Here is a 288358-nt window from a genome sequence, read left to right as displayed (position 1 = left end):
TCTGCACAGACACTCTGTGGGAATCCAATAGTTGAGTATAATTCAATGACTAGATCCAAACAGAGCATTGTGCTTAATTCCTATCTTCCCAGTAGCAGTAGTGACCAAAGTCTGTGACTGAGCTCTCCCCAGGAAGAGAACACTAGAGTTAGCCTTGTTACAGGAGCCCCTTAGTCCCCTTGATGAGAAAAGTATGGGATCATAGTACACAGACCTGGATTTGAAAGGTTGGACCACTGCCAGCTTTGAGATGCTGTGTAAGATGTCACTCTCCAATCTTCTGTTCCATCATCAATACAAAGGGAATAATAGTAATAGTATCGCAAGATGCCATGGGGATTATGGATAATGCAGGGACAGCACATAGGAGGCGCTGAATAAATAGTAGGGTTTTTTGTTTGTCGGTTTTTTGTTTTTCCTAAGTATCCAGTTTATTTTCTAGTCACGGGTTACTTACTAAAAGTTTGTGTAACATGAGATCACATCAGATCAGAAAACATCAAGTAGGTAGTATTATTAACCAATTAACATACAAAAGAAAGTGCCTTTATATCATGTATCTGGGCTCCAAGGGTAGTCCATAGTTCAGCCTCTTCTTTCTATTCTGCTTTTGTCACCTGTTATATAAAATGATCTATACAATCCTTATAAATAAGACATGAGTTTTGCCTGTAATGCGGTAGGATGAAAAAATACCAGTGCTGCATGCTATGAAACAATAGAAACTTTATAGGGGAATCCAAGATTTGTGTGCACAAAAATTATAAATGCCATTTTCTGCTGTGCTGGAAAAACTGAAGTATAAAACACAAATGAACTAGGTCTTTCAAGGATGAGGTATCACAACACTGGTAGCTATTTAATATATTCATCTTAAGAAGACTGGATGCTAAAAATGCAATCACTGCAATTAATAAAGTTGAGAGAAAACACAAAGATTGGCTAATATGAGTAAAAGATTATTTAGGGTAAAATAAATGTGTAACATTCTCTATGTTCTTAATCACCTGGGAAGGCAGACTATGGAATATCAGGAAATAAGAGTTTTCTTGTTTTCAGTAACATTGAGGTAACACTTCAGAATTCAGAAGGTAACTGGGGCTATAAATAGTAATTAAAAGGACAAAAGAGAAGAAAGCAGGGGTTCCATTTTCCAGCTGTTGCAATTTTCCTGAAATCTTAATGTTTTTGAGCCTCTCCTATTTAAGGACAAAACAATTTAGCACACAACAAAAACTTCAAAAAGGGTGCCAGCTGGACCACAAAGCACTGATGAAAACGCAGAGAGGATATACTTCCCAAACTTTCATTAGGACGTAAAAGCAATTTTGAAAAACAATCTCCACTCTCTGTCAAGTTATTTGACTCCTCAATGCAACATGCATCTCAATGAAATGGAATTTGAGTAGTGTTATGTTGGTATACATAATGATTATGACTTCAAGAAAAATATATCTAGTACATTCTGGGGGTTTTATGGAGGACTCTGTAAAACAAAGAGTTTGAAGTAAACAATAATAAAATACAAAAATTTAAAAAACAGGGGTTTTTTCCCTCCAAATTCCTGGTTTAATAAGGACCTGTTTATTCTGAGGAAAAAAAGTTCCCCAACATCAAGCTGTTCACAAAAATAACACACAGTATCAACTTTAGAAAACAAATCTTAAGACTATAACACTCATTATTTTTCTAGAGGATGCATTTGACATGCCAACTCTCATTCACAAAAATAGATTGTTACGTTTGTGTTGAACTTCCCCACACAGCACACTAATGTGGGGGTGTAACTTCTAATCAAAGCTGCTTTCAGGAGCTACTCAACTAAATAAGATTGTCTTTGCAGTCAGGGAAGCAACTACTGAACTTATGTATGAATGAAAATAACTGTCCTCCCTGCATAACAAGAGACTATTTTCAAGACAGTTGATAAAACCATACATCCTTTTTATTAAGTCATAAAGAGGTATCAAAATTAAAAGTAAAAATTACAAGGTAAGACTTAACAAAACTACTAGTAGTGCCAAAGGAAGTGAAAATGGGACTAGGCGCAGGGCAATATGAATTAATAAACATGGGAAGGACAAGGATGGGAAGGACAGTGAGCATGTGCCAAAGATACTAGGTGAGAGGATCTGGTGAAAAATTTGATCTTAGACAAGTGCCTAGGTAAAGAAATAATGGAATAAGATTTCTAAACCCCACTATGTGCTTAAGAGTCATCCATGCCATTGGTGCTGTCTCTGTCATCCTCTCCTTCCTCAGCCTCTTTTTCATCATCCTTGATCAACTCCAGCTGGTCATCCCCCATCCTCATTATCATCATCATCCAGTAGGTCCCCCTTCTCAGCATAGTCATCTGCACCCCCTCAGACTCCATCTTCACATTAGTCTCATCTTTCTTCACAGAGCTGCTGCTCTGCTCCTCTTCTGACTTACCATTCCTCATCTCTACTGCTTGTTTGCTCTGTTCCTTTTCAATTTTTTCCAGGTTTTCCAGGAGAGAATCCACTTTTTGTTTTATCTGGGACAACTCCTTCATAATGGCCTGAAGGTCATCTCCTTTCAACTTTCCAGACTTGGAAGATCCCTGCTGTCCACTCTTAGAATTGAGGCCACTTTTGCCCCTTCGTGAGTTGTTTCCTGATACACGCTGACATTTTGAGAGCACTACAGCCCAAGCAATAGGAAGAGGAGGAGGCACGCGTGCTGAGTAACTGTACATCGTATCATCATAATCACCTTGATAGTCATAGTCCAAGTGAAAAGAGGAGCTATACATCCCTGCTGCAGATCGTTTCACGCCTGCTTTTCCTCAGTTCACTTTTGGCTCTGCAGCCAGGTTAATATCTAAAACCTGGCCAGCAATCATTCTGCCATCCTCTCCTGCTCCAGCAGCCCGGGCATTTCTCTCATTAAAATAGTGAATAAAGGCAAAGCCCTTATGAACAGCACAGCCCACAGTTTTGCCATACTTTGAAAAGATTGCCTCCACATCAGATTTCTTGACCACAAGAGTGTTGAGATTCCCAATGAACACACGGGAGTTCATGGAGCGAGGATCTGTCTTGTTGGTAACGTTGCTGGCCATTGCGTTTGTTGATAAGATTTCTCACAAAGCTGAAAACAGGAGGGGGGAGGGAGAAGAGATTCGATTCTGAGTCTCCTACTCCCGGGTTCTACATGGAGAAGCCAACTGCTGCTCGAGGTCACTAATATGGCCACAACCACTCAGTCTTCTCTCTTCACAAAAAAATCAATAGTAGGTTTTTTTCCTCACCTGTGTAACATCTTGTCACTCCAGATAAACACAACCACCCCTGAGCTGGACTTGACCCAAGTTCTCTGGCCACATCTCCATGGCTTCCAAGTAGATGACAGCATCCTGGCTGGGCTATCAGGTCCCAGGATGCAATGATATTATGGAAATAGTTCCTGTGGCCTCATAAGTCTACAGGATTGAGGCTGCTTCTCTCTGTCTCCTTCCAAACTGGCTCTGGAATAGGGATAGGCTGTAATATATAGATGGGACCCTCAGAACCTCTACCTGAGGGGTTCAGGGGAGCCAGAGGCAGGTAACAGCAGGCAGGATCCTCCTTGAATTCATCCTTTATGCCTTTAACAAAGTAACCAAGCGCATGCTGTAGTGATAATCAATTTAGGCACATCCCAGAGATTCCAGCTTCTCTGCCACCAACCACCAGGCATGATCTAAGCAAGTTCTTTCACCTCTTGGAGCCTTAATTTTGTCATCTACAAAATGGAATAACGCGATCATTCTTGAAGGTGAGTTCCATGTGATCATGGGTGTGAGCAGCTCTTTGTAAGCAATGAAGGCCCAAGCAATTGGAAGGGGTGGTGATTATGGAAACTGTCAGAGGTACGTTTGTTGCTGTGGAAAACTGCAGGTACTGGACCATTTTCTCATATTTCTACAGGTTGCTGGAATCACAACCTATAATTAATGCACAGTGATATGGCTTGACCCAGTTTCCTAAATTGGAATGTTTCAGCTAAAACTGATGAAAAATTCTGTCTTCCAAGCAGAACTAGCTAGATAAACCCCCTCCAGAGCTAGTGAGTAAACATATACAGTGAAATATATATATATATATAATGCATTCACTTATTCAACAAATATTGATTGAATGTCTACTCTGCACCATTTATTAAGCTTGGTGTTTTTCCTGACTTGTCTCATGTAATCTCCACATGAATTCTGTGAGGTAGGCATTGTTATCCTGATGTACAACTGAGGAAACTAACAGGGATTCGATTGTTGGATCAAAGCCATACACTTAGAAAGTGGCAGACAAACAATTAAACCCATTTCCTTGACCCAGTGACCTGCTCTTTTGTGACACCACATGACTTCTGCAGGCCCCTCATAAAAGGGCTGCCAGGGTTATGTCTGGGCAGATGGGATTGTGTATTAGTCCATTCTCCCGCTGCTATAAGGACATACCTGAGACTGGGTAATTTATAAAGGAAAGAGATTTAATTGACTCACAGTTCCACAGGGCTGGGGAGGCCTCAGGAAACTTACAATCACGGGGGAAGGTGAAGCAAACTCATTCGTCTTCACATGGTGGCAGCAAGAAGAAGTGCTGGGCAAAAAGGGGGAAAAAACCCTTATAAAACCATCAGATCTATGAGAACTAACTCACTATCACGAGAACAGGATGGGGGGAAACCGCCCCCATGATTCAATTATTTCCACCTGGTCCCTCCCACAACACATGGGGATTATGGGAATTACAATTCAAGATGAGATTTGGGTAGGGACACAGTTAAACTATATGATATTGGATGTTTAAGGAGCAAGTCAGGTGGATGACAAATTTTGTGCCCCCCAGTTCTCCATCAAATATCCAACCTTCCCTGGGACCCAGCAGCTCATCCTCCCTCTGCTTCAGCCAGCTCCCTGGGTGCCCCCACGCTCCCTGGAATGTATTTACTGCCTTTCGCCCTTGCTAGGCTCACCAAGTTCATACCACTGGGTTGCTGCCTTGCTCTCAACTTTGGTTCTATCTTGTTCCTCTTCCCACCATCCCAGGCCCCTCTAGGACTGGACTGGCACTGGGGCTTCATCTTCTGAACTGAGCAGCCACACCTCCCCTGCACCCTGACTGGTTGGCAGTCATTGGGCAGCCCAGGATGAGAGTCTGACAGATTGAGGCTCTTCTGATTGCTCCCTATTTGAATTTGAGAAAATAAGTTGATTTCTTAAGCCACGGTTTCCATACCTGAGAGTAGAGAGTAATAGCTGTCTCACAGGGCTGCTGTAGGGATGAAATGAGAAAAGATACTAACGTTTTTTACGTCCGGGAGTCACTCCCCAAGCTCCCCAAGTGCTCTCTTTCACTTCTCCTACACTTCCAAAGAAGTATGGCAAATGGTAAATTGTGTACTATGTAACCTTTTTTCTCTATGATTTATCATCTTTATTTATCTTTAATTTTGGTGAGCAGAATTAGATTCGGTGAATCTAATTCCTTTTTCAAATTCAATCCTCAGTATTTCAACATGATTTATTAAATTTCTTTCCATATTGCTTACTGATGTTCAGCTCTTCACACATTATAGCCACCTTTCATATAATTTGATCTAATTCTGGGTCCTTTTTGTATGATTTATATACAGTTTTCTCTTTATGACTGCACTTCAGCTGTTTTTATCACTATTGCTTTAAAACAGGCTTTTATGAAAGGCAGATAAATCCTCTACCTCTCCTCCCCCAACCCCTGTCAGAATTGTTTCTTATTCTTGGCCATTTATTCTTCCAGGCATAATATTCTGTCAAGTTTCAAGAGAGGTATTGGAGATTTAGATTAGGATTTACTGGGCTACATAGAGGATATAAAGGCTAGCACTTACTTTCAGGAATTTGTGTCTAAATCCCATGAGCCTTGAAATCTCAAGTGTTTGGCCACACACACACACGCACGCACGCACAGCCAACTCTGCTGCTTTCTTGCTCTTCCGATACTTCCCCACTGACAAAGTATAGAAAGAAGGCAGTAAAAAATGACAGTCACCTGCCAGGCCTGGCTCCCATTGAAAGTTACTGCGATTAAGCTGGAAATTTGTCTAAATTTAAAGGGGATCCCAAGAGCCTCGGAGTTCAGATGGCTCTACCCATTCCCCATTACCTGACATTTGATTAATCCGGTGGTTCTCTAAGTCGAGTTTGCCAACCAGCAGCATTAACAGCACCTGGGAACTTGTTAGAAATACAATTTATTGGGTACCACTCAGGCCTACTGAATCAGAAATTCTGGGTATACAGCTCAGTAATCTGGAGGTTTTAACAAGCCTCCAGGTGATTCTGGTGCATGCTTAAATTTGAGAACCACTGGATTAAACAAGCAGAGATCTACTCAAAGGCTACCTCCACCTGGAATTTCAGGCATGCTGGTAGTCTGGTCAGCTGCATAGCAACAACTTGGAACGGTGCTGCAAATGTACAACAGTGCTGCAAAACCAGACACACGGCAATAGGACCCCACGTGACCTATAAATGGATGTGAGGAGAATCAGTATCTTAACACTATTGTTCCCATTTGCCAGGAGAATGCAATTCTCTATTTATTTAGTCTCCTTTAGGAATCAAAAGTAGTATGGCTTTCTCTACCTGGGTCACAAACATCCTGCACTGGGTTTATTCCAAAGTAGTTAATACATTTTGTTACAGTGAAAGCAATCACTTTAGCTGTAAATATCCTAATTGATTATGCCTGGTATTCATCCTGTATCCTGGACATTTGTGGGCAACTAGTCATTTTTCTAACCTCTTTATTTCTTGTCATTTTTTTTTTTTTTTTTTTTTTTTTTTTTTTGAGACATAGTCTCGCTCTGTTGCCCAGGCTGGAGTGCAGTGACGTGATCTCGGCTCACTGTCAGCTCCGCCTCCCGGGTTCACGCCATTCTCCTGCCTCAGCCTTCCGAATAGCTGGGACTACAGGCACTCGCCACCACGCCTGGCTAATTTTTTGTATTTTTAGTAGAGACAGGGTTTCACTGTGTTAGCCAGGATGGTCTCGATCTCCTGACCTTGTGATCTGCCCGCCTGGGCCTCCCAAAGTACTGGGATTACAGGCATGAGCCACTGGCCTCTTGTCATTTTTAACAGCTGATTTGTCTGTCTTTTCAGGTTGTCTTTTAGCAGTATTAGTACTTGCTAACTATTTGTGCTTACTATTTACTACTTGCATGTCTGCTTCAGGGAATAGCTGGGAAAGTGGATCTTGCCTGACAAAGGATGATGGGGAAGGGCATTTTAGGGACCAGCTTGTGCTGGAACACATTCCCACCTGTCTACCTACCAGGCCTCAACTCAGCCTTCATGATTCACCTGGCAGGCCTTCTTTCAGCCCACAGTCCCCTGGGAGGATATGTCTCCTAGTGTTTTTTATCATACTGTTAAGGCTGTAAAAATTCACCTTTGTTCTTATCCAAGTTTTAAAATTTGTTTGCAGAGTTATGCGAACTACTCTGTAATCATTCTTTTAATTTAGCTTTAATGGTTTCATTTTTATATTTAACTCTTGGATCCATATGGAATTTATTTGCACATGAAGAATGAGGTAAGGAATCCAATTTTTCCCCCTTCAAATAACTAACCAGTTTTCTCAACACCGTTTATGGAATAACCCATCCTTGCTGATAAATTTAACGATGCCATTTTAATCAAATACTCAATTCCCATATGTGCTTGAATTCATTTTTGGACACTCTATTTTCTTACGCTGGTCTCTTAGTTTATTTCTGCCCTAAAATTATATTGTATTAAATATCTGTAGCTTTAAACAATGTTTTTGTTTGGGTTTTGTTTTTGTATTTTATTGTGTGGGTTATGACAATGTTTTGATACCTGATAGTATCATAGTAATGTTCATTATTCTTATTTTTTAATTTTTTTCTGATTCCAATTATGTGTTCATTCTACCAGATAAAATTTAGTTTAACTTACCAAATTTCAAACAAAATTCTCTCGGTAATTGGATTGGAAACACACTGAATTTAGAGATTACATTCAGAAATTGAAACTGCTCTATTGAGTACTCTTCTAAAGAAAAACAAGAGAGGTTTTCACTGACTGAAATTTTTTTTCTGGCTTTTAATAGGAATTTAAAGTTTTTAGCATAGGGCCCTAACAATGACTATTAGATTTGTCCCAAATATTTTGTTTGTTTCTATTGTAAAAGGCATCTTTTCTTCTGATATGGTTTGTGTGTTTGTCCCTTCCAAATCTCATGTTGAAATATAATACCTAAGGGTTGGAGGAGGGTCCTGCTGAGAGGTAATTGTATCATGGGGGAAGATCCTCATGAATGGCTTAGCGCCCACCATCCCCTTGGCGATGAGTGAGTTCTTCCTCTGAGTTCATGCGAGATCCAGTTGTTTAGAAGTGTATGGCACCTCTCTCTCTCTTGCTTCTGCTGTCACCATGTGACACCACTGGCTCCCCTTCACCATCAGCCATGATGTAAGCTCCCTGAGGCCTGCCCAAAAGACAAGCAGATGCTGGTGCCAGGCTTCTTGTACAGCCTGCAGAACTGTGAGACAATTAAACCTCTTTTCTTTATAACTTCCCAGCTTCCGGTATTTCTTTATGGTAATGCAAGAATGGACTAACACATCTTCTGTTAAATTTTCTAACTGGTTACTAATAGTGAAGGTTTGATTTTTGATATAAATTTATAGCCAGGTGCTTTTTCCTTTCCAAATTTTTTACCTCTTATGTCTTTCTCATGTATGATAATAGGAGTTCTTATTTCTGACTTTAATGGGAATGCTTTTGGCTTTTTACATTAAGTTGTGATTGTTTGGGGTGGAGGATTATAATTTTTGTAATGCTAAGGAAGTATCCACTAGTATCTATTTTATTAATTTTTTTAAAAACCTGAAATGAAGATTGAGCAATGGCAAATGCATTCTTTGGCATCAGATTTTCTAGTATTGAGCCATGCTTACATTCTTGGGCTTTATGTATCTTTGTGTATCTTTCTTTTAGTGTCTTATGCTTTCTGCTGATATTTTATTTAGGATTTTTGCATTGGTTGTCATAATTGAGATTAATCTGTAAATTCTTTTTTCCCTTCTTTTTTCTATCTTTCATTTGTATCAGATTTTGGTATAGTGTGGTGTAAGATTCTCCCATCTCTGGAAACAGTTTAAGAAGCACCATAGAGCTTGATACTGTGGCTCATGCCTGTGATCCCAGTACTTTGGGAGGCTTGATGAGGGTGGATCACTTGAGGTTAGGAGTTCAAGACCAGCCTCCAGTTCTCCAGCATGGAGAAACCGTGTCCCTACTAAAAATACAAAAATTAGCAGGCTGTGAATATGGAGTCTGTGAAGTTTAAGATCAAGATGCTGGCATTGGTTTCTGGTGAGGGCTGATGTCTGTTTCCAAGATGGCGCCTATTGCTGTGTCCTCATATGGCAGAAGGCAGAAAGGCAAGGGGATGTTCCCTTCAACCTCAAGCCCTTTTATAAGGGTCCTAATCTCATTTATGAGGACAAAGCCCTCATGACTCAATCACTTCCCAAAGGCCACAGCTCTTAATATTATTGGTATTGGGAATTCAGTTTCTATATGAATTTTAGAGGGCTCAAACCATAACAGGACACAAGAATTATGAAGAATTGGGGAATCATGACACATCCAGAAAAACCTACTAAAGCTGCAACAATGGACCCCAAAGAAATGGAGATCTATAAAATGACTGAAAAATAATTCAGAATAACCCTCTTAAAGAAGGTCAGGGAACTGAAAGAATATATACAGAGAAAAATAAATGAAATTTGGAAAAGAATACACAGACAAAATGAGAAATTTAACAGAGAAATGGAAACAATAAAAAATAGAAATTATAGAGACAAAAAATATAATAACTGAACTGAAAATGTTAATAGAAAGCTTCAACAGAAATCTTGATTAAATAGAAGAAAGAACCAGTGAGCTTGAAGATAGGACATTTGAAATTATCCAGTCAAAGAATAAAAAAAGAATGAAGAAAGCCTCCAGGAATTATGGGATACCATCAAGAGACCCAACATTCACATAATAAAAGTTGCTGAAGGAGAAAAGAGAGAAAAAGAGCCAGAAAGCATATTTTAAAAAATAACAGCTGAAAACTTTCCAAATATAGGAAAAGATGCCAACATCCAGGTACAGGAAGCACAGAGATCTCCAATTAAATCCAACCCAGAAAGGAGTTCACCGAGATATATAATAACCAAACTATCAAAAATCAAAGACAAAGAAAAATTTCCGATAGCTGGGTTTTGACTCAGTTGATATATAGTGTTCAAATAGCCAGTTAAACATAGAGTAAATAGTCATAGAAAAACAAAATGTTTCCTCCTCTCCTAGTAAATACAGTTTATCTGCAGAATGAAGATAAGGGCTTCTACATCTAAGGCAGGATCTTTACCTTGACACTATTGACATTTGGGACTGAATAATTCTTTGTTGTGGAGCACTGTCTGTCCTGTGCATTGCAGGATGTCTAGCAGCATCCCTGTCCTCTATCCACCAGATGCCAGTAGCACCCTCCATACCTCCAGTTGTGACAACCAAGAATGTCTCCAGACATTGCCAAATGTCTTCCCTTGTTGAGAAGCATTGACCTAGAAGAAACACTCCACACCTTTCTCCTAGGCTTCCCACTCACCTATTCCCAGCAGTTGCCTTCAAATAGAAGTTTCAGAGTGAGATGTGTGGCAGAAGTGCTGCTTTGTAACAGTGGAGAAAGCCTCTGCTTTGACTTCTAGAAGCTTCTATCTCTGATGATACCTTTCAAATTTATGGTAAAAGCTTGTAATCCTTTATTTAGTTGAATGCTACCAATTTATTCCTTGCTGGTGTGCCTTCTATTTCAGTTTTTTTTATTAATTTTATGGAGAGGGAATTTATGTGTTCCTCTATACTCCACCATCTTTCCACACCTGTCTCCTCTCTCGGTCCCAGCTCTGAGTTCTTTTCACTGCATGTCTGACAGAGAAATGTCAGGTTACAGTAAAATTATAATTAAATCTATAGTCAGCTCTTATCAGATGGCATTAAACAGAGGAAACTGGAATAAAGTACAATGTTCTCTAAAGGGAGAAATATTTTTACATGAATATTTTGGTATTTGTTAATGTACTGGAGTTAATAGAGAGGTGTAGGAGGTGCTGAATAGACATCCAATTTGTAGTGATGATTGCCAAATTAAGATTAGCACAGAAACCTGTCTGGAGTGGGAGGTAAAGTCTGCTGTTCCAAAGAAGAGGTTTTAAAGGTGTAGGTGGGGAGAGTGAGAAAAACGGAACGTAAATGCTCTTGTGACAGGAATGAGAAAAGAGCCTGCAGGTCTCCTGAGAGGCAGAAGTATTAATTTAGAAGTAGGTGTGACAGCCAGCCCAGAGATGACCAGCAATGGCCATTCCTTAATCCTGACCTTGTTGACATCCTTTAAAAGCATCGGATAACTTACAGCTTGCAAAGAAATTTCATATATTCAGCATTTTAAGTAAAATGGGTAAATGCATGTGATGGCCAAATGAAAGGATTTGTAATGGGATCCCTAAATAGACAAGGGCATAATTATGATTAGCCAAGGACAATCACTGAGAAGAGGGACTTAGCTGAAAGCTGCTAACATTCAACATTCCCTGTAGCCAGAAGACTTAAGTGCTTCAGTCTCGAAGGTGGGAGAAATGTGGGTGGCAAATGACAGCATCCACTACAGTCTACCCCTTGTGCCACTCAGATCCACTTGTTTTGTAGAAGTCTTGAGAGCAGCTCCTTCAGGATTCTGGTGGGCCTCTTTTCCTGGGGGAAAGGTACAAAAATAAAGTAATTGGGTGGACTATAGCTTTGCCATTGCCACTGGTCTCAAGATCATGACATGACTGGTCCTTATTATCTTCTTTCTCTATTATACATTTGACAGTCCCCTTACTCTTGGTGAGTACTTCTGATCTAGGTATTTTGCCTTTTGTGGGTTACTTGTGGTCTAAACCCCAAGTCATTATGTCTTTCTCAAGCTGTGGCAGCAATACTTGACCATTTCCCATGAAGATTGGGCAGGGGAGTACTAACAGAAGCCCAAGTGGATCACTTTGGTCTCAAACACATTTTTCTCTGCTCCCCTTTGGATGACAGCAGCATTACTTTTGCCTAATCAAAGTCAATTACCACAGCTAGAATGGTGACTCCTTTCTTTTTCTGTCAGCACAAATTGCCCACAGTGACCATGCAGCAGCCATAATATGAAATTTAATGAGACTTGTATAGCCCTTGATAGAATAATTTCCCCAACCTGAGGTCAAGACCTCTAGACTCACAAACTCCAAACTTGTGGGAACAGGATGCAGACATTCCCTAACTGGGGGTAATGTAAGTAGGACCACTCTTCCCTCCACCCCTTAGTTCCCAGACCCACATAACAAGGAACCACTGAAGTCCTCTGAGTAGAGAAATGGCAATTGCACTGCAGTAATGTTGAGGATAGGCCATAAGGAATGTATTTGAAGCAGGAAGACCAGTGAGGAAGCTGTTAGAATTGTCCAGGCAGGAAATTATGTGGGCCTAATAATGGAATATTATTAGAGCCTGACATTTTCTTCAGCAGGAAAGCAAGCTCTTGGCATCCAATTAGTGTTTCTGGGTACATCAGGAGGCATACTGTAGGTTAGGAAAGACATTTTTTAAGCTTTCCCTGCACTCATATAAGCAAAACTATTACAGGACCATTCCAAAAATAACTGAGCCAAACTGGTGAGCCGCAGCTTGGCTGTACGTCAGCTTGATCAGCAAAGACGCAGAAATATTGTCACTCCAAAAAAAAAAGACAGACAGGTACACTCTCTGTATCAGCCCCACCCAGAGTGGGGCCAGGGATTCTGCCCCCAGCCCTTGTTCTCTGTTTATTCCTCTGTCCCAGAACATTTATTACCATCCACCTGGAATTCAAGATATTCCCCTGTGTAGTTATCACCTGCTCTAGACCCTGTGATCCCATAGAGCAAGAAGCTTGTCCTATACTATTCTCCACCCTGACCATGCCTATTACAGCCCCTGGCCCAGAGATCAAGCTCAGTAACTGTTGAATGGAATTTAAAAATCTTGCAAGTGAGATCACGAAACTACTATCAGTCACCAGTAATAACAACAATAGTCATCGTAATAGGTAACATTTACTAGGCCCTTCCTATGGGCCAGGCACACTGCTAAGGGATTTCGATGCATTCTCTTAGTTAGTTCTTCCAAAAACACTATGAGGTAGGTGTTACGATCATCTCCATTTTACACAGAAAGAAACTTTAGCACACAGAGTTTAGTAACTTGCCCAAAGCCACCCTGCTACTAAGTGGTCGTCCCATTTGTCAAAAAAAAAAAAAAAAAAAAAAAAACAAACTTAGGAGGGTGCTACCACTATGGCCCTGCAAATGTGATACCCATTTCAGCAAGATTCCAGACCTATCTGTGAGATTAATAGCTACTAGGCACTTTCGGTGATTACTAGGAACCAGTGCACGTTCGTCAAGAACAAGCCATGCTAGGTTAACCTCATTTCTCTTCCCGTTATTCATTCCACCCCAGCATCCCTGAAAACATCCTTCATCAATGGCCATGTATTCCAAATCCTGCCCCACGCCCCCAACCCTGCTGCACAACCTCCAGCCATATGCTCCTTTGAGAGTTTCACACATCCCTTTTACGTAGGCATTTATTTTCAAGGAATCAAAGGTGTCATTGCAGTTTCTCTGTCATTCCTCCTCCACAGCTGCTGCCCTGTCCCTGCACAGATTCCAATAGTTCAGCCTTGGGTAGACTGCACTTGGAAAGAGGAAACCCAGCTGCCTGGGATCATGTGCACGGCAATATCAACTGGAGCCCTAGGACCAGAACAGCCTCACCCCACCCTCCTCACCCTGTGCCCAGCCTCTAGGTTTCTCGGCTTGCCCATTAGAAGGACAAGTTTGCTCACAATGGCCTGGGCTTTAACAAGAAGGAGCTGGAACTCCACCCCTACTGCTGGCCATGTGATTTGGCCATTACCTCAATCTCTCACTTCCCTCAGGAGTGAAAAGGTTGCTTCAGGGAGGTAGCAATAAAGTACAAACATGGATATAAGGAACTCCTACAGCTCAACAGCCAAAAACCAAATAACCTGATTTAAAAAATGGGCAAAGGACTTGAATAGACATTTCTCCAAAGAAGACATACAAATGACAAACAGGTGTATGAAATCACCTAATTATCACTAATCATCAGGAAAATGCAAATCAACACCACAGTAAGACATCATCTCACACCCATTAGGACAGTCATTATCAAATAATTAGTGATCAAATAATGAATAATTAGAAAATAATGAGTGTTGTTGAGAATGTAGAGAAATTTGAATCCCTGTGCACTGTTGGTGGGAATGTAAATTGGTACAGCCGTGGTGGTAAACAGTATGGAGGTCCCTCAAAGAGTTGAAAATAGAACTACCATATGATCCAGCAATACTACTTCCGAGTATTTATTTAAAGAATTGAAAACAGGATCTTGAAAGAGCTATCTGCACTCCCATGTTCACTGCAGCATTATTCACTATAACCAAGAGGTTATAGTGAATGTTATTCAGTCTTAAAAGAAGGAAATCCTGCCACATGCGACAACATGGATGAACCTGGAGGAATTATGCTAAATGAATCAAGTCAGTTACAGAAAGATAATACCGCAGGATTCCACTTATATGAGGTCTCTAAAGTAGGCAAACACATAGAAGTAGAAAGTAGAATCGTGACTGCCAAAGGGGAAGCAGAATGGGAGCTGTTGCTCAGTGACTGCAGAGTTTAGTTATGCAAGAAAAAAAAGTTCTAGAGGCCAGACATGGTGGCTCATGCCTGTAATCCCAACACTTTGGGAGTCTGAGGCTGGAGGACTGCTTGAGCCCAGGAGTTTGAGACCAGCCTGGGCAATATAGTGAGAGCTTGTCTCTAAAAAACAAAACAGGCCAGGCATGATGGTTCACGCCTGTAATCCCAGCACTTTGTGAGGCTGAGGTGGGTTCTCTAGGCTCCATTTGAGGTCAGGAGGTCGAGACCAGCCTGGCCAACATGGTGAAACCCCACCTCTACTAAAAATTCAAAAATTAGCCGGGCGTGGTGGCGCATGCCTGTAATCCCAGCTACTTGGGAAGCTGAGGCATGAGAATCACTTGAACCCGGGAGGTGGAGTTTGCAGTGAGCCAAGATCAGGCCATTGCACTCCAGCCTGGGCGACAGAGCAAGACTCTGTCTCAAAAAAAATAATTATTATTTTAAAAAAGAAAAAGTTCTAGAGATCTGCTATATAACATTGGGCTTATAGTTAACTACACTGTGCTTATAGTTAACTACACTGTACACTTAAAAATTTGAGGGTAGATTTCATGTTATGTTTTTACCACATTTTTTACAGGAAAAAATGTGAAACGAATCCAGAATAAGCATCATCTGTTCCTAACCACATCACTTTTAGACTTAATTGAAAGGCGGGGGAAGGACAGCGTATAATCTAGAGCCATTTCACTCTGTCCCTCAAAATTTATCTTGACCTGGGTGGCAGCTCTATGGGCACGTGTGTGTAAGAATTGGGGTTTATACAGAGAACAAATTTATAAGCTGTGTACAGCTTATAACATTTATATGTTAGTGCAATTTCTGTGTAATGGTATACTAAAATAAAAATGGAAACTAAAGGGTAAAAAAACAACTCAATGCTTGAAGAACCTTGATTGACAAGATGAGGAGTTTAGACTATCTCGTGATCAGTGAACGTCATGGAATATTCTAAGCAGGGGAGGGTCCCACTAGGAGCTATGCTTTTTGTGGAAGCTTCTTGAAGTTTTTGGCCTTCTGTGCAGGCCATGGAGTCATGCCCTCACTCTCCCACTGCCCTAAGCCCCTTGAGGGGGGGATTCCTGCCTGCTTTATTGCAGCCCCCGCTTCAGTGCCTGTCGTAGTCACTGGCACCTAGCTGGCTGACTAATTAAGGGTGGGGACACCCTAATCGCTTCTGGGAAATCAATGGAGAAGGCAGGCTGGTGCTCAAGGCCAGCCCACTCAAGTCAACCAGCATCAATAGGGCACCTGCTGTATGCAGAGTCATGAAATGGAGCCTAGAGAAGCTGCTTCGACAACAGAAATGTTCCCAAATTTCCCTCCCCCAAAATAAGGGCCCTCTGTCTAGGTGGATTTTCTTAGAAGCTCTGGCTGATGGTTTTCAATTTCGAGTCCCACCCAAAGAGACTCTTTGATATTATAGGACTTGCCTAAAGATGCAGCTTGCAGACTCCAGCTCAAGCAGGTTCCAAATGAAGCTTAATGAAGACACTTTTGGGGTTAAAACAATCTCTTGTTGCCATGGCAACACTGCAGGTCATTAAAGAGAAGGCATTTAGGGCTGGCTGGGCTCCTGCAGGTCCTAGGGCTGGTGGGAATCACAGTCCATGGGGCAGGGGGAAGGGGGACCAGAGAGAAGACTAGTCAGAGAGGCAGGGGTTGCCAAAGTGCCCCATCCTCCTGCTAGGATACAGAATGAAAAGGACTAAATATACGTGGCACACTCACACAGAACAATCCACCTCTCAGGACTGGTAATGTTTGCAGAGGGGTTGAGAAAAACACTCCTTACTCAGGGCTGATTCAGGAGGCTCCCTTAGCAGGCCCCCACATCTGGACACTGCAGAATATCTGGAACTGCAACCAAAGAACAGGGAACAGGAAGCTGGAATATACACTCTCCTGGGTAAGTACCCCATCCTAGAGAGAGCTGAGGAAAGAAGGAAAAAAAAGGGATAGAAAGAGGAAAGGATGATGGGAGGTCTTAAGACAATGAACACAGCCCTCTCTGCCTGGAGCCCTCAGGTAAATGCGGGGGAATCACAGGCCAGTCTGGCTCCTTAAGACTTTGCTGACCTCAAAACAGTCACCAGCATTATGAGCAGAGTCAAAGAGAAATTTTGAACCCAGATCAGAGGCAAAGGCTTTCCCAAGACATTTCAGCATCATTCACCACCCCTGCCCAATTCAGGGCCTTTCCTGTCACCCTAACAACCTACATCTCATAATAATCAGCAGGACTATTTATCAGGAGGGATGAACAAAGTCAGCCTGCAAAGGTAATTTACCCCCAGTTCAGAAGGATTTGTCATCTGGGTTCTTCTAGAAAATCAGGCATGCTGCTGAGAGTCCCAGCTCCAGGCAATCAGAACCAAAGGCTCCTGAACTTGGCACAAGGGACTCTGCTAGAGGACAGGTGCCCATTGAGCAGACACATCAATAGATAAGGAAAACTCCAATGCGCTATAGCCCCTAATAACACAAATGGGGAGGCTGAATAATTTCAGCTCTAACTGCAGTTAATCACAAAGGGAACTACAGGATATTCTGCAATGAGAGGTTCTACAGGATGTCATCAAGAATGTGAGCTATCACAGAATGGTAAATGTACAGTCCCATGACACAAAAGGGCACAGGAATGCAGGCCAAGCTGCTGGACAGGTTTGAAAGAGCCACTGCACGTGTTAGCCTCAAGCTGAGCACCCAATACAGCTCCCTGCAATGCTGTGAGTGGCCCTGCCCCATCATGGGCTTCTGCAGCAAAATAGACCTGCTTCAGGGCTAGATGTTAGGGCCACAGATAGTGGCCTGGAGGGTGGATGGCCACAAAACTCCAGAGGTCACCAGCTAAAGGTGTCCCAGAGTCAGGCTTGGACATGGAGCACACGAAGAGGAAGAAGGGGCTGATCTGCTAAGCCTGGTCATAGAGGGCATCTAAGTAACTCTAGGCAGAATGTCTGAGGGGTGAGGGTACCGCAGACACGGGGGACACCAGGCCACAGGCACATTCAATGCAGCTGGTTATGGAGGTAAATGGGGGCCAAAGCAGCCCCCAGGGGAGAGAGGACCGAGGTCTGGGGCAGGGTCCGGGGCCCAGACGTGGAGGCTGTAGTTGAGGGCAGGGAAACCAAGAGAGAGGCCCAGAGTTTGAGGGCCTCAGGGCTTTGGCTGTAGGTTTTCGGGAATCACCCAGCTGTTTTTTAGATGGGGAAGCAGAGACCCTGAGATCATACAAAGAGCCCCTTCTAGCCCCAGATCAAGTCCAAAGTCCAAGGTTCCAATGGACAGGAGCCTTCAGAACGTCCATGAGGCCCCTGCAAAGTGTGGGGCTGGGGTGCCTTGCCATCTTGTAACAAACAGCAGAACTCAAGCATACCCCACTTTTACCCCAGGCTCTCAGGACCCTGGGAGTGTTCCAACAGCAGGAGATTGCCCTCCAAGGACAGGGTGCATTTTGCTAGTGAGGCTTATGCAGATTTAAAGCATGAAATACAAGAGAGATGAGGCTGTGCCACAGACCATCCTTCTTCTCTGCCCTTCCTTATCAGAACACAGCCTCTTCTCTAAGTAACTTTGAGAAAAGTAGCTCAAGACTACTGTTTTAAAGGGGCCCAAATTGTTAGCGTGATGGTAATGACCATATGCCCAGTCCAGCCCTGCTCACACACCTTGTTCCTGCAGCACCGCGGTGGTTGAGTTACAAACATCCCAGAGACATGGTTGGCCTGGAGCAAGAGCACCGTGCCTTGACTCGGGAGGCCTGGGATGATGTCCTGGCTTCTTCATAAATGGCCCCTGAGGACTCCTTCACAAAAGGGTGTTCCAGTGTAATAGGGTGCCTGGTTGGAGTTTTCTTGTCGCTCTGAAATGTCAACTAAAAGAGACATTTGAGAACAAAAGGTGGCACCTACCCAACATTGGAAGTCCAGAGCACCACCAGCAATGGGGTCAGCCACTGGGTAAGAGGATCAATTTAGAAATGCTATTTTGGAGACTAAGCCCTATAATTCCCCCTACCCTGTCCCCTGGACAGGGAGGAGGACAGGACATGGGGACAGGCACTATTCAGGAAACACTATATTTGTGAGGAGAGAGACTTTCATCCTCCTCTTCCTTGTGGGGGTGGGAAACAGGGTGTCTCTCCCAAGAAAACATTTAAATCTGGGGGAGTGCTTTCAAAATGAAAAGATTAGATTTGGTTCCCTGGTTAGGTATCTGCTTGGTCTCCAGACTTTCATCTACCCCTGTATGACCAGAGCTGGGAGGAACTCTCTGGAAAAAGGGATGCCATGAGGACAACAGCCAGGAATACAGAAGGTCAAGGTCACCACCTCCGACCACCAGTCTCTAAGAGGGTAGAAAATGGATCCTACCTGGCTGTAGCTGGTGGCTTGGCAGTGCTGGCCAAGAAAGAATCAACTGTAATCAGGGTGTGAGGAAAACCTGTCCTCTTCTCTCTCCTCCTGCATCTACTCCAGAGAAAGAGTGCCAGGATGGGGAGAGGAAGGGGCAGTAAGAGCACACCTTGCCCCTGCCCCTCACCCCAATCCAGCTGCCAGACTCCAACCCAAACAATGAGTGCTCCCAATCTCGCCTGCTCTGAGGAGAAAGAAGAGAAAAGCTTTAAATAGATGTGAGATCAACATTTAAAAATGACCAGGGCTGAGTACTTCAGAATTGCAAGTGACTGGACTTTCTGGAAGTAGGCTGTACCATTATTAGGGCAGCTGCCACCCAGAGAAACAGCATAACGACAGTCAGGGCAGTTGTGGGGAATGGGGCAGGGGACAGAACAACTCATTTCATGTTCATATCCTAATAAGTTGCAACTGCTTAATAAACCACTTGTGCTAACACCAACTTGTTGGCTCAGTTTTCTAAAACCTGGAGGCAGGAAGGTGAGGCTCACGCTCAGGGATCCCAGATGTGACCAGAGATGAGGCTGCAGAGCACAGCAGGGAGAGGTCCTGCTGCTAAGGCCAGCTGGAGTCACATTGGGGAGGGACAGGAATGCCAGGCGGAGGGCCTAGATTTGAGTCCAGGCAATGGAGAGGGAGGAAGAGGAACTGGGTGCCTACAGATTGAAGGGGCATTCTCACTGTGGAAGTTCATTCCCAAGGGTTGCCTGACCACCTGCATGTGCCCCAGGGATTGGGCCCCACTGTGTAGGATTCAGGCAGAACAATCTGGAGACAGTGGGCCATCCACACATCATAACACCTTTGGTGCAGCCACCAGCCCTTGGCCAGCGCCCTCCTCGGAGTTCACACAATCCCAGAGTTTCTGTCTTCCCACAGTGGGCATCACACTCTATGGTGCTTGCTATTATACTTATGAGACATCTCTTATCCCAAACTGTGAAAGTCTCAATGGCAGGGAGGGTTCTTATCATTTTCTCTCCCAACCAGCAAGGACCCTGATTACAGTAGCTGTTCAGTGAATGTTTCTTGAATGAATGGCTGGATAGGTAATAGAATGCTGAACAAACAGATGAATGAATGAATGAGTGGATGGATGAATTAACCCTTTAGAATATAAACATTATTTTACTCTATCATATTCCTACCATACAAATGTGTCCAGGCTCTCAACTGAGGCCTGGAAGAATAGGAGACATCTTTGTATGAAATATCTGTGATCTTTAGTATATGACTGAGCTAATGACAGGCCTGACTAAAGTAAACTGTGCCCTCCAGAATATCACAAAATCAAAGTTTCAAGTGTCCACCCTCTAGTGTCCAACTGCTAGACTGCACCACTGCTTTTTAACTTTTATAAGCACAGCTGTTTTCCAGAAAGATGACGCAGGGCTTTCTGAATTAGGGACACAAGGGATTTGCTTGGAGTCGCTCCGCTCTTATGTCCCTGGAGGAAAAGACATTGATTTGCACGTCCTATGCCCCCAGCAAGGAGCTTGTGTGGCATCCCAGCTATCTTCAGGGTGACTGTTCTACCAAGGCATACACATTTGCAAAGTAGAGCCTTATGATTATTTTCTAAAACTTGATAAAGAAAAGTTGACTGGATTCAAAATTCATTCACAATATCCAAAGAAATGTCAACATTGCAAGTGCCAAAGAAAGAAAAGAAAGGGCCATCTGATTCCCCAAGCATAATTTCAAATGATGAACATTATTCTTAATTTTTTATCATTTACTGGGGTGGGAAAATTTCTAGTCAGTATGTATTCAATTTAAAAATCATAATCAGGGATTGCATAGAGCCATTTTAGGTATAAAATCTAATTTTTTAAAAAAAGGTAGATGCAAACTCAAGTTTCTCATTAAGAAATTTGATAATTTTCATTTATGTTTCATATAAATTTAATATTTAGTATTTTTGTGATATTTTCTATGATTTCACTCATCCTAATTATATATTATAGAGAAAATATAACAAATTTATTCACCTAGCCCCTTAAATGTTCCAAAATTCCCTCCAGTTTACCTTTATGTGCAAGGCAAATGTTTTCTGTGTGTGCCATGATAGGAAAGAATGTTGGAAAGCACTTGCATAGAGGTTGCCTATTTTAACTTAGAACAGCTAAAATTCTTTAAAATCCTTGTGAAAAGCATAAAATTCTGGCATAGGCTTAGATTTTAATAACTCAAAGCTAATTTAACTGAAAAAAATAAGAGGTCAGGCTCTTTAGAAGCTATAAAACTTGGCTGCCACAATTAATGTATGGTAGATTATGTTTTCCAAGGACGACTGCAACAACATCTCCACTCCCACATGATCTTCTTACTCTGAGATTTTGGCATCCCTCCCATAATAAAATGGGGTCTGTGTTTTCTTTCTCTTAAATCTGGATTTGTGACAAAAATGGAAGATGTACTGTTTGACTTCCAAAGCTACGTGATAGAAAGTAATACATATTCTTGCTGGTACTCCCGCTACACTGGTTTTTTTGGAACTCAGCCACCATGCTGTGAGGAAGCCCAAGCAGCCCCATGAGGAAGTCATGTTAAATGTTCCAGCCAACAGTCCCAGCTGAATTTGCAGCTGATGGCCAGCACCAACTTGTCAACCATGTGAATGAGACATCTTGAAAATTCATCCTTTAGTCCCAGGTTGAGCCACCCCAGCTGACGCTGCACAGAGTAGAGACAAGCTATTCCCAAGTCCTGCCGAAATTTCAGCTTTGTGAACAAAATAAATGAGTATTAGCATTTAAGCCACTAAATTTTACAATAGAAACAGATAGCAAGAACAATGAAGAAACAAACTCAGCTAAAATAGGTCAGAGAAGGATAAATTAGCAATACTTATGAAAAGCTCTCAAAAATATACATGCCCTTATACCCAACTATTCCACTTTTGGGAATTGAATCCTAAAGAATAAATTAAAGATATGTGTCCAAGATTTCCCTACAAAAGTATTCTTCAAAACAGCAAAAAGCTGAAAAACAACCTAAATGTTCAATAGAGAATTGAGTAATTCAATTATGGTACACCTAATTCTGTTGGTCTAAAACCTCACCATCAGAATCACTTGAGGATCCTTCTAAAGAAAAGGAAAATGAATAGTCCCTCCTTGAGTTACTTTATTGATGAATATTAAGACTGTTTCCAGTTTGGGGCTATTACAGTCTTGTAATGCATTATACTTCTATTCTTAAGTACTGTTGTTTTATTCTCATTCCTAGAAGCGGGCTAGCTGCATCAAAGGTAGGCACAACTTCAATTGTAATAATTTTCCACTAAATCTATAGCAACTTATATTCAATTCATACGACTTCCCATTTCTCCACACCCTCGCCAATCCTGGGTGTGACTGACTTCTTAGATTTTATCAATGAGATGTACAAACAATGGCTTTGTCTTAACCTGAACTTCCCTGATTACTGGTAGAGTTGAGCAGAAGTTTATTTTTCACTTACATTTCCTCTTCTAGGAATTGCCTCTTCATATCCTTTATCCATTTTTTTTTTTCCTTCTGGGCTGTTTGTCTTTTTCTTACCAATTTGGAGGAGTTTGATCATTAGGGATACTGTCCTTTGTCAGTCATATGGATTTTAGGTATTTCCTCTCAGGCCTGTGTTGGCCAATATGGCAGCCACCAACCACCTGTGGCTATACACATCTAAACTAACTTAAATTAAATGAAATCTAAAATTCTTTTCTTCAGTCACACTGGCTTCACTGCAAGTATCCAGTAGCTACATATGGCTAATGACTACTGTATTGGACAGTGCAGAATAGAAAAGTTATACTCCAACTACCGTTCATCTTTCTTCTATGTTTATGTTACCTTTGGACATACCTACTTTGAAATTTTTATATAATTAAATCTGACAATCTTTTCTGTATGGCTACTAGATATGTCTTTCTGCATTAAGAAGTCCAACCCTGGTTGGGTGCAGAGACTTGGACCTGTAATCACAATATTTTGGGAAGACAAAGTAGGAGGATTGCTTGAGTCCAGGAGTTTGAGATCAGCCTGGGCAATGTAGGGAGATCCCTATCTCTACAAAAAAAAGAAAAAAAAATTAATTAGCTGAATGTAGGGGCACACACCTGTAGTCCCAGCTACTCTGAAGGCTGAAGCAGGAAAATCAGTTGAGCCCAGGAATTTGAGGCTGCAGTGAGCTATGATCGCACCACTGAACTCCAGCCTGGGCAACAGAGCAAGAGTCTGTTTCTAAAAAAAAAAAGCCAAACTATCCCAAGATTATTTCTTAAGTCTTCTAGTTTTTACTTCTAATATTTTTACATTACATTTTTATTTATATCTTTAATCCAGAAAGAATTAATATTTGCATATGGTAAGGCTGTACATCTAGTTTTATTTTCTTCCAGAAATATAGCATGTGTATTTGTTAAATAACTCATTCTCTTAGTTATGTAGTTTGTATTTAATGTTCAGATGGGTAATGTCTGTGTAATCAAACTGGTTTTTTTAATGAATTGTGCTTTGCTCTTATGCTTAGACAGTTCTGCCCCACTGTTGGTCAGGTGAGCACTCAGTTGCATTTTCACCCAGGTACTGAGTGCCAATGTTCCTTCTGCAGTTAAAGATGGGGAAACTGAAGCCAGAAGTTGAAGAGCAGCCTGGGTAACATAGCAAGATCTCGTCTCTAAAACAAACAAAAACAATGGGGAAACTGAGTCCTGGGAATGGTAAGATGGCAAGAACAAAGGGACAAGGCTATGGTAATGAGATGCATTTTGAGGGCAGCCAACTTCCAGGCTGGAGGATCTACCAGTATCCACAACACTATATCCATTTCCTGTACGTCTGCTGTGTAGCTCTTGTACCTGGCTCAGTACCTGGATCAGCTACAGAAACACACAGATGGTTTCATCTTAGACTTGAAGCCCCAGTTTCCTCACCAGCATCCCTTCTCACAGGCTGCAAAGCCTCCACCCTGACTAGTGCCCAGGCATTCTCCATGGCCAACCTGTGGGCTCAGCCTCTGCAAATACGGCCAGCCTGGATACAAAACAAACATGTGGTTAGCATAAGGAAACGACGGAGCTGATTCAGACGAAAGATCCAGTGAAGGGACCTCCCTGAGAGGGAGGACAGACTACATAATTGGTGCAAAATGAAAATGCAGGTCCCCTTGTTAAAAATTATTACGTGTTTCAAGATGGTAACAGCAGAGAGTTTAGCCAAGCCCAGGGCCTTCGTATGCATGAGTCCATGAAGCCACCCCTGCTTCTGGTGGTGCCAGACCCAGGGAACTGGGGCCCCGCCAAAGCTCCTTCAGTACTCAAATTGAGGCAACTTCATCCTCCTGGCAAAAGAGCCTCAGAGCCTGGACTGCAGGGTTCAGTAATGACCCAGCCTCCCACCACTCCCACTGTGCCCCTGAATTAGGGCTCTGCCTTAACTCTCCTAATTCAGAAACTTCAGCTCCACAAAGACCTCAGGCCCCACCCCATCTTCACCCTAGCACATCTGAGCCTCAGCCAAGGGGTGTGATCTGGAGTGGTGGACACAGCCCTGGACCACTGCGAAACAAGCAAGAAGTATGCTCAAGGCCGTAGGAAGGAAAGATTCTGTACTCTGGAATCATACAGACTTGGGTTTAAATTCCACTCTACTACTCACCACCTATGTGACTGTCACTTAGAGATGCTAATATGAGACCACCATGAGGATTAAGTGAAGTGAGTCCCACTGCCTGGCACGGAACAGTCACTTTTAAGGAGAGCAGTGTAGGCAGGTGGTAAGAGCATACACTTCCTGAAAAATCCCAGCTCTGGCACTTAGCCTAAGTATTCAGCCTAAGTCATACTCCTGAACGTCTGCCTGCCTCAGTTTCCAAGGAAGTGACACGGGGATGATGCTAGTTGTACATTCTTCATTGTGTCATTTTAAAGATTGGACAGGTTAATGTTTACAACTCAGTTTGGAACACTATCTGGCACATAATGAGCTATATGAGTATGTGTTTTATTGATTAGGAATGCTTTGTGAATGTTATGTGAGCATTTGGGATTTGGAATTAGAAGAGTTGGGTTTGAGGTTTTTCTCCACCTTGTAGACCTTGAAAAAGAGGCTTGAGCAAGCCCTGTAGCTTATGTGAGCTTCAGTCTTCTGGTCCACTTAGTGGAAATAAAAGTTGGCACCTTTGGTTGTTGCAAAATATGCCCCTGGTGCCAAAGTGCTGATAAGCAAGATGCAAATGTTGGCTGCCGTTGTTGTGATTGTCATTGTGATTATCTGTCTGGTCATCAGAATTCCTGGTCTTGCGGGGCCATGGAAAGAGCACAGGATCCATTCATTTTTTCTGTGATGTTTACTGTTAACCTGCTCTGGGCCCTACATTATGCTGAGAGCTAAGTCTATGGAGGTGAGTAAATTGGAGCCCCTGCCCTCCAGAAGCTCACATCCTCCTACTCATGGCAGACAAATAAACGTGAATTACACTGCAGGGAGGTAAGTGTGGCAGCAGATGTAGTATGCAGTGCAGAGGTGGCCATGGTCGCGGGGGCAAGGAGGGCTTCCTAGCATGGGCGTTATTTGACCAGAGGTCTGGCGGTGCCTCTTGCTAGCAGTGTGATCTGAGCCAGGGACAAATACCTCTGTGAGCCTTGGTTTCCTCATCTGTAAAGTGGTTAAAGACTGAATAAAGCAAAATATGTGCAAACAGTCTGTGAAAGGGGAAGGAACAGATGTTGCTTTCTATTATGTTCTCTCCTAGCCATGAATATCAATTATTACAGAAATGAAAAGGGATCCTGCACCCAAATTCAAATCAAGCAAGTTCACCTAGAGGTTGCCATGGGGTGGAGGGCCCAGATCTGGGCTGTTTGGATCTCTCTGCAGGATGAAAGGGATTTCCTGGACCTGGCTTTGCTGTCCCTTGTTCCTTTTGTAAGCATCTGACTCTTCCTCTATCCATAAAGATGAAGACATTCTTTCGCAGGGATTTAATATTGGGGCTGCGTGCCTGGCCCCTGAGAAAGCCCAAGCTTCCTCCTTTTGAATCGAACCCAGTGCAACTTTATGCGCTCCAGACAAGCCTGCATTCCCCTTAATGCCCCTGGAATTGCTTACTCACACCAAAATCCGCTGCCTCAGGCGTTTCCAGCCAGAGGTAAGCCTTCTTTTCATGGGCAATCAGGCAGTAGCCTGGAGCACAGAGGGGAAGGGGGGCACCTGCATGCCTGGCTGGGTCTCTGTAGACAGTGGATCATGTGAGGCCTCCCCTCTCTTTGACCCTGTGTGATGAGCCCTGGGAGGAGACACCCAGGCCAGGGGAGGAGCTGTGTAGTGACAGAAAGAGCATCTACATCTCTACCATGTAAGTGGGGAAACTGAGGCTGGGCCTAGCACCAGATCAGTCATGTTGAAACCTAGGTTTGAACTGGGTCTCTGAATCCCCATCCAGAGCTCACTGCCTTAAGGCTGAGGTGCCTGTGAGTGTCTGAGGACCCTTACTATGAGACAGTGTTATCGCTGACTTAGAGTCTGGGTAAAGAAGGTGAATGCAGGCAGAGGAGTAGATTCAGGTGTCAGACATTTGCATAAAATGCCAACTGCTCCTCATGTTGGGGAGGTATTTCACAAGCTTGAATCTCTAAAAGGCTGCATCTGGTGGAGAGTGGGCCTATGTGTCTGTGCACATCTGGTCTTTGGAGTTCTTATTCAGCAAATATTGATTGCAAGCCCACCATGTGCCAGGCATCATGCCAGGGGCTTGGGATCCAGAGATGAAGAGACAGTCAACCAAGCCCATCAGGCTCTGCCAACCCCTGTAGTGCGAGTGGTGGTTGGAGCACGTGTTACACCCCCAAAATGTGGGCTTGGCCCAGCCCTTCTACTTACCAGCCATGTGTCCTTCTGGATGGCAGTTTCCTTATCTGCAAAATGTGTGTAGCCCTAAGACCTGTCACCCAGGACCATTTGGGAGATCAGCTGTTGTTTTGCAGGTGAAAAGATCCATTTGGTCTCTGGGCCTGCCACTCTATCTATAAAGTGAGGCTCTACTCCAACATATATCCAAGGTGTGCTCTGGGTAGTAAACTGTGGTGGTTTAGCACTTTGCCTTTGGGTCTGACAGTCCTGGATTCAAATCCAGACTCTGCCCTCTACTGTGTAACCTGGTGCATGTCACTTAACCTCTTTGGAACTCAGTATTCTCAACTATTAAATGAGAATGATAATAGTAGTAATCGTAGTAGTACCTAGCTCAGACTGTTGGTGTAAAAATTAAATAAGCTAATTAAAATTAAAATGTAAAGTGTTTTGCACAGAGACACTCCTAGTAAGCCCTGAAGAAATGAGAGCTATGCTTTTGATTATTGATATTCTTATAATCCAAAGGATGATGCAGGATTTTTTAAATCTTTCCACATGTATGTTTTTGGACCGGTCCAAAAAAGAATTGGAAACACACTTATGCTGCATAAAGACAGAGTTATGAGGAACTACAAAAACAAAATAAAACCTTTGGAGAATCAACTGCAAAGACACGTATTCTGTTTTTATTATAGTTCTGAGCCCAACAGTGTCTTACCAGGTGACTACCTGAGATATCCAACATCATATGTCCACCAGAAGATGGGGAACACTCAGCCCCTTTTTATCAACACCTTCACTGTCCAGCCAGCCCCTAACTGGCCCCTTTCTGTCTGAAGGATGTGGCTGAGTCTCTGGGCCAGACTCTCTGCTCCTCCCAGCCGCCTCTGCCTATTCATCCCACGGCCACCCGAGCCGCTCTCCACACTCTTGAACCCAGAGCCAAGACACACAGGTGCTGAGTAACTGCAATCTCGTGAAAGCACTCTTGGGCCTCAGTCACCTTGAAGAGCAGGAAAGGCTCTGAGGGGACATTCATTCCACCCATCATCCCCAGGTTCCAGTTTGCTTTAAAGGAAACTGAGGTATCGTAAAGGTTAAAGACATATGGAGGATCATACCAGAAGTTGACAGCCCAGCCAATCCAAGTGCTGGGACTTTCACAGTTGTCAGGGGGCATTACAGCTGTATATTCAAAGCCTCAACTGTATCTTGCAATCACCTGGCACAGCTACAGTGCCCAGGCCACACCCTGGACCAATTAAATCAGAATCTCTGGGAATGAGATCCAGGCATCAGTATCAGATAGCCAAGCTTATATACTCCTGCATTAAAGTGAGAAGGCCCCCATGTGAACACTAAATGCCCTAATTCACATTATTTTTGCACCGTTCTCAAACCTACTCTTGCCCAGCCACATTCTGAAGATTCTGATGTAATTTGCCATGCATCAGGACCATTCAAAACTCCCAGGTGACTCCAACAAGCAGCTAAGGCTGAGAACCACTGTGTTAATCTACCACCTTCATTTAAGTGTATTTACTCTTTAATACACCTTATTTGGTAAAATAACCAAAAGGTTAATTTACCACCTTCATAAAACTGTATTTACTCTTTAAGTAAAATCATAATATTTAATTTCAGAAAAGAAAAGAAAAAAGTACCTGTTCAGCTGAGATGCAATCCATTGCATGTTAATCTGTATTCACATTCCAGGAAATAGAAGCATTTGTAGTTACAGGAATTTTTATCTGTGGTTGTACATCTTTACACACAGGTGTATAGACTTGCTTATGTGTCAGTCCGTTACTGCAATGTGCCAATTAAGAAATTTATTGAGTTTGATTTGGTATAAGTAATTATGAGTTATAAAAGATCATTCTGAATCAACAACGTAATAAATAACCATCTTTAACATAATAGAATATAAGTTTAGTTAGAGTCATGAAACCTTCTGTCTCAGCACATGGTTCCTATAAACTGAAAAAGACAAAGGCATTTGGTGAGTATCTGTCAGCTGAAGAAAATGTCTGGAAAGGGACTTTCCCTCAAATCAGACGGAAATTCCTGCTCTCCCTTTTTTTTTTTTTTTTTTAAGCAAGAGTACCTAAAATTCCAAAAAGTCCTATACCCCTTTATTCACCTTATAAAGAAGTCTGTGGAATAAGCCCCCTTCCCTCACCAACCACCCAACCGCTTTTCTCAAGGGGAGACCCTAAACCCAGTCGCAGAGAGCACATTTTGAATAAGCAAAGTGGAGATCTCACTGACAAAACACAAAGGCTACCCCAGCATCCTCAGGCAGGGGGCGCATACCTGGGCCCCCTATGCCCAAGGTCTCCTCCTGGAATCCCCTGCTTTCCTCGGGCAGCCAGAGCGGGAGCGCCAGGTTTTCCCCATCACGCAGGTGCAGGCGGCGCGGGGGTTCCGGAGGCTGTGAGTGTCAATCACCTACCCTTATCAGTTCTCCGTCCAACACTTACAGTCACAAAGCTGGGCTGGAAAAGTGATAAGGGGACGTGACTGGCCGGCAAAGAAGTTTTGATGAAGCTCTGCAGGACAAGATGTAAATGGACGTTTGATTTCCCGTCGAGCCCTCCCCGCCCCCTCTCTGCAGTTCCTCCTCTGCCTCAAATTCAGAGCCCCTCTGTGCCCTTCTACTTCGCTCTGGCCTCTGGCCCTGGTCTCTCCCTCTGACACCTGGAGAGTCACTTATGTTTCTGCACACAGAAATTCAGACATGCAGCTCTGGACAGCTATGGAAAGTAGCAGATTCTTTGCATTTAAAAAAATCAATTAAAAATAGAAATTAATTTAAATTTTAAAATTAATAAATAAGCCGAAGTTAGTGAAGTCTTTACCCAGTGGCTCTTGCAGGTCTGAGGCCCGGGCTCAGCAGGTCCTGCTCCTCCCCAGGGTTCTGTGCTAAGCCCACACCCACATGCCATTCATAAAGTCCCTACAGCAAGTCTCCTCCTCCAACCAGGATTGGTCATCCAGAGAGGCTGGCCCCAGGCCAGGACCCATCAGCTACAAATCTGCGAGCTGGATGTGTCCACTGTGCTGCGTGGCCTTGATGGGATTAGGCCAGGGTGGAGTTTGGTTCCAAATGTAAGCGCGTTCTCATGTATCCAAGCTCACTGCCCCATCATGTCAGATTCTTCCGTCTTGACTGTTTGACCTTCCACGCTGATTCATACAGTCTTTGAAAACCAAAAACTATTGACATGGCTTCAAATGTGGAGGTCTTAACATGATTCCGTGTATCGGAATGAAACAAAAGAAAAGCCGTCCAGATTTCAGAAATGGATTTCTGTATAGTATTACACTGTGGGACGACCACCAACTTTGGATCCCATCTGCTTGCCACTTCTGGTTGTGTAACCCTGAGAAAATTACTGAATCTCTCTGAGCCTTGGTTTCCTGATATATTAAACAGAGATAGTACCTCCTTAACTCCCAGGATTGCTGTGGGATTTAAGCGAGAAAACGGATGGAAAGAGCTTATGCTCACCCCAGGTTCAAATCCCAGGTCAGCCACCTCCTAGTTACATAGCTTCAGCAGGTCTTTTAAACTCTCCAAATCGCAGCGATTTATTCGGCAAAATGTGGGTTATAAAAGCTACCTCAAAGGGTTGTTTTGAGGATTAAAATATTCAGTATAAGGTTAAGAGCCTGGTCTTTATAGTAAAATTGGTGTGGATTTAAATCCTGACTTTGTCATTTGCTGGTTCATTGATAGAGAATCACTCAGCCTCTCAGAGCAGTTTCCAGATCTGCAAAATGCCTGTGATCACCCAAATTTACAGGGTTGTGGTAAAGGTTCTATTAGATGAGCTATACAAAGCCCTTAGCATGGAGAATTTAAAAGATGTGTAACTGATATCATTAACAGAAAATACCACCATGGACAGTGACATTGGCCCAGAAGATGCCACCAGGTGGCAGTTATTTCAGCAAATATTCCAAAAAGTGCATTACTTGGGTGGGCCACGTGGATGGATCCCCGAGGTTCAGGTCAATCAAATCTTGTGAGTGAGCTCCAACTCCATCTGCATCCTGTACAGAAGGCACTGATTACTCACAAAGTAGGCACCAATTACTTTGGAAATCAGCTCCTCAATCAGGAACAAGAGCTTATGCAGCTCCTGCCCTCTGTTTCTTGAAAGTGGAGTGCCAAGGGACCGAGTGTCCAGGGCCCAGGGGGACAAATGGAATCAGGAACTCTGGCCCATGGAGCAGTCAAGCCAATCTCAGATCATGAGGAAGTGAGTGCTTTGATGTTCAAAGAGTCCAGCTGTGTGGGAGAAGGGAAGACCCTGGTCTGTAGTCTGTGGTCTGAACTCCTCAGAATCCTAAGGATGACCTCTTGGGGAAGCTGAAGCTGTACAGTGTCAGTACATTTAGCCCAGCCCCCTGGTTTTACTGAAGGGAAATCAGAAGTAGAAACTCAGCCAAGGTCCCAAGGAGGCAGCTCTCTGTCTCTGACCCTAGACCAGAGCAGGTTTATAATGCAGATCAAAAAGTCAGGTGTTTTCAGGAGGACATGGGAGGCCTCCGAACAGTGGGACAAGGGGAAACTGGTACCTGGCTAACTGCTGGACTGAAGGCCCAGTCAACACCTCTAAAGGGCCCAAATTGCACCAGACAGAAAATGCAGTGGTTCATGTCTTTTTCCATGAAAGCAACTGTACTGTCTATCTCAGGGCTCCTATAGTCCTCATCTTTACAACATGGGCCTCACTCTCTGTAAATACATACAGGAGCTTGGAAGTGGGAAAGGTACTCTGGGATGTTCAAACCTACAGTGTCTCTCCTCCACATCCAATCTAAAAGCGAATGCTTTGGCAGGCAGAAGGAGCTCAATTTCAAAGTCTGCTTTCCTATCATCTTGCTTCCCTAGCCCAAATGATGTTCATATTTAGGTTTTTAAATATGGTCAGTTGCTTAATCTGTGTATTTCTTATAACGGTTCCATTGAATTCGTTTGCATGGGGCTTTTAAAAACTCGATTCAATTCAGTCAACAGGCATTGAAGAGACCATTTATTGTCAGGGACTGCTATAGACATTGAGGGCAGAGGGCTGAATTCAGTCTCCACCCTCAAGGAAATGAGCAGCTCCTGGCTGATACTGACCCACATGCCCTGGAGTGGAGAGGAGGGAAGGAACCCTAAGGCAGAGGGAGGAGCTTATGCAAAGGTGTGGAGCTGGGAAAGAGGCCTGACCAGGGAGCAGCAAACAGCCCAGGGTGGGGTGACGCTGTGAAATGAGGCTGGAGGCATAAGGTCAGGGCCAAGCACCACACCATGGACATCAGGTTAATTTGGGTCTTACCTGGCAGGCAAGAGGAAGCTCTGGGGTTCTGAGAAAAATCACATCTATTTTGAGCTGCTAAAATAGGGGAAGGTTTGGAAAAAGATGGGCAGTGGAGGAACTGCTGCTCAAGGCAGGTGGGAGGTGGTGAGAGTTGGAATTAATGCTGTGGCAATGGGGACAGTGATCTTTAATTTAATTTTAAATTCAATATATTCTGGAAATAGTGAAAGAATGCAAGTAATGATACTTCTATTTGAGTAGCATCTTCATGCCCCATGCTGGGCTCAGCTCGTCTCTCTATAGTATTTCATTTAATGCTCTCAGGAACCCTGAGCAGTGTGTATTTGGGGTGGTCTTGACCCTTCTTAGGAGCAGCAGGTGTCATGGAAACAATCAAAGCAAAAGGAAGGATTTCAACTCATAACGCTTCTCCAAGAGAATGAGCTCCATCATTCCGCATTCCAACATCTCATCCAGATGGCAGTCAATCACATGGCGACCTTTGGGGCATTTGCACAGCATGTGCCACACCCAGGACACCCACAGGCTGCAAGCTCAGGCTAGCCCTCTGATTGACCACCTAAGCCTTTACCCCATTTACTTTGTCCCCAACATTCCCTCCAAAACTCACTCCAACCCCTCTTTTATGGCTGGGTCATAAGACAATGTGCTGATCCACCTTAATTCAGGCTATTCATGGGCACCTGGCTTTTGTTTCTAAAATGTCATCAACACAAGGAGGGGGCCCCACGGCCAGGGCAGTCTGGAGGGGCTGCCCACACAGTTTCATCCTAGCTGGACCCTCTGCCCTCCGTGGTCAAGCACCAGTTTTTCCCATAGCTCGCTCACTCTGTGGTCCCAGAGCTGTGACACTCTCCAGCGTCCCTCTCTTCCTTTTGTTATGTCTTCATGGATTTTTACTAAAAGATGTTCTAACACGACTCACGTATATATCATTGAAGCTTAAAAACCCTCTAAAATAAACCTTTATATGTTATATTATTTGACCTGAATTTTCCCACATCCAGCACAATAATTTTTTTAGGGACCAGTTCTACTCAGCGTGTCACCATCCTCCTCTTTTTACAGAATAGAAAACAGATTCAGAGATGTTCAGCAACTTTGTCCAAGGCTTTACAGCTCATCTGAATCAGAACTCGTCTGATTTCTCTTGCATTATCCTCTCTCTCTCTCTAAATGCACAAGCAAATGAATGAGCATAACATTCAACATCTCTCACTAAGATTCCAAGTCATGCATACCTTTTAAAATAATTTACTATTCATTATCTCCAAAACCAAAGGACAGTCATGGTCAAGGAGGCAGGCTTGAAGGTGAAGCAAAATAATTGCTAAGCCACACCCTGCCCATCTTTCATGGGCACCTCATCCAAAGAGTTACCATGAGGATCATCCCCTGTGCTTCTCTAACTCCTTTGGCCTTGATTGACTCTGCGTGGGTTATGAAATCCCACCCTTCCAGTTCTCCGGCTGGGTGGTCTGTCACATTAGCTTTGCATCTCACATAATCCTTTCCTGCCGACTGACTGGTTCCACCACAGCCTGTCTGCCTGCCCGCTGGTAAGTTCCTTCTGGGCAGCGCTGAGGGTGACCTCAACCCTCCAAATCCCCGTCCCCTAAAGCTGGTGCAGTCCTACTTCCCCATGGTTGGGGGATGTAACGGGCTGTGGAAAGGACTGACTCAGGACAGGGAGAGGGAGGGAAGAGGACCGAGTGCCGAGCCCCTTTCCAGAGCAGACGCTGCTGCCTGGCCCCAGCTGTGTTCAGGGGCTATGACCATCTATCTCCTCCCTGGTCTCCATCCGGCTGGGCTCACTTCACCCAGTTTAATGAGCTCAGGAATGTGCTCAGTTGAGACACTCAGTGTTTGATTTGGCCCTTTTGAGCTGAAACGTGCCCCAGGCTCTGCTCATCCACCTGCAGGATTGCACAGTTCAGTCATCAGACAGCCAGTGGCAAGAGGCGAGCTATGCCTGGAACGGAGCTCAGAGCCTGCATTTAATATATTCTTAAGTATAACAAACATCTACCAGGCCTGGCCTGCAGAGATGCCACAGACCCACATTGGAAGCCAGGGAAGGCACATTTCTTTGAAGTTGGTTCCGGCTCAGCTATTAGCCTTCCCTGCTGTCTTCACTGCAGAGCTGGAGGCAACAGCTCAAGAACCGCCACTCCCCTCTCTGGATATTGTTTGGTTCCGAGGGTCGTGGGCAGATCTGCCTCCATATGAAGCCCACATGCCAGTCTGACACTTGTCTAGAAAGCACTTTCTGAGTACCAGCATGTGCTGAGCTCTGAGCTATGTCCCTGCAGACACAGAGCTGGACCAGAGCTCTCGAGCTCAAGGGAGGTGGGCACATTCACTAGACAGTCCCCACTAAAAGTGATAGGACAAACAGTAGAGGCATGGAAATGTGAACATAATTTCTAAGACAAACTCGAGATCTGGTTATGATTTTTGCCTAACTCGAGGCTTAAGTATATAAGAGAAGAAAAAAAAATTTATATTGGGATGGTTCCAGAAAATCTGAGTTTTAAAGCATAAAGTGGAAGAAGAGATCAGAGCTGGGGAAGATAACTATGCCCCCACCTGGACCTAGTTATCATCTCTGGCTCTGATCTCTTGTTCTAGTTTATACTTACATTTGAAGTGGAGGCTGGGCAGAAGTGGCTGGAGAGGTGGATGGGCACCGATTTGGAAGGGTCTCGAAGGCCAGGCAAAGGAAAAGGTTTCCTCTCCTAGAAGCCATAAGCCTGGAAGGATGAAGGATGTGAGATAGCATCTCTTGCACCTCCTTGTCCTTTGTTTATTTTCTGGGTCTTCCACTAGAACACAAACTCTGGGAGGGCGGGAAACTTGTCCGCCTGTTCATTCCTGCTTTCAAAGTGCCTAGAGCAAAGACTGCAGATAGCAGATGCTCAACAAATATTTGGTGAGTGAGTGAATAAGCAGGGAAATTATTTCCTTGCTGGGTCAAGGAGTGAAGGAGGCTGCTTGGGAATTTAAGTTTTTGTTAATACTGGCCCTGGTGCCAATAAATACACTTAAATTAAAAAAATAAAAATAAATAAAAAACCTCAAAATCCAGTTTCCTATCCTTTTCTTCCAATGCGTGTCAGAAAGTAGGTCTCTCCACATGAGCCAGTCATCCTGGAGAAACCTGATTCTGTCCTCTGTCTCAGACAGCCCACAGTTCTTGGGAATTCAATTCTCAGATTAATCCTTAGCCGGCCCACTCTGCAAATCCAGAGTGGGCTGGCTTGTGAGATGGAAGTGGGTATGGAAATTAGACAGAAGGAATCCAGAAAGGTAGCCTCTCCCACCAGGAAAAATAGCCCCCATAAGATGGAGGGAGGTGGTTATTGAGGGGTTAGAAGACCAATGTTCAAGTCCCAGGTCTGTGCCTTTTTCTCCAGAAGAAAGAAAACCAAAGGTAGAGATTTCTTTTCAGAAACCTCCATGCACAAGACACCACCTCACTTCCACCATACCAGACACTCTGCTTCTACACTGGGTGCTTCTGAGTCATGGGTAACTCTCGTAGCCTTGTTCTTTAAAGGCCCACCCCTCCATGCCTTGCTCTGGACACTTCAGTGGCTCCCATTGCCCCCACAGCCCCCTCCTGTCTCCTCTTTCCAACCCAGGGCACTATACAGCCTGGCCCCTCCCCCTTTTTCCATATGTTGTCCATGATATCCTTGCATGAAGCTGAGGCCTCAGTCACATCAGACCATCCACTGAAACCCAGATACACCCTCAACTTTCCCTTCTCCATACCTTTGACCATTCCAGTTCTATTCATATAAAGGTGCCTGCTCCATTCAAATTCAAAGCACTGCTCAGTTGCCATGTCCTCTAAGACACCTGCCTGGATCTTGACAGTCAGAAAGAAGGCCCTCTGCTCTGTTCTGCCCAGCAGTGCATTCATACCTCTCTCCTGATCCTTATTCCTCCGCCTCTCACTGTAATTATATTTCACTCTATCTTCCCTTAAAGGACAGGGCTGCCCCACTTTAAAAAAAAAAAAAAAAAAAAAAAAAACAGGGTCTCGCTGTGTTGCCCAGGCTGGAGTGCAGTAATGTGATCACAGTTCACTGCAGCCTTGAACTCCTGGGCTCAAGCGATCCTCCCGCCTCAGCCTCCTGAGAAGCTGGGACTAGTGCCTCACTCTGAGTACCCCGAATGTTGAGTGTCCTGTCTGCCATAGTAGATGCTCACAAACACTGATCAAAGTGGGTGGTGTTGGTTCCTCTTCCTTGCACCCTTCCAAGATTTCCTTCCCCACAACAATGGTGCAGGCAGAATGGAGGAGAAAAGGTGAACCAATGGATCCTTGGCTAATTTACTCCGGCTAGCAGCATGTCAGTGGGAAAAGCATCAGGCCGTCCTCATTTACACAATGTCTACATGATGCTCCTGGCATCTAAGTTCCATGCATGACCTGATTTCCACACCTGAACCCCTTCCTTATAGGATTTCCATCATTGTTCTCACCACAAACTCTGTAAGTTTATTCAATGTCAAATGATTTCAACATAGACCTTTATATATCCTTCCCATGTCTCCAGCCTCTTGCTGAATGAGACGTTTCCTGCTAATTGAATACAGTCTCTGTCTACCTGACAAAATGGAACATCAAAAGACTCCTAAACTTGTTAAGCCCATGCAGAATCTCGTGCAAGGTATATTTCTTATGCACTTTAATACAGTGAGCAACCAGGAAAATCGGAACAACGTGCCACATGGCATTAGCAGTAGCAGACGTTGTCAAAGCCCCACCCATATCCTCTGCACATCCTGTGCATGCCCACTGCAAACATCTGCAATGCTCCACCCAAGGGCTTTTCCTTGGCTTGTGCAAGGTGGGGCCGGGGGGTGGTTAGCACCCCTTGGGGGATAGATACCCCAGCTATCTCATCCTCACATGGACAACTCTGAGGTGTCTTTCCAGAAGCTTTCAGCAGGAGTACAGCCCAGCTGCCCACAGTGATGGCCTGCTCACCAGCACTCTCTGTGTTAGCCTTCTTCTCTGCCCCATCTCACTCCCCCCTCAACCTCCTGAATAAACCATTTCAAGTCCTTGACTACAGATCTGCTTCTGGGAGATCCCAGCTTAAGACAATCTCTCTGTCATTTTCAATTCCTCCTATGGTCTGAATGTTTGTGCTCCTGCCTGCCTCCATTTCATATGTTGAGATTCTAACTTCCAAGATGATGGTATTAGGAGATGGGTAGGACCTTTAGGAGGTGATTAGGTTGTGAAGGCAAAGCCCACATGATTGGGATTCGTGTCCTTATAAAAAAGATCCCAGAAAGCTATTTTGTCCCTTCTACCATGGGAGGATGCAGCAAGAAGGCACTGTCTGTGAGGAAGTGGGCTCTCACCAGACAGCAAATCTGCTTGCATCTTGATCTTGGGCTTCCCAACCTCCAAAACTCTGAAAAATAAACTTCTGTTGTTTATAAACCACCCAGCTTATAGTATTTTGTTATAACATTATAACAGACAAGACAACCCCTTTTGCCAAGAATATAGTACGTGCTTCTCTTCCAGGCCCCAACCCTTGTGTTTATCTGGAGCTGGCCAGAGGAAGATGGAAGGAATTCTAAAAGGACTCTTGGAGTAAAGACACTCAGGGCTGGCTTTCACAAATTATCAAATTTTAGACTTGTGATGACTGTAAGAGTTGGCCAAGTTCAAGTCCATACTTCTCAAGTGGGGCATCTGAAGATATTAGGGAAGTGATTTGTCCAAAGTCACCCACCAGGTTAATGACAGAGCTGGAGCTAAGACGCTAGTCTTGTGACTCTCAAGTTCAGGGCTGGGCTCTCTCTGCCATGTTGCTGTGAAAGGATTTAACCAAGTGACAAGTCCCTCCTAAGGTCAGTGGCTAAATTTACTTAAAAAAAAAAAAACAAAACAAATTTCTAACATTCCAACTCTCTCCCATAAACCCAGCAAAAACTTAAAATAGAAAGTACCTAGCATGTGTCATTTGACTTCAAAGCCATAGACAGTAAAGAGAAGCCAATTCTAGAAGCAATTATCTAGATCCTTCCCCAGGGGAGGTTTGCCCTAATAATAATCATTGAAATGGTAGTCATAGCTCCAGATCTCTTCTTAGTCTCCGTCAAGGAGACACAGGGCTTATGAGCAGAGAGTAGCCCAACCTCCAGTTGAGGAGCCCTGGAGGGAAGAAAAAGATATGGCTTGAGAAGATCTTATTCAAATGCCTGCATAGAACACACTACACAAAATAATGCAACTTCTGGGCTCATCCAGAAGATCAAGGAAGAAAGCTTTAGAGAAAATATGGGCTTACATTTCTAAAAGGCTGAGGAACATTACTCAGAGTGAGTGTGGGCCTGTAACTCCACTAACTGCCTACAGATCTGGGTCCCTCCATGTCCCCTCTGCTTTGTCCTGTCCTCAGTTGGACACATCAGAATTTCACAAAAGGATAACCTTCTCCTGCAGCACACAGGAGCTGTTTTTAGGCTGTGAACCTATCTGTGTTCAAGCAAAAGCATTTTGATTATGCATTGTGAAGGTGAAAAGTAAGAAAGCAAAAATCACATTCGGTCCAGGCCCCAAAATATTCACACAGCCCATGTACACACACAGCCAAGGTGTGGAAAGTGTGATTCAGCCTGGGAGGCTTCTCACCATGTCTTCAAAGATGCTTGAAAACTGAAGACTGGATTAAAACGTTCCTACCCTTTGATCCTGCAGTCTCCCTCCTTGGCAGCCCCATGCAAATAGCAGAAGATAGAAAAGAAAAAACTATGCACAGAGATGTTCCCTTCACCATTACGTATAATAGCCAAAAAACTGGAATAACCAAAATGGCTGCTTTTAAAAATCAGGTGAAATAGGCCAGGCATGGTGGCTCATGCTGTAATCCCAACACTTTGGAAGGCCAAGGCAGGCGGATCACCTGAGGTCGGGAGTTTGAGACCAGCCTGACCAACATGGAGAAATCCCGTCTCTACTAAAAAATAAAAATAAATAAATAAATAAATAATACAAAAGAAATTAGCTGGGTGCGGTGGTGCAAATAAATAAATAAATACAAAAGAAATTAGCTGGGTGTGGTGGTGCATGCCTGTAATCCCAGCTACTCGGGAGGCTGAGGCAGGAGAATTGCTTGAACCCAGGGGGGTGGAGGTTGCTGTGAACCAAGATATTGTTATTGCACTCCAGCCTGGGCAACAAGAGTGAAACTCTATCAAAAAAGAAAGAGAGAAAGAAAGAAAGAGAGACAGAAAGAAAGAGAGAGAGAGAAAGAAAGAAAGAAAGAAAGAAAGAAAGAAAGAAAGAAAGAAAGAAAGAAAGAAAGAAAGAAAGAAAGAAAGAAAGAAAGAGAAAGAAAGAAAAGAAAAGAAAAGAAAAGAGAAATCAGGTGAAATAAACTGTGGTGCTTCCATTCTATGGGAAGTGGTAATATTGGCCCCATTTACTGGATAATGTAGTGGTTTTAAAACATGTGTACATTTGGAAACAACCTAAGTGTCCATCAGCAGATGAACGGATAAAGAAAACATGGTAGGTACACACAATGGAGTACTACTCTGCCATCAAAAAGGATGAGATCCTGTCATTTGCAATACCGTGGATGAAAGGAGAGGTCATTATGTTAAGTGAAATAATCCAGGCACAAGAAGACAAGCACATCACATGTTCTCTCTTATTTGTGGGAGCTAAAAATCAAAACAATTGAACTCATGGAGATAGACAGTAGAAGAATGGTTACCAGAGGCTGGGAAGGATAGTGAAGGGGCTAGGGGGAGGTGGAGATGGTGAATTGGTACAAAAAATAAAAAGAATGAATAAGATCTACTATTTCATAGCAAAACAGGGTGACCATAGCCAACAATAATTTAATGGTACATTTTAAAATCACTAAAAAAGTATATCTGGACTGTTTGTAACACAAAGGATCAATGCTTGAGGCGAAGGATACCCCATTCTCCATGATGTCATTATTACGCATTGCATGCCTGTATCAAAACATCTCATGTAACCCATATATACATACACTTACTATGTACCCTCAAAAACTAAAAATTAAAAAAAAAAAAAGAGTCCACAGATTCTTTGACACTCACTCCATTAAGAGGTGGAATCCATGTCCCCTCTCCTTGAGTCTGGATGAGCCTCTGTGGATGCCTCAATGAATAAAATGAGGTGGAAGTCATACTGTGTGACTCCCAGGGCTGGGATAAAAAAAGGCCACAGAGCTTCTGCCAGGCTCTCTTGGGACACTTGCTCTGGCAGCCGTGGGCCGCCACGTCAGGAGTCAGCTGCCTGGAGGCCACCAGGTGGAGAGACCATGTGTAAAAAGGGATGCTTGAGGAGCCCCAGCTATTCCAGCTCCAGCTGTGTGAATCTCCCCAGCTCAGGAGCCAGACATGTGGGTGAAGATGACATTGAGAAGACCCCAGTCCAGCCCCAGCCACCGACTGACTGCAACCACCTAAGAGATCCTGAGAACTGCTGAGCTGAGCTCGCTTAACTCCTGATGAAGAAAAATAGATTATTGTTATTCATTTAAGACACTGTTTGGGGATGGGTTGTTACACAGCAATGAATAGCTGAAACAGAGAAATGGAGATTTACAAAGGTTTAGAATCATGCTCAAGGTCACATAACTAATAAGTGGGGAAGCCTGAGCCAGCATCTAAACTCAGGTCTTCAGCAGGGGAACTGGGACAAGAGTATAGTCTACTCAGCTGCAACGTAAGATAGCTCATACTAACTGGTGAGCAGAACCAGTAAGTGGAAGAAAGTTGTTGCTCTATTGCAGAGCTCGGGTTCTTACTCAACTTTTCCTGACTTATTGATGTTTTGCACCTACAAGTTTGCAAAATGCACTAAAGCAGCTGAATGCTGCAGGCTGCAGAGGGAAGCAGGGCTGTGTGCAATGCCCATCATGGTGATCACTTTCTCTTGGCTCAGTTTGCCACATGGGCTCTTTTTGAAATTTTATTGCCTAATCCTCCCTGGCATTTGTGTATTTTGCCTTTGACTCCTTACCTCAGCAGCCTCAACCCCTCCTAACATCAGATCAGAAATGCCTGTACAATGACCCTGCCCTCAAAGACAGGGCTGACACTCCCCAGTGTCCCACAGTCCCTGTCTGGTCACTATGGTCCCTGTCATCCCCACTACTTGCCTGGCCCCTGTGGACATTCCCGTTTGCAACCCTTGGCTTAAGATACCAGGAAGTTCTTCGCGATGGAAATGCATTCATCTTTGCTTAACTCTAGGGTTCTCTGCTGGTTTGATCACATAATTAACTCTTCCCCCATCCCCTCTCCTATTTAATACCTGCTGCAACATTCTTAGTCCTTGGCAGGCACAATTTAGGAAAAGCTGGACTGTGTGACCATGGCAGCCTCTTCTAATTCTACTATCAGCACCCGGTCATTAATGGATTCAAGCCTTGGTGAGCTAGAGCCATCCTAAGGCATTCGCGGAATCTCTGGCTTCCCCCTTCCAGCTCCCAGTCTGCTGCCTTTACAATGCGGGGGTTAACAACCACTGTTACTCCTGCTGCTCCTCTTCCATGAGGATTTAGTGTCTCATACCCTTCTGTTTATGACATGAACTATCCTTCTGATGGTTAGAGAGCCCCTGTCCACTCAGTTCACCCTGCAAGCAACTCCGAATGTCCTTTAAAAGGATGTGTATAACAAGGATGGATATTGGACTCGTGTTCAATGTAATTTAGTTGTCTCTGGGGATCAAAGAGCAAGACCACGTACTTGTAGCTGATGTAGGAATAATAGCCCTTCATCCTAGAAAGTGCCCATCCTGAAATAGGAAAAAAGGACTCTGTGGTGAGTTGTATTGTGGCCTCAGAAAATATAAATATGTCCAAGTCTTGACCCTTGGTACCTGTGAATGTGACCTTATTTGGAAATAGAGTCTTTGCAGATGTAAGTAAGTTAAGGCTCTTGCGATGAGATCATCCTTTATTTAGGGTAGGCCCTAAATCCAATAACTGTTGTCCTTACAAGAATAAGGAGAGGGAGATTTAAGACACACAGAGAAAAGGACCGTGTGAAGATGGAGGCAGAGGTTGGAGTGGCGCCTCCACAAGCCAAGGGAGCCCCAAGCATGGCCCCATCTGCCACGAGCCAGGAGAGAAGCAAGGGACAGCTTCTCCCTCAGAGCCTCCGGAGGGAACCAATCCTGCCAACCCTTCAATCTTGAATGTCCGGCCTCCAGAACTGGGCGAATAAATTCTATTCTATTTAGAATTTATTCTAAATATTCTAAATTAAATAGAAAAAAATATTTCTATTGTTTTAAGCCACCAGATTTATGGTCATTTGTTACGGCAGTCATGGGAGATGAATGCAGACTCCAGCGGCGGGTCTCAGAGGAGGAAAAATGGCCTCATCTCAGGGGCCACACGGCTGTGAGGAATAGGGGAGGAGTAGAGGGGGGCCCTGCTGAGTGCCTGCAGAGTGGGGGCCAGGCTGGGAGGTCCCCAGGGAAGGACCTTAAAGATTAGCATCTTTGTAAGTGACGTCCTAGGCCGTGCTTCTTATTCATTCTCACTCAACTCTCAGGAAAGCCTCATCAGTAATTAGGGGCCTGGAGCCAGCTGTGCAGTTTAGGAAGTTGAGAGGAGAGCCTGAGGAGTGAAGAGGGAACACAGTCCCTCTCCCCTGAGTTCAGCGTGGTGGCGGGTGCAGGGGAATGGCGGAGGCTTCCAAGAAGAGGACCTCCCAGGGTCACAACCCCAGAGGCAGCCCCGGGCAGAGGAAGAGGGACCAGGGTGCAAAGCCTTGACCAGCACCACCCTCTGAGCAAACAGGGAACTGCACCCCAAGGAATCCCCAGAAATAGGGCCATTGGACCTCTTCAGGGGAGTCTAACATCACAAGCAATAGAGCTTTTATCCTATTTTAATTTGACTAGTTAAAAGGAATGTGACCTTATTTTGCAATCATAGGCTGGTGAAGCCCAAAACATTCAAGATAAGTGAATATGCCTGCGAAGTTTCCCCAAATAGCCAGGAAATTAGCACCCCCCAAAATAGCTGCGTGAGAGCGATGAGCAGGGCACAGCCTTGCTCTGAGGCAGCCACTGCCTCCTTTCCTCCTCCTCCATTTCTCTCTTCTTCTCTCCCTCTTTCCCTCATCTGCCCCTTTCTTCTCTTTTCTCTTCCTCCATTCCTCTTTTTTGTCCTTTCTGTTCTCCTACATCCCTTTCTTCCACCTTCCAGACCCTCTCCTTTCCTCTCTCCCCATTTCGCAGGCTCCAAGCCCACAGCATACACTTCCCAACGGCCCCAGCAATTTCCCTGCAGGAGTCCCTTCCTGTCTTCACTTCTCTGAGGGTGCTGGCTGAGCAGCTAGCAGCGTGGCCTGGGTCTACCCATCAGAGAAGCCTCTGTGGGCACATGCTGTGAGGAGGGAGGTGCCCTGCAAGGAGAGCTCCTCTTATTTTAAAAATGAGGTTGTAACATTCTTTCATTCCACCAACACCCCTGGCTAGGGCTTAGAGTGCCTACTGTGTGCCAGCTCACTGCTGCTGGGGAGCAGAAAGCTATGGTGAAAATATGTCCAGGAAGGTATGCTGTGCAGAAGGGAGACATTCAACCCTTTAGGGGGTTGAGAGCAGGGACAATTTATCCTAGGAGAGGGTGACCATATATTGTCATTCATTTTCTAGCTCAGGACACATTTGAGAGTGGTGATTTCACAGGGGCATCACCCTAGAAGATTGTTCAGGGGGTCCCCATTTGGAAGATAAGGGTACTGCAATTCAGACAAAGTGAACAGCATGAGGGGCTGCAAAACACTTTACAGGTTTCGGGACATGCCCGTCATCAGGTGCAGCTGATGTGAGTTTGGAGAGATGATGGGATGGGAAACTGGATAAGTCAGTTTGGAGTCTGTCTTTAAAAAGTCTTCAGTGTGAAGCCAAGAGTTTTGTTTTTATTCCTTAAGGATTAAATACAATGATTTTTTTAAATTTTTACTATTACATCAACCGGACCATAAAAAGGATATAAAAGAAAAAGGCAAAAAAAAAAAAAAGCACATATCATATCAATAGATGGCAAAAAGTATTTCATAAAATCTAATATTTACTACTAATGTGATGAAAAAAATACTGTGGGGACTAAGATTAGAAGAATACTTTCTTGAGATAATAAAATATTTATCTGAAAATAGCAATCAACAGGAAACACTGCAGTTGTTACCATTAGAATAAGGACTAAGACAAGAACACAGCTGGTCCTATTGTTGTGAAACATTGTTCTGAAGGGCTTGGTCAATGCCATAGGGCATGGTAACAAATCAGATGCAAAATTATAAGAGAGCAGATGACAAAACTATACTCATTTTCAGGCAATATGATTTTCTACCTGGAAAAAAAATCCATTCAAGTTTAATAAAGTTGATTGTTCTATAAAGAATATACAAATATCAATAACATTCCTAAATATCATCTATAATTAGAAAATATGATAGGAAAATATGCTATACACATTTCATGTGAATATATATAGGTGTGTGTATGTGTCTATATGAAAATAAACTTAGTAAGAAATATGTAAGTCCTATAAGAAAAAAATGCTAACATTCATTGAGAAAGTCAGGAGAAGACTTTATTTATTTATTTAGAGACAGGGTCTCGCTCTGTAACCCAGGCTAGAGTGCAGTGGCACCATCATGGCTCACTGCAGCCTCAAACTCCTGGCCTCAAATGATCCACCTGCCTCAACCTCCCAAAGTGCTGGGATTACAGGCATGAGCCACTGTGCCCAGCCAGAAGATTTTAATAATTAGAAATATAGGGCATTTCCTTGAGGCAGAAGATGATATTATAAAGACGTCTAATCCCAATAGAAATCATAACCAAAGTTTATAATGCTTATTTTTAAAGTTTGTACAATGAAAAATGCATAAAGAAAAAAAAAACAAGATAATACCTGAAATACAAAAGCACTGAGAGGTAATTGAGCTTATAATTTATCAATATGCTCTGCAAAGCTTCAATACTTAAAACAGTGCACTGTCAATGTGAGAAACGACAAATCAATGGAAAGTCCTGAAACGGCTGACTGTGCACATAAGTAACAGAGCAAAATATCTACATTTTCTGTCAAACTCTGGTGGGATTTGTGGAAGCTACAAAAATGCCAAAATGGCAGGCAGCTCCAAGTGACGGAGACTTAAACCTGACCACTATGTTAAGGCTGGCTGGTTTTTCCTTCGGGCATAATTTCCTGAATTGACCCTTCAGTCAAGTAAGCACCAAGTCAATACTGGGGGACAAGATGTGTAAAACACCAGTGTGGCAGAAACAATGGCATCCATCAAACATCCGTCAGCCTCCTGCTCATCCCCACCACCACCTCCTTGCCAGCTGCCTTGTTGCCGGCCAGGGCCATGTGACCAGCTCTGGCCAGGGCTATGGGAGAGAGTGACAGGTGCTACTTTCAGCCTAAAACCTAGAAGAGCCTGGTGTGACCTTCCAGACGTCTCTTCCCCTGCCATGGCAACCAAGGAAACAAGTATTTAAGAGAATGCTGTCACACAGTAACAAAGCCTCTGTGACTCGCTCCCTGTGTGGAGTGGAGTCTCCTGCTGACTCTTAATGGACAGGCAGTGTGAAGGAAAAATGAACCCTTGTTGTGATAAGCCACTAAAATACTGGGATTTATGAGTAACTGTAGGAGAACCCAGCTTATTCTAACTAACACCACCAGTCAACCAGATGTTGGCATTTCAGAGCAGAGGTTCCAGCACATGCTGCACATCGCCAACCCTTCAAGAGCTTCTGACTCTGTCGCTCTGAGTGTGGCTCGGACATCAGTCATTTCAAGCGTTCCCCAGGTGATTGATTGTACTGTGCAGCCGCAGTTGAAAAACCACAGCTGCCTTTCTTAAGAAGCTCTGTGTCGTGTCGGGTAATGTTACACGTGGTTCGTGTTTGAGTGAGCATCTGCTCTGCAGACTCAGTTCTTCCCAGGCACCGAGAAGCATTCCTGTGTTTTCCACTGGATTGGCACTGTCCTGGGCTTGCATACAGTTGCTGGTGCTTGAGAAGCTGTGTGTGTGCCTTTACGAAGCTTAGATAACAGGCATTCTGAGGCTGGGGAAGCGCCGTCTTTGCCCTGTGTTAGAGGCACTTCTATAAATAGGCAAGCAGAGCCTGCAGGTGGGAAATTCAACCTGGAATGTGCAGTCTATGTCCTGCACACTGAGCATTCAAAACTAAGACCCTCTTGGCTTTTGGAGGCAGGCTGATCTCACATTCCTGTATTCTGATGCTACGTCCCTACTGGGGTCAGGAGAGAAGCCGGCACTGTGGGCGGGGTTTCTGTTGAAGACAGTGACTGTTTCTGCTGTCACCATCAGCCTGGGACCAGGGTGTCAGGCATGGAGCTTGGATTCTAGGGACTGCAGACAGGCTCATGATGCTCTCACAGTGCGAAGTGAGGCCCACGGCCTGAGAGAGGCCCAGTGCTAGTCAAGGAGACCGTCACATCAAATCACAACTCTCTGTCGTGAAACTTGATCCTGAAAGTTTTGTATAGTCTCATCAAAATTTACAAGCTGGTTTCTGCGCCACTTTGGAAATTAAGGGGCCCTGTGCTTGTGATGGAATCATAAAGGATGTCTCCTCTCTTGTCCCCACCCCAGGCCTGCACAGTGGCAGCAGCTGTGGCCAGAGGGACACCAGTGGACACAGAGGCCCAGGGAGAGGAGCAGAGGCCAGCAGGGGCCCAAAGTGACCAGGACACCGTCCTTGTGCACATCCTGGGAGGAGCCGACGTCTAAAGAAGGGCTGAAGCCTGAAAATCTGGCAGGACTAGAGCTCAAAGTCATGGCCGCTTGGGGCACTGTTAGAAATGTGCCTCCTTGTGTTCTCCCAGTGATGTGATAAAGGCGGCATCTCACTGAAAAGGACCAGGGTTAGGAGGGCTCAGGAGCTATGGGGTGGCCCAGGGACAGAGAGCTGCTCGTCAAAATCAGTGTCAAAGCTGCATGTGCAGCCCTGGTGCTCGGGGGGCTCTGGTGCAGGGTGTGCTGTGGCGTTCCTCGACGACGATGTTGCTTTACTGGGGGAAGTATCCTGGTACTGGCAGGGTCAGAAGAGGGTAGTGAGGAGTGTGGTGCTTCTGGGAGCCGTGTGAAATGAAGTGGAATAACTAGCCAGGCATGGTGGAGGGTGCCTGTAATCCTAGCTACACAGGAGGCTGAGGCAGGAGAATCACTTAAACCTGTGCAGAAGCTGCAGTGAGCTGAGATCACACCGTTGCACTCCAGCCTGAGCGACAAGAGTGAAACTCGGTCTCGAAAAAGATATAGATAGATATAGATAGATACAGATGATAGATAGATAGATAGATAGATAGATAGATAGACAGACAGATAGATAGATAGATATCTGGAAGATTCACAGAGAGTAAATGACAGTGTCCAAACAAAAAGTGTCCTTTCCGCCCTTGCGCAGTGCCACCCCCATTCCAAAAACTCCCTTTCCACTGCCCTGCTGCCTGTGTGCATTGTAATCCAGCTCGCTCTCTCCCACTCAGGGCTGCCAGGCAGGGCTACAAACACAGGGCATGAAGCTGCTGTTCTCCCTACCTGGCCAGTGGCAAACATCATTAAACCCAGCCACCCTTCCCACCAAACCTGCCCGAGGCCTTGTGCTTCTTCTCATCACAGTGGTCCACACAGCCACTGCCTGCCAGTCAGTGTTAGTTACAGCCACCTGATGCTTGCCTTCAAATCCAAGAGAGAGGTGCAGGTCAACTGTGACCCTGGGGCCAAGGCCAAGTCAACCACACCCATTTGTTTGTGTATCACCTATGCTGTGCTCATACCACAAAGGCCAAGTTGAGCAGTTGAGACAGAGACTGTGTGGCCCACAAAGCCTAAGATGTTGACCACCTGGCCCTTTACAGGAAAAGCCTGCCAACCCCAGTTAGAAGCAAAGCATGCTCAAATTTGTATTTTTTTCCCAGAATAAGATTGTCATTAAACTTATAAATAGGGTTTCTTCACCTATTCACAAAAAGAAACGCAGAGAGCCAGAGAGTTGTTATCTAAACTAAAAAAGAAGAGAATGGGAAAACCTAGTTATCACAGATGTCACATGCTGACTCCAGGGGTGACTATACTTTAGCTGACTCAACCTTGGTTTGGAAACTTGCTTTCACTCCCTCCCTGGAGTCAGAAGCCTTCCCAGACAGCATGTTCTCTGGTCTCGGTCTTCGAAGCTACAGGGAGTTGTGCCAAGGAAGCTCTCCCTCCACAGGCCTAGAGCACGAGGATGCCACGGTCGGGTGTTGCTAAGAGCCCTTCCCTCTCTTCCGCCTCCTCAAGCCCCCTCCCCAGGAACAGTGGAGGGAGAATGAAGGAAGGCACAGTTTCACCTTCTCCATCTGCCTTGGAAGCCGCAACATCTGCCTTCCAATTAGGATGCAGTTACCGGGGTGACGGGATTGGCTAGCAGGCCCCTGGGCTCCTGGCTCCTCTGGGGCGGCCCCCTGTTCTAATGAAGAGCTAATTAACATGAAAAGCATTGATTTAGCCAACTGCTGCTTTGTATAATCACCAGGCACTTTCAGCAGCAGCTTCAAAGCTGTCTCTCCCTTCAGAACACAGGATTCACATAAAGCGTGGGACTAAACCCTCCCTGTGTTTTTAAACAGTGATTTCCCCACACTCCTGAAATGAAAACACCAGCTCTGTAAGTCGACCACGTAGGCGCCCCTCTCGCTGCCTTCAAGGGGGAACTCTGGTGGGTTTGGTTAAATGTTAGTACCTGCCCGTGTGACCCAGAGATTGGGTTAGGAATCAGGTTTCATCTTCTCTCCTGGTTCACAAACGTGTGTGTTGCCGAGAACTAGTAGGAGGCCATGGCTGGGCTCTTGCTGTCTCAACAGAGAAGTAGCTTAAACCCTTACAGTGAGGGGTGGGGTGCCTTAGCTATAAGGAACAAAGGCATGGGAAGCCTCTAAGACAACATCTGCACGGATTTGTTTGACTTCCTCATCCCAAATGATGATCATTCATCTCCCTGATCATCCATGTGGGAAAGTTTGAGGTCAGATACCAGCTCGAAGCAAGACCAAGAAATTCAGGCTCTGGCTTGGTAGACTTCTGAGGTAGAGTGCCATATGAACCATACTTTTACTGTCTGAAGATTGATCTTTAACATCTACAGGATGGCTACTAGCTGCTCCCATGTAAACTCTGCAGTACCCGAAAACATCTGGAGACTTTAGATAGCCCCAAACCAGCCACAATGGATGGGATTTTGCAGGAACATGACTTCCAAACATAGCCGGCCAGTCTGCCTCATGGCCAACGCCTGTGTTCCAGTGGCCCAGCTTGGTGTGCCATGTTCTCACCAAAGGACTATAATATATAATATATAATAGTATAATAAAACTGTGAAACTCTTTCTAGTTTCTCTCTTGACCTGTATCTGACCACAGCATACTTCACCCAAGGTAGCATTGGTTAGAAGAAAGCAAGTGGAGCCCATGATTCTAAAACTGTGACCGCGAAAGGGTCATTCATCAAAGGTTTTGACTGAAGGAAGTGAATTGGAAGCCAAGGGAAAATTCCAAGAAAGAAAAGGACCTAACTGAAAAAAAGTCATTACAGGCTCAATCCCTTTCCTCTATTTGTGAGTTATAATAGATTAGTTTGGATTGAAGATACTTTTCATCTAGATTTCAGGGAGGTACATAGCATGGTAACCCTGTGAAGACACTGGAGCAATGGATAGTTATACATCCAGGTAGATTGGAAACCAGTTCAACAACTCTAGCCAAAGACTATTGATAAAAGACAACTGACATCTAGAAGGAGGTCAGAGCCACTAACTAGATGGTAGCTGTGCCTTGGATGAAGCTTATCTAATTTGCAGCTGTCATGAAGTTGAGTACAATACTGAGCAAGTCGGATGACAGAGTCAGCATCCATGAGACTCCTCTGTACGGCAGCATCACGTTGTGATTAAGCGCACAGACTCTGAGCTGAATCTGCCCAGGATCGGATCCCAGCTCCAGCACTTACTAGCTAGTTATGTTTGGCAAATTACTTAGGCTCTGAGTATTAGTTCCATCACTCAACTGAGCCTCTCCCTCATTAAACCAATGAGAGAATTAAAAGGGATTGTATAGGCCAGGTAAGGTGGCTCACACCTGTAATCCCAATACTTTAGGAGGCCAAGGTGGCAGAGTCACTGGAGTCCAAGAGTTTGATGCCAGCCTACGAAACATAGTGAGACCATGTCTCTAGTAAAAATAAAAATAAAATAAAAATGTAATTACCTAGGCATGACGACACACCCTTATAGTCCCAGCTACTCAGGAGGCTGAGGGAGGAGGATCAAGGATGCAGTGAGCCATGTTCACGCCACTGCACTCCAGCATAAGTGACAGAGCAAGACCCCATCTCTTAAAAAATAAAAAAGAGGGCTGGGCAAGGTGGCTCACACCTATAATTGCAACACTTTGGGAGGCTGAGGCGGGCAGATCATTTGAGGTCAGGAGTTCAAGACCAGCCTGGCCAACATGATGAAACCCTGTCTCTACTAAAAATACAAAAAAAAAATAGCTGGTGTGGTGGCACATGCCTGTAATCCCAGCTACTTGGAAGGCTGAGGCAGGAGAATCACTTGAACCCAGAAGACAGAGGTTGCAGTGAGCTGAGATCCAACCACTGCACTCCAGCCTGAGCAATAGAATGAGACTCTGTCTCAAAAAAATATAACAATATAAAGAAAAGAATAAAAGGATAGTATCTGTAAAGTGCCTGGAACAGAGTTAGTGTTCAACAACTGTCAGCAGTGTTGTTAGATGAGGCTGGTCACTGGGTGACTGTAATATTATCAGTCAGGGTCTCAGTGATAACAGAAAATACACTCAAATTGGGATAATGTGAGAATGGATTGCTTTCTAAAGGGACTATTTACAAAGATGTGGTTGATATTTAAAGAATCTGAAGATAGTGCTATAACCCAGGGTAGCAATTGCAAAGCCGTTACCACTCCTAAGCCTAAGGGCCGAGGGGAGGAAGCAGTTGTTAAAACCCAGAGGGAGAGAGAAGCATAGACAGGAGGCCACCAAGGGAAACAGGGTCCTTTGGTTGAAGGACACAGGTGACCACCCTGGGAGGAAGTGAGAGGAGTAAACACCCCCACCCTCTCTCTGATTCCAGCTGGAGCACCCATTGGCCAAACCCAACAAGAAGAGCAAGAACGGGTGAGCCTGGCAATACAGGTCAGTTTCTGGGGCAGAAAGTGGGATGGAAAAAGGTGACATGGGTCTGGAGGGACAGAAAGACACCTGGTACAAACATGTTACATTTGTTGGGGACAAAGGTAAAATCCTGCCTGTCATTTCAATGAAGCGACTACAACAATATTCGGGATGGCAGATACTTGACTTAAGAGCAGCATCTGGAAACAATGATTAAAAGGATTCAGTTGGCTACAAGTCCAGTACAGTATTCAGCCATTCATTCATTTACTCAGCAAATGTAGGGAATGCACACTGTGTGTCCAGACCCGCACTAAACATGACAATGCAAAAATAAATAGAACAAGAATGTATCCTGAGCAGAGGACATACTGGCATACAGTCGGTGCTCAGTGAATATATGTTGAACATGTGAATCAATCAACTTCATCATAATGGACTGTCTTCATAGTCCAATGTGGACATAAGATGATTTGGTGGCAGCAGTGACTAGGGGAGGGGAGGCAGAGGGCAGGGACAGTTAGTATCAGACCCAGTCACAATGCTTGTTGAAGTGGTGGAAAGGGGATTGGGAGACTCTCTTCTAGACAGAAATGCAGGGCATCCCCAGGGCCCTGGCTCCCTCAGGTCCCATCTGCAAAAAGAAGCATGACATCCAAAAGCTCGATGGTTTCTCAAGTGCCCAGGGAAGCCCCAAGTGCGAAGGCTGGCAGGGAGGGCAAGCCAGGTGAGCGGCGGCAGCCAACCTCCCCTCAGCTGCCATGGCCAGTGGGCCCAGAGCACAGGGAGGGCAGGCACCAGGCTTATGCAAACTCCAGCTCTCAGGCAGGTGTGATCCTGTTGTACCGTGTAGGGAGGGGTCCCTGAAAACTGTCAGTCTGAAGGCCCTGGAGGGGAGGTGTGGACTTCTGCATGGGTGATTCCCAAGCCCAGCAACAGAGCAGAGCAGGGTGTAGTCCAGGGAGTGTCAGGGTCAGATTCGCGGTCACCATCACCACCCCAGGAAATGAGAAATCCAAATAGCAAAAATAAAAAAAAATGGGCAATTTTAGCTGATAGGGGAGCAAATGGAGGTTTCTTGGGGGAAGACACAGAGGCTGTCTTTTCAGACCTCCAAACCGAGTCTGAAGACCAGCCCAGGAGCTGGGGCAATCGCTAAATCCGCCTGCTTGGAAGCAGCATCGGCATCCGAGAGCTACCGTGCCTCCAGCCCAGGTCTGAGGTGCGAGGGCCTCCTGAAACCCTGAGAGCCACCTTTGGGAAACCTCTCCAAATCCTGCACATGCTGCAAGACATGATTAAAACCCAGCCCAGCCATCTACAGGTTTTATGATTTGGGGCAAGTCAGTAAATGTCTCTGAGCCTCAAAGTCTGCAAATATCTAATGGGAATAATCCTACTTCCCAGGGTTATTGTGAGGATCAGATGAACTCGTTATGGTAAAATACTTAGCACAGTACCTGGCACAGATTAGAGACCCAAGGGCTAATGCCTTCCTCCTCCTCCTTCACCTACTGCTTGATGCTTTGCAGAAAGCAGTGGTTCCAAAAGCAAATGGGGCTTTCGGAGTGAGGGTGGGACAACGGGACTATCTCTGTGGCCTAGAAGAGGCCGCATCATGGAGACTAGAGTCCTCCCAGTTCTGCCAATTGTTCATCCTGTCTTTGAAGTTCCCCAGGGACCATGGTGAGCCCATCCAGGCAAGAAAGCCCAGGCAGACTGGGCTCAGTGGCTCACACTTGTAATTCCAGCATTTTGGAAGGCCAAGGCAGGGGGATCACTGAAGCCCAGGAGTTCGAGGCCAGCCTGGGCAACATAGGGAGACCCCTGTCTCTACAAAAAAAAAAAAATTAAAAAATTAGCTGGGCATGATGGTACACGCCTGTGGTCCCAGCTACTTGGGAGGCTGAAGTGGGAGGATCATTTGAGCCTGGGAGGTGGAGGCTACAGTGAGCCATGATCATGCCCCTGTACTCCAGCCTAGTTGACAGAGCAAGACCCTGTCGAAAGAAAGAAAGAAGAAAGAGAGAAAGAGGGAGGGAGGGAAGGAGGGAAAGAAGGAGAGAAAGAGGGAGAGAAAAAGAAAGAGAGAGAGAAGGAGAGAGAGAGGAAGGAAGGAAGGAAGCAAGCAAGCAAGGAAGGCCGGCCCAGACAGCACCCTCAGCTGGTGGAGGTTTGCAGAGTTTCAGGGCTCAGCTACCAACTTCTGGTCCCTACCTGACTCAGGGCTGCTGGGGACTGAGGAGCATCTCCTTGGCCATCGAATGCATGTATCTGGGGAGCTTTTGCTTTTCATTTTTCTTTGGCTCTCTTAGCATGTCTCCACACCACTGTCAAGCTGGATGCATCTGCCAAATGTAAATCCTCTGGGTTGTCTGAGTGAACAAGCATTCCAAAGGGGAAGCTCCTAGAATTCCTGAGCCTTGGTTGCCCTCAGAGCTCATTTAGACCAGGGAACACTTTCAGAGGAACAGCCCTCTCTAAGAAGGCAATTAAAGCTCTACTCTTCCCCTCCAAAACTGTTTATACCTTGTACAAACACACACACACAAAATACTTAAAATTTCAAGTGTTTCACAAAATCCCCAGCCATGGATCCATAGATCTCAAGTTAAGAACCCTGGATTCACCTAACCCCCTCAGGCTGCAGATGTGGGAGCTGAGGCCCAGAGAGGGGAAAGGACTTGGAAGGCCAAGATCACACTCTGCCAAGTTAGTGGCAGAGCCGGGGGAATATTTTCAAGCTGCCTCCTGATACCTCTCTTGGACTTCTTGATGCTCCTTTCAGTGTGAGAGCATGAGAATAGGAGGAGCCTGAAAGCCCTATAATCCTGAGAGGTATCACTCTGGCCAAAGGTAGGCTCATTTGTGTAAAACTTCACATTTGCCTAAACCTGGAGAAATAATAGCAGGGTTTCTCTCCAGCTGCCAGAGCCCTTTCTCACCACCAGGTGGCGCTTGCATCATGCATTAGACTGGAGTTACAGCCAGAAAGCACTTGAAAATAGGGGAAATCTCAGTTCCTCTCCTGATTACAGATGGGGAAACTGAGTCCAAGAGAAAGCAAAGGACTTCTTGAGTTATCCTGGACAATTATCTTCCTTCTCCATGATCATGTTTCCCTTGTCCAACCACAAGTAAGGCATTTAGACTAGAATCACTTTCCAACAATGGAACTTTGGGTGTAATGGAAGTTTCTTGGGGAAGTTTCTTGGGGAAGACACAGAGGCTGACTTCAGACCTCTGAGTGAGCATGGCCTCTGAGCCCCTCACTCTGTGCTGCCACGAGCCCAGCCCCATTTTACCTGTTTGACATACTAAGCTTCAATGTACAATTTCATTCAAACTAAGGGTTATGTGCCTTAAATACTTTGAAAATCCCTGACCAGGAATTCCATACAACTCTACTCTAGGAATCTTTGTGGCTTCAAACACTCAGTTGTTTCCAAACTGGCAAAGGCACATGGTCCTGATAACCTGGAGAGAGGCCGGAGAGGCCCCCAGCCAGCAGGGCAGAGCTGGGATTCAAGCCCAGCTGGGATTCAAGCACATTTGACTTCAGATGCGGGCTCCTTCACAGCGTCAGCCATGCACACTAATCAAGCACCTACTTTGCACCAGGGATTAGCCCTGTGTATGTTCAGTGCAGTCACATCTGTTATTTAATCTGCCTTTCCCAACTTTGTCACTGTGTGTAAGGATTATCTCCCCATTTTACAGATGAGAAAACTGAGGCTCAAATGATCTGTTTAAGAGAGAAAAATGAACCAGATTTTCTCAGAGATAAGATTATCTTGGTCTTCCAGTCTCTCCAGGGGAATCTAGAAATAAAAAGCAGGAAAACTATGGGTACCCCCAGAGCAGCCCCGACCCAGGCTTCTCCTTGTGGTTCATTCACTGCCTCTGTCTCTTGGGTACATCTCTCCATCCCTTCATTCATGCTCAGCTCCTCCCTCCTTCCCACTATGGACTCCCTGGCCATCCCCAGCCTGCTCTCCTTGACACCAGTCAACCTTCCACAGACCCAGGAAGCCTGATGCCTGGATTAGGCAGGAGGCTGCCTGGGCCCCAAACCCCTCCCCAATTCACCATGTCTGCAAGCCCACCACTAAGAGTGTCAATATTTGGGGCTGAAGACTTTTCCCATGGTAAAACTAAAACCTCTGAGAAGCCACATATTTTAATCTAAAATAAGACATTTGAATCCCAGAGTGAATGAGTATCTGATATTTTCCAGAGAGCAAGGAGAGAAGAAAAAAATTACACGAGGTCCGGGAATGGTTGCTCACCCCTGCAATCCCAGTACTTTGGGAGGCGAGGTGGGAGGATCGCTTGAGCTCAGGAGTTTGAGACCAGCCTGGGCAACATAGTGAGACCCCATCTCTACATAAAAATTTTTGAAAAATAGCCTGGCATGATGACTTACACCTGTAGTCTCAGTTACTCAGGAAGCTGAGGTGGGTGGATCACCTGAGCCCAGGAATTTGAGGTAGCAGTGAGCTATAATCATGCTACTGCACTCCAGCCTGGGCAACAGAGCAAGACCTTGTCTCTGAAAAAAAAGAAGGAAAGAAAGAAAGAAAGAAGGAAGGAAATAAAGAAAAAGAAAGAAAGAAAGAGAGAAAGAAAGAAAAAGAAAGAAAAAAAGAAAGAAGAAAAAGGGGAAGGGGAAGGGAGGGAGGGAGAGAAAGAAAGAGAGAGGAAAGAAGGGAGGGAGGGAAAGAAAGAAAAAGAAAGAAAGAAAAGAAAGAAAGAAAGAGAGAGAGAAAGCAAGGAAGGGAAATAAAGAAAAGAAAGGAAGGAAGAAGGGAAGGAAGAAAGAAAAAGAAAGAAAGAAGGAAAGAAAGAGAAAGAAAGAAAGGAAGAAGGAGAGAGGGAGGGAGGGAGGAAGGAAGGAAGGAAGAAAGGAAGGAAAGAAAGAAAGAAAAGCAAAGAAAAATTACATGAAGATTCCTGGAAAGACAGAGGGGTGGAGGCTGAAGGGAGGCAGTGTGCACAGTGCAGATGCCATGGGCACCAAGGATTCTTAAATGTGTGTGTTCAAGGCCAGCCCCCAAGCTGGGTACAGCTAAAGAGATTCACCAGGTAAAGTTCTTGCCCTTGGGGAAGGCAGAAACGAATACACGCAATACCACGTGAGCGAGCAATGAGAGAGTTGCCTCGTTGTCGTGTGGGAGCCCAGAGCTGAGGGCACTGTCCTCTACCAGGGTGTCAGGGAAGACCCATGGAAGTGACAGTGGCCTAGAATCAGAAAGGGTGAGCTCGGGCAGTTCCAGTTGCTGTGGAACCTGAAGCTTACACAGTGGTGTGCATGTGTGCGTGCGTGCACATGCGCTGACAAGAGGAGGTAGAAGCATCTCTAAGCAAAAGGATACAAAAACAAAATTGAGTACAAAATCTAATATTAATTTAGAATGAGAAAAGAAATCACAACAAATTACTTTTTTTTTTTCTGAGACAGAGTCTCACTCTGTCGCCCAGGCTGGAGTGCAATGGTGCGATCTGGGATCACTGCAGCCTCCGCCTCCCAGATTCAAGCAATTCTCCTGCCGCAGCCTCCTGAGTAGGTGGGATTACAGGCGCTCACCACCACGCCCAGGTAATTTTTCTTCATTTTTAGTAGAGACATGGTTTCACCATGTTGGCCAAGCTGGTTTTGAACTCCTGACCTCAAGTGATCTGCCTGCCTCGACCTCCCAAAGTGCTGGGATTACAGGCATGAGCCACCGCGCCCAGCCCAAATTACAATTTTTAAAACTGAAAATATTACCAAGTTCAAGAAAGTCAGAAAAATAACGTTTTTATTAATATTCCTGAATTGCCTCTAAAATGCTTTCCTACCATATGTATTTTTGTTTGTTTAATCTTTGATAGCCTCTGATATGATAATAATTTGTAATGCCATCTTTTCTTGTAAATAGAACATTAAAATAAGTCTTTCCTTTCACAGGTAGATCAGTAAAAAATATTTATTGATAATTTCACAATTTATTATTTGTAGAAACAATTTTTAGGATTGTTATCAATTTGGGAAAACCTCAAATCAAGGATCAAGGATCTTTTATATAAAAACTGCAAGATTTCAAGGCATTTCAGATTTTCTTTTGCAATAATTTCTCTTTAAATTGATGGCACTCACTAAACACCTGGTCACCAATATACTTGTGGTAGCAGCATATTGCAGGTTTCATGTTATCTTTGTCAATGTTGATTCATTCCAAATCAGCAAGAAATATAGATCTTTTATAAATGTATTCATATGATTTTCTCCTCTTCATTAATTGGATAAGCAAACCATCCAAGAACCAACCCATTACTTATATTTAAAGTTCATCTCCTCTTAATAAATTATATACAGTATATGTGTAATTCACTCCTTGATGACAGAATAATTTTATTGCTTATCTTTATAGCTTTTGTTTCAAATTTCATTAATTTGTATTTGAATATTCTCTCAGTTCTTTAATAAATAAAGATATCCAAAAAAAGGTTTCCATCAAGTATGTCCAAACCAGGAGTCTGTGATTTCTCTCTTGTTTTACAGAAACATTCCAACATGTCTTCCCAAACTGTAGTTATAATGACATGTTTGAGCTTATTCACCTTTTTTAAATAAAGTTTTTGTATCTGGTACTTGAATTTCTCTTCTAAATCTTTAAAAAAAGAAAATGTGTTTAGGCTCCTTAAAATGCCATGAGCCCACGTGGCAAGGCTTGACCTGTGCATTTTGGGTTCTAGCCAAGGAGAACTTGAGTTGGGGGAACACTTAGCTGGTGTTAGTGAGGTTCACCATCAATTCGATTTAGAGTTAAGTTATTGTGAGCCTTTTCGAGCGTAGGAGGGGCTTCCAGGAATACTCTCTCCACACCCCGCTCCATGCCAGACTGCTGATGTCAGGGCCCTGAAGTGCTAGGCCAGCCATCGTACCACAGTATGAATGTTACTGACTCCTCCAGTGCCACAGACATGAGAGCAGGTGTGACGAAGGGGACGATGGAGTAGAAAGAGCCAGTGGGCATAGCCAACTGTAGTCAAAATACAGTATCTTACTTTAGTACTTTTTTTTAAATTTTAAAAATTAATGTCTTTGGGAGGCTGAGGTGGAAGGATCACCTGAGGCCAGGAGTTCAACACCAGCCTGACCAACATGGCACAACCTTGTCTCTATTAAAAATACAAAAATTAGCCAGGCATGGTGGCACGTGCCTATAATCCCAGCTACTTGGGAGGCTAAGGCAGGAGAACCGCTTGACCCAGAAGTGTGTAAGGTTGCAGTGAACCGAGATCACGCCATTGCACTCCAGCCTGGGTGGCGGAGCAAAACTCCATCTCAAAAAAATAAATAAATAAAATAAGGTCAAATGAACACATTGTTAGAGCCCCACCTGGGCCTTGGGCTGTGCACTGACATTTCCTTAACTTCCTATGTATCTACCTCTGAAGGTAAGAAGGGTAAGTCACAGAATAAAAAGGGAATTTCAAGCAAAGGCAACAAGCACGAGCAAAAACATAGTGGCCACTCATTCAAAAATATATAACCAGTAATAAGCCCCAAGCAACTAGGGGGACATGAGGCTGGTGAGATAGACCCGGGCCAGATGACAAAAGGCCCATGTTCCCAGCCAAGGAGGTTAGACCACAGCTGGATCAAGAGGTCAGCACAGTGTTCCCAGATTGCAGACATTGCCTCCCCTCCTCTTCACTTCCTGAGGTTCCTGCAAACACACACACTTTCTTTCCCTCGTAACAGTTTTTGTTTTACGTTCTAATCAAACGTCCAAGGAGGGAGGTTGAGGAGGACTTGAGGGTAGCTGCTATTTGATAGCAGAATTTTAGAAATGTGCAGAGTCCGATGTCATCTCAAGTGACTTCACCTCTCCCTGTCTTTAGCCACTGTGCCCATCCCCCGCCTTGGACAGTTTTGTTCTCAACCGCGATGGCTCCAAGAACGGGAAGCAGAGAATGAGCTGGCTGCACAGAGCGATGCCTCATAACTCGGGGTAGGTGCTTTACGGGTGGCCATTTGGCTCATTCTGCTGTGGATTTCACATCCCTGTGAGGAAGCTGGGGCAGTTACTATTATTCCTATTTTACAGCTATGGGAACCAAGGCCCAGAGGGGCTCCGATGACTCACTGTAAACAGGTTAACAAGGCCCCGCTGCTGTGAGTCATCCTCCCAGGCCGAGGCCAGCTGGGCCCCAACACCGTCTAGATTGTCCTATCAGCTGTCATAGGACAACCTGCCTTCAGAGTCATCTCAGAGGTGATCCACACTGTCTCTGAGAGCCACCGTTGATGGCAGGAGTGCGGAGCCGCCGTCCTTCCCACGCACCCACCACCCACTCCCCGCCGGTGTTCTCAGACCTTCAGGCTGCAGGGCTGAACATTATTAGAGACTGATCAAAAAATATCCTGACCTCTAATTCTCTGCTAAACCCAAGCAGACCTCGCCTTCTAGAAACTGCTGTCGTTGCACAACGAGTAAGGACTCAGTGTTAAAGAAAGTGGAAAGTGATAAGACACTTCAAATTGTTTACATGGAGCCCATTCAGCCCATGCACTCACAATCATCTGAGGGCCGTGAACAGAGCAGCATAATTCATCTGTAGTGGCCATCCCATTTGACATCTCCGAGCTTGAGAGCAACTACCTTTCAGAGTGCAGGGCTGGAAAAAGAGCAGGGGATGGGGCTAGCATTTCCTTGTGAAAGTACACATCAAAAGCTGTATCAGCCATGAAATCTGATGTGCTCGGCCTCACATGAGCTCAGCTGCCAGGGACCTCATCCCAGAAGCTTCCATCCCTCCCCCCTGAGAAGGTACAGAGAGAGAAGTAACACCAATTAATTTCCTGGTAACCACTGGAGGGTCACTCTTTGATGCTCAGCCAAGAAGGGCATCTCCAGCTTGGGGATCTGGAGTAAAGAACTGAGTGTGTCAGATCACAGGGCAGATGGGGCCAAAGATAGCCTTGAATGAGGCTGTCTGATCCAGGGCCCAAGATCCTTGAAGTCGAAGTCCCTGTGTGAAGTTCCGGTTGCCCTGATCTCTGCCCATTTGCACCAAGAGAGCACAGAATTCACTGCAAGTGATGGACTTCTTTGGGTCATTTTTCCCCCTGCTTCTCACATTGTAATGTGCATACAAATCCCCCTAGGGATCTTCTTAAAACAGATTCTAACTCAGTACATCCGGGGCAGCCCGAGAGTCTGCATTTCTAACAAGCTCCCAGGTGATGCTGAAGAGACCACAGCATCACTCTGGGTCTCGAGGCCCCCATTTAGTTTCCACCCAAGGCCAAGTAGGCAGGTGAGAGGGTCAGAGGTCAGGACAGACAGGTATCATGTGCAGCCACAGCATCAGTGACAGCAGCAAGTGGGGCTCTTTGTCTTTAGAGAGCCTCCCATCCCAGTATTGAAAGGTGGCCCATGGTGTCCCCAAAATAGTTTGATCTTTCCAGCATCCCCTGAAGGCATTTAATCAGCACTTACTGTCTTCCTTCCTCTGCTCACCTAGTGCCCACACTGTTAGAACCAGGTAACCCGAGAGCTCCTGAAGATGGCCACGATCATCCAACAGGAGCTGCTCACCCAACAACTTCATCGCTTTGCAGGCAGCACGTACAATGGCTAAAAACCAGCATTCGTGCCAGGCTTCTTGGGGTTTATCTGGATTTCGCCTCTTATAAGTTGTAAGGCCTTAGAGAGCTTCAGTTTCTTCATCAATAAAATGGGGGTAATAATAGGGTTGAAGTAAAGAGTACAGACCTCTCATTGCACTAGCTATAAAGTGCTAGTGCATAAGTACCTAATAAATGTTAGTTACCATAAACAGCATTATAATCTATCATTATTCAGAATTAGAAGCTATACCAAAGCTCACTCTGCCATGAAATTGATCGGCCAGCTACCAGAAGCTGCCTTGGAGCCCAGGGTTTATTGCATCCCCCAAATTTCCCTCTCCTCTAAGAGTGTTTACCCATTGATAAATGATGGAAGATAGTCCTTTGAGAGAGACACTGGAGGTCTCCCATTTCCAACCTTTGTCACCCAAATGATAAACCTCAGGAAGCTTGACAAGCAAGTCTAGGATTAGATATTTGTGTCAGGGTATGTCTGCTTTAAACACAGGGGGAAGTATCAGATCCTAGGGCTGCCATAACAAATTATTAAAAGCCAGGTGGCTTAAAACAATAGAAACTTATTCTCTCAGTTCTGGAGGCTAGAAGTCTCAAATCAATTGTCAGCAGGGCCATGCTTCCTCTGAAGGCTCTAGGGAGGATCCTTCCTTCCCTCTTCCAGGTTCTGCTGGCTCTGAGCATTCCTTGGCTTGTGGCAGCACAACTCCAGACCCTGTCTTCACATGAACTTAGTTCTATGTGTCTCTCTGTCCTCTCTTCTTATAAGAACACCAGTCATTGGATTTACAGTCTACCCTAAACCTAGGATGATCTCATCTCAAGATTGTTAACTACATCTGCAAAAGCCCTATTTCCAAATCAGGCCACATTCTGAGGTTCTGGGTGGACATGAATTTTGAAAGAACAGTATTCAACCCAATGCAGGGACAATCACCAGAAAATGGCCCAAGCCCCGTTCTCAGCTACCTTGCAGTACACACCCTTTATGTACATATGTAGACTGTGCGGGACAGAGGGGCACTTGGGAGTGAGACGCATGCCTTTCTTCCCATCCTTTCCTCCAGTGCCAAAGGACCACACCTAGAGGAGCAGAGCTTGGAGCACGAGGAGTCTGGAAGACGTCACTCACAAACAACTCAAGGCTCGGGAGATATTCAGCCTTGAGGAGTAAGGTCTGAGTGCTGGCAGCAAGAATGAATCATTACTGTCTTCAATGCCTGGAGATGCAGGATGGTTGGGACATTATAGATGTTATAAAAGCACGGGCTGAAGGAAGACAGTACTTGGCTTCATACAAAGACCTTTCCAAAGCACAGCCTCCTCCCTTTCCACCTGTCCCTGGAGTGTGGCTGCTCCCTGAGGCTCCACTCTCTGCCCCAGTTTTCACTCAGCACCCTCCACAGGAGTCCAGGGTAGCCACTGGGTGGTCTGGATACAGAGATAGGGGAGATGCCCAATTGCTTATCGCTGCCCCACTCCTCTTTCCTGAGCTCCAGATGTGACATTTGCTGTCTACTGGAGTTCTCCACCAGCCACTCTCAGAAGAACTGAAAGCACAATTCATTCCACTTTTATTCATTATCTTTATCACTGCACCCGGATTGATCTCCTGTCTTTATCCCACAGAACAGGGTTTCTCAGCCTCTGCACTATTGACATTGTAGGCTTGATAACTCTTCATTCTAGGGGGGACGTTCTGTGATTTATGGGATATTTACCAGCCTCTACTTCATCCCTGGTCTCTACCCATGAGATGCCAGTAAACCCTCAACCACCTGAGTTGCAATCATCAAAAATATCTCCAGGTGTGGTCAAATGTCCCCTGGGAGGGAAATCACCTGGGTTGAGAACCATTGCCACAGAGGAATCTCCCGGTAACTGATCCAAAATATGAGCAGCAAGCTAAATTCACCCTCCTTCAACCCCCACCGAATTGGGCCTGTTTATCCTGCAGTGCCTCTTCTCACCCTTCTCAAATCTATCTCAACCTCTCCAGCTCCAGTATTGAGGCTCTAGTTCAGGGCTTTGCTGTCCAGCTGGACTATCAGAACAGTTCCCTAATAATTCCCTCTGCTGTTAGTCTTGCTAGCATCAGATTCATTGGATCCATTTCTGTACGGCCCCTGAATCCTCTTTCTAAAGCAAAACCTTGGCCACATCACTCCCCTTCTTAAAACCCTTAAGCGGCATCTCACTGCCTACCAGATAAAGTCTACATCAATCTGGCCCAAGAGAACTTTCTGAGGTGAAGAGAAATGCCTTTCTATCTGTGCTGTCCAATATGGCGGCCACTTGTGGTTACTGAATGTATGACATGCGGCTTGTGTGACTGAAGACCTGAACTTTTTTATTTTACCTCAAGTATATTAATTTACTGTACAGTGCAGGTCTACTTGCTTAATACAATCTACATATCCTTAAATGATCTTCTAGAACATTGGGTCTCAGCTGGTATTTGAATCAACTAGGAAGCTTTAAAAAATCCCAATACTCAGTCACACCTGGGGGTGGGACACAGGCAGTGGCATTTTTAAAGCTCCGCAGGTGATTCTTTGGTGCATGTAAGGTTGGGAACCATTGCTCTAGAGGCCCTGCCTACCTCCCAGCCACACACCTCCAGGGTCCCCCAACACATACCTCCTGCCCAGCTCCAGCCATGCAGTCATTTGCATTTTCCTAAGAATTTAATACCATTTTATGCCTTTATGTCCCTATCCACATTCTGCTCCCTCTGCCCAGAATGCTCTCATCTACCCTGTTTAGGTTGGCACCCAAATATGGGATGAGGTTTGGATGGGGAGCATTCCTGGGCAGGACAGGACTGAGTCCTCCAAGAGTGCCAGGAGGGATGCTGAGCCTTTATGTGCCCAGACAGGACAGGACACCACAGCAGCCTCCACCCAGGGAAGAATGTGCTGAGGAGCAAAACAGTTCTGGGTGGCCAGGCCTCCCCAGAAAAGCTACCTGCTTTGGTTAGCTTTTCCAGATAATTTCTTCAAGTTCGGCTTCACTTGGTCACCAAACGCTAGCCCTCAGTCTCCTCATCTGTAAAGCAGGGATTATTATGGTATCTACTTCATAGGGTGGTTAGGGGAATTAAAGGAGCTGATACACGTTAAGAGCTTAGAAAGGCACCTAGCACATGAGAAACATTCCATAAATGTCACTATCACTGCTAGTATCATGGACAGAGCTGGGACCTTATAAACATTTCATAATAGAGTGTTGTATAGGTAAATTATATTGAACGTTGCAATGTCCCATATGCTGTATGTGCTTAGCACTTTATTATCTCATTTAATCCTCACAATAATAATAATGTGTTATAGGAACTGTTATTATCATCCTTATTTTACAGACGATGGCATTGAAGCTCAGAGTGGTTGATGACTTGCCCCAAGGTCACACAGCTAATATGCTATAGTGCCAGAATTTGAGTTGGCTCCAAAGTCCATCCCCTTCTCACATCTGTCACTTCATTGGCTCTTCACAAGCTCTGTAAATTGGGACTTCTCCCCATTTTACAGATGAGGACACAGGCTCAGGAAAGTTACAGCAAGTTGCCCAAGATGACCCAGCAAAGTGGAAAGTAGAGTGGTATTCAGACTGAAGGCTGACTCCAAAGCCACTGGAGACCTGCAGCTCCTTGCATCTTCACAAAGCTTGTGCAAGTTGTTTACAGAGACTTGGAGCCTTTTGGAGCACTTCCTACAAAAGGAAGTAAGGTTTCTGCCTTTGTCATCCAACCGTTGCCATGGTCTCTGCATGCTTTTAGCAATCAATTACCACAATTAATTTCCACTATTACCCAGCTCATTACATTTCTTCTTTCATGTCAATCGCTGGCCCTGGAGCAGCCTGTAGTTTTGAAAAGCAGCAGCTAAACCCACTGCAAAGGTGTGCCCCAGCACAGTCACCAGCAGTACAACCTCGTGTCACAGGAAGCCACCCAGCCCAGGCACTAAGACTGCTCAGTGAGTTTACATGCCTGCATCTCCCAGCAGCCACACCTGGGGTGACTTGATGAAGAGACACCCAATTCATAGAGCCAGCTGTCAGTCACTTAGAAACACCTAGAGACCCAGGGTATGGGAGAGCCCTGGACAGGGAGTCAGGAGACCTTTGTCCATTCTTTACTGCTGATGACACTTTGTTCTCACCACAAACTCCCCGCAGGCTCCTGATGACACTGTGTTCTCACCACTAACTCTCAGCCCCTGCCACTGCCCTGTGCTGCCCACCTTGGGGCTTAGCATCCACATGCTCAAATGCAGCTTTGTGGGGAAGCAAGCAAAGGGATGCTTTTACACCCTTTTTATTGGGTATGTAAGGGCTCACCTTTAAGCCAATCATGCTGCCCTCAGCACACCCTAAGAAGCAGTCCTCATCCCCATCCCGTGCCCTGGCCTCCAGGCTGTGTGATGCCATCTGGGCTTGGATGCAAACCCTAGCAGAAAATGTGGCCTCTGAGCCACCCCGCATTCCTGCTGACCTCCTGATGTGGTGGGGATGAGCTGGAGCTGCAGAAGCACTGGCGGAGTAGACAGTTGGAAGCACGTTCTTGGTACCGGAGCTGGACCTGGATGGTGGCTCCCAATCCTGAAGAGCTGCAGGGATGCATGTAGAGGGTAAATCTGTTTGACTAAGGCCGGCCTGGAGTGAAAGGGAGTGCAGCCAAGCCAAGGACAGCGGCTAGGAGAGGGGCCAGTGGATTCTTGTGTCGCCACGTTTGTGCTGTGCAGCACTGCAGGCTCTGGATCAGGGTACAACTTAGGGGAAAGGCATGTAAAGCCCATAGCACCGCAGAGCGAGTGGGATGTGGGGGCAGGAGAGACTCATCTTTAGAAAGGGAACAGCTGATCCACTCCACGGCAGTGCCTAGAGAGGGGCCACCTGCCAGTCCAGGGTGGTGTCAGGGGAAGCATAACCATCTCTGCCTTGCTCCAGAAGAAATTGCTAGGATGTCCCCAGGAGCCCAGCAGAGGGCTGGCAGAAGAGGGTGGGCGCTTTGGGGTCCAGAGCCAGATGTAATCCCAGAAGAGCCAGGCATGATGATCCAAACTGAAACAGGGGCTTCTAACCAGGGCCTAAGGCCTGTGACGGTGCACATGGGCCCGGGACCTGGGAATCTGAGGTGAGTGTGATCCCAGGGAAGACTCAAGTCTGGGGCAGCCAGGGAGCTCAGCAAGGTGACAAGCAGGGTGATGGGATGAGAGGTTTGGCTCAGAAATGCAGCAGTCTGGTGTGCACAGGCAGCCCCTTCAAGGAGTGGAGGAGAAAGAGTGGCGGCAGCTGCCCCCCGCCAACCACTGACTAACCCTCTGGACACAACATTCGTTCTGCACAAGGAGAGAAGGGTCAGCAGGGATGGGCCTGATGAGGAAGACCTTGTAGCACCATGGATGTGGGGACCCTGCAGAGTCAGCACCTCCTTTGGGGTTGAAAAGGAGCATGGTTTTGGCCCAGTTCAGCTCTGGAGTCTGGAAAAGGGAAAGGCTCACCCAAGGTCACCCTGCAGGTAGGCAGCAGAGGCAGGAGCAGATGCCAGATCACATGGTGCCTCCACAGCACCTGGTGGCCTCCCCTATAACAACACGGAATTGAGAGTGCTGTTTTTTTCTCTCACACATGGGCAGCAGCATTCCTAAGCACCCATGTGCCCTGGGCTGCCCTGCGCAGAACGTTTCCCTATCACATGGCTGGTGATTTGTCTTGTAATCATTACCATTAATTTTAACTTTGGAGGGCATCCAACATACTCAATCTCATGCAATGGAGCCCTCTTTTGATTCTGCAAGGTCTTCTGAATTCCTCTTTTGCAAATAAGGAAACTGAGGTTCAGATAGGCTAGGTAACTTACTCAAGGTCACACAGCTAATTAGTGGCAGAGCCTGGATTCAGACCCTTTGCCGAAACCCCACCAGAGCGAGTCAGCATGTCCACACACTTTCACCCACCTCTGACAGTCTATGGCTGTCTGTTCCTCTCTGGCCCCCTCCTAGGCATGTAGACAACCAGAGAACAGGCTTTCAATTTCTCCTTTTAAAATTTGCTCACCTTAGTCTTAAAAGACAAATGCCCTGATGCTGACCCAAGGGAAGGCTGAAAATCGCAGATGGAGAGGCAAGGCCCTCTGCTCTGGAGGCCCCCTGCTAAAATGAATCAACACCGGCTAGACCTCCCTCAGGTTCAAGATGAGATCATCCCCTGAAACAGGAAGCATTGCCTCCCACCAGACCAGTCCTCGCATTTTCTCTGGAACAGGGATGGGGGTGGCCAGCGCAGGGGTCTGCATTGCAGAGCATCTTTCCCCAAGGGAGCTACAGATATTGCAGGTGCTTAAGTCTTCATGAAGCCTGCGTTCAGCCTGGCCTTCACAAGGAGACAGGTCCACAGAGCCACAGTACAAATCTCATGCAGAGTGTACAATAACAAAAGAATGCCCCCACTTCCAGAACTGAAACGTGCATGAACTAAGAGGATTCGTGTAAAGAACCCAGGTCAGAGGCTGTACCATCTCCTCTGTGAAATGAGAAGAATAAACAAGAAAAACATTCACCTCCATGGGGAGTTTGAATAGACACATTAATCCCTGGGCATAGGTGCCCAGTACAGATTAGCCCAATTTAAACAAACAAAAAAATATGATGATGTTTCTTCTGCCAAAAAGTGTTTTTATCATTTGTCTCTTTACATTTTGAGATTTTATATCTAATTCTAAAGCAATCCATGTTATTTACCTTTTCTAAAAATTTTTAAACATAAAAACAAATTTTTAACACAAAATATACTGAGCAGCATTCACTCAAACCAAAATTAAGCATCTTTGCTAATCCCACCATTTTGTTTAGTCTATAAAGAAGTGAATGCTTCACCCCTCTCCCAACCCCTCTCCCCACTGGCAACAACTATTCACTCCCTGGTGGTTCCTTCCAGGCCTTTATCTCTGTTTAAATAAATGCATGTTGACACATGCAATAGATAAATAATGATCAAAGGCTTTCTAAGTATCTTCCTTATGTAAGAAAGAATAATAAGCATGTTAAATAAGAAGAAAAAATTATAATGTTTTAAAATATAAATAGAAAGTGTACCCTATCAGTGGACTGACCCTGCACAGCTGCCTCCTGCCCTGTGCCCTGGGTCAGTGGGCAGCCAGGGCTGCAGGGAGTGGCTGTGACTCAGTCTGACCACTGACCCAGGCAGACAGGGAAATGCAGGCAGGAAATGTCAGGCGCCCGTCAGGGCAATGGGGCTTATCGATGTGGCATCAGCACCTGCCTCTGGGGAGCTTCAAGAAGTGCTCTGCATCGAGCTGACAGGTCCATTAGTTGTCAGTTCTGGCCATATCTTACTGGACTGGCAATGCAGCCCACAGCCAGCTGGAAGACATGCCCAGATAACACGATCCTGCAGGGTGTAACAGGACATCGTGCCTTTGCTGGCAGTCATAATAAATACCAATTGCTGAGTAACGACAACACAGGGCGTTTTTTGCTGGTATTCCTATTTAACCCCCTCACAACACTCCTGAAAGACAGCTTTTATTGACTCCACTTGTAAATGGGGAAACCGAGGCTCAGAGGAGTGAAGTTACCAGCTCAAGATCACAGGAGGAGGGAGAAAGCCCACATTTTCATCACATTCCCTGTGGTCAGAGGAGCAGTTCATGGTCTCATACTCTTCATGTTACCCCACATGAAAGATAATTTTCTCCCCACTTCACAGATGAGGAAATTGAGACTGAGAGAAGTCAAAATCTGCATCCTTCTAATCAGAAAAGCCCTATTCTTCCCTTCTGGGGCCCAGCGTGGAGGTGGTGCTGGGAAATTCTGAGAAGGGCAGGTTGCATAACATCCTCGTTCTCCGCCAAAAGCTGCAAACACCCACTTACCCCATTCACGAATCTGGGCAATGAGTAGTGGGAGTCAGGGAAAGATATTTTAAAAAATTATCTTCAGTCAGGGAATTTCACAGTATAATTATATAGTGAGGACACCAAATTAGCAGAAAGAAGGGACTGCCAGATGCAGCAGCCATACACCACTGCCTACATCCCCATGTTCACAGCCAGCTCACAGCCTCTGGGGTGGGCTGGGGAACTCTCCCTCTAGATCCTAAATACACACAACTCTTTAACTAATAGAAAGACATCACTGGAAGACTCTACAAAGACCATCGACCCCAATCCCCTCACCTTACACTTAGGGAAACTGAGGTCCCAGAAGAGAAGCTGTGTGTTTGAAGTCACACCCCGATAGGCTCAGGACTAAGGGCCAGTCCCCTAGCTCCGGCCCCTGCCTCCAGACCCAACCAGCTCCTCTGAAGCCAAGAGACAGAAATAAACCATGCTTGGGCTTTTAGAGTCCAAAATAAATGCATGTACAGCTCTTTGCATTGTTACCATGGTTATAGATAACAAGGGCTGTGGCAAAGCACAGCAAATTAGTTAATGATGAGAGAGAAACTTCCAACAGTGACACGTTCTGCATGAACAAACTGCTTTCCTGATTCAGTGGCAGGCTGGACCCCAGTGGCAGGGCAAGTGTCTGTGGTGAGCAGGAGAGTAATTACGGTGGAGGTGAGAGCAGGCGTAGCATGTTATTCATGGCCTGTCTCCGCCTTCCCCTCTCCCTCTGTCACCAAACAGAATGTGAACAATGGAAGACTCACATGATCTGTTTCAGCCTTGCCTCCCAGGCCATCAGGAGCGGTGGTGGTTATGTTCTCTCTGAGACCCACAGGGAGGGAGCACCTGGCTCTTGGCAGGATGGGAGGTTAGCACTTGAGCTCAGGAGTTCGAGACCAGCCTAGGCAACATAGTGAGACCCTATCACTACCAAAAATAATTTTAAAAATTAGCCTGGCATGGTAGCATGTGCCTGTATTCCCAGCTACTTAAGAGGCTGAGTTGGGAGGATTGCTTGAGTCCAGGAAGTTGAGGCTGCAGCAGTGAGCCATGATCATGTCTTTGCATTCCAGCCTAGCAGACAGAGCAAGTCCCTGTCTCAAAACAACAACAACAAAAAGGAATTTGGCAAGGCTAAACACTTAAGTCTTCCATGAGGCCTTGCTTGATCACTCAGTGAATTTCCTCTTTGTGCTCAAGCTCCTGAGGCACCTGGCTCTAGTCCTTTCCTGTGGTGGTTTGAAAAACTGGCTGCAGTTCTTCTCCCCATTATATCCACACCTCTTTGCAATGTGACTTTACTGCTTCCCCCATGAAGAGAAAGAGTCCATTTCCCCTCCTCTTGATTCTGGACTGTCCTATTAACTCATTTTGACCAACAGGATGTGTGGCTATGCTATAAGTACTGAGTTCTTTGTCTCTGACCCAGGAGTCTCATGTCTTCTGCCAGAATCTATGAAACAGTTACACACTAACCTATTAGCATATGAATAGGGTAAAAATCAAATCTCAGACCTAATACAAACTGGCCATGCTCTTCCTAAGACCATCGCAGTCTCTGTTCCCTCACCCTGGAATACATTTCCCTCACCAATCCACGTGGCTTACTCTCTAACTTCCTTCAAATCTGCATTAGTCCTTCCTCTGAGAAGCAGATGCTGCAATGGATTAATCATGCAAGGCTTTTATTAGGGGAAATGCCTTGCAAAAGGAATTAGGGATGGAGCAGAGGAAGGCGGGGGTTGTAGTGGGATCATGATGCAAGTCTGACCCCAAGGGAAGGAGAAAAGAGAGAAGGTAGAGTGGAAGCCTCCTCTAGTGCTGGGCAGGCTAAGGAAGTTTTGACAAAACCTTCAGGGAGTCCCTGAGCTAAAGTGTGCTGATGAGGAAGTCCCAAGTCTCCCAGGAGACATAGCCTTCATAAAAAAGCAGCAATGAATTTCAAAATGAAATAGCCGTGGCCTTCTGTCAGTTATGCTCCCTGTAGTAAAAGGTCTCGCAGGACACTTTATTATGGCCACCATAAGACCTCTGCTGAGATGCCCCAGTCTTCCCTGACCACTCCATATGAAAGAGCAAGTCCCCCTCAGTGCCCTTTCATTCTTCCCTGCTTTACGCTTTTTAATTGCTCTTATCACCACTGATTATGTAATTACTTGCTTACTTGCCTCATGGCAGCAGAAATTTTTATCTGTTTTGTTCTCTGCTATATCCTAGGACATTGAATAGTCTCTGGCACTCAAAATAAAAAATGGCTAAATGAATGAATGAACAAATAAATGGATAAAATAAGAAATGTTTCCTGATAAGTGCTGAAGGGCCACTTTCAAACTGTATAAACCCCATGTTATAGGGTGAATATTTGTGTCCTCTTAAAATTCATATGCTGAAGCCCGAACTCCCAATGTGATGGTATTTGGAGATAGGGCCTTTGGGAGGTAATTAAGGCCAGATGAGATCATGAGGGTGGGCCCTCATGATGGAATTAGTGTCCTTCTAAGAATAGACCAGCGTGTTTGCTCTCTCTCTCTCCACGAACAGAGGAAAGGCCATAGGAGCACACAGCAAGAAGGCAGCCATCAGCAAGCCAAGAAGAGAGTCCTTAACAGGAACCAAATCAGCCAGCTCCTTGATCTTGGACCTTCCCACCTCCAGAACAGTGAGAAACAAATGTCTGTTATTTAAGCCACCTGGTCTGTAGTATGTATTTTATTATAGCAGTCTAAGCTGACTAAGACACCCTAAGTTCAATGTTAGGTAACACTTATCAGTAAGTTTTCGGAACACTCCAAGTAATGTTCCAAAATAAGCATGTCTTATTCTACATAACTTCGAATGTCAGCAGGAAGTAGGACCACCTTTCTTGCAGCTGCTACTAGTTGACAAGGAGACAGGAAACTGTATATTTGTAGCTGGTAGTGACAAGTATATATAAGGAGGGGAAGGGGACAATATCTTTGGTTGAGCGTCTACTTTTCCATCCACTTAAATTTTCTGTCTCAGAAAATTTGAACCCACTGGTGGGTTCAAAATCCAGGAGAGGCAGCCACCATAGTTCCTGCTTCTACCAGAAATTCCTAATCTGCTTATACCTGAGGCTCATCCCCCATACCTGTTACTTGTTCCCATGTTCACCTCCAAACCAAGGGTGGGAGTTCAGGCTCATCCTGGACGCTTACACACAGCAGTGCCCCAGAAGACATGGTGTCAGGTGACAATGGGCTGGCCTTGAGGTCTAATCAGCCCCTGAGCTCTGGGGCAGTTTTCCCTACCTTGTTACCATGGCAATACAGAACCCAGCTGCAGGTGCCCACCTGTCACCAACACCAGGGCCAGACTCTGATTGCATCTGAACATGACTGTCAGTGTGGGAAAGGAGGAAGCAAATGTGAAAAGGCCTTGTGTAGCCCTAGGAAATTGTAGGTGGTAGTTAGGAAGCAAGTCTGGGATACAGATCTCTTGACTTTCTCAGCTGGATGCCTGAGTCCCCTTGGTGTGGGCACAAAATCCCAAGGCTTCCCTCTTTCTGTGGCAGGCCAGCTGTGAGCATACAAAGTACCTCAACTCTATAGGTAAGCACTGGTGGGTTCAAAATCCAGGAGAGGCAGCCACCACAGTTCCTGCTTCCACCAGAAATTCTTAATCTGCTTATACCTGAGGCTCATCCCCCGTATCTGTTACTTGCTCCCATGTTCACCTCCAAACCTAGGGTGGTAGTTCAGGCTCCATCCTGTTCTCCTATCTGTTGGTCCCTGCTTACCCATGTGACCCTCTGCCCACGACCTACTCTGTCCCCAGCAGCAGTGGTATCTCCAAGGAGACATAAGGCATGCCAAGATGTGTCAGTCCCAGATTACCAGGCCGGGGCTCCAGATTCTGTGATCACTCTCACTGCTGAGGTCTTTAGGGAGCTCTCCTCTTCTTATCCATCCCGCAGAGAAAGCTGTTGGTCACTCTTTGCCATGCCATACCACCTTCCTGGTCCAAGACCCTTCTTCCTCTTTACTTGGGCCATTGCATCAGCCTCCTAAACCATCCCCTGCTGCCACTCTTCCCTGCCTGCTGGGCCCTGAAGTGATGTGGACTCAGGATCTCACAACATTTTTATGAATGCCACTCTTCTGACTCCTGGCCCAAACCTCTCTCCATCAGGGCTCAAAGCTGATTCACATGGCTTGTCTCTGTGTCTCCACCCAAATCTCTTGTCAAATTATAATCCCCAGTGTTGAAGGAGGGGCCTGGTGGGAGGTGATTGGATCATGGGGGTGATTTCTAATTGTTTAGCACCATCCCCCTAGTGCTGTCTCCTGATAGAGTTCTCACGAGATCTGGTTGTTTGAAAGTGTACATCACTACCCCCTTCGCTCTCTCTCTTCCTCCTGCTCAGCCATGTGAGACTCGCCTGCTTCTCCTTTGCCTCCCGCCATGATTGTAAGTTTCCTGCGACCTCCCCAGCCATGCTTCCTGTACAGCCTGCAGAACTGTAAGTCAATTAAACCTCTTTTATTCATAAATTACCCAGTCTTAGGTAGTTCTTTATAGCAGCATAAGAACAGACTAATACATTGATCCTCAGGGCAGAACAATGGTAATGGTCTTGGAGGGAAGAAAGGACAATCACTGACATCCCCCCATTCTCCTCATTTCCCCATCTTTGCATATACCCCTAACCCCCCCTCCTTCCCTAGACCAAAACAAAAGCCTCACACATATTAACACAAGCAACCAGATCCCTGGAGAACAAGGTGTCCTCCATGCCAGATGTATGCACATGGCAGCTCTGCTCCAGTCAGGATGCCCTGTTATGTCCATAGATATGGTAGTAGTATTTTCAGCTACAGGACTACTCACAGCTGCAAGTAACAGAAACCTAGCACAGCATTCCACATATTGATTCTGCCTTGTAAGAAGCCCAGAGGAGGGCAATTCCAGGTTTGATGAGTTCCACAGGTCAGCATTATTAAGGTTCTTTCCATTTGCCCTTTCTACCATCATCAGGTTAAGAAGCCTCATCTCCCCTTCATGGTCTCAAAATGTCCACCACAGTTTCAGGCATCACATGCAGACCAACAGGAAGCAGCAGTATGAAATTACTTCAGAGCCAGATAATCTTTCCCAGAATGCTGGGTGCAGGGGCTCATTCCTGTCATCCCAGCTACTTGGGAGGCCGAGGCAGGAGGATCACTTGAGCCCAGAAGTTTCAGGGAAGTCTGGGCAACATAGCAAGACCCCCATTTCTAAAAAAAATGGAAAAAAAAAACAACAAGAAAAATATTTCCCAGAATTCCCCTGATAGTCTTCACATCACATCTCCTTGGCCAGAATTGTGCCCCACGTCCATTCCTATGCCAGTCACTGGCAAGGGGAATGGAACTCCCATGATTAGCTTAAAATAATAAAGAGTCACACCGCCTTGGGCTAGAGCAGGGTCCTATTCACCTGATACTGAACTAAACTGGGCTGGCTGCTGAGGAGACAAACGATCAGCTGGTCTGCCTAGATATTCATACTTAACTGGCTCCAACCAGTTATGGCCAGTCCCTCTTCAAGGACAGGCCCAGGCCTGGGCCTGGGAGTAGAAGATTTGGGAAAGCAAAGAACCAGTGGCAGACAGACACTGAGGACATTTCTGCAATGGTTCGACCAAGAAAAGATGGATGCAGAACAATGGCAGTGGTGGTGAAAGTAGAAAAGAGAAGACAGACGCAAGAAAAATACTAGCATTAGAATCAGTGAATTGTGGCAACTCCCTACATATGGAGGATATGGGAAGAAGGGGTAAAAAATGACTTGGAGTTTTCCAACCAGGGTAATTTTGAGGATGGTGTAGGCATTGGTATTGATTGGGCTGGACATATTTACTCTGGCTCACTGGGAAGGGCAACGTGCCTGTGTACAAAACTTGACAGTTGTCAAGGCTTTTCCATTCTCATTGGCCTCATTGGTCCCTCACAGCAACTTTTGCAAGGCAGGCAAGGTGGGACAGGTAATGGCATTCCCATTTTACAGGTGAGGGAAATTGGCTTGTTGGCATGGGTCTCAGGCCCTCAGGGTGACACAGCCTGGAGCTAGGACACAATCTGGGCACCAGGACCCGGGATCAGGCCAATCTGAGTTGGGGTCTCATTAATTGCTGCATTCATTCAGTCTTTGCCCAGGAGGAACTGCACCTGTCTCCATTTTCTGGCTTGAAAAGTTGAAATTTCATCTTTCTCTGTGGTTCATACCAGAAGTCCTTCTACTGGTCAGTCTCAAAGGGATCAAATTCCTTGTACTCTATTTAACTGATATTTTGAAAGCATCATAATTGGATGTTTATATTATTATATCAGATTAGGGAAGGACTTTTCAAATATTACTTAAACCCAGAAGCTGAGAAAGAGAAAGAGAGAGAGAGAGAGAAGAGGAAGGAAAGAAGGAAGGAAGAAAGGAAAGAAGGAAGGAAGGAAGGAAAGAAGGAAGGAAGGAAGGGAGGGAGGGAGGGAGGGAAGGAAAGAAGGAAGTGAGGAAGGAGAAAGGAGAAAGGGGGAAAGGGGGAAAGAGAAAAGTAGGGGGAAGAGAGGGGAAGAGAGGAAAGAAGAAAGGGAGGGAGAGAGAAGGAAGGAGAGAGAAAAGAGAGAGAAAGAGAAGATAAAAAAGGAAAAGACTAATAAATTTAAATTTTTAGAAATAAACATTGCAAAGACCATAATGAATAAAATCAAAATGCAATCTAGGAAAATACAGTATTTGCAAATCATATTACAAAGGGCTAATTATCCTAATAGATAATTAGCTCTAATTATGTAAACTATCTAATTAAATAATTAGATAATAAAGAGCTCTACATATCAATCTTTAAAAAAGAAAAAAGACCAACAAACAAATAAGTGGTAAAGGAAATGAACAGAATTCGGAAAAGAAAATACATGTATTTGTTGAACCTATGAAAATATACTCAACTGCAAATTAAATGCACTGATAAATCATTTTTCACCTGACAGTTTATCAAGAAGCAAAAAGATTGACCCTGTCTTTGTGAAGTGTAAGAGAAACAGGGATTCTCATACATTGTGGCAGAAGAATGAACTGTTATGAATTTTATGGAAGAGAAGCAATATCTATCATCATTACAAAGATATATGTCCTTTCACCCTGAAATTCCACTTCTAGAAATTTCTTCTCTAGAAATACTTGCACTTGTACCATATTACAAATGTACAAAGTATGTTACAATATTGTTTGTAAAAACAAAACATTGAACGCTACCTAAAAGTCTATCAATTGCAGACTGGTTATTAAATTATGACATGCCCATCTTAAAAATCAAGAACTTTGATTGGACTGATACAGAATAACCTTTAAGAAATATTAACTGAAAAACAAAGTGCAGTATATACATAGTATAGTGCCATTCATGCAAAATAAATATATTTATTTAGTGGTAATTGCACATACAAGTGTAGAATGTCCCTGGAAAGATAAACGAGAAACTGGTTACACAAGCTGCCCCTGGGGAAGGAAACTGAGTAACTGGGAACAGGAAAACAGGAGAAGACTTTTTACTATAAATGCTTTCATAGTTTTAAATTTTGGTACCATATGAATTTATTATCTCTGAATAAATTAGATACAAAACAAAATTGAAATGAAAAGCACACTGAAAGGATAAAAACTTTAATTAGCATGTGCTGGTTTAGAGTGTTAGAAATGGATATTGTATTAGTTCTCTATGCTGCATAATGAGTTATCACAAATTTAGCAGTTTAAAACAACACACATTTATCATTTCACAGTTTCCATGGGTCAGAAGTCCAGGCACAGCCTAGCTGGGTCATGTGCTCAGGGTCTCTCAAGGGTACAATCAATGTATCAGCTGGGCTGCAGTCTCATCTGGAAGTTTGACTGGGGAATAATTCAATTCGAGGTTATTCAGGTTGTTGGCAGAATTCATTTCCATGCAGCTGCATGGCTGAGGGTCCTGGCTCTTTGCTGGCTATTGACAGGACACCTCTCTTAGAGTCTAGAGGCTTCTTGCACTTCCCTGCCAAGTGGGATTCTCCAGCATGGCTGCTCACTTCATCAAACACAAAAAAGGGCATCTCTCCCCCCGTCTGCTAAGATGAAGTCTTACATGACAAAACATAATCACAGAGTGAGGTCTCATCACCTTTGCCACACTCCATTGGTGAGAAGCAAGTTGCAGTTTCCACTCACATTCAAGGACTGGGATTACACAAAGTGCAAACACCAGGAGGTGGAGATTGTTGGGGAACACCTTAGAGTCTGTTTGCTGCAGATAAGATTTTTGAGGAAACAACTCTGTGTGCTTACATGTTTTTCTTAATGGATTTTTTTTTTTTTTTTTGCAATTTCTATATACCAAGGACCATATTTGGCAGTAAAGTGGCAGCAGGAAATAATATAAATAGGCTACATGTGTTCCCAGACTTCCTCTCCCCTCCTGCCTCCCAACTCAAGGTTTTGGAGGCTGCATTCTGAACTAATCCTGCCTGTCCCCTGCTCCTCTGAGGAGTTAGGGTGGGGAAGTCCAGTTAAAAGCTCAAGGCAAGAGCCAACACTGAGAAAAATGTAAAACCTAATGTGTGTTGTGCTGAGGATTGTGAAGGAAAGATATAGACAACCAGTAACACACACGGGCTGCTGAGCTGTCAGTGTTCCCCACCACCACCACCAGCCTCCAGTTGGCTATGGGAGATGCTCACTGTGAAGGTGACGGGCATCTAGGGCCTACTGAGATTGGGGAGGGGAGGGGTCTTCAGACACCCCAAGTTCTTTTTGGCCAATCCCCTCCAAAACACCATCTTTGTCCTGGGAACCCTTTTACTACTGGGGTCTCCTACCCTGGGTCAGAGTTTTCCCCACACTAAGAAATGAGAGCTTCTTTTGACCAGCACCCTTAAGGGTCCTCCAAGCAAGGCCAATCTGGTTGAACCCACCATGACTTCCTGTCTCCTCTGGCCACACCTGTCATTCCCAAGGTCCCCAGTTGGAAGATCAGTCATGGATTTTCTCCCAGGCCCCTTTGTAATTAAACTTTTGTGACGGAAGTTCCTTGGGTAGCTCTGGGCCTATGCGTTTCATACTAGACTTATAAGAGTAACATGTACCTTAATGTGGCTAGGCACGGTGGCTCATGCCTGTAATCCCAGCACTTTGGGAGGCCAAGGCGGGTGGATCATCTGAGGTCAGGAGTTCAAGACCAGCCTGGCCAACATGGTGAAACCCTGTCTCTACCAAAAATACAAAAATTAGCCAGGCGTGGCGGCAGGTGCCTGTAATCCCAGCTATTCGGGAGGCTGAGGCAGGAGAATCACTTGAACCCGGGAGGCAGAAGTTGCAGTGAGCCGAGATCATGCCATTTGCACTCCAGCTTGGGGGACAAGAGCGAGGTTTTGAGACTTCATCTGAAAAAAAAAAAAAGAGAAAAAGAATAACACGTACCTTAATGTGTCACGAGTGTCATCATCATAGCTACTATGTATTGACTGTTACATGTCTCCGGGCTATAGTCCTGCTAGATTAGTGTTGTGAATTCCCACTTGGTACATGTGTAACCTCAGACCCAGAGAGTTTTGGATTGCCTGAGGCCACTTGGCTCATGAATGAAGAAGCAGATTCAAACCCAAACCTGTGGGACTGAAAGTCCCTTTTCTTCCTCTCCATGTGGCTGCTCATTGCTCAATAACTCCAGGTCATGCAGTCAGCATTTCAGTGCAGCCACCATGCAGTGACTCACAGGGTCTCGGACTCCTTGGATGGGGCCTCTCACTCCCATGGGAAGACAACCCTTCACTGACTTCCTTCTGGCACCTCTGCAGAGAGGCCTGGGAATGTCCTGTGCTCACAGCTCAGAGCCCCCTTCTCTACCATATTTAAGGGACTCTTCAGCAGCTGACCCAGGCACTCAGGCCTCCTCTCCTCACCCCACCATGTGGGAAGAGAAAAACTGTTTCTGGGACATCCTTAGGACTCCCCTCTCCTGCCACATAAGGCAGCAGCATCAGACCCGGAGCTGACAGGCCCTCCGAAGTCATTTGCTCCACATGTGTCTTTCAGTGCTTAACTACTTCTCCATCATATCCCCCCAGAGATATATCAGCTTCTGTTTGCGTTCCTCCAATGATGTGACGGTGAGTTCACTCTTGGGCTCAGATAGCCCATGCCAAGCAAACCCAGGTCTCCTCCCTAAAGGGCTGAATTTAATGGCCCAGCCAATGAGGGGACCTCTCATGAAGTTAAGACACTGGAAGGCACTTTCAGGTGGAGAGATTTTTTTTAAAAACTATGGGAACAAGCCTGCATATCCTGCACATGTACTCCAGAACCTAAAATAAAATAAAATTAAAAAAAAAACTAATTATGGGGAAAAAAGCATTACAGAATGAGAAGCTAAACCCTAAGACAAATCTGATTACTCCCCTCCCCTCATGGGTGCCTGTCTTTTGTCCATTCTGTGCTGCTATAACAGAATACCTGAGACTGCGTAATTTATAAAGAACAGAAATTTATCGCCCACAGTTCTGGAGTCTGTGAAGCCCAAAATCAAGGCATCGGCGTCTAGTGTTTGGTAAGGGCCTTCTTGTCGCATCTTCACATGGCAGGAGGCAGAAGACCAAGTGAATGAATGCTGCCTGGAGCCTTTTTTATAAGGGTCTTAATCCCATTCACAAGCACGGAACCTTCATGGCCTAATCACCTCTTAATGACCCCAGTTCTTGATACCATCACATTGACCACTAAGTTTTAACACCTGAATTTTGTGGGGACACACTCAAGCCATAGCAGTCCCTGCACCCCCAGGACAGTGCTCAATCTCTCCCGTGTGTCATACAAAGACCTTCACCTTCAAAGGGCCCCAACATGATAACCCAGGCCCATTGCCTGCCATGCCCTGCTTCCTACTCACTCTACACTCCCACCAGCCCAACCATGCAGCTGCTCCCTGAAAAAAGACCCTTTTGCACTCTCCACCTTGAGAGATGATGGTTCCCCCTCCCAGACTGCCCCATCCCCTCCACTCTTCTTCACATGCCCTTATGCATTGTCTGAGCCTCAGTTCAGTGGTCAGCTCTTCTGTGAAGGCTCTGCCAGCCCCCCAGGAGTTAATCCCTCCCTTGCCTCCAGGTCTCTTGCAGTGCTTATAACAACGTAAATAGCTTCCATGGCCTGAACACCTAATAGGGTACCGGGCACTGTGCTAGCACCTGGGCATGCCTCAGCTCTAGCTTTCATTAAGAACTCTTTGTAGAAGGCATTATCATCCTTAAAAATAAAAGCAGTCAGTGAGAATAGACAGAGATACTGCCTAGACTGGGATCACATGGCTAGCAGTGGATCCAGGATTTAAATCCAGGTCTCTCCTCTTTCCACACCTACAATTACATTGTGTTGGGATACTTCCCTCCCACTCTGGGCCAGTGTTTCTTAAACTCTTCTAGACTTTGGCCCTTATTAACAAATACATTGTATATTACAATCGAGTACTCACCTACACACATAAATTTTTGGAAAATAATATCTACCCTTTCTACTTTCAGTCTGTCTGATCTTCTCTATTTTGTTTCATTTTCTTATATGCTGGTCATGATCCACTAAATTGATTTTGTGATGGGATGGGGATTCCCAGTTTTAAAATACTGCTGTGGATTGGCAGCTCCTGCATTTACAGGCCTCTCACAGGGCTTGACACACAATAAGTACTCACTCAGTCCCCAAGCCTGACTTCCATTGAGCCAGCCCTCTGCCCTGGCCTTGGGAAATAACTGATCCCTGAAAGCCAATAGGCAAGATCCCTGGGGCCTCACAACCTTGGTGCTGAATCCATTTCTCCCAGTGTTAAATTCAGAAAGCAGCAGAAGCTTTCAGAAGAACAGCTGGAGATTTAGCCTAGCTAGGAGAACATGGCTAGTCAGCAGGTCCAAGGCAGCAGAACCGTGTGAGGCTCTCTGGTCCCAAGGGCCAGGATCAGGGACCTGCCCTGGTGGCCGCACAGCCTGGCCTTGGGGCAGAGCAAGAGTGGCAAGGGTCAGAGGCACAGACTCGGATGCTGTCAGCTTCCTATGCCACCCTCCATGGGCGGTGGCATATGCCAGCCCGGCAGTGACAGACAGGTGAGTTTCATCGGCCCTGGATTTCGCTTCTAACTAAACAGTGACTGAGCTCACTAGAACGATGGGTTCTAAATTTAGCACCAAACTCTGGGAAACTGGTGCATTTGCCCCCACTGCCCGCGGCAAAGCAGGCTGCGAGGGCTCTGCTTCCTTCCTCCCACTCCACCTGGCTGTCCTGCAGCCCGGGAGTCCCGCTGACTCACCCAGGGCTGCCAGGGTGGCAGGAAGCACACCTTACCCACCTCCTCCGAAAGGCTGCTGTTCAGCTGGGGGAAGTGGGTACAGGTGAAACCTTCAGGGAGCTCTCAGTTTCAAAGGCCTGACAGGTGCCCCCTGACCCCTCCACCCCACTGACTCCATCAGTACCTGCCCCTGCAGCCCTCCTAATGCCTCACTCCACAGCCTAAGCTGAGCCTAGTCCCAACTAGCTCTATGGAGGGGGGCCTCGGGTCTCTGCCCTACTCTTCTTCTGTACCTTGGAGCTGAGGGGAGTCTCCTAGGGTTAGGCAACGATAGCTCCTGCTCTGTCATCCAGCCCTAAGAGCTTTTACACAGCTCTTGAATTACAGGTTGCAACTGGGCTCTCTGAATCCTTGGGTCGTCTCCCTTCAACCTCACTAAAACCCCTGTGAGATAGGGACTATGATGAACTCATTTCACATAGTGGAAAACTAAGGCTTGCAGAGGTTCACTAACTTGTGGGACATTATACAGCTGGGCCAGTGCAATACCAGACCCCTACTTTTAACGGCCTCAATTCCACTTGCTTCTGTGCCTGGGAACCTGCCCTAAACTTTGTCCTGGAACTTTGCCCAGCTGTTGGTATCACTGACCTCCCAGAGCGTGTGAAATAGAGCCTGGGTTAAGATGAGACTCTACAGCTAGAGTCCCTTGCTAGCTGTGTGGGCCTGGGTGTGTTAATTAGCCTCTCTGAGGCTGTTTCTGCATCTGTAAAGGAGGGGTGGCTTCGTAATCTGTCCGGTTGGCTAGGCTGAGCTCCATTTTTCAGAATTCCCTTCCCTGTTTATTTCTGGCTAGGATGGCTCACAGGAAACCTTCAGGCAACAGCTTTGCAGGGCGGAAGTGAAGCTGGCAGCCATTTTGTAGCTCACACACCTTGTTGCTTACCTGCTGGCGTACGTCTTTGGTGTGGGGACTGCGACTTTTCTACCTTCCCTGAGATCTCCATTCAGCCTCTTCAACCTCTGAGTCAGGCCTGTGTATTCAGCTCCATGACAGGGCACCAGCCTCCCCTAAGGATGCCCAAACTGCCAAGGCTGGAGGTGCAAGAACTGACGTGGCTCGCAGGCTGTCCTCGTGGTTTCCACCTCCCCCCTAGTTTGCCTGGGTCTTTCCCAATTTTAAAACTGAAAGTCTTGAATCTCTGGAAACCCCTTCAGTCCTGAAGTACAGGAGAGTTGGTCCCCTTGTTCCAGTTTGTGCTCATGGGATCCAGCTGGTTCTTGCTCTCTCCTGCTCATTCATCTCCCTTCCCAGCTGCCTGCCCTATGGAATTCAAGGTTCCACATCAGATGCAATGAACCTGCCTCACAGAGATTGCTTAATCAGCCCCCACATTGTGAAGGTCAAACTTCTATGATAAATCCTGATAGATAGATAAGATAGGAGGGGAGACAGAGAGATGAGGGGAGAGAGAGAGAGGAGAGAGTTATCAGGTGGTAACAGTGTTTGCCTCATGGAGCTGTGAGCGTTAAATGAGATACGCACATGCACAGTGCCTGGCACAGAGGTAGCAGTCCATCCATATTAGATGTTATTGTTGTTATGTAGCCTTTGCTACTTAACGAAGGTCATAAATTGCTCATGTGTAAGACGGCAGTAGCAGTAGCTGATCCTCTGATCCTCAGAGCCACAGATTGTAGGTGAAACTAATCTAGGATGATAGCACTTGTCTTTGGCAAAGATGTCAACTGGGAGGCGCATCAGGGAACCTGCTGGGGTGCTGGCCAAGTTCTGCCTTGATGGTGGTGGTGGTTCCATGGTGTACACATATACGAAGCTTCATTGAGCTATACATGTAAGATGTGCACACTTCGCTGCAATATGTTATAACCCAACAAAACATTAAATTTAAAAATAATGTTGTAGTGGATAAACCAGGAGAACTAATTCCCTTCTGCCATCAATTTGCTGTATGACCTCATGTAACTTCTTTTGATCACAGTTATCACATCCATAAAATGCATAAGCCTTATCAGAGGTCAGGAAACTGGTCCACATGATCTCCTTGTCTCCAAATTCTCTGGATTTGTTTCAAAATAAACAGAAGAGAAGAAGTAGCTACAGAGGAGGCCCCTGAAGAATTGAGGCGTGATCAGTCAACAGGAACTGGGCTGCCCTTTATGGGGTGCCTAGTACTTGCATTTCTAGACACTGTCCTTTGGACAAAGACAGTTGTCGCTTTGTGTCTACACAGGAAACACCTATATGAAGATGCTTCGGAATGCCAGAGATGCTGTGGATCCACATTAGATATGGATGCCTGGGCTTGGTAGCAGTCACTGGGGGATGGCAAGGGAAGGTGTATGCCCAAGACCTTGTCACCTGGAGAAGGAAGGATGAAATGCTCATGCCTATAGACCCACTATGTGCTGGGCTCAGCACCAGGTGATTCACACACACACACCATCCCATTTTACCCAACAGTGGCTTAATGTGCAGTCACAAAAAAACAACAGATATGTGTGAACTTAGATTGTATATTCTTCATTCATTTGCATTTCCTAATTTTTTACTACATTTATACAGCAAAAAAACCTATAGAAATTAGAAATTGAAAAATATACAACTGTCAAAGAAGTTATTTTTCTCTCTGTGGCAAGGGGTGACTACGTTCAGATTTCAGGAATCAGTTGCACATAATCCTAAACAGTCCTAAATTAAGGCAAAGTTAGGCGGTTATTGTACCAGCTGTATCATCCAGAGACTGTGATTATCCCAATCGCCACGTGTTTGATTTCAACTTTGATTAACTGAAAACAGGCTCGGTTGGAGGCAGGGAGACTAGTGGCGAGGCTCTGGCAATAGGAAACAGTCAAAGCGCTACCGAACCCTGTTGCTATAGCAACAGCACAGCAAAGCTATTTAGTTGTTAACTCCTGAGAGAAAAAGCAGGAGAAAAATTAGTGTAAAGTTATAGCACAATTTGGACTGCAGGTATTTAACCTCCTTCCTCCCAATGCTCCTGTGAGTATATTCAGCATGTTCCCAACTAGCTAAAGCTGTGCTCTCTCTCTCTTCTAGGCCAGAAACCATATCTGAACCAGCGAGAGTAGAGTTATTTGAGGATGATCCCTAGAATGGAGATTTCAAATCACACTGTGCAAATGAAACCCCTGGGGACTTTGTTAAAATGCAGAATCTGACTTGCAAGCTCTCAGGTGATGCGGATGCTGCTGGTCCACAAACCACACTTGGAGTAGCAAAGCCCTAGTCTAGACTGCTAAACTTTTATGAAGGAAGGTACTGGAACAGGCATGTCTTGTTCTCTGCTGTATCCTCCAGGTCTAGCATGGTACCTGATACAGAAGTGTGGAGGGGGAGGGCAAGGAGGCTCAATATATGCTGTATGAATAAATGAATGAATGAATAATGAATATCAGATCCATTCACATGCTTATACTGGCCTTTTCAACCAGAAAAGTGGTGCACGTCCAAGGTAACATCATGAAACAGCAAGCCTTCCCTCCTCTCTGGGCTTCTGGACATCTTTTGACAGGTCTTCACTTATTTTGTTTTATCCTTTCAGAAATTATTGTTAATATACATCTTTTTCCTGACACAAATGGCAATATATTACAGGCATTACTCCATGTCTTGTGGCTTTTTTCATAATATCTACCGGGGATTGCGCAGTCTGAATCTTTGTGTCTGCGCCAAAGTTTAGATTTTGAAACCTAACCTCCAAGGTGACAGTGTTAAGACGCAAGGCTTCGGGAGGTGATTGGGTCATGGGATGGAGCCCTCATGAATGAGGCTAGTGCCCTTAAAAAAGAAGGCTGAGGGAGCTTGTTAGCCCTTTCTCCTTTCCAGCCATATGAGGACACAGAGAAAGCACCATTTACGAGGAACAGGCCCTCAACAGACACTGAACTTGCTGGCCTCTTGGTATTGGACTTCCCAGCCTCTGGAACTGTGAGCAATAAATTTCTGCTGTTTATTAATTCCCCCATCTCAGATATTTTGTTATAGTGTTTGTTATAGTGGCCCAAAGGGACTAAAACAGAGATCGTTTCATATCTGCACATATAGATTTACTTCATTCCTTTAAACAGCCATATAGGAGTCTATTCCAAATGCATTTACTCATTCCCCTTTTGCTGGACATTTCCCATTTTACAAGTCTTTTGCTGTTTCAAACTATGCTACAATAAACACCCTTGTATATATATCTTTGTGCACATGGAAGTAATCTGTTGAATAAGTTCCTGAGTCAAAGGGTGCCTGTACTTTTTATGATGCTAGATAATGTTTAATTGCCTACCAAAGAAGTTGCACCAATTTTGCAGTCTCATTAACATTTTATAAGAATGTCTGTTTCCCTGTACATTAAGTTCTATATACTGTCGGTTTTTAACCTAATCAACTTGATAAGTGAAAAGGAGTCCTTGTTTTCATTTGATCTTATTAAATATGAATGAAATTGGATATCTTTTCACACGTTTCTATACCATGGTATTAACTAGTAAAGTGTTATTTAGGAACATTATCAATGTTGCACATTGATTTGGGAACTAGAAGCCTGAATTCTCTTACTGTTTTGTTTGTTTGTTTGAGACAGTTTCACTCTGTCACTCAGGCTGGAGTGCAGTGGCGAGATCTCAGCTCACCACTACCTCCATTTCCCCAGCTCAAGCAATTCTTGTGCCTCAGCTGCCCAAGTAGCTGGGACTACAGGCACGTGCTACCATGCCCGGCTAATTTTTGTTGTTGTTGTTGTATTTTTAGTAGAGATGGGGTTTTGCTATATTGGCCAGGCTGTTCTCAAACTCCTGGCCTCAAGTGATTCACTTGCCTTGACCTCCCAAAATGCTGGGAATACAGGCATGAGCCACTGTGCCTGGCCTCTCTTACTGTTTCTAATAGTGTTTTTTCAGTTGATTTGTTGGGTTTTCCAGTTATACAATCACAGCATTTGGAAATAATAATTTTGTCTTTTCCTTTATGATTTTTATTCTTTTTACAAAATCTATTGTAGTAAAAAGACACACGAGATCAACGCTCTTAATAAACGTGTACAGTAAAGTATATTTAACTACACAGGCATAATTTTGTACAGGAGATCTCTAGAACTTTTTTATCCTGCATAACCTAAACTTTTTATGCCCGTTGAACAGCAAGTCCCAATTTCCCTCTCCCCCAAACTCAACATTCTACTTTTTGCTTCTATGGTTGACTACTTTAGATATGTCACAGAGGTGGAATCATGCAGTATTACTCTTCTGCAACTGGCTTGTTTCACTTAGCATAATGCCCTCCAGGTTCATCCATGTTGTCGAATATGGCAGGATTTCCTTCTTTTAAGACCAAATAACACGCCGTGTACACCACATCTTCTTTATCCATTCATCCATTGATGGACATTTAGGTTGCTTCTCACTCTCGGCTTACAATTTTTATACCTTTATTTCTTTCTGTTATTGTTTAGTGCTCTAGAAAAACTATCAGATAACAGTGGTGAGAGTGAGCATCCTTATCTTTCTGATTTTAACAGTATTAATAGGTTTTCATCATGAAGAATAGTGCTTACTTTTGGTTTAAGATATGTTTTTTGAACCAGGCATGGTGGTACATGCCTGTAGTCCCAGCTACTTGGAAGGCCTAGGCAGGAGAATCCCTTTATCCCAGGAGAGCAGTGAGCTATGATTGCACCACTGAACTATAGCCTGGGTGAGAGAGAGAGAGAGATCCTGTCTAAAAAATATATATATATGTATATACACACACACACACACATATATATTTGACTACAAGCACAATTTTGTACAGCAGTACAACATATATATATATTCTTGTTTTATTAAGAAAATGCCTGTTTTGTTATGAGTTTCCTTAATTCATATTTTACTAAACATTAAACATTTTATTTTTATTCCATTTATTATTCCATTTTATTCCATTTATTATTCCATGTATTATTTTATAGGCCTTTCTCTTTCTTTTAGCTGCTACTGGTTTTCATTCGCTATTATTTCATGAGGATTTTGTATTGATCATCATAAGTGAAGTTCATCGCTATTATTCTTTTTTATGCTTTGCTGGATTTGAAATCCATATCACACTGGTTTAAGGCAAAACTTGTAGTGTTTCTTTTGCAGTCCTCTAATACAATTTAAGGGGTTTTGCAACTCTGTTTTCCTTCACATTTTATAGAATTTCATTTTTTTGTTTTTCTAAATTTCATTTCATTTTTAATCAACATAATAATTGTACATATTTATGGGAAACAATTTGATGTGATGCTTATAAACATTGCAAATCATCAAATCAGGGTAGTTAGCAAATTTGTCATCTTAAATGTCTATTATTTCTTTTTGGTAAGAACATTCAAAATCTTCTCTTCTAGCTATTTTGAAATAAACAATACATTATTGTTAACTATAGTCATACAGAATTCAATTTTTGTTTGGGGAAAAAAGACTTGTAAAGTCAAAAATAGCCCAGCAATGGGGAAATGATTAAATATATTCGGAATGAAATGCTACATAGCTGTTTAAAGGAAGGGGGTAACTCTTTGGCAAATTTCTCATTTTATTCCACAACAATCCATCAGGTGGATTCGGGTCTTCTGTCTGTAACACAATTAATTTGGGAACTTTATATTTTCCAAGAAAGTAATCCAGTTTCTTCAAATTTTTTTACATAGAAATAAGTATTTTCTTAAATCTTAATTTTCTTTGTTTCTATGATTATTTTTCCATTCTCATTTCAAATTTTTTATATTTTATATATTTTTGTTTTCTCCCTTTTTGTCTTGTGTATCTTAACTAGTGATTGACTAATCTCATTATATATTATGTTTATAATATATAACTTCTCCTTGCTGCCTCCATGTAAAGAAGGATGTATTTGCTTCTCCTTCCACCATGATTGTTAAGTTTCGTGAGGCCTCCCCAGCCCTGTGGAACTGAATCAATTAAACCTCTTTCCCTTATAAATTACCCAGTCTTGAGTATTTCTTCATAGCCATGTGAAAACAAACTAATACAGTAAATTGGTACTGCAGAGAGTGGGGTGCTACTATAAAGATACCCAAAAATGTGGAAGCAACTTTGGAAATGGGTAACACGCAGAGGTTGGAACAGTTTGGAGGGCTCGGAAGAAGACAGGAAAATGTGGGAAAGTTTGGAACTTCCCAGAGACTTATTGAATGGTTTTGACAAAAATGCTGATAGTGATACGGACAATGAAGTCCAGGCTCAGGTGGTCTTAGATGGAGATGAGGAATTTGTTGGCAACTGGAGCAAAAGTGACTCTTGCTATATTTTAGCAAAGAGACTGGTGTCATTTTGCCCTGCCCTAGAAATCTGTGTAATTTTGAACTTGAGAGAGATGATTTAGGGTATCTGGTGGAAGAAATTTCTAGGCAGCAAGGCATTCAAGAGGAAGCAGAACATAAGAGTTTGGAAAATTTGCAGCCTAACAAAGCAATAGGAAAGAAAAATCCCATTTTCTGGGGAGAAATTCAAGCCAACTGCAGAAATTTGCATAAGTAACAAGGAACTGAATGGTAATCACCAAGACAATGGGGAAAATGTCTCCAGGGTATGCCAGAGACCTCCACAGCAGCGCCTCCCATTGCAGGCCCAGAAGCCCAGGAGGGAAAAAAATGGTTTCAGAGGTTAGGCCCAGGCCACCTCCCCTCCCCAACCACCCCACCCCACCCAGGGCATCCTCAGGACATGGTGCCCTGTGCCCCAGATGCTTTAGTTCCAGCAGTGGCTAAAAGGAGCCAAGGTACAGCTTGGGCTGTTGCTTCAGAGGGTGCAAGCCCCAAGCCTTGATGGCTTACACATGGTGTTGGGTCTGCGGGTACACAGAAGTCAAGAATTGAGGTTTGGAAACCTCCATCTAGATTTCAGAGGATGTATGGAAATGCCTGAATGTCCAGGCAGAAGTTTGCTGCAGGGGCGGAGCCCTCATGGAAAATCTCTGCTAGGACAGTGTGGGAGGGAAATGTGGGGTTGGAGTCCCCACATAGGGTCCCCACTGGGGCACTGCTTGGTGGAGCTGTGAGAAGGGGGCCACTGTACTCCAGACCTCAGAATGGTAAATCCACTGACAGCTTGCACCATGTACCTGGAAAAGCCACAGGCACTGAATGCCAGCCCATGAAAGCAGCCAGGAGGGGGGCTGTACCCTGCAAAGCCACAGAGGTGGAGCTGCCCAAGGCCATCAGAGCCCATCTCTTGCATCGGAGTGACCTGGATGTGAGACATGGCATCAAAGAAGATCATTTTGAAATTTTAAGGTTTGATGACTGCCTTATTGGACTTGGGACTTGCATGAGGCCTGTAGCCCATATGTTTTGGCCAATTTCTCCCATTTGAAATGGGTGTATTTACCCAATGCCTGTATCTCCATTGTATCTAGGTAGTAACTCACTTGATTTTGATTTCACAGGCTCATAAACAAAAGAGACTTGCCTTATCTCAGATGAGACTTTGAACATGGACTTCTGGGTTAATGCTGGAATGAATTAAGACTTTGGGGGATGGTTGAAAAGGCATAATTGTGTTTTGAAATGTGAGGACATGATATTTGTGAGGGTCCAGGGGAGAAATGGTATGGTTTGGCTCTGTGTCCCCATTCAAATCTCACCTTGAATTGTAATAATCCCCATATGTCAATGGCCAGACCAGGTGGAGGTAATTGAACCATGGGGGTGGTATCCCCCATGTGGTTTCCATGATAGTGGCTGAGTTCTCATGAGATCCGATGGTTTTATAAGCATCCAGCATTTCCCCTGCTGGCACTGCATTTCTCTCTCCTGCTGCCATGTGAAAAAGCATGTGTTTGCTTCTCCTTCCACCATGATTGTAAGTTTCCTGAGGCATCCCCAACCATGTGCAACTGTGAGTCAATTATACCTCTTTCCATTATAAATTACCCAGTCTGGATATTTCTTCATTGCAGAGTGAGAATGAACTAATACAATTTCCTAAAGTTAAAAAAAAATCATATGTTGAAATCCTCACCCCAAGATGATGGTATTAGGAGATGGGGTTTGGGGAAGATGATTAGCTCACAATGGCAGATCTTCTGTAAGGGCACTTGGAATACTGCCCTTACAGAAGAGGCCCCAGAGACACCCTTTACCCTTCCTCCATGTGAAGAAATGAGAAAGCACTATCTATGAACCAGGAAACAGGACCTCACCAGACGTTGAGTCTGTCACTGTCTTGATCTTGGACTTCCCATCCACCAGAACTGTGAGAAATAAATTTCTGCTGTTTAAAAAGTGCCCACAACAACAGAAATAATCAACAGAGTGAAGAGACAACCTGTATAATTTGAAAGCTATTCACCCAAAAAGGGACTAATATCCAGAATCTACAAGAAATTTAAACAACTCAACAACAACAGCAAAAAGTAATAACCCACAAATAGTCTCATTAAAAAGTGGGCAAATGATCTGAATAGATATTTCTCAAAAGAATACATACAAATGGCCAACAGGTATATGAAAAAATGTTCAACATCACTAGTCACCAGGGAATCAAAATCAAAATCACAATGAGGTATCATCTCACCCCAGTTAGGATGGCTATTATCAAAAAAGAAAAAAAACCCACAAATGTTGGTGAGGATGCAGAGAAAAGGAAATTCTTATACACTGTTGCTGGGAATGTAAATTAGTACAGCCATTATGGAAAACAGTATGGAGGCATCTCAAAAAACTAAAAATAGAACTACCATATGATCCAGCAATCCCACTATTGGGTATTTATCCAATGAAAAGGAAATCAGTATATCAAAGAGATACCAGCACCCCAATGTTTATTGCAGCACTATTCACAATAGTCAAGACATAGAATCAACTTAAGTGTCCATCAATGGACAAATTGATAAAATGTTGAATATACACATTGGAATACTATTCAGCCATAAATAAGAATAAAATCCTGTTATTCCCAGCAACATGGATGTAACTGGAGGTCACTATGTTAAGTAAAATAGCCAGGCACAAAAAGACAAATATCACATGTTATCCTATATATGGGAGCTAAAAAAAGTTGATCTCATGGAGGTAGAGAGTAGAATGACAGTTACCAGAGGCTGGAAAGTGAGAAGAGAATGAAGAGAGTTTGGCTGATGGGTCCAAACATACAGTTAGATAGAAAAAAAATAAGTTTTAGTGTTCAATAGCACAGTAGGGTGACTACAGTTAACAACAATATATTGTATATTTCAAAATAGCTAGAAGAGAAAATTTGAAATGTCCCAACACAAATAAATGACAAATGTTCAAGGTAATGGATAGCCTAAATACCCTGATGTGATCATTACACATTCTATGCATGTATCAAAAATCTCACATGTACTCCATAATTTTTATAATTATTATGTATCAATTAACAAATGTTTGGGCTCTCAAGTCTATGGCACTTTGTTCTAGCAGCCTGAATAAACAAAGACAGTAATATAAGAATCTGAGGATAGCTCCAGCTGTGGCCTCTAGATCTGTGCTCTCTAATGCAGTACTCACTAGCCGCATGTGACTATTGAAATTCATTTTAATTAATTTAAATGAGATAAAACTAAAAATTATGTTCCCTGTCAAATTAGGCATATTTTAATAATCTTATAGCCATATGTGGCTTGTGGCTACTGTATTGGGCTACACAGATGTCAAACATTTTATTCTATTAGACCCCAATGCTACAGAATATAATATATAGTTGTGTTCATTCAAATTTCTATAGTTACAAGTAGAAAAACCCAACTCAAACTCAATTAAGTCCTAGAGGGAACCATGAATTCAGTGCCTGCAAAGCCCTGGAGTACAGCTGGTTTCAGTACAGCTGGATTTACTGATTTGTTTCTCTTCATCTTTTGGTTCTGCTTGTCTTGGCTTCCTCAAATCATATCACCAGGGTTTTTCTCCCTCTCCTTGTCTTGGTTATCCTTCTTTCTATTTGACTTTTCTTTGCTCAGCTTACCAGTGTGCGGCATGGCAGTGAAAATCTTAAGCTACAAAGTCAGACTCTCTGACTCTGAATCCTTGTTCCACCATAAATGTCAGCAATTTATTACTTAACCTCTGTATGTTTCAGTGTTCTCATTTGTAAAACTGGGATACAATAAAAACCTTATAGAGTTGTTGCACAGATTAAATGAGATAAAGCATATACAACACTTAGAATAGCACCTGACAAATAATAAGTGTTCAACAAAGACTAGCTGTTATATTAGTAGGGTATGTTCTCTCTATGTGGCAGGCTATTTGGCCACTGGCAGCTACAGTCTCACATTGTCCAAGCCTAGCATTCCCAGTAGAAAAGTGTGAGCCTTCTCTATTAGCTGAAAAATCTGTTAGAACTCTAACCCAATTTGGGCCAAATACTCATCTTTAAACAATCACTGTGGTCCAGATCATTGGCTACTCTTGACTGTCCAGGCCTGGGTCCCATGCCCCAATTCTGTGGCCAAAGTAAGATTAGTCATTGTAATTAATAACTGCATCAAAACAACAAAGTTTCAGACAGATATAGTTTCCCAAAGAAAAAGTGGGTTGCTTTTGCCAGAGGAAGGATATGGAAAAGTGTGTTGAGTAGTCAGAAATGATAGCAAACAGTCTATTACATCCCACCCCTTGAATACCTAACATGTGCACACACACTGCTTTCCTGGCATATAATTTCTAAATGCCCACTAACATAATGCAACTATCTTACATACAGCAAAAATATGTAAACACTTGTCAACAGAAGACAACTCCAAAGTTACATCCAATTACTGTATCTATCTCCAAGTCCAGAATCCCTGAGTATTATGTATTCCCAATGATCATGCACCCACCCTGACTAAATGATGCATTTAACCACCCCCAAGCACACCAAATATACAATGGCAAATAGATGATGCTATAAGTGCAAGTGCATGCACACACACACACACACACACACCTTGTTGAGAAAATGGAAAATAAGAAAAGACTAAGTGTGGTCTTAAATCATTAGTGTAAGCCACATCCCACTATACAAGAATAAAAAAGACTCCATTATCTGGCCATGGGTTGAGTTCCTTGGTCAGTCACTATGTGATATGGTTTGGCTGTATCCTCAGCCAAATCTCATTTTGAATTGTAGCTCCAACAATTCCCACATGTCATGGGAGGGACCTGGTAGGAGGTAATTGAATCATGGGGGTGTTTCTTTCCCATGCTGTTCTCATGATAGTGAATATGTGAAGAGTGATAGTGAAGACAGTGAATCATGAGTTCTGATGGGTTTATAAGGGGGAGTTTCCCTGCACAAGTTCTCTCTTTCCTGTTGCCATGTAAGACATGCCTTTTGCCTTACACCATAATTGTGAGGCCTCCCCAGCCACGTGAGCCCATTAAACCTCTTTCCCTTTATAAATTATCCAGTCTCAGATATGTCTTTATCAGAAGTGTGAGAACAGACTAATACATTAAACTGGTATCAGTAGAGTGGGGTGCTGCTGTTAAGATACCCAAAAATGTGGAAGTGAATTTGGAACTGGGTAACGGGAAGAGGTTGGAACAGTTTAGAGGGCTCAGAAGAAGACAGGAAAATGTGGGAAAGTTTGGAACTTCCTAGAGACTTATTGAATGGTTTTGACCAAAATGCTGAAAATGATATGAACAATGAAATCTAGGCTGAGGTGGTCTCAGATGGAGATGAGGAACTTGTTGGGAACTAAAGCAAAGGTGACCATTGCTATGCTTTAGCAAAGAGACTGGTTGTGTCCCTGCCCTAGAGATTTGTGGAACTTTGAACTTGAGGGAGATGATTTAGGTTATCTGGTGGAAGAAATTTCTAAGCAGCAAAGCACTCAAGAGGTGGCTTGGTTGCTATTAAAAGCATTCAGTTTTAAAAGAGAAATAGAGCATAAAGGTTTGGAAAATTTGCAGCCTGACAAGGCAATAGAAAAGAAAAACCCATTTTCTGAGGAAACACTCAAGCTGGCTGCAGAAATTTGCATGAGTAATGAGGAGCCAAATGTTAATTGACAAGATAATGGGGAAAATGTCTCCAGCATATGTTAAAGACCTCTATGGTAGTCCCTCTCATCACAGGCTTGGAGGCTGAGGAGGAAAAAATGGTTTCATAGGCTGGGCCTAGGGCCCCCCTGCTGTGTGCAGCCTAGGGACTTGGTATCCTGTGTCTATGGCTAAAAGGGGCCAACGTACAGCTTAGGCTGTGGCTTCAGATGGTGCAAGCCCCAAGCCTTGGCAGCTTCCACATGGTGTTGAGGCTGTGGGTGCACAGAAGTCAAGAATTGAGGTTTGGAAACCTCCATCTAGATTTCAGAGGATATATGGAAATGCGTGGATGTCCAGACAGAAGTTTGATCCAGGGGTGGGGCCCTCATGGACAACCTCTGCTAAGGGCAGTGCAGAAGAGAAATGTGGGGTTTAAGACCCCACACAGAGTTACCATTGGGACACTGCCTAGTGGACCTGTGAGAAGAGGGCTACTGTCATCCAGACCCCAGAATGGTAGATCCACCAACAGCTTGCACCATGCACCTGGAAAAGTTGCAGACACTCAATACCAGCCCATGAAAGCAGCTGGGAAGGAGGCTGTAGCCTGCAAATCCACAGGCATGGAGCTGCCCATGGAATCCTATCTCTTGCATCAGTGTGACCTGGATGTGAGACATGGAGTTAACATGTCTCATGGAGACATTTTGGAGCTTTAAAATTTGACAGCCCTGCTAGATTTTGAACTTGCATGAGGACTTTAGCCCCTTCGTTTTGGCCAATTTCTCCATTTGGAATGGATGTATTTACCCAATGCCTGTACCCCCATTGTATCTAGAAAGTAGCTAACTTGCTTTTTATTTTACAGGTTCATAGGCAGAAGTAACTTGCCTTGTCTCAGATGAGGCTTTGGACTGTGGACTTTTGAGTTAATGCTGAAATGAGTTAAGACTTTGGGGGACTGTTGGGAAGACATGATTGGTTTGAAATGTGAGGACATGAGATATGGGAGGGGCCGGGGTGGAATGATACGGTTTGGCTATGTCCCCACCCAAATCTCATCTTGAATTGTAGCTCTCACAATTCCCACATGTCATGGGAGGGACCTGGTGGGAGATAATTGAATCACTGGGGCGGGTCTTTTTTGTGCCATTCTCATGATAACAAATAAGTCTCATGAGGTCTGATGGTTTTATAAGGGGGGGTTTCCCTGCACAAGTTCTCTCTTCCCTGCCACCATGTAACATGTCTTTTGCCTTCTGCCATGACTGTGAGGCCTCCCCAGCCATGTGGAATTGTACTTCCATTAAACCTCTTTTCCTTTATAAATTACCCAGTCTCAGGTATGTCTTTATCAGCAGCATGAGAACGACTAATACACTATGGGTGCCCCAAATTCTGCACACTGAGGAAATCTCCGTTGATTAATGTTCTACATGCCCATGTATTAGATAGGTTTGGGGAGGGATTCCCCTTCTAGAGGATATACTGCCCTAGAATTATATTTCCTGGTGGCATAATTAAGGGGGTCTGGGGGTTGCCTTTGGGTTTGAGTAATCACAGATACAATTTGCCAGTTTAGTTATATTAGGCCATCTAACTCCTTTAAAATTCTGGTCTTATACCTGAAAATTGTTTTCTGGTATCTCCTTTGAGCTGAAATACCCACAAGAGAAATCCTGCTAAGTTATAGTCTTTGAATCTGAACACCTCTGTTGTCATTTCTGTCATTCAGAAATAATCTTCTCAGAAAATTTGGACTGAATTGACTTTTGGTAAATAAAATTTTGGTGCATTTTCATATTGAATCTGAATTTCCTCTAAAATTGTTTAAGAACAACCTGATTTAAGTGCACTTGAAAATAACACAATAAAAACATTTTCTAAGCTATCCAAACCTTAGTTCTGTTATAATCACATGCAAGCAGAAAAAATCCACCCACTCTCCAGAAGTTCAGTGGGGAATAAAGATCGACTCTTTGTATAATATAAGATGACTGATAGGCACAATCATAACTATATTGTCAGGCACTTTTGCCACTATAATTCAGAGTCAAAGTTAGATAGCCAAGTTAGCTTTGTTTGAAAACCAAATGAAATGTCAATCTATCAAACTTTTGGGGTGCTGTCTCTAAAGCTGGAGTTGAAACTCATTCATGTCTGTAGAAAAATTTCCCCACTCTTCCTTAATCGTATAGCAGTGTCCGTACAGAATAAATAAGTTTGTGAGTACATAAATTAACCATCCTTCTTTTGGATGGTTATATTTTCATTGACAAAGCAATCTGGGAGTTATCTGGTTATTTTTATTAGCACAGATCACTGCATTGATTAGAATTCTGGGCTGCAAGCAACAAAGACCAAGTCTAGCTGATGACACAGAAAATTAGTTCATTAAAGGAGAGTGCATTGCTCCCTAAACTGTTGGAAAAGCTGAGGCTTGAGTCTAAGATTTACAAATCAATGACCAAAACCACACCATAGAACTGTCCTACTGATGAGCCCTCCTTCACTTCTTCCACCACCACTGTTCCCCTGGTTCCACTCCGACTTACAGATTGACATGATTTGGCTGTATCCCCACCCAAATTTCATATCAAATTGTAATCTGAATTGTAATCTCCACCTGTCGAGGAGGGACCTGGTGGGAGGTGATTGGGTGGTTTCCCCATGCTATTCTCATGATAGTGATGGAGTTCTCATGAGAGCTGATGGGTTTAAGTGTGGCACTTCCTTGCTCTCGCTCTCTCTCTCTCTCTTTCTCTCCTGCCACAATGTAAGATGTGCCTTCCTTCCCCTTCACTTTCCACTATGATTGTAATTTTCCTGAGGCCTCCCCAGCCATGCAGAACTGTGAATCAATTAAACCTCTTTCCTTTATAAATTACTGAGTCTCAGGCATTATTTATAGTCGTATGAAAATGGACTAATACACAGATGCTCCTGAAAGCCAGAAACCTCAGCAGCAACCACATTAGCAACATGATTCCACCCAGAGCCTCCTCCTCATGTTACTGTCATTCAAATTAACATCTCAAGTAGGTAAGACTGATTAATAGAGATAAGGTCATATCCCTACATCCTAGACACCAGGAAAGCTAGAGAAAGTTTTCAAGGTTCTCCCTTAAGGAAGATCAGACTTGTAAAGGTAGATGTTCTCTGAATGTAGCAATGTGGCTCAAAAAATTCTAAACATCCATAACATGTGGTCAATGCCCATTTCAATCGTCAAACTAGATTTTTCAGTCATGAAATCTACATTCAAACATTTGAATTGGATAATTGCCAATTCCATACATTTAGGAGTTGTAAACAGCAACCCCCAGAAGCCTACAGACTATCACACGGAGAAATATAATTGGAACAATGAAATCTTTCTCTACCTTCTTTCCCAAACTCTTATTAAGTTGGCCCTAAATAAACCATTGTTGAGAAAGCTACATAATGAACAAATTTGGCTTACATGGATTCATGCTCTCTAAAAGGTGATAATGAGACATCTCTTCCAGGCAGATAATTATGAAACTTACCTCATCATTCGCCACTACTGGGCCTCCTGTGTATATCTGGCACACCCAGTTGTTTGTCTTCAATGTTATCAGTCACCTGACTTAGGAACTGCCTCTTCTGGTTAGATGAAGTCTCTTAATGGCTGCCTTCTTTGTGCCTTTTTCTCCTTCTGAATATCAGAAACTGCAGCCAAATATCAGTTTTGATTCCCATGCTTGTTTTGATGAACTGATTTTTTTCTTTAGTATCTGGACTGATCTTCTAATGCATTCCCCAAAATGCACCAGGTTGGTGGCAGGTGACAGATCAAGACTTTTCTAGGAGTCTCTCTAGGAGTTAGGGTCACCACTAAGGTTGCTGTAAAAGGGAACATTGTCTTCTATCCCATCCCACCCCTGACTACCAGCACCCTCCATAGCCCTCCACTGAAAGTATATTAAGTCGTGGTTGACAATAGAGAACGTTTGTCAATCCTCCTACAGAGATAGGATTCAATATGAAAGAACCATGTTATTTGAAAAACAGTGGGTCTTCATTTGCATACCATGATCCCTGAAGACTCTCCTGGAGCATTCGGATTCACATTTGATAAGTAGGTTGAAAAAGAACAGGCCAGATTCTGATTCCTACCTCTCAGTATCACAGACACAAGACAATGATGAACTAAGTGGATTTGATAATGTATACTGGTGGCCTGGGCCGCACAAATATATTTCTTTATTTTTATTTTATATTAATTAATTTTAAAACACCCAGCTAATAAAAACAGTAATCTACTGTCTTTCCTCTTCCCACCTCCATATTTTTAGCTAATACGGCATCTACGTCCCTACCACAAAATCAGAGGCTTCCACCACTATTTCTTGATTTATCAATTTATTGCAAGATTCACTTTTTGCTGTATTAGATGAGAATGTTGCTATCTAAAACTGTTCCCTTCCCTCCAACCTTCCCCAGTGTCCCAATACAATTATAGCACTAGGTAGAGCTCCTTTTTTGGTTACCTTTGTCAACATGAACGATAAACTAACACAATATTTTTTGTTCCATCGGTTTCCCCTTTCCAAGATGAGAAGCTCGTAATCCTGGCTTCCCTTCAGCTATTTCTCCTTCCTTCTATATTTCTATTTCTGTCAGCTGAACTCTTACCTTTGCATTTTGAACACTGATAAAATTTGCATTCTGTTCTGTAACAAAAATTAAGTTGTCTTTGCTTTGTCTAGAGGTTAAAACTAAATGCCAAAATTCAATAAGCAGTGTTTGTGTGATTGTGATTATGAAACAATCCTTCACTGCAGAGCCAAGTAGTGTAGGATTACTACTCCTTCTTTCTTGCATAGCTATTTACTTTTCCTGAAGTTTATAATTATGTTCTATTTCTATTATCAGCATCTCCATTTTTCCCCCATAGTCCATAATATCACCTATTTTCTCAAGTCCCTTTTATCCCCCAAGGACCCCTTTCAAGGACTGTTTGGCCTGCACAAAAGTCCCTCTAGTTCTCCTCACTGATTTTCAGAGTTGATTCTTCAGTTTCCTGAATCCCACATCTTCATTTTCCTTGGTTTACTCTTTTACTTGCAGCACATTTTCAAACAGCTTCCCCAGCAAAGTGAATGTAGGAGGTAACATTTCAGAGTTCCAGCATGTCTGGAAACAAAGTACTCCTTCCTTCTAATTTCAGTTTGGCTGGGTATAGAACTCTAGGTTACTAATTTTTCCCTTGACAACAACAACAAATCACAACAGCTTGATGCAGAAGCAGATATGGGACTCCAGCTGTCTTTTCCTAAGCCAAACATTTAAAACGTTGCCAAAAATGTTATTTATGGCCAGGCATGGTGGCTCAAGTCTGTAATTTCAGCACTTTGGGAGGCCAAGGCAGGAGGATTGCTTGAGACCAGGAGCTCAAAACCAGGCTGGTCAACACAGCAAGGCCCTGTCTCCATAAGATAAAAATTTAAAAATTAGCTGGATGTGGTGGCACAGGCCTGTAGTCCCAGCTACTCAGGAGGCTGAGATGGAAGGATCCCCTGATCCCAGGAGGTCAAGGCTGCAGTGAGCTGTGATCACACTGCACTCTAGCCTGACAATGGAGCAAGACCCTGTCTCTAAAAAAAATACTAATATATGTGTTACTTATGTCAACATATAATGGGTTTATTATCTTTTAATGGATTCACAAATTTTTTATTTTTAAAATTTTTTTTCTTAAAACTTTGAAGACATTGCTCTATTACAATCTAGCATCCAGTTCTGCAGATGAGAAAACCATTGCTAATTGACCTTTGTTCTAGAGATGACCTATATTATCTCTGGAGTCTTTTAATCTCTTCTTGGTGACCTGACATTTCACAGCAAAAGGCCAGGCGATGGTCTTCTTCATTCCTTATTCTCCGCACTTGGTGTACCCTCTTAATCAAAAGATTTGTGCCTGTCAGGAAAATCGCCCTTTTTATATATTTACATAATTTCTTTCCCTGTGTTTTCCCTATTCTAGCTTTCTGAGCTTCCAATTATTTAGATGTTGACCCTCCTTAATGGATTATCTGTGACTCTTTTTTTTTTTCTTACATCTTTTCTATTTATTGTATTTTCATTCACTTCCAAAGATATTTCTTCACATTTTTCTTCCAACTCTTCTTTTGAACTTTCTTTGGCAATATCATTCTCAATGTCTAAGCACTTTCTTGCCCCTAATTGCTACTTTTTCACAGCATCCTCTTGCTGGTTAATGAATATATCTTCTAGAATTTCTGTGGATACTAATTAGAGGTGCTTTGTGTTGTAAGTTCCCTTTTGTTCCCCAAAATTAATCTATTTTTAGGGTCTTTTTTCAGTTCCCTTGGTCTCTGTCTTTCATGCTGGAGGATTTCTTCAAATGTTTAGTGATTCTTGATTTCCCTTCATGTGCAAGAGTGAGACAACAAGAGAGCAGAGAGAGATCTGTGCATGCAGATGGCCTCGTTTGCTTAGGGCGACAAGCAGGGAACCAGCTGATGGGTCTAGCAGGGTGACTCCCAAATACCCAGGTGGGATGTTCTGGCTCAGGACCATGCCATTTCTTTAGAGAGAGCCCTCCAGTGTATTTCTTTTTTCCTGTAGGACAGACTTTTGGGTGTGTGTCTAGGGAGCTGAGGAATGGAGAGTCCATCACCGCAAATAAAACTGTTCGCCCAGGGAAGCGGAGGCCATCTCTCTCACAGCCCGTTTCCTGCCTTCCTCGGCTCCCTACACACTTGGTGTTTGCATCTTCCGCTCCAACAGGAGTTAGACCAGGAGGTGGCGCTCTAACCGGCGGCCATTTCCTCCAAGCAGAATATCTCTGCTCCACTAAAAACCTGTCTTCCGCCGGGCACGGTGGCTCACGCCTGTAATCCCAAAACTTTGGGAGGCAGAGGCAGGTGGATCATCTGAGGTCAGGAGTTCAAGACCAGCCTGGTCAACATGGTGAAACCCTGCCTCCACTAAAAATACAAAAAAAAAAAAAAAAAATTAGCTTGGTGTGGTGGCTGGTGCCTGTAATCCCAGCTACTTGGGAGGTTGAGGCAGGAGAATCACTTGAACCTGGGAGACAGAGGTTGCAGTGAACTGAGATTGCGCCACTGCACTCCAGCCCTCTAGCCTCGGCAACAAGAGCAAAACTCCATCCAAAAAAAAAAAAAAAAAAAACAACTAAGTCTTCGCTTTGAAGTTGCCTGTTATCAGTATAACGACTTATCAAAAGAAAAACTAGATTCTATTCTACTCTCTCTGCACGTTATTTTCTTTTCTTTATTCCATTCCTCTTCCTCTTTGTCCCTGTCATTCCTTCTTTCTTGGGCAAGCTGTAAGCTGGCCAAGAGCACCTGTTGGCATTTTGCTTCATTCTTTCTTTCTCAGGCCTTCAGAGATTGTTAAAAATATTAAACTCCCAGCTCTTGTTGACTGTGGCACTTTCATGTTCACAATCCATCAAGTGGCATCATTTAACACTGCAACAGCTTCGTCATGATTACCAAAACCAAGGATTTTATTATACATTGAGTGTGCTCCTGCCATATGGTTTTGAAAGACACTTCATGTCTCAGAAGAAAGACTAGTTTAGGAAATGTGAATATTTAAAATTCCCCACAGTATTACAGCTTTGTGAAGTCCTTTTGCTCCCTACTGTGAGTTTCTGACAACAGGCTTCTGCTCAGGGATGAATTTGGAATGTGATCCTTCATGTCCGCAACACCTCTGCACCCTCTGCTCAGTCTTTGGGCAGGCAGTTCTGTAACTCGGGGTCTGGGCCCGCCTCTGCTATCAGCCCAGGTGCATCATATTTCTGCTGGTATTTATTGTGCGCTGAGAAGCTGTCAAATACCTGTGGCTCTGGCTAGAGTTGTTTTTATATTACATTACCTTGATCCTGGTGCTCACTTTAGTCCCAGTTAAATTTCAGCAGAATTCAGTCTGACCCCTGCTTCTGGAATCCCCTTGCAGCCCTTCTCTGCCTTCTGTCTGAATGACAATAGCAAGGGGCAGTTTGGTTCTCACTATATCCTTCAGGCAAGGGCCTCTTTGGCTTGAGTCCCTGGTTCCCTGCAGAGGTGTGGGCCCTCCAGTGTCACACACATGATCATGCTTCCCAAAGACAGAGGAAAGATGATCCCACCAGGAGACACTTGAAAAATGGGAAACTTGGGAAACCTGAAACATGAGACTCTATTCGATCAGATTGTTTTTCAGAGACATAACTCAGTTCTTTGTTTATAAAAGACAGGATGGGCCAAAAGCTCAGTGTGAAAAGGCTTCATCTGAAATATCTGAGGAGCGTTAAGGTCAGGCAGGAAGCTGTGCTTTGCAAGGTTAGAAACACGAAAGTCTCTTTCAAAACTTTGAGATGATAGTACGAAATCCCAGCCAAGGAATGAACTAAACAAGTGTACTAGCCTCCTCTGTTGAGGGCTACATCCCAAGCACTTATGGATCTTGCATGCTAATGGGGGAGATTGAGAAAAGGAAGGAAGGAAGTTAGGAAGTTGGAGGGAAGGAAGGAAGGAAGGTAGGAAGGAATGGAGGAAGGGAGGGAGGGAGGGGAAGGGAAGAGTAGGGAAGAGAAGGGAGGAATGGATGAAGGGAAAGAAGAAAGGAAAGGAGGGAAGGAAAGAAATGTCAGCTGATGATAAAAAAATATGCAAAGAATTAAAATAGAGGAATTAAACAGCAAGTGGCTGGGAGCTACTTCATTTTGCATGTTCAAGGAAAGCCTCTCTGAGATGCAATTTGAATGACAAGAAGACAGTCATGTAGAAACATCTCTGCCGATCCTATGATATATGTGCTCTCACCAGTTCCTAGATGAACAGACGAGGGTATATAACGTTTAAAAATAACTTATTCCTGGTCACCCAGCTACTAAGGAACAAAATCAGCCCAAGGCTCCTTCTACTTCCATAGCTAGCTCTGATTCTGCAGTAGACATGAAGAAGCAGGAACAATTCTTAGGATATTCAAGAGCATTCTGTCTGGACTTAATCCCAGATATTTTTCAGGCAGGAGCAGTAGGTGGTTATAGGTAAACTGAACACCAGTTTTCTGAAATAAGCTCTTTTGGGAGCATAGCGTTAGGGCCATAATATACAGAGGCACCACTGGCACTGCACAACTCTCGGGGTATCACCCACACAAGCTACAATGTGAATGGCACCCCTGCCCCCTGGGACTGTGACAGACGCCGAGGTGCTCCCTAACCTGGGTGATGCACCACAGAATTAGAGCCTCAGGTCTAGCACAGAATTGAGTCTGCAAATATCCAGTGATTTTTTTTCTGAAAAGACAAAGACAATGATTCTATGGCATTATCTGGTAAAGAATTCCAGCATGTCCCAAGGCTAATGTTAGAGGACCACTTCCAGGGCTCATTCTGAATGAGGGCTCCACCACCTTCTTTGGTGATAGGAAATGGAGGGAAGTTGGATATAGTTTCTTTCTCCTTCTATAATTCCCTGGTGTACTTTCCTCCAGCTTTTTGCACAAATTCATTATGATAACCTCTATAAGTGCTGTTTCAATATATCTGGTTCTGGTGGATGTTAGGGAAATACAATTAAAACAAAATCTCCTCACAACCCAGAAAACTTCTCCACAAAGGTAGAGGAAGAGAGAGAAAACACTTTTATTACTGAATGAGCATTAAACCAGAATGTGATGCATGTCTCAGGCAATTCACAGAGAGACAGCAAAGATAGAAAGAACTCTCATCCTTTTATTTGGCCAAGCAGATACAGCACACTGCATACATGTTCTCAAGATGAACAATAACTAGTCCTCAAGTAGAAGAACTCGATAGTATCATGTGTCGCAGGTAATTCATCTCAAATTCACTTGATAGTTTGGGTGACCACCTATGTTAGCTACTTGGCTTTATGCAAAGGGAAAATTAACTTCTCTTTATCTTTTTGACAGGAGGTAGTTTTACAACTTGGAGGCTCCTACCTTCCCACAGAAACTGGTAGATAAGGGCCCTATCTTCCTTGATCACTACAATTCAAAGCAATGGTTCTTAAGTCCTTAAAAAGGATGTTCCTAGATCTCTGGGTTGCAAAGCTGGCCATAGGCTTATTTCACTTTTTAAAAGGTTTACATATATATCAAAGAGACAGAGAAAAATCTTACAAGTTTTCTAAAGCAAATGCTCTGAGAAAAAGGGAGGAGGAAGTCTCTTCCCTTATTTTTGACAGGAAGAATTAAGCCACTTATTTTTAATTTCTATTTGCTTTTTTATGGGCATGAGGGAACCACTGCAAAACTTTAAAATGGTTTTTTAAAATGGTTTTAAAATGGTTCTTTTAACTAAGTTCCACCTCCCAGATTCACGCCATTCTCCTGCCTCAGCCTCCCGAGTAGCTGAGACTACAGGCGCCCGCCACTGCACCCAGCTAATTTCTTTTTGTATTTTTAGTAGAGACGGGGTTTCACCGTGTTAGCCAGGATGGCTACGATCTCCTGACTGCATGATCCACCCGCCTCGGCCTCCCAAAGTGCTGGGATTACAGGCGTGAGCCATCGCACCTGGCCTTGCACATTTTTAAGTAGCTTCCAAGTGATTGCACAACCAACAGCAGTTGCTATGGTAGCAAAAGTTAGTGTTATTCTAATCTAGTTGGTGATGGATTGTCTGGAGTTGCTGCTACTGGGTGCAGGAAGCCATGTTCTTCGTGTGGAGTTCTTAGTTTTTGTGCCATATCATGAGCAGAAATAGGCTGAGCTTACTGTATGGAAATCAGGGTGTGAAAGTAGGGCACAGACCCAACATGAGGTTTGAGCAGCCATGAGTCAGAAATGAGAGGAACATGGGAAATTAGAGGTGCTTGGGTTTCTCCTTTCCAACCAATCCTCACTGGGGATTGGGCTAGAGCTGGGATCAGGGAGGGCAAGTGAGCGGTCACTGTGTGCTGCACGAAAATCTAGGGATTTTATACACATGATCCCCTCTAATCCCTCCAATAGCAGGAAGATAGACATCACTGTACCCATTTTACAGATGAGGAAGTGAAGGCTTATAAAAACAAAAGCAACATGTTCAAGGCCATAGAGTTGGTGGCAGTGTCAGGAGCAGAATCTAGGTTTTTTGTCTCAAAGTATCATGAGTTGGCAGTATTGATCTGAGCAGAAATTCAAGGAAATCAGTTTCATAGGAAGAGGAAGTGTTTGGTCTCAGGGTTAAAGGAGGGAATGGAATAAGTGTCATCAGTGAATTTAGGTCCAAGTTATCTAGAAAGAGAAAGAGAAAACAAGGAGAGGAAGCTGATGATACAGATTAAAGCTTCACTAGGATGTAAGGCCCAGGAGGGTGAGGATGTTTGTCTATTTCATTTACTGCCATATCTCCAGGCCCAAGAATAGCACTTGGTACACAGAAAGTTCTCAAAAAAATTGTTGAATGATTGTTGAATGAATTCTTGCAATAACATAGGCTGAGGGATGAACATAGCTTAACAAAGTGGCTTTAGAATTTCGGCAAAGACTAAAATAGTACATATCAATAACTGTGAAGAGCCTGAGGTTTTATCACTTTTACAAGCTGATGAGTTAAGCTGCCAGTTTCATGGATTCTGGCAGAAAACACAAGACTCCTGGGTCAGAGAAAAAGGACTGTGTGACTCACTGTAATAACAACAGTCAGAGTATCGGCAGATTTTTTGTCCCACAGGATAATGTAAAGAGGGCCAGGTGACACCTGCATACTCAGTGAGCTGCATTTCAAGAGAGGAACACTGAAGTTAGGGAACTTAAATATTTTCTAATGGGCAGTAAGCAAGCCTGCCCTTTGCTCCAGAGGGAGACACTATCTCTTTCTTCCGTGGCTATTTGGATATATACACCATTGAAAGTAGTAGTCTGGAACAAAGGCCTCTATTTGTAAGGCATGCAGAAACATGACAGTCCCATGGAGAGTTATGTCCCAACAATAAACTAGTACTATGTTCCCTGGCCAGAGGGTCACCCCTCAACAGCAATGACATTGAGAAAACCACATGCAGACGAAGTAAAGGGTAAAAAGTGATAGATCCTCAAAGCAGACAGCACCGGCCTCCCTGAGGTCTGGGGAGAAGTTCAGAAAGGTGTTGACTTTTGATATTATAGAGCTTCAGCAATCAGATTTACAGGGAATAAAAGGAAGTGACACTGAAGTGACCTCACGGAAGCTTAATTCCATAAACACGTGAGACCTTAAGTACCTTAGTCTAAATTCCCCCAAAGCTTGCTTGAAGTCAGTCTATTCGAAAAGTAATCCCAAGAAGCAGAAGTGAGGAACAGGGGGAGTAAGACACTCAAGAAGGAAAAGGTGATCCAAGGATGTGTTCACAAGTTGGCCACCTCTGTGGACAATGGTGCTCAATCCCATGGCTTCTGAGGAGGCAAAGGAAATATATCCAGAACTGCCTTCCCCAGAGATAAAAGAAAAAGCATGTATCTGCTGAGTGCATATTGATCAGCTGGATGTGGAGAAATGGGATTTTTACATTCTTGGGTTACTAACATGTTGCTAATGAAGGACCAAAGACATTTAAATGCCCCCATAGTGTTAGTAAAGACCCCAGGGTTTGCTGCTCGAAAAGAAAAGAAAAGAAAAGGAAAGAAAAGAAAAGAAAAGAAAAGAAAAGAAAGAAAAGAAAGAAAAGAAAAGAAAAGAAAAGAAAGAAAAGAAAAGAAAAAGTATGTATCCATTGGTTCTGCCCCCCACTCCCATCCACTGGTCATAGGATTGAACTTGGCCTGAACATCTAGGTTGCACATGTGTGAGTTGCAAGCAGGTTCCTGGGATTCTGCATGCTTGGGGCAGGAAGTGAGAGGTACTGGCACAGGCCTGAAAAAAGGAGACATCATGCTGCCCCCACATGAAGCTGGTCAAAGCCTATGTGGAACTGGCCCCCACAAGGACAGTGGGATAGAAAGTGAGGCTGAAAGGATATGAAGATACACAATGGGCATTGTATACAGTCCACCCCTTGCACCACTCAGCTCTACACATGTCCTTCATTAAGGTCAGTGCATATAGTGTTCCCTTCAAGGTGGTGGTCAAGGTGATGGTCAGCCACAATATCTTCAAAGATAGAATGCAACTGGCCCCGAAGCCATAAGTAAGCATTATCCTTCTCCTCTACCACTCCCCCTAGCTTTGCCTCACCCACAGCCAGTGTAGGAGACAAGGGAAAACTTCCAGTTTGTCCTCTGAAGGTTTGCTGAAGAGTCAACTGACAAAAGGCAGATTAATTGGAGAAAAGGCATACAAATGAATTAACGTGCAGATGGGGAGAACCACAGAGTAATTATTCCAACCCCCTAGTGGGATTCACAAGTTTATATACCATCTTAAGGCTATAGAAATAATAGGGGCTGGGACCATGGCAAAACAAGTTTGGTGGTAAATCAGGTTATAGTGGCAAGACAGGCTATGGGAGAGAGAGAAGAGGAGGCCTGGCTGGCAAAGGTAATCTTGTTATGTAGATGAAATCTCAAAGGTAGCAGCCCTCAGAGAGAATAGATGGTAAATGTTTCTTTAAAGGTGTCAGACTCAGTTCATCTTTCCTAGATCCAGACAAAGGGAAGCTTCAGAAAATGCCTGGCAGCATCAATGCAGATTTTCTACAGATGCAAATCTCCCCCTACAAAAGACAGCTTCTGTTTGTAGACCCTCTGAACAGCCATCTCAAAATATGCCAAAGCATATTTTGGGATGAAATATTTTGGTTTCCTTTGCCAGCATGCTGATCTCTGTTGCTCACTGGGCAAGATGACCCAGTTCTTTTACACTGAAGGGTGTGAGCCCTTAATCACCTTGCCGGCTGTGGGATTGTGGTTGCCGAAACAGCCCACTCACCATGATCACCAGGCATGGAAATGCCATAAAACTCCAGTAAATCCTCTGGGCTCCAGACCTGCTCCTTTCTGATTCTCCATTGTATAGCATGGCCCCAGCACCTTGTGATCATTAGGGTAAATTACACGCCCCACCCCTCAAGTTAAAGCTGTCAGTGCTCCATCCATATCCCCTTGACAATCACTGTCACGTGCACATGAGCTTCGTACCTCAAGCTCTAGAGACTCCTTGCTGAAGCCTCCCTCTGGCTGTGGGAACACACTCAGCCTGCCCTCAGAGCAGGTCAGAGGTACTGAGAAGGGCACACTTTGGGGACAGTCACAACTAGTGATGACTAGGAGTTAGTAGATAAATACCCCAGCTATGTGGCCCTTCTGATGGGACTGGAACAACTCTGAGGCATGTCCACATGGTCTTTTGGAGATCCTTAGCAGGACTGAGCCCCAGTTACCCACAGTGGTGACCTGCTTCTTAAGAAAAAGCACGTATCCATTGGTTCTGCCCTCCACTCCCATCCACTGGTCATAGGATTGAACTTGGCTTGAACATCCAGGTTGCACATGTGTGAGTTGAAAGCAGGTTCCTGGGGTTTGGTATGCTTGGGGCAGGAAGTGAGAGGCATTGGCACAGGCCTGAAAAAAGGAGACATCATGCTGCCCCCACATGAAGCTGGTCAAATCCTATGTGGAACTGGCAACCACAAGGACAGTGGGATAGAAAGTGAGGCTGAAAAGATATGAAGATACACAATGGGCACTGTATACAGTCCACCCCTTGCACCACATGGGCTTCCTTCCCTGCCCTATCCCACTCTATCATGCCCCTACTGGTGTTTCACTCCCTAACAAACTACTCATCCAGAAAGTCTAGTCTCAGAGTCTGCTTCAAGGGGAACCTAAACTAAGACATTTGGTACTGGAAGTGGCCCCAGGAAGCAGATCATCAGGCTGGGATTCTGTAATTGAATGTCTCACTGGCCAGAAGGCAAGAAGAATTGAAATTCTGGTGGTAAGTGCAGTGGTCATCACCCCCGCCATGCTGCAGCATCACTCATGTGCAGTGGGTTTGGAGGGGCATAAGGGAAGGAGATGTAAATGCTTAAACAATAGCTCTGACATCTGGAAAAATCAGGGGTTGATGGTGATCATAAGGATTATGGCACTGACTAGCTGTTGTTAATGGCTGTGGGAATGATGAAGAAAGAAAATAACAACCACGGGCCAGCCAGATATCAACTCAGGGCACAATGTAAAAGCCAGAGGGTTCCATGAGGCATTTAAAAAGGCCCTTATCTTGAAAAGCTGGAGGGATGACTGTACTGAAAATCAAGCTCCAACACAGAGCCCACCCATATCATTTAAGTATTTGCTGTGGTTGGGCACTCAGCAGCTTCCTGCTGTGAACACCACTGCTCCCTGACTGCGGGCTTTCTCCAGCCTTCAGAGCATGCCCAGCTGCCATTCAGTGCAGGACAGGGTGCCCTGGAGTTGAAGCTTCTGGGAACAGCATAAATTAGTGTATAAATACCCCAGTTTCTCTGCCTTTCTGGTGAGACAACTCTAAGGCATGTTCCACATTTCTCCCAGATGTCCTCAGCAGAGTTGAGTGCCTCTTTCCTCAACAGCAATCTTATGTTGGCTTCCTTCTTCAATCCATCTTACTTCTCTACTCCCCTTCTGGTATTTCCTGAAATCATCTTCCAAATAAACTATTTGCACTCAAATCCTGATTCCAGGACCTGCCTCTGGGAGAATCTATTCTAAGAATCCACTATAACTTTCTTTGCCTCCTGGACCATGGACATAAGGAGCCAAAGTGACCAACTAGATGACAGTCATAGCTTCCAATTGAAAGGAATTCCTGATAGAAGCATTCCCCACTTGGGAAATAGGACCCCTAATACAACAGAATCTAAGGGTTCAGGACAAGGAAATACAGCTTTCCTAAGTGTCACTGGGAGCAATAGTGAAGGGGACCAAACTTGCTTCCCCTTTCGTTTGCCAGACCTGTGTATTCTAGCTTCTGGTGACACAGTTTGCTCACCAGTTCAGTGTGCATATGGCATTCTGGAGCTCAGCATGCCAACCCTGCAGATTGTTGTCCCAGAGCCAGTCCCTTAGCTAAGCCAACAGGTCGTGTCATTGTTGCATTGGGCTTGCTCCTTCCAGCTGATGGGTATACCAAGGGAACCCTTTGCAGTGTGCCATTGTCAGCCCTCCCTTTTCCATAAAATAGGTCCCTCAAGCTGGGGCCATGTTATTCAGAATACCATGCCAGTTCTGTCCATCCACAGATAGGAGTGTTGGCAGAAACACTATAGATAGAGAAGGCAAACTCATATCTACAGGAGGTAAAAATCTAAAATGAACAAATTGCTGCCCCATTAGAAGAAGGGTCTGATGTAATTAACCTCTAGTCAAGTAGCTGGCAGCCTTCCTTGAGCAATAATGCCTTAACATACAGCTCAACATCAGTCTCAACTTTATGCTTATTGTTTGGTGGCAAGTCTTAATATACTAATTATATTAATAATTTGACATCTATGCTACATTTTGCCCCATTTTATTTTACCTTTAAGTCTTTATTATGATGGGTTTATAGATGTAGAAGTGCCTAGCTTTTGTTTTTAGTGAAATCTATTGATATTCCTGTATGGCTTTTTGCTTCTGTTCCTGTGCTTTTAGAAGGCTTTTCTCATTCTGAGGTTGTATATATATTCACCAATATTCTCTAGTATACTGATGACTTCTTTCTCTCATTCTTCTTTTGTTAACATTTAGATGTTTCACCTATCTGGTGTGAGGTAGGGATCTAATTCTTTTTTTCCCTAAATGATTAGCCAGTACTCCCAACATTGTATATTGTATCATACAACCTTTCATCACTGATTTGAGATGCTGTCATCTCCATATGCTGAATCCTTCTAGTTTCTTGGTCTTTGTTGAGATTTTCTCCTCTTTTCCACTTATGTATCAATTCATGTAAACTGTATCAGTTACCATCGCTCAAGGCACTTTCACATCTGGTTGGGAAAGCTCCCTTTCTTTATTAACCATCTCTAAAAATTTTCCAGCTATTGTTGAACATATTTTTTAAAGGAAGCTTCTATATGAACTGGGGAGAGCTATTCTAAAGCATAAGAGATGGAAGAAAGGGGGAAATGTTTCAAGGCTTCAGATTAAGTAGGAAGGATATAAGGGGTAAAGCCTGAGAAACTGTGATCCAAGTGTACCCAGATGGTCCTTGTTGTGCTGGGGGCTTAGCCAGCTCCAGGAAAACTCTCCCCATGTGCACATTGAGGGGCAGAGGGTTGGCCAAACCAAAGCTCAGATGATTCACTCTCCCATCAATTTGGGAGGGCTCAGGAATCTCTGGAAAAACTCTTTTGTCCTACATCTATAATGGCAAGAGTCAAAATGGAGGCTTACATGTCAAAATGGAGACTGGAGAAGGAGTCATTCGAAGAGAGAGATTCAAAATATGAAAGTCTGTTGCCCCATTTGAATCCTTTGAGAGTGCTGGAGCTAGGTCACAAAAGAAATAAAGACCTGCTAAACTTAAGGAGAAAGACTTAGCTGAGATGACCATGGAATGGCCGCAGACTCCCAAGCAAGCAGGTCTCTAGTTCGAGCTGGGAGCTTAACAGGGAGCTGTCAGATGCAAATGGCAATATGAACCAAGAATGTCAGATCCTGGAAAAAGAATAAAAGAATACATTGAAAAATACTTCTTTTGAATCTGTTGGACATTTTGACAAGCAAGAGCGATTCACTGCATAAAATTGTAACCTCCCATGGAGAAAGAAGGCAGGTTAAGAGTCACCCTATGTCTATAGTTGTATCTGACTTTTTCAAGTAGGAGCTAAAACTGAAAAGAAAAGGACGAATTCTGTTGTTTTAGAAGCAGGCTGTGTGAACAGACCATGTACTAGCAAATGTGGGCACATGTGATCCATTTGCTCAGTGGCTTTGTAGCCCCCTCCAACAAATCATAATATTGCTCAACTGGGAAAATGCACTGTAATTGTACAATCCTTAGGAAATTTTTACTGTGAATGCATGTTTGTTTTGAATGAATACAACACATTTGGCTTTTTAACATTTTTTTTCCCTCACAGGGTATGTACTGATTAATTCGGAGATAATTTTTTTCTAAAATTATTATCTGCACTTTCAAAGTCACAATGTTAACTCTTTGAGCTGTTTGGGCATTTTCATTACGACAATGAAGACAGAATTTAAGAAATCTAAATTCAGCTTTATAAATCAGTGTGTTTACTGGATTTTTTGGTACCACATAAAGGCGTGTGAACCTACGCTATGATCCATGAATAAAAGCATGGACATTTATTTTACTGGGCTTGTTAGGGAACATGAACAAGGATGTTCAGTATAATGTTTCTTAATGTGGCCAGGGTTGGAAGCCATTGGATTGTCCATCCCTGGCAGAATTAATAGGTGAAATGTGGAGAATGAACTTCCTGGAGTACCCTACAGCAGTTACAATCAGTAGATCAGATGTTCATATAGCAACATAGATAGATCTTAGAAACACAGTGCTGAATTTTTAAAAAAAGGAAGAAACAATGGGATCTGTAACATAATACTAGTAACAACAATTTTAAATATATGCCCACAAAACAACAGTGCACATTTCCAGGAAGACAAAGAAACAAAACAATACTCATTAAATATATTAGAATGGTCTTCTACAGGGAGAAGAATAATGAGAGCAGGGAATGGAGATAAAAAGAGAATAAAAAAAGAACATTTTATAATACCTTTTCAATTCTTTTATGCGTACTTCATATTTAAATTGTGATTTTTTTTCCCCTTCTAAATCAGGAAAAAAAGCCTCCCACCCACAATATTCTAGGGAGAGAGATGAATATTCACCATCTAACTTCTGAAATTGACATTTATTTTGTGATTCAAGAAGAAAAGGTGGTAGGAATAAATAACATAACTAGGGAATCTAATCCATAAAACTGGGAAAACAAATTAGATTTTATTAATAAAATCTGAACTGGGTACAATCATCAGCTTGTGAGATTTACTCACTTGGTGATCTTAATGTGGATGGGGAAGATTTTTAATTAGTAACTTTGCATATTTTTATGGGAATTAAAAATTTTCCCCTGTAGTTTGGGTACGCATTCACCACTGGATGCAAAACTCAGTGCTCAGACGTGACATTTTCATTCAGTAATGCTTTTTGGACACAAATAGCAATGGAACTCACTGAGAAACCCTACAGGATGATTAGTCCCTAATACTGTTTTCTGCCTTTGTTTTTATGTAGCCCTGGGATTTCAGCTGTATCTGTGTCTTCTCAGCTGATTTTTAGCAGCCAAGACAAGATTGTCAGCAGCACCTGGGTCCAATTGAGCCCTTGATGAGGCTCTCACCAGTTGGTAAAGGGATCTTAAGCTGGCCTATTACTCAGAGCTCCTTGTGGCCTTCCTAGGCCATGCCTACAGTTGAGCATTCAATTCTTGCTTTTGAGTGAGAAGTCAGAACCCCACAGTGAGGCAGAGAACTCACCACACTCCTTGTTGAGAATTTCAGTGGCATCGGTGGGCACCTCTGCTGGGTAGAACCATCAAATGCGTGCAATTACCTCTCTACCACTCCCATCTTGCCCAGAACCAAAGAGGCAGCACTCAGCACTCATTGTCCTAATTCCCTACTTCCTCAAACTGGGTGTTGAGTATCTTTCAATAAGCACTTTCTCAACCTACAGAGGAAAGAAGTGTGGTGTCAGTAAACTTAGGAAGCAGAAGCTACAAAGATGCATGTGGGTAGCAAGGCCCGCAGTGCTGTTTCAGTTATCTATTTCTAGAAAACACAGTGGCCTAAAACAAGAACCATCTTGTTTGCTGGAGATTCTGAAGGTCAGAAATGCAGACAAGACCCAGCTGGACGGTTCTTCTGCATTGCTCTGTATTGCAGTTCATGTATTGTCTCTTCACTGCATTTGACTGGTGACTGGGCTGGGTTGGAAGATACAGGTCGCATGTCTGATGGTTCAGGGCTTCTCCCTGTGGCTTATCTCTCTCACCGTGTATTTTCTTCATATGATCTCTCTTTCCAGCAGGATGGCCTGGACTTCCTCACAGTACAGTGGCTGGGGAGCAAGAGGAAAAGGCCCAATGTGCAAGCACTTATCGAGCCTCTGCCTGCATCACATTTGCTAATGTCCCATTGGCTAAAGCAAATCACATGGCCAAGCTCAAGCCTATGTGGAAGGAGACTACACAAGAACAGAAATACTGGGAGGCATAATTCTTCCCCAGCTACAAAGTAACAGTCTATCACAATTTCTAATTCCAGCTCTTGCAGCCAGAAGACACTGTTGGGTTTGTAGACACAGGGACAGCCCAGAGATCCAAGCAGAGGAAATATGTCTGGCTCTGGGAGAGTCTGGAGTTTTATTAGCAGCTAAAGAGCCTGACCGGGTTGTTGCATGTGACTCCACGGTGCAATACAGCCTCTACAGCCCAGGGGCCATAACAATAAGAAGCCTCCGTAACTGGGAGCCAGTGAATGAAGGTATCCTGAACAAGCCTGAAAAGGAGTATCAGCTCAAACAGTTCTATGGGTCTATGATGGGATCTTGGCCCCAGAGTGGGAAGCAGAAGAATAAACACCCCAGCTTCCTAGCCCCTCATGTGTGTTCTGGACCACCTCCCAGAATCCCAGCAAGACTGAGGTCCAGGTGCCTACAACATAACCTTCTCAATGGCACTCTTTAATGGTTTCCATCCCTCTATCCCTGTCATAATTCTTCCCTATTAGGGCTTCCTGGGGTCACCTTTCAAATAAACCACTTATACTCAAATTGGGCTTCAAGTTCTGCTTCTAAGAAAACCCAGGTTAAGACAATGATGGATTTGGACCACTGGATGATTTCAAGAGTTATTCAGCGGTCCAAATCCAAAGCTTGAGAAGTCCATGATCTGATCAGTGGTGCGGTGGTGCGCAGTTGGAACTAGACAGGCATGGGCTGGAGCCTCAACTCTGCTGCTCACCAGTTTTGTGGCACTTCTATTTCCAGAGAGGGCCACCAACTATCCTTCTCATTCTTGGTTACACCCGCCACTCCTCTCCTCAAGAGATGGAGTCTATTTCCCTTCTCCTTGATTCTGGCTGGCCTTGGGCTTCCCCAGCCATATGCCTTGCTTTGATCAGAAAAATAAAAGTGATATTTTAGGACTTCTCAGTCCATGCTTTGAAAAGCTTGCAGCTTCCACTCTTTTGCCCTCTTGGAAGCCAGCCACCTTGTAAAAATCCCTGACATCCTGATGAAGAGACACCATGGACATAAAGAGCCTCCAGCCAGTCCCCAGCTGTTCTAGCCATCCTGGCTGAGAGGCATGGGCTCTGAGAGCTTTTGAGATGTCCAAGTGAAGATGTCAAGAGGACAGTTAGATACAAATAATTCCCCTATATGTCTCTCAATAACAACCAGGGCCTTTCCTCTGTTGCTTGGGCAAGGAGCTGCGTTGTGCCATCTGAGGAGTTTACCATTGTAAATGGCAAGGCTGCGTGTGTATGAGTATGCGAGTGTGTGGTTTGTGGGCGGAGTGTTTGAAACAGGCTGTGCAGTCTCCCGCCCCTCACAGCCTCCCTCCTACAGACCAAACCTCAGCCACACCTGTCCCCTCGAGGCCCAGCCCAGACTGCTAAGTCATCAAGCCCCCAGCGCGACCGCAGGACCTCACTCCCAGCCAGCACATAATGTAGCACTTGAGGCCGACAGAAAAGCCTTTCTCACCCGCCTGTGGGACCATCCTAGCGTGCTAGCCTCTCCTCTAATGCCTGCCTCCCAGCCTCCCCATCTCACCCATTCGCCCTCTGCAACTTCCCTCCCCAGCCTTCCCATCAGCCATGCCCCTAAATCCCCGTGCCCTGGCAAACAAACTCTCTCCCTCTCCCCTTCCACCTGAGTGGTGGCTTTGCTGAGGATGGCCTTCCCCTGCACCCCCTGGAGGGGTTCACTGCTCATCCTCATGCACACACCCCCTCAGGGTCTAGAAGTTGGGTCGGGGTCCTCTGCAGCTCAGCATCCTCTCCTCTGCCAGGCCACACCAATTACTGTAGGGAAAGGCAGCCCCAGGCCTGGCTTCTGATTAGTCTAAGTCGATCATGAGGCTCTTAGTAGTAATTGGTGCAAGGGTGAACATGTGACCCAACTCTGGCCAATCAGATGTCAGGGGAGGTCTGTCAGGGGACTTCTGGAAAAAGATTCCTTGCTCTTAGGAAGGAGAGGGCAGAAGGAATAACTCTTTAACCATTGGACGCTGATGGATCCGGGTGTGATTCCTAGAGCTGCTGCCACCATCTTGCAATGAAGCCGAAAGTGAAGTCACAAGGCAGGGAGATGGAGGGAACCTCCATGAGATTATTATACTATTGAGCCCTGTTTCCCTGAAAACTCTCCTATCTCTGGACTTCGTGTCAGGTGAGATAACACAAGGCATTACTGTTTGTCGTCTGTAGTCAAAGATGCCCTGGTCAAGATAGCCCTGTGCTTCTCCAATTGTAGTCAAAGATGCCCTGGTCAAGATAGCCCTGTGCTTCTCCAACTGTAGTCAAAGATGCCCTGGTCAAGATAGCCCTGTGCTTCTCCAACTGTAGTCAAAGATGCCCTGGTCAAGATAGCCCTGTGCTTCTCCAACTGTAGTCAAAGATGCCCTGGTCAAGATAGCCCTGTGCTTCTCCAACTGTAGTCAAAGATGCCCTGGTCAAGATAGCCCTGTGCTTCTCCAACTGTAGTCAAAGATGCCCTGGTCAAGATAGCCCTGTGCTTCTCCAACTGTAGTCAAAGATGCCCTGGTCAAGATAGCCCTGTGCTTCTCCAACTGTAGTCAAAGATGCCCTGGTCAAGATAGCCCTGTGCTTCTCCAACTGTAGTCAAAGTTGCCCTGGTCAAGATAGCCCTGTGCTTCTCCCATCTTTTGAGGCCTCCTCCCTGGACTCTGCTCTGTGCACTAAGGCACCTGCATGACCCAGAGGGTCACAGGCTTGTGCATCTTACAGCTGGGATCTGCCTTCCAGATTGAACACCCTGCTACCTGCCACAGAACAGGTGTGACCTTGACATCCTCCACCCCAAACTTTTGATGCCAATGCCTGTCGTCCAGAATCCCTTGCATGGCATTACAAGACCCAGAATTCTTCTCCAGGTTGGCTTCTGAACTGGCTTTGCTACACTCTGCTTCAAACACACTGATCATTCATTCATGTAAGTCATTTTCTATCCCTTGACATGTGCCTGGCACTGTGTGAGAAAAAGGGACACAAAGGTGAGGCTGGGGCGGCCCCAGCCCTCAGGGAGCTCAGGCTCTAGTGAGAGCCCAGAGGAATAAATGACAGTAGTATGTGGTGTCAGGTGCTATAAGGTGTGCACCATGGAGACTGAGGGGAAGGGGCCTGGGTGAGCAAAGGAAGGCGTCACAGAAGAGGTAACATTAGACCTCGTCCGGTGAATAGGAGTTGGGTGTGTGGGCGGAGGACATTCGTGCATCTCGGGCAGCCTCTGTTCCTAGACCTAACCATGCAGTCTCAGAGCTCTGTGCCTTTGTACTTGCTGTTTCTCCTGCCTGGAATGCCCTTTCCTTTGTTGATTGGCCTGGGAACTCCTCTAAGGACCGAAGTCATAAAGCGCATCATCTGAGAAGCCATTCATGACTCCTGAGGTAGGCTGCTCCTCTCTCCATTCCCATATCTTTGCACTCATTTACTTGAAAGAATTTGTTCCCATTATTTGCCTGTCTATCCTTTCATCAGACAGTGAGAAAAAGACCAGGTCATACTCACTGCTATATGCCCAGCACTTGGCCTAGTGCTAGACACCTGACAAATGCTCCTCTCTCCCCAACCCCCTTGTCCCCTCCCAGCCATATTTTCCAAAGGGTTGAGCAGACTCTGACATGATTGAGGGAAGCAATGACTGACAACAGGAAGCCCTGTCTGCTGGGCAGCCCCTACAGAGAGGGCTCCAAATGTCAAGCCAAATAGGGTCCTCCCCAGCCTTAGAGACCTTTCCACTCAAGACCACCATGTACAGTGATTCAGGTTGTTTACTTCACAAAGATATCCAGCCAAGGCAGCAAGGAGAGACGGAAATCCAGCCAACACCACATTTCCCAAACCTTTTGCTTTTGCACAGTTCTATAACCACCCATAGGGGCACCTTTTTCTAATTTGCACAAAAGTTCTATGTAGAATAGCTGTGGCCCTTGTCCACTTGTGGCAGAACCATCACCCATCATAGGGCTCCCCTAGCAGGCCTGAACCCCAAAGGTACCAGGGCTTAGCCAAAGAGTTATTGCTAAAGGCAGTCCTGATGAAGAGAAAACATCATTGGTCATAGCTCTGTTGCACCTATTTACACTGTTCTGTTTTCTGGAAAGTACAAAAAGATAAGGTGTCTGGCCTGCAGTGACATGTTTGCTTGAAATCATGAGGGAAAGTGTGATTCTTACCATAAATTATAAGCATCAGTTACATAGGCCAATTAAAACAAGGTCCACTGAGCAAGGAAAGTCAGATAAAAGGTCAGCACTCAGAAATGCCCATCTTAATGACCTGGACAGTTATTAAAGCTGCATTAAAATTTTAGCTCTGAATTTCTAGGCAGCCAAAGTTCAAAGGGAACCTCGATCAGTTACATAATTCTTCATTCAATCAATCAAACATCCTGCCAAGGCTGATGGCTGCCTGCTGTGCCAGGCACTGTTAGGCACAGGGAATCAATGGTGACAAAATAGACATGGCCCTGACCTCATGGAGTTTACATTCTAGTGGGGAAAATAGATTTTTAAGTATACAAGTAAACAGAAATAAGTAAAATGATTACAAATTCTAATATGTATAATGAAAGCAACAAATAAAAGACTAAGAAGGGGGAGGAGCCAAGATGGCCAAATAGGAACAGCTCCGGTCTACAGCTCCCAGCGTGAGCGACGCAGAAGACGGGTGATTTCTGCATTTCCATCTGAGGTACCGTGTTCATCTCACTAGGGAGTGCCAGACAGTGGGCGCAGGTCAGTGGGTGAGCGCACCGTGCACCAGCCGAAGCAGGGGCGAGGCATTGCCTCACTCAGGAAGCGCAAGGGGTCAGGGAGTTCCCTTTCCGGGGTGACAGACGGCACCTGGAAAATCGGGCCACTCCCACCCAAATACTGTGCTTTTCCGACGGGCTTAGGAAACGGTGCACCAGGAGATTATAGCCCGCACCTGGCTCAGAGGGTCCTACGCCCACGGAGTCTCGCTGATTGCTAGCACAGCAGTCTGAGATCAAACAGCAAGGCGGCAGCGAGGCTAAGGGAGGGGCGCCCGCCATTGCCCAGGCTCACTTAGGTAAACAAAGCAGCCTGGAAGCTTGAACTGGGTGGAGCCCACCACAGCTCAAGGAGGCCTGCCTGCCTCTGTAGGCTCCACCTCTGGGGGCAGGGCACAGACAAACAAAAAGACAGCAGTAACCTCTGCAGACTTAAATGTCCCTGTCTGACAGCTTTGAGGAGAGCAGTGGTTCTCCCAGCACGCAGCTGGAGATCTGAGAATGGGCAGACTGCCTCCTCAAGTGGGTCCCTGACCCCTGACCCCTGACCCGCCTAACTGGGAGGCACCCCCCAGCAGGGGCAGACTGACACCTCACACGGCCGGCCGGGTACTCCAACAGACCTGCAGCTGAGGGTCCTGTCTGTTAGAAGGAAAACTAACAAACAGAAAGGACATCCACACCAAAAACCCATCTGTACATCACCATCATCAAAGACCAAAAGTAGATAAAACCACAAAGATGGGGAAAAAACAGAGCAGAAAAACTGGAAACTCTTTAGAGTTTTTAAAGCAGAGTGCCTCTCCTCCTCCAAAGGAACGCAGTTCCTCACCAGCAACGGATCAAAGCTGGACGGAGAATGACTTTGACGAGCTGAGAGAGGAAGGCTTCAGATGATCAAATTACTCCGAGCTACGGGAGGATATTCAAACCAAAGGCAAAGAAGTTGAAAACTTTGAAAAAAATTTAGAAGAATGTATAACTAGAATAACCAATACAGAGAAGTGCTTAACGGAGCTGATGGAGCTGAAAACCAAGGCTCGAGAACTACGTGAAGAATGCAGAAGCCTCAGGAGCCGATGCGATCAAATGGAAGAAAGGGTATCAGCCATGGAAGATGAAATGAATGAAATGAAGCGAGAAGGGAAGTTTAGAGAAAAAAGAATAAAAAGAAACGAGCAAAGCCTCCAAGAAATGTGGGACTATGTGAAAAGACCAAATCTACGTCTGATTGGTGTACCTGAAAGTGACGGGGAGAATGGAACCAAGTTGGAAAATACTCTGCAGGATATTATCCAGGAGAACTTCCCCAATCTAGCAAGGCAGGCCAACATTCAGATTCAGGAAATACAGAGAACACCACAAAGATACTCCTCGAGAAGAGCAACTCCAAGACACATAATTGTCAGATTCACCAAAGTTGAAATGAAGGAAAAAATATTAAGGGCAGCCAGAGAGAAAGGTCGGGTTACCCTCAAAGGGAAGCCCATCAGACTAACAGCGGATCTCTCGGCAGAAACCCTACAAGCCAGAAGAGAGTGGGGGCCAATATTCAACATTCTTAAAGAAAAGAATTTTCAACCCAGAATTTCATATGCAGCCAAACTAAGCTTCATAAGTGAAGGAGAAATAAAATACTTTACAGACAAGCAAATGCTGAGAGATTTTGTCACCACAAGGCCTGCCCTAAAAGAGCTCCTGAAGGAAGTGCTAAACATGGAAAGGCACAACCGGTACCAGCCACTGCAAAATCATGCCAAAATTTAAAGACCATCGAGACTAGGAAGAGACTGCATCAACTAACGAGCAAAATAACCAGCTAACATCATAATGGCAGGATCAAATTCACACATAAGAATATTAACTTTAAATGTAAATGGACTAAATGCTCCAGTTAAAAGACACAGACTGGCAAATTGGATAAAGACTCAAGACCCATCAGTGTGCTGTATTCAGGAAACCCATCTCACGTGCAGAGACACACATAGGCTCAAAATAAAAGGATGGAGGAAGATCTACCAAGCAAATGGAAAACAAAAAAAGGCAGGGGTTGCAATCCTAGTCTCTGATAAAACAGACTTTAAACCAACAAAGATCAAAAGAGACAAAGAAGGCCATTACATAATGGTAAAGGGATTAATTCAACAAGAAGAGCTAACTATCCTAAATATATATGCACCCAATACAGGAGCACCCAGATTCATAAAGCAAGTCCTGAGTAACCTACAAAGAGACTTAGACTCCCACACATTAATAATGGGAGACTTTAACACCCCACTGTCAACATTAGACAGATCAACGAGACAGAAAGTCAACAAGGATACCCAGGAATTGAACTCAGCTCTGCACCAAGCGAACCTAATAGACATCTACAGAACTCTCCACCCCAAATCAACAGAATATACATTTTTTTCAGCACCACACCACACCTATTCCAAAATTGACCACATAGTTGGAAGTAAAGCTCTCCTCAGTAAATGTAAAAGAACAGAAATTATAACAAACTATCTCTCAGATCACAGTGCAATCAAGCTAGAACTCAGGATTAAGAATCTCACTCAAAACCACTCAACTACGTGGAAACTGAACAACCTGCTCCTGAATGACTACTGGGTACATAACGAAATGAAGGCAGAAATAAAGATGTTCTTTGAAACCAAAGAGAACCAAGACACAACATACCAGAATCTCTGGGATGCATTCAAAGCAGTGTATAGAGGGAAATTTATAGCACTAAATGCCCATAAGAGAAAGCAGGAAAGATCCAAAATTGACACCCTAACATCACAATTAAAAGAACTAGAAAAGCAAGAGCAAACACATTCAAAAGCTAGCAGAAGGCAAGAAATAACTAAAATCAGAGCAGAACTGAAGGAAATAGAGACACAAAAAACCCTTCAAAAAATTAATGAATCCAGGAACTGGTTTTTTGAAAGGATCAACAAAATTGATAGACCACTAGCAAGATTAATAAAGAAAAAAAGAGAGAAGAATCAAATAGATGCAATAAAAAATGATAAAGGGGATATCACCACCGATCCCACAGAAATACAAACTACCATCAGAGAATACTACAAACACCTCTATGCAAATAAACTAGAAAATCTAGAAGAAATGGATAAATTCCTCAACACATACACCCTCCCAAGACTAAACCAGGAAGAAGTTGAATCTCTGAATAGACCAATAACAAGAGCTGAAATTGTGGCAATAATCAATAGCTTACCAACCAAAAAAAGTCCAGGACCAGATGGGTTCACAGCCGAATTCTACCAGAGGTACAAGGAGGAACTGGTACCATTCCTTCTGAAACTATTCCAATCAATAGAAAAAGAGGGAATCCTCCCTAACTCATTTTATGAGGCCAGCATCATCCTGATACCAAAGCCGGGCAGAGACACAACCAAAAAAGAGAATTTTAGATCAATATCCTTGATGAACATTGATGCAAAAATCCTCAATAAAATACTGGCAAACAGAATCCAGCAGCACATCAAAAAGCTTATCCACCACGATCAAGTGGGCTTCGTCCCTGGGATGCAAGGCTGGTTCAATATACGCAAATCAATAAATGTAATCCAGCATATAAACAGAACCAAAGACAAAAACCACATGATTATCTCAATAGATGCAGAAAAGGCCTTTGACAAAATTCAACAACGCTTCATGCTAAAAACTCTCAATAAATTAGGTATTGATGGGATGTATCTCAAAATAATAAGAGCTATCTATGACAAACCCACAGCCAATATCATACTGAATGGGCAAAAACTGGAAGCATTCCCTTTGAAAACTGGCACAAGACAGGGATGCCCTCTCTCACCACTTCTATTCAACATAGTGTTGGAAGTTCTGGCCAGGGCAATAAGGCAGGAGAAGGAAATAAAGGGTATTCAATTAGGAAAAGAAGAAGTCAAATTGTCCCTGTTTGCAGACGACATGATTGTATATCTAGAAAACCCCATTGCCTCAGCCCAAAATCTCCTTAAGCTGATAAGCAACTTCAGCAAAGTCTCAGGATACAAAATCAATGTACAAAAATCACAAGCATTCTTATACACCAATAACAGACAAACAGAGAGCCAAATCATGAGTGAACTCCCATTCACAATTGCTTCAAAGAGAATAAAATACCTAGGAATCCAACTTACAAGGGATGTGAAGGACCTCTTCAAGGAGAACTACAAACCACTGCTCAAGGAAATAAAAGAGGATACAAACAAATGGAAGAACATTCCATGCTCATGGGTAGGAAGAATCAATATCGTGAAAATGGCCATACTGCCCAAGGTAATTTACAGATTCAATGCCATCCCCATCAAGCTACCAATGACTTTCTTCACAGAATTGGAAAAATCTACTTTAAAGTTCATATGGAACCAAAAAAGAGCCCGCATCGCCAAGTCAATCCTAAGCCAAAAGAACAAAGCTGGAGGCATCACGCTACCTGACTTCAAACTATACTACAAGGCTACAGTAACCAAAACAGCATGGTACTGGTACCAAAACAGAGATATAGATCAATGGAACAGAACAGAGCCCTCAGAAATAATGCCACATATCTACAACTATCTGATCTTTGACAAACCTGACAAAAACAAGCAATGGGGAAAGGATTCCCTATTTAATAATTGGTGCTGGGAAAACTGGCTAGCCATATGTAGAAAGCTGAAACTGGATCCCTTCCTTACACCTTATACAAAAATCAATTCAAGATGGATTAAAGACTTAAACGTTAGACCTAAAACCATAAAAACCCTAGAAGAAAACCTAGGCATTACCATTCAGGACATAGGCATGGGCAAGGACTTCATGTCTAAAACACCAAAAGCAATGAAAACAAAAGCCAAAATTGACAAATGGGATCTAATTAAACTAAAGAGCTTCTGCACAGCAAAAGAAACTACCATCAGAGTGAACAGGCAACCTACAAAATGGGAGAAAATTTTCGCAACCTACTCATCTGACAAAGGGCTAATATCCAGAATCTACAATGAACTCAAACAAATTTACAAGAAAAAACCAAACAACCCCATCAAAAAGTGGGCAAAGGACATGAACAGACACTTCTCAAAAGAAGACATTTATGCAGCCAAAAAAACACATGAAAAAATGCTCACCATCACTGGCCATCAGAGAAATGCAAATCAAAACCACAATGAGATACCATCTCACACCAGTTAGAATGGCAATCATTAAAAAGTCAGGAAACAACAGGTGCTGGAGAGGATGTGGAGAAATAGGAACATTTTTACACTGTTGGTAGGACTGTAAACTAGTTCAACCCTTGTGGAAGTCAGTGTGGCGATTCCTCAGGGATCTAGAACTAAAAATTCCATTTGACCCAGCCATCCCATTACTGGGTATATACCCAAAGGACTATAAATCATGCTGCTATAAAGACACATGCACACGTATGTTTATTGCGGCATTATTCACAATAGCAAAGACTTGGAACCAACCCAAATGTCCAACAATGATAGACTGGATTAAGAAAATGTGGCACATATACACCATGGAATACTATGCAGCCATAAAAAATGATGAGTTCATGTCCTTTGTAGGGACATGGATGAAATTGGAAATCATTATTCTCAGTAAACTATCGCAAGAACAAAAAACCAAACACCGCATATTCTCACTCATAGGTGGGAATTGAACAATGAGAACACATGGACACAGGAAGGGGAACATCACACTTCGGGGACTGTTGTGGGGTGGGGGGAGGGGGGAGGGATAGCATTGGGAGATATACCTAATGCTAGATGACGAGTTAGTGGGTGCAGCGCACTAGCATGGCACATGTATACATATGTAACTAACCTGCACATTGCGCACATGTACCCTAAAACCTAAAGTATAATAATAATAAAAAATAATAATAAAAATTTTTAAAAAAAGACTAAGAAAGAGAATAAGAGAAATTGGGAGATCTATTTATAATACAGTAGTCAGAAAATTCTCCTCTGAGGAACAAAAAATAGGCTGAGGCCTGTAGGACAAAAAGGAGCTAGTCTTGCAAAGGGGTGAAAGAGAGGCTAAGAATTGGGAATAACACATGCAAAGGTCCTGTGGCAGGAAAGGAGTTGGATACAAATATACCACAGAACTATGCATACTTTATTGCACTGATCCACCTCATCTCTGTCCTTACCATCAGTAAGTGTCTGCTTCCCCTGCTGTCCACACCTTAAGGCATCCTGCCCTAACAGACTGTGTACAAGAAGCCTTATGTCGGTCTATTCAGCTCAGTTCCCCACTGCCCAGGTACTGGACCAATTCAGGTTTGAGGCAAAGGAGTTTCAAGCAGTCAGGAACCCTGCAGGGTGAGGTTAGACATCCAATCATCATTCCCATCAGTCCAAGCCAGTATCCAATCTTTAACCCCTGGAATCTCAAGTGACCCACCATTATAAGCCCAGAAGGTTCTTACTATTATCCTGTAGGATTCTTTCATTATCCTACTCTTAAGATAATGAAACATGTATATAAAACATGATGCTTGAGAACCCCCTATAAGTTCCCTGCATTCTTGCCCCTTGAGCCATGTATGCTTGAGCCAATAACACTCAAACCAGCCATGCAAAGAAAGTAATAGGAACAGAGAACCCTGGACAGAATTTGCTTCTGATTTTTATTCATTCATTAAATTAATCAATCTTTATTTGTCACCTACTACGTGTCAGGCCCTGCACTTTCCATACTGAGAGGATGTGGACAAAGTGGATGTTCACTTGGGGCTTTTCTCCCAACCAGGCCTGCCCCTCCATCTGGAGTGGCCACCACCCATCTCTTCTGGACCAAATTCTACTCTTCCTCCAAAGGAAAGCTGTCATCATTGGCTTAGCAGCTACTATGTGCCAGGGATCATTTTAAGCTCTGGGGTAAAGCAGAAAGATATGATTGTCTTCAGGGAGCTTAAAGTATAGTGAGGAAGACACTAAACAAATCAGGCCACAAGGGCTTAAGTAATTCCACCTGTGATATGGGCTTCAAAGGAGAAGCACAAGGGATTCTGTGAGAATACAATGAGGGGCCTCAACCCATCTGGGTGGGGCAGGGAAGGCTGTGCAGAGTTTTCAGTAGGAGCCAGCACACTCTGGTCTAATATTCCCATATGGAATCAAAAAGTAGAAAATACAATAAATAGAAATAAATCAGAGAGGGGAAAGCCAGACCTGAACCATTAGCTTTGCTCCCTACAGCTTGCCTTTAGCAAGACACAGGACTTGTAGTGTGCCTGTGTAGAAATTATCCTGCTGTTAGGATCAGGTTCCTGGGTTCCAGTCCAGGCATCACCCTTTCCTCAGTGTATTATTACCCTGGCCTAGTCTATTATCCTCTTGGAGCCTCAGTTTCTCTGCCTGTAGAACGGGGGCAGCACCTCCCCCATGGAGTTGTTGGAAGATCAAACAAGAGATGCTTATTAAATGGTACAGTGTACAGAACTGTGGTTAATTCCTCCCACACTGTGATAGCCACATGTTCCTGTCTTGTCATCAACAGTACTCTCTGAAACTCCCAGAGCTTCTTGGCCCGATCATCCCATGGACATGCTGACACACATCGGGTTTTTTTTTATATTCCCCTCACAAAGGTATGAGATTCTTGCCTAAGCTGGAATATCCTGTCCTTTCTGTCCAATTCCAATTTGACGACATGTTGCAAGTATCTGTTTGACACTGTCGACAACCAAAATAGAAATCCCATCTCCAGCTACCCTGGATACAGCTTGTCACTGTCTTTAGAAGATAAATTTGGTGATGGGCTCACTTAGAATTCTTTCTAGTAAAGGAAGGAGCCACAGAAGCTAGACATCAAGTCCGTTCATCCAGATGTGTGGCAGAGGTGGCATTTTAATAAACTGAGGGGCAGACAGAACATCCCCTTTCACTGCGCTAGAAAGCTGTTCCCTATTTATGCCTGTACTACACTCCAGCTGATTTTTGTTCAGATTGATAGAAGCTATTGTTTATTAAAGTCTACCATGAGCCAGGCCCTGTGGTGGGACTTCACATCCAACACCATTAATGCTCACAACCACTTTGCAAAGCGAAGATTTTTTAGCCCATTTTATGGATGAGAAAACTGAGACTTCAGAGAGGGTAACTGGTTCCAAGTCACCCAGCTGGAGAGTGCTGGGGTCGAGCTTTGAGCTCAGGTGCCCCACCCCAAGCTCTGTCCAGGGCACCACACTGTCTCTGCCTCACTCATGGACATTTTCCATTCCTGCCTCTTGCTCTCGGCCTCTGCCTTCCTTGGCTCCTCTTAGCTGGTGGGTTCACAGCATTCCTCATCTGTGGGCCCCTAAGCTGGGATCTGGGTTCCTGGCAGACACAGCTGGTGCCTGACCCTTTTACCCATTGTTGTTAAAGAGACCCAGCAAAGGCTGTGCCAGTGTCCCCAGGCCCCTGTGTTCCACCCGCTATGCCTCTGCTTGATGCCTGCTTCTGAGTCTGACCTTTGCCTTGCTGAACAATCTAAAAGAGCCTGGAACCCACAAGCTAGAGTTTCCCCTAGGCCCCTGCTGATCTCTATATGCCAATCACCACTTCCCAGGCCTTCCAATTGGCCTACACTTCCTACATCCCTGCCCACCAGAATGGTCTCCAGCATTGGCCCAACTCTGCCTTTTGGGCAGTGGAGTGCAGGTCACCCTTCTGTTCTGATAAAAATCCTGGACTTTTTTTTACCTGAGATCCCCTCATTAGAATATCCTTCCTCTACTGACATTTCTTTCTGCTCATACCAGCTCCCAAGTACAAAGGCGGGAAGCATCACCCATCGAGCGTTCTGCAAGAAGCAAACTCACCTGGACTGCTGGTGCACGAAGGGCCTTCATACCCATCTTGCTGATCCCCACAGTGCACAGGGAGACTGAAGCCCTGAGAAAGGAAGAGGCACGGGTTCTTATTGGCAAAGCAAAGTCTAGAGCTCAAATCAGGTGGCTGCCGTTGATGATCAGGCTATCCATTTGTGATCAGGATTTTGAATGGTTTACAGGAGATAATGCCATAAAAATCTAGGGCTTGGGTCCTTTGGACAGTCCAGAAATCCCCCATACAGGTTTTTTACCACTAGAAAAATGTGCCCCTTCCTCAGGGGGTCCCAGCTCCACACCAGGGCAAAGTCTCGGCCAGCAGGGCAAGGGCTAGATTTCTAGCCTGCCCCTTCCACCTGCCTCTTCAGCAGAGCACCCTTGTGCAGTAGAGCACCTGAACAACTGTAGATGGTAGCCCTGCACATGTAACAGAGAAATTCTTGTCTTAAGTGTGTCTGCTTCTTCCACCAGACTTAGGGCTCTTTGCGAGTGGGCAGCCTGTTTCATTAATCCTTGGGTCTGTCACCCATACAAAAGGCATGCCGGGCAAAGAGCTGAATCAATGTGTGTAGAAATGAAAGAGTATCTCTTTGCAACCTCACTAATTCCGTTTGCATATATTCACTTAAGCAACCTTTACCTATATTTAATTTTTGTAATTTTCCTGCACCTCAATGTACCCATCTGCAACAGGAAAACACTGACATCTGCTTGTTATCTTCCTCCCAGGAGTGTTGAGAAGGTGGATGGAAGCAACAATAGTTTTCTTATCTCCTTGGAGAAAGATACAAGCCATTACCAGGTTTTTATAGATGAGATCCCCACTGTTCTCCCTAAATTCATGTGTCTGAGCTCCTGTCTCCCTGGTTATGCATTGCTGGCTGGCTGGAGTTATTCTGGGCATTTCTTCAAGTGTCATTGGTAACTTAGAACTCACCAGTGACAAGCTGGCAAATTCACTTACAGAATGCAGCTCCTGAAAACTACTAATGATGCCGTGAGGAGACAGGAGACAAGAACCAGCAGTATTTGGTCTTCAGTTTAAGGCATAAATATCTGAAAATGAGAAATTCCTTGGAGCCAGCCTCCCAGACGGAACATTTAGTGCTCAGTTACATAAAGAGCTACAGAAGCCAGGAGGTCAGGGCAGAGCTACAGTAAGGCCCAGCAATGGGCCTGGGCAGCAGGCGTGGGAGGCAGTGACAGTGCGTATGGGGGAAGGGGGGCATTGAGAGTATTGCCCAGTTCACCGGGAGTGGTGAATGTCCAGCTTCCCTTTATCCATCTATCCAGTTGCTCTACTGAAATAAGAGCATAATGCCAGGCACTGCAGGGAGGAATTTGAATGTGGCAGGATTGCCCAATGGGCAAACTGATTGTGCTTTATGATGTTATAGACTCATTTGAAAGAGAAAGTTGCAGAAAACAGAATTAAAGGAACCTCATCTTTCTCCTCTGAAGAGAACCAGGAGAGCTCTGTGTCCTGAGATCTGTTCCACAGGAGAAATGAAAGGCTTTTATTTTCTGAAGTCTAGGCACTGGGCACAAAGAGCTGGCTTGTCTTGGATGGGCAGGGGCTCTGGGATGGACAGGAAGAGGCTGAACCCACGGGGAGACCCAGGTTTTCCAGACACAGGAAGCAACGGCATGGTAGGATATATGTTGGTGTACTGGTGAAAGCTAACAACGTGTTCTCAGGGTGGTAGGCTGGAGGGCGGGGCTCCTGATTTATAGTTTTTACCAGTTTCTGTGGTGTAAATATTTCCACCATGGTCAATTTCAAGCTACCAACTTTATGTCATTGAGCAGGAAGCTGGAAAGAGACACGCACAGTCGGCTCTCCTGAGCCAGTACAAGCCGGCTCCAGCACACCACTGACATGGAAACGCGCACCCAGCTAAATGCAGCACCTCAGGAGGCGGCAGGACCTTTGACGGGGAGGCCCCTGGGTGCCAGGGACTGACAATCAAGCTCTAAGACCTTGTGAGCTGCTGAAAAAGATCTCAGAGTCTGGCTTGGCCTAGAGAGAGAAGAGCCACCCTTCTTTGGAATGAACCATTTGGACTTGAGCATGAGGCTCCAGCAGTGACCATATGGGGCTGAAGAACACAAGCTTTGCTGAAGTTTCTGGACTATGTAAACCATCCTTGCCCACCCTAAGGAGGGGGTGCTCCAGGCAATGACTCAACCATGGTGACTGGGAGCTCACAGCCAGATTTAATTTGGTTTACAAAAATAAAATACTGCCATGGTTCTTGCACATGACTGTTGGGATGCAAATTCATACCTGCCGCAGATTGCTGGGTTCCTCTGATTTATGGGGACATATGTTTCTCAGTCTAGGAGGGGAAAATGAAACAAGCATTCAAAAAACCATTACGCCCAACAGAATGTGGTATGGACCATAAGAAGGATTACCAATATAGTAAAAAAAAAAATAAAACAAAGGCTGTCACCCATTTATATGTTACCACATTTGCAAGGAGCTTTCATGTACAAGATCTCCTGCCAGGCCGGGCGCGGTGGCTCACACCTGTAATCCCAGCACTTTCAGAGGCTGAGGCAGGTGGATCACCTGAGGTCAGGAGTTCGAGACCAGCCTGGCCAACATGGCAAAACCCCATCTCTACTAAAGATACAAAAATTAGTTGGGCATGGTAGTGCTTGCCTGTAATCCTAGCTAATCGGGACGCTGAGGCAGGGGAATTGCTTGAATCTGGGAGGCAGAGCCAAGATCGTGCCACTGAACTCTATCCTGGGTGACAGAGCAAGACTCCGTCTCAAAAATAAAAAATAAATAAAAAGGATCTCCTGCCATCCTCCTCACAACCCTAAAAAGCTGATAATAGTACCATTTCACAGATTTGGATGCTGAGAGTCAGGGAGGCCCAAAACTATATGGTCCATCAGTGCAGCACCAGCACTGTCCTTCCTGTCTTCTGACTGCCACATTCAGTGTTCTGACCCCTGTGAAGTGATCAACTCATCCTGGCTTGCCCAGAACCTTTCCAGTTTTGGCACTGAAAGTCCTGCATCCTGGGAAACCCCTCAGTCCCAAGCAAACCAGGATTTGTCCAGGACTGGTTTCAGTACAAAAGTCCTTTGTCCCTTGAACCTCTTCATCTTGGGCAAACAGGAACAGTCACTCTAATCCCCCATCCTGCTATGGAACTCAGAGGAGAAAAAGGAGGAACTTTTGGCTGGGCAGTTGAAATCAAGGAATTCTGGAGGAAGTTTCCATTGGCTAGGTCTCTAAGGCTGAATTTGAACATATGGGAAGGCGGGGGATGTGCTAGGGTGAGGAGATGAACACTTTTCAGGCAGAAATAAAAACGACATAAACACAGAGAGGGGGTCTCCGAGGGCATGAGAGCATTGGCAGTTGTGGTTCTGCCTGGGGCATCAGGAAAACCAGAGTGCCACTTTATCTGTGCTTTCTGGAAGGAACAAGGTCTCAGTGGCTAAAGGGTAGTTAAGAGTCCAGAACATGGTCACAGAGACTGCTAGTCCCTTACCAGTATTCATTCTGCCCTTCTCTCTTGTTAACAGAAACCCACTTTGGCCAGCAATATCTCCAGCTAAAAGACTATATTTCCAGCCTCCCTTGCACAATGGCCAATAAGATATACATAGAAGTTGTTGAATAAACTTCCAGAAAGGCTTCTTAAGAGAAATCAGCCAGCCAGAGAATGCCCTTTTGCCTCTTCCTATTTTTCTTCTTGCCTGGAACGTGAGTGTGATGACTAGAATGCCAGCAGCCATCTTGTGACCTTGAAGATGAAAGCAATATGCTAATGAAGTTGGAGCAAAAAGGTAGAAAGAGGTTGGGTCCCTCATGACCATGGAGCCACCAAACCACCCAGGACCACCTACTTCTAGACTTCCTTTACATGAGAGCATGAAGCTGCATGTATTTAGACCACTGGAATGAATTCTGTGTTGCTGGCAGCCAATTATAATTCCAGCTAGGGCACAGCTCAAGCAAAGGCACTGAAGCAAGAATGCACACAGCTTTGGGGGTTGCTTGATTACTCCCCAGGGTGGAGTAATCCCTTGGCGTGGTTTCTTTGGATTTTAATTTTCATTAGGATCTATTCCCCTACTCTCACCCATGGGCCTCTTCCTGGCAACTCACAGTAGTGTGTAATGGATTCCTGGGACCCAGGATCACATCCTCCTTTGTCCCTTGGTACCTCCAACTACTCGCCAACTTTTCACCCAGTCAGCCAATGGCACTAATGACCTCAGGGAATGAGTGTGCATGGAAAAAAGCAGGAAATAAAAGAGATAATGCTTGGCTTTTGAGTTACAAAATCAACTGTTGGAACTCACGGCAAAGACATTATTTTGAGAAAGGTTTTTCTAATTTCAAAAGCCTGGATACTGTACATTCCTGTGAAATTTCAAAATACCAGCAACAAAAGACCCGCACAAACTTCCAGAGAGTAAAAACAGATGACATACAAGAAGGAAGAAGAACCAGAATGGCTTCTGAGTTCTCAGCAGCCAGTTGCTAGAAAACAGGGAGCAGTGCCTTCAAATTTTCACGAGAAAATCATTTTCAACCTAAAAGCCTATTCCCAGCAAAACTATCAATCAAGAGGGTTGGCAGATCCAAGACACTCTCAGACATCCAAAGATTCAAATGTTCTGTCTCCCACACACCCTTTCTTTAGGTAGCAAATGTAAAACAAGAAAGAGAAAGACACGGCTTCCAGGAAGCAGGGGTTCCAAACACAGGACAGCCATGAAGGGGAATCTCAGGAAAATGCATACAGTTGGCCTAAAGAGTAACCAGGAAGGGAGCATATGGGAAAACGTGTAGTCACAGGTGAAGAGAAAAGCAGACGCATCAAAGGCAAGGCAGCTATGAACTCCAGGACAAAGAGTTAAACAGTGTCGAAACATTGTAAGAGTGGACTCCTCGTTTATCACGAAGCAATATTTGAACACATATAATACTGTATACACCAGTGAATAAAATGACCAAAATGTAAGAAAACTATGGTAGGCAGAGGTTAGCAGTGGGAAGGCTGTGGGAGAGTTAAGTTCATATCTACCATGACAAAATATAAGCCAATAATATCAATTGTTGATGAATAAAACGATATCCATATAAACATATCATTTAGGGACATGGTAAATACAAGGAAGGAAATTCAGAGGAGTTGAGGGTAGTTGCCTCTAGTGAATGGATTTCAGGACATAGGAAAGGTGAGATACTAACTTTTTAAACTATGTACATTTATTATATCACTAAATATAAATAATAGCTTGAAAACTATCATTTAAAAATAATGAATTTTTTTCATGCCTGTATCAAAATATACCATGTACCCCATTAAATATATACAGCTACTATGTACCCATGAAAATTAAAATAAAAATGTTTGAAACTAAATAAATAATAAAAATAAAGTAACTTTTTTAAAAGTAATGAATTTTTCAATGTGTTAACCAATTTTAACACACTGGATAACAGCAATATAATCTATCTGTAATCCATAATTTTTAAATGCTATAAATTTAAATTTATAAAATAAAATTTTAATCAATCTTTTAATGCCAAGGCACTAAAGGTACAAACAGTAGATTACAAAACATTTATGATAGATCAGAACAGTTTTTTCTAATACATATGTATATTTTTAACTTTTTATTTTAAAATAATTATAGATTCACAGGAAGTTGCAATAAGAGTATAAAGGGGTCAGTATATCCTTCATCCAGCTTCCCCCAAGGGTCTCATTTACATGACTACAGTACAATAACAAAACCAGGAAACTAGCTGGGAGTGGTGGCTCACGCCTGTAATCCCAGCACTTTGGGAGGCCAAAGTGGATGGATCACCTGAGGTCAAGAGCTCGAGACCAGCCTGGCCAACATGGTGAAACCCCGTCTCTACTAAAAATACAAAAATTAGCTCGGTGTGGTGCTGGGCACCTGTAATCCCAGCTACTCAGGAGGCTGAGGCAGGAGAACCACTTGAACCTGGGAGGCGGAGGTTGCAGTGAGCTGAGATCAAGCCACTGTACTCCAGTCTAGGCGACAGAGCAAGATTCTATCTCAAAAAAAAAAAAAAAAAAAAAAAAACCAGGAAACTGGCATTGGTACAATGTGTGTGTACAATTCTATACCCTCCTGGCATGTGCGTAGATTCATGTGATCCCCTCTGCAATCAACTGTTTCATCACTACAAAGATTTCTCTCCTGCTGTCCCCCCAATTTCTAAACCCTGACAATCACTAATCTGTTTTTCATCTCTAAATTTTGTCATGGTTAGAGTGTTATGTAAATGGAATCATGTCTACAAGATTGGCTTTTGAGACTGGCTTTTTTCACTCAGCATAGTACCCATGAAGTCTATGCAGGTTGCCATGTGTCTCAGTAGTCCATTCCTATTGATCGCCAAGTATGATTCCATAGTATGGCTGTATCACAGTTAGTTTAGCTACTCACCTATTGAAGGACATCCTGGTTGTTTCTACTTATTGGCTACTGCAATAAAGCTGCTGTAAGCATTTCTGTACAAGTTTTTGTGTGGACATACATTTTTATTTTTCTGGGATAAATGTCCAGGAGTGGGATTTCTGGGTTGTAGGGCAAGTTCATGTTTAGTTTTGTAAGAAACTGCCAATCTCTTTTCCAGGATGGTCATCCCTTTTTACATTTCACTAGCAATGCGTGAGAGACCCAGGTTTTCCATATACTCACCAGCATTTGGTGTTGTGACTGTTTTTTATTTTAGCTCTTCTAGTAGGTGTGAAGTGATAGCTATCATGGTCATAATTTGCATTTCCCTAACACCTCATGACTCTGAACATCTTTTCATGTGCACATTTGCCAGCCATGTGTCTTCTTCAGTGAATTGTCTCCTCATGGTTTTTTGCTCATTTTCTAATTGTATTGTTTGTTGTTTTGCTGTTGAGTTTTGAGAGTTTTTTAATATATTCTACATATGAATCTTTTGTCAAATATTTGTGGTTTGCAAATATTTTCTCCCAGTCTGTAGCTTACCCTCTTTTTATCCTCTTGGCAAGGTCATTTTAAATCTTTTTGGTTACTTTATTTTATTTTCTTGTAAACTGATAATTTATAATTGTACATATTTATAGGGTACAAATTGATGTTATGATTTATGAATACACTAGAGAATAATTAAATCAAGCTAATTAACATATCCATCACCCAAAATGCTTATCATTTTTTAAGGTGAGAACATTTGAAATTTACTGTCTTAGCAATTTTGAAATGTACAAAACTCTATTATTAACTATATGCACCATGCTATGCTGTACAATAGATATTTTTTTTTAAAAAATCTTACTCCTCCCCTCTAAGATGTTGTACTCTTTGACCAGCATCTCTCCACTCCCCACAACCCCTGGCCTCTGTAACCACCATTCCACTCTCTGCTTCTATGAGTTTAATTGTCTTAGGTTCCACATACAGATGAGAATGTAAAGTATTTGTCTTTCTATGCCTGGCTTATTTCACTTATCATGATGTTCTCCAGTTTCATCCATGTGGTTGCTAATGACAGAATTGTCTTCTTTTTTAAGGCTGAATAGTATTTCATTTTGTGTATATACCACATTTTCCTATCCATTCATCTGGTTGATTGACATGTAGGTTGATCCCGGAACTTGGCTATTGTAAATAGTGCTACAATGGACATGGGAGTGCAGACATCTCTTTGGCTAACTGGGTTTAAATCTTTTAGGTAAATATCCAGAAATGGGATTGCTGGACCTCATTTCTAATTTTTATTAGGTCAAGTTTTTGATATTTTTCTTTAATAAATCATTTTTGTTGTCATATCAAATTATTCTCACCAAGTCCTATGTCCTGATGATTTTATTCTATAATTTCTTCTAAAAGTTTTACAGTTTATGTGTTATATTTATACTTATGATCCATTCTGAGTTAAATTTTTTTTGTATACAGTGTAAGACTTAAGTTGAGGTCCATAGTTTTGATTATAGATATCTGATTATTCCAGCACCTTTCTTGAAGAATTATCCTTCTTCCATTGAATTGCTTTTGCACCTTTGTCAAAAATCTATTGATCATAATTGTTTGGGTCTATTTCTGGATCTTTTCTTCAGTTCCATTGGTCTATGTGGCTACCCCTCTGCCAATACCACACAGTTATATAATATCTTGAAATCAGATAGCCTGATTCTTCCCACTTTCTTCTACTTCTTGATTATTGTTTTAGTTATTTTAGGTCCTTCATCTTTCTATATAAATTTTAGAATTGTCCTGCCTATACTACAAAACAAATGTTGCTTGAACTTTGATAGGAGTTGTATTAAGCCTGCATATCAATTTGGGGAGAATTAGCATCTTAGCTATGTTGAGACTGCCAATCTATGAATATCATATATCTCCATTTATTTAGATTTTTTTATTTCTTTCATCAGCTTCTGCAGTTTTAAGTATACAAGTCCTATACATATTTTGTTAGAATTATACCTAAGAATTTCTTTTTTAGCAATGGTAAATGGCATTGTGTTTTTAGTTTTGGTTTCTGTGTGATTATTGCTATTACATAGAAATACAATTTATTTTCATATGTTGCTCCTATATCTCACAACCTTGCTGAACTCACTTATAGTTCTAGGACTTTTTTCTTTGTTGATTCTTTGGAATTTTTTATATAGACTATCATGTCATCTGAAAATAGGTAGTTTTATTTTTTCCTTTCTGATTTGCATGCTTTTTATTTCATTTTCTTCCCTTATTGAGCTATCCAGGACTTCCAGCACTATGTTGAATTGTTTAAAGGAGAATTAACACTACCTGTACATAATCTCTCCCAGAAAATATTAATAGAATAAAGAACACTTCCCAATTCATTTTATGAAACCAATATTACCCTGATAGCAAAATCAGATAAACACACTTCAAAATGTGAAAACTACAGCCCATATCCTACATGAATATAGATGCAAAAATTCCTTAATAAAATCTTAGCAAATAGAATTCAGCAATATATAAAAGAGTCCAGGACCTTTTACACACCAGAACCAAATGGAGTTTCTTCCAGCAATACAAGGTTGGTTCAATATTTAAAAGTCAATCAACCATATTAGCAAGCTAAGAAAAAAATCACATCTTAATATCAACTGATGCAGAAAAAGCATTTGACAAAATTCAACACTTTATCACTTCATGATAAAACCTCTTGGAAAACCTTAAATTGAGAAGAACTTCCTCAGTTTGATAAAGAACATCTATTTTTAAAAACCTGAAGCTAACATACTTAAAGGTGAAAGCTTAAATGCTTTCTCCCTAAGATCAAGAATAAAGCAAGAACAAGTACCCTTGCCACTATTATTCAAGCAACTACATTTTTTTTGTTGTTGTTGTTTCCTATTATATAATCCCTGCACTGGAAGACGGAAAAAAGTCAGATGGCAATGAGGAGAGTTAGAAGATAGAGTGGGTCCCCAAGAAGGGGCCCTGTACCACCACTCCTGGATTCAGCCCTATGGAAAGGGAACAGCAGAAACCCTCTCTCTATATAGGGATCATACAGCAGAAAATCCCTGTGCATCATCTCCCAGTTTCCCTCCCACCCAGCTGGGTGCTAGGGCAGTAGAGCAGAGCTGACTTCTTAAGGTGTCTGGGCAATGGCCCAAGTTAGCTTCAGAGTCTCCACTCCTCAGCTAACAGGGTGGGGGAACCAAACGTTCCTTGTCCCAGGGTGCTACTGAAACAGCTGAGAGAGGGAGGTACCTAGAAAATTCTGCAACTCAGGGATGAGGAGGGCACAGCAGTGACCTTGTGTATTGTGTGTGACCAAGGTCCAAATAGAATAAAGAGCATCTCCGTAGATGCTTCAGTGGCCCCTGTCAGTGATCACACACATACACACCAAAAGCTCGCCATTCCTGGGTGCCTGCTCTTCTACAGTCTACCGCTACCTAGAATTTAGACAGAACACCAAAGAAAAGGGAAGTGCAACCCTGACTAAATGGAAAATGTGAACCGACTGGATTTACTCTCTGCCTCCCATCAGAATCAGGTATAAAATAGAAACGAAGCTCAATTATAGAAAAATACATGACTTGCACATATAAGTTTATGGCCTGAGTGGCTGCTGCACTTATTTGAATGCAGATTTGCCATTATCACTTGGCAACCTGATGTAAAATGACCAATAAAAGAAAACCTAGAGAGCTCAATTTTGAAACATTGGAATCCTCTGACCCACTTAGGTGCCCCTGGGGGTGGGTGGAAGGATAACAGAAGGGTAGACCCTGTGGCTAAAAGAAGGATCACAATGGTGGAAAGACTCTTACATTCCAACATAACAAAATATGTACAACTTGAGTCATAGGGTCCCATAATGCTTGGAAGAAAGTGTTGATCCCTAAAGGAAATGCAAAGCTCCCATCTGGCCACCCTTTCCTCACTCAGTATTCAGAAATGCTGGAATTCAGGCCCCTGAAAGAGAAAGTCCATGCTTTCACTGAAAAGGTCATGCACCAAAATTCTTACCAGGAAACCTCAACAGGATTGAAAGCAAAAGCCTCTCATCTCCTACACCGACCTGTGACTGATGGCATAACTAGCTAAAGATGAGGAGGTCCCCAGGTATCAGCTCACCTCTGTTAATAAAAATTCCCTGGCAGAGTCAAACTTCTTCCCTGACAGATAGCAGATAGCAACTAGTGACCCAGAAAAAATACAGAGATGGCCAAAGCTTAGACTTTGTTTGACACAACGCTGGGTTCCACACACAGGTTCCTACACACCATGACCCCTCACATACCTCTGTCATCTCTGTCATCAAACAGCAGAACAAAGCACCACTTTGAAACTCTGAAATCCCTCCCCAGGGACCAAGAGCATTTTTTCCCCACGAAATGCCACACCCACCAGAGGTGGCAAAGGACTTCAGCAGGACAGCCATGAACATCTGTCACGGATGCTCTGTGGACATCCTGAAGCTGCCATGTTTGGACATGACCTGCCACAGAGTGGCATGTGGGCCACTCCAATGGGACATTTTCCCCTTCCTGAGCCTTCATTTCTTTACCTGTCAAGTGGGGTTGTTGTCAGGGAGAGGGCCTTCCAAAGGAGTCTACAACCTTAATGCTTGGTGGCTCCAGTTTGAGCACACACAGCAAATTCAGAAGGCAAAGCCATTCAGCTCATTTCCCTTTTAGCTGTACTAGCCAGGGTTCTGTAGGATGCAAGTGATAGAAAACCAAACTGGCTTAGGCAAAAAAGGGGAATTCACTGACTAATTTAACTGAAAAGTAGATTCAGGCACAGCTGGATCCAGTTAAACAAAACCATCAAGAACCAGTCTCCTTCATTCGTTATTGCTGCTTTTCTCATGCTGGCTTCAGTCTCACTGATACAAGCAAGACTGGCTGCCAACAGCTCTAGGCTCATATCATGCTTTTCAGCATCCCCAGCAAAAAAGAAAATGCATATTCCCTGAGAGCTTCAGAATGCCCCTAGAATTTAATTCCTTTGGCTCTGATTGGCCTGGCTTAAGTCACATGACCATCCCTAAGCCACTCACGGAAGTCAGAGGGTGTTGTGATGATTGGTCAGGCATTGAGCTGCAGGTAGAGTCACTTTTCATCTGAGCCATATGGCTGAGAAGTGGGAAAGAGGAGCCCCAGAGGAAACCAGGGTACTGTTACCAGAAGAGGGAATAAATGCTGAGCAGCAAAAAAAAAAAAAAAAAAAAAAAAAAAAAAAAAAAAAAAAAAGACATGTCCACTTCATTGGCTCTTGCTCTTCTATGAGATGAAGTCCCCAATCTAGAATTCTAGCATCTGATATTTTTGTAGCCCTGTGGGCAACACTGTATTTAGCCTGCCCTGGAGGTGTCCATTCCAGGGTGTGAGGTCCAAGGCAGAGAAGACGGGGTGGTGAGTCCTGCTGTCCCTATCTACAAAAAGGACACAAGCATCTGCTGATGCCTCCCCATCAGCTAGCTGGCAAGTACCCACCTGCCTCCCTGCCCACCACAGCAGCCCCAAGGCAAGGCCACACGAGGTGATGATCCACAGAGTGAACACAAAGCAGCATCAGAGAGTCCAGAATCTCAGCACCCTTTTGAGCCCCTCTGCAAATCAGGATGCCTATACTCAGCAGCTTTATCCCTGAGCTCTGGCCAGAGGGACATCACCACTGTGCATCTCAAACTCCATTCCACTGTGTACATGGCTTCCCCTAGGCCCCAAAACCAAACCCACACAGAGCCTGAGCTCTCCATGCAGTAGGGGTCTCACCAGCAAGACTTGTTTCCAACGGGTCTGTTTATGGATGATGCTGGATCTCTTCCAGATCCGCCTCTCTTGATTCACTCTCCACCTTGATCCACGTCCTAAGAAGCTTATCTTTATGGACTTCATTGACAGGCTCCTTGGCTCTCCGCCTTCTGGTTAGGTTTGTTCAGTGGGAAGCATCCATAGGAGATTGGGATAGGGTGAGGAGAAGTTGGGATGTCGATTCCTTCCAGGTCACCATGGGTTGTCTCTATCCCTTAATGAAGGTCATAGCTCCTGTTGCGTGATCCTCCCCACATGGCTGTCCCTTTGGGACTAGCGACTACCCCTTCAAGCCTTGTTTGGTGACAGCTCCCCACTGTTACTGGCCCTGGGCTACTGCACCATCCATTGTGGTTTTCATAAACCCTGACACACCTTTTCAAATAATTCCGCTAATAACTGTCCTCTGTTACTCAGAGTGTGTCATCTGATTCCTGCCAACACCCTGTCTAATCCACAGCCCATTCCATGTGACCCCTTGGCTTTCCCAAGGCAGAGTCCAGTTCTCTTCCAGAGCATCAAAACTGAAAGGAACCTGCTCTCGTGGCTTTAAAGCTTGCAGTGGCAATCCCTACAATGAGGCTTTGTCATAAGAAACCAGTGGTGGTAATAGTACAGATGAGAATCAAAGAGAGATTAAGCGACCTGCAGGTGGAAGACTTTACATTGACTGCTAAGAGGGAAGAGCACTGCAGGCCAAGAGAAGAAGGAATGGCATGTGCAAACACCAGAGGCATGAAGCAGCCTGGGAGGACTAGGGAACCTCATGCAACTCAGCATTACGTCAGCAGAGGATGCAGGGCAGAAAAGGGGGAGCCTTGAATGGCATGCTGGTGAGCTTACATTTTATTCTAACAGTAACGGAGAGCAAATCAGGGGCTTCTTATTCTCGGATCTAGAGAGAAGCCAGATTGCAGGGAGGAAGGCCAGTGAAGAGTCTGTTTGGGACTGAGAATCTGGCAGTAGGGATGGAGAAAAAAGGAGAAATAGAGAGAACTCAAGAGATTGTATATCTGAGACTTGGTGACCATCTGGCAGTGGGTGAAGGAGGCATTTTACTGAGACCCAGAGAAGTGGAGCAACTTGCCCAAGGCCATCTAGAAAATCAGCAGTCTTGTGGTACACCAAACCAAGGTCTTTTTGACCCCAGTCAGGACTAAGTGCATTTCTCAGCAACTTGTAAATTAAAGTTGATCTGATGTTCGATGTAATCAATTTTGCAGACTCAGTTCCTGCTTGCTGAACTGCCCACCTAAGGACCTCAAAATCCATAACTCCCTTGCCTTAACATACCCAAGATGATTTGGAACATGTTTCCTTATCTCCCATGTGTATACAACTCCTTCTCAGCACAAGGACTGGATTTGAGCACTTGGTCCCTTTGGATAAGAAGAAAGCTTCCTGTTCCTCACCCTAGAAATAAGGCAATGTCTTTGGCACACACCACCCTGATTCCTCTGACATCTTAGGTATCAGGAGCTTTTCAGAGGAAAATTCTGCAACGAGACAAGGGCAGGAGCCAAAACAGTTTTTGAAGCAGCAAAACATCACAGAAAGGGGCTAAAGAAATTGGCCTTCCAGTTGTACTGTGCCTCTAGCTAACCTGGCAACCTCAGGTTCTCTTCCTTCCTACAAGTTGGGATGAATGAAGGGCATGTAGAGTGGTTAGACTAAGTAATTTCCACTGTCCTTTTCAAATATAACTCCCTGTGCTACTATGAATGATTCCACGATTAAGAGACAGTTTCAAGTCTTGTTTGTGTCACTGGGGAAATCACTTAACGTTTTGAGCCATCTTTTCCTCATCAGTAAAAATAGGAGAGATGACAACAATCCCATTGTATTGTTCATGCCTATCTCAAAGGGCTATTGTATCTCAGAACTCAACAGGCACTAACTCACAGCAGATTAAAAGCAAACAGGCTAGAATCAGGCCAGGTGACCTGCAGAAGGATAACATAGGTCACAGAGATCTCCACATTCTCAGCACCAAAGTTCCCCAGGAGGTGATGGAGTCCCCACCATGGGGTCCAGCCAGAGACAAGGAATCTGGAAAGAAAGATACTCCCTGGCTCCATTCCTAGGAGAAGGAGCTTGTTATCCTCAAGGGTACAGAGGACAGTTCAAGGCTGTACTGTGAGCCTCGAAAGGTATCAAAGCCCTAGGCATTCTTCGAGGAGAGGAACTTGGAACTGGGATCAAGACAGGGGCACCTAGGCAGGGGCTGCAAGGAGGACACAAGCTCAGAAACTAGTGGAAAAGCCCTGTCACAGGATCAGAGCTGTTAGTGGGTAAAGCAGGCAGCCACTTGAGGAACCATGCAGGGGACCAGAATTAGGCTAAATGAGAAGCAGGCTCAACACCCATTTCCTTAGAGTCAGAACCCGACATGTTCGGGAATCACTCAGGAACTAGAGGAGAGCAACACCTGAAGATGGCGCATCTGTGTGCCCAGCTACAGAGCGCTGGAATGGTAGAGACCAGGAAGGTGAAGCACAAGAGAAGAGAAGTTAACAGCTATGAGAAGCAGCTGAAATGGTTACTTGGAAGGCACTTTGAAAACTATAACACACTCTGTAGACAGAAGGCGGCAGTCTTCTCCCTCTTGGTTATCTGGGCTCTTAGGAGGCAGTGTGACGTCGTGAAAAGTGTGTGGGATGTGAATCCCATAAATTAAACCCTGCCACATATGAGTTGTGTGACTCTGGGCGGTTTCTTTAATCTCTCTGAGATTTCGTTTCCATCCAAACCTGTTATCCCCTTCCTCCCAGGCACATGGCTAGTCTACATTTCCCAACTTCCCTTGCACTTAATGAGTGGCGAAATGACTAATTTTCACCAATGGAATGTGAACAGAAGTGAGATATGCCACTTCTGAGATGGAGCTTTAAGAAAGAGGCTGTGCCTCTGCCCCACTATTTCCCCTCTCACGATTAGAATCTGGCTAAGTAACATGCTGACTAGAACAAGGCCCTAGGGAGCAGCAGAACCGCAAGATGAAGGAAGCCTGGATCCCTGAATCGCCATGTAGAGAGACACTCACCCAAATACCCTGGACTATTAATAAATCAGAGGAATAAACTTCCACTGGGTTTAAGCCATAAACTTTTGGATTCATTTGTTAAGTCTAGCCTGTGTCGGCTAAGACCCAGAAACAGACCTGGGAGTTCATTTACAGTGTATTTAGGCCATGTGTCTCAAGGAGTTGTGCAAAGTGTAAGAGCTCGAAAGGTGGGACATTGCTATGGTTTGAGTGTCCCCACCAAAACTCCTGTTGAAATGTAATTGCCAGCCAGACACAGCGGCTCACGCCTGTAATCCCAGCACTTTGGGAGGCCGAGGCAGGACGATCACTTGAGATCAGGAGTTTGAGAGCAGCCTGGCCAACATGGTGAAACCCTGTCTCTACTGAAAATACAAAAATTAGCCAAGTGTGATGGCGCACACCTAAGGTCCCAGCTACTTGGGAGGCTGAGGCATGATAATCGCTTGAACCTGGGAGGCAGAAGTTGCAGTGAGCCTCGATTGCACCACTGCACTCCAGCCTGGGCGACCAAGTGAGACTCCATTTCAAAAAAAAAAAAGAAAGAAAAAAGAGAAAAAGATTAATTGCCAATGTAAAATGGTATTGGGAAGTGCTGCCTTTAAGAGGTGATTAGTTTGTTAAGATAGATTAATGTCTTAGTTCTCACAGGAATAGATTAGTTCTCATGGGACTGGATTAATCCCTGTGAGCATGAGTTGTTATAATGTGAGGACACTCTTGTGTTTTGTCCCTTCACACGTGTTCGATCCCCCTTGACCTTCCACCATATTATGATGCAGCATGGAAGCCCTTGCCAGAACCAAGCAGATGCCAGTAACAGGCTCTAGGACCTTCCAGCACCAGAATCATAAGCTACCTAACCTCTTCTCATTATAAATTAGCCAGTGTCAGGTATTCTGTTATAGCAACACAAAATAAGCTAAGACATGAAAAGTTATTCATAAAGTGATTCTCCATTTTGGGCACCACATTTGCAACAAGAAACCCCTCATTGATTTTCCTTTTTTTTTTACTTGAAATATTGAAATAATCCTAATGATAATATATTTTTAAACTCTCTGAATTCCATTTTTTAAAAATCCTCTCCTATTCTGGACTCTGCAACAAACCTACTCCAAAGAATCAGTATGGGATTTTGGACCAAGTGTTCCTCATTTAGTAAGGCAGTAAAAATCTCTTCTCCAGAATACTCTAGAAACTCTCCAGAACTGTACTATTGTGGATAGATGAACATTCTAAATAGCTGAAGATTTGCCTACTCTCTTAAGCACCAGAAGTTTTTGACTGAAAACATTTCTTAAAGTGTTTTATTTCTTTACTATCATAACTTTTTATTACAAAAAGTAGAAAATATAGATCAGAGAAAAAAGAATATTGAATCTAAATAAGAAACTGAGTACATATGCCTACCTCCCCTCCCACTCCCCTAAAATGATTCAAAAGATCAGATTAGCTGGGCCTGATTCCAATGAAGGGGGTGGTAAATCTTTGACTTATTTTTCATATTCTTCTGTGTTTATAAGTCAATTCTAGCTCTCTGTATTTAACAAAATTGGATTGAAAGAATACTGGAGATGCAAGAATAGCAAACTAAGATTCCAGGGTCTGGAATTCTAGTTCTAGCCATAAACTTGTGACCTTTAGCATGCCTTTTTCCCAATCAAAAGATGAGGAACTTGGGCTAAATTATTCCTAAGTTTCCTACCAGCTCTGTATCATTTAGGGTCCAGCAGGAAACAGATGAAACATGCAAATTGGGTAATTTGAGAGGCGGGTGTAATAAAGGGACTATCTGCAAAGGTTTGAGCTGGGAGTAGAGAAACCACAGGAGCTGATGCACTGCCCTAGAGTAAGAACATCCTTAGTCCTGGAGCAGTAAAGGCAGGGAGCAGTTACAGGAACCTAGGCACAGGGCTGGCAGGAGAGATGCAACACCAACCTCATTCTCCTCTCTCCCTCCAGGAAAACCATTCTCTTGGTCCAACCAGCACCAGAAGCCCTTGATGCAGGTGAGACCCAGAACTGATACCAGCCTCCTGGGACACAGCAGGGTGGAGAAGAGTGGAGGGCAGTTCTGGAGTGGCAAATGGTAGCTGTCCAGCACAAATTAGTACTGGTGATTGCACTAGTGCATGATACTCTATCCTCTGGGCTCATTGAAGGCTTAGATATGTTTCTCTTCACTTACTGTCAACCACATGTTTGGCTCACTCATCTACGAGTTTTTCGTGCCCAATCCTCAATGTGCTAGGAAGCCGCATCACCAGATTCACTAAAAAGCACTATATAATGTAAACGCAGAGGCAATGAGCTATGACCTAGGGGGCTTAACTCTGGTAAATCAGAGCTTGGGAGTACATGGACACTAGTGGTGTTCTTTTTGGCTACTCAGGGGCCCTTTATGTTTGTTTCCTGGCCTGCTGCTGAGCTCTAGACTTTAGCAAGTCCTTGAGCCTCAGGGACACTGGACAATGTTAGAGGAGAAAAATATCAGCTTTCTCCAACCCTGGTGCTCTTGACAGTACAAACATCTGCAACTTCGGTGCACAGCTGCACCTACTCTAAACAGAGATCAGTATCAGGGATTTGTTCCTGAATAATATAATTTATTAAACTGATATGTGCCTAGATATGTGTCCAACTCTACACCCTGTGAAAAGAGTGTGTGCTCCCTTTCCCAAAGTCCATGGAACAATCACAAAATTGACCAGATACAGGACAAAACAAAAACAGCAATAAATTTTGAACTGTAAAAATAATACAGACCATTTTTCTGAGCACAGTGCAATATAGCTAGAAATAAGCAAAAGCAAGCAAAAAAATCGACTTGGAAATTCAGAAATTACTCAGTTAAACTTTGATAAATATCCACCTAAAGAATAAATCAGTTTCATACTATTTTAATATAGTGGTAATCAGAAATTTATATAGCAATCCTGTTGTATCTGGAAGAAATCTGCACTTACAAGAAAAGGTGTAGTCTTAAACACTATTATTATTAAACAAGAAATAATGAAAATAAACTAAGCATTCAAGAAGTTGAGGGGACAACAAAACAAATCTAAAGCAAGCAGGACAAATAATCGAATAAATAAACATAGGTATATATTAATGAGCTAGAAGAACAATAGAATTGACAAATAAATTGGAAGTCTTAATAATATGATTTAAACTCTTATAAGAAAAGACAAGTAATATAAAAACACAAAATCGGCCCTTAAAAAGGGGAAGTAACACGTGGAGAAAATTAGAAAAACTGTAAGATAATATTTGGTAGGGCTATTTAATAAGTTGGGAAATGTAAATAAATTTTCTTGGAATTTATAAATTACCAAGATTGACTCAAAAAGAGACAGGAAAAACTAAATAAATCAATGATAATGTAAAAATTCTCCATGGCTAAGTAGGGTTTATCTAAGATATACAAGCATGCCTAAATATTGGAAAACATATTAATGTACTTCAGTTGTCTAACTGGCAAATCCAAACAGATGAATTAAAATTTTAGAAATAAGAATGATTCAGGATTCAGGACAATAACAGCTTAAAAATAAATATATAAATAGCAATCGTTTTCTTATATACTAAGACAGCCCCGTTTTTTTAAAAAATAGGAAGGAGATCTTATTTCCAACAGTAACTGCAAAACATATCTAGAAATAAGTTAGATAAGAAATATGCAAGACATGTATAAAGAAAAGTGTAAAATTCCACCAAAAGATTTTTAAAAACAAAGAATTGGCATGATACCTTTTTTCCTGAATAAGAAGACAAAACATTTATAAAAGTCTTCTTTCTTCCTAAACTAACAAATATTTTCAATGTGATTCCAGCTGAAACCTCAATGAGACTTTTTTGAAACTAGACAAACTGAGTATGAATTAATCTTGAAAAGTAAATACAAAAGAATATTCAGGAACAGTATAAAAAGGAAAAGTGATGAAGATGTGTCTGTACCAGCAGCTTTCAAAATGAATAATAAAGCAATAAGAAATAAAATCATGTGTCACTGGCATAAGAACAGATGGACAGAACAATGGGACAAAAAGTAAAATCTGGAAATAGTCCCAAGCATGAACAAGAATTTGGTATATGATAAAAACGCTACTTCTTATCAGTAGTAGAGTTTGAATTATTCAAACAAGTGGTGGTAGACAACTTGCCAGCCATTTGAGGAAATTAATAATAAAGCCAGACCCTAACCTTAATCCTGTCTCAAAAATAAATCCAAATGAATTAAATGCTAAATGCAAAAAATAAAACTACAAAAGAAAATACAGCAAATATGTTTCAATCTTGAGCTAGCACAGTGGGGGGGGGGGCGATCTAAAATCAGAAACTATTAAAAAAAGATTTGTCAACATTCATTTAAAATTTATTACAACATACACAACATATAGATATGGATATACAGGATTAAAATATAAACAACAAAGTGAAATAAGCCAGTCACAAAAAGACAAATACTGTTGTATGATTCAGTTACCAGAAAAAGGGGTCTCACTGCAGGCCCCAAGGGAGCATTCTTGGATCTGAGGCGGGAAAGAATTCAAGGTGGGTCACAGAGTATAGTGAGAAGAGATAGTTTATTGAAAGCAATTGCATTACAGAGTGAGGTGTCCTCGGAAAGCAAGCAGAGAAATGCACCATCTTTAAGATTTTATTTTATAGGGTCTTGTCTATGCAAAGACGAAACTAAGCTGTGCCTACATGCGGGTGAGCAGGCAGCATGACAAAATTTATTATTCTATTGATTTAAAGAAAACTATCCTTGACATTTTAGTGTGTGAGTACACCGAAGCTTAACTATGATTATCTTGAAAGCACATGTTGTTATGGGTATTAAGACATCTGGCTTTCTGATGTTGTAGGTGTGTGTCCTTGTGGGTTTTCTTCAACTATAAACATCTTTGGACCACGGGTTGCAACTGGCAAGGAATGTGCCTTGCTAGTTCTAAGATGGAGCTGAACTTAAAATGGCTTTACTCTGGCGCTCCTAGGCTTCTGCTTCCCTAACAATTCCATTTATGTGGTACTTAGAATAGCTAAATTCGTAGAGATGGAAAGTGGAACGGTGGTTACCAGGGACTGGGGAGAAGGGGGAATGGGGAGTTGTTGTTTAATGGGTACAGTGTTTCAGTTTTACAAGATAAAAAGAGTTCTGGAGATGGATGGTGGTGGTGGTTGCACAACACGGTGAGTGTATTTAACACCACTGAACTGTATGCCTAAAAATGACTAACATGTAAGCATTATGTGTATTTTACCACAATGAGAAAAAGACAGCACTATTTCCAGCATGTATGATAGCCAATGGTTAATATCCCTAATATATAAAACACTGTGATAAATCTACAAGAAAAATATAAACACGACCGCCAAAATAAAGATATAAAACAAAAATTCAAAAAGAACAAATGTGAATGACTGTAAACATGTTAAAATGTCTAACCTCACAACTTTAAAAAGAAATTTAAATTAATACAAGAAGGAATATCATTTTTGCCCTTTCAAAATGGGCAAATATTCAAGAGATTGGCAATATTAATATCCAAGATTGACAAGTGGATGGCGAAATGGACTGTTTCATCCACTGCTGGTAGCCAGGTAAGGAGAAAAAGCTCTCTGGAAATCAAGTAATACAAACCAATGTTGTAAATGTATATCATTTTAACCCCGAAGTGCCACTTTCAGAAATTCAGCCTAAGAGAGGGAAGTGTATATAAAAAGATATTAATTGCATTATTTCCAAAAACTATGAATTGAAAACAATCTAAATCCCCAATCAGAAAGAATCCATTAATTAAATTTGTAGTAATATTTAAAATGTCCCCACATACTGTTAAGTAAAGAGACAGCAACAGATTGACATCATAAAACAGCATAGCATAGTTTCTGTATTCCAGAAACACACTTTGGTAAATATATTTACTTAGGAAAAGAGGATTGTATAGAAAAAAATGATCATTGGAGAAATTATCTGTTTATTTTCTATATTGTCTTAGTTTTTTACAAAGAGCCTGCAGTAATTTTAATCAAACGGAATACTATGGCTATTTTCATTGGCTAGAAAGTAAAAGCGTAAATTGCTGGTGTCTGCAGTTGGATGCCTGGGCAAAGCTGACCAACTGAGCCCAAAGTTGGAGTAGTAAATCCCCAAGGGGAAAGCCTCCATTTCCAAGTCTGCTTCTGACCCCTTGTGCTTAAGTCTTCATTTCTTTAAATGACACAGAAACTACATTTTTCTTATGGAATATGTTGCCAAAGGAGCAAAGGTTCTCTAGATATTCCATCCACACACACGCCACATGCCCCACAGACATACACACCATACCACTCAGAAACTTCCACACATGCAACAGACAACACACATCACACACACACACACACACACACACTAGAAATCCTCACTAGCGGGCACCTCCCATCCAGTCAGACCCACAGAACACCCATCTCAACAAATGCCTAAGTTGACCTCCGGTCCAAAGTCTAATCGAAATCCCACATGAAGACTTAGCAGGATTTCGAACTGGGCAATGTCCCTGTCATTAGCTAGCCATTTCTAAATGCAGAGACCAAACCCACCAAAATATTCCTTAATTCTCCTTCTTGATTCTTTATCTACAGAGACCTCAGCCCACAGGGCTGGGAGGTGGGAAATCCAGTAAGCCAGTTCTTCTGGGATGAGGCCTGGACGAGCAGTCAGAACACCTCATCCCAGCTCCTCCCTGTAAGACTCTGTGCATGTTGTTTCCACTACCTGGGCCTCAGTTTTCCCATCTGTGAAATGGGGTTATTAACCCTTATGCAAATCCTTCTTGGGAGAATGGAATGAAGCATGGCAAAGCCCAGATGCACCTACAGTGCTCCTGTAGACATCCTCTCCACCTTTGAGGGAGGGTTGACCTCAGGCCTAGTGGACAGCACACATGAGAGCTAGGTGTGCCCACTTCCACTAGCTATGGCAGGGAATGCCTACCCCCTTCTTGGCCTTCCCCACCCCAGCCCAAGCTGGAGCCAGCCTGGTAAATGGTGTCTTCTTAGCCAGCTAACTGAAGCACCTTCCAGGGGCTCTGAACTCTGACTAGCATTGAGGCAAATGACCACAGAGGGGCCAATCAGGAGCTCTTCTCCGGTTTCCGGCTGTGGGAACTGGAGAGAAATCAATATGCACACAGCTCAGATGGGAGTCATCAAAGCGCCAGGGCTGATGCCAACCCCCTCTTTCTCACACAGAGGTTTTAAGCCAAGCCCAGCTCTCCAGCAGGGACTGGCCCACCAGGAATTCCTGTAACTCCAAGACCAGCAAAAGGAAGTGGCTCAGACTCCCCAATGCCAGCAAGGGGAAGGAGGGAGTTGAGAGCAGATGTTCTTGGCCCAGGCTTTAGACCAGTGGTTCTCAACCCCAGCTGTGCATTGGAATCACCTGGGGAGCTTTTAAAAGCACAGATGCCCAGGGCCCACCCTCAAAGGTTCTGACTTAATTGGCCTGGGGTGCAGCCTGAGCACAGAGGTTTTTAAAACATCTCCAGGTGGTTCCAAAGTGCACCAGGGCTGAGACCCACTGAAGTGGGTTCTTTTTTTTTTTTTTGGAGACAGTCTCGCTCTGTCACCCAGGCTGGACTGCAGTGGCGCGATCTCAGCTCACTGCAACCCCCGCCTTCCGGGTTCAAGCAATTCTCCTGCCTCAGCCTCCTGAGTTGCTGGGACTACAGGCATGTGCCACCACGCCTCGATAATTTTTTTGTATTTTAGTAGAGACAGGGTTTTACTGTGTTGCCCAGGCTGGTCTCGAACTCCTGAGTTCAGGCAATCCGCCTGCCACCTCTGATCGGAATCTTTCCCCCAGATCCAGAGGAAGACGGTTTTCTTCCTGCTACACTTAAGAGTCAGACAGAGAAAGCATGCTTGGGCATCCCTTGCAAGACAGGGACTGTATTTTGTTTATCACTGTATCCCCAGTGGCCCACCCATGCCTGGCACAGAAGAAGGGCTAAATGAACACTAGTAGAATGAAATGTGTGTGGATGAGTGAATGAATGAATGAATCCCATTGCCTCCCACCTCTCGAGTGCCCTAGAACTTTCAAAGTGTGGTCTGCAAACCAGCAGCTTTTCATTACCAGGGAACTTGTTAGAAATGCAGATTATCAGGTCCTGTCCCAGATCCACTGAAAGAGAATCTGCATTTTCACAAGATCCCCAGGTGATTCATGTGCACGTGACCGTATCATGAGTTCTCCCGTATATGAGCGGTTCTCCACCTTCACTGCACATTACAGTTACCCATGAAAGTGTAGCTAGCCCACCCATGATCTCTGGGAAGTGCTTAAGTGCTCCCAGGTGATTCTGATGTGCAGCCCAGGTTCAGAACCTATGTACCATAAGTCCCTCTGCCACAGCAGCCTCTGTGCAGGCTCAGCCTTGAATCCAGCCTACGTAGGAGACCCTCTCTTGACCATCCTACACCCTCTTGGGATAAAAGCCAACCTCCCTGCAACCCAGGGACCACCCACTTAGCTCTACAAAGACCTCTGGGACAGACTGCCCAGTTCAAATCCAACCTCCGCTGCTCCTAGCTGAGCGGCCCTGAGCAAGTCATTCAACTCTCCCATACATCAGTTTCCCCATCTGTACAATGGAGCTCATTGGGGAAAAAAATAAACTTACTACACTGGGTTGCATGAAGATTCAATGGCTTAATTGATCTAAAGCACTTAGAACAGTGCCCCTTCCCTGAAGTTTTCTTGGCTTCTGTAACAGACTTCCGAATAAAAGAGTTTAGATAAAGAAAGGCCAGATTAAGAACCTCAATCCTGCAAACTCTGCTTCCATGAAGAGAGCAAGTGAGAAGAAAAGATGGTGATAGTGTAGGGAAAATTAAGACTGAACGAAAAGGCTTAGCCATCTAGTCTATTTTCATTATTTGTGAAGAAAAATCAGCACCACTGAGTCCTTGGGGTCCCTAGGACTGGAACGATGGCACTAGAGGGAGGACTAAGGTTAACAAGGCCAGTTCCTCCCCCAAATTGCTCCCACTCCAGGAACACAGGCCTGCCTCACTGTGCTCAGGACAGGGGCAGCTCCGTTCCTCTACAGCAGAGCTTCTCCATGGATTCTTCCACGACCTACACAGGGCTGCCTGGTTTCCAAGCCCTTCCCTAGGGCTCCAAACTAGGGTGTGTGTGTGTGTGTGTGTGTGTGTGTGTGTGTGTGTGTGTGTGGTGTGCTGCATGTGTTGTGTGGGGTGTGGTGTGTGTGTATGTGTGTGTGTGTATGTGGTGTGTGTGGTGTGCTGCATGTGTTGTGTGGGGTGTGTGTGTGTGTGTGTGGTGTGCTGCATGTGTTGTGTGGGGTGTGGTGTGTGTGTGTGCAGCCCAGGTTTGGTCTGTGGGGAGTGTGTGTTATGTGGTGTGTGTGTGGTGTGGTGTGTGTGGTGTGGTGTGCATGGTGTGTGTGTGGTATGTGTGGTGTGTGGTCTGGTGTGTGGTGTATATGTGGTGTGTGGGTGTGTGTTGTGTGTAGGGGTCTGTAGGGGTGTGTGTGGTGTGTGTGTGTGGTGTGTGTAGTGTGTGTGGTGTGTGTGGTATGTGTGGTGTGTGTGTTGTGTATGTGTATGTGGTGTGTGGTGTGGGGAGTGTGGGGGTGGTGTGTGGAGTGTGGGGGTGGTGTGTGTAGTGTGTGGTTGTATGGTGTGTGTGATGTGTGGGGTGTGTGTGTGTGGTGGGGGGTGTGGAGGAGTGTCGGGGGGGTGTGTGGTGTGTGGTATGTGTGTGGTGTGTGGCGTGTGTGGTGTGTGGCATGTGTGTGGCGTGTGTGTGGTATGTGGCATGTGTGTGGCGTGTGTGTGGTGTGTGTGTGGTGTGTGGTGTGGTGTGGTGTGTGGCGTGTGTGTGGTGTCTGTGTGTGGTGTGTGTGGTGTGTGTGTGGTGGGGGTGTGGGGGGGTGTGGGAAGTGGTGTGTGTGTAGGGTGTGTGGTGTGTGCGTGGTGTGTGTGATGTGTGGGTGTGGTGTGTGTGTGGTGTGTTGATGTGTGGTGTATGGTGTGTGTGTGTGGTGTGTGGTGTTTGTGTATGCGGTGTGTGTGTGCGTGTGTTGTGTGTGTGTGTGGTGTGTGGGTGTGTGGTGTATGGTGTGTGTGGCGTGTGTGTGGTTTGTGCGGTGTGTGTGTGTGGTGTGTGTGGTGTGTGGGTGTGTGGTGTGTATCTGTGCGTGTGTGGTGTGTGGTGTGTATTAGTGTGGTGTGTGTGTGTGTGTGTGTGTGGTGTGTGTGGTGTGTGTGTGTGTGTGTCGGGGGAGGGGTGTACGCAGTTTCCGTGCGGAAAGATGGTGTCTTTCCTTCAGAGAGCTGCGCGGGCACCCATCCCCGCTGCAAAGCGCCCGGGCCAGGCGCGGCTTGCTCTGGGTCGGGGCGAGCCCGCTGCCCTCTGCGGCAGACAGCGATGCGCGCTCCCCGCCCCAGCTCCCGGCTCGCCCGGCGGCCCGCGCGCCCTCCCGGTGCAGCATGCGGGCGCTGTGACGTTCTCGGATAAATGCCGTGTAACTGTGTAGGCGAATGAGAGCTAAAAATAAGAACGGAAAATCTATCATTAAGGTATCATTGCGCCAGCGCAGCTATTTGAAGGCTCCCATGGTCCCCGGCGCCTGCGTTTGAAGCCCGCCTTCAGGCTTTGGGGGGTGTTTGCAGAAAACTCCCAGCAGCGGCTCGCCAACCAGACCTCAGGGTGCAGGGAGGTGGCGCCGGTAATTATGGCAACTCTCAAAATAAAATAATATAAAATAAAGTAACCAACGTTCACCAACCACCACCCCATCTCACCCTCTGTACTGTCCTCAGGTAGCTGGGGAAGCCGCCGGGAGTGCGGCCGGATGCTGGAATTCAATGTGACCCGGCTGAGTATGCAAAGACTAGAACTGGACGCTTTTCCAGCTCTATTTCGCCACCCACCTTCCTCCTTCCACCTTGTATTAGAAATAAAGTAGGGGGTGGGGGAACCTTTAGAGGAGAAAATGACAACTGGTACTTAACCCCAGGTCTACAGTGCGCCGCGGTGGGGCGCAAAGACGCAAACTCCCGGGATGGCGAGCCTCCGGGGTTCCATTGGGTTAAACGAAAATTGATCTGATTTGCTTTTTAACATCCGAAAGAGAGAAGGGGAGATGAGGGGAGGGAGGGCAGGGTTTGTGTGTGTGCGTGTGCGTGTGCGTGTGTGTGTCTGGGGAGGGGGAGGAGGCGCCAAGGTGCAGCCTGCGCGCGGCTCTGCGCCTCGGCGGGGCTGCGTGCGTGTGTCCCTGTCCGCGCTGCTGAAACGGGCTCTTCGAGGGATCGGCGTCACATGACTCCGCCTGCCCCTCGCCAGCGCGCAGATCGCCAGTCCCTCAGTTTGCCCGGCGCCGGAGGAGGGTCAGGCGGTATCTTCCGGGCACTGGGGCTCTGCGGGGCGGAGAAGAGGTTCCGGCGGGGAATGGTATATCTGGATTCAAGAAGCCGCGGCTCGGCGCCAGATCCTGGAGTGTAGATATTTGGGGGGAGGGGAAAGCTAGAGGGAGCGAGCGAGCGAGCGCCAGAGAGAGGCAGCGCGCAGCGCGCACGGACGGGGGGCTGCTGCGCGGAGAAGATGTAAGCGCGTGGGGTCTCGCTGGCCTCTGAGCACCATGCAGAAGGGGATCCGGCTGAATGATGGCCACGTCGCGTCCCTGGGACTGCTGGCGCGCAAGGACGGCACGCGCAAAGGCTACCTGAGCAAGCGGAGTTCGGACAACACAAAATGGCAAACCAAGTGGTTCGCGCTGCTGCAGAACCTGCTCTTCTACTTCGAGAGCGACTCGAGCTCGCGGCCCTCGGGGCTTTACCTGCTGGAGGGCTGCGTCTGCGACCGCGCGCCCTCCTCCAAGCCGGCGCTGTCGGCCAAGGAGCCGCTGGAGAAACAGGTGAGGCGAGCGTCGCGTCCTGACCTCCCCGCGTCCCGGCCGCCGCCCTGGGGGCTCAGGGCCTTCAGCTGGCTGATGGCGCTTGAACTTTGGCCCCTCTACTCTTGGCGCCCCAGGTATTCTCTGCACCCTCAGCGAGAGGGGAGGCTTGCTTCCAGCCGGGCGAGTGACTGCGGCGGGCAGAGGGGGCAGGGATTGAGGGCGGGGAGTAGATGTGGGCTGCGGCTGCCCTTCGCCGGACGAGCCCCGTGGGAGGTGGGTACAGAGGGGCCGACACCTGGAGATGCAGAGGAAGATGGGGTCCTAAGGACCAGACAGAGACGATGAATCTGGATACACGTCCAGCCAAAAATGGTGCTCCCAACCCCCACTCCCACCGCCCAGCCCTAATAGCCCCGATCGTCTGTTCCACACCGGGAACGTGTAATTCCCCGCGCTTAGGCATGGGAAGGGCAAGACGGAGGCGTCCGAGCGCTGCCAGCCCTTGCCTCGCCGCAGCTGAGGGCGGAGAGCAGCCTGCGCTAGCTCCGCGGAGTTGGGCTGGGGTTGCGGGGCTACACGGGTCGGTTCGGTACCATCGAGCGGTGGTGGGCTCCCAGCTGGCGGCCGCCGGAGCAACAAGCCCAAAGATTCCCAAGGACCGTTCTGATGCGCCGGGGCTAGGGCCAGGGCTGCTGCGGAGGCAGCGGGACAAGTGGGCGCTTCTCTCCTCCCCCGCCCCCTGCGCCGCCGCCGCCGCCGCCGCCGCCGCCGCCGCAGTCGCGGCTATAGCGCTGCGCTCTGGTTTCCTGAGCTGCAAGGCTAAAGAGCCAGGCCTGGCTCTAACAGGGAGCCTGGGCGGGGTGGGGGTGAGCCTCTGGCGTGAAGGGAGGAGGGGCACCTGCAGAGAGAGCCACCTCTAAGCTTGGTGCGCTTTCCAAAAGCATCTGGTCCAGCCTCTTGCCTCTAGGAAGATAAAGCAGATGATAGTGGATCCTAAAATGCCACTGCCGGCAGGAACCTGCCATCCATAGGGCCCAACGGCTGGTGATTGCCTAGATGGGGACATTGAGGCCCAGAGAGAGAAATTCACTTGCCCAGCGTCATGCAAGTAGTTGAGGCTGTCCCAGTATTCTGAAAAGACAACCGAAATCTCAAAAGCCACTGCTGCATGAAGACACAGACTGGTGGTGATTGAATTGGTTGAAATAAAAGCATCGCTTGAAGTCTTCCTCCCAACTGTCAGGACAGAGATCCAAGCTCAGTCTCTCTAGCACATCTCTTCCTTCCCTACCCTCAGCCAGTGGGTGTTAGGAGATGGTTTCTGAGGACTGGGAAGTGTGGACAGGAATTTTTGAGGGTGGGTCCCTGGGGATGACAAGCCATGTGGTGAGCAGGGGCTCCCAGATGGAAAGAAGAGCAAAGGGCAGGCAGCTCCTTAAGCTTAAAGCTCAAATGGAGCCTGGGGAACTCATGTGGAAGAGCCAGTCCCAGGCCAGACTAGAGAATTTGCTCTCAGCCCTTCAGAACTTGCCCCTCTCCAGCCAGTGTCTACCCACACCTACTCGGGGCCTGCAGCCCAAGCCCCAGCCCCAGCCAGAGCCCCCCTCCATCCCTCAACCCACTACACTGGATCCCAGAGCTGAGCTCCTGGGTAGGCAGGAAGTGAGGGGTGGGGAAAGCCAAGTTGGTATGGGCTCGTACTATCTGTTCTCAGCCCCCTGGAGGTGAAGGCAGACAGGCCTGAGACTGAATCTCAGCTCTATGACTTCCTGGCTGTGTGACTTCGGTTAACTTGCTGAACTTCTCTGAGTTTCCATTTTGTAATCTACAAAATGAAGATAATAACACCTACCTTTCTGGGGTTTTGAGAGCCCTACATTAAATAATGTATATGAAAGTATGCTCCCAATACATTTTAGTTAGATCTAGACGAATCATAGTTGAATCTGAATTACGCCCACCTGGACAGAGCTATTTAGGTCACCAGATGTTAAAGTTGTACAGAACCTCAGAGATACAGCCTTCCCATTTTACAGACCAAGAAACTGAGAGGCAAAGAAAGGGAGTTACCCTACAACGGAGTAAATCAGTGGCAGAATCAGACCTAGAATTCATCCAATGCCTAAGAATTCCTGAAAATGAGACCCTACATTGATTTCAAATCATCCAACTCTTGGCCCAGGTATTAAATCATCCTAGCAGTAGACCACGGGAGGAACATCAGTGCAAAACTAATTGATGAGATGCACTCATGTTCAGAGCCATTTCCCCGGAACACGACTAGTCAGAGATCCTCAGGTGTGTTCACGAGAGCAGCCCTCCTAGCACAAGAGAACAGAACAGGGTTAAAAGTAGCAGATGATAGTCTGGCGCAAATTTCTGTTAAAGACTCATACTTTAATCACATATGTTTATATAGGTTCCATTTGCCTCTAGACCAAGTTTGACTCCTGTGGAAAACTAGATCCTGCTCCTTCCGGCTACACATGTGTACAAAAATTTATCACTGTCTCTTTTCTCAATCTTTGAGTAAAATAAATGGTGCCAGCAGCTGCTCCATGTTTCTGTTTGACTTCAGTGCCCCATGGCATAAGCCACAGAGCCTAGCATGAGAGGCCTAACTCCAGGCCATTCTGTGACCAGGTTTGAGCCTACAAGAAGCTTTGGCTCGATCTGCTGGGCATGTACAGAGTGCCTGAGTTGAGAGGCGTCTACGAAGCCATCTGTTTAACTAGACTAGCTGGTGTCTGATGAAGAATTGGTTTCAGCAGGAAGCCATTTTACCAATGTCCAAGCAGACAGCTTCCTCCCTGAAGGGCCAGGGGTGGTTTTTGAAGGAATAGAAACCAACTCTTGGCTGGGCACCCCTAAGTGGCTGGGGCAGAGTCAGGGACCGTGCACATAGTAGATGCACAGGAAACGCACATTGAGCTGGACTTGTTAGCCTATCATATGTTAATTCCATATTTTATGTCCTCAACCTAGAAGCTGACTGTCACAGGCCGTGAGCCCCTGAGGAAGACAGACATAGATACGGGTGAGCTCCTCACCGTGTGAAGATGCTCTAATAGCGGGATATGCAAGGCACTCTGGCACCGAGCCCCAGGCCCATCCTAACATTGTGCAGTCTGGCTGTGTTCAGACCAGTCTGACTGCCTCTGCTGCAGCCCCCGTGTCCAGGAGCTCTAGCCTGGGATCCTAAGGCCTCATGAAGTCAGACTGGCACAGCCATGCCCCTTATTCCATCCGGCAGCTGCAAGCCACCTCCCTGGCCTGGGCCCTTTGCTCAGTCCTGACCTCTTCTGCTCCCAGCCATGTAGCCCACACACTGAAAGCCCAGGTGCTGTTGACTTAGAGCTTGGGTTCAGCTTCGCTAGAGGTTGGCCCTTGGTGTTCCATACCCTTCTTTGGCATGGAGTCCCCCAACCCCGGCTTTTCCCACTCTCATTCCAAGCTCTCTGAAATAAAATGTCCAGCCCCAGCTTCTCAGTAGGGTGCCCAGCCAAACCAACTCCAGCACTTCTTTCACTCTTCCCAACCAGGAAGGGTCAAAATGTGGGCACCAGGCTCTTCCTGATTCTCTTAGGACAGAAGAGACTCAGACAAATCCTTGCAGCCAGAACCTCAGAACTTGATGTTGTTGGAGGTCCCAGAAGCTGGGGGGGGCCTCTTAGAACCTGTTGTCTACCCACTTTGTGCCCTTCTCTAGAGACAAGACAAAGCCCCCCTCCTGGTCCTCATGCACAGGACACATTACTGGTTGGCCTGGCAGATTCAGATCAACAACAGCCCTGAGGCTAATGAGTACACTCATTTTACAGATGACGAAACAATTTCAAGTGTGGCTACCCAGCAAGGCAATGGCAGAAATGAGATGCATTCTCTGGCTTTCTCACTCTGTAGCTATTCTGTTGTCACCACAAAGCACACCCTCCTTGGAGTTATAGCACATTCAACCTCTCAGCCAATCAGAAAAATGAAAAGCTGAATGTAGAAAAATAAGGTTGCTCTAAAAGCAGCAGCCCTTAGACACAGAACCCTGGGACGCTGGTATACATATGGTGCCAACAACGCAGACTGTAAGATGCTTGCACCTATAGGAAACCAGCAAGACTACCCCACCCGCTCCAGACCATGCCCAACCCTAGCAGGTGTGGGGTCCCAGGATCAACTGTGTGGGCTACTCATCTCCCACCCCATCCCCCAAATGTTCCTAGAGTTGGAATGAAGTTGAAGAGGCACAGTAATTATGCCTGGAGTGGGACAAGGGAATATCGGCTCCTTGCAACTATGCTTGGTGACAAGTGTGGTGAGAATCAGAAACAAATCGTACATCCACAAGCCTGAACTAAAATTCCACATTGTTTATTCACGCAGCAAACATTTTGGCCCTTGGTGTCAGGCTTGTGGTAGGTCCTGCAGACACAGAGAAGAAGAAAACTTAATCTTTGTCTTCAAAACACTCATAGTTGAGTAGGGAGCTCGCCTCTCACCTCTCTCCTCAAAACTCACTCCCACAGTAATCACCAAGTGCTGGCAATTCTTCCCTCCTGAAGAGCCTGGGACTCTCTCCCTGCCTTGCCTTGGTTCAGGAGCTCATGGAACCCTGCTTGAGACTTACTGTAGCTATTCTGTTGTCACTACAAAGCACACACTCCTTGGAGTTATAGCACATTCAGCCTCTCAGCCAATCAGAAAAATGAAAAGCTAAATGTAGAAAAATAAGGTTGCCCTAAAAGCAGCAGCCCTTAGACACAGAACCCTGGGACGCTCTGAAAGCATCAGTGGCTCCCATTGCCTTTAGAAAGATATTCAAACTCCCGACCATGACCTGGAGTACCCAGTGAGATCCATCCTTTGCTGGCCCCTCTAACCCAGAGCCACCCATCCCCTCTCCTCCTTCCTCATCCTGCTCAGGCTACCACTTTTCAGAGCTGCATATGCCTCCCATTTCCTATCTCAAGGCTGTGGCAGAAGCTGTTCCCTCCACCTGAAATGATCTCCCACCAACCATGCCCTTAGAATAAACAGCTCCTTCTTCTCCTGCAGGTCTTAGCCTAAACATTGCCTCCGTCATCACATGCATTTACAGCACTGGACTCTTTATTCATACAATTGATCACAGTCTGTGAATACTTCACGTATTTGGACGGTTGCAAATCATCTTTCTCCCCACTGGAACGTAAGCACCAGGAAAGCAGGAGGCAGGCAGATGCAGGAGACCAATCAGGGGCTGCTGGAACCCAGAGTCCGGGTGAGAGAGGTGGAAGCCCTGAGAGGATGAAGGAATGGGGTCTTTACGATTAAAAAAACTTTACCAAGAGACACTCAGGTGGAAAATTGGCAAGACCTGCCATCCCATTGGTTGCAACAGAAAAGAAGACAGGATCAAACCTGATGTCCATGGTTCTGCCTGAGGCCACCAGGCAGATGCATGTCACCAGTAGAGAGGGGAGAGCTGAAGACAAGCAGGTTTATGGGCAGTGAAAGAGGATGAGTGGCAGTGATCTCATCACATTTAATCTCAGGGAGGTCACATTTGAGAAGCCCAAGGGCAGAAAAGGGCTTTAGTGCCCTCCCCCGCCCCACCTTCTGGTATGGTAAGGACACTTATTACAGAAACCAGCGGAGTCCCACGAGGAGGACAGTGGGTGGTGTGTGCTGAGGGCGGCGGACCAAACAAAAGGGCATGTGCAGAGGCTCAGCAGGTGGCGGCCCTGTTGTCCAGAGCCCAGGGAATGAAGTGATGTGGCTGCCAGGTGCACCACAGGGGACGTGCAGGCTGGCTGAGAATAGTGCCAGCTGGGCAGAGCCTCATGAGGTCACTTTGGGGTCTGCCTGCACTCAACGCTTTCACAGCCTGGCCTGGCTGGTCAGCCTTTGCTTGCACTTCTTCAAGAGCAATGAGCCAGCACTGGGAAGTTGAATTTGGTGGCTCGTCCACACTAGGATTTCATTTTTCAACACTGCCAGGCAGGTGCCGTCACTCCTCCTTCATAGGATTTGCCAAACCTGCACAGGAGAAGTAGGATTTGAACCTTCTCTCCCACTGGGTCACTGTAGACAAATCCGCAACTTCCCTTCATTGATGCTTTTCTGCCTCATTCTGAGGAGCCCTGGGGGCCACACTCCCACATCAATCAGAGCAGTCCCATTTTTAACTGTTTGATATATTAGGTTTCCACATGAGATTTTGTCTTTCCTAATGCTTTAAAAAGCTTGACCTTCGCCATAAGTTATTACTAAATGCCCTTCAACTCTGCCATGCTATGAATGCAGATTTAAATGTATATAATTTTGTAGCAGCATGTTTCAAAACGCCAGATCAAAAATGCTGAATGACAATAAATACCATTTATTGAGTACCTGCTGTGTGCCAGGCACCAGAGTGCATGTTTTACATGCAGCTCTTCCCTTAATTATTCCAACAGCCCTGTGAGGTTATCACTATTTGCCCATTTTCTAGATGACAAAACTGAGGCTCAGAGATGTTAAGTTGTTCAAAGTTAGCAAGTACATGCAGAAGCTGGCCCATGAACCCAGGAGGTCTTCCTGATTCTAAAACCTGAGCTCTTCATCCACAAACACAGCATAAAGACTGGCTGGGGACTGTTATTCCTTGCTGTCTATTGCCAAAATACGTGGAGAAAGAAAGAGAATTAATAGCAGGTGAAAATATGTCACAGTCGCGCCAGTGATTTTTGTGAAGGCGGCTTTTGTTTCTGCTTGGGTGGGAACCTTGTAACTCTGAATCCCCTGAGCGTTGATGAGAAGCGCACCAAGGCAGGCATCCACACCCCACAATCCGGTTTCCCTGGAATCTGTGGGAGCGTGGAGCCAGTGCCCGTGTGCGTGCAGCCAAGAACAGAACTCAGCCCCCTGATGTTTATGCAGGAGCACTAGTGACGCGTGGACTTGAGAGAGGTCCAGAACACTGCCAACGCCCAAACACTTCCGTGAGGGCGACTGTCGTGCAGGGAGCAGCTGGGAGGTGTGGACACCCCCACTCTCTGTCCCCGACTCAGAGAGGAGAGTACAGCCCCTCACACACGCAGCCTTCATTTCCAGCCTCCAGCCTCCTTCACTGAGGAGTTATTTTGTCCCTGATAGTGAGGCAGCATTGAGAATTTCCAGCCATGGTGACCCGGCGTTAGATCCTGGCTCTAAATCTCGGCTCTGCCACCTCCTAGCTTGGGAAGGCTTTTAAGTTCTCTGAGTCTCAGTTTCCCCATCTCTGTGTTAAACTACATGCTGTTTGGAAAGCCCTAGCACAGCGCAATAGGTGTTATCAGTAAATTGCAGCAGCTGGGGCTTTGGCTGCCACCTTTATGACAAGACTGTTCCTCACTATAGCAGTGACCCAGGTCCCTGGGGTCTCTCGCAGGCTGGAAGCAAGCCAACACTGAGCCCTGACCCTGCATATGAAAATAGGATTGGAAATCTTAGCTCAAAGAACCTGTGAGTTCCTGAAAAGGTCCGAGCAAGCAAGCCCCTACCAAAGGACAGATGATTGCTGCAGGAGCGTCCTTCATCCCTGTGGACAAACCATCACCAAGCCCTGTTAGTTTCTCCTTCTGGGTATATCTCTCAGAGCTGTGCCCTCTGTCCCTCTCTTCCTCCACCACTCTGGTCCAGGTTGGCATCACCTCTCACCTGGACTCATCTTATGCAGTGGCCTCCTAACTGATGTGTTAGTCAGGGTAGGTTGGGTTGTGCTGCAATAACAACCAACCCCCAGATCTCCATCAGCACAACTAAGACTCATCTCTTGCTTGTGCTTTACGTTCCATGCAGCTGGCAGGAGGCCACTGCTCATGATGATCACTCAGGGACCTGGGCTGGTAGAGGCTTGGTCCTGACACCAGCCTCCATGGTCCCCTCCACTGAGGGGAAGGAGTGTGACAGATGTCTCATTGGCTTTTCCCAGAAGGGATCCACTCTGAGCACAGTTCACTAGACAGGGTGAGCCACCTGGCTTTATTTCAGAAGATGTGCAGAAGTGCAGACCTACTGTGTGCCGGAACACAGAGCGCCAGAAAGGCTGAGAGGAGAATATGGTGCTAATGGTATCCACTGTCCCCACACATGCACCGTGCCCCCACCCCCAGTCCACTGGCCTCTCTGCAGCCAGAACAATCTTTCTAAAATGCAAATCTGATCATCAGTCACACACACAGTAGCTGAAGAGAGGTTTTATGGTGGTTTCATGAGGACACGGATAGTATGTGGTGTGAGTGCAAGCTCAGAGCTTACAGGGGCAGGATCCTTGCCTGGCCTCCCCTCCTTTCGTTAAGCTCAGTGACTCTGTCATTCTTGACCAAATGTCACAGAAGCATTTTGGCCACTAGGCTTCCCTGGAATTAACAAGGGAGAGGATTTTAAAGGCTAAAGTGTCCTCCTGAGATGTTAACACTCCATTGACAGCCTTCACTCAACAGAGATTTACCAGTACCTCTGAGGAGCCAGGCCTATGCCTCCCTGGCACTGGGAGGATGGGACAAACAGCAGGGGCCCTCCCTGGAGGGGCTCACCATCCAGTGAGAGGACAGCCTGTGAACAGACAGTCACAATGCAGTGTAATCCCTGCTGGCACACAGAAGAGCCAAAGAGGGGTGAGAGCTATGGGAGTCCAGTAAGGGCATTTCCCCCAGCCCTGGGGTGTAGGGGGTGATTAGGGGCATATAGGTTGCAGGGGACACCAAAGCTGCCCTAAAAGCCTGTGTGCTATGTCCCAAAGCTCAGGCCTTCCCAGGCCCAGTGCAGAGCCAGTGCAGGGCTCTGAGTGGGAGAGGGGCGGCTCCGATCTGTGTGTTAGGAAGATCACCACAGAGTGAGAACAGGAGAAAACCCATCTGGAGGCAGGAAGCCAGTTAAGAGGAGGCTGCAGAACTGAGCAGTAGCAAAGGCCTGAATTTGGGAAGTACCATGAGCACTAAAGGTCTCCCCTCCACTCCCATCCCAGCCGTGACTCAGCCACTGAAGCCTGTGCTTTAGTGGTGGGCCATTAATACCATCCAGAGCTCAAGATCCTGAGACTCTGCAGCCCCATGCCCTCTGCCCCATGCCCTCTGCCCCATGCCCTCTGCCCCATGCCCTCTGGGGCTTCCCACATCCTGGGTTTGGGGCGGCAATGGGAATGTCAAATTCTCATCCCGTGAAAGCTTCAAGTGTTGTCTCCACACCTTCCAAGTCAGCCACCCACTCAGATAAAGCACCTTTTCAGATGACAAAGTCTTTTTCACAATTAGCATTTCATTTAACCACCACAGTAACCCTGCAGTTACTGTGGTTCTACATAAGAGAGGCACAATCCTCATTTGACAGACGAGGCTTGAATAGACAGAGTTCATTCTCTCCACAAATACCAACTGAGTGCCTATTTTGTGCCAGGCACTGAGCTCTCGCTGCTAAATGTCAGAGTCAGAATCTGCACCAGGCCTCCCGGTTCTAGGTCTAGTGGACATTGAGGCTGGTTGTTAAATGAGGTAATTTATACTCTAAAGACTAGATTTTACTAATCCATCAGGGCTAATGCAATTTCTTTCCCCTGAAACATGAGATAATTATTTTCCAAAAGATACTTCCTAGTTGAGCTTTTTTTTTTTTTTTCAAACTGGAAAATCCAACTCAGATCTTAAAATAAAGTCCTTTCAAAATCAGTTTTAGAAGAATGAAAGAATTTTTGATAACCTTAGCTGGTATTCCAAAACTCCATGCAGAAATTTAGAGAAACCTGATCGAGATGAACTTTTCCTGTGAGACCATATGAGTGAAATATAATCAACTTTGTTTAGATACCTCTTGGGCTCTTAGCCAAACTCAAGAAATGAGTGAAATCATTTGGAAGAACCTGTTCACATGTAGTGTTCTCAGCCTGCCCAGTTTCCCTGTGCCCTCAGCCTGCTGCTGCGCTCTCACCCCCTTTCCTGCCTCAATGGGCCTTCCTGCCCCCTCACTGCACTTCACCTCTGGTCACATCTGCAGGCAGCAAGGAATTGGAGTTGGAGGGAAGGGCTGGTGTTTCAGGAGGAAAGCCAATATCGGTTGGGCACCAGTGAGGAGAAGCAAGTAATTACATCTTAGAGTTTCCTGGTAGCCTGAGCAAGGAAGGAAACAGGCTAGTTATGAGATAGTCGTTGCCTCATGGAAAGACAAAGTCCAGTTGCTCAGGCAAGAGTACTTGTGTCCCAGGAGCTTGCATACGGGGGACCAGCAGGGAAATGATGATAACCTTGAGGGCAGAGGCACTGCCAGTATAGGGCCTGCCCCCATGAGTCGCATCTGCTGGCTCTTAGGGGAGGCTGAGCATGCTCAGTGAAGACCACATTCCAGGAGGCTTAAATGGTGGGGTCCCAGGGAGGTGTGTCCTGGTGTCCAGATAACACAGGGTGCAGCTTGGAGAAGGCTGGGGAACGGATGGGCAATTGGACCCTCTTAAATAGCCATTGCCTTCTTTTATTTTAAATTTTAGGATTGGTAATGCATTTCCATAGCTCAACATTCAAAAGAGACAAAAAAGTATACAGTGGCAGTGCTCCTTCAGTGACTCTGTTCACTTCCCTAGTGGCCATTATACCAGTTTCTTATCCATTCTCCCAGAGGGATTTTATATATATATATACATATACATGCAAACATCTGTCCGTCTATGTGCATGCATGTATAATTATATAAATGGCAACACAGTCTGCACCATGTTTTTCTCACTATTTTGTGGAGAGGATTCTCTGTGAGTACATTGATCACCATTCTTTTTTATGGCTCTATAGTATTCCATGGTGTGGACATGCTATCATTTTTTTTTTTTTTTTTTTTTTTTGGCCAGTCTCTTCTTGAGGGATATTTAGGTAATTTAAAGTCTTTTGCTATTACAAATGGAGCTGCAGTTAATAAGTAAATATCCCCGCACATGGGCCATTTCCAATCAAGTTTTTGACAAAAGCTGAAGAGCAGATATATCCATACTGAAGTCTGTACCTTCATTCAGCAAGTATGAGAACGGGGGCTGTTGAAAAGGGGAGGGCAGGCTGGCTGAGGCGTCATCACAGATTGAAAGATGTTTGTGCAGGACCAGCCAAGTGTAACAGCCACCAGGACCCATTTCATCTGTAGCCATGGTGCCCAGGCCCTGGAGTAGTTTACATTAAAACAGAGACCCTTCCGCAGGCAGAAGCTTGGAGGCCTGCACTGACATGGGCCCCCAGGCGTTGGGTCAAGCACAGCCTCGTTCAAGGCTGATTCTGAAAGAGGGGGGCTTTCAAGGGCTTCTAAGCCCTGAGGTTGCAGTCACTTCCTGAATCTCCTCCCACCTTCTTCCTCTCAACTCCCAGCGAGGCCAGGCAGGGAGGATGAGTGAGCACGCAGCATGGCACCCAGGAGGTCAGTCTCTGGCCGCAGGCCTCTTCCTGGGCTGGTTTGGGGTCCAGAGTGGCGTATGGCTCAGGCCCTAAAGACTGGGAATCTGGACAAAGACCTGAGACAGGCACTGAGAACAGGGACAAAGCAGAGGTTCTGGTGCAGCCACCATGACCCAGGAAGACTCAGACTTGAGAACTCAGAGGCAGAGGTTGGGCAGAAAGAATCCAATTGGAGCTAGGAAGGAGGTCACAAAGTGGGGTCCTGATGCTGCGTGAAGCCACATCAAGAGAGGTAGGGGATATGAGTAGTCAGGGTGGATGAGTTCTTTCTGGATTGGTGTGGAGGAACTAGGGGGGCATGGGAAAAGCTGATACTTCCTGCTCCGTGGACTGCCTTCCTGCTCAATGGAAGTATTAGCCTCTGCTGGCCCCACAGGTGCAGGAAGTATTCCCCGACTTGGGAATAATGTACTTAGTGAATCCCCCACTGTACACCACGGCATGAGCGCGTGCAGCCAGGGCTGGAAGGAACCAGCGTTGATGAGCATGCGCTGCATTGCAGCAGCTGTGAGAGAGGTCAGAAGATGCTCTTGGGGTGGCCTGCAAGGGTCATGGGACAGAGTGACTTGCCCTGGGAAGGAGATGGAAAAGGGAGCTGGAGGATCTGGGTGGGGATGGGGGGGCCTAGATGGATGTCCCCATATAGATGGAAGGAAGGAGAGAGGTTGGACCCTGGGCCAGGGCAAGTGCACACATACACACATGCATGCATACAAACACACACACACACACACAAACCAGGTTCTCTGTAGCACAGCCCCTCCCTGTACTGGGATATTAGGCAGCATGTGGCAGAAGCACAGCACCTGTGGGGCCTCAGCCCCAAAGGTCAATGATGGCGGGGAGGAGGAGCCAGGACCCAGTTGGGGAGAGCTGGCCCTAACCAGAGCAGCAGAGTGGGACCTGGTAAGGGGTGGGATCAGCCAAGAGTGGTGGCATCTATCCCCGAGCCCACCCCACCCACCCCTTCTCTCAGAGGAGGCAACGAGCAGAGGCCCAGGCGGCAGGTCTGAACTCCCGAAAGGCGGGATGAATTGGAGGGGGCAAGGAGATCAGAGGGGACTGTTTGATGGTCCAGGTGGGTAATGATGAATCGCTGAAGCAGGCATGGCAGTGAGGATGGGGGAAGGCACAGATTCCAGAAACACTAGAGACGAAAAACAGATACAACTGGCAGCCAGTTACACAGCAGGAAGAGGAGAGAAGCAGGAACTGAAGATAATGTACAGGATGCCACAAACACCATCTCCCTGTAACCCACTGATCTTGCATGGCTGTGACCATTCTGGTTATGAGCCCCTCCCCACCACGCCCTCAGGACAGCGGCTGGATCCTACATTGTATGTATGTGTGCAGGCATATGAATGCTCATGCATGTGTGTTTTCCAGTAATGTACCACTGCTAGGTTGATTAGACCCATCATTTGACCTTGTAAATGAATCCAGTGGTTTACAAAACACTATTTGAGCCTTTTCATGAACGAGGAGCTCCCACAATGCTGTCCTAAACAACCCCGTGAGGTGGGTAATATTGTCCCCATTTTGTGAAAAAGGAGACTGCCCACAGAAGTGAAGAGGTGTGTTGAAGACCCCAAGGCTAAATAATAAATAATAAATTTGAACCTAGGTCTGATGACTCCAAGCCCTGGTAGACCTCACAACCCCAGGGCCCCAAAATGGACTCCCTGGAACACTGGTTTTATGGAATATTGATAGATCTTCCCAAAAAATGAAAATAAGATTCCATGGATGTTCCAGAAAAGGCTCCTTATGGAAGGACTGCTCTGTGCCCTGTCAGCTCTCCCTGAAGAGGCACAGATGGCTTTCATGAAAAACCAGTCCCCCCAACCCCTTCCAGCCAGCTCCACTACCCATGCCTGAGGGGTATATTCAACACCACCCCCTTTGTGGCTTTTGCTATTAACCAATTAATAAGCTGGGCTCCTGGGCAGTGGTGACAAATGCATTCAGTCACCCATTCAGTCAACCAGGGCTACCCTGTGCTCTGGCCAAGGCACGGTGCCAGGCTCCAGGGAGAGTTCTTGGTCAGGAATCATTTCTTTGAAAGGAGCAGGAGCCTTTTGCTCAAAGCAGCTTGAGCAAGAGAGGACTATCCTGGAAGAAACACAACGGTAGTTAATGGAACCCAGGGAGAAAATATACATCTGGGTCTCCATGGCCTGAACACCTCCACCTAGCCTTGTCCCCACCACTTGAGTTCCATCACCACCTCTTGCCACTTTCTGTGAGACCCTTCTGCTTCCTTCTTGGTTTCTTACTTGCACTTAGAGCTCACACATGCAGCTCATCAGCCTGGTGTCTCTGTGCCACTATGCCACATTCCCAGGAGCCCCAGATGGGTGAACCCTGGTGCATGTCCACTGCTGCTCCAGGCAGCTGCGTCCAGGACCATGGGCTTCTGAGAGGGCATGAGGGGCAGGGGAGAAGTCCTGCGTTTCTAGTATGACAACAACCACGTTGCTCCTCCCTCAGGGGTTCCAAACTCTGGGTGATTATAACCAGCTGGGGGACTTTCGAAAAGACCAGTGCCTGCAACCTCCCCTCCCCTCCCTTCCCCACCCACTACTCTGTTTTAATGGATCTGAGAAGGGACTTGAGCGACAGTGCTTCTTTAAGTTCCCAGACATCGCTAATGTGTAGCCTGGATTGAGATTATGGGCTGTAGCTGGAAAGATAATCAGAACATCATTATGATATGAGTTGAGAATGGCCTTGATGGCACAGGATGGGGTGCTATCTGGGAGCCCCCGCAGCTCGCCCATTAGGAAGAACCACCATACCTTTCCAAAAGCACATATACAGCTGACATGCGTGTTGTCATTGATGGCTGCAAAGTGAACTATGTCTGGCTTCTAGTGGGGGCTAAATACTGGTTGAATTAATGAACGAGAAACAACTTGGAGAGTAAAAGGTGTGGGAAATCTTCACTCTAATACCATGTGTATAGAATAGACCAAGGCAAGTGTTGTTGGGCCTGTTTGTCAGAAAGGAACCAGGGCTCAGAGAGATGAAAAGGCTGCCCAGAGTGCCCAGCTCTGAGCTTCACTGCCAGACCCAGACTCAGCTATGGAGGGTTCCACCTGCTCCTCTGTCTGTAGGGGAACCAAACATCCCAGTTTGCTCAGGACTGTCTTGGTTTTAGTACTGAAAGTGCCATGTCCCCAGGAAACTCGTTAGTCTCAGGCAAACCCAGGACAGTTGGTCACCCCACTGTCTGTGGTTGTCCAGTGTTCTGTGTTCAGTGCAGAGGCTGTAGGGGCTGCTGGTCAGTTGGGAGAGGCAGGAGGCAAAAGAGAGTCTAAGCAAGTGGAGCTTCAAGTCCCCAGCCCCAGCTTCCAGAGGGGAAGTAGATCCAGCTCCAGACTGACCTGGGGTAGCACGGGCCATTTTGCAGTCCGGTTGGACAGGAGAGGCATACTGGGGCCAGGAAGGACATTCTGGACAGGAAGGGCATACTGGGGCCAGATATGCGCTGGAGCTCATGCACCTCCAGGTCAACTAAGGCCACAGGTGTGGTTCCAGAACATTTCCTCCAGCAAAGACAAGGGCCCACATGTGAGTCTAGTCCTGGCACAACCCCAGATGTGATTTCTGAATCCCCGCCTGTGAGCCTGGTAGGTCGCAGGTATAGTTTGTGGATCAATCCCTCTTTTCCTACTGAAGCCCCAGGCGAAAGTCTAGACTAGTGAGTAGTTCTCAACCTTGGCTGCCCATTGGAATCACCCGGGGATGCTACATCAAACTCCAGTGTCCAGCCATGGTTGAGACTCACAGGTCTAGGGATACTCAGAAACCCAGGTCAAGCCTCAGAAGGTCCAGGCTCCATCCCTGCACTTGGGAATGCCTTGGAATCATTGTGGATCTGTTACAGTGATTTTGATACTGCGAGTATTTCTCGCTCGATCTTAGGACTCCTGGTGGAATCTCAAATCAGGTTATCCATCTCTTACTTCTGCTGTAGGAAAGCTCTAGGTCCATCCTTGATCTCTGTGGAGGCCCCAGGTGGAGCTCTGGGCCCATCTCTGCAGCCCTGCAGGGGCTTTAGAAGTGGTTCACCAAGTCTTGCCTCTTCTCTAGCAAAATCGGGTGTGGCCCATTGGTGGTTTCTTCCTCTCTTGCATTTCTGGGGAGTCCCTGAATGAGGCTGTGGTCTGTTCATACAACTGCAGTTGGACCCCAGCGATGGTTCTGCGAATCCCTGGATGCATTATGAGGCCTGGGTGTGGCTCTGACTTGGCCCATGCAGGCTAGTGAGGCTCATGATAAGGGTCTTTCTACACAGCCCATGGCACCTTCCATATATGATAGTGGACCTGCGCCTCCCGCCCAGGTTAAGCTCCGCATAGGGTACTGACCCTGCCTTCACAACCTGGTGAGTGCACTGGTAGTGCTGAGGCTGTCCTTGCAGTACTGGGCTAAGCCAGGTTCGGATGTATCTCTGGACTATAAGACTTCCCATCATTGACCCTCACATCAACTGCCTATCCCCACCCTAACCTGGCTCCAGTCCAGTTCAGGGAAGAGCCTCAGCCCAATTTCCCCACAGGGGCCACTTGCCCTTAGGAGTCATGGGCTTATCAGTTCTCCTTGAAGCATGAGCATGTACAGAATCACCTAGGGTGCTCTTTAAAATAAATCCCAGCCATACCCCTAGGGATCCTGATTCAGAAGGCAGCTAGTGCCTGGAGATCTACATTTTTAGCAAGTGCCCCAAGGGATTTGGAGTGGAAAACTGGGATACTGAAGTAGGAGAAATGCATTTTTACATCTACTTACCTCTAGGGCAGCTCCTGCCCAGCAGAGCTATAGATCTGAGCCTGGTCCTGGAAAACTGGTGGCACCCAGCAAGACTGAAGACAGTCCTGGCCCCACATGTAGTTTTATCTCAAGTAATGGTGGCTTGTCTTAAGCAATGCTTCTCATACCACAGGGTGCAGCAGGATCACCTGGGGGGCTTGTTTCAAACCAGAGGTCCAGGATGGAGCCCAAGAACTTACAGACCTAATAAATTCTGAGGTGATTTGGGTGCTGCTGCGGCTCCAGTGACTTTAAGGATTCTCATGGCAGTAAGGGTGGTGGGACATTCTTGGAAGAACAAGAACCACAGTACAGGCAGCATTCCCAGCACACATAACTGAGAAGAGGTGGAATCCAGGTGTTCCAGGGCAGCCAGTCTTGTCCCCATGCCACCCTCAACCACCTGCAGCCAGAGCCTGACACGCCACCTCTAGCTTTCCACCCTCAGTGCAACTCAGCGGCACCCCATGTCTGCCAGTGCCACCCTCAGTGCTCTGCTATCTCTGCTTGGCCTCACACCTCCTGCTCACCTACCCTTCTTGTCTCTCACAACCCCGACTCCTAGTGGTCTCCTTACAGCTTCTGATGATACTGCCAACCAACTGCCTCTCCTCCTATTTACTAAGGCAAACTCCCAGCCTCACTTCCCTGTTGGGGCAGTTTGGGGAGCCCTTGCTCTACCTGGCCCCAGCCCAGCTTCCCCACAGGAACCAGCTGCCCTTAGAAAGAGCCATGGGCTTATCAGGCATCATGACTCCCCTTCCGGGATCTGGGCAGTCTGGTGAAGGGCTGCGGGGGATGCTAGATCTGTTTCAGCAACTCTAGTAGGCCTGTGAAGATTTGTTATTGAAACTTGGACTCGGGTCCTATATCTGAATGTATCCTATATCCTTGATCACATATAGTGAGTCCTGATCTCATCCAGGGCCCAGGGAAGGTGGGCATGAGGCTCTCTGTTGCATTGGAGAGTTCTAGGGTGTCCCTGGGACTGACTCTAGAACAATGCTGCTGTTCTGCAGAGGAATCCAACCGGGATCCAGGCAAGCCTATGTGGTCACATTGTTGTGGCAGGTGTGACTCGGGTCCTATCCTGTGGTCACACTGAGGCTCGCGTGTTGTGAGTCTGAGAAGTTCTGGGTAGCTCTGGTTGGTCTCAGCATCATTCTGGGGATGTCCAAGTTGTGATCCTGGCCTCATCACAGCAGCTCCAGTGTTGCCCCCAGTGTGAGTCTGGTTTTTACTCTGCAGCTTTGGAGGGATCTGTCTCTGGCCTCTGCCCAACCTTGTAACTCTGAGGAAGCCCAGGTGGGAGTTCAGCTTTCAAAGGTGACTCAGGTCAGCCTGAGCTCTGAACCGATACCAGCTGAGGTTATGAGACTGTCTCAAGAGCTCTGGTGCTGTGCAGGGTCATTGTTTTTCCATGGAAGAAATTGATATTCACATTACTTATCAAGAACTCCCAGAAACCCCCTAACTGCTCCAGACCACCACCCTCGTGAGGTCCTCAGGCAGTCACCGGCAATATAACGCTCCTCAGTTCTCTCCAGCTATCTCAGAGCTCCAGGGAGCTGGACTGGCCCCGACTGAGGCTTTGGAGCTTGGGCCTCGAACCAAACCAGGCCAGTGGCTCCTCCTTCCTCCCTAAGCTCATTTCCCAATAGCAGATGGTACTGCTCCAGAATCCAGAAAGCCTCTCCCAAAACACACCCAAACCAGCCAGAATAGATCATAGGGACAGGAGAGCGAGTCTTAGGGCCAGAAGATATGTGTTCAGACTTCTAGGACAGGGGGAAGGAGATGGGAGCCCCTGGCCCTGGTACACTCAGTCACAGCCTGGAGAAGAGGAGGAAGCCAAGAAAGGGGAAACGAGGGGGCCCCAATATGGGGTGCCACTTTGCAGCTGGTACCACCCTGACCAGCTGACTTCACCTGCCATGTGGAAGGAAGCTGGGAAGAGTGGGGAGGGAAGACCTGGGAAGGGGACACAGAGGAGAAAGGCAGGAACAGAGACACAAAGAAGGAGACAGCTGCAGAGGGCCAAGCGCAGTGGCTCACAACTATGATCCCAGCACTTTGGGAGGCCAAGGCGGATGGATCACTTGAGGACAGGTGTTCGAGACCACCCTGGCCAACATTGCAAAACCCCGTCTCTACTAAAAATACAAAAAAAAAAAATTAGCTGGGCATGGTGGCGCACACCTGTAGTCCCAGCAATTCGGGAGGCTGAGGCAGGAGAATCACTTGAACCCGGAAGGTGGAGGTTGCAGTGAGCAGAGATTGTGCCACTGTACTCCAGCCTGGGCAACAGAGTGAGACTCTGACTCAAAAAAAAAAAAAAAAGAAAAGAAAAAAGAAAGCTTCAGAGAATGCAAAGGAGAGAGACAGAGAGAAATGGAAAGAACAGAGAGGAAAGGAAATGATCCCTTTCCAGGATCAAAGAGCCAAGAGGTGGAGTTTTTCTAGAACTTTGGCCTATCCATGCCAGAGGCAGCCCTGCTCCTTGTTGAAGGTGCAGTAATGGGAGATAGCCTTGCAGTGGGTCCTGAGACCCACCATGAAAACAAGGCTTCAGGCTCAAGCATGTCCAAGCCAACATTCATCTCCCTTGCATATTTGCTCCTTGGGAAAACAGCATGAGCATCAACAGCCCAACCTGAGGGTGCGGCTACTCTCCCGGGGCTGGAGACCAGCAGAGGATAAGAGGTCCGAGTGTCCCTTGGGGAGGGTTGCCCTGAGCCTTGACATGCTCCTGTGCAGCCACCAGTCACCCACGAGATGGGCAATTCAGATCCTCAACAACTTTGTGTCTATTTCCCTGAAGTTGTCCTGAACTTCTAAAATGGAGTAGGGCCTAGAAGATCATCATATTTTTACCCGAAGCCCATACTAGCTAAGAAATCACCTGTGCTTTGAAGTAGGCACCCAAGCTTGCCAAGGAGAAAGTTATCAAAAATATTAATAAAAAAAGAAGCATAGTGAACGTGCATTGGATGCTTGCTTGCAGGCACCAGCATTATCTCACTTGACTCTCACAACAACCATGCAAGGAAGGGACTCTTCTTATGCCCATTTTGTAGATGAAGAAACTGAGGTGAGAGCCATCCAGTGACTGGCCCCAGGTTACACAGCTAGCAAGTAGTACCAACAATAGCATTTCCCAGATAACACAATGCCACCTACACCTGTCATTTGTTGTCATCTGAAACATGTAGGAATATGAACCTCCACCTGCTTAGTCCTCCTCCAATTATTAGGGCCACTTCTTTATCTCAAAAGGATATCAAGTTTCCCAAATAGAGTCTCCCTTTTTAAAAAAAAAAAAAAAAAAAAACCCCAGACAGAAACTAAGGCTGAACTGAAGCATCTGTCTCCCTTTTTTCCCAGTTATATGCTCTGTCCCAGTCAGGGGAGCTGCCCAGGTAGGGGCTGGGTGGAGAGTGGGCTCCTTGACCCAAACTGGACCACAAAGCTGGGCTATTGCAACCCTGAGACTTCCATGTGCTCTCCATCTCCAAAGTCCCAGAAGATCAACAGGACACACGAGCATATCCCAGACCCAACCTCACACCTGTGGAACCAAATGCGACCTGAGCAGAATGTTAGCATCTGAGCATTTCCCAGGCAGAAGCAAGGCACCCTGAACATCACTCCTCAGCCCCTGCTGCCACCATCCATGGACCTCATGGGGACATCCTGGGTTGGGAGCTTCCACTGTCTTCAGGTGTCTGTGTCAGCTCATGGCAGGGAAACTTCCATTTGGGTGAATGGTGCATAAGAGCCTCATAAGGGCCAAGGTTTTCCGCAAATGCCATAAAGTGTAATGGTGAAAGCTAGGTGGTAGGATATGGGTTTTTACTGTAAAATAATTATAATGTCTGTGAATGTTTAAAGTTTTCATAATAAAATGTTGGCAGTGGGTGAGGAAGGTGGACAAAGATCAAGGCCTTTTCAGCCCAGGCACCTCAAGGACCCAATAAGAAGCAATAGGAAGTCCCTTCTTCTGCCCCCGTTTCCCCCAAATCTTTGCCTTCCCTTACTTAAGAAACACCAGCATTTATAGTCTTTACTATTCTGATACCATCACCAAAATATCTCTTTCTGTCCAACTGCTGCAGCAAGACCTGCTTCCCCTGGAGAAGTCTGCCCAGTCCCTCCAGCTTGGCTGGAAAGTAGGATAAAGATGGGAAATTGGTTGGCACAGAGAAAATTCTATCACTTATATTCCTCACTCCCGGGGCTCCGCTTATTTGGGGTGAGCTTACATTGGGACAAAAACAGTGGTTACAGATCCTCACTCACCAAAGACAGCAAACGGGGTCTTGCCATCCCCACATGGGCCTGTGTCCCTGAGAGATACAGCAGTGTGGCTGGGATGTCACAAGTGCCCAGAAGCATTGCTTGCAAAATCATTATTAACAAGTGCAAGAGATGTGAGGACCATCATGAGGTCTTGGGTGCCTCATCAGGACATCATCAGAACCCCAAGGTAAAGCATTCATGTGTCTGTTCATTCACTCATTCTTCAGCTATTCATCAGCATCCACTCAGTACTAGGCTCTGTGCAGTGTTCTAGAGTTTCCAAATGAAGCAGGTACAAGCCCTGGCCCTGAGCAGTCCAAGACCAAAGGGTCAGCCAGGCTGTGAGGCTCCAAGGAAGGAGGGGCCTCATGGAGAAGTCCTATAGGTGAGGGGAAGAATGGAGTGCAGATACCCCCATCCCCAAGCCTAAGCCCGGCCAGGCCTGTGGTCCAGGTAAACTCTTTTCCCTGAGACCTGAATCTCTGGCCTGTGTGTTCCCTGGGACCCAGGGAGGGGTCCTCGCCTGGCCTCTGCTGGGGTTCAGCCTGCCAGGCTGACCCCACGACACAGTGCCATGCCCAGACCCTCAGACCACACTTAGGCCACACACCTGACCCTGACAGAGAAGAGGGATGGGCCAGAAACATACACAGCCTCTGAGAGCTATGGGAGAGATTGGGAACAACCCAGGGCCTATCCAGAAGTGCAGGGAAAGACCCAAAACACATCCACACACATCCACACATGCACACTCTCATTCACATTCTCCAGATATATTGATAGATGGATATAAAAGCGTGTGTGTGTGTGTGTATATACACATATATAAATATATATGTATATATATATCGATAGATGGATATAAAAGCATGTGTATATTTATGTGTGTATATATATACTTATACATATAAATATGTGTGTGTGTGTGTGTGTGTGTGTATATATATATATATATATATATATATATATATATATATATATGCTCAAAAAGACCTTGAGCCCAGCTCATTTAACTCCCCATTTCATAGATGAGGAAGCTAAGGATGACAAGGAGGAAGAGACTTAGTTGCCCCCAAGCCACACTGTCTCAACTGCAGAACTGACACCAGATAAGACCCCCTTTCCAGTGCTCTTTCCCTACCCAGAAAGCCACTTGCCCCCTATTAACTCTTGTCCATTACAGTGAAGAGAACAAACAGGGTGAACAGAAGGGCCCTGGGCTAAGAGCCAAGCCACTGTCACCATAGACAGCAATCCCAGAGACACCTCACACCCACCTCCAAGCCTCAGCCCCCTCTGTGAAGTGGGGTCGTGCCACCTACCTCCACTGTGGCTGGGCTCCCTCAGGAACACAGGGACAGTGCCTGCAGGGTGACAGGCACGCAGCAGGGCCTCACAAAATCAGTCGCTTTCCCTTTTTTTCCCCACACCACTGGTTGTGTTTTAGGTTTTCCTGCACATAGGTTTGGAAATCTGACATTCTCACTGAGTCCCTTTCACCTCTCTAAGCTCCCTTTTTTGTAGCATCTTCCAGGAGCCTGGAGCTCATCCTCTCTCTCTAGACGTGGGCTTTGGTCTTTCCCAGTGGATTATACTCTGTCTCTGCATCTCTGTAGGCTTCTCCCTCTCCCACCTGCCCCCACCCATCTATCTCTATCTTATCTCTGTCTCCGTCTCTATCTCTGTCCCTACCAATTCCTACATAGAGCAAAGTCTCATTTACTTGCTACCCAGAGTCTGAATTTGTGCTGATTCAGAAACTCTGGGTGGAAGCTGACTTTCCCTTAGCAAACAATTTCTACAAGTCAGTCGGGCAATGTGGTTGCATAAAACAGATGTCAGGGGGCAGGTTCACAAGCACGAAGGGAACAAACTGCTCTCAAGTCATTCGAGGCACTTATATTCCAGCTCAGGCCTCCTGCAGCAGCAAAAGCACCACTGGGCAAAGGCCGCCCTGGGTTCTGGCTTCAGTGATGCTGTTTCTAGCCTGGTGACCTTAGACAAATGAATGTGTCTTGCCTCCACATGTCCTCTAAATGGGGATAACAGACTTAATTTCTAGGGCAGTTGTGTCTCTAGTCAGCTGATGTGTGAAAGAACCTAGTACCATGCCTGAGGCATGGTAGATCCTCCAGTTTCCCCTTCTCTTTAAGGTGGAGGCCCTCACAGCTGCCTGGACTGCAGTTCCTCGGCCGGGAGCCTGAAGTGGCTCTGGATACTCCCAGAGCTCACCCTGGCCCCTGGAGCCTGGCTGTTATGCCTCACAGGGAAGCTTCTGGGTCACGCTTGTCCCGAAGGCCACCCCTCCATAAACTGGCCACTTCACTTGAATTCTAAGCCTGTCAGTCACTCAGGGTCTAGGCAGTGTCTCCTATCCCAGGAGGACAGCAGATGCAGGATGCTTGTTAGGAGACTGTGGCAGTAGCCCAGGAGAAAGGTCGTGGGACCTAACCTAGGACAGCGGTGATGGGGTCAGAGCGAGGCCACACAGATGGAGTAGACGGGCAGATGAACTAGCAACTATTGGAGTGACAGGAAGGGAGTGGGGGAAGCCTCTGGGTAGCCTGCGGCGGGCTTCCTGAAGCCTCCAGGAACCCCGTGCCTGGTCTGCAGGATGGAGAGTTGGGCATCATAACCTGTCAGAAGCTCAAGGTCTCTGATGACTGGGTTCAGGCCTGGAGGGTCTTCCTGGCATCCTTCCTCACAGTTAGGTTTCCAGCAGGGGTGAGGCTGCAGGGGATTCCAGTACACACGGGTAGCAGGGAGCCATCTGCTTCCCCACTCAGTAGGGCTGATTGGGAAGAAGCCTCTGTGAGGAGTGAAAGGCCTCAGCCAAGCCCATCACCCTATGCAGCTCTGAGTCCCCTGGTGACCCTGTAGGGAAGGAGAACACTCCTGCTCTGGTCCCAGCAATGGGCTCCTATAGCTCTGGAACATTCCCCTTGGGGCTCTAAGGAGACCCAGCAACCCCACTGTGCCTGTATGTAGCTGAGTGCCTTGTTTCTGATTTAGGACTGAGTCTCACCTACCTACAGGCTCCTTGAGGTGGGGACTTTGCCTTTTTGTCTTTGCATCCCAGGGCCAAGCCCAGGGCCTGAGCAGGCAGCAGTTGCCCAGTGCAGGTGTGTCATCTCAGCTTCTCTGCTTTCCTGCTGTTTGGCCTTAGGCAAGCAGCTCAACCTCTCTGAGCTTCAGGTTCATCAGCTGTAACACAGAGAATACCTGTTCCACTTGGTGAATGTGGAAATAATGAGGTCATGGGAGACAAGCATTTGTGTGTTCATCATCTCTCGAGAGATGGGGAAAGTGCTAGGTAGCCGCCTGCCACTATGTGTCACCTGCTTCCTCCTCAAGGGGGGCAGGGTGCCCACTGGAGCCTTTCAGATTCAGTTATTTGAGGCTGTAGCTGACATTTCATTCTATAGCCCCAGTTATCTGTTTCCTAGGAAACAAGAGACAGACATTGACTCTGTAACAACTCTCTCTCTCTCTCCTCTCTCTCTCTCTCTCTCTCTCCCGCCATACTCATTCCCCCCGCCCCCCACTTCACATACACCCGGCTGCCACCTAGACTGACAATTAACAAAAATACATAAATGTCAGCAGAAGCTAAAATTAGTTTACACACTGCACCTTGTGCTGCTGCTCCCTGCCACCCGGACACCGAGGGATGGAGGGACGGGCACCCTCTCTGGCTCAGTGTCACACCATGGCTGGCTTGTGGTGCATCCTCTGAACAGCAGACCTAAGGGCCCCTCTTTGTACCTCACCCCCTGCCTCTCTCCTCCAAGTTTCACCAGGCCCAGGCCCAGCCTGGGCCCCCAGCACTTCGTTTGTCTGCCCTCTCTCTCCGACGAATCCCTCTGCAGGCAGAGCTGGCCCCTCAGAGCCCCCTGCCCCTTCCTCCTGCCAATGCCCCAGCCCAGTCTATGACTCTCCCAACATGCCCAGTTGCTCAAACCAGAAACCTGGGCTTTGTCCCTGCTGCCCTCTCCTCCCACGGCTCCTCCTCTCAGCGGCACCCCGGGTCCCTGCCCACCTGCCCCCTGGCATCCCTGTACAGCCCCCTCCCCCTCCCAAATATGCTGTGAGCTCTGGACACCAAGCTGCCCCCTATGCTCTTCCATTCAGCTGAAATAAAACCAGAACCAATGTCCCGTCCTCTGGGAAGCCCTCCTGATCTCCCTGGGATAAGTCAGTGGGTGACTTTGTGCCCCCACAGCCCTTTGTTCTTACCTCCATGACAGTAGTGATCGCACCACATTAATTACAGCAATTACAGTGCTTACTAGGTGCCAAGCATTCTTCTAGGAGCTTTACATGTATTGAACTCATATAACAGTATTGCAGATGGGTGTCTATTGTCTGGCTCTTCCACTTCCCTGAGTCCTTAAGGGGCAGGGCCCATGGTTGGCATGGTTCTAAGTTAGTCACCTGCACCCAACACAGAGGTGGCTTCCAGTGGGCTCTTATAGGGACCATGTCTGTTTACTCATCGCTCTAACCCCAGGACCTAGAAGGGCACTTAATCCATTTTTGTGGAGTGAGTTAAATACATGCTGCATTGAATTGATACCCAATTCCCAAAAGGATGTTCTAATGATGTGCTTTCCCTGCCTTCCCTCCAGCGCGCCTGATGATTTCAAACTGGCTTTTTTGCAATTTGTTGTCGAACAGGGCTTTGTGTGTTTTGTTTCCTTCTTACGATATCCTAAGCATAGGCTCTGTTACACGGTACAAAAGCCCTTTTAATCGAGAATTGGAAACTGCTAAATAAAATGGCATTCTGATTATCACAAACAAGGAATCTGTGCCTAGCTGATGTGGCAGCAGGCACTTTGCAAAACAGCTAGATTGATTGCAGGAGTCATTGTTGGTCCCGTGGACACTCTGGTAATTGGAGATGTCTTCTTCTTGGTACAGCATTACTTCACAGTGAACTTCAGCCATGAGAACCAGAAAGCCTTGGAGCTGAGGACAGAGGACGCAAAAGATTGTGACGAATGGGTGGCAGCCATTGCACATGCCAGGTAGGTCTTGTTGCCCAGGGCAGGAAGCCCCTACTCCACAGTCCAGGCAGAAAAGACCAGACCCAAGGGCCTTTGAACAAAGCCAAGCCCCATGAAGAGGAGGGTATGGGAAAGAGGAGGAGAAGCATCTCTTGGCAGGGTCCACCCTTACAGCCTGCACCTCTGGGATGAGCCTGTCAGTGCCACAGGGAATGAGAGGCCATGAGTATTGCAGCTTCTACCCTGATCCCACACTAGTTACCTTTTTTATATTAGCAGAACCAAGTATGATTTGGTTTGGTTAAAGGATTTTGTGGTTCCTGAAGCCTAAGGCCTCCAACATTCTGACCCAAATGCAGCCACTCATTTGCTGCATGACCATGGACCAGTCCTCTCTGCTCTCTGGACCTCGATTTTCTCATCCAGAGGCTGACATTCTAAACCTCTCTGAACTTTGACACTCAGGGATTCTAGGCCTGCTCCTCCCCTCTGCTCCAGCAGTAAGTGCCCCCTATAGGGAGACTCCCTGGGCCAGGAGAGGGGAAAGCCAAAGGACAATAGGTACCACAGAGACAACAGGGGCTCCAAGCTGAACTGAGTCCCTTTTGGGTCCTAGGGAAATGATGGGTTTGTGAGCCAGGATGTGGTCCCAGAGCTGACAATCGCCTGGCAGAGCTGAGCATGGTTAGGGGCAGCAGCACCTAGACTTACCCTTCTGGGCAGTGGATCTTTCTACCTTAGTGGATAATGGTGTTTCTGTGTCTACTGCCTAAAAAAATGGAAGCTCCTGAGGGCAGGGACCAGATGTGATTCTTCGCATTACCAAGGCCTGATAAAGGCATAGACAGAGTGCCCAGTAAATATGGGTTACAGGAATGCAAGGATGGATGGGTGGTTGGAGGATGGATGCAAAGCTGGTTGTCGAGTTTATATATGGAAGATGAATGGTGAATTAATGGAGGATACACGGATGATACATGGACAAGTTGAAAGTATGTGTGGATGATGGATGTATGGTTGGATAGATGGATCCTAGAGCCCATCCTTGAGCCTTGGGTCAGACTAGTTAACCAGAAGCCCTTATTATGACTATAGCAATGACATTGGCCCTGAGATAAGGCCATCTCTAGTTCTTTCCTCAAGGCGTATCCATTCTAGCTACAGAAACCAGGTTGTCACATATGAACCAATAGTCAGGCCCAGTGCACAGTGCTGGGAGACAGATGGATGCAACATAAGTATTCCCCCAGGGATATCACAGTCTAATCAGGTAGACAGTAGACGTATGCACAGGTAGCTCTGGTGTATAGAGGCTGGGTTAAATACAAAACGACATGAGAGAGAGACATTACTTCCATCTGCAGGGAAATGGGAGAATCTGGGGAAGCTAGAAATAGGGTAAGATTTAGCCTGAGTAAGGGGATTAGAAGTCAGACTTAATGGGTTAGATTGGTAGCATTGAAATGCTCATTTCTCCCCACCCACCCCCCCCCAACAACAACAACAAAAAGCCTTAAATAAAGTTGTTGATACAGGAAAGAGAATTCCAAGAATAATGAAGAGGCAAAGTTTGGGTGTCATAAAGTAGACAAGGTTGGCCAGGTGCAGTGGTTCACGCCTGTAATCCCAACACTTTGGGAGGCCAAAGTGGGCAAATCACTTGAGGTCAGGAGTTTGAGACCAGCCTGGCCAACATGGTGAAGCCCCATCTCTATTAAAAATACAAAAATTAGCTGGGCATAGCGGGGGCAGTAGGGAAGCCTGTAGTCCCAGCTACTCAGGAGACTGAGACAGGAGAATTGCTTGAACCAGGGAGGCGGAAGTTGCAGTGAGCCGAGATCGCGCCATTGCACTCCAGCCTGGGCAACAGAGCAAGGCTCAGTCTCAAAAAAAAAAAAAAGAGAGAAAGTAGATGAGGTTGGACCATGGGCTGCAACCAGACCATAACTGGATCTTGAATACCGCTGAGGTGTTTGACCTTTCCCCTGCGAATGGTGGGAAGCCATTGAGGGTTTTATACAAGGGGAGTAGCATGATCAGAACTATGATCTGAATTGGAAATTGCTCATGATGTAGAGGGTAAAACTGAGTGAGGAAGAACCCAAGTGCAGGGGGAGCAATTGGACCTCAGTCTCCTAAGCACTAAAGTAGAAGCAAGAGCACAGTTATTTTGAGGAGCAAACGAAATTATTTATGTGAAGGGGCTTTGTAAATGTAGAAGTATTATAGAATTCTAACTTTTACGTGCTGATAACCAGGACTACATTGATTTAGAATCTCAATCAATACAAAAAGTTTCTAAAGGCAATGAAATACCCATACTTACAGAGTAGAGTGGCTAAATGCTTAAGACAGACAATATTGAATGTTGAAGATGAGTGGAACAAATGTAACTCTCATCTAGTGCTGGCAGGAAGATAAAACGGCACAACCACTTTGGAAAATTGCAAGGCAGTTGCTTAAAAAGTTAAACATACATCTGCTCTGTGACCCAGCAGTTCCACTTCTTGGTACTTATCCAAGAGAAATGAAAAAATGTCCATAAGAAGTCTCATATGCAAATATCCCTTAGCAGCTTTATGCATGATAGTCCAAAACTAAGAATAGCCAACGTGTCCATCAACAGGCAAATGTCTAAAGTCACCTTGGTATGCTGCTCAGCAGTAAAAGGAACCAGCTACAAATGCATGCAACCTGGTCGATGAATCTCAAAATCAATTTGCTGAGTGAAGAGCCAGACACAAAATAGTACATGATATTTGGTTCCAGTTACATGAAATTCTAAAATAGGCAAAATAAGCCTGTGGTGATAGAAATCAGAATAGTAGTTGCTTCTGGTGTAGGGATTGACAGGGAAGAGGCATGAGGGAACTTCCTGGGGTGATGGAAATTTCATCTGGATTTGAATGCATGCATTTATCAAAACTGATCAAACTGCACTTAAGACCTGTGCTTTCTACAATATGTACGTTAAACCTCAAATTTTAAAAATGAATGAGATATATATACTTATTTTAAAGATAGTGTTCTAATTTTCTATTGCTGCATGAGAAGTTACCACCAACTCAGCAACATGAAACAACACCCATTATTTTACCTCCCTGTTCTTTGGGTCAGAAGTCCAGGCTTGGCTGAGGTCTCTCTCTGCCCAGGGTCTCCCAGGCTAAAATCAAAGAGTCAGTGGGCTGAGCTCCTCTCTGAAGGCTCTGAGAAATCATCACTTCTAGGCTCGTTCTTGTTGTTGGCAGGATTCAGTTCCTTGTAGCCGTGGGACTGAAGTCCCTGTTTCCTTGCTGGCAGCTGAGAAGGGGAGGAGGGGGCAGTTCCTAGAGGCTGCATACTCCTTGCCACATGGCCTCCTCCATCCTCAAGCTAGTAACTCTCCAGCCTCAGATTTCTCACTGCCCCTTCTAAAACCAGCAAAGAAAACTCCCCGCTTTTAAAGACTCATGCAACTGGATCACAGCCACCTAGACAATCTCCCTGCCTTAAGGTCAACTGACCCACGTTGACACAAGCCAGTGACAGGAGAAGAAGCCCTGCAGGGCAACTGTGCAACGGTGCATGCCAGGTAGGCCATGCACATCTCTCCTGCCTACCATGGACAGGATAATTTTTCAAGCAATTCACTAAATTAAGGACTGGCTGTAAGAAGCCAATAAAATAATAATAATCCAATTGACATCAATGCTGCCAAGCCTGTCTAGGCCTCCAGAGCCTGACAGAATGTTCTGCATCTGAGGGTGTCTGTCTGCTCTACAGTCTGTCCAGCTCTCACAGTTCATCATGTGCTTATGATAACCCAGGGAGGGGTCCCTTCAGCCCATTTGACAGACGTGCGACCCAATGTCACACAGGACATGGGTGCCTGAGCAGGGATTGTGGAGTCCTAGATCCTGGCTCCCAGCTTAGGGCTCTGCAACTGCCAGGTAATGCAGATTCAACACAAACTAGAAGCCTTCCTCCTCAATAAGGGAGCAGCTGGTGATCAATACTGCCTACCTGTGAACAAAAACCTCTCCATATGCATCATCCTTTTGGAAGCCAGCGGCACGTGTCAATGGGACAATGGTGGAATGATGGGACATGCTGATTGTTTGCCTTCTTCCTTTGTCAAGCCCTGGGGTCTGGGTCAGCCCAATGGCCTCCCAGGAATGTCTCCCATTCAACCTGGGGAGTGGGGGAGTGACACAGTGATGGTCGCAGAAAGGAAAATCGAGGCACCTTCCTTAGAATAGTCAACATCAACATCAGCCATCCTGGCTGAGCTGAGGCTTGTTAAGTAGTGCCTGGGACAATAGGAGCTATCATTGTACCACTTATCTATTATCTAGGGAGTTGGCCATAAGACCAGAGGGGGACACTATATCTGTAAGCATCACTGAACCTCAGACACCGTGTGTGTGTGTGTCTGTGTGTGTATCAGTGGAGACACTGGCTGTCTTCCACAGACATATTGAGTATTAAGTATTTTTATATATTCCCAATTTAGTTTTTATTTACATATACATAATAGATACTTCCTATGTACGAAAAAAGGCACTGGAGTGTATTAATATCATGTAGAGACACAATGTTCTCTTGCGCTGTATGTATAATATTCTGGTATTATGGGATGCCTCTGTGGGGGGTGTGTGTTTATATACAGCAAGGTATAAAATGCAACATCAAGTGCATTTTACAGTGTACGTCTCAGGGGAGAGAACTGTATGCCAAACCAGAAGACGAAACCAAAGGGGGCACAAATGCATTATCAGGGGCTGGAGTCCGACTCTAGCTCCAGGTTTGATGCTCATGGACTGTGATTTGGACCTCAGTTTCTTCATTTGTGAAATGAGATAATTGGTCTTTTGTGATCCCCAAGTTCCCTTCTCACTCTGAGAGTCTGTGAGTCTGTAAAGATTGCACCTGCACGAGGGGGGGATAGAAGGATAGGGGAGGATAGGGGAGGATAGGGGAGGATAAAGGGAAGGATTGGGAAGGGAAGGGAAGGATAGGGAAGGGAAGGGAAGGATAGGGAAGGGAAGGGAAAGATAGGGAAGGGAAGGATAGGGAAGGGAAGAGAAAGGAGGAAGGAGAGGAAAGGAAAGGAAAGGAGGGAAGGATGGAGGGAGGGTTGGAAGAGGGACAGAAGGAGGGAGGGAGGTTAGCAGAGCAGCCTGCAGATGAGGCGGACGCCTATTTTACAGCACTCTGACAGGTCCATTAGTAAGAAGAGACTAATGAAGCAGCTGAATTTTCACACCCATGGGGTGAGGGGAGGTGTGGTGATACAAAAACAGACTCCTTCATGCTCTCAACTGAATTTCCTTTGCAAGGAAAAACAAGTCTCTTGAGAAGTTGGAAAAACTTAAAAACCTGATATTCATTTTCATAACAGAAGCACAAAATCTTATTATACTTTAATAGGATAGCATTACAAACTAAAGGATTCTCTCTCCTAGCCCTGTTATTTATCTTTAAAAGTGGGTGGGAACAAGAACACAGATGTGCTTTCTGGATCCGGCTCGCACTCGGGCCCACCACCCCGCCTTGCTCCAGCTGTCTCCCTGCCTGAACTGCCCCCAGTTCTACCCTGCCAAGCCCTCTCACTCTGCAGGGTGCTGGGAGTCAGGGCCTTCTGCTAAGTACAGGTGGGTGGGTGAGCCCCTCTCCTGGTCAGTGCCCTGCTTGATTCGCCAGAAGACAAGGAGTCAGCATCTTACCTGCCGTGTCCATCTGTCCACAGCTACAGGACCCTGGCCACAGAGCATGAGGCATTAATGCAGAAGTACCTGCACCTGCTGCAGATCGTGGAGACGGAGAAGACCGTGGCCAAGCAGCTTCGGCAGCAGATCGAGGATGGGGAGATCGAGATCGAGCGGCTGAAGGCAGAGGTGACTGCGGGCTGGGGGGTGGAACAGGCTGGCCAGGGGCCCAGGCCCTAGGCACAACATCTCAAACCCTGGGCTCCTGCAGGATTGGGGGGCCACATGACGGGCAGGGGAACCAGCTCCCAGATGCAGTTCTTCCAGGCTCCAAACTTAGGACGTGGTGGTACTGGCAGAATGAGAAGGTCCTGTGGTCAGACTGGATTTAAATCTCACCTCTGCCACTTATTGACCGCAACCTGGAACAAGTCCCTCAACGTGCCCATGCCTCAGTTTCTGCAGCTGTAAAACAGGGCTTTCTATAAACACCTGACCAGGTCGTGAGGATTGAGTGAGATTATCTATGGGCAAGCTCCTAGTTACTGTGTCAGCCACTGTATTGACTGAGCATTCTGCATTATTAGCCCAAGACTCTGGAGGGCGCAGGGTCACGGGTAGGTCATTAGAGTGTGGGCTTCTGCTCAACTCCAAGGCAGCCCCTTCCCTCCATCTGTCTTGATGAAAGCTCCTGCAGCGGCCCACCAGCCAGCATTCTGGAGGCGGCATTGTTGCCAGACTAAGCCTCTTGGCACCTGGCTTCCCCAAGTGTCGTCCATGAAGCAGCAGCATTGGTTTCACCTGGAGCAGAATCTCAGGCCCCACCCCAGATCTTCTGAATTGGAATCTACAGTTTAACAACAGCCCAGGTGATTCCATTTACATTAAACCTTAGGAAGCACTAGCTCTTAGTCCCTTAGATGCCCCTCACCAGCTATCAACCCTGGCACAGAATGATCTGATCATCTCTTCCCCTTATCACCTCACCAGCATTTTCAGAACCATCTGGCCATATCATACAAGGACCACAGACTTTGCACTGAGGAGGGGAAAATGAAAACAAAGACTCCTGAAGTCAGCTGGGTATCTAATTTGCAGGGTCTGATGTGAGGTGAAAATGCAAGGCCCAGGCCAGGGAAGTCATTCTCCTGTCCCACAGCCTCCTGACTTGACGCATGGCAGACAGGCAGCACCCAACCTCAACCTCTAGCCTCACCTGCCCTGACTGCCAGGAAGTGTGCAGTAGCTGGACTGGGGTGGGCAAGGAGCTCCTTCTGAGTCACCCACCTAATGCACCCTGGCACTGCCAGCCTGCAGCAGAGATGGCTGTCGCCTTGCCCTGCGACACCATGGGGCGCATACTGGACCCCAGCCTGCACCTATCCCCAGGCACCTGCTGAGGGTCGGTGGCGATGGTGGACTATGAGTCTCCTCAGCTGACTCAACCAGTTGCTCCCTGAGCAGATGGTAGCAGAGGTCTTGGGGCCTGGGATGCCAGAGTTGCAGAATAAGCAGCCAAGAACCCATCCAAGGAGCTGAAAACGTGGTGGGAGGTAGGAACATGCATGAGCCAAGGCTCCAAGACCCTGCGGCATGCTCATGGTCCCATCAGATTCCACTCACTAAACACAATTCAGAGAGAAAACTATCTTAAGAATTTCAACAAAAGAGCTTGAAGTCCCAAAGGCAGAGCCTTCTGAGCATAGGACCCCATCACACCTGCAAATCTAGCTCTGCCTGGAATGTTCAAAGATCTAAAGCCAACAATTTCACCTTGTTCTGCAGCAGCCAAGCCCTGAACTAAGAGTAACATCAACTTGCAACCTCAAGGTCGACAAAAATTTCAGATTCTACACGTCTCTGCTAGCCTGATAACAGGCACCTTCATGACATACTTTCATTCCCCACAACCATCCTGATAGGATCAGTCACCTGCATTTCACAGGAGGAACCAGACTCAGAGAGCCTAAGTCACTTGCCCAAGCTCACACAGCTGGGAAGTGGCAGAGCTAGGACTGGAACCCAGGTCTCCTGTCTGCTTGCCAGTCTTTCCACTCTACTCTGGTAGCGTCTTCCCACAGGGCTACCAGAGCTCAGTTCAGGGATGTCCCCACTCCAGCCCACCCAGTTCATTCTGGGATCAATCTTCACCCAACACAGATTCCTAAATCTAAACTGAATTCCTGTACGGGATCAGGGAAGGAGTCCAGCCCCAGTACCAGATTATTAGCTTCATGATCAAGGGTGTCCAGGTGTCATTCATTCATTCACTTACTCACTTACTGAAGATCACCTACCGCTGACCTCATCCTTTTCCCCAAGCACCACCTCTTCTGTCACTGTGGGCACCAGTGCACTACCCGCCTCCTGGCCTTTGCACATGCTGGTGCTTCTGTTTGGAATGCCCTTTTCATCCCCACGCGTCCTACCTGGTGACATCCTACCAAGCTCAAACACCTCACCCTGGGGGACCCCTGCCCCAGAGGGTGCTCCCTGCTGTCTGCTCCCATGGCTTTCCCACTCTCAGCTCACCATGTGAGAGCAGGCTCCATGCGTGCCTGTCACCCCAACAGACCTGGCAGGAACTCTAAAAGGACAGGGCTGTGTCGCTTATCACTCCTTCTTTTGGCCTGGCACATAGTAGGTACTCAATAAGGGCTTGATAAATGAATGGTTGTCAGGCTCTGTGGGAAGCATTAGAGAGATGAAAGTTTCTGCCTTTGGGTCTGATTGTGGTAGAGTGTCTTCAGTGCCATAGTAGGGCTTGCGGTGTCAAGTCAGGAAGTCGGTTGTTTTATAGCCTGGGAGTTGTGGGTTCATGTTGCACATGGCCTTAAAAGGTGTCAGGGCATTGTAGGTCAGAGAAGGGGTGTAGGTGCAAAGGGCAGAGCCCCCTGTGGTGTTGGGGAGCAGAAAGCAGGTCAGTCATGACTGAGTGTGTGTGGGTGTGTGTGTCTCAAAGTGGCAGCAGAGACCCATTTGATGGGAATTTTCGGAGCAATGCTTCCAATTGAGTGTATTAGGGCAAAATATTTTTAAAGAAGACTTTGAAAGAAGGACCATCTTGGGAAAGCTTTCTGGCCATAGTGTCTCTCTTGGTCTCTCTCTGTCTCTCTCTCTGTCCCCCTGATATACACACACACATACACATATGCACAAACATGTCCTGCAGGTCAGAGGGTACTTGCTGGCTCTGAGTGGGCTCTAGGAGAATGGAAACAGAGCTCATTCCTGAGGAGTGGCCATCAGGTGAGCAGGACACACCGAAAAGCTGGGTGAGTGATGAGTGACACCAGTGAGGAAGACCCGGGGTCTTAGACTATCAGAGCCAAGAGGACTCTGAAGACACCAAGGTCCATGGGGAGGAAGCGACTTACCCAAAGTCTCTCGCTTCCACCACTGGATCTCCTGGCTGAAATCCTTGGCCTGAGCCTGCCCCACCACAGCCTTCTCCTCCCTGCTGAGGAGAGGACCTTGATAACACGGTACATATTCAGGAATAACAGTGTTGCCTGGATGGACCCACACTCTCATGGTCCACCTCTCTTCTGATGGCCAAATAAGCTTCCTCAAGCCCCATCCCACATATTCCTGAGGATTCCCAGGGGTTTCCCTGGTCACCTCTGGCTTTCAAACTCCACTCTCCTGATCTATCACTGCACTTCTCATGGCTGCCTCCACTCAGTCTTCACTGCTTCTTTCCCCTTGAGTGGTCACTACCTGTATCTGTCAGAATAGGCTAGATTATGCTGCAGTAACAACCTCCAAATCTGAATGTCTTAAAACAACAGAGATTGATTACTGACTCTGTGTGTCCATTGAGAGTTCTGCTGAAGACTCTGCTCTCCAAAATCCTCCAGTGATTGAGACACAAGCCAAGGAGGCTTCTGCCATCAAGAAATTCACTAGTCATGTGGCTGGGCTGGGGAAAAGGCACATGGCACACTGCTCACATCACATTGGACAAAGCAAGTCACTTGACTGTGCCCAACTTCAGAGGATCTGGGAAATACAGTCCCACCATTTCCAAGAAGACAGAGAACCAGAGTATCTGCAAAAGTCCCAACAATGACTCAGAGGAGGCTCCTCCTTCAGTCCCTACAACCCATGACACAGGCTGTTGTATGTAACAGAATGGAGGGGCACTCCACTATTAAAACAGAAAACAGCTCAAAAATGAATAGAAAACACCTCTGCCCTCATGTCACCCAGCCTTTCCTGCCACAACCATCCTTCACCAACCTCCCCTTTAAACACTGACTTCTCGCCTCACACTCCCACGTGCCACTTTTGTTGTTGTCCATAACCTCTTTCCCTACCAAGATCTTCCCCCTGCATCCAGTGATGTGCCAGAGCCTGCTTCTACCATTGGCCATTGGCCATCTACACAACACTCTATCACACCAGCTTGCAAGAGCCAACTGTTAGATTTTCAAGAATTTCGCTAGCTGAGTATTTGACCTTTGGTAGCTTGAAATGGGCTGAGCTAGAAATGGGCTGACATCATGGGAACTGGCAAATGCTACATGTCAGTTTTCCTTTCAGAGAGCTTTACCATTTATAATTTACCATTATATCATTGTCTGCAACTTTTTTCATGACCAGCTCTGTAATTTGCAGGGCTCAGCACAAAAGAAAATGTGGGGCCCTTAAAAACTTCAAGACAGCAACTGCAGAAACTTAAACCAACCATTGGGCCCTTGTAAGCCTGGGGCTCTGTGCAAGTGCACAGGCCACACATCCATGAAGCCAGCCTGTCTCTTCTCCCTCTGTACCCTCCATCCTGTGGCACCCACCCCAGCCATCTCTGTTAACAGGAGATCATGCTGACACACCTGTAACTTTACTAAGTAAAACAATCAATCCACTGCTGACTTAGTCTCTTCTGTCCCTTCTAAACAATCCTATCAGGACTTCTCTTTCATTACCAGAAAGCCCCATCAAGGAACCATCTAAAACAAGGGAACATCTACCTATGAGAAGACTCCTCCCCTCCTCTAGAATGCTCAGTTTGGCATGATTTCATTTTCTTAATAGCTATTTCTCTCCCATTTGCAATTGGAAGTAAATTTGGAGAGCTAAGACAGGCCCTAAAGGGCAGCATAGGAGTTTGCAGGTGGCTGTAATATTTTATTGGAATGGGAACACACATATCCTAGAAGGCTGACAGTGGAGGGAACTGCAGAGATCTTTACCCTAAGGTTCAAAATGAAGACTTAGCCTTGGAATCAGTTTTGGGTTTTTTTTTTTTTTTTTTTTTCGATCTTGTTGCCCAGGCTGGAGTGCAATGGCACGATCTCGGCTCATTGCAACCTCCGCCTCCTGGGTTCAAGCAATTCTCCTGCCTCAGCCTCCCAAGTAGCTGGTATTACAGGTGTGCGCCACCACACCCAGTTAATTTTTGTATTATTAGTAGAGATGGGGTTTCACCATGTTGGCCAGGCTGGTCTCGAACTCCTGACCTCAGGTGATCACCTGCCTCAGCCTCCCAAAGTGCTGGGATTACAAGTGTGAGCCATTGCAACTGGCCTAGAATCAGTTTTGCAAACACACTTTGATGTGGAACCCCAATATACAAAATAGATAGAAGACTGCTCTGGGGAAAGGAGGGGAGGGTGGCCTTGGTCCTTCCCCACCAGCACCCCCTCTCCATGGCCACCCTCCCTGCTGTGGCCCTGCTCCCCATCTCTCCTGCCATCCCCCATTCCCAAGACCCGCTGCCCTGGCACACAACACTCTGTCACACCCATGCCTTTGTTCATATCATTCCTTCTATTTGAATTCCTTCCCCCACATATACCAACTGTTGGACTCCTGTTTGCCCTTCAAAACCTTTCCTGGCGAGCCTTGCCACTTCCTGGCCAAGGCTGTCCCATGGCAGTGGGTACACAGCTCTGTTCTGGCCTGGCCGTGTTGGATTGCAAGCCACCTCTATGAATGCCTGACCTCCTTCTTGGGCTGGGAGCTCCTCCAGGGAAGGGGCACTTGGCATGGTACCCAACACAGACACCATCAGAGCATGCTGATAAGGTTGGCACAAAGGGAAACAGAGATGGGGGCACCTGTTGGGCTTGGATGGGGGCAGAGGGAAGCAGGGAGGCAGGAGAGAGAGCTGAGTTGTGTGGCACCTGCTTGAAAAGCAAGCAATGCAGCAATCTTTAGTAAACCATTGACTGCTAACAAAGAGAAAAAGATCTGGATTAATTCCATCACCCATTACTGCACTGTCTAAACACATTCCAGGTTAAAGAAAGTGTCTCCAGAGAGGGGAGTAGGGTGGAGCAGGAGCCATTGCACCATGCCCAAAGCAGGTGTAGCAAGTGAGAGTTTGCCTCTAGGGGGCAAAGAAAGCCAGTCTGAGGGTGGTGGGTGGGCAGGAGCCAGCCAAGACACCAGGCATGGAGCCAGGTGTGGAATCAGCCAGCCAGAGTCAGGGTGTGAGCCAGAGGTCCAGTTCCCCATGGCTGTAATTCACGTGGGTCAACTAAGTAGGGGCAGGATGTAACCAAACAAAGCAGGGTGCAAAGCAAAATCTACTTCCAGGAGGCACCTGCCAGTCAGGGAAAGGCTGCCTCCATGAGCCCTCCATGAGCCCGTTAGGCCTGGGGCTCCCACCACCATCCCGATATTGGCTCCTAGTTGCAATGGGCCAAGACTAGACATAGTTCAAGACTTTTGCAGAGTCCCCAGGCTTGCAACCCTCCAGAGCTTTGCCCACTTAGCCTGATCCTTAAATAAAGCCTCCAAAGTTTTTGTTGCCTGCGCATGTAGGATGGTGCCTGACCTAATTGCATCTATTTTCTGCCTTAGTCCCTGTTGAGTGGATGTCCCGGAATGCCTCTCTCTGAGAAGAGCACCATCAGTTTTAAACACAGACCACTTCCCCCACCCCAGCACACATACACACACATATCACCATCCTAAAGTGAAAAGGGGTGCTATGTGCAAATCCCAAAACTGGCAAAGAAAGCATCCTGGCACAGAGGTGAGAAGAAGCCGAAGGTAAAAGTGTTGACTGAGCAGGCTCCAAAGGCGGTGTGTGTGTGTGTGTGTGTGTGTGTGTGTGTGTACGCTTGCGTGTTCCTTAGCCCTTTAGAGTCCAGATCAAAGAATCAGTCATCATTTCAATGTGCAAATGTTCTCAAAGGATCAAAAAGGGGGAGGGGGTGGGGAGAAAAGCCCATCTCCACACTGACTATTTCTCAGTTAGATATTTTCAGCCACTCTTCAATCACAGGCTGGGGTAATTTTAGCAACCAGGGAGTGGAGAGCGGGTAACTGTTCCATTTTGCTTTCAAAGTGCTTGATTTGCTCAATTATGAGCGCCCATTCATCCTGTGGTTCAGCAAGTGGCCTTGAGGGGACAAAAGCCATGTGTTCCCAAGAGAGAACAGCGCCCGGCCTTGCGGCTTTGTTTGTAGAATCCCCCGAGCTACTATCTTTAGACATGCGGGGCTTCGTTACTGCAGTGTTTTCCCTTGGTTAATGTTTTTGTTGCTGCTGTTGCTCTGATTTTTTTTAATTCACTTATTTGTGTAGACAACAAGAATGTGTTGAGTGCCCAACCTCGCGCTAGGCACCAGGAGCACAATAAATGAAACAGCTGCAATCCCTTCTCCCTTAGAGCTCACGGCAAAGATAGAAGAGTAGACAGGCAATTCCAGCGTTTTCACAGGAAAGTCCATGGTGCCGTGGGAACCCTGCTACAGGCCACAAAACAAGGACTCACAGAATTGGAGTGGTTGGACGAGCCCTGCGCAGGAGGATACACCACTGGCCTGTCTATGGGATGAGTCCCAGAGGTCCCTGGCCACAGTGCAGCTTAAGGTGCACCTTCTCCTAGGCACCATGCCTTGGTTTTGTTCTTGCAGCTATGTCGACATCTGTGATCCCCAAATTATGCAGATGGAGATGTTTAGAGCAGCTAGATATTTGAAGAGCTGCTCCACTTTTCTAGGCCAGCAGTTTCCAGGTTATGATTGAAGTAGGCCTCTGATTCTAAGAGGTGCTTTGGGGCTGCCCAGGAAGGAAAGTGCCAAGCCAGCAGGACTTCACCCGGAGCCACCTGCTCTATCTGATTTATATCCAGATACAATTTTGTTTGAAAAATAAAGGGATTACCTAGATGCCCATCAAAGGGGGAATGGATAAATAAAATGTGGTCTACGCACACAAGGGAATATTGCTCGGCCTTGAAAGGGAAGGAAACTATCCCATGCCGCAACCAGGAAGTAACTTGAGGACATTATGCACCGTGAAATAAGCTGGTCAGAGAAAGACAAATAGTGCATGATTCTACTTAGATGAGGTACCTAGAGGAGTCCAATTCAGAGGAACAGAAGGTGGAATGTGGTTGCCAGGGACTGGGAGGAAGGGGAATGGAGAGTTATTGTTTGATGAGTACAGAGTTTCAGTTTTACAAAATGAAGAGTTCTGGAGGTAGATGGTGGTGATGGTTGCACAACAATGTGAATGTCCTTAAAAATTGTTAAAATGGTAAATTTTAATATGCTACATGTGTTTTATCAGAGCAAAAATTATTTTTTAAAAAAAGGGACTGGTTGTTTGGGGAGTAGGGAGGAGAACCACAGATTTAGGCCAAATTCTGAGATTACAAATGAGGCAGCTACAGCCCGAGAGCAGAAGGGCTTCATCCAAGGTCACTCTGGTTGGGCAGCCCAGCTGGCCTGAAACCCAGGTGTCTACCCATTCCCCGTGCAGCGCTTGCTTCTCACAGATGCCTGGGGCCTGTCTGGTTCCACGACCTGGATGCACAGAGTCAGAATCACAAGCTGTGGCATCATGGCTCTTGGGGAAGAAGAGGCAGGGCACTCGGCTGCCACCCTGTGCCTGCCACCCACCGGCCAAAGACCTGGGGCCTCTGTGAGCCAGTGCCCCTCACAGGCTGACCTGTGTTTCTGTTGCAGATCGCATCCCTGCTCAAGGACAATGAGCGCATCCAGTCCACCCAGACTGTCGCCCCCAACGATGAAGACAGCGACATCAAGAAAATTAAGAAGGTCAGTACTATCCCTCTGGGTGACCTTCTTTGGAGCTCTGTCTTCAGAGAGCCAGCCCAGGGTCGGCAGTATCCACACCACAGCCCCACTGTCCTCAGGGCGTGCCCCCCGTCCCCCAACCTCAGCTCCAAAGACAGACCCCACACACCCTTATCCCTGAAGGGTACCCTGTCAAGTCATTTCTTCTGGTTATCCCTGTGGGGCAGATTGCTTCAGCCCCATTTTATAGATAAGAAAACTGAGGTTCCACAAGAGGAAGGAGTAGGGAAAGCCAGGACAGAAACCCAGGCTGGGACTCTCAGCTGACCGCTTTCCTCGCATTGCCATTCACCTTGCCAAGACCCCCAGGGCCACCTCTCCACTGCCACTCCCTGGCATGCCACCCCCACTGCCATGTACACGCCACCTCTCACAAGTACCTCCTGAGTCCCCAGCAGACCCAGCATGGTAGTCCAGCCTTTTTCAGACCTCACTGCTTTTACCCTATTAGAGTTCAGGAGGGACAAACATCTCAGAAGCTACCAGGGATCTGCCCAGTGGCCAGGTAGTGACATACCATGGGCTACCCTGTGGTGGTGTGGCAGAGGGAAGGAGCGTGGGCTGTGTTTGTAGCTTGCCAGACTCAAGACATGGGAGCCTGACTCACCCTAAGAAAAACAGGTGAAACCACAAAATCCTATTTGTTGAATGCGTAAAAGGACCCCAACGTCATCCCTAGAAACTGCAAACTGGCATCCCATGGGCCAAGTTCAGCGTACCAGTGTGTTTGAGATTTTGAGATTTTCATCCCACATGGAGGGATTTTTTTGGTTTACATTTTTAAAAATTTGTTGCCAGTGCTTTAAAAGCTAAACACATCACACAAAAATCTGGATTTCTGGTTTCTCAAGAATAGAAATAGCTAACATTAATTAACTACTTTCTATGTGCCAGACATTATTTTAAGAGCTTTATGCAGATTAATTCTATCCTCACTAAAATCCTCTGAGGTTTATTTATTATTTTCATTTTACATATGGGGAAGCTGAGACACAGAGAGGCAAAGGAACTTGCCCAAGGTCACACAGCTAAGTATTTACAGAGTAACATTCAAACCCTGGTGGCCAAGCTCCAGAGGCTATGCTGCTGGGACACAACATCTCCTTAAAAAGCAGAAGGTCCAGCAGCCCCAGGCCACCTCCTGCACATGACAGCAGCCAGCCCAGGCAAGAGGTGCCACCTTATGACATCCCCCACCCCCAGCCAGCTTCACGCACCTCTAGGAACTGCCAGAGCCCCACAGGCATTGGGACTTGCCACCAAGGTCTGAGTCAAGTCCCACCTGGGCAGAGACGCCCTGACCCGTGTTCTCTACTACAGCCCCAGTGAGCTTCCCAGCTTACCCCTGTATTTGGAGCATTCTGGTTGGAACATTTTGTTAAAGGCTAGCTGAAATCCACCACCCATCACTCTATTTTCACCCTCCTGGAGCCTCAGAGTTAGCCCTTCCCTCTTTGAGAAAGCCCTTCCTATCTTCAGAGATAGCTCTTGGGGCTCGGGCAGGCCTCTTCTGTCTACGGCACCCATCTCTAGCCAGCAGGTCTGCCCCTGGACAACTGTACCTGCTGTTTGGAGACAATGGTCCTTTCAGTGGAGAATACTGTATGAGCACCTCTGCCTGACCTCCAGTGGCTCATCCCGGTACCCTTCCTCCCAGTGTGGACCGTGAGCTTGCACACAGCTCAGACGCCCCTTGATTGGAAGCCTGTACAGCTTAAAACAACTCTCTGTGTGTATGTCAATCAAGGCCCTTTCCCAAGTTCTTGCCAACATGAGGCCACTCCAAGCAGCCCAGCTCCAAGGCAACTGAGTTAAATGTGTCTCTGTTCATTTCCCTACTGAGTCAGGAGGAGAGGCTCCAGGCAGGCACCAGGACTCAGAAGCCACTGATGAGGGCTAAGTATGAGATTAACTAATTTTCCATGTTCTGTTCAATTTGATAATCACCCTTCTATCCAGAAGAGCTTTAATTGAAACTTCTGAGCTTTCAGGCAAGTCATTAGACAAGACAAGGCATGAGCTGTGCCCAGCAAGGCCCTGCAACCCTTTATCCTCGGGTGACCTCCCATTATGGAGACATGGAGCCACATTTTTCCTCCTCCAGCAAATGCTTCCAAAGCAACCCAGGGGTCTTGTTAAACTGCAGAGGTCTGGGGTGGGGCTTGAGAATCTGCATTTCCCATAAGCTCTTCAGAGATGCTGATCCAATTTGTGGACCACACTTTCAGTCTAGCCATCATCTCTTTAGCCCCATTTTACAGATGGGAAAACTGACTCAGGGCAACCAAACAAATTGCCCTGTATCATGTGGGCAACAGAGCTATGCCTGGTCTACATCTGAGCTCTTTTTGCTACGTGCCTGGCATAGGAATAACAAAGCCTTGGTCCCTACCCTTGGGGAGCTCACAGCCTGGAAGGACAGGAGTGGTCCAGACTCCCTGACAGGAGCCTCTCCCCACTGGTCTTACTGCTCAGGTGCAGAGCTTCCTGCGGGGCTGGCTGTGCCGGCGGAAGTGGAAGACCATCATCCAGGACTACATCCGGTCACCCCATGCTGACAGCATGCGCAAGAGGAACCAGGTGGTGTTCAGCATGCTGGAGGCTGAGGCTGAGTACGTGCAGCAGCTGCACATCCTTGTCAACAATTTCCTGCGCCCGCTGCGGATGGCCGCCAGCTCCAAGAAGCCTCCCATCACGCACGACGACGTCAGCAGCATCTTCCTGAACAGGTGAGCACCCCTAAAAGTTGGCCAAGGCAGGAAGGAGACTAGTGGGCATTGGCCGCAGCTAAGCTTTAACACACTGTCTCATGTGGTTCCCACCGAGTGCAGATGGGGCCCAGAGAGGACAGAAGTGCCCAAGATCACATGGCTAGAAACCACCAACCCCAATAATTGTGGGGTCTGGGGCAGGAGCACAAATGTAGGCTCACAAAGTATAGGTCTAAACCAGTGGGCCTCAACTGGGGCAGTTTTGCTCCCTGGGGAACACTTAGGAATGTTTGGAAACATTGTTGATTGTCACCACTTGAGAGAGGTTGCTGTTGGCATCTAATGGGTAGAGGCCAGAGGTGCTGCTAAATATCCTACAATATGCAGGACAGTTCCCCACCAACAAAGAATTATTCCAGCTACAATGTCGATAGTGCCACAGTTAAGGAACCCTGGTTTAAATGTTTAAGAGTTATAAATCAAGCTACAAAACATAAACTGAAATACCTTATTCTTCGACCTTGATACCATCATAATGACCTGGAGGCCAGGTTGAAACTTAGAATTCTCAGATGCCTTAGAGTTCTGCTGTGGACCACGCTACCCACATGTCTTACAAAGAAGTCACTTCTCCCAGATGGTGACCCTGGCATTAATATGGGGCTTGTGGTTCTTCAGAAGGCTGCGCTGACGGCTGCTCTTCTGCTGTCGACTTCTTTTTAAAAGGAAGTGGTTTAAATGAGCTTTCTGGTGGGTGATAAAATTGTATAAACTAGATAAAAGCAACAAAACAGCATGCTATTTACAATGGAATGTCATCTAAGAATTCAAGTAAATCATTATGTTCCCCTAGATGTTCATTCAACTACATTTCTTTTCAAATATTCAGCATTCAGTCCTTTCACTAATCTCAACCAGCCTTTTCTCCAAGCCCTCTGCATGAGTATTTGGGACCCAGGGCCACCTTCCCTGTGTCCTCCTCTTCCCCCTTTCCCTAACAGTGTGATGTGCTGAGTTTGAGGGGACTGTGGAACACCGCAGCGTGGGGATGTATGAGACTGTGAGTCAGACATGAGTCTGAGGCTCAGGTGAGAGATTGGGCTGAAGAAACTGAAAGTCATTGGGGTGGGACAGGTTGACACCATAGATGTGGGCAAGGCATCAGAATATGGGGGACATAGAGAGAAGGAAAGAGAGAGAAGCAGGCAGGAGGAGGAAAATAGCTTTTGGCCTCATGAGACCTTTTCGAGACTGAATCACAGGGCCCCACAAGGCTGCTTTTTAATAGACATGTTGATCACAGTTCTTAGACATTCAATAAATGCTTTTATGCATTGACTAAAACAACAAAAAAAAGAATTATGTGTGTGTGAAATCAGGTAACATTTAACCCAGAAAGTGGGTTGTTTAGATTCAATGACTTGAAATTTGAATGAAAAATGTGAAGAACGTGTTCCTTGCTGAGCAAACCCTGGATAGCTCAGCTGACTTCACATATTCTCAAACACAAGCCCATCTGTAGGTCTGGGTGGAGCCCAGGGGACTGCATTTCCAACAAGCTTGCAGGTGCTGCTGATGCTACTGGTCCCAGATGGCACCAAAATGGGAGGCTTGAGATAAACAGAGGTGGCTGCCTGTGTTTATCTCCACCATGACTCCTTATTTGAGGTTTACTTCAGGAGGCAGTAGTGTAGTTCTATGTTGTTTGTACTTTTTTTGCATTTTAGGTCACCATTGCAAACTTTTGGTGACCATTTATCATCATCACTAAGAGGTGTCCTTTTGTGTTTGTTACCTTTTCGTAGTTTTATTATACTTCATTGATTCATCTGAAATAGAATTCTTTTGACCTGGAATCTTTGGTAGAGAATATTCATGCCAGCTCACAGCATTTGTTCAAAAGTTGTTCGGAAAAAAAAAATCACAACATGGTTTTATATTTTATCTTCAAAGAACTGAATGGATCAGGTCAGATACCTTTAATGGAGAACAAATGAGAAAGAGGAAAGGGGGATTTTGCCTTCTCATGAAGCTGATATTTTCAACAATGACCTTAAAAAGAAACATGATAGACCTCAAGATAGACCCAGGAATCCTTCAGCAGGGCAACTGGAAAGATTTACCTAAATCTGTTTTTCCCTTTCTGTTATCAATACAAGGCAGTCCATAGGGTTGGGTCCCAGCAATGATTAGGGATGGAAGGAATGGGTTGGTAGCCAGCAGCCCCACCAAAGGCAAGGACACTCATCCACTCACTCATTCAACAAACAAGCAACACAGAGTGTCTGGCTGCGTGCTGGGTTCACATATACAGAGTGAGCCATGCAAACCCCACCATCGGGTTGAATGATCCAGCAGATGTTTACCATGAAATGTGGTGAGAACCACCAAAGAGGCTTCCTGGAGGAGGTGGTGTCTGAGCTTAGTCTTTAAGGACACGAGAGAGTTTACAGGAGGAGGAGGAGGAAAGAACTTTCCAGGTAGAGAGAACAGCATGTGCAAAGGCCCAAAGATGAGAGTGGGACTTGATTCTGGAGGCAGGAAGGAGCCATCAGACATTTCAGGCAGAGAATGTCATGGTCAGGTCTGTTGCAGGAAGCTCAGCCCCTCTGCCATGTGGAGGGGCACTCCTTGGGGAGAGTGGAGGATGGGAGGCTGGTAGAGAGACTAAGCGAGCATGGAGGGACTCCAGGGCCTGAGCAGGCATGACTGCCCAGCACATGTTTGCATCCTGCCAGCAGAGGCAAATGTGCATCTGAGCGCACTTCCCTGGTGCCTTGTAGGGGGCTGGATAACTGAAGGCTGGTGGACCCAAAGGCAAAAGTTCGGAAGAGTAATGAGATCCCCATCACAGTAAGAATTCAGAAGAGTAACCCTTTGTCAGAAACATCAAAGAGGTTTAGAAGTTTAATTAGATGCCCTTTAAGATCCTCCAGCTCTGAATAGTGACACTATGACTGTGATGCTTTCAGGGCCTCCTGGGCAGTGTGCATGCCTGCCTAGAACAAAGATGAGTGGCATCCTCCACAGGCTTCAGCCTGAGAAGCTCCCTTACCCATCCCCATCTCCCCAGGTAGCCACTTCTTCATCCCAAGGATGCTGCTCATTTCACCTTCTTTACGATGGGCCCAAGGCCAACTGTTGCCTACTTTAGCAATCTTGTTGATCCCAGGAAAAAATAGCAGCAGCCTGATCAATTCTCAAGACCTCTAGAATATGGACTCTAGAGGTCATCAGAAAAGGCTGCCCCAGGAATGGTACCTGCCTCTTACAGGCACTGAAGGATCAAAGAAGAGACTTGGTGTAAAGTGTTTAGCACAGAGCCCAGCATAGCCCAGGTGCTCCATAATAATGCACCCTGCAAGAAATCAAAATCAAATATAACATGGAAGGAACACTTCTGACTCATTTTACAAAGTCAGCATTACCCTTATATCACAACCAAATACATCACAAGAAAACTACAGCCCAATATCCCTCATGTGCATATATACAAAATAGCAAAGTGAATCTAGCAGTATATAAAAAGAGTAATACATCCTGATCAAGCGGGATCCATCCCAGGAATGCAAGGCTGGTTCAACATTGAAAATCAGTCAATGTAATTTACTCTATTGTCTTCCTAGATTAAGTGAGAAGACCTGGTGGTTATATCAATGGTTGCAAGTCTGATGAGGCTGGTTCCTCTCCTCTACCCTGGTCCCTGTTCTCAAACAGGTGCAAGCCAGAAATCTTTCCTTCCCCAGGGGTCAGGGTGGGAAGCAGGAGTTGGAACATGACTGCCTCCAGATCATCCTCACCTTATGCATGGTCACTTAGGGACAGCACAAGCTTCACTATCTTAAGCTCTATGCTTTTTTGCAAACATAAGGAACAGCCGGAATTATTTTTTGTGACCTTAAAACAGCCCCCACTCAGCACTTTGCAGGATTGAAGCTTCTGGACTACACTTCCCACACTACAGCAGGGCTTTATGGGACCTGCATTGTGCTGGGCTCTCTGCCAGCACTTGGCCTGCAGCTTTCTGATCCTCAGAGGCACCCATGAGGCTGGAGCCAGGATCAGAGAGGTGGCAGGAAATGCTCAATAGCACACAGCGAGTGGGGGCAGGCTGGGATTGTAACCTAGATCTGTTTCATAGTAAGGCCCCAGCTTCCCCCTGCTGCCTTGTTAAATAATGGGCTGGAATTCTCTCCAGCAACCCATTTTCCTTGCCCCCACTGCTAATGAGTGTGGGTCATTACAGCACAGGTCTGGGCATGCACCCTCTGTTGGAGAACTCCCCCTTGTGTGTGAGCCCCACCTTTTCACTTGATGTCCACGCTGTGGGGGCTGATCCAGGACATGAACCTCACTGCTCTCCCTGCCTCAGACCACAGCACAGAGGTCTGTGTGTCATAAGCCACGGTGGAGCTGCCAGCTCACTTGCTGGAAAGCTTTTTCATATGTAGCTGTCCCCTAGATTTGCTTTTAGGCTGAAATATACAGCCACATTAGAAACCTGATGCTAATTTGGTGATTTAATTTACTAAAGCTCATTTTAAAAGGTCCTTGGGAAGAGAGAAGCCTCTCTCCAGCTTGGTAGATTCATTGAGGATGTTGCAGAGCTGGGGAGGGTGTTAATTGTGTACTTCTCAAATAGGGGGGAAAAGATCTTTGAACTAAACATTTGCAGCAGGCTTTGTTCAGCCAAGACAATAAGCTTAGAGACGGGCTATTTCCCTTTAATAAAAACCATGCCCAGCACCATGTGCAGGGAACCACAGGTGTTGCCCATGACAAGAGGCATCCTGTCCCAGTGGCAGATGGTTTGTATCTTGCTTCCTGCACTGACTGATTGGCAGTGGCTGCCTGGAGCCCTGAGCTGAGGGAATGATGAGGTTCAGCAGGGGAGCATGCCACAATCAATTCATCCTGTCTGCATGGGCTGGAGGGTGACAAGGGGCAGGCCCTGGAACCCATGATGAGTGACTGGTGCAATGCAACAGGCAGGGTGTTGGGGCAAGAGTGAAGGGGCCTGGTTCTGTCCTGCTCCTGCGCAGCCCTATCTGCCTTGGACTGGCCTTGGGTACGTCATGCCCCTTTCTGGGCTCAGGGAGGGAACCAGGCAAAACGAACATGTCCTGCAGTCAGGCCACTTCTCTGGCTGGAACATTCTTCCTACCCCACTCTCCTTCCAACAGCAATCCTATTCTTTGTTCATGTCTTTCCTTGGATGCCATGTCCCTGACCACCCCCACATCCCTTGCTGCCATTGGCTTATGTCCCCTTGTCATGCTGTCCCAGAGCCCCTATGCTTCTCTTTGTTGCATGCATCACACTTAAATAAAGATTTCTTTTTGTGTCTAGGTCTCTCACTATATTAACTGTTCAATATGAATGGGGACAAGGCCATAGATTACAGCTGCACCAGCTGTGAACTGCACAATTCTGGGAGCACCATTCACATTGCACAGGGGTGGGTGGACTTTATTCTGTAAAGAGCCAGATAGCAAATGATTTAGACTTTGTGGGACATATCATTTCTGTTACAACCAAACAGTCACAGATAATCCAAAAACAAATGAGTGTGGCTATATTACAATAAAACTTTTCTTTTGTTTTCAACCATTTAAAAATGTAAAAATTATTCTAAGCTCTCAGGCCATACAAAAACAGCAGCTATGCTAGATTTGGCCCATGAGCTATAGTTTGCCAACGCCTGACATACACTAGGCTGTGAATGGTGCCCACTAGATTTGTGCATCCAGCAGCCTTGATGGGAACTATTTCTGTTTTTATCATTGCTGGAGTCAGACACAGGGAGACCATTGTCTGAGCAAGTGCCTGACACCTAGTAGGTACTCAATTACTATGTGTTGAACGAGTGAATGAAACACTAGTTCTGCAAGATGTTATTAGGTATTCCACCTTCAAGGGGTCATGTAGATTTGAGAAAGGTGCATGGTATATTCCCCTTAGAGAGTTGCAATGAACTGGCATTTTAAAAGAATCAATAATTTTTATTTAAACTGTTATAGAACATATGAGAAAAGTGGAAAACTTCTCAATTTTTTTACCAAAACTTGATTTTAAAAATAGCACATTTGTGTGTGTACAGACTCTCTCTCTCTCTCTCTCTCTAGCTCTCACTCTTGCTCTGATAAGTAGAAGAGCTATGCCAACAAAGGGGGTGGTGAGAGCCAAGGGAATGGCCTGTGCAAAGGCCCTAAGGCAGAAGAAAGCAAATCCAGGGAACAGAAGGCCAGAGTGGTAAGAGGGCATAGGGAAGAGGGAGTAGCCCGTGAGACAGACAGAGGCAGTTCCCACCAGGCATTGAAGGCCAAGTTAAGGCCACTCCCCCGATTAGATTCAATTTTTAAGAGGTGAATCCACTATGTGGAGAATGGGTAGACCAAGGGCAAGAATGGAAGCAAAAGACCAGTTAGGGGCCCACTGACAACGGTCTAGGCAGAGGTGACAGGGGTGGCAGATGCAACAGACAGGAGACAGCAGAATCAGCAGCTTTGATGGAGTAGATATAGGGATGAAGGGGGAGGAGGTGATAGGTGATTCCCAGGTTCTGTCTGAGAGGCTGGTGGGAAGGGCTGCTATATGATGAGAAGAGAAGAAGGAGAAGCAGCTCTGCGGGGTAGACCCGAGGCCAGGGTCAATAAAAAAAATCCTAAAAACTATTAGGAGTTCATGTTGTTAAAATATAAGCAAAATCAGGCTGGGCACAGTGGCTCATGCCTCTAATCCCAGCACTTTCGAGGCAGAAGGATTGCTTTAGCCAGGAATTCAAGACCAGCCCGGGCAACATAGGGAGATCCCATCTCTACAGAAAACTTAAAATTAGAATGTCATGGTGGTACACACCTGTAGTCCCAGCTTCTCAGGAGGCTAAGGTGGGAAGATCACTTGAGCCCAGGAGGCCGAGGCTACAGTGAGCCGAGATCACACCACCATACTCCAGTCTGGGGGACAGAGCAAGACCCTGTCTCAAAAAAAAAGAAAAATCAGTAGCTTTTCTCTATATCTACAGCAACCACTTAGAAAATATACTATGAGAAATAGCAACAAGAACATAAACTGTCTAGGAAGAAACACAGGACCTATGTGATGAGGCATCAACAAAGACACAGTAGAGAGATGCACCTGGATGAAAAGATGTGTGTCGTAAAGATGTCATTTCACCCAAAATATTCTGTAAATTTAATGTAATACCAATCAAAGTGCAGCCTAGAAAAATGATTTTAACGTTCAATTGGAGGAATAAATGCATATAAACAGATAACGTTCTTAAAAAACAACTAAAGAATTCCCTACCTGTAATTAAAGTATATTAGAAAGGCTTATAAATATATTGTAAAGTAATAAAAACAACCTAAGACTAATCCAAGATCAACAAAATAAAATAGAAAGTCCAGAAAGAGACTTAAGCATATATTAGAATTTTTTTTTTTTGAGACAGGGTCTCACTCTGTTGCCCAGGCTGGAGCGCAGTGATGTGATCTTGGCTCACTGCCAACCTCTGCCGCCTGGGCTCAAGCCATCCTCTCAACCTCCTGAGTAGCTGGGACCACCGGTGTGCACCACCATGCCTGGCTAATTTTTTTATTTTTTGTAGAGACGGGGTCTCCCTATAGTGCCCAGACTCAAGCAATCCACCTGTCTCAGCCTCCCAAAGTGCTGACATTACAGGCGTGAGCCACCTCACCTGGCAAGAATTTGGTAACTATGAAAAACCAGCCTAGTAAAAAGCTGGTATATTTGATTAACAGAATTAACAATTGGCTAACCAAACTGAGGGAAAGGCTATGTCTATCTCCCTTATTCATATCGTACACCAAAGCAAACAATAGTTAAGTATTTACATGTAAAAATGAAACAATAAAATAATATATACGTGAGTATGTAAGCAGTCTGGGAGTGGGGAAAGATATGATTCCCGAAGCCAAGCAGAAAGAAAATGGTCTGCCTTACAAGGAAAAATGGAAAAACTTCAGAATAACACCAGACACAAAATAAACAGGCAAATAGCTGAGCAAAGATGTCTACAACATAGATGTCAGACTATACATTTAATATAGTTATTTAAAATTAATAAGAGAAAAGATTAATGAGAGAAAATAGCAATGAACATGACTAGGCAATTTTTTAAAAAGAAATACAAATGGCCAATATATAAGAAAAATATTCAACCAACCCATTAATAATTTGATTTTTTTAAGCAAATCAAGTCAAAATGAGATAATTTTTTTAGTTGGCTGGGCAATGATAGTAATTTCTGAGTAGTAGGATTACAAGTGAAATTCTTTAAATTTAACCTTAGAAATGGAGGCTTCATCAACTATATTTTTATAATTCTAGCTTATGATGTTCCTGATATGCTGCTACACAGGCATGTGCAGTATTGGGATATAAGAAGGTTCATTTCCTCCCTGGTCCATCCTCAACAGCTGTCTGCTGTGCTGAAGCTGTCTGGGAATGGCTATCCTAAGTCTTGCCATGGCAGTACTCAGGGTTATCTAAAAGGATCTAGATATATGTCAAGATCCTATATATCAGGGGTCCCCAACCCCCAGGCCACAGACTAACACTGGTCTGTGGCCTGTTAGAATCTGGACCCTGCAGCAGGAGGTGAACTGTGGATGAGCAAGCAAAGATTCATCTGTATTTATAGCCACTCCCCATTGCTCACATTACCACCTGAGCTCCACCTCCTGTCAGATCAGTAGCAGCATTAGATTCTCATAGGAGCACAAACCCTATCGTGAACTGCACATGTGAGAGATCTAGGTTGTGTGCTCCTTATGACAATCTAATGCCTGATGATCTGTCACTGTCTCCCATTACCCCCAGATGGGACCGTCTAGTTGCAGGAAAACAAGCTCAGGGCTCCCATTGATTCTACATTATGGTGACTTGCATAATTATTTCATTATATATTACAATGTAATAATAAAAGAAATAGGCCAGGCATGGTGGCTCACGCCTGTAATCCCAGCACTTTGAGAGGCCAAGGCAGGTGGATCACCTGAGGTCAGGAGTTTGAAACCAGCCTGGCCAACATGGTGAAACCCCGTCTCTACTAAAAATACAAAAATTAGCCTGGCATGCTGGTGCGCACCTGTAATCCCAGCTACTCGGGAGGCTGAGTCAGGAGAATCGCTTGAACCCAGAAGGAGGAGATTGTAGTGAGCTGAGATTGTGCCATTGCATTGCAGCCTAGGCAACAGAGCAAGACTCCACCTCAAAAATATAATAATAATAATAGAAATAAAGTGCACAATAAATGTAATGCACTTGAATCATCCTGAAACCATCCCCCCACCGCACCACCCCCACCACACCATCCGTCTGTGAAAAGATTGTCTTCGACAAAACCAGTCCCTGGTGCCAAAAAGATTGGGGATGGCTGCCAAATATGGCTCCCTCAAGAACCCCTGGGAGTCCCCTGACCTGACCTCCTTGCCTCCCACCTCAGGTCAGACATTCTTCCCTCTCTGCACTCTTATGCACCCCTGGGTTGATCTCTTGCTACTGGACATTTTGAAGGGTCTTCACATGTGGACCCCAAAATTCTTAAAATTGGAACATTTATCCATTCAACAAACTCATTTGGGGATCAAGCCAGACAGAAACCAGCCTTACCAAGGGTCATAAGAAGTTGCTATACCTGGAGGGACTCTTTCTCTTGGAACTTTAGGGAGATGACAGACAATTCACAATACTGGCGGGATCTACACTCAGAAGTGAGAGCTCAAAGTCTTCTCTGCTTGGATTTTTAAGTTCACATTGGCTTCAGTCTTTCTCAGTTTTCCTTTTCTTCTATGTTTTCTGTGGCATGCAGTTGCTAGTTTCACCCTTTCGCCTGGAGGTGCTGCGTTCTGTTCTGTTCTCTCTCCCTCCCTTTCTTCCTCCCTTCCTCTCTTACCTCCCTCACCCCTTTCTCTCTCTTGCTATCTCTCTCACATCCTCTTTCTCCCCACCCTACCTTTTTCTCTGCAAAGCAGGCATGCGCAGGACATTTCACATCCCTCTGGGGTCCTGAGCCTCTAACCTCTGAGCCCCCTCCATCCACTGGCCCCTGTGCCCTGCCCCCCACCGCCTCGATGCTGGAGCATCTCTGTGCTCACCAGATGTCTTCCACCCTTGGCTCTCATTGTGCTGAGACAGTGAGATGGAGGAGGGCTGCCTCAGAGCACAAACTGCTGGGAGAAGGGCCAGCACCCCAAGGGGGGAAACACCAGGTGCCTCAAACAGCCAAACAAAGCACTGGAGAAACAGAGGTGGGAGGGAGCCCAGAGCACACCGTGGAGAATGCCGCCAAAGAAAGACAGGAGAACATTCCAGGGACAGAGAGGGGCCGGCCCAAAGGCTCAGGGCTGTCCCTGACTCCTGAGGTACTCACTTTCTCTCTCTGGGCCTCAGTTTTCCTATCCATAAATGGAGTGTACCACAAAGAGCCTAGGGGGCATCTAGGGGAAACCCCCACGTCTCCAAGGTGGTAGGAGCTAAGGAGCAGGGGAGAAATGATTGGGCAGGAAGAAATGGGGGTACCTTCAGGAAGCAGCAGAAGCCGCCTCGCTCTGGTGTTCTCTCAGTCCTCACAGCTTGTCCTGGGAGAGGAGACGCCCGGACTGTGTTCTGGGACCAGCTGCTTGGGGAGCAGTGGGTGGAAAACGGGTTGGGGGGAAGGCCCGGCAAATGTGGCAGCCTGTACCCAGCCCGCGCTAAGCTGCCAATGAGAATACGAGTTCAGCACGTTATGTGGCGACAAAACAGGGGCTTTGCAAGCAGCGGGACTCTGGGTCTTTTGGCTTCTCTGACTTTGATTCCAAACAGCGGGGGCGGTTACTGGGTGTTGGGAAACTAGCGTTTGCCGAGCATCTCCTGTGCACTGGGCACTCGAATTGTCCCACTGCTTCCAGGGGCTTCCTCATTTCACCTTCATATTTTACGCGATAGGACTCGAGGCTGGGAAACCTTAGGTAACTTATTCATGGTCTCACAGCCGGGAAGGGGCATCAGGCAGATTTCAGCCCCTCTCTGTGCTAATCCCAAACTCTAGCTCTTCTGTTGATCCATGGCTTTTACTCGTGTTTGCCAGAGCCCTGGTTTCCTCCAAGAAAACTTGGGGGAGGGGGTGTGGGGCCCAGCAGGCCAGGATTTGAGGAGACAGAGGCCGCTGGCCAGAGCAGCTCCCTGCCCTCTGCTGGCCCGTGGATGTGCCACCCCATGCATAGACGAGCCTGGGCTTGATTTAATGCTGTGCTGTCACCATCTGGGAATGCTTAGTAGTTCTTTAACCAGGGGCCTGCATTCTCATTTAGCACCAGGCCCCCCAGATTATATCATCCATCCTGCCGATGCATTTTTCACGTAAGGTCTCGCATGAGAAAAGAGTTCGCTGCTGAAGTCACGCAGGAGGTTTGGGGACAGTCACCTCTGGAGGAGCAGGAAGTCCCTGGGGCAGAGGTGACCCTGTGCTTTCTCTTTCAGCGAAACCATCATGTTTTTACATCAGATCTTTTACCAAGGCCTGAAGGCCCGCATCTCCAGCTGGCCCACGCTGGTCCTGGGTGAGTAGTCAGCCCTCACTGAGGCCCCCAGAGAAGTCCCCCTCCCGGGGCCACCCCAAAAGGCTGGGGCAGTTTTGTCCTTCTAGAGCATAATAGAGTGTCACTTTTTAAAACCCACAGAATCCCTCAGAGGGGGCAGAAGAGAAAAGACAAGTTGGCAAATGCTATATTTCTAAGAGGAAATGATATATTTTTAGTTTCCTATCCACTTTCCCCTTTTATAAAGAATGTATACACATCCATTTCAGAAAAATTGAGAACCCATAAAAGTAGAAAATGTTTAAAAATATCAAGCATAGTTCTGCTTCCCAAAGATAACCACTATAAACACTTTGGTGTGTTTTCTTCCAATTTTTTTCTGTGCATAGATCTTGGGTTTTTTTCCACTTTACATAATTGCAAACATACTGAATATAGAATTTGTATCTTGCTGTGTGTTGTTTTTTTTTTCTTTTACTTAGCATTATCCCATAAGCATTTTCTCATGCCAAAAGCATGCTTTATGATCGCTGTGTAATACTCCACTACCCATGAAGGCACTGTCATTTATCTAACCATCTGCTATGGTTGGCTCTTAGAGTTGTTCCAATTTTTTGTTGTTAGAAATAATCGTCTCTTCATGAGAAATTTTCTCCATATTAGAGATCATTTCCTTGGGGTGGGTTTCCAATGAGCAGAATTGCTAAAACAAAGAATCCAAACATGTGAAAGGCTCTTGCTTCATACATATTGTCCCATTGTTCTCCAAGATGGCTGCACTGCTCTAAGTTCCACAAGCAACAGACAGAAGAACCTCCTGCATCTCACCCTCAACCTGTACCAAATGTCTTTCTTTTTTGTTTCACTTTCTTAATTTGATAGATAAAGGTGAGTGTTGGTGTCGCCTCCACGATGGAGGCAAAGAAAGTGGCCTAGGGAAGTAAAGGAATAGCAAAGGCTGCATAGGTGGAGGACACAGAGCGGGCCCAGGCCTGGCTCTCCGGAGCTCCCCTGCCTTCAGGCATGGAGGCTTCCCAGGGGGATGTAGACCCTATTATTTTTCTCAAGTCAAAGACCCGTGCTTTTCTCTAAGGTCAAAATAAGAAGTGTCCTTAGAAAGATGGGGTCCGCATATTCTGCAGTTGCATTGTTGAAGACATTGTGCATCAGGTGGTCAGACACCCATCACATGAGCTACCATCTAGAGTTGATTACAAGGAAACCATGTTTCCTTTCTTTTTTTTCTTTTCTTTTTTTTTTTTTTTTTTTGAGACGGAGTCTCGCTCTGTCACCCAGGCTGGAGTGCAGTGGCGCAATCTAGGCTCACTGCAAGTTCCACCTCCCCAGTTCACGCCATTCTCCTGCCTCAGCCTCCCGAGTAGCTGGGACTACAGGCACCTGCCACCGCGCCTGGCTAATTTTTTGTATTTTTAGCAGAGACAGGGTTTCACCGTGTTAGCCAGGATGGTCTTGATCTCTTGACCTCGTGATCCGCCCACCTTAGCCTCCCAAAGTGCTGGGATTACAGGCGTGAGCCACCGCGCCCGGCCCATGTTTCCTTTCTTAAATGGGACTTATAAGAAGATGTTTTGGCCAGGCGTGGTGACTCACGCCTTTAATCCAGGCACTGTGGGAGGCGGAGGCAAGCAGATCACCTGAGGTCAGGAGTTCAAGACCAGCCTGGCCAACATGGTGAAACCCCGTCTCTACCAAAATTACAAAAATTAGCCAGGTGTAGTGGTGCACATCTGTAGTCCCAGCTACTTGGGAGGCTGAGGCAGGAGAATTGCTTGAACCCAGGAGGCAGAGGTCGCAGTGAGCCGAGATCTCACTACTGCACTGCACTCCAGCCTGGGTGACAGAACGAGACTCTATCTCAAAAAAAAAAAGAAAAAGAAAAGAAAAAAGAAGAAGATGTTTCAAGGCCAGGCACAGTGGCTCACGCCTTTAATCCCACCACTTTGGGAGGCCAGGGCAGGCAGATCACTTGAGGGCAGGAGTTCAAGACCATCCTGGCCAACGTGGTAAAACTCTATCTCTACAAAAAACACAAAAATTCAAAAATTAGCTGGGTGTGGTGATGCACACCTGTAGTCCCAGCTACTTGGGAGGTTGAGGTGGGAGAATCACTTGAACACAGGAGGCAGAGGTTACAGTGAGCCGAGACCGCACCATTGCACTCCAGCCTGGGCAACAGAGCAAGATTCCATCAAATAAATAAAGAAAGAAAGAAAGAAAGAAGATGTTTCACATGACTCCATCCCAGCCTATCAAATCGTTGAAGGGCAGAGTTGGGGAGATTGGTTGGGACTTGGGGGCACTGGAAAGGCAAGTTATATACCCAGGAAGCTCTAGACAGAACTATAGGCAGAAAGGGCCCCACCTGGTGAACTAGATAATGCAGAGCCTGGAAGCCCTGATGGGACAATGACAGATGAACGAAGGAGCAGAGACTCATGTGTCATACGGTAGGAAATCCTGGAATCACGAGGTCAGGAGACCCAGCTCCAGGCCGGCTGCTGACTTGCCCTGTGACCTCAGTTAGGCCACTTCTGTCTCAGGAGGGAGACTGCAGGAGGGAGGGAGGCCTCTTGGGGAGTGTCCTAGGCCATAGCACCATAGGGCACGGGGGCAGGCAGAGGGAGGAACTGGGCAGCCTTCCAGCTGCAACAGAAGCCTCAGCCGACCCCACAGGAAGCTCTGGAGAAGGGGTGGCCTCACACTGATGTCCTGACTTGATGCGGGAGGACAGACCAGGCAAGGCAGCTTCCTCCAGCTGAGGGCAATGCCTGGAGAGGGACCCAGCTGACAGCCATCGGCCACCAGCACTCCTGGCAGCTGGGGGGATCCGGGTGGCACCCCACAGTGCCCACTCTACCTCCTCTCTCTGACAGTCCCATCACAAGTGTCGACTAGACAGGGCCCCATGTCTCTAAGAGTCTGTGATTCTAATGTGGTCCCAATGATGGGGGCCCACCTACTAGCACTGGATAGGGCAGTGGTACTGGAGTCATCCCCAAGAGCAGAGATGTCTCTGGGGTGAGGAACTTGAACCTGGCCCCTGGCCTCTCTGGGTGTAGCTGGGGAAGCCAAGGGCCTAGGGGATTCTGTCCCCACCAAGCTGCCCTGGCCACCCGCTGACTGCCTCATCCTTCCAGCTGACCTATTTGACATCCTGCTGCCCATGCTCAACATCTACCAAGAGTTCGTCCGCAACCACCAGTACAGCCTGCAGATCCTGGCCCACTGCAAGCAGAACCGTGACTTCGACAAGCTGCTGAAGCACTACGAGGCCAAGCCTGACTGCGAGGAGAGGACGCTGGAGACCTTCCTCACCTACCCCATGTTCCAGGTGGCGTCCGGCCCTGCCTGGGTGGGGGAGAGTCAGGGAGGCAGGCATGGGGGATGGACCATGGCAGTGGGGACACAGTGCCTAACACGCCCCAGCTCTGGGCTGCCAAACGGGGAGGGGGAGGTGGTTAGGGCCAGCAGCGGACAATGCTGGGTGCAGGGCAAGCTGACTGCGGGTCTGTCCACCCCACCTTTCTCTCCTGGCTCCTGAGCACCCCACCCCACCCTCAGCCAGAGCAGAGCCCTAGACAAGACCCTGGAAGAGCCTCCAAGTTAGAGTCTGTGACCAAAGGGCAGCCTATCTCCTTCCTCAGTACTGCTCATGGAAGTCCCCTGGGCTAAAAGAACCATTTTCTCTCTCCCACCACCCCCTCGTGCTCTCTCTCTCTCTCTCCCCCCGGCCCGCACCCCATGCTCGTGCGCTCTCTCTCTCTCCCTCTGCCCCGCCCTCGCCACCTCTCTCTCTCTGCCTCCCTCCTTCCCTCCCTCCCTCTCCCTCTCCCTCTTTCTCTCTCTCTCGCTCACTCCCTGTCTGCCCCTGCCTTGCTCCCCGGCCCTACTTCCCTGGCTCTTTCTCCACCCTCACCTCTCCCACCTGCCCGCAGATCCCCAGGTACATCCTGACCCTCCATGAGCTCCTGGCCCACACGCCTCATGAGCACGTTGAGCGCAACAGCCTGGACTACGCCAAGTCCAAACTGGAGGAGCTGTCCAGGTGAGGCCTGGCTCTTCAGTGCACCAGACCGGCAGACAGGGCGGGGCTGAGGACGCCCCTTACCAGGAGTTCGCTGAACCCCTGACAAAGCTCGAGTTTAGATGGGGATTGTAAGGGAGGGGCACAGCTTGCCACAGCTCAAAGCAGAGTCCCCTGGAGTGGTCCTGAGGGGATTACAACTCAAGCCCTGGTAGGCAGGAATAGTGGGTGCTGTGCTATCCCTGGCACAGATGGGGCCCGAGGAAGGGCCCTGGGCACTCAACACCTCCCAGGAGAGAGACTGTCCGGGACTCCCAGGCACTCTCTGCCTGTTTCCTCTGTTCTCCAGTGTCAATGTGTCAAAACCTGAGGCCATAGGAGGCCCAGAGGGGGTCCTGGGTGACAGGCCCTTGTGTGCCCAAGGCTCTAGTTAACCGGAGGCAGGTAGTGGCAGTGGTTGGATAAGCACATGGCTTGTCCAATCTAGTGCCCCAGTCCTCTGGTCAAGGCCCCTCACCTCGCCCTCTTTCAGCTCCTGAAGCCCAGAGGGAAGCTTCCTCTGCAAGGGCAGACACAGGGGAGCACCGAGGGGGCTCTTGCAGCACCCCAGGCAGCAGATGACTGTGGTCATCCAGGAAGAGGTTCCAGGAAGAGGTTCAGGTCCTGGATGCATTTTGAAGGTGGAACCAACAGGATTTTCTGATGGATTTGATGTGGAAAGAGAAAGACTAGAGTCAAGGGTAATTGAGGATGTGGGGCTGAGCCACCAGAGGGTGGAGGTGCCATCAACCGAGCTGGAGAAAACTGCAGGAGGGACAGGTCTGGAGGGGAGTTCAGGAGCTTTCTTGGGAGCGTGTTGAACTTAGGTGCCAATTCAATGTCCAAGTGGAGATGACAAGAAGGGACTGGGGAATTTGAGTCTGGAGCAGAGGGGAAAGAGAAATCCGGCAATCATCAGCTTGCAGATGGTGTTTAAAGTGACAGCACTGGCGAGATCACCAAGGGAATTAGCTTGGGCAGGAAAAAGATGAGAACCAGAGGCTGAGCCCGGGGCGATGCACCCTGTGAAGACCAAGAGATGAGGAAGGGCCTTGTGGTCAGAACTGGGCTGCCAAGGGCTACAAAGAAGGTCAGTCTGCAGGGCCTGGGATCCAGCCCCGGCCCTACCCAGAGCACTGCCAAACACTCAGTGCCCTAAAAGTCTTCCTGAGGCTGGCAAGGGGCAGCCAACCAGGCCACAGCTCCCAGCTGGGTGGAGGGAGGGACAGCACAGGGTATAGGCTGCCCCCTGATCCTTCCATGACCCAGCCAAGTTGCACACCTGAGTGGAGAATCAGGGCAAGGATGTCATCAGGGTGTGATTGCAGAGCAACGAAACCACTGAGCAGGAAGGTGGAGGGACTCCAGTCCTCCCATGCCCAGGGATCCAAATCCCGCACACTCTTCCCCAAGGGAGAAGGTTTGGGACTCCGGTAAGGCAGCGGGCTCCTTCTTGCTGAGGGATATCCTATCCTGTTGCAAACAGAGCTGCAGGTGGCACATGGTGCCAAGGTATTTGACATAAGACCCTGATCCCTTATCCCCGGGATCCTAGGAGTGTGGCCTACTCTTCCTTCTTCCCACCCAACTGCCTGTACCTGGCCCTGAACCCAGCCCGAGTGGCACAGAAGGTTTTCCTATCACCATGACAGCATCCCTTTAATTCTCCTCTCACGCTGCCACAAGCAGGAAGCCATTAGATAGCCAAACCCCTCCTAGGCTGCGCTCAGAAACACTCCCCACCTCTGGGGACTGGGCCTTCATCCCACCTTTTTATCCTGACCCCTATATTCCCTGCTCACTGATAACCCAAATCATCATTTCCAGGGCTCCTGGGAGCCTCGCGGCCTTGAAACTCCCACTGCCTTCCCAGAGCTCCCCAGCTGTGTGCACCTATGGGTCCCGAACACAGACCCCCACCTGGGACTGGAAGTTAGAATGTGTAAACTGCAGCTGCTCAGGAAAACTAGTTTTGCTACCTTGGAATTACCCGCCTTGTGTTTTACCAAACACAGGCTTCCCCCGCAAAACCCCACCCTCATCAAGAGAAGTGGTTTTAATTACCATTGGCTACTTCCATAATGAATCCATCTCTAGGGAACTAGCATGTGTCCAGAGGTACCTCCCTCTCAAACATCAAGCAGGGGCCTGGGCTTCCAAGAAGAGCATTGCTGGGGAAGAAAGGGGGAAACTGAGGCTCCCAAGGAAGAGACTCTAGCTAAAGGCCCTGGTCCACTTATTAAAGCACTAGTCTAGTGAATTTAAGCCTAAAATGCATGTCCTCAACCAGGAACGATAATAATAACTCTTTTGCAACCAATGATAATAGCAACAACAATCACTACTACCCTTTAAGCAGCTGTCATGTGCCAGGCATGGCATGGCATGTGCGGGTACCTGAAATCCCTTTTATTCCACCTTCACCCCATCATTCTGTAGATGAGGAAACTAAGGATCAGAGGGATTGAGGAGTCTGGTCAATGTCATGCTGATTCAGTTAAGCACAGATCCAGCTCCAGAAAAGGCAGTGTCATCTTTGTTTTGGGGTTTAAGTTGAATAATGTCTATGAGAGAAGTTTGTAAGCCACACATATTAACCAGCCTTCTTGTTGGTCTTAACTGTGGAAATTCAGGCATCAGCAGCAGATAAAAGGTTTTGTACTTTGCCTGGAGTAGGTGGGGTACTTTTGCTAGAAGCCCCCCTTCCCCACTCCCCAGACCCTGACCCTGCCAAATTCCTCACTACCTTCCCAAGACTCCTAGAAACCCACCAAGGCAAAATTGGCAGCTCACACCCACCTTTTCCCACCAACGCCATTTTGTAAAAGCTATTGGATGGCGCCATCTCTTGGAGAGGAGGGGTATTACAGCAGTCGGAGAGCGAAAGAGGGGAGTTGTCTATATTCCCTCCCAGAAGGTCCAGAGCCTACAGAAGTAGGCTAGGGTCAGTTATCCCCTGAGCCAGCGGGATTGCCAGGTGCTCCAAAAGGTAAGCCATTTCAGGGCCCAAGCAATATTAAGGAGGCAATTATGCAAATATTTGGAGAAAGAGCATTCAAGAAGAAGAGACAGCAAGTGCAAAGGCCCCGAGGGAGTAATGAGCTTTGTTCTTGGGATGGGAATAAGGCTGGTAGAAGGATGAGGGTTAGGGTCATGAACACGGGATGTCTCCTGTGCTCCCATATCCTTCCCAGTGCTGAGCTGCACCTGCTGTCTGTTCTACATAGTTCAGACTCTAAAATCTGACGGATCTGCTTCATAGCTGCTGACTTCTGTTTTCTTTTTTCTGAAATAAGAACACTTGCCTCCTTGAGCTGTCAGAAGGATAAAATGAGGTCATGCCTATGAAGTGCCCGGCATGCAGCAGGCACTCAGTAAATGCACACTCCCTTCCCCTCCATGACCACAGACTGCACCTGAAAATCCGTGTGCCAGGCTTTCTTCCCAGGTCTGGCCAGAAGCCTGGCATTCTCGCCTCCCTGGGAAGTAGGGGCAGCCTGTCTCTGACTGTGCGGTTTCCCATCCCCACAGAATAATGCACGATGAAGTAAGTGAGACGGAGAACATCCGGAAAAACCTGGCCATCGAGCGCATGATCATCGAAGGCTGTGAGATCCTCCTGGACACCAGCCAGACTTTTGTGAGACAAGGTATGGCCTCTGCACCCTGTCTCCCCTGCCCCCACCAGGTGGGCCCCAGCAGCGGGAGGGAGTCGGCACTCCGGGACGCCAGCAGTTGGTTTGGCTGCCACATGCCAAGACCTGCCAATGTGATTGCAGAATATTCCCAGGCTGCTGGCGGAATGCAACAGCTATATGTAGATGTCAGTATCTATACATATAGATGCAGATATTATTGGTTTTCACAGTTTCCTTCTCTCCAGATGTAAACAGAATTCTACCCAGATGGCCTTGGTTTGTCTATTGTATGTCATAGTAAACATCGACATGTCCTTTTTGGGGAGAAAGTATGGGGCGGGGGATGAGGAGCTAACAGTTGTCTCTGTGAGTCAGAAGCGTTTTCAGTGTCTGGGAGGAGGTCAGTGTTGGGTCCATTCCCCTGTCCTTTCCTGATCATCCTCTGCTGCTTTGGAGATTCCATTTTCCCAGTGGTTCTCATGGGTAGAAGGTCTTTCCCACGCTTCAGCCTCGCTTACCTTGGGAGCAGTGTCTGAGAGGCACAGCCCCGTTGAGAGGGGCGGGTGAAGGCTCTCTGTGGCTCAGGGGACGGACATCAGAACTGCAATGCATTGGAAATTCATCACATTCAACTTCCATGTTTTGTGGGAGACTCAGCTCCTGCTGGCATGCCTCACAGGTGACCTCCACCTCAAACGGACCTCCAGAGTCCCTTCTCTGTAGCCCTGGGATTCTCTGCCTAATGAAATACTTGCCAGTGCCTCCCGCTGGCCTGTGCAGCTGCCTTGGACAAGGGTATCACCTATTCGGAGTTTTGTCCCAGCCCCTGTGTACGGTGGCCCCTACATCCTTCCCCAGGCCCACCCTGTGACCTGCTGAGCTCAGAGCCAGCCCTGCCTGTTTCTCGGCTCCCCTTCGTCTGTGTTGGGCATTCTCTGTGCCAGAAATATACTCACATACTATTTTAGGCCGCCTCTGAAGGAACCCCAAGTGGATCTGGCTTGGAAGTAGCCCAAGAAATGACCCCTCCTGGGGTGGGCAGTATCCCCACAGACCAGAAATCCGCTCCATCACCCTGAGCCAAGGCATTTTCTCCCTCTCCAGCTGGGCTGCACCTAGAAACAAAATGAGTGGATTCTGCAAGGCATTTCTCACTTGTCAGTCATGCAGCCAACACTGATACCTGCCCTGCTCATGCCAGACATACAGGGGATTCTGGGGACACTCAGAGAATAGCCTCAGCCCTGCCCTCCGGAAGCCTATTGTACAGAGGAAGAGAGTCATGAGGGGACAAATGCAGGAACGTGTGCCAGGTGGATCTCCCTGATGCAGCAGGCAGAGTGGTGGCCTGGAGCAGGGCCAAGAGAGTCACGAGGGCTTTCCCAAGGATAAGCAGGAATTCACAGGGAAGACAGAGTGAAGGAAGGGCTTTTCAGAACTACGAGTGACACTCAGGCTAACTTGACCCAGAACTACATGTGAGGCAGAAGAAGGGGACAATGGTAAGAGTGGAGGCTGGGAGGTGTGCCCAAGCCAGACCACGGAGAGGCCTCGAGTGCCTGAATCCTGGGGACAGTGAGGAGCTGTGGATGTCAGTGGGGAGGGGCCTGTAGGGTAAGTATTAGGGTGGGTACACCAGAGTAGGGCAGCAATGGCTTTCATGACAGGCACCTACTCTGCTCAGTAATGGCTTCCTAGAGTGCTGCGCTGAGGACTGAGAGGCTCTGTCTGGGCTCTGCAGTATGGTGCAGTGATTGATTGGTGATGTCTGCCGTGGCTGTGGACAACAGGAGTGCAATGTATCTTTTTTTTTTTTTTTTTTTTAATCTTAGTAGCCATCTTTTTTACAAATAGGATGGGAGGCAGGGTTTGCCCTAAGCAGTTCCCAGCAGGAGTGCAATGTATCTTGTTAACCCCTCGGGGCCTGCAGCCAGCTCCCCACTTGTTCAGCTCCCTGCCATCCCCAGACCTCAGCCCAGCCCTTCATTCTTACCACATGGGCCACGCCCTTTTGGGTTCCTTTGCTTGCTGAGCCCCTAGCCCCTGGCTGGGACGTCAGTGGGCCCTGCATGGAGCTTCTCTGATCACCTCTCATCCCCCAGCCATCTGGCCCTGCAGAGAGGCCTAAAGGAGCATCCCAGGGGCACATTTGTCACTGGGAACCAGAATGGACTTGTCCCACTGCTGCTGCCCCAGCATCTCAACCTTCAAGGCTGGGTCAGAGGCAAAGGTCACCCTGGGAGATGGGCTCAGAGTCTCTCTCCTCCACCCACAGGTTCCCTCATCCAGGTGCCCATGTCTGAAAAGGGCAAGATCACCAGGGGGCGCCTGGGGTCTCTCTCCCTAAAGAAAGAGGGTGAGCGACAGTGCTTCCTGTTTTCTAAGCATCTGATTATCTGTACCAGAGGCTCTGGAGGGAAGCTTCACCTGACCAAGGTAAGGGCTGCAGGAGAGGGGCTTGGGGGCTGCCCAGCCAGGGTCACGCAGGTGCTGACCTGGCCATAGGGTCTGTGGGCCCAGGTGGTGGGCAGGGGTGTCGGAGACACGTGCATGCACACACACACAGATATACACACACCCCGTAGTTTGGCCAGTTGGAGCAAGCAGAACTTGACCAATTTTCCACTAGCAAAATCCTGGGAGTTGGGAAGGTGAGAATCGAGGGCCTCAGATTCCCCACGCTGGGTACCTGGGCAGAGGAGCCAGAGGGCCTGGACAAACCCCTAAAAGGCATGTGTGTGTGCATGTGTGTGTGTCTGTGTGTGTTTGTGTGTATGTATGTGTGGTGTTTTTGTGTCTGTGTGTTTGTATATGTGGTGTGTGTATGTATGTGTATATGCACGTGTGTGTATGTGTGCATGGTGTGTATGTATATGTGTGTGTGTCTGTATGTGTTTCTATCTCTCTGTGTGTATTAGTCCATTTTCATACTGCTATGAAGAAATACCTGAGACTGGGTAATTTACAAAGAAAAAGAGGTTTAATGGGTTCACAGTTCCACATGGCTGAGGAGGCCTCACAATCATGGTGGAAGGCAAAGGAGGAGCAAAGGCATGTCTTACATGGCAGCAGGCAAGAGAGCATGTGCAGGGGAACTGCCCTTTATAAAACTATCAGATCTTGTGATACTTATTCAATATCACAAGAATAGCATGGGAAAAATCTACCCCCATGATTCAATTACCTCCCACTGGGTCCCTCCCATGACACATGGGGATTATGGGAGCTACAATTCAAGATGAGATTTGGGTGGGGACACAGCCAAACCATATCAGTATGTATGTATATGTATATGTATTTGTGTCTGTGTGTGTGGTGTGTGTATGTGTGTGTATATATTTGTGTATATGATGTGTGTATTTGTGTATAGTGTGTGTATGTGTTTGTCTCTATGTGTGTTGTGTCTCTGTGCATTTGTGTGTGTTCATTGTATGTGTGTGTATATGGTATATGGCATATGTATGTGTGTATATGTATTGTCTTTCTGTGTACAGGTGTGGTGGATATGTGTGTGGTATGTGTCTGTGTATCTATGTGTATATCTGTGTATGTTTATATGTATGTATGTGGTGGGTGGGTGTGGTATATGTGTATATGTGTGTGTGTCTGGTGTATGTTTTTGTGTACATGTATCTCTGTGTATGTATGTGTGATGTGTGTTGTGTGTATGTGTGTGTGTGTGTATGTGTGATGTGTGTATCTGTGTGCGTCTATGTGTGAGATATGTGTTTGTGTGTCTGTGTGTGTGGTATGTGTTTTTGTGTCTGTGTGTGTGGTGTGTGTGTCTGTGTCTGTGTGTGGTGTGTGTGAGGGGCAGGGTAGAGGGCCTCCACTGGCTGAGGGCCAAGGCATCACTCGGAGCCTTTCTTTCATCTCCACCCCAAAGGAGCTCTGACAGAGCCCCTCCCAGTGACCTCAGGCATCCCCTCCTCCAGCACAGGAGCCCTGGAGGCTGTTGAGCTGCTCCACACAGAGCCTCAGGACCTTGCAGCCCTGCGTGAGGCCCTGACACTCAGCTCACCAGCTCATCCCTAAAGGTGGAGGGAATGAGCATCTCAGACCCGCTCCTGACTCCTCATAGGCCCAGGGCCTTTGCTCATGCTGTCTGTTCAGCCACACAGCCTCCTCTCCCCTGGCAGACCGCCTTCACATACGTGAAGGCCTGTTCAAGTGCCACCTCTGCTGTAAAGCCTGTGGCCTGGGCAGGATCTCCTGTCCCCTGACACAGCCCACTGCTTGTCCCATTGCTCTGAGCTCAACATCAGTCCCACCTCCATCCCTCACACACATGTGACCCTGGAAAAGACCCCTGCCCCTGTCCACACTTCCTCTATCAAGTAAGGACATTGACCCTCACAGTGACATTGCACAGATAAGTTAGCAGTGAGCTCACAGTGGATGTGGATTTGCTGTCAATTAGGAAGCATTTGCCTCTGTAAGCTACAGTCCCCCTAGCCCTGCATTCATCACCTTGGAAGCCTGAACACACTATGGCCTGGAAAGGGCCAGAGGGTGCTTTTTTTTTTTTTTTTTTTTTTTTTTCTGAGACAGAGTTTGGCTCTATCGCCCAGGCTGGAGTGCAGTGGCGTGATCTCAGCTCACTGCAAACTCTGCCTCCTGGGTTCACGCCATTCTCCTGCCTCAGCCTCCCGAGTAACTGGGACTACAGGCACCCACCACCACACCTGGCTAATTTTTTGTATTTTTAGTAGAGACGGGGTTTCACCATGTTAGCCAGGATGGTCTCAATCTCCTGACCTCGTGATCCGCGTGCCTCGGCCTCCCAAAGTGCTGGGATTACAGGCGTAAGCCACTGCGCCTGGCCCAGAGGGTGCTCTTAATTAAGTCACAGCATCAGATAAACCATTCTTCCAGACCCTGGATGCCTGGCCCGTAACCTCCTGCAGAGCTAACAGACCCAGCAATGGCTTCAGGGAATATACTGCTTATGTTCACATGGCCACAAATTAGCTGGTTGGCTGCACAAGGGGAAATTACTTTACAAATATTGAATACTTCTGTTTTAACCAAGTTATGTATCAAAGAAAGCTTTCATTATTTATTAGCTCCAGAGTTTCTACTGAGAAGATCTCTGTCTAGGCTGGGGGTGTGGCGGGGGTCAGTGGGGGCAGGTTAAACTGAAGACATGAAGGCTCTGAAAATCCAAAAGCATGTTTTTATGTTAGTTTTATTTTATCTGGAGTTTTTTGTTTGTTTGCTTATTTGTGTTTAGTTTTTTGTGGGGGTTTTGCGGGGGGGTTGTTTGTTTGTTTTTGAGGTGGAGTTTCGCTCTTGTCACCCAGGCTGGAGTGTAATGGCGCAATCTCTGCTCACTGCAACCTCTGCCTCCCAGGTTCAAGAGATTCTCCTTCCTCAGCCTCCTGAGTAGCTGGAATTATAGGCACCCGCTACCATGCCTGGCTCATTTTTGTATTTTTAGTAGAGACGGGGTTTCATCATGTTGGTCAGGCTGGTCTCAAACTCCTGACCTCAGGTGATCCACCAGCCTCGGCCTCCTAAAGTGCTGGGATTACAGGCGTGAGCCACTGCACCCAGCTATTTTTAGTTTTAAAAGTCTCTTAGCACATGGGCAAAGAGCATGGAATCAGAAATCAAATCAAATCCCAGCACTGCCACCCACCAGTAGGTGACCTCAGACAAGTCACATGGCCTCATCAGGCTTCAGTTTCTTTATCTGCATAAAGGGTGTAGAAATACCTCCTTCACAGGAGTGCTGTGAGGAGTAAGTGAGGGAGTTCTCGTGTCAGGTACACACTCAGTGCTCACTGGATAGCAGACGTTGTCACTCTTAATTATGTAATAATGAACTTGTATTTATAACATCAAGCCCTTGCATAATGCTTACTATGGGGCAAGAACTCGCTCAAATATATTATGTATATTTAATTCCCAGAGCAGCCCACTGAGACAGATACTACCATTTTCCCCATTTTGTATAGATAAGGGAAGTGAGACAGAAGAAGCCAGCACGTGGCAGGGCTGGGATTTGAACCCAGCCAGTCTGGCTCCAGAGTCTGTGTTCTTAATCACTATGCTCTAGTCTCCAATAGCCATAAGCTAAAATTCAAATCACTTATCTTGAAATATTACAAGTGGCAATAGAATGCCTTAAGTCCTTTCTGAAGGGGGGCAGACTACAGATCTGCAAGATTTAAAACGACTGTAAGAATTTTTGAGACCCTGAAGTAAGAGAATGTCAGAGCTAGATGGGGCTTTAAAATGATCAAGCTCAGTGACATCACTGGGCAGGCTTGAGGCCCAATGGGTTAGTCCTGGGGGCCAACCCAAGGCCACCAAAGAGCAAAACAAGAAGTCAAACCCAGGGTTTGGTGGTCCACTTTGCCTCCCAAGGGGCAGCCTGCTCTGCAAGCATTTTCATATGTAGATTAGTCACATGGCCAGGTCTCCATTATCATTCATTATTGTTTTACTTTATCTGTTGCTGTGTAACAAATTACCCCCAAATGTAGTAGCTTAAAACAAACATTTATTACCTCACAGTTGCTGTGGGTCAGGAAATCAGGAGCAACTTACCTGGGTGGTCTTGGCTCAGGGCATTTCAGGGGTTTGCAGTCAAGATGTCAGCTGGGGCTGCAGTGTTCTGAAGGCTCAACTGGGGATGGAGTATCCTTTTCCAAGATGACACACCTCCATGGCTGTTGGCTAGAGGCCTCAGTTCCTCATTCATAGACCTCTCCCCACAACATGCCAGTTGGTGTCCCCCAGAACAGCTGATGCAAGAGACAGCAAGAGAGCAAGCAGGAGAATGTGGTCTCCAAAGTGGCACACCGTCAATTCTGATTTATTCTTTTAATTAGATGTAAGCCACTAAGTCCAGCCCACACTCAAGAGGAAGGGAATTAGGCTTTGCCTTTTGAAAAGAAAAATGTGAAAGAATTTGTGAACATGTGTTACAACCACCACAGCTGTGGCCACTCTTATTTCTCACTACAATGTTAAGGGACCTCCTACCCAAGAGATGCTCCCACACTCATGGATGGGAGGCATTTTTCCAAGTATTCCTTAATAATTAAAATAAGTAACTGACCAGGACTGGGATCGGGCCCTTGAGGCTCTCTCCAGACTCACTGCTAACTTGCCAGGGGACCTTGAACAAGACATGCAACTTCTCTGTCTTCATTTCTTCACCTGTAAAATGAGAATTACAATACCCGTAAGACCAGCCTCTGTCTTCCTGTGGGTAACCTGACAGCTTTGGCCTAAAATGGGGGATTTCAAACCTCTGCAGATTTAGGGCTATGAAGCGATGCCCTGGAGCTGCTGTGGAAGCAAGAAGGGGCCAAGCAGGCCAGGTTCTGGCCACTCCACCCATGGCCAGAACTCAACCTTGGTTTGGGGAAGGCCTCTCTGAGACAATCTCTTTTGACCCACTTCATTGAGCTTCTTATATGAAGATAAAGTCCTTCCACTGAAAAAGCAAAATACCCACTTGACATATAATATATCCGTACATCTCTGTGTATACATGGATGCTCCTTATTAAAGTCCCTTCCAACCCTATCATCCAGGGACTCCTAAACCAGCACATCTACCCCTTAATCCAAAGCGGCCCCTGCTGCTCTTTTTCAGAATGGAGTCATATCCCTCATTGACTGCACTTTATTGGAGGAGCCAGAAAGCACGGAGGAGGAAGGTGAGTGTGAAAGCTGCATGTGCGCATGTGTGTGCTTGCACAGATACACACAGGCTCACTCCTAAAGGTTGGGCCAGGCATTGGTTTCTTTGGGAAGAAGGGAGGATGCTGAAGTGTGGAGAGGAGGTCCACACTGAAGTGCAGAGGGGAGGTCCACACATGCCCTCATGCACACACCCTGTTCAGTCACTGCTACAGCTGGGCTTTGCTCCCCTTGTATTTCCAATAAGGTGTGGAGAGGCCAGAGCCTGAGGCTTTAAAGAAAGAGCTCCCAGCCCAGCAGGTGATGGCCCTGATCCACCTTCCTGTTTCCTTCCAAGCTCCTTGGGCTGCTGGACCAGTTGGCACTGTTAGGTTTTGGGGTCACAGCATCTCAGTGAGCACCCCTCATTCATGCACCTGCGTGTGACATGCACAAGGGCTCTCGGGGCCATGTGCTGGAAGCCAGGGAGACACCCAGCCCTATCTCTGTCCTGCAGTGGAAAAGGAAAGAATGTGCAGGGGCCACTGACAGAGGGATTGCAGGGCTGAGGGTCCTGAGAGAGAGTACCATGCCCTAGCAGGGGCCAGGAGGGGAGGCAAGACCTCGGTGAGAGGGGGCTGAACAACTCAAATGGGACTGAATGGGGAAGTGCGAGGAGGGCAGAGTCCCTGGTGCTGTGATGTTTGATGGGATTTATCTCCCAAGGCATCAGAATTGGAGGTGGGGTCATTATTCAGATTAGGGGGTGGGATCACTACTGTCTCTTGATTGGGCCAAAGTTGGCACTCATCTCCCTTCTTCACTGACCCCAAGCCAAGACCCTCAGAGATGCCTCTGGATGCCCTGCCCTGTGGGGACACCAGCAGGACCCGTGCTCTTTTCCCTCCTCGGACTGTGCCTCCTGGTGTGGGCTGTGTCTGAAGCACCTCAGCATCACAGGCCCAGCATGGCATGGGGATGGGCATGGGCCTGGGGGTTGCCACACACACACTTGGCAAACACATACACACACGCCCTCATGCACGCACCCTGTTCAGCCCCTGTTACCACTGGGTTCTGCTCCCCTCGTGCCCTTCCAATAAGGACCAAACCAAGTGGTTCCCCAAGAGAAGAATAAACGAGGAGGCAACTTACCTGGAGCCTTCCTACCAGTGGAGCCTTCTTTCATCTTGGCCACAGCAGGTCCACAGGAAAACCCAGGCTCAAGTGGCACTGTCAGGCCCCAAAGCTCTTTACCCTCCTAGGCCCAGAGAGGTGGGAGCATGGCCACAAGCGTCCCCCACCTGAAGCACACCCACACACAGGCACCCACTTCTCAGAGACTCCAGCACAGTCCGAGGAGAATGGGCTCCCCCGTGCCCAGCAAGGACTCCTAAAATTCTTAGGTGTCAGAACCAGAAGGGACAGGAGCCTCAGAGAAATCAAGTCCCACTCCTGTTGCACAGGAGGACATCTGAAGCCCAGAGGGGGAAGGAAACCACCTCAACATCACACGGCCATAGAGCTTCAGAGCAAAGCAGAACCAAAGCAGGCCCTTTACACCATGAACCCATTCAGTGCACCCCCAATTAATGTGAGTGCGTTGAAAAGAATCTCGAAGCTATGATCTTAGTTTTTCCAAATAAACAGCTTTCAAGACTTCAAGGAACTTTCAGGTTAAGAGCAGAAATAAAAATACCTAGAATTCACTTCTGCTTTGGGGAGCTCTAAACTGAACTAAATGTCCAGCCCAATCCATAAAAGTTTAAGATCTTGAAGCTCCTCATTTGGCCCTAGAACCACCTTGGGGTAGCAGGAGGGCCTGGCTGTGAGGCCCATTCTAGCCCTGCCCTGGCTTGGCCGCCACCCTGCTGGGAGCCTTGGGCAAGTCCTCGCCCGCGACCTCACTTCCATTGGTGTGATGAGGGCAGAGGGCAGACTGTGATTCCTAAAGGCTCTCCTGCTCTGAATCTGGAACTGCCCCTGAGTGGTTGTAAGCTACGTCTTAGTTCTTCCATCTTTGAAATGGGGATTTCCCACTTAGGGAAATAATATTCTGAAAGTAGCAGCAATTGGCCTGGTGCCTTACCAACGCAGAGCCGCCACCGGTACGTACAACAGGGACCACTAAAACATTTTCCAACTGAAAAAGCGTCCACATTCATGCTGCTAACTTTATGTTTTACAACTGGAAGCCAAAGGATCTGGCCAAGACATAGATCACTTGGATTTTAAAATCGGGGTGGAGCCAAAGGATTCCCCGTCCTTTACGGTCATCCTAGTGGCCTCATCCAGACAGGAGAAGGCGGCGTGGACCAGTGACATCAGCCAGGTGAGTAGCGTCACCTGTTCCTGAAAGCAAGTGTTCCCTTCATGCCTAACCAGGCCAGGGGTTTGGCTGGTGGCAGGTGGGGGGCGGGGGCGGTGGAGTAGCTGCACTGTTCTACAGAGAAAAATGCAAGAATCTTCCAAGTCCACAGCCCTACCCAAAGCTGAGCTCAGCTAGTCCATCCCGTTTGTAGTCCCCTGGGTCACCTTGAAAGTGTGGTCTGGAAACCCCTCTTGCATCTGTATCACCTAGCAAAGTGATTTTAAAAACTTTAGTTTCCTGGACCCTTCTCCCCTTTCTCCACTACCCTGCAGACCTACAGATCTAAATTGTTGGCATGTGACCTGTAAATCCGCATTTTAGTACATGCCCCAGCTCAATGATATGCACAGAAAAGTCTGAGCCTATTAGACGTAATAATGTTCACAGCGAGAGAACGGTGTCCCTGAAAGCCAAGGGTAGCTTCATCAGTGAGTTGGGGCAGCTACCTAAGATCAAACCCAGCCTCAACTATGCACACGGAAGATTTAGTTTTGCTTTGGCCTGCTGCAAGCATTAGGGTCATTCACCCTATTTGGAGCATTAAGCAGGAAGCACAGACTTTCCCCGGTACCAGTGAGCAGACCCAGAGTGCCCATGGGTGCCTAAAGTACAAGGGGTGAGACTTGAGTCTAGAAAGAGGCTGTCAGCAGCACCGGGGTTCAGGCCCCAGGACAGGCCTCTCCCTGAGCCCAGCAAGGGCCTGTGATGGGTCAGGGATGTGCCATCCCAGCAGCTGGGAGCCTTGGCCATCCTCTCTGCAAGGTGGGGTGGTAGGAGAGCAGCCAACAGCAGAAGGGGAGGGAGGTTGGTGGCCCCCCATGGTCCAGAGGGTTGCAGGAGGCCTGTGCCTGTAGGAACTGAAAGGGCAGGGCAGCATCTTCATGGGACCTAGGACGGCTTCCCTTGCTCGCTCCCCACCTTCTTGGTTTTGTGCCCCTTCCAGGCTCCCCTGACTGCCGCTCCCAGCCTTCCTTCTGGCCCACCTGCCCATCTCGCAGTCCCAGAGGAGTAAGGCGGGTGGGATGATGCATAGCACGTGCCTGTTCTGAGTCTTCCCACATGTCTTCAAAACACCCAGAAAGCCCTAGAGAAAACTGCAGACCCTGAGCTTGGCCCTGTCACATCCCCAGTGAGCTGCAGCTGTCAAAGGCCTGGGGCTGCTTGCCCGGAGGGTGCCCACCAGGCCTCTGCCCTCCTAGCAGCCGTTGTGGATGCCAGTGAATGGGTCAAAGTGGGAGTCCTATGGCCCCTTCCCCAAGCCCTCCTGCCTCCATAACACTCCATGGCCAAGTCTTCTTTGTGTTGGAGTTGCTGGTAGAAACAGAGCTAGAGAGATTGTCAGATGGGTGGGAGAAGTAGGGCTGAGAAATGCAAATGACAGGAGCCTCCCTCTTTGGGGTCCTGGCCTTGCCCAGAAGTCTGGGCCTAGGAGCTCCACTACCCACTGTGCCAGCTCTCAGCTGCTACTTCCCAATGACTTTGACACCCTCCTCCCTGCAACACACACATTCTCAAAACCAGAAGATTCTGTGATGTGCCACCAAGCCTTCCCTATCGCTATGCCAAGAAGAAACCCTCTCATGGCAGAAATATGAAGACCCAGGGCAGGGGACAGTGCAGGGGAAAAGAGGCAGGCCTCCCAAGGGATGCAGCTTTTATTTTTGTTTGGGCGGGTACTTTCTATTCAAAGCAAAATTTGAATTTTGAATATTTTTGGAGGCTGAGTAAAATGTACAATCATCTGTGCCCCTCCCGCCAGTAGCCTTGCCTTCCCCAGGACCCCACACCCATGGATTCTTCATATGGAAAACCATCCACAGCATCCAAGTGTTGGCACTGTGGTGGTCAGAGGACAGAGAGAACAGTTCAGCACCCTTGTGCAGGGGGGCAGAGGCCCTGCTGGGCTGGCCTCCCAGGAGAGAGATCCCACATCACCATGGATCTGATCTTGTCCTTGACACTGGACCCCAGAAGTCAGCAACAGAATGGTCAGTGTCAGATGCATTCATTTTGCATCCCAATGGTTGTTTGTAATCAACCCAGTGAGGTAGAAGTCATTATCCCCACTTTGCATATAATGAAACTAAGACTTGAGGTCAAGTAAGTTCCCCAAGGTCATTCAACTGAGACTTGACTTCTGGCCAAAGTCTAAAGGATGCTCCACGCTGACCCTGCCTTTGCCAGGACAATGCCCTTGAAGCTTGAGGACCCTGTATCAGACTGAGGCATGTGAACTTTACAGTTGGCAGAGCTCCTGGTGGGCCTGGGTCCAGGAATGGAGAGCTCTGACCCTGGGTTCCTCTCTCTGATTCTAGTGTGTGGATAACATCCGATGCAATGGGCTCATGATGAACGCATTTGAAGAAAATTCCAAGGTCACTGTGCCACAGATGATCAAGTAAGTGCCCTTAACCCCATCTTGACCAGGCAGTGTTCCAGAGACTGAGTACCACAAGGTGACAGCCAGGACACTGGGATGAGCCAGCTACTGGGGTTCAGAGATGCTGGGCTTTGTCTTTGGGGGTGTTTCGGATGTTTTCTTGTTTGTTTATTTTGAGTTGGATGATTGCTATTTGGATGATTGCTTTGGCTTAGTTTTTTTTGGTTTTGTTTTGTTTTGTTTAATTTTTTATTTCCATAGGTTTTGGGGAACAGGTGATATTTGGTTACATGAGTAAGTTCTTTAGTGGTGATTTGTGAGATTTTGGTGCACCCATCTCCCCAGCAGTATACACTGAACCCAATTTGTAGTCTTTTTTTTTTTTTTTTTTTTTTTGAGACCGAGTCTTGCTCCAGTCACCCAGGCTGGAGTGCAGTGGTGCAATCTTGGCTCACTGCAACCTCCGCCTCTCGGGTTCAAGTAATTCTTCTGCCTCAGCCTCCCAAGTAGCTGGGACTATAGGTGTGTGCCACCACGCCTGGCTAATGTTTTGTATTTTCAGTAGAGTCAGGGTTTCACCGTGTTAGCCAGGATGGTCTCGATCTCCTGACCATCTCATGATCCGCCTGCCTTAGCTTCCCAAAGTGCTGGGATTACAGGCGTGAGCCACCACCCCCGGCCCGAATTTGTAGTCTTTTATTCCTCACCCCCTTCCTACCCTTTCCCCCTGAGTCCCCAAAGTCCACTGTGTCATTCTTATGCCTTTGCATCCTCATATCTTAGGTCCCACTTATGAGTGAGAACATACGATGTTTGGTTTTCCATTCCTGAGTTATTTCACTTAGAATAATAGTCTCCAGTCCTATCCAGATTTCTGTGAATGCCATTAATTCATTCCCTTTTATGGCTAAGTAGTATTCCATCATATATATATATACCACAATTTCTTTATCCACTCATTGATTGACGGACATTTGGGTTAGTTCCACATTTTTGCGAATTGTGCTGCTATAAACATGTGTGAGCAAGGATCTCTTTTGCGTAATGACTTCTTTTACTCTGGGTAGATACCCAGTAGTGGGGTTGCTGGATCAAATGGTAGTTCCGCTTTTCCTTCTTTAAGGAATCTCCACACTGCTATCCATAGTGGTTGTACTAGTTTTCATTCCCACCAGCAGTGTAGAAGTGTTACCTTTTCACCACATCCATGCCAACATCTATTTTTTTTAAATTTTTTATTATGGTTCTTTGGCTTAGTTTTCTTATGGTTCATCTGTTCTGTACATGTGGATTATTTTTGTATTAGGCTGTTTTAAATATAACATTAGGAATCAAACTTTATGTACCCTTTTTTAATAACTATTTTTGTTTTCCTAATTAAAAAATGAATATATAGAACATTTCAAAAACCAGGAAAACCAAAACACAGGCTCCAGAACCACTGTGTTTGTTTGAACAATCCCCAGAGACAATGTCCTACTAAACGCAGCTCTCCAAGCCCTGGGTAATATAGCCTGCCTCACCTGCACCAGGCACAATTCTCTTGCAGTCACCTGCACTCCTAACCCCCTCACCACACCCTCCTTCCTGCCCCAACCCTGGAGCCCACTGGCTCTCTGGCCTCCATTCCCACCTCTGAATTCTGAGCCTGCCTTGCTCACCTGGTGCACGCTAGGACTCTGCTCCTACCTGGGCCATGCTTCTGTTGCCAGAACAATCATCTGGGTAACCCTGGCTTGTTTGCTGCTTCACATACATGCTCTGGGGAACTGCAGATGTAATGTGTTTAATGCAGAACATGATTTAATGTGTGAAATCCTTTGTTTCTACTTGCCACCAATCTGAAGTCAAGTCTGATGAAGTGAGCCCTTCATGAACCTACTGTGTGCCAGGAGCTAGCTGAGGCAGTTTCAGATCCACCAGGTCTTTAAGCCTCTGCATGAGTTGATAAGGAATTATTCCCCTCATGACTACATCACTGAACAGGTGGTGGGGTATAGCAGAAAGATCTGGCCTTGAAGGCAACAGCCCTGGTCCCCAGCCCTAGTTTTGTGTGTGACCCTGGTCCCCAGCCCCAGCTTTGTGTGTGACCCTGGTCCCCAGCCCTAGCTTTGTGTGTGGCTATGGACAAGTCGCTTAACCTTTCTGAGCTTGGGTTTCTCACGTCATAAATGGGGGACATGATAATACCTACCTACCTACTTCCTAGATCCATTTCAATAATCCAGTAAAACTCACAGCTGGAATTACCATTATATGTTTAGTGACTACCCACTCAATTACCATTATATGTTTAGTGAGTACCCACTCATGCTCTGGAAAGGGTGCACATTGAGACAGCAAAAGGAGCAGATGAACTTTGGGAGGCCAAGGCGGGTGGATCACTTAAGGTCAGGAGTCCAAGACCAGCCTGACCAACATGGTGAAACCTCGTCTCTACTAAAAATACAAAAATTAGCCAGGCCTGGTGGCACGCGCCTGTAATCCCAGCTACTCAGAAGGCTGAGCCGAGAGAATCACTTGAGCCTAGGAGGCAGAGGTTGCAGTGAGCCCAGACCTCACCACTGCACTCTAGTCTGGGTGACAGAGTGAAACTCTGTCTCAAAAAAAAAAGAGAGAGCGGATGAAACAAAAATAAAATTAAAATCACCTATGAAAGAAAAAATAACAAAATTTTGAACTATGATGGTGATAAAGTGAATGGAATGTTCAGATTAAACTGACAACTTCAAGGACCCATCTGCTTACCAATCTAAAGCCTGGTTTCCTTCACAGGAGGACCAGGGAGGGGACCAGGGAAGCAGAAATGAGCAGGTGGGGTCTCTGTCCTCGGGAAATTCATCGTTTAGTGAGAGAGAGACACATAGAGAGATTATTAGAAAGCAGTGTAGTGCATGCTGTAAAATGGAATCTGTGTAATCCAGGCGAGGTCCAGAAGATGAGTGATAGATCTACCTGGCACAGTTGAGGATGGTTTCTTATGGAACGGGACATCAGAGCTGGCCTCGAAGGACCAGTTGGAGTTTGCTAGATGACTGAGGGGGAAGGGCATTCTGGGAAGAGGGAACAGCATGAACATAGATTCAGAGGCAAAAAAGTATGTGGTGTTTGGGGAGAGTGTAGGGTCGAGGAGAGTGACGTGTCATGCAGGCAATGACCTTGATGCAATTGTGGTCTCCAGGTACACTACCAGACAAACTATTCTAGAGGCTTTGGAACAGATTCATAGGCTAAGTTAAGATGCTTCATTACGGGGTCTAATGTATCAATTTTTTTTTTCCTTTGAGACAGGGTCTCACTCTGTCACACAGGCGGGAGTGCAGTGGTGTGATCTCGGCTCACTGCAGCCTCAACCTCCTGGGCTCAAGTGTTCCTCCCACCTCAGCCTCCCAAGTAGCTAGGACTACAGGTGTGCACCACCACACCTGGCTAATAGTGTATCAATTACAAACACACAGCAAGACACCAGGGAAAGGAGATGGAATAGCTGGTTAGGCTAGGGTGTGTGCAGATGGGAGGACCATACCACCTGCATCCTGCTGACACAGTGTTTCTTTGTCCCACCTCTCTCCCTGCCACATCAGCCTTCACTGCTGATGGAGTGAAGTTTGAACCAAGGGGCCCATGCAATGGAAAGCACTTGGGCCAGTGGCACAGACTTGCCCTCTCCCTGGTATAGGGGCGAGTGCCTGGCCACAGCTGCAGCCGTCAGTTCACCTGGAGAACAGCTACACCTTTCTCTGCATTTCTTGGGCAGGGGACACAGAGGGTCAGAATAGCCATTGCCAATGGGTGGCTGACTTAAGACCTAATAAATATTGAATGTCCCATATGCCTCATGAATATTAAGCATAGCATCAATATTTGACTATTTAGTGCCTTTGGTCCCTGTGTCCCTTCCTATGTTCAACATGTCGGTGCTCTCCTTGGTATACTGTGTCTAGCGTAAGTCTTCTGTACTTAGCTTCATCTGTCTTCCTTATTTATTTCTCTTACTTTTATGGCCCAATTTGACTTTCTTAAATAATGCAGCGATCCACACGACATAGTGAAAGATGGGGCTGGAGCGGTGGGCAAAGGTCAGATCACGGTAACTCAACCGGCAAGGAGTGGGGCTTTATTCTGTAGGTGATAGGGCCAAACCCAGGGGAGTGGCAGGCTCCCCGCTGCCGGCCACTCTGATGGGGAGAGTGGGGAGCGGATGGCCTAGCTGGAGAAAGGTGTAGGGGTGATAGGTGGGAAGTTGGGGGTATTCCTTCCATAAGTCTCCCAAAACGTGCTGAGTTTCTGGCACAGTTCCCTGCTCTCAGACTGTGAGTCAAGAGCATCCTGATTTTGGGTCTGCAAGACAGAGGTATACGCCCCACGTGTCCCGAGTACTCCCACTAGCCCCTAACGTGATGCATCCAGGCCTTCCCGCAGCAGCTCTGTGGATGGATGTAGCGGTCAGCCACCAGCAACCCAAAACTGAAAAGTCTCCTTCCACCTGCCAGGCTCCTGGGGCTGAGGCTCTGCCCCAACATGTGGCCTCAAAGGCAGGTGGACTCAAGGTGGGGGCACTCTCCCTGGGAAAAAAGAAAGAGAAAGTCCTTTTCCCTTCAGGCAAGGCCTGTCATTGATGCCTGGGAGACAGGAATACCACTTGGAGCATTCATCAAGAAGTGTTGAAAGATCAGAGAGAAGCAGATCTGAATTTCCAGTGAGAAAATGTTCACATTGTAAGGCACCGAATACACTTTCCAGCAGGGATAGTAAGTATCTGGCACTCAAGCCAGTCATCTCCCATCCAGAGCCCCTGGCAGACATTGCTAATGGATCACAGCACTCTCTTGTGTTGAGTCTGGAAGCACAGCTCTAGGCCACTGCTACCAGTCTGCCTACTTTAATGCACTCTCCCATTTTACAGACAGGGAAGCTGAAGTCCAGGATAGTTCTACAGAATATTGGAGATATTGCCGGGCGTGGTGACTGAAGCCTGTAATTCCGGCACTTTGGGAGGCTGAGGCAGGCAGATCAATTGAGGTCAGGAGGTCGAGATCAGCCTAGCCAACACAGTGAAACCCCATCTCTACTAAAAATACAAAAAATTAGCTGGTCATTGTGGTGCATGCCTGTAATCCCAGCTACTCAGGAGTCTGAGGCAGGAGAATCGCTTGAGCCCCAGAGGTGGAGGTTGCAACGAGCCAATATTACGCCACTGCCCTCCAGTCTGGGTGACAGAGTGAGTGAGACTCTGTCTCAAAAAAAATAAATAAATAAATAAAGAGGCTGGGTGCAGTGGCTTACTCCTGTAATCCCAGCACTTTGGGAGGCCAAGGTGGGTAGATCACAAGGTCAGGAGTTCCAGACCAGCCTGGGCAACACGGTGAAACCCCGTCTCTACTAAAACACAAAAAAATGAGCTGGGTGTGGTGGTGGGCACCTGTAATCCCAGCTACTCGGGAGGCTGAGGCAGGAGAATCACTTGAACCCGGGAGGCGGAGGTTGCAGTGAGCCAAGATCGCACCACGGCACTCCAGCCTGGGCAACAGAGCAGGAGTCCATCTCAATTAAAAAGAAAAAAAAAGGATATTGGAGTTGCCAGAGGCACTGGAACCAACAGTGATTGTGAGGTTTAAAACAGAAAAGGAAAGGAAAAGGAAGGAGTAGAGAATGTAAGGGCTTTTCTTCACTTTCTCTTCCCCCTCTGGGGGCAGGAGCCCACAGAGAAGGTGCTAGAAGCAAACCCTTGCCAGAGGGGTCAGATGATCCCTATTTGGATGCCAGGTCTGGGCTGGATGCTTTGGGATCCGTGACGTGGGAGTAGCCGTACTCTCCCTCTGAAACATGCAGTCCAGTGGGAATGACTTGGCTTCGTTTGAGAGACAATTCCTGAGCCCCTTCAGCCTCCAGGGCTGGACGTAGCCCTTACTCGATGTTGCTGTCCCAGGCACTTCCTCCAGCCCAGTATTTCTTTTATTATTGCTTCTTCACAGTTTCTCACCTGCCTTTTGAGACTTTTAGTGTTGACTAAAGGAAAAATGATCAAGCTTTTAAAGAATTCAGGTTTGTTTTCTTCAGAAGCCTTCCTGAGGACTGTAGATGGAGGCCAGCAGCCCGGGAGCTGCCCTTCAGGGAAGTCCTATCAGATCCCAGCACAGTGTTTCAACCCACTGCTTAAATGCAGGTGGGGGGTTCAGCACCTGCAGAATCACATCAGACTTGCTGAGAAGTGACACTGAAGCAGAATTACATCAAGATTTGGGCATGAGAGTGCGTCTGGTTAGAGATGACAGGGGCATCATCACTAACCCTATCAGACGTCGTATTATGTTTGGGAAAGGCAAGGACGAGGGTCATTTATCTTGTAGGGAGAATAGAGACTCAGGCAAGAGACCTGGGAGGCCGTGTGCTCTGGCCTGCTTTGTCCTCAAAGCATCTTTCCGGAGTGCTGCACATCGTCACAGAGTCGGGGGCCTTGTGGAGTCATGCCAGCAAGCAGAAATTAGCAGGCGTGGCTTCTCTCGTTTGCTACTTTGTCTCACGGTAGTGAGAGGTCCCCTCTCTGTCCACTCTGTGTTGCTTCCATTTTCTCTCATTTCAACCTCTTTGTCCTTCTCTGAGTTCTAGGGGACTTTCTCAAATGTGTTTAATAGACCACTCAGATTTTCTGAGTGTCCGATCTGCCATTTCCTGCATCCGTCCCAGCCTTCAATTTAGCACTCTTGTTTTTCATGTCCAAGAAATCCTTCTGACCTTGGATTGCTCCCTCTTCGTGGTTGCTTCTCGAGGTCCCATAGATGCAGTGTATACTTTCCTGAATCTTGGTGGAAACCAAATCAGGAGTTTTCTAAAATGTTATGTGTCTTGCAGCAAAGCTAACTTAGAGGCAGCATTTCCTCGGTTTCTTTGGAATGGTCTCTTTTTGAACTGCAGTATCTTTACAGGCCCTGCTTTTCCCATATTGTTCTCATCCTAAAAAGAAATCCCACTGCCCTGCTCATTGAAGGCACTCGATAAAGTTTATTTATTTCAAATCCCAAGAATGCTTCCAAAGAAAAGTATTTAAGAAAGACAGTGTGAAAGGGACGCTATGTCCATTTGCTCGCTTCCTCTGAGCACTATCTGCACTCCTAGGTAGAAGATACCCTCGAAAGAACAGGTGAGCCAGGTGTAGTGGCTCACGCCTGTAATCCCAGCACTCTGGGAGGCTGAGGCAGGTGGATCAAGAGGTCAAGAGTTTGAGACCAGCCTGGCCAACATGGTGAAACCCCATCTCTACTAAGAATACAAAAATTAGCCGGGTGTGGTGGTGCATGCCTGTAATCCCAGCTACTCAGGAGGCTGAGGCAGGAGAATCACTTGAATTGTGGAGGCAGAGGCACTCCAGCCTGGGTGACAGAGCAAGACACCATCTCAAAAAACGGAAAAAAAAAAACAAAAAAAAAACTAGATAGTCTGGGCACAGTGGCTCACACCTGTCATCCCAGCACTTTGGGAGACCAAGGCAGGAGGATTGCTTGAGCCCAGGAATTCGACACCAGCCTGGGCAACATGGTGAAACCGTGTCTCTACCAAAAAATACAAAAATTAGCAAGGCATAGTGGCATGGACCTGTAATCCCATAGTGGCATGGACCTGTAAGGCAGGAGGATCGCTTGAGCCCAGGAGAGCAAGGCTGCCGTGAGCCATGATCACACCACTACACTGCACTCCAGCTTGGGCAAATGAGACCTTATCTCATTAAAAAAAAAAACTAGATACAGCCATCAGCATGTAAGTAATAAGGACAAACAAAAAATAAAGAAAAATAAAAAGAAATGAGCACTATATTTGATTCTAAGATTCTCTGTAGTCAAAACAAAAAGCAAAACATGATTACAAAGACTCACAATGTCCAAAAAATGAAAACCCAGAGTTGCCCGAGAGTCCTAATAGCTCCCATTGGATGACCAATAAAACACGATTCCAGTGGTTTAACCACCAGAGGGCGCTGTGTGGTACAGCAGCCTTCAGGGCCACTGGTTCCCACTATGCCCTGTAGAGGCTGCTGACCTCAAGTTCACAAGCAGCTGAAACAAGACCCCTGCAAGTTCACCCCATCTTAGCCCCTTTGTTCTGGCTAACTACACTGGACACCTGTCCTCACATCTTGGCAGCTGCTAGCAGATCAAATAGACCACATTTTGTTTTTCCATGTATCAGCTGATGGACACCTGGGTAGTTTCCACTTTGGGGCTATTACAAATAATGCTGCTAAGAACATTCATGTACACATTTTTTTTTTTGAGGCAGAGTCTCGCTGTGTCACCCAGGCTGGAGGGCAGTGTCACAGTCTCAGCTCACTGCAACCTCCATCTCCCGGGTTCGAGCAATTCTTGTGCCTCAGCCTCCCTAGTAACTGGTATTACAGTTACTAGTAACTGTATACTCCCTAGTAACTGGTATACTCCCTAGTAACTGGTATCCCTAGTAACTGGTAATACCTAGTAACTGGTATTACAGCCACCACACCTAGCTAACTTTTGTATTTTTAGCAGAGACAGGGTTTCACCATGTTGCCCAGGCTGGTCTCTAAGTCCTGATCTCAAGTGATCCTCCCACCTCAGCCTCCCAAAGTGCTGGGATTACAGGCGTGAGCCACTGCACGCCATCCACATACACATTTGTGTGAACAGAGTTCCTTACATCTTGTGAACTCAGCAACAAATGTTTTTAAGTTTGTAATATTTCTCCAGTATTTCTAGGGGTTTTATAACGGAAAGTTTTTAGGATATTGGGAAAAAGAAGTTGTAGCCCTCCTTCAATGTCATCTTTCCCAAGCTTGTTCTCTTAATAAGACCATCCTGTGCTGTCAGTGTGTGGGGGAAGCAGTGATGAGCAGGCCTGGTGGGTGCCATTCAGATGCCTTTAGACCCACATCACCTCTGCATCCTTCCTTCCCTCTCAGGTCCGATGCCTCCTTATATTGTGATGATGTTGACATTCGCTTCAGCAAAACCATGAACTCCTGCAAAGTGCTGCAGATCCGCTATGCCAGTGTGGAGCGGCTGCTGGAGAGGCTGACGGACCTGCGCTTCCTGAGCATCGACTTCCTCAACACCTTCCTGCACTCCTACCGTGTCTTCACCACCGCCATCGTGGTCCTGGACAAGCTCATTACCATCTATAAGAAGCCTATCAGTGCCATCCCTGCCAGGTGGCTGAGGTGCCCTCCTCTTCCCATGCCCGGAGAGCTTCCAAGCCTTGGAGGAAAACTGAGCTTGCACGGGGCCGGGGGTTGACCTGGAAGGTCCCTGGAGGAGCAGCAGTAACACATGCTGGGGTGCTGCGGGACACACACCACTGCCGCCCCCTCTCCCCAGGAACCAAGCCTCCCTCTGCAGAGAGGCAGGCACAGCTCACCTGCCTGGTGCTACTGCTCAGTCTCAGCTTCTTCCATCTCCACGTGCCGGGATCCTGGGGTGTGGAGGGTGCTCTCACCTCTTAGCCCCGCTCCTGGAAGCACAGGGTCCCACCGTCACCAAAGGACAGTGCTTCCTTTGGTGAAAAAAGAGAAAGGAAATGAGGAGGGGAAGGAGGACAGAAGGAGAGGGAGAGGGAGAAAGAAAAAGGGAGAGAGGAAGGAAGGAAGGGAGGGAGGGAGGGAGAAAGGAATCTTACCCCTGCTTTGCTTAGACCACCTCCTACTCTGAGAAATGATGGAGCCCTTTTTGGCCTACTTGGGGTGAGTCAACATAAGGAATGCAGACCACCTTAGCCTTTGCTTCCCAAAAGTCATGGGGCAATGAAGGACTTGGCCGAGGCTGCCCAGCAGTAGGCCAAGTTCAGGGATTGGCTCAGGCCCCTGATGGGCCTCACTGCTCCAGGAGGGGCCCGTCCAGGAATGGTAGGTGATTATCTTTTCCAAGAGGCCACCTACCCAGATCCCAGTTGTGGACAGCCCATCCTAGCCCTCAGAGGCTCAGAGGCTCTCTGAGTGCCCTGCCCCAAAACGCCCTAGGCAAGACATGAGGCCAGAGCCTCAGCTCTAGGGCTGCCTGGAGCAGAGCTCCTGAATCACACTGGCTCCCCAGAGCTCCCCAGGAACCTCACCATTCCTCCCCCAATCCACACCTCTGCTGCCAGAGCAACGCAACGACCCAGAATACACCCATTCCCTCTTCTGTTCCCTCCTCCTGCCCCCACCTCAGGCCCCACTGGGGCAAGGCACATCTTGCCTGTCTGCCCTGAACTTCTGAAACCTCAATGATCAGCTTCCCAGGGCTCTGAGAAAGCAGAAGAAACATCCCATCCAGGATGGATTTACCCCCTAAAAGTCACTGAGATCATTCCCAGGGGCCCAGCAGACAGTGTCCTTCCTTTCCCAGCAGCAGTGCCCTGCAGAACAAAGAGGCTGGTTCAGAGCCAGCCCTCAGCCCTATGGCCTTGGCTGAGTCCCTTAACCTCTCTGAGCCTCAGTTTCCTACCTGTGACATTCCTACAGTTATCCTTTGGAATAAGAGTGCCTACGTCCTGGGGCAACAGTGAGGGTTAAGAGATAAATCCTGTCCTGTGTGCAATGTGGAGCAGACAGCCTCAATGAGACAAGCTATGGTTTGCAATGTTCTGGATGTATAACCTGTTTCCAGCCTGGCCTGAAGTGGAGCCCTGTCGTGAGGATAGTAGGGGCCACTTTCAGCTTCCCATCCCCCTAAGTTTGCATATAGGGCCACTCAAGCCCCAAGGCAGGTGGAAAGGACCCTGGCTTTAGAGTAGGAGGCATCGGATGAGTCATTTCCTGTCTCTGAGCCTCAGCTTCCTCATTCCACAAAACATGCCTGAGGACCTCTCTAAGGATGAGGCCAGAGAGTGTAGGTGGGAGCAGGCCCTGTGTGGGATGGAGGGGGGTTTTGCATAGCCCGCAGGTCAGGGGACACTTAGCACTTCAGGTCAGATGCTGCAGCTGCTGCCCTGAGGGGGTGGGGGGCGGAGCATAGAAGCCCCAAATCCTCTGCCCAAACCATCCAGAGCAGGACCCTTGGCCCCAGGCCATTTAATCACATTGTCCCTGCTCAGAGGATCAGCTCAGATTTGGGTTTCAGGGATTATAAGAATGATGGAGCCTTTGCTGCCACTCCGGAGACGGCCCCCAGGCCTAGGCGGGCAGGCAGGCCTACGCTAACTGTCATTTTCACCCCCGCCCTCCCCACAGGTCGCTGGAGCTCCTGTTTGCCAGTGGCCAGAACAATAAGCTTCTGTACGGTGAACCCCCCAAGTCGCCGCGCGCCACCCGCAAGTTCTCCTCGCCACCACCTCTGTCCATCACCAAGACATCGTCACCGAGCCGCCGGCGGAAGCTCTCCCTGAACATCCCCATCATCACCGGAGGCAAGGCCCTGGACCTGGCCGCCCTCAGCTGCAACTCCAATGGCTACACCAGCATGTACTCGGCCATGTCGCCCTTCAGCAAGGCCACGCTGGACACCAGCAAGCTCTATGTGTCCAGCAGCTTCACCAACAAGATTCCAGATGAGGGTGACATGACCCCTGAGAAGCCAGAAGACCCTTCGGCGCTCAGCAAGCAGAGTGAGTGGCCATGCCGTCGGATCTGCCCCCCAGCCTCCCAGCCCCACTGAGGCTCAGCCTGGCCCAGCAAGGCCCCAGGGCTGCTCTTCCTGCTCCCATGGGGAAGGAAGGGAGAGGCTTGGGGGTCCCACCAGGCAGATTGTGGAGGCAGCACAGAGTCTGGGCGGTGCAGAGAGGTAGCCGTATGTGGGAGCCCAGGCTGCGGGGGGTAGCAGGCAGAAATTCCCAGGGCATCGCCACACTTTAGATGAGCATCAGTTCCCATCATGAGCAATTTAGGCATCCCTCTGCCCTGACCACAGCATCCTACGGCATCCCTGTGTTTGTCCATGTCTGCAGAGGACAGGGCCTGAGCCAGGCCCATTCAGGGCCTGGGAGAGAAGAGGTCGTCAGCAGCTCCTGCCCCTGGGATTCAGTCTGGCTGAGGACCCAGACCAGACACTGAAATGTGGACACCTGATATGAATGGCATGTGTCGGGAGATGCTCGAGAGGCACAGAGGTTGGGGTGGGAACACCATTAGGGGCGTCATAGAAGGCTTCCTGGAAGAACTGTTCGATCTCTATTTTTACCAAGAGGAAAGGAGAACATTCTAGACCATGGGAACAGGATGGGAATGACTGAGGAGCAAGAAAAGGCCTTGTGTGTTTCGGGGACAGCTGGACATCAGGCAGACCTGGAATGCTGAGTGTGAGACAGAGGCTGGAGATGATTCCAGGACAGGCTGGAGCCTCCCTACTCTCAGGGTTTCTCCTGACCCTTCTAAAAGTGTCAGGTCTGGTTCTGATTTAGATCCGAACCGGCCACATCTTGGGTGCCACAGGCGTTGTCTTGGTTAGCACATGAGAGCACGTGCACATACGCATGCACCCACGTGCAACCCGGGGCTGGTCAGACGCCCCAGGCTTTGAGGAGGAGGCCTTTGAAGAGGGAAGGATTTCTCTCCTCTGAGCTGTCAAGAGGGAAGGCAGAGGGCACCCCCAGCAGAGGGCACAGCTGGGGCGAGATAAATCCTCCACCAGGCTCCATACCAAGTAACACTCACCGTGGCACATGCAGTTAATGGGTGATGCGTGCAGCTGAAAGTCAGTCACCAAGGAAATGGCCTACCAGAAATTTCATAATTTCACATTCTGAAATGTAAAGCAAGGCAGTCCTGAAAAGTCATCTGGTACCAGGCTTCTTGACCGGTGATCCAGGAGCCCATGAACCTAATTGTGTGCCAAACTGTGTGTGTGTGTATATGTGTGTATGTGTATTTGTGTATGTATAAATGTGTGTGCGTGTGCATGTGGACATTCTTGTCTAAAGAGAAGACCTGTGGCTTTTTTTGGGTTCTCAAGGTCAGACGCAACTACATCCACTTTCTGTGTGGGTAAACTGAGGCCCAGAGCAGTTAAGAGTTTCTGTGCCAGACCTAGGCTTTTAATATAATTCATCAGCTTCCCCAGGGTGTGTGGACCAGGAATCTCCCAAGATTAGGAAGCCTCTATAATTAATTGTCCAAGACAGGACATTTTAAGAGTGACCAGGGGCATGGGGCAATAGGTTAAAAGCAGAGGAAAACTGGAGCAGATGGTCACCTTAACTAATAAGCTTCACCAAAAAAAAAAAAAGAGAGAGAGAGATCATGCGACTCAAAGTGTGGTCCGTGGACCAGCCACATGGCCATCACCTGGAACTTGTTAGAAATGCAGACTCTCAGGCCCCACCTGAGACCCCTGAATCAGAATTTGCATTCTGACAAGATCCCTGGGTGTGTCTGGTAAGGTTTGAGTAGCCCTGGTGGAGCAAAAGCCACCTTGGAGATTGACAGTGCTCATTAGCAAGAGAAAGGTTCTGATAAGTCCTGTGGGAAACAAAGCTGTTAAACTTTCTTCAGTGGCTGTATCCCAAGTTTACTCTGTTTTGCCTCAGTAAATTATAGACATACATTTTGAAATCAAATATTTAAATTTTAAAATTAAAATTGAGAAAAGTAAAATTATTTCTTTCTTTTCTCCCAGGCTCAGAAGTCTCCATGAGAGAGGAGTCAGATGTTGATCAAAACCAGAGTGATGATGGTGATACTGAAACATCACCAACTAAATCTCCAACAACACCCAAATCAGTCAAAAGCAAAAATTCTTCAGGTACAATGCACCAATTCAAAACCACAAATAGATTTCCAGTTTGGGAGAGGGCAGCAGGTCAAGTCGAGTCAAGGCAAGTGGGTGTCATCCCTTATGCTTTGTGAGTGACTCCTAAGAGCAGTAACTTTTCTGATATTTCATAACCCACCCACCACCACCCGCCCCCGCCCTAGGGGAAGGGGCTGTGGGCACTGGAACATTGGCTGGGTAGATCCTGCTCTTCAACTCAACCAAGTCACTCTCCCAATTTCAAACAAGACTGCCTTGAGCCCACCCAGCACAGGTGGGCAGGGAGGCTCAGCATCTAGGGCTCATTCATGGAAGATCCTGATTCAGAAGGTGCTTCCTGAACCCCAGCACAGGTGGGCAGGGAGGCTCTGCATCTAGGGCTCATTCATGGAAGATCCTGGTTCAGAAGGTGCTTCCTGAACTGCGTGTCAGGCTCTGCGCAGACCCATTTCATCATCTTGACAACCTTGCAGGAAGGCCAGGTTTTTCAAATAAGGGGAAAGACTCCAAGAGGTGGTGACATTGCTCACCTGCAGTCTCAGACTCCTGATCCTGAAGGGTCCTTGAGAAGCAGTCTTGGTCTCTGGTTTTCATAAAGCGCTTTCCCCTATACAAGGGGGCTGTGAGACACCCAATGGTGAGAGAGACCTCCCAGGGGACCCACCTCCCAGACAGCCCCTCCTCACACAGCCTTCTCCAATGCCCCTGCTGTCACATGCATAGGGCCGCCTGCAGCCTGAACTCTCCACTATCCAGGCCTTCAAAAGAAACCCAATAGGTAACAGGGTCACCGAGCTTTAGAGAGAAACTGCCTGGACACACTGCAGCCCTGCCACAGCTGCTCAGACACACAGAAACAGAGCTCATGGAGAGCCAAATTTCAGAAATAAGCTTTGAGTCCTTAAAATAAATCATCTGTGCCTCACAGCATAAATACTGTTATTTTGTCTTAAGTAGTCTGGATTGATTTCCAGAGACAAGATGAAACCAAAGGTTTCAAGAGTAGGTTTCTCCTATCATTACTACTAAAAATTATGGTTATTATTGTTATTACTAATAGCAATGATATTCCATGGCATTTATATAGCTTTTCACCTAATACAAAGTACTTTCATCTATGTTATGGCCTTTAATCTTTACATCCACCTTTTGAAGCTTTATCCCTATTATTCAAAGGAGATTACTGAAACCCAGAGGGGTTAAATGACTTACCCAAGGTCACACAGCTAGTAGGGGGTAGAGGAGAATTTCAACTCAGGTGGCTGGACTCCAAGAGCCATCCTCTCTCCATCCCACTGTGCCCATGAGCCCATTAGTACGAATTGTTATGGATGTCAGACATTGGACAGGTTATGTGTTAATCCGAAGTAGACTGAGAGGGTAAGAAAACTCAGGATGCTGCCCTCAGGCAGGCCCGTGCCCTGCTGGACCTGAGAGGTGAAGGGGTTGAGAGCTGCAAAAAGATGGAAGGGGTGACTGGAGACCTTCTTCAGAAGCGGGAGGTTGCTCCTCATCCTGGGGCAGCCCTGAGGGTGTTGTGGTGTGACTCTCCCCAGAGGCTTCTAACACAGAGAGAGAGACACACACACACACACACCAGCACCACCCGACATGCCCTGGTACCCTGAAGACACAGCCTGCTGGCTCTTGAGGCTGGTCTAGCCTCGGGACCCCTGGTTTTCTAACAGCCTGAGCAGTTGGGACTGGGGACAGCTGAGGGTTGGTTCCCTCCTCTCTGCAGAGTTCCCACTCTTTTCCTATAACAATGGAGTCGTCATGACCTCCTGTCGCGAGCTGGACAATAACCGCAGTGCCTTGTCGGCTGCCTCCGCCTTTGCCATAGCAACCGCGGGGGCCAACGAGGGCACCCCAAACAAGGAGAAGTACCGGAGGATGTCCTTAGCCAGTGCAGGTATGTGGGGTGGTCTTCGCTCACAGGGTCCTCCCCATGGTCAGCCCCAGTGGCAGGTGATAGCAGGTGTGGTCCCGGGGACTTGCTCTGCTGTGGATGTTTAAGGTGTGCTAATGATGGCACAGGTGGGTCCTGTTAAAGCACCCACCCTCGGGGAGCTCCCTGCTTCAATTGATTACACTCACTCACTGGACACGAAGCTTCCTGAATCATTACTTTGGCTTGGGCACCGCCTTCCACTTATGGAGGTGCTGGGTCACAACCCCTACCTCTCTGCACTGGTTGGGGCTCTGCACACGCCCAGGGCCTGAACCCCACACCTAGAGCCAGGGCCACTGCACATCTAGGGCACAGCCTGCCCTGCACCTTCCTCTTCCAGCTCCCAACTGAATGCCATCCATCCCACCCCCAAACTTCCATCCTGCAGGCCTTTGCTAGTGGTGACCCTCCTGCCTGGAGGCCCCTTCCTTCCCACCCATTGTTCTTTGCTTCTTGGCCAGCTTCTACTCGACATAAAGCCCAGTGCCCATGGGAACCTCTGTCCCGCCATGCTCCCACCTCCCACTTCTGCAGCCTTGATCCTGCAGCAGAGACTGGAATAGGGGCCCCCTTGAGCTCTGTTCCCTGGGGAGGGCCTGCGTGGCTCTGTCTTGGGAGGCTGCCTGAACTTTCCAGCAGCTCTTGAAAGATGGAGCGGTCTGGAAGAGGCTGGGCATGCATGGACCGTGTTGACTGAGGAGCCATGACATCTGTGCTATTGGTCAGACACTAGTTGTTAATCATGTTATTATCCACCTGCCCATGACCCAGCTCAGCCAGATCCGAGAGGCAAGTCCAGACTAGTGTCAAGCTCTGTTTCTTGTCCTCACCTGTCCTCTCTCCCCTCTGCCATGCATGCTGCCAGGGTTTCCCCCAGACCAGAGGAACGGAGACAAGGAGTTTGTGATCCGCAGAGCAGCCACCAATCGTGTCTTGAACGTGCTCCGCCACTGGGTGTCCAAGCACTCTCAGGTGGGTGGGAGCCCTCCCTGGGCAGGCTGCTGGGGACCACCAGGCAATGGCCCCAGGAACCAGCTGCCTTCCAGAAGCAGCTGTGGGCAGAGTAAGCTGATGGCTGGCAGTGGGGCAGCAGAAGGGAGGGAGCTCAAAATGTGCCACCCTGATGTTCCCAGAGGACTGCTCAGATTCCCTAGGAGGGAACCAAGGACATGGAAGGGACAATGGGCCTCTGTCTATCCACTCTGCCTGTAGCAGGGGTACAGGTAGGTTTGTGCCTCCCTGGCCCAGGGGTGTAGCCAGCTGAAGGATGGGCTTCGGTCTGGTTCCAGTGCCTTTATCTAAGATTCTCTAGGCCTGGAGAGCCTCTCATGCCCTGCCAGGAAGCCAGCAGAAAGGAAATAAGGCAGGTCAGCCTGCCCTGGGCAGAATAGAAACTGGAGCTCCTTCCTCTGGCCTGGGCCCAGACCACTGCAGAACAGCTCAAAAACAGTAACCAGAGCCACCCATCACACCTTCCCGGCAGGACTTTGAGACCAATGATGAGCTCAAATGCAAGGTGATCGGCTTCCTGGAAGAAGTCATGCACGACCCAGAGCTCCTGACCCAGGAGCGGAAGGCTGCAGCCAACATCATCAGGTAAAGGCAGTACCTGGTTCCCGGCTCAGAACTGCCTGCTGGGACAGGAGCCCTGCCTTCTGCCTCCATGTAGGCTGGTCAGAGGCCAGGGAGGTGAAGAGCGCCCTTATCAAGGACAGCCCCAAGTAGAAGTGCTAGGGTAGAGGTGAGCTCTTGGGGGCAGGCTCGGGGCTGGGTAGTCTATTTGTCCTTTCCTCTCTCCCCACCCTGCGCCAGACCTGATCTCTTCAAAGCAAGAACCCAGCACACTTCATGTGTGTCCACAGCTGCTAACCCCTGTCTAGCCTGTGCCATCCAATATGGTAGGCACTAGCTACGTAAGGCTATTTAAATCTTTTTTTTTTTTTTTTTTTTTTGAGACGAAGTCTCGCTCTTGTCACCCAGGCTAGAATGCAGTGGTGCGATCTTGGCTCACTGCAACCTCCACCTCCAAGGTTCAAGCAATTCTCCTGCCTCAGCCTCCCCAGTAGCTGGGATTGTAGGCACCTGCCACCATGCCCAGCTAATTTTTTTTTGTATTTTTAGTAGAGACGGGATTTCACCATGTTGGCCAGGCTGGTCTCGGTCTCCTGACCTCAGGCGATCTGCCCGCCTCGGCCTCCCAAAGTGCTGGGATTACAGGCATGAGCCACCGTGCCCGGCCTTGGCTATTTAAATCTTAATGAAAATTAAATAAAATTTAAAGTTCAGTTCATCAGTGATATGAGCCCAGCAGCCGCAGCTTCACCCCTGACATGTGGCTAGCAGCCCCTGCATTGGACAGTACAGGGTGTAGGACACTGCCATCACTGCAGAGATCTGTTAAACAGTGCTGGCAAGGCCTGATTTGTAGGTGCTCAGGGAGTGTCTGTTGAATTGAATTCAGTTAAGTTGTTTATCCCCAAACCCTTGCTTGTCCTCTCCTGGCGGAGGTCAGGGTCAGGCAGCCCCATGTCTGAGCTGCTCAGCCAGTGACTCATGTGACCTGGGCAAGTCCCCTCTCTGAGCCTTATCCATAAAATGGGTGAACAATACCTGCTTCGAGGCTGGGGTGAGATCACGGGTGTCACTTTTACAGGCTGTTCAGTGGGTGGCGGGCACCTACCGACTCAGCCTGTCTGCTCCCAGCCCAGCCCAGGTGTGAGGGCTTGGGCCCTGGCCTTTCCTCCTCACCTCTTGCCTGGCCCCAGCCTCCCCAGACTTTCCCCCAAGTCCTGCCTGTGACCAGAGTGCCCAGCCTTCCTCCCCAGCCAGGCCGTGGAGGCCCCATGCTGGGGCCCATTCTTCCCTCAGGCTCACAGTCCTAAAATCTCTTTCAGGCCTCCACATCTCCAGTACAGAGGCCAGAGTGTGCGCACACATGCACACACACACGCACACACACACAGCCGCCACTCATGGTCCTCCCAGGAGGCCTTAGGAGTGTGCAGAGCCCCCCACCAAGCATATTGATCAAAGCCACCCTCGGGGGGAGCCTGTTCCCTGGGTGCGATGAAAGAGCAGGCTCTGGAGTTGGCAGCCCTGGTTTGGAGCGTGGGCCCACCATGCTCCAGCTGCGGGACCCCAGGTGAGGCAGTTCCCTGAGGGGCCGTTTCCTCAGCTGTAAGATATACACGACAATGCCTTCTGCCAGGCTGATCCAGAGAGCCACTCCCCGCAGCCCCGGCAGGCCTGCAGACTCCTGACTGTCCCCATGCAGCCCAGGCCTGGCTCTCCAGTGTCCGCAGCCTCCGTTGGTACTCACCAGCTGTGGCTCTGAGCCCATCACTGTGAGCATGAGGCACTTTGGCCTGACTTTGAGGCTCTACCCTCATTCCCCACCGTGGGTACCACTCTCCTCTGCTCTCCCAACTCGATCCTCGCAGTCCCTCCTCTGGGCCTGTGGCTACCATCCTGCTGCCTCCCCGCTCCCTGTGCTTCCTTCTTCTCATGCATCCTGTCATCCATGTGCTCGCAGGAGTGCCTGCTGAATGTCCAGTGCTGTGCTGGCACCAGAGCTATGGGGCTGAATCAGACACCGTTCCTCCCTCGAGGGTTCCCTGCCTGAGGTGGCAGAAAGGCCATTCCCACTCAGCCAGATGCAGGAAGCCCAGGGGCTGAGAGGGCCCCAGAAGGGGACCTCCCACAGCCAGGAGCATCAGGACCATCAGGAAGGAGAGAGTGAAGGAGGAAGGGGAAAGGGTGCTCCTGGCAATGGGGATGACGAGGACAGAGGGGCGTAAGAGCAGAGGCCGTGTGGGGCTGTCCAAGCTGGGGAGAAGCTGCTGAGAAGTGAAGTGGGGCTCACCGTGCCTTCTCATTCCTGCCTAGGACTCTGACCCAGGAGGACCCAGGTGACAACCAGATCACGCTGGAGGAGATCACGCAGATGGTGAGCTGGGCCTGCCCTCTTGCTTTCCAAGGCTTTCCTCCCCGTCCTCCTGCCCAGGACCCCTGACCCAGCACAGGCATCACCCGTATTCATTTTCTGTGGCTGTTGTGAAAAAATACCACAAACTGGGTGGCTTAAAACAACAGGAATGGGCTGAGCGCAGTGGCTCACGCCTGTAATCTCAGCACTTTAGGAGGCCGAGGTGGACAGATCACCTGAGGTCAGGAGGTAGAGACCAGCCTGGCCAACATGGTAAAACCCCATTTCTACTAAAAATACAAAAATTAACTAGGTGTGATGGCAGGTGCCTGTAACCCCAGCTTCTCAGGAGACTGAGGCGGGAGAATCACTTAAACCCGGGAGGCGGAGGTTGCAGTGAGCCAAGATCGTCCACTGCACACTCCAGCCTAGGTAACAGAGCAAGACTCCATCTCAAAAAAAAAAAAAAAAGAAAGAAAAAAGAAATGTATTCTCTCATAGTTCTGGAGTCTGAAATTAAGATGTGAGAGGGAGGCCAGGCGCGATGGCTCACACCTGTAATCCTAGCACTTTGGGAGGCTGAGGTGGGCAGATCACTTAAGGTCAGGAGTTCAAGATCAGCCTGGGCAACATGGTGAAACTCCGTCTCTACCAAAAATACAAAAAATTACCCGGGCATGGTGGCGCATGCCTGTGATCCCAGCTACTTGGGAGGTTGAAGTGGGAGGACTGCTTGAGCGTAGGAGGCAGAGGTTGCAGTGAAATGAGATCGAGCCTCTGCCCTCCAGCCTGGGTGACGGAGTGAGACCCCCATCTCAAAAAAAAAAAAAAAAAAAAAAGATGTTGGAAGGGTCATGCTCCCTCCAAAGGCTCAAGGGGAGGCCCTAGTGGTGGTGTAAGAGCTGGTGTTCACACCCAGGTCTGGCTGACTCCAGAGCGACAACTCTCCCTCATTCCATCTACCACACTGCCTCATCCCCAGAAGTCGGGGTGCAGCTCACCACCTGCCCAGAAATGATGGGACCCCAGAGACAGAGCTGTGCTCACCATGAACAAATCCAAGCTCATAGTGGCATTCCACACGGAGTAAGGGAATGATGGTCTTGTGCACTTCCAGGGTCCAGCCACAGCCCACTTTTTTCCAAGTCAGTGATATGCACCCCAGAATGCCATCACAAGCCACCCCAGAGCCCTTGGCCCCTGCATCACAGCGGCCAGAGATGCTCAAGACAGACTCACTCTGACCACACCACCCCCACCAGAGGCAGAGATTGTGCAATGCTGGCTCAGCCCCTTGCTGGTTGAGTGACCTTCAGTCTGTTGGAAGTAGCCAGCGTGAAGACTTGGGACTCTGGGTTCTGGGCCCCTGCTGTCCTCACCCCTCCCATGTTCCCCTCCTGGTTCCTGGAAGTGGTGAGGGCACCTATGAAGCTGTAAGCACTCTGCCCACACTCTGCCCCCAGAGCAGCGCTGCAGGGCTGGGCCCCCAGGAACTCACACGTGCTCCTCAGGCAGGGAGGTTGACGGTCCCCAGACCCTACTTCCTCCAAACTGACCCTTTGGGGCCAGAATGCCGGGTAAACCCCGAGACAGAAGTGCTCCTCTCGGCAGCTGAAAGGAAGCCGACTGCACTCTGCTCCTGTTTCCCAACAGGGGCTCACCTGGAATGTTTACCCCTCAACAGCATGAGGGCCCCTTGTTCCTTTGTGAACAGCCTGAGGTTCTTCCAGAACAAACAGCTGCTGAGCTGCCCTCTCTTGTCCCCAGAGCCTGTGTGGGGCAGATCCGGGTTGAGAGGGCCCCACGGCCTCACTAGAGACAGTGAGGATTTTCAAAAGCCTATAAAAGTTGGAGGAAGTTGTCAGTTTTGATCTCTGCTTCCAGGGTCACCCACTTTCCCAGGCCACCCCAGAAGGGAGCGGAAGGAGCCAACCACCCCACCTTGGCCAGAACGCCTCTTCTGGCCTCTGGTACCAGTGCAGGCCTCTGGGCCCCACAGCGCCTGGGCCTCTGGGCCATAAGCCACCCAGCCCCTTGAGCTCACCCTTGGCTCTGACAGTTCAGCCCAACCCCAGGGCGCCAGGCAGGACCCTCAGATGGGAAGGTGGCTGGGCTGCCCACCTGTATGTATTCACTCAGCTGCTTCAGAGGCTGAGGGTCCCCTCCCTGTGAGCACACAGGGGATCCCCTGCATGGGTTCTCTCACTACAACCCGGCATCCCAGTGGCCCTGCCACTCTCCTCTCCGTGTCTCCAAAGGCTTCATGTCCCCCAACACTCATGCTCCTGCACCTGGGTTTCTCTACACACCCCTCCCTGCCCAGGGCAGCTCTGCCAGAAAAAACTCACCGACAGCCACCACACAAACACACACACACACACCACACACACCAAACATACACTACACACACATACACTACACACACCACACACACCCAGCAAACATACATACCACACACACACCAGACCACACACACCACGCACACCCAGCAAACACACATACACCACACACACAACACACCACACACACACACACACTACACACACTTCACGAACACAGCACTCACACACCACATACATACACACACACCACACACACCACACATACACCACACCACACACACACCACAGATACCACACCACATACCCCACACACACATATACACACCACATACACACACACATCACCCACACAGGTGCACACCACACACACACACCACAGATACCACACACATACCACAGATGCCATGCACACACACACCACATACACCACATACATCACCCACAGGCACACACCACACACACACACATCCCCCACATACACATGCATATACCCCACACCACAAACACCCCATACACACCACCCACACACCACCCACATGGCACACACACAGAGGCTGCTTTCCTCCACGGTCCTCGCTCCACTCACGTGACTTGGAACCACTTAGGCTGGAGCTCCCTGAGGCCAGGAACCGTGTTTCCTGCCTTTCCATCTCAGTGTGTAGCGAGGGCCTTGGTGCAGACCTCAGTGCGCGTCTGAGGAGGAAATGGGAGGAAGGGAGACGCTTAGTCTAGGAGGGATGGCCCCACTTCCCTTGGGACCCAGCAGATGGGCTGCTTGCAGGTGCTCAGCCCAGCTGGGACTTCCGGACAGGGTAAAGTGAGCATGAAAAAGCGAAGGCATGAGGCACACAAGACAGTCATCTCTCAGAGCGCCTGCTGCCCGAGGGGTTGACCGCTGTCCTCCTGTGTGGCCCAGTTGGTCCTGAGGTGCTGATGGGGGAGGATTCTTGTTCCTAACAGGCTCTTCCCAAGACCAACACAGTTGTCCTTTTACCCACCGCCTTCCAGCACCCCTCACTCAGATCCAGCAGACCTTCCACGAGGCCTTTGTGCCCAATACACTGGCCTCCCCATGTCCACCTCTCATCCATCTCCTGCCATGGCCACCACTGTCCCCTGGCTAACGTTTCCCTGAAGATTTTCTCTGGTCAAAGGGCCCAAGTAGTGGAATCCCTTAATGATGGTGTCCGAGGGTGGCCCCTGGGGGCCAGGGACATGGACTAAGGCCCAGGACTAAGGCGGGACAGCTGTCTTCTGAGCACAGGGCCACCCCAGGAGCTAATCACGCCTGGGAGTCCACACCTGCTAGTTTCAAAAGGAAATTGTATAGAGACAGTTGTGGGCTCAGGCGGACCCTGAAGGGAGTGGCCAGGCACAGCCTGAAGTCAGACAACCTGGGCTCCAGTCCTAGTCAGCCCACTTCCAGCTTAGCAACTTGGGCCAGTGGCTCACCTCTGGAAGCCTCCGTTGTCTCATGCATGTGCTGGGTGCTCCCTGGCAGGGTGGGTGAGGGTGGTCCGAGCGCTGGACTGCACACACCAGCACAACAGGGCGGGGCCCATCTCCCTCTGTCCCCTTCTCTCCACCTCCCCTCATCATACTCCATCCACCCTCTCATCAGATTTGAGATGGCATCATACCCCATCTACCCACCCACCAGATTCGAGGCGGTGTCATACCCCATCACCCGCCCACCCAATTCGAGGGGGAGATACCTCCAGAGAGGCAGCTGAGAATCCAGGAGGTGTCCGTCATAGGCCTAACTCGAAACCTTGCTCCCCTAACTCAAAACCAGGCTGAAGGCGTGAAGGCTGAGCCCTTCGAAAACCACTCGGCCCTGGAGATCGCGGAGCAGCTGACCCTACTAGACCACCTCGTCTTCAAGAAGATTCCTTATGAGTAAGTGTTGCAAGCACCACCCGCCTCCCCCCACTTCCTCAGGCACTGTCTTGGACAGCACCCTGGAAGCACATGCAGTGAATTTCCAGAGCTGCGCAGACCCTCCACAGCTTGAAACAATAGTGCCTAGGTCAGCAGAATGAGGGAGAGAAGCCTGTTCCCATTCCTGCCCACCAAGTTCTCTCCTTACCTGTCAGCTACACACACACACTTTTCTGGAATCATCTCTAACTCAGAGCTCCTAGAGAGTATCTAGAAAAGAGCATGTGTTCATGTGTGTGTGCACGTGTACCTGTGAGAAACTGTGCACACAGGCAAGAGCGTGGGCACGTGTGTGGGTCCAGTGACCTCCAGTAGCTGATTTAGGGGACAGGTGTGGACTTTGAAGAAGCTCCAAGGCCTGCTGTTACCTGCTCTGGCCTCAGTCATCCCTGGTGTTCATTGCAATTATTCTACTTATGTAATTTTGTATCCTTCTTCCTTCATCTGACGCTATGCCAAAATGGCATTTGTAAACACTATTTTTAATAAGTACACAGCATTCTCTAACAGTGTGTTACTAAGCCACGAGAGTGTTTTCAGCCTTCACTTTTATATTTATCGCTGCAGTAAACATCCTTGCAACAAATATGTCTGAATTCCTAACAATGGTCCCAGAATGGTTTCCCAGAATTGGGCTCACCGGATTTGAATCATTGTGGGGCTTTTGGCCTCAGCCCCACCTGGCACTCTCGCAGCCCTCCCCAGCGTGGGTGCTGCCTTGTGTAAATAGAGAGGGTCGGCACTTTGGAAACCTGTCACATCTCCTGGACATAGAAACAGATGATATTCCTGATATGTCCCTCTAGGAGGAGAAGCGGGTTGTGTTTTCAAACACAAATCACCTCCCCTGGCCCCTTCTGCCCACAGGACTCTGCTGAGGTCCCCTCTCCCTGTCACTTTATGAAGTCAGGAGACTGTGGCTTGGCTTGCAGGCTTTTTAAGCCTTTTATCTGCCCCCTTTTAGGGTCTTCTATTCCCTCATCCTACAGACCAGCTGCTGCAGTGACTAAAATGTGAATTCTCCCTGTCAGAAAACAAGATTCATAACAAATTATTTCCACCATACCTCACAATAAGGTGTGTGCCTTCCCACACCTTATTTCAGCCTCCCAGTAAACCTGTGAGGAAAGGATTGTCTTTATTCCCATTTTACAGGTGAGGAAACTGAAGCCCTGTGCTGTAAAGGGTTTGTCTGGGGCCACACAGCTGCGACAAGGCAGAGCTGGACTTGAGCCCAGGGTTCCTTCCTTCCAGGGCTCTGCAGAAAATTGTTCCCCTGGAAATGACAGCCTCAAAAAGCCAAAAAATAAAATAAAAAGCATGGAGCAATGAAATCAGCAAGGCAAACCTCTCACCCCCTCCACCTGGGTCTCCCCTTACTTCCTACAGGGAGTTCTTCGGACAAGGATGGATGAAACTGGAAAAGAATGAAAGGACCCCTTATATCATGAAAACCACTAAGCACTTCAATGACGTGAGTATGGATGGGAGCGCCTCTCTCACTGGGGTTTTTCTTTGGCAAGATGCTGAAGAGGCTGGGTAGAGAATGGGCTATACACCTGGCTGGAACCGACTCCTGGGTCCTCTCCAGCCCTGCCACCCCTTGCCATGTGGCCTTGGGCTGGTTGCCTCACCTCGGTCTCAGTCTCTTCTCCTATTAAGTGGGGCTGACCATGAAATAGTCACGGGAGGATTAACTGGGTGGTCATCTAAAGACATTCAGCCCAGCATTGGCTCACTGTGAGCCCTCACCCAGAACTTGTGATTCCTAAGAGGGGTTACTCCTCCGAGCGGGTTTTTGGGGAGTCTGTGTTAAAGAGAACAGTAGGGAATGAAGGATTAGAAGGAAAGGAATGAAGACCTTGCTATGCTTCCTATTTTTTAACCTCATCTCGGTATTAGCAGCAAGCAATATTTGGCTGGACAATGGCAGACAGCTTCCCTCTAATTCATACATTACCCAGAACCCTCGGAATCTCCTAATGTTTTGGCTGTTTCAGCTACTCTGGCAGTGATGTCCTACTCGCTGTTTCTCTTCTTGCCTTTCCTGTGGTAAGATGGTCTTTTGGGATAACATTAAAGAGAATATTTAATTCTCTTTAATGTTAGGAGGCCACAGTGCTGAGCAAATGTTTAATTAAACATTCTCTTTAATGTTAGGAGGCCACAGTGCTGAGCGAGACTAAGGCTCCTAAATCTCCCTGGCTAGGATCAGGATGGCCCAATATCCAGCTCCTCCAGCCCCCTCCTCTAGACCTCCCAGCCCCAGCTTTCCTGGGGAAGAACTGTTGAGATGGGACCAAGCACTGGACCTGCAAGCTGGCCTGGCATAAGCAGCTCAAAAGGCCTGGACTAATTCTGATTAGCACACTAAGTTTAGACGGGTGCATCACACACCCCCAGCTCCCAGAATCCCTTCTCAGAGGAATATGGGAGCAGCAAAGAACTGGGGGGCAGACAGGTCCCAGAGCCTTCTGAGGCACAATTCACGTCCACAGGGAGCATTTGCAATGTTCTTTAATAAGAATATCCACTGCCCCCTAACCGGGTGCCTACCTTGTGCCTAGCACTGAGCTTTTTGTGCATAGGAATCTCATTGAAAGCTCACATCAACTAAAAGATGGGAGCTGTCCTCACATTTTTAGATACAAAGAAACCAAGGCTCCGGAAGGGCAAATGCTGAGGTCTCCTAACCAGTGTGTGGTAGCTCATGGCTTCCATTGCTACACAGTGCAAATCAGCTGTGTGAGAAACAAACAAACAAAAAAAACTCCCTCCCAGCAACTTCCCCACATCTGTGCAAGTTCCAACCCCTGAACCACAGAGCCGGGTCCACTCCCAGCCTCGTGACAGCCCTGAGAACAGTTGCACTCAGCATCCTCATTCTTCTGAGTTTAATCATCAACACGAGGAAAGAGCCTTTGAGGGCCGGTGGTGGGAGCACATGATTCCACTTGCCCTGACCGCCTTGGCCAGGGCCGCATCCTACCAACCCCAGCCCCCAGCACACCATATCCTGGGAGGATCCTCAGCAGCCTGGAAGAAACAAGAAAGACCCAGGGATTGCAGCTCAGGGAAGGAGCCCTTTGGGGCCTCCTAGGCCTGGGCACCCAGTGGTTCCTGCAGTGAGCACAGCAGCAGAAAGGAGACTCATGTGCCTCTCAGGAGAGAAAGAGGGACAAAGACCAAGCCTCAGGAAACGTAACCTGACAGAGGCCTGATCTGACCACATCTTACAGAACCAGGCAACAAATCACTGTCCCCCCCTTCCCCATCCCACTGTGTGCCCAGGAGTCGAGCAAGTGACAGACAAGAATATGAAGTGAGCATTCATTGAGTGTTCACCACATGCTAGACGCTGTGCTTCAAAAGCATCATCTCATTTAATCCTGCCATTCCCACTTTGTGGATGAAGAAACTGAGGCTCGAGGAGGGGAAATTTCATCCCCAGCATTACACAGCAGAGTACAATTTTGAACGCACATGGTCTACTTCAGAAGCTGCCCTTGTAACGACCTGGCATTTGGCCATCTCTGTTCAAATCCACCATTTGGTTCTGATACACAGGATGTGTGCTGGCACAACAATGATTTTCCTCGTCTCTCCTTGGCACAGTTCTATTTGCTGTTTTCTGGTCCTTTTGCCTTTAATTTCTTTGTCCTCTTAACTGGTACTGGCCAGGATCTTCAGGACCATGGCCAAGCTGGGGTACTGGGGTAAGGCAAGCAAGGTTCCCAGAGAGCAAAATCTAAGGAGCTACTCGCCCTTCTGCACTTGTACCCCACACCTCGCCTGCCTCACCCTAGTCCCGTCTCTCTCCAGGGCAGCATGGAATGGACATGGTGATCATGTGTCTCCTTCTTGGGTTTTTTGTGGGTTTTTTTTTTTTTTTTTTTTTTTTAAGACACAGTCTCCCTCTGTCGCCCAGGCTGGAGTGCACTAGTACAATCTCGGCTCACTGCAACCTCCACCTCCTGGGTTCAAGTGATTATCATGCCTCAGCCTCCTGAGTAGCTGGGATTACAGGTGCACACCACTGCACCCAGGTAATTTTTGTATTTTTAGTAGAGACAGGGTTTCACCATGTTGCCCAGGCTGGTCTCGAACTCCTGACCTCAGGTGATCCACTCACCTCAGCTCCCAAAGTACTGGAATTACAGGTGTGAGCCACTGCACTCGGCCACCTTCTTGGTTTTAAAGGAGATGTTTCTAGTATTTCCCCATGTGGAATGATGTTTGTTCCTTTACCAGGTTTTTTTAAAATTATCTTTTATTCCTTGGGTGCTAATGGATTTAACCATGAATAAATACAGAATTTTATCAAATATTTATTTCTGCATCCATGGAGATGGTCATATGGTTTTTCTCCCTTACTCTGTTGACATAGTAAATGACAATTATACTTTTTTTCTAATATTCAATCATCCTTGCATTCCAGGGACAAACCCAATGTGGTCATGGTATATTAAACAAACGGGTGTGTAATTTTCCTTTCTTATATTATCCATCTCTGGTCTCAGTATCAAGGTAATACTGGCTTCATAGAATAAACTGGAAGATATTCCTTTTATCCTTCTTCTCTGGAAGATTTGACTGATCTATTTATTTCAAAAATTAGTATAACTTTTATATAAAATTCTTTTTAAGTTCCATGTTCTCTTGATGGAAAAAAATTTTAACTACTACTTCAATTTAATTAAGAGGTATAATACATGTACTACTTTGTGTTATTATCCTTCCTGATTCTCTTAAGTAGTAGTTCCATTCTTAAGTAGTTTTACAATTCATTTTTCTTGATGAGCATCCTTTAGAAATTGTTTTTGGGAAGGTTTCTTAGCGATAAAGCCCTGTAATTTTTAATTCATCTGTAAATGTCCTTTTATCGCCTTTTTTTAAAAGTAGTAGTATTTTTTTTAACTTTTTATTTTAAAATAATTAAACAGTCACAAAGGCCGGGCGTGGTGGCTCACACCTGTAATCCCAACACTTTGGGAGGTCAAGGCTGGCAGATCACTTGAGGTCAGGAGTTCGAGACCAGCCTGGCCAACATGGTAAAACCCCATCTCTACTAAAAATACAAAACTTAGGCATGGTGGTGTGTGCCTGTAATCCCAGCTACTTGGGAGGTTGTAGTAGGAGAATCGCTTGAACCCAGTAAGTGGAGGTTGAAGTGAGCCAAGATGATACCACTGCACTCCAACGTGGCGACAGAACAAGACTCTGTCTCAAAAAAAAAAAAAAAAGAGTCTTAGAAAGTTGCAAAAGAATGTACCGGAAAGCCCACTGCTTCCTGCTGTTCCAGCTCCTTGCAATTCTAATTCCCTGATGTTCTAGCCCCAGCCTCTCACCCCCATCCCCGGCTGCTCCACGTCCAACCTGCATTTGATTTGTTCATGTGTGTGTCATGTTTGGCCAGGTGATGGAGTCCTTGAAGATATCTTCTACTGTGTATGTGAGACCAGCAGTGCTTCAAAGTGTGTCCTGTCCAAGCTCTAGTTGTGTGATGGGGGATTCCCTCAGAATTTGGCCCCTTTTAACTGTTTATTCTTCCAGATGAACTTTGGAATTACTTTGTCTATAATTATTTTTCTAGAGAAAGCTCTCATTGGTATTTGGCTTTTTGTTTGTTTGTTTGTTTTCGGGTTTTTTGTTTTTTTTTTTTGAGGTGGAGTCTTGCTCTGTCGCCCAGGCTGGAGTGCAGTGGTGCGATCTCGGCTCACTGAAACATCCACCTCCTGGGTTCAAGTGATTTTCCTGCCTCAGCTTTTCGAGTAGCTGAGATTACAGGCATGCACCATCACGCCCAGCTAATTTTTGTGTGTGTGTACTTTTTGTAGAGACGGGGTTTCACCATGTTGGTCAGGCTGGTCTTGAACTCCTGACTTCAAATGATTCGCCTGCCTCGGCCTCCCAAAGTGCTGGGATTACAGGTGTGAGCCACCACGCCTGGCCTGAGTGTTTTATTGGATTACATTAAGCACATGTATTAGTTGTCAGAAAAATGACATATTTACATTCCTATTTGGGAATTTGATCTCTTTCTCTGTTATTCAAGCCTTTTATATCCTTTGGTGACCTGTTTTTTCCATCCTACATAGTTCTCATTAAGTTCCTAGGTATTTACAAATTCCCATTGTTATTTGGAAGGTTGTATTTTTGTTGTATTTTCTAATTGGTTATTGCTAATGTATATATAAATGTTTCATTTTTGTATATTGAACCTTTAGCCAGCAACCCTAGCAAGCTCTGTTAGTTGTTCTTGTAGTTTTCCAATTCCTTCTTGGATTTTCAAACAGACAATCATAAATGCAAATAGTGATCATTTATCATCTTTGCAATACTTACTCCTCTTTTTCCCTGTCTTATTGCATTGGCTTAAAGATCAGTAACTTGATTGCTTCAGAAATCATCCGCAATGAGGACATCAACGCCAGGGTGAGCGCCATTGAGAAGTGGGTGGCCGTGGCTGACATATGCCGCTGCCTCCACAACTACAATGCCGTGCTGGAGATCACCTCGTCCATGAACCGCAGTGCAATCTTCCGGCTCAAAAAGACGTGGCTCAAAGTCTCTAAGCAGGTGCGGGCAGGAGGCTGGCACCACTGCCTCCCTGGGGCTGGATTGGGGCTGGGGCAGGAAGACCAGTGGGCTGGCCACTGGGCATCCACAAGTGGGCAAAGGACTGGGCTGAGGTCTCACGCTCCCAGGTAAAACAGAGAATCACTTCCCCTATATCACCTGGGACCAGATAGCAGGCCCACAGATGTGGCAGTGAGACTGTGGACTGTAATTCCCACTTGAGTAATTAATACCTCAAAGTGGAAAGAATATGATGGTGATTATTGGTCCCAACACTTTTCTTCTGGAGTTGGGGCAAGAGTGGTGGCTTTATGGGGATCTGCAGGGCAGCTAAGACAGTGGTCAGATGACCCTTCCATCGGAGGACCCTTCCGTCAGATGATCCTGCAAGCCCCTTCCCAGGATTCTAATTTCACCTGCGTTTCTGGCCATAGAGAGTTAGCTGCTCCCTGGAACCTGTTGGCTAGTTGATCACCTTAAATGTGGGCTCGATCCCTCTTCACTCAGAACATGAATCTGAAAAGCCATAAACATAAAACATGAACATAAAACCATAAGATAGATTCTTCCTCAGGAATAAAGTTGCCTGCATTGGGGTCAGGAGGGACCAGCGCTCCTTATAGGAGAGGATAATGAGACACTTGGACCACTTCCTTGGTGCACTTGGTGGATGCCCCCACCCCAGCCTGCATGTGTGCAGGAGGCCTGACAAGCACCCCCAGTAGACAGGGCAAGCCCCCAAGCACGATCCCTTGGCAGCAGTGTCTGTCATCCTAACGCTGGGTGGGCTGTGCGGGACCCAGTGGCTCCAAGGGCCCTGTCTCATCTGGACCACTCTGGACTTGCATACTGTGTCCCCCTCATTGTTCTCTTTATCACCTGCTCCTCACTGCCCTCCTCATGTCAATGGCAGGTCATGATTCCACCCACCAAGCAGGCGGCATGCCCATAATCCTCCCTACTTAGCAGCCAAACTCATCTGGGACATCTCTGCTACCCTTCCCTCACCTTCTGGTCACTCCAGCCCCTGATGACAGCAGGACTACAGAACATGCAGGGACACCCCATTACAACCCAGTGGGATTGGGCCTCTTGCTTCTTGGCACACAGAGATGCCAGGATTAGGGCCAAGGACCATGAAAGAGATGCTACTCTTGTTTGCGGGCTCCAGGAAAGAGCAGAGCTCAGGAGCACAGGAGCTCAGAGCTGCAGACACATGGTACATGCTGTCATGAACTCCTGGAGGCAAGTGTTGAGCAAGGCTCTGCAGAACCTCCAAGTCACCCAACCTCATTTGGCTTGTCAAGGTTCAGGCAGGTCCCTTGCCACAGTCTGGGGGCCCATTCCAGGTAAATCTCTCTCTCCTTCTCCTTTGTTCTTGGGAATGACGTCATCTTTTCCAGAGGCCCTGCAGACCAGGCTTCAGTTTCCCACCCCACTTAGGCTTCCTGGAACCCACACTCCTTGCATTTCTTGGTCTCGCTCTCCTGCATCGCCCTCCTCATGGAGTTGGGAGGGAATGAGTTTGGCCATCCTGAAATCTTCTATTCTCTGCAGACAGTGCAAATCAAGGACAGTCAGTGGTCAGGGCATGTGATTCAGCCTGTGTTCTAGGATGTCATTCCGGACCTAGAGTCAGCTGGCCTGGTCCAAAAATCAAAAATGCCTTTGGCACCGCATGAGGTCTCCACCCTCTATGCAGTCTGGACCCAGCTGTCTTGTGCAGCCCCCAGCCATGTAAGAGTTGTGTGTCTGCACAGCACCTGGCCCCAGAAGCTTCTGGGAGTTCCTGGCCGTGGCCTGCTCGGCATCTGCCAGGGGCAGTTCATTATCTCTCTACAGGCGTCCCATGGACACTGGAGACCCTCTGAAATGGCCACGTTTCTTAGATGGCCTGAACTGTATACTGGCCTGAGCTAGTATTGCCTGAGCTTAGATGGCCTGAACCTCAGCAGCCAGTTTTTACTGCTCACTTAAATGTGCTCACCATAGCAGGAAAGCATTATGTCCAAGTCTGGTTCAGCCCCTGGCAAGCGTCAGGCAGCTGGATTCCATTTGGGACTTTTCATTTCCCCTTTCTTCTTTTAACCCCTCTCCCCATCCTCTTTGAAAAAACAAAACAACAACAACAAAAAAACAAAAACAAAAACCCAAGAGATGATCTGATGATGATGCTCTTCCATAGGACAGTACAATGACTAATGTGGATTTGTGTGTCACCTCTCCTGCGGATGGCTGTACTTTAGTGGACACAAAAGCCTCGCCTTGGCTAACAATAGATTTTGGCCTCTCTGGGAGGGAACATTCTTGGCCAGCCAGAAGTCCTCTGCTTGGTGAACAGGAAGTGATGGAATTTAGGAGACCACAAAATCATCTTTTTCCTGACACTGACTCCAAGCCTCCTTGCTTGGTCCCTGCTTTCAATCCCATATTTCAAGGGCCCCCCATTTCTGCCTGCTGGTGTCTACACTCTAACAGAGACACCCAAGATCCCAGAGGCTTGGTATCCCATGGAGCATCAAAGGATAGAAGCTCCTGGCCCAGCTAGAAGATACTTGAACTGCTGCAACTTGGAACATACTTTTTAAGCAGCCGCTGAGAAAACTCTGTGGCTTCCCAGGCCGCAGAGCTCCTTGCTGGAGAGAGCATGACAACCCAAAGAGGAGCGTCCATACACAGCAAGCATGGGGATGTGGAGGAAGTTAAAAATGTGCCCAGCTCAGAGCCACAAATTGGTTCCAGAATATCTTCACAGCCTCAGGGTATGGTGACACTTCATCTAGAACTGCATGGCCACCGGGACCTCCTGATCAAGCTTCTGTGTCTCCCACAGTTCTAGAGTATCTGAGCTAGTATTGCCTTAGGGAACACCTGGACTTACCCTCCTATTTTCCAGATGGGGACACTGAGGCCCAGAAAGGCAAGAGGAGTGGTGATTTGCCAGTCGGCATGCTAAGGGTAGGTGACAGAGGCTGAGGAGGCCCTAGGTTTCCTGACTCAGCCCCCGCCTCTGACCTCAAGCCGTATCAGGTCATTCCTCTGCAGGTGGATGGAGAAGAAGAGGAAGGAGGGTGCAGCTCTGGAAAGGAGCAAGTGCAAGAGGGAAGCTGAGACTCTGGAATGGAGGTGGGCCGGGGCATCCAGCCTTTGCCAGTGATCGGACAGCAGACATCTCAAGTGAAAGCAGAATCATCTGCCTTGACTCCATGTGGTGTGTGCTATTCTGTTGCATGTCTCTTTCGCCAGATCCAGAACACAGTTGTGCTCTGAACAGGATTAGTCCACACCAGGTGGCGAGGCTTTTTCTGCTTGTTGATAAGGCACAGAACTGAATGGTACGCTCAGCCCTTCTTTCCCCTTGAAGAGCACACACAGATCTCCTCCTGTCAGAATGGAGACTTAGATTGTCCTTTTCAGTAGACAGATTTCTCAGCAGAAATCTGACCCTAAGATTGGGCGTGTGCTTGGCCTCCGGGGCCCGTGTCCCCTCCAGGCTGACTAGGGCTCTGGTGGTGCGACGTACCGCTGTGCTCCCGCGGTTTCTCAGCCACATTCTGAATCTTGAGGAACAGAGCTGCAAAGGAAGTCTCTAACCTATCTCACCATTTTATCAATGAGGGAGCTGAGGACCCCTGAGGGAAAGGGCCTTCCCTCAGGCTACACAGGGAAAGGTGCACAAAGCCAGGCTTGACCCAGGGTGCTCCGTGGGTCAGACAAACTCCAGCCACCGAAACTCTGCTCCAGCCTGATGTGTGCGCTGGGCCTGGCGGGGTCGCTTGGCAAAGCCATTTGCTGTGGAGCTTCCTCTTCTCCAGCCAGGCCTTTTCTTTTCTGATGATCAGTTCGTCTCCCATCTTTTTTCTTGATTCTTAAATTTGGGTGGTGTTTCTGCTGTGGAAAGGGGAACGTGTGAAATGAGGGTCACATCCTTTGGGTCTAGTTCATGAGAAAGATCAGGAAAATGAAAAATCTGCCATTTCCTGCTCTGAGCGCAGGCTCCTGGGAGTCACCCACCAAGTCCTTCTAAACTGCCCAGGTCTCAGGATCCTGCAGCATTTCCAAGGGCCAAATCCACACTCAGGTCCCTCACACCCACTTCCTTGCTTCTGACAGATGTGTGAGCACAGGCACACTCAACAAGGACCCGTGCCCAACTCCTGGGGAGTTCAGGGGCAAGGTGCCCAAACACAGGAGGCCCCCAGATCCCAAGGGAACGCAATTCTGGAGCCCTGGCGGGCAGCATGTTGGAGTGTGGGCCTGATCCCCAGGCCTTGGCGTGTGCTGTGTGTTAGTAAATGCTTCTGATTCCTTCTAGACTAAAGCTTTGATTGATAAGCTCCAAAAGCTTGTGTCATCTGAGGGCAGATTTAAGAATCTCAGAGAAGCTCTGAAAAAGTAAGTGTGTGTTGTTTTATTTTTAAAATCATAGACCTGCATTGCAGAGGCATTCACGCGCCACCCCCAGCTAGAGCAGGAGGTCTGTCTGTCTGTTCGTCTGGATACCCACAAGACCCCTAGATTTCCTGGACCCCAGTGGTGGAGTCCTCCATGGTCTGCCAGAGAAACTCCAAAGTTTGCTAGCATTTCCTGGGAGAAGCACAGGAATAATGCTGGGATCCCTGAAAGCGTAGTAGCTGTGATGATAATAGTAGTGGTGCCAGATTTCTCGATTCTAAAATGCACGTTTTCTTTTCACATTTTAATAATTCTGACATCAGGAGACGTCTTAACGTCAGTTTTGTTTATTTAACACGATTGTGTTTCCTTTTTCACTCAAGAATTCATCATCAAAATGTTTGCATTTTATAAACAATGGCATCTTGAAATCAAAAAAATACAGTTTTACAATAATCATACTTAAAGTTTGTAAAGCACTTGCCTAGACATTGTGCATTTAACACCATCAACATTGCCCATAAGGTGGGGTCCTCAGCCTCAGCACCCTTGCTATTTTGACCAGGATGATCCTTTGTTGAGGGGGACTGTCATGTGCATTGTAGAATCTTTAGCAGCATCTCTGGCCTCTACCTGTGAGATGCTAATGGCACCCCTCCAAGTTGTGATGACGAAAACTGTCTCCAGACATTGCCAAATGTCCACTAGGGGGCAAAATCCTCCCCACTTGACAACCATCAAGATAAGGTTGCCTTCCCGCATCCTGTTCTTCCAGACAAAGAAACTGAAGAGCTAGTGGCTGGTCCAAGGCCACGTGGATGGTCCAAGGCCATGTGGCCATGGCCTAGCACCAGGACTGGTCCAGGCTGGCCTCCAGAGCTTGGCAAGTTTTGCCCTGGGCTCCAGACGAGCTCTCCCAGGGAAGCAGTGATTCAGCCCATCTGCACACACTGTGGCCACGCGCTCACATGAAATGGGGGCTTGCTTCTGTCACTCTCATTAGGTGCTTACTCAGGCTTCTGCACTAGTCTCAACCCTCCTTTCCTCGAGTGAGTGTCCCTTCCTCTCCTTGCCTGACTGGCTACTCGCCAGACCTTGGAGAGACCCTGGGAGATCCCTGGGGTCCCGGTTCCCCATATAGCTCAGGAAGTCTCTCCCCGCTTCCTGGTGTTCCCATGATCACGGCTGATGCAGGGACCACCAGAGTTTACTACCCCCAGACCCTAAGGATGGGGCCAGCAAAAACCTCCAGCCCTTGACAGTGGCTTTGACGGATTGCTCACCCCTCTGCCAGCCTCGTCTGCCTCCTCTTTGCATTCTCTTCCTGCCGCATTTGGTCTGTCCTTCGCCAGCTCTGTGTGCCATCGCCTTGACCATCTCCACTTTGTTTGTGTCCTCAGACAGATGTTGCACCCATCTGTGCTGTCCGGCCGTCTCTCTTCTGCCTGGGCTCCCGAGAGCCCCTGTGGACTGTGCTTGTGGGGAGCTGCCCCCCTCCGTGCATTCACCAACTTGTCCGTCCGTCCGCCCCCGGGGCACCACTCCATCCACCTCCTCACATGGCTGGCTTCCTCGTCTGCCACCGCCACCACCGCTGCCTCCACTGCCTCTGGGGCCCCCCATTCTGTCTGAGTCCCCAACCTGACCGTCTTCCCTCTTTCAGGTGGCCTACGGGCCCGTGTAAGTGTCTCTCCCACATTCCCCTGCTCCCTGCAGCACAGGGCAGAGGTGGCCTGCGGGCCTCTAGGAGCTAAGAGCTTTATGCAAACCGGATTCTGGACTTACAGAGACATAGGCAGGGCACGCAGAGGAGGGAGGGACTGGGGAAGCCTGGAGTAAATGCTTCCCGCACCCCCTCTCCTGAGGCTCTAAGGTTTTCACAAAGAGCGATGTTGCATGAATACTGAGCATCTGTTTCACTAGGCAGGGGACAGGGGCAAGAGGAGCGAGGTGGCAGTCCATGGGCATAGCCAATGACCTCCCCAGACAAGGAGTCCTGCTATGGGCCTCACCATGTTGGTCTGCAGCCCATTCATACGTCCCAGGCATCTTTTTTAGCTTTTCATTAAAATATTCAATGTCGGGCTAGGCACAGTGGCTCATGCCTGTAAACCCAGCACTTTAGGAGGCCGAGGTGGGCAGATCACTAGAGGTCAGGAGCTAGAAACCAACCTGGCCAACCTGGCAAAACGCTGTCTCTACTGAAAATACAAAAATTAGCCAGGCATGGTGGCACATGCCTATAATCCCAGCTATTTGGGAGGCTGAAGCACAAGAATCGCTTGAGCCCAGGAGGCAGAAGTTGCAGTGAGCCGAGATCGTGCCACTGCACTCCAGCCTGGGTGACAGAGCAAGACTGTCTCGAAAAAGAAAAAAAGAAAAAATATCCAATTTCTGCCAGCATCCAGGCTGCAGAATGGCCTTATTGCCTTTCCCAGCCAAGACTTCACCGCCAAACGCCCCCCCAGCCACTCTCTTAAATGTCCCTTGCCCTACCTACAACAGCCCTAACTATGTGTGCCCCTTCAGTCCCTGCCAGATGCCCTGAGAGTGGCCTCATCTCCCCTTCTCATTCCCTAAGCGTGCATCCTGGCAAAGTCCCATGACTGTTCCCCACTCCCAACCTCCCAGCAGTCAGAACCTTCCCACAGCTCCAGGCAACAAGAATTTGGTTGAGAACTGAATTTAGCAGTAAAATGTGGTAACCAGCTCTTTTGGGGCCGATTCCAGTTTTGACTACCCTGTCTAATCTCAACTGAGCACACACTTGCATATCTGCACCTTTTGTGTTTAATTTGAATAGGAAGCCCTTGATTTAGAGGAACACGGGGGACAGGCTGTTATTGTAGGCTGCTGCAGTGAAAGCCTTTCCCCCTTGTTCCCCTGAATTAAGGATGGGAACAGCCATGGAGGAGCGTGTCAGCTAGCTGACTGCCAGGCCGGGGTGAGAATCAACTTATCTACATAGATATGATGAGCCCAAAGGCTGAGTTCTAGAGTCTCAGGGGTTCCAGCAAAGCCAAATATCTATCTCTATCTTTATTCTCTGCCTGTAACCACAGAGCAGTGTAGCAACCCAGTGGTAAAATGGGACTTTCCACCCCCATCCCATCGCAGTTTTGTGTTTCAAAGACTACTTACCTGATCACCCTGCACCTCGTGCCAGAACCTTGGACCCTGGCCCCAGGGGATTCAGCCCACACAGCCCAGCCTCAAGGGCCCTCACGCCCTCCCTGAATGCCCTTCCCCAGGCCTCAAGATGGGAGAGAGGAGATCCCCAACCACAGCTGGCAGAAACTTGTAAGAAAGAGTAGCCCATCCCACAGCCAGGGCAGTACAGGGAAGAGAGAAGTTGGAGAGAAGGAGGAAGGAGAGACGGACTCCGTGCTTGTCTCGGGTCGGTTTCCTGGAGTTTGGTGTAGAGCATGGGCAGCTGCCTCTTGCCAGCAGCAGCTGGTCCCCCATAATCTCCCTTATTCCGTTTAACATCATCAGGACAGTCCTGGTGGAAAGAAACATCCAGTTTGGGGGCTCCAAACAACCACAGACAAGGCCAGGTGTCACCAGCATGGGAGTGCCACAGCGAGGCCTTGCCCAGAAACCAGAAGCAGCTTTCAGGCTAGGGGTGGGACACTTTCCTCTCTGCTCCCTAAAATGCTAGCTGCAGGCCCGTGAGGGCTCTGCCAGAAGAGGAAGCCACCCCTGTATCGGCTCTGCTCGATAGGCCCTTCCAAGGGCAAGGCTGGACCTCACCTGAGAGAGGCCAAAAGGCCCATATGGAAGGTTCAGGACTGGCCTGTTGTTGGGTGTCTTGCCTACAGGAAGCCCCAACATGCTTCCCTTTTCATTCAGAGGCTCGGTGTGGCTCAGTCCCCATGCCGTGTGTCCCTGTGGGGCCCTCCAGCACTCCTCTGTCCCACTCTGGCAACTCCACACATTTGCCTACATGGCTCTGGATTTCGGATGTGTGTGTGTGTGTGTGTGTATGTGTGTGTGTGTTTGATTTCGGATGTGTGTGTGTGTATGTGTGTGTGTGTTTGATTTCGGATGTGTGTGTGTGTGTGTTTGATTTCGGATGTGTGTGTGTGTATGTGTGTGTGTGTTTGATTGAGTGTTCTCTCATCCCCTCCTTCGTGGCCCCTCACTATAGAGCAAGCTTGTCCAATAAGGGCCGCATGTGGCCCGGGATGGTTTTAAATGCAGCCCAACACAAATTGGTAAACTTTCCTAAAACATTAAGAGATTTTTTTGTGATTTTTTTTCAGCTCGTTAGCTATCGTTAGTGTGTTAGTGTATTTTATGTGTGGCCCAAGACAATTCTTCCAGTGTGGCCCAGGGAAGCGAAAAGATTGGCCGCCCCTGCGATAGAGGTAGTAAATAGGGACAGAGGTTAGCACTGGGGCTGGGCATGCTACTTGCAAGTGATTCGATTGCAAATCCACCACCTTCCCACAACTGGACCATGACTCCCCATAAATACCGGGGAATTCGACCCTCAGTGATCAGAGGACCTCTGATCCTTTTCACTGGTCTGGGTGGTCAGAAACCCCCAAAAGCCTTGAGAAACACTCTGAGTCCTTTGATCATTTGCAGTCAGCCTGCAGTCACCAGGCCTCCCGTTCTCCCTTCCATCCTTAGAGCACTCCACGGCTACCTGGCTACTGTCACACACGCAGGGTGAAGGGGGAGAGCACCTCTCAGAACCCACTGGCCAGCACTGCCACAGCCTTATGACTCCAGAGTTACTTCTTCTCAGATCTTTGGATTATTTTTCCATCAGACTCATAAGCCTGGGCTTCAGACTTGGAGTATGATAGAAAGGAAATGAAGAGCTGGCTGGGCACAGTGGCTCACACCTGTAATCTGAGCACTTTGGGAGGCTGAGGCGGGCAGATCACTTGAGCTTAGGAGTTCTAGACCAGCCTGGGCAACGTGGCAAAACCCTGTCCCTACCAAAAATACAAAAATTCACTGGGTATGGTGGTGCATGCATGTAGTCCAGCTACTTACGAGGCTGAGGCAGGAGGACCATTGGAGCCTAAGAAGTCAAGGCTGCGGTGAGCTGTGATTGTGCCACTACACTCCAGTCTAGGTAACAGAGTGAGACCCTGCCTCAAAAAGAAAAAGAAAAAGAAAAAGAAAGGAAGGAAATGGAGACCTGTGCATGTAATAATCATGGACTAGAAGGGTTGGAAGGATGCAAAGCAGCCCCTCCAGTGGCTGGATGTTCCTTACTCTTTTTTTTTTTTTATCACAAAGCACAGTAAATATATATATTTGAAATTACAAGCCTCTATACAAATGCATATATGCATCACAGGAACAAAAATTCCACAAAACAATATGTACTTTTATTTCATTTGATGAAGTCAGATATTTTCTTTTTCACTTGTTATTTTTATTTGTTTTCAATTAAATAGAGATGGGGTCTCACTATGTTGCTCAGGCTGGTCTTGAACTGTTGGACTCAAGTGATCCTCCCACTTCAACCTCTCAAATCCCACTCCCTGGGATTACAGGAGTGAGCAACCACACCCGGCCCTTTTTCACTTTTTAAAAATTCTGGTCTACACCCTCTAAATTGATTTCAACACCCATGAAAGGGTCAGCCCTACATTTGGAAAAACACTTCTGTCTGCTGTGTCCCTAACGCCAGGCATCTGCCTCCTTCACGACTTTGCCATACTGTGCCAACTGTACTTGTGTTTACCTAACAGCCTCTTTAAATTAATTCACTTTTTCCCAAAAAGAAATAAGAAGGAAATTTTTATATCATGGCAAATGGAAAACCAGCATACTTGCTGTAAATACAAGAATGCCATTTAAAAATATATGGTAAAAACAAAATAATGTTACTGAATTCTGGCCAAATACTGATGCTTGCCAACACTCTGATTCTGACACCTGTTGCTATTTGTTTAAAAAGATAAAATGTGAAAGGAGGAGAATGGCAAGTATCAAAAGTGTCAAAGTCATACTATCACCAAATGAGGTACTCTCCCTGAGCAGAAGGGAAAAAAGTAAAAATCCAATGTTTCTTACCACGTGAATTCATGTTATTTAATATCGTGCCTGTAAATCACCTAAAATCAGGTGTGAGACCACCTAAAATTGTCTTAGCTGGCATCATTGCTTTATACATGAGGAGCCTGAGGACCAGAGAGGGAAAGGCCTGGCCCAGGGTCACACAGCAGGCAGGTGAGGGACAGGGGCCAGGTTTCTGCTCTTGCTCTATCATCCTCCCGGCCTCACCTTCCTCCAGGTTAGCAGGGTTGCCAGGTGGCCACAAGGAGAGAAAGGTGAGATGGGCTGGGAATGAGGGTCACTGCACTGTGCTCGATGATGCTACCGCATCTGTGTGCTGAGCTGAGAGGAGGCGGCAGAGCACTGGGGAAGAGGCCCCAGAAGGAGCTAAAGGGAGCCCTGCTGGCACATAACGACCGCCAGGCTCCATCACAAGCTCCATCAACCCTTACCCAGCACCCAGCCAGGGGCACCAGAACACACTGGGAAGGAGCAGTAACAGGAGCCCTTGCTTTGGACCCAAAATCAGACAGGCATGGCCCATCACTCCAGGGGCCCAGCTCCCAAAGATGCAGTTCCCTACGAGTCACCAACCATGGAAACTATCACCCAACCCCCTGCCCCGAAGCCACTTTCAGTGCATCCAAGCCCAGTGCTTCCACCCTGGCATCCAAGCCCAGTGCTTAGGTGGGTGGGAGATGCCAGTGGAGACAGGAGAGATCTCAGGGAGCAGAGACAAGGGTGTCAGATAGGGTGACTGGCAGGAGGTGGGGGCCTGGGGCTGCAGAGCCCTCCGGGAGGTGATTCGGGGGAGGATCTGGATGGGAGAGTCTCAGGGAGAGATAGGAAAGGTGAGTCCAGAGGGGCTGGTGACAGAGCCCAAGGACTGACTGGGACAGAAGGCAGAGAGGTAGGGGAGGACCTTCTGGCTCAGGGAGGAAAGAGACAATCTGAGATGCCCCAGTGGGTGTAAGAGGCCCCAGTCAGCATCATGTTGCCCTCACCACCCCAGAGGACTGGCCCTGAGACCTAGCCGACAGTCCTGGGCATGTAGAATAGTCAGTCCTAGAGTGTAGTGTGATTCTTGGTGACTGCAAGTCCCTTTGCCTCTAGCAAAGCAAAAATTGCATGCGGGATGTTCTGTTCTTGGTAGACGTTACTTTTTTAAAATGAAAAACTTCTGTTAATGCCGTTTGCTTCCAAGTTGTGACCCACCCTGTGTCCCTTACCTGGGGATGTACCTCACCGACCTGGCCTTCATCGAGGAGGGGACGCCCAATTACACGGAAGACGGCCTGGTCAACTTCTCCAAGATGAGGATGGTGCGTTCCCCCCAGCCAGGCAGGGGAAGGGGGGCGTCGAAGCCCAGATGACTCAACCTGGGGCCCACCCACACTCTGCCCCACAAGGCCTAACCCGCTGCATAGGGTGCTCCCATTTGGGAGCCTGGGTCCAGCTTCCCCAATGAAAGCCATCATTATCATTGATAAGCAGTTAGAATCTGGCAGGCCCTGAGCCATGCTTTCGCCGGCATTTCCTCCTCTAGTCCTGACAGTCTGAGAGGTAGCTGCTCTTCTTATTCTGCACCTTTCAGATGAGCAGACAGGCTGAGTGAGGTCAGGTGAGCAGCCCAAGGTCACCGCACAAGTAAAAGGGCAGAGCCAGGTCTGGAGCCCGGGTCCAGGTGACTCCAAAGCCCCACACTGTTATTCACACCCATCCGTATTGTTCATATCGACACTTGCTTGATGTGGACAGAGTAAAACCACTTACACAGCACCTCCTAAAAGAATAAGTTTTCAGTTTTCCCAGAAAAATCTAGAACCTGGGATAAGGGCTGAGGAGACTTCTCCCATCAGAAACAGGATTCTAACCGTCTCCTTCTCCCCTCTCACTTCAACCAGAAAGCCTCTACTTGCACCGGTTTTATATAATGGGCCTCCACATTAGATTTTTGTTGGATGGAAAGGGTTTTTTCAGGCACCATCCTGAAGAGCGAAAAGCCCCTTTTCATCGTGTCTTGTGCACAGCAGGCGCTAAGGAAGTGGCAGATGCCTTTAACTTTTGCTGGAGTTGTGGGGTTTTGTTTTAGTGATGGTAGGTAGCTTATGCCACTAATTAAAGGAGATTTTTTTCTTCTCTCAGTCACATAGTGTAATTTACCTATAGAGTCTTGACAAGTCTTGGAAGCAGATTTCTGCTTTAAAAAAAAAAAAATGAGGCCGGGTGTGGTCGCTCACACCTATAATCCCAGCACTTTGGGAGCTGAGGCAGGTGGATCACTTGAGGTCAGAAGTTCGAGACCAGCCTGGCCAACATGGTGAAACCCCATCTCTACTAAAAATACAAAAATTAGCTGGGCGTGGTGGCGTGCACCTGTAATCCCACCTATTCAGGAGGCTGAGGCAGGAGGATCACTTGAACCCAGGAGACAGAGGTTGCAGTGAGCCAAGATCACGCCACTGCACTCCAGCCTGGGCGACAGAGTGAGACTCCATCTCAAAAAATAAAAATAAAAACAAACACACATGATGCCTCCGTGGGACTTTCCAGGAGGCAACATGTATGGAATTAAGAGGCTGACTTCAGATTTAGCTGTTGATGCCCCTTCAGTTCTGCAAAGTTGGGGGTGGAACTAAGAGAGCAAACTGCATTCTGAAACTCTCCTTCCTTCCCACAGATATCCCATATTATCCGAGAGATTCGCCAGTTTCAACAAACTGCCTACAAAATAGAGCACCAAGCAAAGGTAAGCTGTGCCTTTTCCTGGTCACTTGCATGCTTTCACAGTGGCTCTGTCTAGGCTACCTTCCACTTTCCCCTCCATACCCGTCCACCTTCCCTTCCAGAATTCTCAAACGCCATCCCTGTAAGGAAGGCTTCCCTAGTCCCTATTTCTTCAAATTGGGCCTGTGTTCATCTTGTGACTCTTGTCTGATTTTACCTGCCATAGGATGGTTTATATTCATGTCTAATCTCCCCCAGGGCAAGAGAGGCAGAGTTGATAACATCTGTTTCTGAAAGGTACTATGCTTACAAGTGACAAAATCCGCAGATATGAGGAGTGCACAGTGAAATGTCCCCCAGCCACCTAGTTCCCCTTCCAAAGGCAACATTTCCACCTGTTTCTTGTGTCTAGGTCCACAGGCAGTCCATAAACACAAGCCGACTTTGCATACCATTCTCTAGCATACTATACACTGCTCAGTATCATTCCTTTTTTTCCTTCATAATATATCCTCATAAGAGATCATTCACTATTAAAATAGAAGCATCCTCATTCTTTCTTACAGCTGCAGAGAAATCTATTTATTTAGCCAATCCTCTGTATTGATGGACATTTAGGTTGTTTTGATCTTTTGCTGCTACAGACAAGGCACAAAGAAATACTTTGTACATCCAGAAACAGGCAGGGAGGGCCATAGGGTATGGATCCCAGGGTCTGTGCTGCTCTGAGGGCCTAGAGAGCCTTACTGGAGGAGGAGAATCCTGGAAGAGTTTTCCTGGTTGGGGTGGACATGTCTTTCTTGCAGGGAGACAGGCTTGTGCAAGGCTAAGAACAGTGACCCCACCACCACCACCACCACCAAATGGCTGGCTGCAGAGAGTAGCATCAGGCCTGCCAGAAACAGATGGAACTGGTGGGATCCTAAAAGGATCAGGGACTTTGTCCGTAGGACCATAGGAAGCCCTGAAAGGAGGTTATATAATTGGACTAGTTTGCATTTTTAAAAGATTACAAGGCTATGTAAGAGAATGGTTGGTCTGAAAAAAAAAAAAGTCTCAGCTAGCCAAAAAGAAAAAAAAATTGTTTAATAAAAAAGAATGGTTGGCATGTTAGTCTCATTACATTATTCAAAGCCTGTAATGTAGGCCCCATTTTACAGATAAAATAACAGATTTGCTAACCCAGACTCTTGGGCTCCCAATCCTATGACTTTTCTTTTCTTTTCTTTTTTGTTTTTCTTGAGACAGAGTCACTCTGTCGCCAGGCTGGAGCGCAGTGGTACATCTTGGCTCGCTGCAACCTCCACCTCCCGGGTTCAAGCAATTCTTCTGTCTCAGCCTCCCGCATAGCTGGGATCTGGGACTTTGTCCTTAGGACCATGGGAAGCCCTGAAAGGAGGTTATATAATTGGACTAGTTTGCATTTTTGAAAGATTGCAAGGCCATGTAAGAGAACGGCTGGTCTGGCACGCCACTATGCCCCAATGATTTTTGTATTTTTAGTAGAGACAGAGTTTCACCATATTGGTCAGGCTGGTCTCAAACTCCTGACCTCAGGTGATCCACTCACCTCAGCCTCCCAAAGTGTTGGGATTACAGGCATGAGCCACCACGCCCAGCCTCCAATCCTATGACCTTTCTTCTCTGCCCAGAGATCTAGCATCTTAACCTCCTAGTGTGCAGTTCACAAAAACATCCACTCCAGACACACCCTCAAGCACACCAGAAAATCAAGCTTTTATTGTTTTTCCCTTCTAATGTCCTTTGTGGTCGATGCGTTTTTTGAGAATGTGTCTATTTTTTGCCATGTTCTGAGAACTCATGATCTGCTTTATAGCTGATAGCCATATCAAAGGAGAAAAATTGGTGGACTAACTACAATTAGTTAAACTGGCCACTTTTGCTTTGCTTTCCATTCATTCTCTCACTCCATAAATATGCATTGAGCAAGTCCTACATGCCAAGGACTATAGTAGGCTCTTGGCTCAGCAGTGAACAAAACAGATAAACTCTTAGCCCTCACTTGCGTTCTAGAGGGAGATAGACTAAGAGGAAAAAATATAATATGACAGATGATTATTACAACCTTGGAAGAAATGAAGCAGGGGAGAGGAATGGGAGGTTGGGAAAGGAATAGGGGGCCATAGAATCCTGGAATTTTCTTTTCTTTTCTTTTCTTTTTTTTTTTGAGACAGAGTCTTATTCTGTCACCCAGGCTGCAGTGCAATGGCGCAATCTCAGCTCACTGCAACCTCTGCCTCCCGGGTTCAAGTGATTCTTCTGCCTCAGCCTCCTGAGTAGCTGGGACTACAGGTGTGCGCCACCACGCCCGGCTAATTTTTGTACTTTTAGTAGAGACGGGGTTTCACCATGTTGGTCAGGCTGGTCTCAAACTCCTGACCTCGTGATCCGCCCGCCTCAGCCTCCCAAAGTGCTGGGATTACAGGCGTGACCTAGGATTTTCAATGTCGGACAAAACAGAAATAAAGGGCATCATGAGCCACAACATCACCTATGTTATGCATCAAAGTGTTTGAATCTAATCAGGAGGAACCAACAGACAATTTCAGAATATGGGACATTCTGAGAGACAACTGCTCTATAACTCAGTGGTGTGGTAGTAAATGTTAAACTGGTCTTGGGGGTAGAGGATTGAGTCTTGATGTGTAGCATTTGCTGTTGAAGAGAAAAACGATTGGAGCACTTGTTAAAAATGGTAAAATTGGAACACTTGTTTAAAATAGTAGGTTTATTCAAACCTAATGCAATAGAGGCCAAGACTGTTTCTTGGGGGACAGAGATTGAACTCAACTGCAAATACAACAGGGACAGGTGGGGATTTGTAGTCAATGGGCCAAGAAAGGGGGTCAGTGGATGGAAAATTACTAAGAGGAGATAGCAAAAGTAGGGGAATTCTTGCTAAACTGGCCTAACAAGGTTTTTATTAAAGTCAGGCCAAGGACTTCAGATATCAGGGGTGGAGAATGAAGAATTTGAGCAGATATCAAGGTGGGGGGATTCTTGCTAAAAGCAAGCCAAATTTGAAGCCTAGGCATGAAGAGAGCTCAGAGGAGCCTGTTAGGTGATGCCGGCAGGGCCACTTTCAAACCACCACCTGGACATCACTGAAAGCAGAGTTGGGAACAGAGGCTAAAAATTGGCACATGCAGGCTGGCATGAGCCAGCTCCAACACACTACTGCATATACTCTTCAAAAATATCAATGTCTTTTAGCAATAAAATATTTTCAATTAAAAATATATATATTTGCTGAGAGTAGTGGCTCATGCCTGTAAATCCCAGCACTTCAGGAGACTGAGGCAGGAGGATCACTTGAGCCTAGGAGTTTGAAGTGAGCCTGGGCAACATAGGGAGATCAGAGATCCTATCTCTAGCAAAAATCATAATAATAATTAGCTGAGCATGGTGGTGCGCGCCTGTAGTCCCATCTACTCAGGAGTCTGAGGCAGGAGGATCACTTGAGCCCAGGAGTTCAAGGCTGTAGTAAGCTATAAGTGCACCACTGCACACTAGCCTGGGCAACAGAGTGAGGCTTTGTGTCTAAAAATAAAATACACACACACACACACACACACACATACATATGTATATCAATGTCATGAAAAATAAAAAGACTGAAACACACAGGCTGGGCTCAGTGGTGGGCTTTTAATCCTAGCACTGTGAGAGGCAGAGGGAGGAGGCTACTTGAGTTCAGGAGTTCAAGATCAGCAACATAGTGAGACCCTGTCTCTATAATGAAAAAAAAATTTTTCAAAAAAAAATAATAAAATAAGACTAAATCATATGACATCTAAATGCAATGTGTGAATGTTGGTTAGATCTGGGATTTTAAAAAAACAGCTATAAAGATTATTTTATTCATTAAAACTTGAAGAAATTTGAATCTGATCTGTACATCAGCTAATTTTATTTTATTGATATTAAATGTCCTAGGTGTAATGATGTTACGGTTATGTACGAGAATGTCTGTGTTCTTAGGAGATGCATGGCTGAAGTATTCGGTGGGGGAAACACTACACTACCTTCAAATGGTTCAGCCCTCAGAAAAAGGATTATACATATATGTTGTATGCATAGTTTTTATATTTTTTAAATAAAAAGTTGGCAGGAAAACAGACAACAGTAAAAGCATTAACCATGGAAAAACAGATATAAATACTGGAAGAAATATGTAAAACAGGACTATCCACTAGAAATATAATGCAAGCTACATATGTAACTTTAAGTATCCTACAGGGCCACATTTTTTCAACTTATTTTTATTTATTTATTTATTTATTTTAGTTTTTTGAAACAGGATCTCACCCTGTCACCCAGGCTGGAGTGCTATGGTGTGATCTTGGCTCACTGTAGCCTCGACCTCTTGAGGTTCAAGCGATCCTCCTACCTCACCCTCCTGAATAGCTGGGACTGCAGGCGTTCACCATTACACCCAACTAATTCTTTTATATTTTTTGTAGAAACAGGGTTTTGCCATGTTGTCCAGCCTGGTCTCGAACTCCTGGCCTCAAGTGATCTGCCTGCCTCGGCCTCCCAAAGTGCTGGGATTACAGGAATGAGCCACTGCATCTGGCCTTTTGTTTGTTTGTTTGTTTGTTTGAGGCAGGGTCTCACTCTGTCACCCAGGCTTGAATGCAGTGACACAATCATAGCTCACTGCAACTTCAGCTTCCCCGGCTTAAGGTATGACCACACCCAGCTAATTTTTTATTTTTTTATAGAGACAGGGTCTGCCCATGTTGAACTCCTGCGCTCAAGTGATCCTCTCGTCTTGGCCTCCCAAAGAGCTGGGATTACAGGTTTGAGCCACCATTCCCAGCCTCATTTTTTTTTAAAGCAAAAAGAAATAGGTAAAATTAACTATAATAATATATTTTATTTAATACAATATATCCAAATAATTGTCAGTTCAGCATGTAATCAATATAAAAATTGACTGAGATATTTTACTTTATTTTATTCATACTAAACTTTCAAAACTCCAGTGTGTATTTTACATGTCACATCTTAATTCAGATGAGCCCTGTTCCAAGTGCTCAGTAGCTACATGTGGCTAATGGCTGCTGCACTGGATTTGGGGGGCTCTGTAAGAACTTAAAATGGCTATCTCTAGAGAGCCAGGCCTGGTGGCTGAGAAGGGGCAACAGAGGATTGCTGTTTTTCATTATGAACCATTAAATGCTACTTGGCTTTTTAAATTACATAAAATAAGGTATAAATTAATTTTATATCTAAAATAAGATATAAATCAACTTTAAAATAAAAAGAAATAAAAATACAATTTAAAAATAAATAGTCCCAGGCCTGGCACGGTGGCTGTCAACTGTAATCCCAGCACTTTGGGAGGCCAAGGCAGGAGAATTGCTTGAGGCCAGAAGTTTGAGACCAGCCTAGGCGACAGAGTAAAAGCTCCCAACTCTACAAAAAAAATAAAAAAAATAAAAACATTAGCCAGGCGTGGTGGCTCATGCCTGTAGTCCCAGCTACTCAGGAGGCTAAGGCAGAAAGATTACTTGAGCCCAGGAGGTCGAGGCTACAGTGAGCCGTGATCATGCCACTGCACTGCAGCCTGGGCAACAGAGTGAGATTCTGACTCTGTTAAAAAAAAAAAAAAAAAAATTTAAGTCCTCATGGTCTGGTAGGGAAGCTTTGAGTTTTCGAGCATGGCTCTTAGAGGATAAACACATGGTGATTTTAATAACAAGATCAAACACTGAATCCATCAGCTTAAAGCACTAAGGGAATCAGGCCCAAGCCGCTGGGGGTTCAGAATGGCTCCTTGGCCAATTAACAGCAGCAAGCCAGAGCCTGCTCAGCACCTCTGGGACTCCTCCCTCTGCCTTATTCAACACCAACCAGCCTCCACCCAGCCCACTGTCACATCCTTCTCTCAGTCAACCAGGGAACACCTCGGTTCAAACCCTGGCAAAGCCACTTACCAGCTGTGTTACCTTCTGCCTCAACTGTAACATGAGATTCTTTTATTTTATTTTTGAGATGGAGTTTCACTCTGTCACCCAGGCTGGAGTGCAGTGGTGCGATCTCAGCTCACTGCAACTTCTGCCTCCCGCTTCAAGTGATTCTCCAGCCGCAGCCTCCCAAGTAGCTGTGAATACAGGTGCCCGCCACCATGCCCGACTAATTTTTGTATTTTTAGTAGAGACGGGGTTTCACCACATTGGCCAGGCTGGTCTCAAACTCCTGACCTCAAGTGATCCACCTGCTTTGGCATCCCAAAGTGCTGGGATTATAGACATAAGCCACTGTGCCCACTGGTAACATGAGATTCTTATACCAGTGTGGGATGGGTTGTTTTTGATGATTAAATATGACAACCTTTGCAAAAGGACTCTATAAAAAGCATTGCTGTCTGATGCAAGAACTCATGCATACATGAGTAACAGTTGGTTTCTGGTCTCCATGAATGAGTGAGGGGATTTTGAGGGCCTGTTGAGGGGGTCTAATGTGGCTAAAGAGGGGGGTTGTTGGCAACTGCAGGGCTAGAGCCCCTGCTTTGGGGGCAAGAACTTCAGGGAAAGAGCAGAGGGATTTAAAGGCAGTAGGTCTCCAGTGTCCATGTGCATCCGAATTACGCTCACCAAAAAGAGTGAGTTGTACTGTATGTACCTTTTTTTAAGTAAAATGATACTTAATCCTTGACAAGCCTACTCTGCTGACAGTGTTGGCCGTTGTAGTAAGAAACCCATGATCCTTCTCCTAGGGATTTATGCTTTAAAAACTTAGTTGAGGCAAAAGGCTATATTCGAGAAGATCTTCATTGCAACATTTATTTTATATATAAAATATCAAAAAACCTGAAAATGGCTGGGCACGGTGGCTCATGCTTGTAATCCCAGCACTTTGGGAGGCCGAGGAGGGTGAATCACCTGAGGTCAGGAGTTCTCGACCAGCCTGGCCAACATGGTGATACTTAATAGTATAAGTGAAAGCATACCAAGTGCTATCCATTCCGTAGGTACAACTATGGAAAAGTACTTTTGTATTTTAAGAACTAGACGATCACACAAAAAAATGAAAACAGTTATTTTAGAGTGGTGAGATTACGGGCTTCTGTTTTTCTCCAAAAATGTATTTTATATTGTCACGTCCTTTATTCTACAATAAAAAATATTAAGATAAGAGTATCAACATAACTCAGCAGTATTTGAGGGTCTGTGTTTGTGTGTTCATCCAGCCTGGGAACCACAGAGTTGCCATGTGGATCACACAGGGCTCATCCAGAAGGCACCGTGGTCACACTGGGCCCTGGAAAGTCTTAGAAGTTACCAAGAAAATTTCAGGGTTTTCTTCCATCTCCTGCTTTTGTCTCCTTAAACTTTGATGTGCAATACAAATAAATATTACTGGCCGGGGCCAGTGGCTCATGCCTGTGATCCCAGCACTTTGGGAGGCCGAGGCAGGCAGATCACCTTAGGTCAGAAGTTCGAGACCAGCCTGGCCAACATGGTGAAACCCTGTCTCTACTAATAATACAAAAATTAGCCAGGCATGGTGACGCCTGCCTGTAATCCCAGCTACTCGGGAGGCTGAGGCAGAAGAATCACTTGAACTCGGGAGGTGGAGGTTGCAGTGAGCGAAGATGGCGCCACTGTACTCCAGCCTGGGCGACAAGAGTGAATCTCCCCCTCAAAAAATAAATAAATAAATAAATATTACTGCTCCTCAGACTTCTTTCATTAACAGCTTTGCAATGGTGGTATATGCTGCCAGTCTCCCTCAAAAGTACAATGTCTTAGGAAAATTAGCCTGACTTAGCCAAGTCAGGTCAAGAGTTCAACACCAGCCTGGCCAATATGACAAAACCCCGTCTCTGCTAAAACTGATCCTGCACATGCTCACTATGGAGGAAACTAATCAGTTTGCTGATCCCCAGCGGGCTTGGGAGGTAGAGATTCATGTATTCTAGAAAGGACTGTTCACATGACACTACTATCTAGGTATAAAAGACTATTTCACACGGTCATAAAATCACCATGTCTTTATCAGTGGGTGTAGGTTAAACCAGACTGTGATATCTAAAGTCATCTTCCTAGAAGTGGTGGGAATGAGCTGCTAATCAGACATAGTAATCACTTTATCTGTGGCTATTAATCAGCATAGCAGACAGCTGGTTCCAACCTTTATAGTAGCAGAGTCAATTAGCCAAGAAAAAAGCAGCGGACTTTATTTTTCTCAAGCAGCTATCAAAAGATTCCCAAACATATAATAAGAAAATTTGGCCAGGCACGGTGGCTTGCCCCTGTAATCCCAGCACTTCAGGAGGCCAAGGCAGGTGGATCACTTGAGGCCAGGAATTCAAGACCAGCCTGGCCAACATGGCAAAACCCTGTCTCTACTAAAAATACAAAAATTAGCCAGGCATGGTGGTGCACGCCTGGGATCCCAGCTACTCAGGAGGCTGAGACAGGACAATCGCTTGAACCCAGGAGGCAGAGGTTGCAGTGAGCCCGGATTGCACCACTGCACTCCAGACTGGGCGACAGAGCAAGATGCTGTCTCAAAAAAAAAAAGAAAATTTTTTTCTTTCTGCTCTGGATTTATGTAGTGGGGAAAAATGTGCCTTTAGTTCCAAACAACTGGCAAGTAAATAAGTCTTGGAAAGATACTTTTTGGAGCAGGGGGCTGCCTGTGAGGTTGGAGCTCAGATCTCTCTTGCACATTTAATGTGCAGGCATTCAGCAAAATGCTTCAGAGCAGGAGTGGGGTGGGGAGAGAGGAGAAGACAGGATAACCTAACTCATGTGAGTGCACCTTTCTGATTTTCCACTCTTAAGATTTCTCCCCAGGGTGAGAAAAAGGGAGGCTCTTCTCTCACACAGCCTCCATTTCCACTTGCCTCTCTTGGAGTGGATCTCTCACAGTACCATGTAATGCTAGTATTTAAATATATTTTGTCCCAACATTTTATTATAAAACTTTTTATTTTATTTTAAGACAAGGTCTGTACCCAAGCTGGGGTACAGTGGTGTGAACACAGCTCACTGCTCCCTTGACCTCCTGGGCTCAAGTGATCCTGCTGCCTCAGCCTCGCATGTACCTGGAACCACAGGTGCACACCACAATACCCAGCTCCTTTTTTGATTTTTTGTAGAAACAGGGTCTCACTTTGTTGCCCAAGCTGGTTTCAAACTCCTGGGCTCAAGCGATCCTCCTGCCTCAAGCTCCCAAGATGCTGGGATTAGAGGCATGAGCCACCACGCCTAGCCTTATGAAACTTTTCAAATATACAGAAACACTGACAGAATTGTGACAGACAGATCAAACATACAGAAACACTGGCAGGATTGTGAACACATATATCCGCCACCTAGTTTCTACAATTGACTTTTTTTTACTTTTGTACCAATCTTAATATTATGACAATATTAAATAATAATCCTAAGACGATACTTATGTCGACTACTTAAAACTTATGTCAAGATGGAACACTACTGAATGCATTTTTGCCTCATATGCCCACCTGACTCTCCCCAGTAAGAGGCTTGGGCCCTAGGAGATAAAGGGCATCCACAGTCAGTACTATGGAGGTCCCACAACCCTCCCATTCCCTTTTCTCTTTTCTTTTCTCAGGTAACGCAATATTTACTGGACCAATCTTTTGTAATGGATGAAGAAAGCCTCTACGAGTCTTCTCTCCGAATAGAACCAAAACTCCCCACCTGAAGCTGTGCCCAGCCCAGACCCAGCTGCTCCCGGGGACACGTGCTAGATGATACTGTACATAATCGTTTGGTTTCACTGGATTTTCTTCTTCAGTATGTGCTTCTCCAAGAATACAAATTGTCCTTGTTCTTAGATTCCTGTAGAACCGGAATATGAATTTCTGCACCGTTTCAGACTTCGCCCACCCATCCCTCCCCTCGTCTCCTGCAGTGCCTGTTTCTTTTAAACAGCTGTACTCTTGGTCCCTCTTCCCTAGACTCCTCACTCTTCTCAGAGGGGAAACAGCACCCTTGCATACAAGAATCTTAGACTCCAGTCCTGCTTCCGTCCCTCCCCAGCCCAGGCTCCTGGGTTGAGGTGGCCACCCAGGCATCCTCCCAGCATGTTCCATGTAGTTGTTATAACTGGGTGGGGGGTGGGGGGCGGTGGGAGGGGGAAACCATACCCTGAAGTCCAGTCATTGACAAATCTTCCCGCTGATGGTGATGTCAATTTCCAAAGCAGCTTCTCCAGCCAAAATCGCAGGTCTCAAAACTCCCCATGTGTCTCCCAGTAACCTGGACGGAAGGGAGTCCTCTCTGCTCAGAACCACACCCCTCGTACCAATGCTGCCATCTCGTTCAGGCCCCACGTTGCTCCTTGCTCTAGGATTAACACCAGATAGCATGAATAGCAGTCTCAATACAACTGGATGAGGCCCTAGACTTCCCGAGGAAATGGAGTCACAAACACCAAGCCACGTCGACTCTTGCCGACCACTGGCCCAGCATCCACTGAAAGTCGGGAACACAAAAATGTCACTTTTCCTCTTTAAGCTGCCTAACGGTCACTACAAGCTTACATTGAGATGCTCTAAGTCTGTAAACCTTGTGATAATTAGTACCACACTGTAGAATTAGGAAATCAATAACCAAGTGTTTTTATTGCATATACTGTAGTCCTGTCTAAATGCCTTCTAGCAGGAATATAGTAATGTAGTGCTTATTCTGTGAATATTACCATGTATTTTTTACACTGTACAGTATAGAAAACACAGGTTAACTCCGAAGTGGCAGGCATGCTCCACTACAACAGACAGACAACTTTTGCTGTAAGCAATACCTAGTGGTATGAGAATTCTATTTCAAGTCCTAAAATATTTCAACTTACAGCTTGTTTGGAAAAAAATTTCCATTTTTGTAAAAATATATGTTTCCTGATTACCTCTTGCTAATAAATCTATTCTATCTCAGGGTGAACAGTGAGTTTTGATGGGTTTCATTCGTTCAGTCAAGGAATATTTGATGAGCACTTGCTCTTTACCCAGCCCAGGCTGGCACCGGAGATCCAGAGTGTCAAGGACAGCATCCCTGCTTTTTAGACACCAACAGTTTGATGGGGAAGACTGTTTCAGTTGCCTATTGCACCAAGAACAAGCCACTCCAAAACATAATGGCTTAAAACCATTTTTGTTACCTTTCACAGTTCTGTGGGTTGACTGGGTCCAGCTGTCAGTTCTTATTTGGAGTCTCTCATGACGTTTCAGTCACACAGCAACTGGGACTGGAGTCATCTGAAGCCTCAACTGGACCGGGTGGTGCTTTAGATGGCGCTGTCACATGGCCGGGTGTTGATGTCTGCTGGGCTGCACTGGGGCTGTTCATGGGAGCATCCACACGTGGCCTCTCTGTGTGGCTTGGGCTCCTCACAGTCTGGCAGCTGGGTTCCAAGAGCGACTGTTCCAGCAGCCTCAGGCAGAAGCGGCAAGGCTGCCCAGACGCCATCCTGCCCAGATGCGTCCTCACTGTCACCCAGGAAGGGAAGCCCCAGAACACCACCCTCAGTCACAGGCATGGGGCCCACTGCAAGGCACAACCCACTCCAGAGCGCCCAAGGCCGCCTCCCCTGGGACCTGCAGCCAGCTGGCTCCATAACTGCTTTTCCGTTTCCTCCAGGCATTTTCATTCTAGCCCTACTTTGTGCTGGGATCTGAGGGGGATAGCAAGCGGAGAAAGAAGGGATCTAGAGGGAGAAGTTTCTAGATCCTTCTTTTGACTGCCAGCTGGTTTTGATTGCCAGCTTTACCTGCTTCATGAGCTCAACCAAGTCACTTAACCTCTCAGAGCTTCAGTGTTCTCATCTGAAAAATGGGGATGAAAATGGTATCTCATTACAGAGTAGAATTAAATGAATTATTATAATTAACGGTATTAAGTACTATTAAAACAGTTAATGGTAGAGAAGGAAGAGTGTGTTTTGAGGTGCCAATGAAGTAGTATAAGACAAGCTGCTTTGTTAAGCAAGACATCAGCTGTTACTCCTGGCACCAAAAGCCATCCTGGGGTTCCATGGGTCAGTGGCCTTGATACCAAAACAAACTCGGGTCCACCTGCCTGGCACAGCAAAGCCAAGCACTGACATTGGGATTGCAGCGAGAGAAAGTGAGGCATTTATTGCAAGGGCACCAAGCAAGATGAATCACGCCGCTCATGCTTAACACCTGAACTTAAGTCTTTACCCTACCTGATGGCTTACAGGTAAGAGTTTTTAAAGTTGGGATGGCAGGGGTTACAGGCAAGGTCATAAATCAACACACAGAGGCTATACATTGGTTGACGTATAAAGGCGGGACATCTTGAGTGGGGTGCTGTGCACCGGTCATAGGTGGACTCAAAGATTTTCTGGGCCAGGCTCAGTGGCTCACACCTGTAATGCCAGCACTTTGGGAGGCTGAGGCAGGAGGATTGCCTGAGCTCAGGAGTTTGAGACCAGCCTGGGAAACATAGTGAAACCCCGTCTCTACTAAAAATACAAAAAATTGGCCAGGCACAGTGGCTCACTCCTGTAATTCCAGCACTTTGGGAGGCTGAGGTGGGCAGATCACGAGGTCAGAAGATCGAAACCATCCTGGCCAACATGGTGAAACTCCATCTCTACTAAAAATACAAAAAAATTAGTTGGATGTGGTGGCAGGCGCCTGTAATCCCAGCTACTCTGGAGGCTGAGGCAGGAAAATCACTTGAACCCAGAAGGCGGAGATTGCAGTGAGCCGAGATCGCACCACTGCCCTCCAACCTGGTGACAGAGTGAGACTCCACCTCAAAAAAAAAAAAAATTAGCTGGGCATGGTGTTGCACACCTGTAATCCCAGCTGCTGGGGAGGCTGAGGCACAAGAATTGCTTGAACCTGGGAGGCAGAGGTTGCAGTGAGCCGAGATAGCACAACTGTCCTCCAGCCTGGGCGACAGTGCGAGACTCTGTCTCAAAATAAATAAATAAATAATAATAAATAAAATTTTTAAAGATTTTCTGATTTGTAATTGGTTAAGGAAGAGAAGCTTTGTCTAAAAATTTGGGATCAGCAGAAAAAAATGTTAGCTCTGGTTTGTGGGCATGACCTTCTACAGGCCCCTCAGGAAGAAATTTAGAACAAAACCACAGTCAGAGTTCAGTTCTATGTGCTAGCAGGTCCGTTTGGTGGGGTCCCTTTCTCTTCACCGAAGGTGAAAAGCACAGTTGGGCAGTTTGGCCTTCCAGCCTCAGCAGGGAGGCTTCTGCCTCTGTCCCTACAAGCAGACACTCGGGCAATGGATGCATCAGATTGGAACTCAAGCATTTCTTCATTTATTCAAAATAGGAAGGCAGCGTGGTGGAGTGATTACAAATTCTAGAGCGGGCCGGGCGAGGTGGCTCACACCTGTGATCCCAGCCGAGGCGAGCGGATCACTTGAGGTCAGGAGTTCAAGACCAGACTGGCCAACATGGTCAAACCCTGTCTTTACTAAAAATACAAAAATTAGCTGGGCATTGTGAGGTGCCTGTAATCCCAGCTACTCGGGAGGCTGAGGCAGAAGAAATGCTTGAACCCCAGAGGTGGAGGTTACAGTGAGCCAGGATTGCACCACTGCACTCCAGCCTAGGTGACAGAGCGAGACTGTCTCAAAACAAAAACAAGCTCTAGAGTAGCGATTACCAATGGGGTGATTTTACCCCTCGCCTCGGAGTCTGGAGACATTTTTGGTGGTCACATTTGGGGAGGCCAGGTGATACATCTACTAGGTAGAGACCAGAGATGCTGCTAAATAGCCTACAATGCACAGGACAGCCCCCACCACAAAGAACTATCCAGCCCAAAATGTCAATCATGCCGAGGTTGAAAATCCCTGCTCGAGAGCCAGACTGCTCAGGTTCAAATCCCGGCTTCACTGCTTACTAGCCATACGACCTTAGGCAAGTTATGAGACCACTCTATGCCTCAGTTTTCCCACCTGTGCAATGGAGACAAGAATAGTACCTGTCTTGCAAGGTTGTTGTATTAAATGAGCTGCTACAGGTGAGGTGATCAGCACATGGAAAGTGCTTGAGAACCATCAGCTGTTGTTCATTCATGAAATATTTCTAGAGCACTTACTTTGTATCAGGCCCCATTCCAGGCATTGCTGACTTAATGAACAAAGCAAACAAGATCCCTGCCCACACAAGGCCTATGTTCTAGTGGGCGGTGGAGAGTGAGCAATGTTTTAAAATACCCAAGGAGGCTGGGCACGGTGGCTCACACCTGTAATCCCAGCACTTTGGAAGGCCAGAGGCGGGTGGATCACCTGAGGTCGGGATTTCGAGACCAACCTGATCAATATGGAGAAACCCCGTCTCTACTAAAAATACAAAATTAGCTGGGCATGGTGGTGTGTGCCTGTAATCCCAGCTACTCGGGAGGCTGAGGCAGGAGAATCACTTGAACCCGGGAGGTGGAGGTTGCGGTGAGCCGAGATCGCACCATTGCACTCCAGCCTGGGCAACAACGGCAAAACTCCATCTCAAAAAAAAATTAAATAAATAAATAAATAAAATGAAATACCCTAAG

At 46.8% G+C, this 288358-nt stretch overlaps 1 protein-coding gene and 1 pseudogene across 1 annotated transcript; one reads left to right on the top strand and one right to left on the bottom strand.

Moving 5' to 3' along the window:
* Positions 1 to 2033: 2033 nt before the first annotated feature.
* LOC100431699 (heterogeneous nuclear ribonucleoproteins C1/C2-like) lies at positions 2034 to 3137 on the bottom strand (annotated as a pseudogene).
* A 151879-nt stretch (positions 3138 to 155016) lies between these two features.
* On the top strand, positions 155017 to 284753 carry RASGRF1 (Ras protein specific guanine nucleotide releasing factor 1). Its single transcript, XM_024232549.3, has 27 exons — positions 155017 to 155597; positions 181037 to 181143; positions 186851 to 186998; positions 195737 to 195829; positions 198344 to 198597; positions 210067 to 210146; positions 213284 to 213477; positions 214082 to 214191; positions 217741 to 217859; positions 220123 to 220283; positions 225459 to 225522; positions 227680 to 227816; positions 230171 to 230253; positions 239165 to 239413; positions 241409 to 241782; positions 243789 to 243914; positions 245665 to 245835; positions 246740 to 246846; positions 247358 to 247470; positions 249760 to 249820; positions 253937 to 254040; positions 255472 to 255556; positions 260464 to 260661; positions 264977 to 265056; positions 272285 to 272402; positions 273761 to 273829; positions 283423 to 284753. The coding sequence occupies exons 1-27, from the start codon at positions 155322 to 155324 to the stop codon at positions 283513 to 283515; spliced, it is 3774 nt and encodes a 1257-aa protein (XP_024088317.2). The 5' UTR covers positions 155017 to 155321; the 3' UTR covers positions 283516 to 284753.
* Positions 284754 to 288358: the final 3605 nt, after the last annotated feature.

The sequence above is a fragment of the Pongo abelii genome, chromosome 16 (assembly GCF_028885655.2).
Source record: "Pongo abelii isolate AG06213 chromosome 16, NHGRI_mPonAbe1-v2.0_pri, whole genome shotgun sequence".
NCBI classification, from domain to species: domain Eukaryota; kingdom Metazoa; phylum Chordata; class Mammalia; order Primates; family Hominidae; genus Pongo; species Pongo abelii.
The sequence above is the reverse complement of the archived record's forward strand: the minus strand, read 5'-3'. Positions and strand labels throughout refer to the sequence as shown.

Coding starts and splice junctions, on each gene's coding strand:
- RASGRF1 (XM_024232549.3), top strand. CDS start 155,322: ATGCAGAAGGGGATCCGGCTGAATGATGGCCACGTCGCGTCCCTGGGA. Junction 239,414..241,408: donor ATCAGTGCCATCCCTGCCAG/GTGGCTGAGGTG, acceptor CCCTCCCCACAG/GTCGCTGGAGCTCCTGTTTG. Junction 243,915..245,664: donor CAAAAGCAAAAATTCTTCAG/GTACAATGCACC, acceptor TCCTCTCTGCAG/AGTTCCCACTCTTTTCCTAT.